Here is a 288,358-nt window from a genome sequence, read left to right on the forward strand (position 1 = left end):
TAATTGAAATGCAATTCATATCTCCGGTCTGTTAGATTGATGATGAGCGAAAATGCCTGTTAACATCAGCAGAACACGTAAATGTCAAAGAAACAAAGAGAAGAAATTGTTAAAAAAAAAAGTATATATATATATATATATATATATATATATATATATCTGTGTGTGTGTGTGTGTGTATGTATGTATGTATGTATGTATGCATCATGCAGCCAATACGTAATAAGGATGCAAAGAGTAATACATGCATTAGTCCTACCCGGAATTATTCGTGGACACTAAAGACATCACAACACATGCCATACGTGTTTTGCCCTCATTTTTAAATCTTGTCACATGGAATACAAGCCAGCAGTTCACAGAATAGCCGTTTGTATAGCTAAATGCTGTACACATTTAAAATTAATTTCATAAGCCATTTATCAAGAATTAAGGCCAATTAATGCTGCATCATTATAACTCCACCAATATATGTCGTATCAGAGAAAGGAGTCCGAATAAGACAACTACAAAGTAATAGTTGATGAATACTTTATTGAAAAGTATAGAGGTCCAGCACAACTACATTGTAATCTAAATGTTAAGAATCCAATATATATTTAAATATTTAACATAGGTGAGATGGCATTGATCAGTAACGGTGAGAGCTTTAGAGCACTGGCCGTTTGGGCCCCTTTCTAGAATATCAAGAGTAAAGACGGCAATGATTGCCCTCATTACAGTTCCTCTAGCAATTGGTTCAAAGATATTTATCAATACGAATAGACAGACTCATTGGAAAGTTATAATAAAACTAATGTACAACCAATCGAAAAAATGTAATAAAAGCGCACCAGATAATGAATAAATGTATTGGATTACCGTATGAATAAACACACTTTTCTAAGGTATTGAATAAACACTTTTCTAAGGTATTGAATAAGCACTTTTCTAAGGTATTGAATAAGCACTTTTCTAAGGTATTGAATAAACATACTTTTCTGAGGTATTGAATAAACACTTTTCTAAGGTATTGAATAAACATACTTTTCTAAGGTATTGAAAAATAATGCTACTGAATACCAAACTGACACATTAAGAAATAGAAAAAGAGAAGTGAAACTGTGCAAATATGAAAATACATATTTTAAACTTCAACAAGGTAACGAGCCAACATGGCGACAACGTGAAAGTATTTACCAACACGGATTATCTGCATACGTGCTATAATAGTATAAAATGAAATATTTATTTTTACCACAAAAGTGATTGAAAACATAATAAGATATATGGAAAACCAATATCCAAGAGCCAGTTTATGATATATAAATACAACAATTTTCCAACCTTTCATTTAAAACAGGCATATTGGTGGAAAAGTATGTAAGGGAACTGTTCCGTACTTGTGTCATATGCTCTCCAATTATGTCAAACTTTTTCATGCACATTCCCTCACATAGGGAACTTTTCAGAAGCAAAAATAAATCTGAAATTTTCGTTTGTTTGTGAGACATATATCTTCCATATGTTGTGATCATATCTATCTAGTTGAAGTTTTATAATTTATCATAGAATTTAACGAACTTGTGCTGTTGTCTCAAGCGCATTATAGAAGTTATTATTACGTATGACAGAACTTAAGAATTTGTAAGCTTCTCTCAAGCTCACTTCGGAAAATATGAGTGTTTATTAGATTGGCAAATTATACCCATAAGTGGTCTATTTATTATCAGATTCATAAAAGTCACTATTTATTAGAAGATTCAATTCATCCGTTGCCGAAGTTTTCCTCTGTGAGCTTTAGATTCGTCACGATTAAATATTTTTGATAAAAAATACTTCCTGTGAACGCTAAGGATGCGGGAGGTCGTGGGTTCAATCCCCAGCCGAGTCATACCAAAGACATAAACATGGTAGTAACAGTTGCCTCGCTAGACGCTCAACATTAAGAGGTTTGTGTTAGGACTGGTCGGCCTGGTGTTAGAATAATGTGACTGGGTGGGACATGATGCTAAATGTCTGCGGCATGATGCCTCAGTGCTAGACATCACTAAACTGCCACACTACAGGCATCGCATCGATATGATTGAAATGTTTTAAAAGTTACATTAAAAATCTAAATCACACACACGCACACACACACACACAATTTTCTTTATCACAGCCTTACGTAAAAATCTAACACAATAAAATCCCCAGGACGTGGCTCATACGTTCGAGTCCAGGACATGCTAAAGCTTGTAAATAAGGCTAGACCTTGAACTCAAATATAAGTAAACAAGTTATTTTTCACTTGCAAAACAGGTCAAAGAACACGAGATTATTCAGGTAGGCCAAACCTCTACCCTCAATTACGGACAAAGGACAAACAGACAATACAAATATGCATAAGATGTGAGGAGTTTTGCGTGCATAATTGAATTGTCATGAAAATAGATTGGAAAGTGTAGCTACAAGCAGCACTATTCTCTATATTCAGTTTAATTAATACTGTATTATGTATGCAAATATTATATGTTACTTTCATGATTATTGATTGAAAGGGTGATTTAGCAGACAATCTACTAAATCTTTGTGGTTTTGTGGTCATTCGACATTGGCGGGTTTAGAAGAAATCTTGTCGACGAATTTCATGGGTCTTGAATTTAACTCATTTGTTTCGCCTATGCAATTCCGGATCACATGATTTCTGATTGCTTAGCTGTTAAAAGACCTGACCTTATTTACAAGTTGGAATGTTCTTTAAACGAATAATTGACCCTCATCTTGGTTCTGAAACTGTGACTTAGTTTTTTATATGAGGTAGTGAATTCTTTGGGATTTACTGAGAATTAATTTAAAGACGTTTTGTATTATATCGCTACGATTTCTTTAGCATATATAAAACTATTCAGTGGCACATCAGCAATATAGATTCGACTTAATTCGGAACACCACTGGAACTCATTTATAATACTCTGAACTTTTGGACTTGTGATAGAAGTTTTGGGATTATCTGGGATTTAATTCACAATACTGGAAGCTCTTTTTTTAAAAATTTTCACTTTGTATTCTAGGGAAATAAATTGTTCGTGAAGGTTTACAAAATTTGCTGGATTTCGCTTTTTCTGTTAGTTTCTTTAAGACAAGAGAGTCGTAACAGCTGAGACAACCGATAGGTAATGGTCATGTGACACGATATTGGTGATGATATCTCCTGTTTGCCCAATGATCAATTAAGCCATAGAAGAACGTTGCTGAACAGCATGACACTACATTCAGTACTCGACTAGAATAGTCAGGGTATCATCCTATAACCATATTTTGCTACAAGCTATCATCTTTATTTCGCGGAAGATGTTTTTATAACAAGAGAAGTAATTTCAGGACACCGTTTAATATATGAATTATAACACTTCATGGGAGAGAATACTGAAGTATTATTTTACGAGGAGTTATTTTTATACGACAAGCATGATTATGTAATATCGACTGAAAAATTTAAAAAAAAGAAAAAGCAAACAAAAATTTGAACGGCAAATGATGTGTACTGGTAAAATTTAAAGGATATAAAGGAAATAAAAACATCTCCTAATGCTTATTAGCCGGAAGAAAATGTTTCACCGAAATAATCTTAGCGAGGTAGAGCTCCAGCGAAGCTGTTTTAAAGTACCCTTCAAAATATTGTTGTAGTTATATCCAAATATTTTCATTATATAAATGGAACCAATTATCCGTTATCGGCGTTGTCAAGTTAAGCCTATTAATGAAAGGTAATGTTGAAATATTAATGCACATGTAAAGACAGTATACTGAAGGAGACAAACAAATGAGAGAATGCAACCAAACAAAGATCACTAATGACTGCGAAACAATTATATAAATTATATGAATGTTCTATCAGGAAACGTAGATTATGAACAATTACATAAAATTGTAATCAGCATATGACACAAAAGTTGGTTCGTACATAACTACCAAAATCTGACTTGAAGAGAACAAAAATGGATTGTAAATGAGACGAAAATGTATTGTCGCAAGAATGTTTCTTGATTCGTTTAGGAAACAACAAATAAAGGCAGATTCGAAACTGGGAAAGAAATAAAATGCAAATTTCATTTATTTTTTTGAAGATGTTGAAACATAGTTATGGAAAATAATAGGCAGAAAAATAGGCTTTTAGGTTCAGACAATCCAATCTAGGTCAAATGATTCAACTCGTAAGAACGGAAACAGATAAAGATGGAGATGTAGATTGGTTGTTGTAGTAGTAGTAGGGTTTAACGCTATATTTCAGCACACGATAGGCTATACATGGCGGCCAGCATTAATGGTGGAGGAAGAACCCGGGAAAACCCCAGAAAGAACCACCGACCCACGAGAAGCTACTGGCAAGCTTTCTCACATACGCATGATGTAGATTGGTAACACAAAACACAAGCAAAGACATAATGTACAAATTCATAAGTCTGAATAAAGTTCGAAGAACTACTAGATAAATTAGATTTACTAGAAGGACAATATGACCAAGACACCTAGTATATATGGTGAAGAAATGCATAAATATAATAACGCTGAATACAATACATCAAGGTCAAGTTCATATATGATGTACTTACACGTTAACGGTTGGTACCATCCGATATCCTTTCGAAACGCTAAATAGGCTTGTAAACAACACATTCAATTCAATTAATGGGTACAGTAATCATTTCTTGGAGTACAACTAATTCATTTAGCGTACATTTATAATTTGAGTTCGAAGTACAAACTAATTTTGACCACTATTTTAAAAAAACTGTTCTTCGGTAGGAAAAATGAAACACCCGATTTCCTAGGACAATTAAGCTCGATTACAAGCAAAATTGATAGAAGATAAAAAGGATACGAAACATGCCTGACGTAAACTATTATTCACGTTAGAAATAAGAGAAGGAATTTTTTTTGTGAATCTAAATTTCAATTTATATACTCATGAATGAACAAATAAAGATACAAATATAATTTATACTTGACTAAGAGCCGTGGTTAAAATCATGCATATAATTGTATAAGTCCTTAAGACAAAATATAATTTAATACTTTGAAACAAAACTCTTTTCTAAATCAACGAATAATGCTGATTTTGAAAACCAAACAGAAACTTGAAGAAAGGAAAAAAAATATTAAAATATACCTTGACGAAGCGAAATATTTGAAAAGCCTAAATGTATTTTATTGTAAAGAAAGATAGTAAATAACGAAGATAGTTGGTTTAGAAACTAAAACAGACGAATCAAAATTATGATGGATTTACGGTGCCAGAATCAAACGAATTGCTAATGTTTGACCTTTAATAAAACAAAATAATAAGCCAATAAAGCGACAAAATGAAGTTATTTGCCAATATGGATTCTCTGAGTATCAATGTTGCAATTAAAAAAAATCCGAAATCTCATAAAATAAAATATTGCATTTTACATTACAATCGAGTATAAACATCGCAAAATGGATGGGAGAAAATAGATAAAATACAGTTTTTTTCTTCATTGATAAGATGATTGATATATTGTCAGCAAGCGGCCTGCTAAAAGGATTCGCACAACTCCAGCTGTAGGGCTGAGTTTTTGATGGTAGGAATATCCGGGGTGTCCGGTGTTGTATACCTCCCCCCTAAAAAAAAAAAGTGGTATCACTTTTAGAACAATCACGGAATGTGAACAATGAAACATTATTAAAACTTCCAATTTTCAGACCGAACGAAATGATTTGCTAATTACACCCTACTTAAAAAATCAGCTCCCACATTTTCTGACCCTCGAATTTCCTCTATTCGAAAACTGTATGGTTGCAAAGACAACGCCCAACGCATCAATCTTGCATTGGTGACCTTTGCTTTATTCAAATATAAAAGCGGCTGATGGTCCGTTTGCAAGGTAAACTCCCTCCCAAAAAGATATGTATGGAATTTTCCTATTCCCCATACTAAACCTAGGCACTCCTTTTCAATCACGGAGTACTTTTCCTCTCTAGGGAGCAATTTCCTACTTGCATAAGCAATGGGCAATTTCATCCCCCCTTGCTCCTGTAGCAAAACAGCCCCAAGACCCGTATCGGACGCATCAGTCCTCATTACAAAAGGTTTATCTATTTCCGGCAACTTTAAAATTGGTGAACTTACCAGTTTGTGTTTTAGAGTGTTAAACGCTTTTTCCTGGCATACACCCCATGAAACTTTATTCGGTTGCCCCTTCCTAGTCAAATCCGTTAATGGGCTGGCAATAGCCGAAAAGTTGGGGACGAATTTCCTGTAGAACCCGATTAGACCTAGGAAAGACCCTACTTGTTTTTTTGTCTCTGGTCTAGGGGCATCCCTGATTGCTCCTATTTTATCTGGATGAGGTTGCAACTGGCCTAGTCCACTTACCAGATGTCCCAAACATTCCAGACTGGAATACCCTATGCTACACTTAGTAGGCCTAACTGAAAGATTTGCAATGTGAAGTCTATCGAACAGATCCCGTAATACCTTAACATGTTCATCCCATGTATGCGTGTAAACAAAGATGTCGTCTACAAAGCTGTCGACGTTTTCCGTTCCGTTTAATAATTTGCGCATGAGACGAACGCACGACGCACCGGCGTTGACTAAACCGAAAGGCATAACTTTAAATTGAAACAGTCCTTTGGGAGTCGCGAATGCCGTCAACTCGCGGACATTATCGGCGATGGGTATCTGCCAATATCCCTTGCTTAGATCTAATTTGGAAATGTATTTATGACCTGCCAATTTTGAAAATACACTTTCCATATCTGGCATTGGTTCTGCATCAAATACGGTGATCTTGTTTAATTGCCGAAAGTCAATGCAAAACCGGTTGGTCCCGTCTTTCTTTCTGACTAACACCACGGGGGACGAGTATGGGGAGTTTGAAGGTTCGATCACTCCCTGGTCTAACATTTTCATCACTTCTTCACTGATGGTCTCCCGTGCATTAAAGGGTATCGGATATCCTTTAATCCTGATAGGCTCAGTGGTATTCAATTTGATCGTGTCGAATTAGACCCGTACAACCTGGTCTGTCCGTGAACACATCTGGATATTTGGACAAAACCTCCATAATCTGTACGTTGACCCTCCGATAACTCAGGGCATACATTTATCTGGTCAATACTTTCTTTACCAACGTCCATGGGGTATTCAAGGGGTATTTCTGTGCTGGAGACGAATTCCGCTTCGTCACCAGACCTATCCTCTATCACCGCAACGCATACTACATTCAAAATCCCTTTATCAATCGTTTGTCCAGGTCTCGCTACGTAGAGTTTAAGCATATTGGCATGAAATGTCTTGGACTTCCCCTCCATATCAATGATATAATCCATTTCGCCTTTCACCTGTCTGACTTCATATGGCCCTTTCCATTGGACTAGCAGCTTGTTGTTATTCGTTGGGAGAAGCACTAACACTTGATCGCCTACGTCAAACTTTTTACTCCGAGTTCCTCGGTTGTAGTACTTGGCGTACCTACGACTAGATTTCGCGAGTTCGTCTTGCGCCATTTGACAAGTACTTTCTAATCTTTCGCGCAAATCAACTACGTAATGGTATGTGGTCTTAACTTCTTCGTCCGCGACCTCGTCTGTCCACAGTTCGCGAAGTATGCGCATAGGACCACGAACTGTCCTACCGTACAATAGTTCAAACGGGGAGAAACCCAAGCTTTCCTGAGGAACCTCACGATATGCGAACAGAAGGGCGTTCATATATCTATCCCAATCCTTCGGTCTTTCCGCACACATTCTCCGCAACATTTGCTTCAATGTGCCGTTGAATTTCTCGACCAATCCATTGCACATAGGATGGTAAGGTGTTGTGCGTAACTGTTTAAGGGACAACAACCTACTAATTTCTGCCATAAGATCTGAGGTGAATTGCGCTCCACAATCCGTAAGAACCTCTTCGGGCACTCCGACCCTGCTGAACATGTCTACGAGCGCTTCGGCTACACGTTCGGTTTCAATTGATGGCAAAGCTATGGCTTCTGGATATCTGGTAGCGTAATCTACCAGTGTCAAGATGTATTGGTTTTTCCGATCTGTATGCGGAAATATTGGTCCTACAATGTCGATGGCTACTCGTTTGAACGGAGTATCTATCAAGGGCATCTGACCTAACGGTACTCTAGTTACCCTGCCCTTAGAGATCGTCTTCTGGCAAACGTCGCACGAGCGACAGAACCGCGCTATGTCGCTATTGACGCCAGGCCAATAAAATTCTCTTAATACCCTATCCGTTGTTTTCTTTACGCCTAAATGACCTGCCATACTCGACTCGTGCGCGACCTTTAATACATGTGCCCTAAAGTTCTGGGGAACCACTAATTGCAAGAACTTCCTATCCGATGTAGAGTATTCCCTGTACATTAAACCCTTTCGAACAAGGAATTTAGAGGAACCCCCGTTCTTACACTTTCTCACGGTACCCGTTAATGCCTTCTCAGAGGTTGCACGTAAAGACGCGTCACGTTTTTGCTCATTTTGGAATTCTTTGCGGGATATATCAGCAATGGCTTCCGGTACTTTTAACTTACGCAAAGGTTTATTTTCCTCCTTTACCTGAGCCCTAGTTTGCACTGCCTGGATGATAGGGAATCGGAAATCTGCTATGGTTGGGAGTCTAGAACCCGGTACGTTGCCAATCGTCAGTTCATAGATCGGGTTGGCTACGCATAAAGCTTCCACAGTCCCGGTCAAAAAAGGTGTATCTATCATTATCCTTGCAACTGGAACGTGGTCGATTGTCTGGTCAAGCAACATGCAAGGTGATTTAAACCCAAGCAATTGATCATCGCGGACTAAGCTCCGTTTCACGACTACAGTAGTGCATCCCGTGTCTCGTAGAACGGTGACTTCTTGTCCGTTAACAGTGCCGTTTGCGGTCGGCACCCGTGCCTCTGGAAAAATACACGTGCCGATTGATTGGATCACATCGCGACTGGTCTCTGAACGCACCACCGGTTCACGCACCGCTTTCCGCTTAACTTGCTGGGAAACATTAAGTTTTCCATTTACCGATCTTCTGCCTCTAATGGCTACCGCTACTTTCTGGACTGGTCCCTTCCGCTTAGGACAATAGTGGGAGATATGACCCACTTCCTTGCAAATGAAACATTGCATGTCACTCCGCTTCCCCTGGTTACTCCTACCAGATTTTTCAGGTTCCCTAGGTTTTCTGTCGTTGACCCGATTCCCACCTTTGACATCTCGCGTGATGACATTCTGCGAACCTCCCCGAGCTTCGGCGAACAAATCCGCCTGTGTGGCCATTTCATGTACATTTGTGAAGGATCTTTCCTTCAAGAATAAATATAACTCCTTGCCACAAGTTGTTAACAATTGGTCACGAAGCAAGAAATCGACAAGACCCTCAAATGTCTTGACGACTTTACCACATTCCACCCATCGCTGCAAATAATTGCAAGTCCTACTGACGAACTGTGTGAATGTTTCGCCTCTATCTGGTTTACTATACTTAAACTTCTTGCGAAACCCTTGCTCGGTTAGTTCATATTTCTTGAGAAGTGCCTCTTTCAACACGGGGTAATTGAGCGAATCGGCCGTGGATAAACGCGAATACACGTCTAACGCTTTACCTTTCAATAACGCGCTAAGATGGAGCGGCCAATCGTCTTTCTTCCATTTTTGTACCGTAGCATACCTCTCAAACCTATTTAGATAACTATCCATATTATCTTTATCGTCTTCAAATGGGGCAATTTTGGACCTCTCAGTTTAACATCATGTTCCCCCTCTTTTTTTAGCTTGCAATAGCTCAGAATTTCTTAGATGTTCCCTCTGCCGATTTCTATCTTCCCCTTCTAACTTCTCCCTCTCTGCTTCCCTTTCCCATTCTATCCTTTCCCTCTCAGCCTGTTTCTCTAGTTCAATCTTACCCTTCTCTAATTCTATCATTTCCTTCTGGGTTTCCCTTTTTTCCCTTTCTAATTCCCTCTCTAATTGTTGTTCCCTTTCAAATTTTTCCCTCTCTAATTCCCTCTCCTTTAATCTTTGGTCCCTCTCTCGGGCTTGTTGTTCACGAACGAAATTTCTAAGGGACTCCCCCTCATAACCAAACTGTTTCCCCAGTTCTTTCATAGAAGTCATTTCAAAAGTTTGGTGGTGACCAACCTTAAAGTGCAGTTTTATACAAACCACGTAATTACCACAAACCGTATTTTCTTTCACGAAATGCAACAAAAATATTAAATACAAAAAATAACGTAAAATTAGGTATCTACCTAACCTTGGTGCTTTGTCAAACGCATCTGAAACACACAAAAAGCATACAAATATAATAAAACAATTTCAGTGCTCTGTTATATCCGAAATGATCCCACTTCTGACACCATTTGTAACAAGATAACCGGGTGGGATATTTCGGATTAACAACAGAACACGTTTTGACGACACAGATATATGGTTTAATGTGGCGATTTATATGAGTAGTGGATGATGAAGATGTGTGCGTATTTATAATCCAAATATTGGATCTATTTAACAAAAAACGCACAGTTTCAAAGATGAAAAAAATATACAAATAAATTTAGGTCAGTAACCCTAAACACAGGATAAATGACTTCACAAATGATTCAATAATGGAAAGATGAATATAGTTCACTCAAATAGTAAACAATGTAAGTCTTTACACATAGTAAAAAATGTATTCGCTCAGGTAGCGAAATTATGTCACTAAACAAGAACGGATATACAATCTATCCTTCCAGTCCTGAATAATACCCTGGGTCTTACTAACCCAAAATTAGCATACAGCTAAAAATACATGTGTGGAGATGCACTCCGTCACCCGTGCACCTTATCCGCTCCACAGCTCCTCTGAATCAATTTCACAACCAATATAGACTCCGGACCCTCGGAATACTATGATCACTTGAAACATTAGACCCTCCGGATACTTGAAATATTAGACCCTCCGGACCCCCTGGTCCTTTGACGGCTCTACAACTGGGTCACCTTAGTCACTCTTGACATTCCGGACGCTAGACATTAGACGCTCCGGCACCTTAAACGCTCCGGACACACGGACGTTTCTACCCTCTGACAACACCGGACACCCCGGATATTCCTACCATCAAAAACTCAGCTGAAAATATACCCGATACAGTGTACTAAACTTGTTACAGACATAACGTAAGGACGTTATACGTGGTAAGTTAAAAAGAGTATATTATAATGGCAATTACAAAACAGAGGTTCAATAGTAAACCTAACCCTGCTTGATAAGACAATAGTAAACAATTCTTTTAAAAAATGTAGCTTTACATTACCAATATAAGTCCTGCACTACGTCGCAACAAGAATAAAAAATGCACGCATTATGGTGTGTAACGAAAACTATAACAAACATGCAAAGGCAAATATGGTAATACACTAGTTATCACTTAAAACCCAAAACATTACCTACCCCTACAGCTGGAGTTGTGCGAATCCTTTTAGCAGGCCGCTTGCTAACAAAACCATTAGTATTGTAAAGGTCCTTTACATGTAGTAACGTATTTATACCTTTAGAATTTTCGTTATTCTTTATCAAAGGCACCTTGCACGTGTGGCACAGGACGAATCGTACTCACGATTTCGAAATACAATAGACCCTGATATAATCACCCTCGGGCATCGTTGTACAGCGAAAAGGAACGAAACCCGAGTACATGTATTTAATTAACAACCTTTACACCATTCCGTGACATATATCAATGAAATAATTTTGCTATCTTAGAAGGAAACTATATACATTTAGAACAGAGATGATATAAGAAACTTACGCAAGGGTAGTCGACATCTGTTGTGAGAAATAAATCTTTTTTTTATAAATAACACTTAACAGTTATCAAATTATAGATTCAGAAATGGATTTAAATGCATAATGCAATATACAATATCGTGATAAATGTTGTCTTTCTTATGTTAGAGATATTTGTTAGATGGCATGCATACTTTACCGTTTGACTATAATAACTTGCAAGTTGATCTAGACCATTGGGAGTCTAGCTAGTCTTTTTCATGCCCTTTAATGCAATGGATATTCCAACCTCATTGAAGTTCATTTCCGTTGTTTTCTTTTAATTTGCTAGATACTTTATCCACAAGATTTGAAGGTACCACATCATTTTAATTTAAAAACATCAAAGAAAAGACTATTCTAGATCTGACACATTGATGAAGATTATGAACGACCGAGTTATACTTTTGTACTGTTACCCATACATATGTATCCTGATGCCTACCACTAAACGCAAGCTTTTATTGAGTTCGTTGCTTTCTAGTTTTTATCAAAATTCTCACATGATCTATGAGAATCTAAGTAAAACTTTTCTGGTATTCGCTAATGAGTAACTCTAACAATTCATTTAATTTATTATTAGAATGTATTAGAGTTACAGTGTTGTCTCTAAAAATACAATTTATTTTGTGTCTTATAGTACATAAGATATATAAGTAGTATATTGATAAAGGGTTCTGGCTCTCCAAGCTCTCTGCGTGAGCTAGGCGAGTGAATCCCTTATGAATCTATACTAATAGGGTGTTTGGTGTTTTCCACTTGTGTGATCGATGATGGCTCTAGCTCGCTGCGTTTTGTCTGGTACTGAGTTATAGATGCCCGTGTGCGAGTGTGTGAATTGCATTTCGTAAATATCTTTGAAGTTTTCACAACAGCTAGTCTGTATCGGTCATGAGCCACGTGGCTTTGCCTTTGTATTACATTTTGATACAGTCGTAGGGAAACTGTTACACGGGCATTTGAAGATATCAGTGACGGCCGCAGGTTTCTGGATTCGAGAGCGACGACCTCTTTGTAAAAATTCTCGTGTGTAGAAAGGCATCATTTGCAATAAATTTATCTTGTCATCGCACATCATTGACGATTTCTAATTTGTTCGGCGTCTGTTGTTTCACATGGTGTTTCCGAACACGCTACTGTTCATAAGTTTGGAGACATTTTACCAAAGTCTATATTGGCTATTGTCTTGTTGTGTCGTGTTGAAGTCGACGTAGGATTTCATCTACAGTGACTGACGAAACTTGAGTGCGCGATGAACTTTATCGACAACGAGTCCGTGTTGGAGAGCGTGTCAACTTGTACTTGGATTTGTTCGCGAGATTTGGTACAAGGTTTTTACTTTTTCGTCTCCGAGTTATAACTTATGTTTTTCTCAATTGTTGCTGAGAAAACAAGTCATTGGTGAACGAGGACGTGTCAAGCACAGAACGGATAATTGTTGTGATCGTCTTTGAGATGCTGTGGATCAGTGAGATCGACTTCGACATAATATCTCCATCCCTCATTGTATCCAACTTATTTTTCCTTGATGAATTGCTAACCGGTGATCCACTGAAAATCTCCAACGGGAAGTGGTTGTGACATAGCCCAGTCATAGAAGTTGTTTACGATAAATTAGATGATCTACGTGTATGGCTTTGTGGGATTGTATGATGACATGTGTTTTGTTTATTTTTTTGGCGATGGAATGTTTTTGTGTAACAAAGGACATTCTCCCAAGAAGCATTTGCTCGTTGAACATGAACATGTCCGGATCGGTAAAGAGTTAAAGTTGGACTTGATCCCCGATGGGAAATACCAGGGTTGGTCCGGTTGGTAATGATCCAAACACGTGTGTCTGAAATGGTCGAGTAAGTCCGCTAGCATGAGTACGTCCGTTTTGAGATACATTCCTAGCTCGCTGGTGTTCATCATTGGTGGTTTCAGAGAGATTATGTGTGAGTAAAAGGTGTCATTTTGCGGCAGTGATGTTTCATCAAATCTCGACCACGCATTGTTGTACTAGTAGGGATAAATTCATTTTTCTGGAGTAGTTTTCATTTTTAGGATCGTCTTCATCGAGATGAGTAAAGGTTCAGCATGTGTTAGCAAATTTTATGCTCTATGTAGTGTGATCGTCATAACCGGCTGAAGTCTCTGATGTACAAGAAATGGTTTAGGTAATAACGTAAATTGATACTGTGTTGTGAGGCCGTTTTGGATACCAGTACTGAATAGGCCACAAACTGTTTATCGCCATCTTTCTTTACATTGAGTGCACAAACGTTGACTGATAATTCATCGTTGAGCGCTTCAAGTTTAGTTACATCTTTTACCACCGCCGAAAAGATTAAACAGGTGTTTTTGATGGTATGAAAATACGGCATGTACTTGGAGACGCGATTGACATTGCCCTCTGCTCAGATCGGTGATGTAAGGAATGTTGTTGCGCCAGAACAAGAACAAAACACCTGCCGAATTTATCGAAGAAGGTCCCACTATACTTCGAGAACACCCTATAGCGTTTGCTGCAGAAGAATACCCATCTCGTCATGACCTATTAGAACCAGAGACCGCCGATGTTACCCCCTAAAAATGGACTTGTTTTGTAAATCAAGAGAAGCATGGTATAACTAAAATCAGTGGTGAATATGAGGTATAAAAAATAATTTGAAAAGCAAGTCGATGAAGCTAGAATAATGCCATTACCTGGAGATATCTTATCGTCCGAAAACATACCATTCAGACCACCGCATAGTGAGGAAGAATGAGCAGCCGGAAGTGGCCTTGCTATTCGCGATCAATGTCAGCGATTCAGGATAAAATTTGTCCAAATAATATCCTCCCTGATGTTGACCGACTAGAAAATTTTAATTGATGAAAGACGAGCCGGCAATGATTCCCACGAAATCATCAATGAAGCAGCTGATATTTGTCGACGTTTATATAATGGCGGCGCCATGGACATCAACGTATATCGGGCTCTGATGATCGATTAAATTACCGACTATTATTACTGTGACTAATCAGTTATGTCGGCGATAACAAAATAACATGGTTATGCACAATACCCAACGTGAATCTGAAAATCTCAGAGTCATAAATTCAGGATTACCGGTTTATATCGCTATCGACGGGGATGAACTCGGCGAAGTTATTCGCTGTTTATTTAGAAGGATGGTCCTCAAAGTTATTCCGATTGCAAAACAATTAGGCATGAAAACGGTCAAAGTTGTTTGTGATTAGGGCAATAGCACTGTTTGTGATGTTGCTGGTGAAGTACAGTCGGTGATCAAAGAGAGGCTCTTAAGATTAGTACGACGAAAAGCTCAGCAGATTCCAATAAATCTGCCCAGCATCGAAGTAATGTCAGCAAGTGTTAATAAAATAATAAATTAAGCTGAAAATGAGCGGTTGAAAGATATAGCTGGTGGGCAATCTCTGACAAAGCAAGCCGCAGACGAGACCCCAAAAATATAACTGTAAACCTAATAGCGGGTAGTGGTCTGGCCCGTCGTAGTCGGCGAATCTGATCGGTGGCCAAGATACGACCAGGTATTCTTTGCTTGCCGAGGCATTTATTGAAGTTTAGGTTAGACTTTGAGAGATATAACTCAATACGCTGAAGGTGACAAATGTGGATTCGTTAATAATGTTTTATGACATTATTCGAAAGTATCGTGTTTATGATTGAAAGTAGACAAATCCATGTATGAAAAAATGACGTCGACGTTGCTACGACGTTACTCGTTCGTGCAAGATATTCCGATGACAATTCAAAGTCTGCTGTTCCGCCAATGATGTTCTCAAATGAGATTATTGACCACTCTGACCATGTACATTATAACGTAGGACGACCAATAAATCATGCCAACACCGCTGATGCCAACGTTGCCCCAGTAGTCACCTCCGTTAACAGAAAATTTAACCTGGAATTTGCAGCACGTCGATCTGAAATGGATCCTTAAGGTAGATTCAGTTGTGTGATACCGCTGTCAGATATCGTCGGATTCTGCAGAAGTGTTAGAAAAGTTTTCTTTGTGGTCAAACATATGGTTAAGTTAGTTCTAAAGTACACTGACAACGATGCAATTTGGCGAGATAATACTGCAAATGGAGGTAAAGTAATACTAACAAAACTTGCTCTGTGCATGTCAGCAAAGGCTCCATCGCTCACATAAGAGGCGCGGTTGTTATCGTTCATGGTTTGTGGTGGAAAGTCAATTTTGTCGTGTCTGAGCATGACCACAGACTCATTTACAAACACAGCAAATTAATTTGCGTGACATAGCATCTCATCAGGGAATTTCATCACCACGAGATATATTCGTTGCGTCTGAAGGTAACACAAGATTAGAAAATCAAGAAAGACAACCAATGGTGTTTGACAGATTAGCGATGTCGACGGATTCACTGAGAATAAACAAACATCAGGAACCATCTGAAGACATAATTCAGACTGTCGAAAGAAAAAAAACACAAAAAAACACAGAAACACTGGCATGTCATATTCTGACGAGATTCATTTGCCGGGATCAGAATGTTGATTCTGCTTTGTATCTCAGCCTGATTACTCACTGCTGTATCCAATCTATTCCTTTTCGTTGGAACACCTGGATTTGTTCAGACAATCTGTCGTTCATAAGCACGTGAGAGTTAATGTTAATGATATACTGGCCGGTCCTGGTGGTTACAGAGCAATCGATGTCATACTGTCAGAATAAGCAATGCTGCTTGAAGGCTTTGGTAGATGAATGAGAGTCATAGATGCGCCTGTAGAAAACATGTAAATCTTTTCCAAACATGTAATTAGATCATTCATATTATTATAATGTGATATCATCAAATCAACGTTACTCTGACACCAGGTTAGATTAAAAAGTTGCTATCTCGATGTTTCCCGTTTTTGGATAATACGTCGCTAATATGCTCTAGTTGCCACGGTGAGATTTCCTGTGAGAGTTACTCCACTGGTAGATAATTTTCCGCCACTAAACGAGTTCAACCGTGAGCACGATATCGCCTGGTTGTAATCCGTGAGTAGTGAATGGGGTCACCCTACGTACAATGGGAATTAGCATTACAGGGACCCCTGGGTCAATCTACGTACAATGGAAATTTAACATGGCGAAAAATCGTGGGTCAATCTACGTACAAGGGAATTTAACATGGGAATAAATCGTGGGTCAATCTACGTACAAGGGGAATTTAACATGGGAATAAATCGTGGGTCACTCTACGTACAAGGGGAATTTAACATGGGATTTTTTTTTAAATTTTAAAAAAAATTTTTTTTAAAAAAAGGGGTAGGCAATGGAAAGGCTATCTCTTTTCGAGAAATATGGCTGGCCCTGAAAAGGGCCTTTGGGTTTTCTTCTTCTAATTTCTTCTTTTCCTCCACCAACTTCTTATTTTATCTCCAACACTCTTTCTCTTCTTTTTTTTCTCCTTCTCTTCCTCCTCCTCTTCTTTCTTCCTCTTCTCATTTTCCTCTTCTTTTTCAATTTTTTCGTTCCATGTTCTTATTCTTATCTTTTCCTCTTCATCCTCCTTCTCCTCCTTTATTTCTTTCAACAGATCACTGATGATTACCTTCATTTTTCGTAAATTGTTTATCTCCATCTTCACTCGATGGGGACTATATGAATAGTGATCCTCGTTTAGGTTAACCAACATTTGCTCTATCATTCCTAAATTGTCGAGGACGTTTTGCAATTTTTCCATTTTGTCCATTTGGTTAGAAGCCATCTTCTTTGTATTCTTTGCAGAATGGTTTGAACAACGAGCACTGTGGCTTCTTATACGAAAAGCGCGAACGTGAAGGAAAACATCCCCCTAAAACATAAAATGGATCTTACCTAGATGATGACCCAACATCGCGCGAACGTGAAGGAAAACATCCCCCTACTTTCTCATTTCATATAATAAAACCCTAACTATACTCTTCACATACGCTAAGAAACCCATAATCTACTATTCACACTAACATACCTGAGCTCTTACAAACACAAACTCCTACCCTCACACTATCTAAAATAAGAGTTAGTTTTTATATACACACTACTCTACCTACACACATTGGCAAATTAATAGTTATTTCTTTTCTAGAGTATTGGGTAGCCCTGAAAAGGGCTGTTTTTGTTTGGAACTTCATGGACACCTGGTTAATGGTGGCACCTTCCAGGCCTGGCGCCACATACACATCTTATCCCCCAGTTACTTTTTACCTTTTGGGGGGAGAGAGCAGAGGCAGGATATGTCGCTTCAGAATCCCAATTTTCGCTCTCTGGGATTTTGAAATTTCTTCTCTCCTTTTCCTCCTCTTCTTTGTTTCTTCTTTCCTCTTTATATCTTCTTTCTTCTTCTTATATCTTCTCTCCTCCTCTTCTTTGTTTCTTCTTTCCTCCTCTCTTATCCTTCCCTCCTCGACAATGGCTTCCGCGGCCAGTTCATTTAATATGCGCCTGGCATATTCCAGATGCACATGAAGCTCCAACAGTTTCTCAAGTCTCGTGTTCATTTTTTGGTGTTGATCAATCAACAAGGGTAGCTGGACTGCCGAACGAGTTTCAATTTATACTGAAAGCGCGAACGTGAAGGAAAACATCCCCCTAATAACATAAAATTCATCTTACCTAGATCATGACCAAGAAACAACAACATCAACGCGCGGACCTAAAAGAAACACTCACTCACTTTTTTATGCTACCCATCACTATTTTAAAATTTTTTTATAAATCACTTCAATAGACTATCCACATACGCAAAGCAATTCAATCTAACTCCAAATATACACCTCAAACACTAAGAAAAGATATCATTTTAATCTACTATCCACACCAACTTACTTGAGCTCTTACAAACACAAACACACCAACACATACCCTCACATTTTTAAAAAGAGTTAGTGTTTATTTTCACACTACTCTACCTACACACACACATTGGCAAATCGATCGTTACTTCTTTTCTAGAGTATTGGGTAGCCCTGAAAAGGGCTGTTTTTTTGTTTTTTTGTTATGGCATTCTTTTTTGTTTCTAAGAATGCGATGTCCTCTGAGGATAGACTTTCTGGCGATAGGTCTGCTTCTTCGGAAAGAGAAGAAGAATTCTTTGGTGTCGATACGACAATCGACAAAGCCTCTGTCAGGTTCAGGTTGCTGCTGCTGTTGTTGTTGTTGTTGTTGTTGTTGCTGTTTTTGAAGTCTGTACTTCTCTGTCCATTCTTCTTTCTCCCTGTTCATTTCTTCTCTGAAGAGCTCTTCTATCAGGTCTTCAGTGATTTTTAACATTCTCACATTCTCTATTTCTTCTGGCTTCGGTATCAGACTGTGTCTGACCCTATGCAAATTCACGTAGGCTTCGTTGAGCTTAGCTAGTTTGGAGCACATCTTCGTAGGAGGATGAGTCGACAATGGATGGCTAGACTGGAAACAACCCCGGTTATTATAGTGAAAGCGCGGACGTGAAGGAAAACATCCCCACACGATTTTCGATTCGCAACGTTCAGTGATTGTCATGAGAGGGATAGTAAGAAATGAAAGAGCATCAATCCAACATTCTTATAGCTAAACAAAAGACAAAGGCATTTTTTTCTAAACACAACATTTTTTATTCAAAAAATCACTTAACACTAAACAACAACATTTTTAACAATAATCCAACACTATAACATCAAATAATTTTTTCAAATCACAAACTTTTTTTCTCAATGGACTATCTACTTTAAACAGGGCTGACAACGTTGTGAATGAAATTGTGATTTCCACTGTTGGAAATCATTAGGCCATTGATGGACACTACGTTTCCTAGCTTGAGACAAAAGATAAGCATAATGGTCACAAAACCATCGATCTACTTTCACATCGTTTCTAGCAGAAGAACGAGGATCAAAATGAGTCACTAAATGTTCTAAGGAATAGCCCAGGCTGCGATGATGCAGAAAATACACACAATATTGTCCACACACCAAGGAATCTGTGCCTTGTAATTTCACGTTATTGAATCGGGTGGTTTGAGCATTTCTTCTCATAAAGTCGATGATATCGTCTTCCAAAGGGGGCAATCCGTACGAATCGAAATATTCCACACAGCCTTCTTGAGGAAAGTAGACGGCTACCCAGTGGGTTCCTGGGAGATGACTATCGTCCGTGTTGATCACGTAAGCTTGATGGTCTTTAGGTTTGCGATGAGGGAGTTCATCTTTAGCACAGACGACAGGATTCCAAGAAGACGTATACGAACTGTGGTTCAAAAGGTAATAAAGTTCCCAGGTATCCATTGTTTTTTGTGTTTGTTTTCTTCTTCACAGGTAATAATAAGTGGTCAATTCGATCCTGACTTTTTGCTTGAAAATGTCTGACGAATAAACGGTTATTCGTTCTGTTTCCTCACTCTGATTCAGGAGAGCTTCGATGCGATGGATTTCTTGAGTGGTTAATGCTGGACAAGAATGTTCACGCAAGTCTTTATACCACTGGTGCAACACGTCTTCGTTCGAGATGAGACTCCAAGCTTCGTCCAGATACTCGTCCAATTTTTCTTCTTGACTCAACATCAGGCATTTATCGTGTTGAATTTGACTGGGATGATCGTTTTGACATCCATAGCAATTTTTCTTAATCAATTCTGTTATTTTGTCGACCAAGTGTTTGGCAAAACAGGAGACTAAATGGGCTTCTTGTTCTGGCCATCTCGACTTCATCATGATATCTTCTTCTCCTTCCACGGTCTCCTTACATTCCATCTCCAAAGTTTCTTCACTAGGTAAAGAGGGACAACAGTCTTCCATGGCTTTCTAGTAATCTAGGATGACTTCTCTCAAACTGTTGATTTCTATGGTATTATCGAATTCTGCATACAGGATGACGTTCACCGTTACATCAGGGTCTCGGTTTGCAAACTGAATTTCCACACGAATCTGGCCTGATTTTATAGGGTGGAAATGTCCCTCGTCGCTGCCTTGGTCTGGAGTGAAATCGAAAGCCCACAAAGCATAGCCTCCTACATAATCCTCGTACGTAATACCGTGACTGGTGTTGGTTCCTAACTGACCGGTGGCTTCGTACAGGGACAAGTACGATCTCAAGTAATTCTTCTTCTCAAAGTCAGGCTCAAAGGGTCGGGTACACAAGGTCTTGCCATCGCGACTGACTTCGATCTTGGACACGCCAAAGTGTTGAAAGTAGACAGGATTTTTAGCCAAAGCTCCGTTGAAGGCTTCATTTTCGACGATACCAACGATCAAACGCTTGGGTAGCTGTCCTTGGAACAGATGATCTTCGATCATGGATCGTTGTCCCTTGGGAATGGTGAAGGTTTTCACTTCCACGCGTCGTATGGGATACTTGGCTGTCGTTCTGCTCAACGTTTGACTGATGTCGTTTCCCACTTTAGGTAACACTTCCACACGACGTACGTAGAGTCTGGCTTCCTCGATGACAGTTTTGCAAACAGTAGTACCTATCAAATGGAAAGCGGCACTGCTCCGATTCAGTCTCAGGCGGACATTCACCCCGTTCAGCAAATATTTCTCTTGCAACCACATGTCCAAATGCAAACGATCCATTAGTTCTAAACTTTGTCCGTTTTTGATTTTGTCTCTTCGTTCTACAAATCCGTCATTGTTTTCTTTTTTTTCATCAGTTTCGAAATTTTCAAACTTATCAGCTTCGTCAGCTTCCCATACCACACAGGCATTGAGATGAGTGTTCTTGGCGTCTATTCCGTACGTCAAGAGATTTTCCAGGTACGCTCGATAAGGGTAAGTATCCATGCTGCTGCTGACCAGTTTGTTGTTCAAGTACAAGTCCACTCCGCTAAACAAGGAATGCATGAAATTGTTGACGGGAGCTATTACCTCATCGCCATCTAGGGTCGAATTGTCCTCATCGACAAGTTTGACTTTCAAGTACAAGTAACTGCTATTCAGATCGATGTAATCTTCGGGCTGTCCTTTGATTTCAAACTCGATGGGAGCTGAGGCTGTCAATGAGGAGACGGGGTGAAATTCCACCCATTGGGATTCTTGCATCGTCATCATGGTGGGGGGCATGGCAAACAGATCCAGTTCCGTCTTGGAACAAGCGCAAGACTCTCGGTACATCATTTTTTGTCTCTTTTCTCAATAATCGAAAACGTCTAAGTCTCGTACGGTTCTTCTTTTCTTGGCCTTTCTCGCTTGAAGTCTGGTGAAGGGGTGTTTTCTTCTTCGTCTCTTTCTGCCTTGTCCTTGCTGAATGCTTGACTCGGTATCGTGCAGGGCATTTATAGGTGTGTCTCGTCGACCCAAAATGTCTTTACCCGTTTGCAGCAAGACATTTTTGCCTGCCCTCATGAAGGCTTCTTTAGGGTTTTGTTTGTCGATGATGACATTTTGGAGAAATTCTTTGCCTTGCGTCAGTGCCGCATCTTTCAAGGCGTGCAATCCGCGTGTCACCATCGGTTTCAACACCGGGGCCACCGAACGAAAGGCCGATTTTAACATGTCTCCTAAACCGTGTCCTCGCTGTCGAGCCACCCCTCGGTACACTGGATACATGACTTACTTACGAATCGTGAGAGAACCGTTTTCGAAAATGGAGTTTCACCGTGACTTTTCCTTTGGTGAATGGAATATTTTGTCCCAAATCTCCTTTTATAGTAATGTTGACCGTGTCCAAATACGACTTGCTGACCGGCAAATAGTGAGGATGGACAAATTCGCGGTGGACATGGTAAGTGTTTCCACCTTCCTCGTCAGCGTTTGCGGCAGAATCCACTTTGAAAGGAATGACACGCAGTAACGGTACGGAGGTGTGTCCCACCACGTTGTATTCCACCACATCGGAGTACACGAACATCAAATTCAGTCCTTGGTTCAGTTCTACGGGGTACGAAAATACTTGGCAAAAGTATCGTTGTCAGAAATGACTAGTAATTCGCCTTTTTGTTGTTCTACTTTCTTCTTCATCTCCATGTCCCCGCCCAACATGTCAAACAATTCAGGACAAAATAAGAAAGACATGATTTTAGGCCCCTCAGGAAATTTTATCAGGAAGCGACGAGCTGTTTTGTGGTACTCCAGGGTGACACTTTTTTTGACACTTTCCAAAGCTTTCAGAAACACACCATTAAACCTGGTGGCTATGGTGCTGACCAAATGTTGACCACTAAAATAATAGCCTGGGGGAATGAACAAGTGATAGGTGGTCCACTTTGGATTTTGTGTGTTACGGGTTTTCTTGTCATATTTGCCATGGGTATCCAAGTATTGTTGCATTTGTTCGTCATGAACTTCCACATCAAATTTATTTTGATTGGGAAGGACATTGAGGACTTGGGTCGGGTGAATCATTTCTACTAAAGCCACTTCCCAATGGGCTTCGTGATCTAAGGGGATGGCTTGAGGTAATTTGGCCGTGTAACAGCACAACGTGTTGTTGGGAAACACCTCCATGGAACTGTCACTGGGTAAGGTTAAGTAAAATTGGTTTTGGTGACTCATAATTCCAGAGTTCTGTGGCTGTCCGAGGGAATATTAGTGGATGTCAGAGGTGTGTCTCCGCCCAAAATGGGGTTCTGATTGTGGTTGGACTGGTGACTGGCACTGGCACTGGACACAACGTTCCCGTTCGAGGAGAATTTCAGGGAGGGATTGGGAAGTAGGTAACCGATGCAACTGCTCAATAAAATGGTCCACAATTGTTTGTCTCCTTGTTGCAAACTCAAATTGGCAATGGCTGCCCCGATGACACAATACACCACGAAGATTTGGCAGAAAAAGACGATTTGCGTTTTAGGCACACGTTCTCCGCACCACACCCACAAGGGTTGTTTTTGTAAATCTTGCACAGAAGAACTAGGGGAAGAAGGACTGGTCGACGTAGCTGCGTCTGATGTGTGAAAGGGCATGATGGTCACTTCTTCTTTTTATAGTCGATGACTTGCGAAGCTTCGATCCAAGAATCGAAACTGGGTGGATATCCTTTCCAACGTACTTTGACTTCTTTGACACGTCGTTTGCCCACTTTACGGGTTCTGCGTTCGAGAATGCTTTCGATGTCGTACACGTCGTCTTCTTTTTTGGTGACACGTTGTAACTCGGGCAAATAAAACGTTCCTTTGAGTACTTCTCCGTTCATGTCGTCCAATTTATAGACGGCAGGATGACGGCCATGTACTCGTCCAGTGACGCGAAACAGTTCGGTCGTCCAGTTAGGTAAGTAACCTTTGTCGAAAGTGCGTTTGGTTTTACCAATGCGCACCCAATCTCCTACGGCCAACTCTCCACTTTTCTTGGGGACAGCCCTCGTCGGGGACGTACCGAACAGGCGCTCAAACACCAGCACTTCGTTGTCGGGAGTCACGTCTTGCGGGGCACGTCCGATGCTTCGATGGTAAGATTGGTTGTAAGCTTGCACCAGGTGCGGTAAGATGTCGATGTACTTCAGAGTGTGGTGATGCGTAAAATATTTCCACATGCGTTCTTTCAAAGTGCGTTGAAAACGTTCCACGATGCTGGCTTTGGTTTCGGGATTCTCGGTGGTAAAAAAATGAATGTCACGTTTCTTTAATTCTTTTTGGAAAGCTTGGTTCAGAAATTCGGTGCCTTTGTCCGTTTGCCATCGAAGAGGGTGACGACCGCTTTGTTTCAGCACCCGTTGCAGGGCTCGCACTAACTCGCTGCTCGATTTGGAAGTCAAGGGCACAACCCAGGCAAATTTGGAAAAGACGTCGATGACACAAAACAAATATTTGTAGCCGCGATTGTAGCTGGCCAAATGAGAGACATCGGCTAAATCGGCTTGCCATTGATGATCGATGCCTTCCACTTGGGTGCGACTTCTGGCAAACTTACGTCGAATGGGTTTGTGTAAAGTGTAGGTAGCTTGTTCTTGTAACCATCGTTGCACTTGAGGTAAACGGAGACTTTTCAGTCGAGTTTTGGCAGCACGATACAATTTTTGAACTCCTGCGTAACCTGCAGGATGGGAGGGATCGTAGTAAATGCTGGCTAAGACTTTTTCCATTTTTTGTGTTGGTTGATGTGTTAATAAGGCACCCACTCTTGGAAGAGGCTACTCTTTTTCTCTTGGGGTATTTTCTTGGATTGCAAGGCTTTGCGTGTGCGACCGGCAATAGGTGTCGAAGAGGAGAAGGATGTCTGAGCGGGGGATATCGGTTCTTGTTTCACTTCTGTCTTCACTTTCTTTTTCTCTTGTGAGGAAGAAGGGGTGGCCATCATCTTTTTAATCCATCCAATTCTGGAGGTAGGTGGTGTTGTTAACTTGCGTACTTTTTCTGGTGGAGTTTGAAACCCTTCCTCTTCTTCTCCTATTTCTGTCTTGGTCACGGGTACTGGTGGTACTGGTACTGGTACTGGTGATGGTGCTGGACTTTTCATCAAGGTCTTAAAATCTTTTAGAGTGGGTAAAGCTGTTTCGTCTAAAGCTTTCTGGTGAAAGAGTTGCAGTCTTTGCAAGAGTTGACCATACTTTTGCGATTTTTCTGTTTCGGACAAATCTTGGCGATCCATCAAGGATTGCAATTCGTGTTGTAACTGGGACATCTCGCTCAAATTGGGATTGGGAGGTAAATGCGGGGTGCGTTGTTCTTGCCACCGATGGTATTCCATCCATCGTTTGTAAGGCACTAAAGCTAGTTTTCGTCCTTCCATGGGGTTGTCAGGGATGAATTCTGAGATCTTGGGACTTCCGAAGGCCTTTTTATCTTGCTCCCATCAGTCCTCCCAACATGGTTCCCAAGACTCCTTTTAGTATGGGACCTAACAAGAGAGGTAAAATGCCTCCACGTTGGACCAACATCTTCTTTTTTTGACGAATGGGAATTTTCTTTTGAACCATTTTCCGAAGAACGTGACGATGTTTGCCTAAGCATTGTTTCTGGTGTTTGGACAAAGGGATCGTGCCTTTCAAAACGTTCAAACAACATTCGCACACGGTATCGATGACCTCTTTGGAGGCCGTTTGAATGAGTTTTTTTCGTAGGGGTGGAGAAGCTTTGGACAGGACAGATAACAGGTCCCCATGTTTGGCTAAACGTGGTGGCAGTCCTTTCCTTTTTTTTCCTTGGGGTTTTCTGGAGGGTGACATTTTTGCTTGTGGGTTCCGGGACATTCACCGAACAGACACTAACGTCGATGACTTAACGCACACCCTTTTATCTTTTTTTTCTGGGACTATCGCTTTGTCATAAAGGTGACAATGTTTTTCCGAAAATCGCCAAGGAATCCTCCCCTTTGTTGACGCCTCTTTTTCTTGGAACGACTGTGTCTTTTTTTAGGGTAACGTCGATGCTTGGCTAAGCGCTTTGTCGGATGACGCGTCTGCCTTTGTCTCTTTCTTTTGTGGCTTCTTGGAGGTGACATCTTTTACAAGTTCACTGATACCTCCGACTTGGTCACAGGTCTTTTTATACTGGAACTCGTCGCCACTGATTGTCTTTACGTTTTATCAGTTTGAGGACAGGCATGACACGTCGTGCAGGGGTACGTAACGGACTAAATCGAGCCAGTTCTTGCTTGGACAAATCCAGTAAACTTTGTAACATGCCCGATCTTTCATGGACTTTGATTTTGGGAGAAGGTACTTTGTGAGCAGCAGCCACTGCCGCTAAATTGGAAGGTCCTGCCACTGGGGAAGTTCTTTTGGGGGTCATCAACGGAGAAGTTCTTGGTGTGATCAACGTCTCCAAGTACTCTTCAGTTCCTGGTGACATCAACGGAGAAGTGGACAAACGTGAGGCTGCCGGAGACGCTGTGGCAGGTCGTGGCTTGCGAGTGTAAGGTTGCGTCCTGGCCGAGGTGCCTCTCTTGCGACTAGTTTTCTTCTTCTTCTGTGGACTTTTCTTTTTCTGGGGACTTTTTCTCTGTTTCTTTTTCTGGGGGCTTCTTTTCTTTTTCCGGGGTGATGGTGGTGGTGTCTGGTAAGAGGAGGGTCCTGCCACTGGAGAAGTTATTCTTCTTGGGGACCTGGTCTTTTTCTTTTTCTTCTTGGGGCTTCGTTGGACTTTTGTCTTGGGGATAACTTTGGGGGCATTAGGATCCCATCTTAAGAGTGAGCGAATGATGACCCCTCCTAGAGTACCGCTCCCTCCAGGTTTCAAAATGATTTGTTTTTTGGTTTGAGTGTCGATGCGGGGATCGGCCAGTTGGACCAAAGCGACTTTGTTTCGATCGAAAAAGCGTTGGGTTTGATGAGGAATCTGAATGATTCCTTGGAGTAATTGACGTGCCGTCACCGTGAACCATCGTAAGACTTCTTTGAGACTAGCTTCTAAGACACGGGCTCGTGTTTGTGGATCTTTTTCTCGACTGATGCCATACAAGGCACGAATCAATTTGACGGGAAGATGCGACTGAAGGGACGTCATGTTCACACTGTGTGAGACAGACGAAAAAGGGTCTGAGGTTTTTATAGATTTTTTTATGGGGAGTGAAATGAAGTCGAGGACGGAGACGTGTACAGGACAGGCCCTCCGTCTTGGCACCAGTGGTGAAACAAGTGGGTACGAAATCGCAAATCCTCGGGAGTCGTAGGTTTCAAATCGACGAGTAAATAGGCGTGTGGCGTTTGAGTGGCATCGTCGTACGCCTGAGTCAGCCAAGGCGTTCCTAACTGTTTGGCTAAGACTTGTACTTGCGATTTATCTCGAGGGCTTTTAAACAAGACCACGTAATGCGCATTGAGACTGATGGTGCGATGGGCTTTACTTTGTTGAAACAAATTTTGGGTGATGTAAACGACACTGGCATTACGGTGATGCCCTTTGCGCGTAAACCACAATTTAATTTCTTCTTCGTCTTCTCCTAACATGTCGTCGAAAATGACCAAATGGGTTAGACGGGAGTCAGAGACGATGCCATCGTCTTCTTTAGGAATGCCTTCCACAAACACGATGGAATCGCCTTGACTTTCTCGCAAGAGGCTGTACGCCGATTGCCACTCTTTGTAACACCACACGATCCGTTGAGGGGGCCGATCGATCAAATGATGTTTATGTTCGATCAAACGTTTGACGAATTCGGTTTTGCCTGAACCGCTAGGTCCAGCAATGAGCATGTTAAAGGGATGGCGAAGATACAAAGCCTCCCAACTGGCACGATCTAAGTGTTCGTCGATGACTTTGACAGTAGAGGAAGAGGGAGCAGAGACAGCAGAGGTAGCCATGGTATGAGAAATGTCACTTGTGACACGAAAAAACAAACAAGACAAGAGTTTATATACTTTTTCAGAACACGTTTATTGAATGTTTCAAATATGAACACGAAAGACAAAAATACATACAACCCAAATAGTGATGTACAGGAATATAAAACACAGCAAAGCGATCAAAGTGGAATATAAACAAGTGTCTGTACAACATGTTTTGGTTAACCAAGATGTCCTAGGGACAGTGTGTAATGTTCTTACAGTCTCTACATGAGGTATTGTCACACAAGTGTCCTCCCGGAATGACCTTTCAGGCATGTCCATGACAGTCCTGTCCTGAAGCGAGTGGTTGTTCTCGGTGACGGGTTCTTCTGGCACCGTCACTAACACAGGTTGAAAAGTAACTTTTTTCCTTGAACAACTCTTGTGCATACTGGGCCACTTCTTGGGTCCAAGCCTCAAAACCCCCCTTTTTCCAATCACGAACATCTGTCCAATGAGGGTGTAAGTCACAAGCTACACACACATCGTCATACACGTCTTGGGTCGCTAAAAGTTGACGAATCTTTTTTTCCTGTTGAGGTCGAGAAGTATCCAGATGAAAACGCAAGGCTTTGAGCAAAAGGAGTTTTTCGTGACCATTTAAGGCCATGGAGGTGGTAAGTACTGATCGTAAAGAGTCCACAAAGAATCGGCTGGTAAACGAAATCCCAGAAAACAAGTCACTAAGACACACACCACTTGTCGTCCAAAACTGAATGGATACAGTTCTTGTAATAATTGATGGTAATGATCCACGGTTTGAATATGGTCATTGAGTTCCTTCCACGGAATCTGTTGGATGACATGTGACATAAACCGCGGCATGGCAGCCTGTTTTTATATTCTCTTTTTTTCGGATGCAATAGACGTACTTTCTAGCCAGAGATCTTCGTTCTCCAGTAGGGAATCTAAATCTTGCATACTGTAACCGAAACGTCAGAGTTCGTTTAGGTGTTTCCTCTTCCTCTAAGTAGATTCCACGTAAAATATGTTGGTAATCCTTTAACTTGTCTTCCTCAATGTATTGCTGTAGGTGAATCTCGAAGTAACCATAATTATGAACATGTCGATCATTAGCGACCTCAAAGTTTTGAACAATGTCTGACCATTGAAAGAATTTCTGACGAATCAGTTCTCTTATACCATTCAAGTACCAGTGGTTAAAGATCTGGTGACGTATCGGATGCAATTGTTCTTTACGTTTCACTTGTATTTTCACCAGCTCTCGGTAAATGCGTTCTCTCAACTCCACAGGCAAAGCACGAATGTTCTCTTGTAAAGTATCCATGAATAGGTCATACTAAATCCTCTTTGGTCTGACACAAGAAATGTACTCTTTGCACAAACATGGTTTCACTTCAGTGTCGAATTTAAATCGTTGAGTCACTAATCTACACATTACAATTCGTTCAGAAGTTTCCTCTTTCACCAAGTTGACATTGTGTGAAAGATGTTGGTAATTCGTTAACTCTTCCTCTGGAATTCGATGCAATACGTTTACAATGTAGTAGATAGAATCGTCAATACCAAACCATTCCTTTTTATAACCAGGAGGTCGTTGATCAATGTCTGTCCAATGGAACACTTTCAATTGAATCAGTCCTTGTATAGCCTTCAGGTACCAGTGGTTCAAACACCGGTGACGTATCGGATGCAATTGTTCTTTACGTTTCACTTGTATTTTGACCAGCTCTCGGTAAATGCGTTCTCTCAACTCCACAGGCAAAGCACGAATGTTCTCTTGTAAAGTATCCATGAACAGATGATTATGGTAAGAAGTTACTTCAATGTCTCGGTCCCACTAAAGGTAAGTAATGACAATTCGGTGACCATCGAGCATGTTCTACGTAGGCCGAATCTTGCGGTTCCCAGTGGTGAAGTGACACACCGCAACTGAAGCACTTGACTTTATCTCCTTCGCCCAAGTAGAAAAATCCGGCTCTGGCTAATTCTTCGGGGGTCGGTCCTCCCAGATACTTTGGCCATTTTCCTTTGAACGATTGAAGACGATTTTCAAAGTCGCAGTATTCCGACAAACGCACAGGAAACGAATATTCGTCTTTCACAGGTTCGTTTCGATGAGGGTTGAGTGACATGGGTAGGAGTTTGCTCAGGGCTGGATGACATCCGTAGGGGGGTAGACGTGAAGGTGAACATTCCCTTTTAAAACGAAACCCAGTAAAATGTCCAAGAGGACGAGCAGCATCGCTTTCGCATCCCACAGGTTTGACACGCACAGCATCACTTTCCATGACAGGGGTAGGGGCACTAAAGTTCCCATGATGCTTTACGGCATCGCTCAGGTCACAAGGTACAGCATCGGTCCCATCGCAAGGCTCACAATCGCACTCGTCTGCAAACTCCGTTACGCAATTACAATGGTAACCACATGGACAATCGCAGTTTCCTTCCGGACATTTTCCGTCGCAATGCATGGGTCTTATCCATCCAATATTAGTCACACTAGAGGAAGATACAACTTTTTTACAATCCCCAAACTGAAACGATGTCTTTTTCAAAGTATTCATCTTGTTCGCTCGGTCTTGGTAGTCACAATGAACTATCGATCTTGCCTAGGGTTCCTTTTTTATATACAGACCAATACCGACGTGACCGTACGGTAAGGTGAAATGATTGGGAAGTCGAACTCGCTTCTGGTATACAATTTGATAGACTTTTTCCAAGGGCCGACTGACGATGTGGTGAGTGGGTAAACGTACAATTTTGTTCGGTTGGTAGGTGGTCACTTTAAAGTTTCCATCCTCTCCCGATTGCAAGGCTTCTTTCAATACCCCAAAGTTGACCACTCGACTGGTACGATAATTCAGAGTCAGTCCTTTCACTTTGCACGTCGTGTGCACTTCTCCTTGTTTGTCACGGTATTCGTAGCCGTAATTTTTGGGACCGCCACTGACGAAACTTAGAATCTTGTCGTCGGGATGTTCGTCTGTCCAGGCTCCTAAACGGTCTCCTTCGATGTTAGGGTGATGTTGAATCGGGTGATGGATGTAAATGCAACTGTCCGTGTCAAAGTACAGGACGCGTTCCCCTAACAGTTCTAAAGCTTCGTACAATTTTAAGCGAGCATGGGCTGTCATTTCCAAAAGGGTCGTCTTGTACAAAGTCCAGATCTTCTTCGTAATTGACCAAGATTAAATTCTCTCGAACGACGTCCACGTGTTTCATGTATTTGGTTTTATCGTGAATCATCTGGAAGTAGCGGGAAGGTTCTGTCAAATATTCCGTCTTGGGTAAACACGGTCGTTGTGCCATTTTACCCCACAAGCAATTTAACATCACTTTGGCAAACGATCGCCTGCCTTCGTTTTTCTCGATGTGGTCTAAAGAGATGCCTTCTTGTTCATAGTATTTCTCTTTGAATTGTATTTGGTCTTCGGGAGTGTGACACCAGGAAGGATAGCCGCTGGCTTCTTGCTTCAGTTTCAAAAAGGCATCCACGTAGTCGGCGAAAATGCCTTTCTGACTGGGATCACCCTTGTGGTATTGTTGTGTCTTGGGAAAGTGGCAAATTTCGTACACTTCTAACAGTTGGTATCCCATGTCCAGAGCTTTGAACAATTCTACGCTGACCCAGGTTCCCGTCAAGGCACGTTCTTCCTGGGTGTGCTGACAAGGTTGGTCTTGGTTGCACGTTTCGGCACAAGTACGGCACAAGGGAAACATCAGTTTGCCTTGACAATGGTGAGGTAAGACGGGATGGTAGAGGTTGGTGGGAGGCAAAACTTTGCACTTGATCAAGCCTTCGTATTGTCGAATGTTTTTCAGGTCGATGTGTTCCGTCAGCAATTGCGGGTGCCCTACGGGAAAACGACAATATTTGCACACGTAGGGATACAGCGAACACACGTCCAAGTATTTGATTTCTTCTCCTTTCTCTTCGTCGGCTTGGTACAGCAAACAGGTGGCATTGGTCCTTCCTCCGTACAAACTATCCCTCGGGTTCAGCGGGTCCATGAACTGGTAACTTTCCACGAGGCGTTTAAACTCGGGATCGGTTTTCATACGGTGATCGTACTCGTGTTCCCACATTTCCACCACTTGGTATCCTTCCTGTTCTAACTTTAGGCGTCGCTGACAAGTGTCCTGGTACAAGTCTTCCATGGTTCGTTGCAAAAACTGATTTTTAGTACCACGGTCAGGGTAACAGACGGGACATCCGTGAAATAAGCATCCGTTAAACTCGTACACGATCTTGGGGTTTTCTAAGTCCCAGCCATCTACCGAATACGTTCCGATGGTCTTTTCGCCCCCTCCGTTGCGGGCATGCTGAATCCACTTGTCTTCCTTGTCGCACAAGTAATGTAACCAACGTAGGGCTTTGACCGAGTATTGACGCTTGACATAGTGGGTCGTTTGAGGACTGATGACAGCCACGGTCTTTTCAGGCATGAATCGTTGGCGGTACACTAAGGAACACGCTTTGGCAATGGTGCAAGCTTCTTTCAAAGGATCGACCCCTCCGTGTTCCATGAACAGTTCTCGAAATTTTCCACAGCAACGTCGTAAAATGTCCACGTAGGAACGACAATACTTTAACATTTCTTCCTGAAAGTCGAAGGGGTCAGAGGCATGAGCCTGGTACCAAGCGTAGAAAGCTTCTCGTTGTTCGGTACGCATGTTGTCGGGGTCGTAATAGTGAGCCTCAGGTAAATGGGGTAGAACGGCATGTTGATTGGCTTCCGTATTGAAAAAGTGTGGAAAGTACCCTTTAGCCATTTCTGTCATTCCAAACGTTTTAGGCATTCGACTCAAAGGCATGGCCAAGTAACTCATCGAATCTTTAAACTGTACTTGTCCCACTTGCATGAAAATGATTTTGGCTCCGTTCAAAGTCACTTTAGGACGCTCGGTGCCTTGTTCCGTATAGTACCTCAAAAGAAACTGTCCATCGTATCCGGAGAAATTGTGAGCCATCACCGTGGCATGACGATGACAATCTCCGTAACGTTCGATGTCCTCTTGGCTCCACGTCTTGTCGATGGGGTCTAAGACCCATTGTGCAAAATCGGCTAACGTGTTTGGTCCCCGAAAGATTTTTTCACGTCCTCCAGGAATCTTGCTGCAGTGAGGGCAATGACTGAAGATAGGTTCTTGAATGCACTTCTCGCACGCTCGATGAGCCACGCAGAAATTAGGAATGTGAATGCCAGTCTCTTGCATGCATTCGAAATCGAAAAAGATGAAATTGCCTTTCTTCTTGTGACCGTCCTCTTTCTCTGGTGGGGGTTGGTATTTTTGCACGTAGCATTCGTGTTCCAAGTCCACGATGTGGTGACAAATGTGACATTTTTTCTTTCCTCGACATACGTGTGCCTTGGTACTATTGGTACGTATGCCTTGTCCACACGTAGGGCACAATCTCAGCAGTTGACAAGCGCATTTCTTCTGTGAACCTTGCGTCTTCAGATGTTGTTGGTAACAGGTAGGGCTGACAAACGTGCGCAGACAAGTTGAACAAGGCACTGGTTCTTCGCTCAGACAGGGTGGAGAGGCCAAACATCCTGAGCATTTCCATCCACAATGTTTGTGTTGCTCTCGATTATTATAACCATAGTCACATTTCTCACAATAATAAACATATCCCAGGAATCCAGTGATACTGGTAATGGTATCGAAATGGTCATCGTGATGATAAAGGTGAATGTATTTTCCGTCCTTAAAATCTTGGCCTCGAAACAATAGAGGCCCGCGCATTTCTTGAGGGTGCACTTTCAAGGTGTATCGTGGAGCTAGGACATCTTGCAATTTTTGCATCTCGGGAATGCCACAAGGTGTGTCTTTGGGCAGTCCGGCTTGTTGTAACAGGAGTTCTGCTTCGTTTCGTTGTTTGGCTCGGTCGGAACGTTGAATAGTGTTCCAGGTTCTTTTCCATTCTACCGTGTCGTTCTTGTTGGCATAGGTTCGTCCCACCACGATGGCACGGGCTAAACACATCTGGTCATGAGGGTTGTTAATTCGGACGAGACTCGTTTTGGTGTTGCGAAGGTCGTCCACCAATAACATCTTTTTGCGTCCAGTCCCTTGAGGAGGAGAGACGTGGGTCATGTCCAGTGTGGCTTTACCATCGGTGATGTCAAACTGATCATTAGATTGTTGTACGTGTTGAATCTTGTCCATGACTTTGGAAGCAGTTAATTCTGCAGGGGTGCTAAGCTCGATCCAAACAGGGGATTTCAAACCGTCGTGTTGTATGGAAAGTCTCAAGCGATCGTCTTCTTTGGGTTGACATTGTCGCTTGAGTGCAGTGAGCAAAGAATCCCACACCTCAGTGATGAACCCTTCTGCTTTCTCTAACGGCACTTCAGCCTTGAAATCTTTAAACTTCACCGTGTATTTGTAAGCCGTGGTTCTAAATTTTCTAGAGGAGCGCTTTTCCGTCTCTCGAATGGAATAGTAATTTTCAGGGTTAACTAAGGGTGATGAACTTGGTTTAGAGGGTTCGGATTCTGGTTCACTCATGTCCTCTTCAAAATCACTGGCATGAATTTGTGCCAAGATCTCAGCCCTGGTACGAGGCGATAGATCACGTTTCTGCCTCTTACTTTCTTCTTTCTTCTCGAATGAATGGGATCGTTTCATCTTGAAAGCAAAAAGTCAAATGACTCAAGTTCAAACACCATAAACTACTTTATAGTCATAGCAGACCAGCGTATATAAAAGGGTGTGTGTCTTGTCCTTTCACTATTCATTTCACTCTCGAGCCGAGCACAACGATGGAAGAGACTGACCAGATGGAACGTTTCGTCAGAGCTTTGCGAGGGGTCATTAGAAAATTCTCTTCAGACCAGCCTACGGACTACTCTCCTTCCTTTAGAGATAAAAGTCAAGATACTTGCTATATCTGTCAGAAGAAAGGGCATTGGTCTTCAGAGTGTCCAGACCGTCAAAAAAGAAAAAAAAACAGGGGATAAAAGAGACAAAAGTCAAGATACCTGTTATTATTGTAAAGAAAAAGGACATTGGTCTCCAGATTGCCCAAAAAAGAAACAAGAGGAGTCAGAAGAAGAGAGGAATTCTTCAGAAGAAGAGAGGGATTCTTCAGAGGAAGAGAGGGATTCTTCTGAGGAAGAAAGAAGACAGGTGAAGAAAAAGAAACAGGAGAAAAAAAGAAGAAGGGAAGAAAGCGAGGAGGAAGAAGAGGAAAAGAGTGTGACGGTGAAGAAATTCAAAAAACAGAGAGACTAAACAAGGAGAAAAGAAGAAATTAATGAACTTTTTATTAAAGTGTTGTGTTATAAATTGTGAATTGGATTGTAAAAAATGGAGAAAAGAATAAATGAATGATATAAGGTAAGTGTCTTTGAGTTGTGATTTTAAAATAAGAAGCTACACTCACGCACTCATACACAGACACGTATTAAAAGGGTAACATGGGTGAGTTTTTTTTGAGTTATTGGCAAATTGAAATTGTATTTCTTTTCGAGAAATGTGGGTGGCCCTGAAAAGGGCCTTTTTTCTTCATGGTGTAGGGGTGAGTTTAAGCAGTCAATTTTAACTGCCTTAAGCCTTTGCCACGGCCAAGGCCTACTTCTGGACTGCGTAATGTTGATGATGATAATGATTGGGTTGAAATCACTAAGGGTGGTACGGTAGGCTTAGTCACAGGGTTGACATGTTTGGCTCGGGAAGGTCGTATTCTCTTCGGTCGTGATAAAGAAGTCTGATACATTTGTTTCAGACTTCTTAACTCCGCTAAAATGTCCAACAGTACCGTGACCGTTTGATTTTCACCCTCTTGTTTCTTTGCTGCTACTTCTTCTTGCTGTTGTTTTTTTCTTACCTCTTCTTCTTGTTGCTGTTGCTGTAGGAGAAAAGTCTGTTCCGCTTCCTTTTGTCGTTGTATAAATTTCTCCAATTCTTCTTTCTGTCTCTGTCTAAAATTCTCCACTTGCGGTAATGAAGAAAGTAACGAAGGTTCCGGAACAAATTCTTGCGAGGAGAGAAAATCCACAAAATCCCAATTCACCTCTTCTGAAAGTAAGTCCGGGTTCCCTTGGGCAGTCTCCCCTGCTGGTGCACCCCACTGGATCGTTTTCTGAGTTTCCGTCATGTTGAATCACTGTCGCATAGATTGACTGCACACAAGCGCTAGCGAATCTATATTGACTACGTGACGTCACAGACTGCTCTCTTCGGATTGGATGCGAGCTGACTGAATTCTGTAACGCGTGTTCGGATTGGTAAATGAACTCAATCCGTTTCAATCCTTCCTCCGCCTATAAATAAGCGCCGTTCAATGCATTGATTCACCTGTTCTCGTCGCTTCAAGATGTGGACTACAGTTGAGTCATCCACCCTTGTGTCTTCCATGATGTTTCGGACAGACTTGCTCATGTATGTCCGATCGAAGTGGACCGTTGTCCACAGGACAAACACCAGCCTGTGGATACGTAGGATCTACGTCGAAAGACAAGGATGCCTGAAAAGAGTGCTGATGTACGGACCAACAGTAAGACGCAGCCTAAGGACAAGAAGAAGACCAATGCGGTGCCATTTATGTTAATGAATACATTAACATAAAACCCAAAGGCCCTTTTCAGGGCCAGCCATATTTCTCGAAAAGAGATAGCCTTTCCATTGCCTACCCCTTTTTTTAAAAAAATTTTTTTTTAAAATTTAAAAAAAAATCCCATGTTAAATTCCCCTTGTACGTAGAGTGACCCACGATTTATTCCCATGTTAAATTCCCCTTGTACGTAGATTGACCCACGATTTATTCCCATGTTAAATTCCCTTGTACGTAGATTGACCCACGATTTTTCGCCATGTTAAATTTCCATTGTACGTAGATTGACCCAGGGGTCCCTGTAATGCTAATTCCCATTGTACGTAGGGTGACCCCATTCACTACTTCCGTGATAGACCATGTGGTGGAAAGTCCGTATAATTTTTGGAATTCATCGATGTCTTTCTGTACAGGTTAATCTTTGTATTATTCTGGTCAAAAGTTGATCATCGTGATCATTGGTAACTCGGAAACCTTCAACAGTCTGAAATACTATTGGTGTATCATTTCTCCTGGTTTCATTGTCGATCTAGACAGAACGATTCATGGTACAAAGTAATAGATCATAGTCGTTCTCGTGTTCAGCCCGGTATACCCTTCAACTCGTCTAGAATTATGCAATGTTGTTACAGATGTAAGCGATGACACGGAATGATCTTTAGTCATTTGGCCAGTCACGGATACATTTCCAGACATAACACCACCAGTTTTATAATATTAGTTATCCAGTGCCACATCAATATCTGCTGACGACACGACCTGAGAAGATACAAAATCCTGTCATGATGAAGCCGGTAAACCATACAGAATGTTTCCTGCCAAATGTAAATATGTTTTGTCATTCCTCCTCCGGTCAACGATAATTTAGTCTATGCCAGCCTATTCACGTGCCACCATCGTGCGGCGTTGGCATCCGGGGTGTGAACCTTACGTGGTCAAGATTGGTGATGCTGTGACCACTCATGTTTAGATTACCCTGCATGGAATCCTCGGCGAGGTTGATTTTTTTTTGTCAAGCTCATCCTAAATGTTCAACAGATAAGCTAACAAAGGAAGTGTAAGACATGGTTATCTGCTAATACTCACGATAATTATATAGAACATGAAAATCACTAATTTTGACACGAAGGCAAAAACGAAACGTAGCACAGTCATTTTTTCATGCTTGATTGGCATCACATGATTGTGGGTCAGACCGCTCGAGCGAAACTGCTCATCAAATGCTCCTGAACAATATGCTGAACTACAACCGAGTGGTAATTTACACGTTAAATGCTCATTATTACCAATATAGGGCACTGTACGAGTTTGGATACATAGTTTTATTTTACCGCGATTCGCTTGCAGAAAGCTCTGTATTCAGATATTCTAATCGCGATGATGTCTTTACCATCGTGTATTCGGATCAGATACAACCGGTATAAAAATATGATTCTGACACGCAGTGTTCGACGATATTAAAATGGACAGAGAAAACATTAACATCATCTGGGAGTAATTTTCGTGGTCAAGCGCTGTAACTCCATTTATCTCACTCAGTTTAACTACTATGTGCTTAAGTACATCCAACGGAACACTGGGTGTTTAGTACTGTTTTCAGGTATCGACAACATAGACATTGACGCAATCACAAAGGACCATTGCAGCGGCATCACCGAAAAAAATTCAAAAGACTTACGCCGTGGATACGTCGGGATCCAAGCAAACCTTTATGAAATATATCGAAAGGAATTTATGAATTTTACTTGCCAACGTATTCAGTTGTTTTATATATCTCCGTTGGTATATCAACTGGTCATTTACAAAGATCACCAGTCGTCGCCAGCGCGAGGATGTGATTAAGCAATTTATCGAGCAGCGGTAAGCGTAACGTCAACGCGCCCTCGAGAACAACATAGGCATGGAGTCCTTTCAGTGATATGTCGCCCTAGAACTGTTCAAGCCATTTATTACTAAAAATGACGGAGCGAAAACGACGTACTATGCCGAGCAAGATCAGTTGTTGGACACACTCAAGTCGACTCATCATCAGCAACAACGATTGCTGGAAGAGTTTGTCACTGAGGTAGAGGCAGCGTCTCTTGATGGCGACGTTGACGTGATGATGAATCCAGCTACAGATAAGCCAGGAAGTCCGAACTGAAAAAATGAAACAGAAAGAAAAAGAAACATCAGCTTAGCTAAAAAAGATGGAAGAGGAGAAAAAAATCCGAAGACAGTCTTAAAAAGTTAGAAACAAATGGAAGAAAGGATTCAGTTTGGAAAAGGAAAGGTTTCAGAGTGAGTTTTCGGAAGAGAAAACAAAGAAAACAATGTGATTTTGCTAAGATCATTTTTGCTTTGAATTGTTTGGCGTTTAATATCGGTTATCAAAATCCTGCTGTTTCAAGCAAAGAATGTTTGGAGGATTTTGTAAGGGAAGCACTTCCAGAAATTAAGGAGTATGAAACGCTAGGGATCGTCTGTCGAGGACAATTACTTTAAAGTGGCAATTGCACTCCGGATATTAAGTTACATCAACCACAAGTACGGATCGTCGATTCAGCACATCAAGGTCGAGAATGATAAAAAGTACATAAACCAGCTATTCGGAAAGTTAAAAGATTACAACACCTAACTGAAGGCGGATCTGAAAGTCAGTGAAAAAATGCATCCGCTGGAGTACCATGCTCTTATTTCCCATGATAGATTCAACCGTTACAGTATAAGCATTGAAACAACCTGAAGTTTCAGCATGATTAAAGTTGTTCAGCTAAAAGAAAAATTGTCGGAGAAACGTGGAAGACGTGCAGATGTGCAAAAATAGACTTTGCTACCAAAACATATTAAAAAAACGTATAAAAAGCGGCTTGAAGAAGGGTCAAGGAGAATATGAGAAAATGAAGCTTAAAAAGGTAACTGAATTGACAATAACTGGAAAAGGTATACGCTACTACTAAAATTCAGCTACGATTGTCTAGCGTTTAAATTTTCTGGAATCCTCCAAACAAGCGGCAAATGTCGGCGTACAGATCGATAACGAGATGGACGATATCTTAAATCGTCTTCTAGATCAAAACTGATTATGTATGTACACCTGATTGAGTCACATATACTGAAATAGGAAACTGCTTTCCGAGACATGATTCTCAGCGACACCATCATTATCTTCGGTCGGTCCTGCCTCCAACGTGACTTTTTACACATAAATTAACGTGTTTCTGGGATCGCTCATGCCGATTCGCCCTGATCCATTTATTTACTATCCGATCACGAACACGTACTCCATCTCAGAAGTTACCACGTGGCTCAACGATCAACCCGGTAATGATGTCGATAATAACAACAACGTTACACACATCGTAGACTTAAAATGACGACATAAAATATTCACTGATAAAATGGTGGCAATGAGACGATCAAGCGTACAGCAACATAAGATCTTCGTTGGAAGTTTGTCTACTCTGTTTTCTTTCGCGCAAGCGGCTCTTCAAGAAAGCGGAGCGAAGCAGCTCATATTGCCGTCAAATCGGCAGAGGCTGGAGCCACTGGAGCGGCTTCTTCAGCTGCAACTGCAGTGTGACAAAAATAGGCAGCAAAATCATGCCTCAATCAACTATATCGACAACACCATTGCCGATAGCAGAGAAGGAAACTCAACTGTGAGATCTTTCCAGACATGCCAAACACACTCTTAAGAAAACTGTGGCAGTACTCAGCGTAAGACAAGAAAGAATGATACAGGATCTTGAGAGAAAGGTGGGCAGTGCACAAGTCGCACCATCACTTGGCGCCATCATGTGCAGTTATGGATTAAAACGATTATGATAAAAAATATACATTTTCGGACACAAAATATGATGTAATTTATTAACAGTTCGCTTGTTAATAATATCGTTAACAAATAGCGACGTCATGTATTCAAGATTTACGATGATACACCTAACGGCTAGAAAACTAGATAGGAAACAAGCACACGGTAAACCATTTTGGCTTATCTCGCATACAAGTACGCACCGATTGTAGACAATATCTAGAACGAGAACTCAAATGTAATATTGATGTGGCTACAAGAAACTAATCCTGTGTGTATATGATGCTCATGGAAGCCATGCAAAATGCCAGGATGTGGATAAGTGGATACGGGCACACATGTATCACTGGATGATTTCGCCAATTTGTATACCATTTCTCAGTTTGATATATCAAGAATTCCGAGCGTCTCAAAGTTTCTCGAAATCGAAATCATGTGGACCATTGGCAATCCAGGTGATCCATACTTGTGTTACGTCCTGGTGACATCAGACCGATTTATAAACCTACATGTGCTACATGGAAAAATGGACATCACTGTATAGACAATGCCGAAGAAAAATTCTTCCAAACATCGGAGAACGACGCGTACATGTGGCTACCTCGTGGGCAATGGAATTGTCAGCGCGATCATTTAATCAGTAAAGACCATGGCACCAAATTCGTTTGCATCTGTTCTTGTTCCATTCGGTCTTGCTGCGGCATGAGGGGCCATTACTGGATCCAAGCATGAAGAGGTAATGGGAAAATGGGTTGCCCGTAGCAGAAACTTACGTCTGAAGCATGCCATCGGGACATCGTGGACATGTTATGGAAATAATCCCGTCAAAAGGAAAGAAAAGAATAACAGAATTTAATATAACACAATGTCGTACGTGGCAATATAAGTAACGCTGTCACCGCAGCAATCGAGAAGTATCGCTGTAGCGTCCACACACAATAGCTCCATATCGATGAAATGGAAGTCGTCGACGTTAACAGCAGCTGACAGTCTCGAGCCAAATCAGTAACTAAACATTCCGCTGCACGAAAGGTCATTGTTATTAATTTGTCATATAACATATAATAGCCAACATGTACTCGATCGTTGTGCCTTAAATTTAAAACCAGAACGGAGAGTATCAACCCCGCCGAGGTGATCACGAAGAATCACTGTCTTATGATCAAATAGAGGCATATCGTACGTGGTTCCAAACAATAACACATCAATATAGGTAAGGTAACACAGTCAACATGCGCGATGGTGACTTAGTGTAATAGCTCTTTATAAAACATGCATCATTGTAGGCACTGTGATATCGACGCGAACTGCGAAGACTTTTGCGTGAAAAGAAATATGTGCGTGGGAGACTGTAAATGCTGCCACAAGAGAAAAATTATCGGTGCCGCAGTGAGCTAATCGGAAAACTTTCAAGACCCTGTGGCAGATGGACGTTGCCAGGACATAAATATACAGGACCATGGAATCCCTTGGAACAGCAAATGGATGAAAACGATCAGCCACTACCCGGTCAAGGGCCCTACAACGACGTAGATGCCATCACGATGCAACACGACATATGTTACAGAGAACGTCCCAATTACAAAGCTGGGGACGATCGATTCATGCTGAGGGACTTGCAAGAACTCGATTTTAAAACTTCCAGAGAGCGTGTAAATCGATCTCTTATGCGGGCCATCATACGAGCCAAACATAAGTTCGACATAAGCGTTTCAGGTAAAATTAAAAATCAGCAGAAGATCTTTCGGAAATGAAAGTTATCATACAAGTACTGCATAATCCAGTGTGCTAGCATTTTTCACGGCACAGAGTGACCAAGGTCGATGCAGACGATATATGGTCTGCAGAGTTAGTCAACATGATGCCTATGCTCTTCCCAGAAACCATCTTACATTTCGCCGCAAGCTCACAAAGAACATCATCTCAAATATATGCTTGAACATATATTCAAATTTTATAAATTTCATACGTCCCTCCAACTGGAATCGAGTCACGCTATTCAGCAACTGGTAAAATGATTTCTCTGCTGCGCTGTCAAATTAAAACGCTGCAGCTTATTGTTTACGTGGCATTGCTAATTATACCGATACACCGCTCGCTGATTTTCTATGACTGTGTCTCACCCGCTCCTGGTTCTCATAGTCATTTGCCCTCTCCTCACAACACATCATCTTATGAACATAACTAAAATCCTTATTTGCATGCTCTATAGCCACATCAACACGCTTTAAAAAAGTAAAACTCTCCTTTTCACTTAATTACAACACTTGAATACTGCTGAGAAAATCATCACTTCAACGCAATCTTTCAATCCTCCAAGGCCAACACGGAATATCCATCTTCACTATACTACAAGGACATATTTAATACGACACGCAGGTAAATCATGTTTAGTGGACTTCACCCCCACTTTTCTCTGAGTGAGCCAGAACCCCAATCAATCACAAAGTAAGCCAGAACCCCATCAATCACACCCTAGTATTATAGATCCATGTAGGATTCACTTCCATAGCTCAAGCATGTGATAATATTATTATTATCTGTCTGATATCGTTGTCATTGTATTACCTTTGCCACTGCTTCATATTAGCAGCTTATCTGCATTATAGACAACAGTGAATTCCAATTGTCATTAATAAATTGAAATTTCTTCATCTTTTGTTACTATTTGCAAACTAGAATAAAACAAAAATATTTAAATATATGCTCCATCTTTTTGCTAGTGGTTGATTTCGAGGCCCTATAACAGTCTTTATCTCACTGCAGATGATAATTTATCCAACAGTCACTCTTAAACGTTTGAGTGCTAAAAGGGAACATATTTACATTATGCTTATGTTTTTTCCAACGTTCTTCTTCACGTTTGAATGCGTTATGCCGCTGAAATGTATCATCCACGTTATTGTACCGTTGCATCCGACATACGTTTTAATTCAGCTTGGCATATATTATGTATTTTATACACATCCCCAATGACTCCTTGGTGTGTTGAACCTAATGCTAACACAAATCTTTGACAATGTTAGGTACAGCTGATGATTTTGCCTTTTCATTAGCATAATCAGTTATCAGAACCACTGTTTTTTTCAATGTTTTATTTTCCCAGGCCACCATGCAGACAAAGGATAGTTTCTCCATTGTTAAAAACTGCCATACTTCTCACAGCGATGAATGTTACAGTGGGTAATCAACAAGATAGAGGTAAACTATACAATCGTACTTGCATAGCCATTTAAGTTTGGTATAAGAGTTCCGAAATTATATATATCTATATCTATACATATATGGAGTATGCGCATTTGATTATAGAGCCACATTTTAAGGAATTCTTAGATTTGTGTGATTACTTGTGTGATTATTGGAATTCCGCGCAAAAGAAATATCCTTAACCCGAAATAATTAAGCAATTACTAGGAGCAAACGTTACATAGTTAAGTGTTAGTGAGTTTCCATGATGCCATGGTTCACTAGTAGTGAATTCAGACCAAAACCGAAAGAATGTTTCTGAAGTAGGATAGTCCATATTAAAATCTAGTGGTGCACATTGGTGGTGTGACTGCAGTGGCAGTATTTACGGTAGGAAACCGGTAAATTACACAAGGAATGCATAAGAAGGGACTCAGCAGATACCGTTTATGCCGCCATTGGGGCAAATATGGTGCAGTTATATTGGCGAAATGCGCCTGGAAAGCATACATAGACCGGCCTAGGGCGGCGGAGTTCAAATAGTTCCCAGTGTTAAGGGATACTTGTATATTTTCTAAGGCGTGAACGGTTGGCGGTACGGAAACCTGATGGAGATGAACCATGCAGATGTGCGGTTGATAGATATTTGGCAGGTTGTTTTATCTGTGGTCTAACATTAATTATAGTATAATTTAGATATAGAATGGACATGTCGGGCTTTCTAATTTACAACTGAAGTTGTATGGAAGTCTTTGGAAAGTTGGGGTAAACTTATGACTCTAGCGAAAATCCCGCCAGGGTTTTATAATGGTTCAGTCAAGTAATGACCCTTGGATTGTAACAAGATAATTTTTGGTGGCTAGCGATTGAAATGTGAATAGTTATATGATTGGGTTGAAAGCGATTTGCTTTTATTATGTATAGAAAAGACTATTCCTTCGCAATTTGGAAAGAAAGATGTGTCATATAAAATTAAAAATAAATAAATAAATATAAATGATACAGCGCATTTCAAAATTGTATTTTGATTTCGCGATATTTAGTCTGCGAAAGTAGTTAGATATATTTGCTCTTAAGAAATATGTTTAATTTGAGTGCATATGTCCAGTGAAGACGGAATATTTTATCTAGGACGTAATATCAACAGTGATGCAGACAAACAAGTGAAACTGGGAGGGCTCACTGTCTCAAAGAATGTCGGCCTGTCAGAAGCATCCTGTTACATTGTCGAAACCTAGAAAATAGAATTGGGCAAGACGACTGACTTATTCCCAGATAGCTAGATTCCCTGAATTAAAAACATATCAGAATTATTGGAAACGAAATCCGTTGCATGCCTGATTCATGAATTTGGCTGTATAATCTTTAATTATTAAGAGAAGAACCGTAATTAAGAACGCGTTTGATAATGATCCCCCCCCCTTTAATGTAACATAAATTATATAGACCCAGATTTGACCAAAATAATCGTTCATCTCGCTCTATTTTTGTTTTATTAAGATCTCATAATTTCAGTTTTGACAGACCTGCTCCTTCCTCAGCAAACTGAAAACTTCATAATTGGTCTGCGTACTTGTGACTAGCCACCATTAATACACAGACCTTATTGACAGCCCCCCTCCCGCAGTATTGTGTTAAGTCGATGAGTTTAATACTGAATGTATTGAAATTTCGTAACAGATTTGGCAGTAACAATAACAGCAATAACAACAACAACAAATACTTCTATATCTGTTTTAAATAACAATTGGTAGTTGGCAAGTTTCTTACAAACTACATCGCGCCTGGGTATGTATACACACACACACACACACACACACACACACACACATATATATATATATATATATATATATATATATATATATATATATATATATATATATATATAAGTATATATTTGTGTCTGTGTCTGTGTGGGTGTGTCTCTGTGTGGGATGTGTCTTTATTTTTCTGTGTATGTATTCTGATTTGTAGTCAATATGGGAGTATGTAGCTGAGGTTTGCACGCAACCTGAGGAGTATTTGCCTAATATGGCAGAAGTTTTTTGCACATTTACATACTAAATACAGTATTTGTAGGTTACGCACATGTAATTAATCATTGTATAAATAATTCAAGTTAAAACATTGGATTATAGGTGTAATATACACCAAGCTCTATAGCATATACTAGGTTCTAAACATATAACAGAAAGGCACTAAAACCAAACATTTAGTAAAGCCTGCAGATAATTCATATCACAATAAAATAAAGTGCAGTTCAAACGAAACGTTTAGTATTTTGAATTTAATCACAAATAATCCAAAATGTTCTATCACAAGTCCAAAATATAGAATGTTCCTAATATATTATTATACACGGGTATCATTTTATGAATGATATCTTCATCATCAAGGAATGAGTTACTGTTTGTTTATGCATGAGTTCCATGTAGTGTTATAATCATTGACATATATGTTGTTATTAATACGTGAGTTCCATCTATTGCTTATCATCATTGGCGTGTGCGTTGTTATTGGTATATGAGTTCCATCTAGTATTATCATTATTCGCGTATGTGCTCTTATTGATAAATGAGTTACAACTATTGATTAACCACGAGTTCCATCTTTCGTTATTATTATTTGCACCTGTGCCATTGTTTATAAATGAGTTTCATCTAGTGCCATCATTATTTATGTATGTCTTTGTTTGTATATGAATTAAACATACCATATTCTTTCATTTGCATATCATCACTAATATTAAGGTTTGAAATTTAGATTTTATAGTAGAATATAACTTTGTAATGTTTAGGTTTAATTCCGAAGACATTATTATCTATTCATCCAAAAACGTTTTTGTACAGTTAATCATAACGCTTTGTGTGTGTCTGTTTATCACAAAAGCCCACCAATATTCATGGTAAATCATAGCTACTGCCTATGACCCAATAACTACGCGAGGATTGTATTACTGTGTGGCATAAAATAATGCTGGAAGTAGGAGACTACTAAATAATTTGTCTTTTTTGATGTCACTTCTACAAGTATACTATTTCGTGAAAACTAGTATGATCTTTATATATCAAACCGGTTGCATTTGTTTTTAATTACAGGAACGATAAAGATGATTGTAAGTCCAACTGTACTTGAGAATAAACAAATGGCTACAATATCGTGTTCTTTTACTTCAACTGGACCATACAGTATTCAGCTTAATGGCAGTGGATTGACAAGTTGTAACAAAGGGAGGTGTGTACCGCCAGAGAACGGAGATCGTAGACATAGCTACAGTGTAACCAATCGTGAAGCAAAAGTAACCGTTGCATCCCTTGACAGAGAGAGAGATCAAGGACGATGGATATGTTCATCAGGGGGGGTGGGGGTGGCTAGCACTGAATTATTTATTTATAGTAAGTACACACTGTTTGTAACGACACTTTCATACTCCATGGTTATCAAAGCAAAAACATGGTTGATGTTCAGTTAGCATTGTTATAATAGTTTCTACAGAAGATCATTCATAATATGTCATGTCATCACATGGTAATGCAATAAGATGTCAAAAGATGTGATTTCCCATTCAAATACGGCACAATAGTATCGCAGTAAGTAAATGACTGATCCCAAAGCGTCCGTAACCTATGTGCTACCATTGTCATCTTATTGATAATTGTTGTCCGTGCTATGTTGGCTCATTTCCCGAGTTTTCATGAAAGTTAACAGTACTTTGCCACGTGCGCCATATGTCACTCGCCTACTTTTTGTCATATAACTATAGTATAAATCGGACAATAAATAAATAGGGTAACACTGGTTAAAATATATATGACAGCACATGATTAAACATCATGGTTTCAACCCGAGCTGAATATACTTCACTTTAATCCAAATGGTGCCATTTTATTTTTGAGACTTAAAAATAACAGGAAAAGAAGGATAGTTCATTTATGTGAAATACATATTTATCATTTATCAAGACATGGAATATTGTACAATCTCCATACAGATGCAATAAACATATAGCTATTGTGAAGTTAATTAATGACGTAATTCTCCAATGTGCTTGATGTCGGCTGGTATAGGTGAATTTGTCTGCATAATTACATTTCCATTTAGTTCTTAGTAGTGTTGATCAGATGTTTCCTTTTCATCACCAATCATCACCATACGTTACGCATATAATATCATGAAATCCAGGACATGTCCTTTTTAGGGTGAAGGTTATTTAAAAAAAAAATATATGCATAGTTTTGATACGGACCATAGTCGAGATACGTACATCGAATTTACTCCTAATTGGTGACAGTATACGCTCACAGGCACAACATACTTTCTAAACAATAGGTAATTTGGGGATGTGTTCTGCATACAATGTAACTAGTATTAGGAATGGAAACAGTGAAAATAAGTCATACAAATTAATGACAAAAATACGTTTTTATAATAAGCTACAATATCGGAAGAAAGACAGAAAATTGTAATGGAAACGTATATAGCTTTCCTGACTTAGGTATGTCGATAAAACTTTCAACACCGGTCATTACACACGCCCTGAAGCAAATTGGACAGGCGTTATAAAATTAACAGAGCCAAGGCCTACTTTGCAAACACCAGGTTTTTATCTACGATATGTGTTTTTCTGTTTGAGGCTTAATAGTGTCATAACATGTGTTGTAGCATAAAATAAAATGCAACCTCATGTTAATAAAATACAAATCTAATTGTAACTTTCTACTCTAGTGCAACAAGAAAATGTCTACAAGAGGTGTGATGCAAGGTTTAAAATATGTTTCTAAAATTTGTCCGAAAGGTCACTGCACAAGAACTACTGCAATTAAAATCTGTTGTTAATACAGATTAAAGAGAGCATTAAAATATTCACTAACATCAAATTCAGATTCTGGATCAACTCATATTTTACTAATTGTTTGATAATAACCGCAAGTGTTTTTATATTATTTGTTCATATGTTTACCAGTTTTTATTCGCATGTGCAGTACAAGAAGAATGGTAGATGTGATATATATCTATATTTTCTGTAACTTCGAGAATATCATTTTATTTAATTTTCGTAAATTTTATTCATGCTCGTAAACTGTATAGAATATATTTTCTTATAAATTGTGTGCGTGATTTGGCTCTTTTGAAAATACAAATCACGTAGGATCTATAAAACTTGCGTTTTGACAGTTAGTAATAATAATCGTAATAATAAGACTTAAAATGGCGCCAGTGGGGTAGTTTCTCAGTGACTGATGGGATATGGAAGTTTCTAGAATAATTATGCTGAATCCCTTTGGTTGCCGCGAGGTCATGTAAATAAAAATCGTGACTTCCTACGTCGTAAATGAATAGTGTATGCTTTCATATCGGGTTCATTGCGAAATACGGTCGCAATTTACGGTGTTTAGAAGGAGAAGGTTAAGCATTCAGTTTCATTCCGATTTCTGGAGTCATTCACATTTGTTGTGTTCCTGATGTAAGTCTGCATACGTACTTTATGTTGTACGTATATATTTTGCAAGAGAAAAAACATTTGTTTGGACTGTTCAGTGGTGATAGAAAGTGTTAAATATTTGGACAATTCTATTATTCTTGAATTGTTAGAAATTATTCTAATGGATTCTGGACAACGCCTTCTTTTCAACTTCACGGTTCTTGGAAGACCAGTACATTTCCGGTCTTGAAATTATATGAGGCTTTTATTCTTTTAGGACTTTCAAAGACTTGTATAAGGGCTGATTTGGATTCGCTTCATTATGCTTAAGATCCTCTCACATCATTGATTTATTAGTTTAATAATTATATGTGTTGATTGAGTTTTACAAAACGTTTTGGTTTTTGCTTCTTTTTTGTTACTTGTTTGTGACCATAGAGTCGTATTAAAAAATGACATGATATAGCAATATAAACAAACGTCTTTAGTATGTCAATCATAATGAATCTTGGTTGAATTTTATGAAAAAGATGATTTATTAGTTTTTATATTTTACAATAGTGTTTGAGCGCAAAGCTTTTGTTTCGATTAAGGGGTATTGGCTTTTGCACAATTCTAACTGTTTTCCATTAAAAGAATAGTTTCATTCAGTGTGTTTTGACCTTAACTGTCGTGAGGTTCAACGCTAAAGATACTATACTGTACTGGAGTGGGGCTACTTGGTTTCGTTATTGGATACATTTCACGCAGTGTAAGGTTTTGTTAGACTGATAGTACAGAAATTGGACTTCTGTGGTAGTATACTATAAGGCAAGTAGTGCCAAGCAAATTCTTAGCATATTCGCTTGTTATCAACGTTAATTGTGTTAGAAGTGTCGACTGAAAATATTTTCTCTTCTGTTCAAAGCTTTTCCAAGCAGCCTGTCTTTGACTTACGAAGGGAACGCACAATTAGATCTTGCCAGATCCAATGTTACTCTGCGATGTAAAACAGATACATGCGCATATCCTGCCCCGAGCATGAAATGGTATTACCTTGTAAGTACATTGCCTGCTATTATCTAGAAGGATATTTATGCCATTACTGATGGTTAGAACTGCTAACAAGGCTTTGGCATACAAAATAATATAAACTCCAAATGAAACAATTGTTTAACGTTTCCGTAATATTTCTCATACGAAGTGTTTTCGTGCAGACAAAATTATTTTGTTTGGTGACTATTGAAATTACAAATTCTGTGATATACAAATATGTTCAGAACCACAAAACACATGCTTGCAGAAACTTGTATAAAAAAGTTTCATTGCTTCAACGACATGCTTGTTATAATTGACACTTTTACAAAATCAGGCATGTTCCTGCTCATTTGATGCGTGTTGTATTTTAATCTGGACACAACATCGTAATCATGCGTATTCTCTGACAATGTAAAAAATATTCATTCATATATTTAAACAAAACAGAATCTCCATTTCGAATAGATTCGTGTATGAGTAAACGACTCTCTATACGAAACATCTTGAGCAATGTTCCGGATATCTGTATGACACATTATTTTAAAACATCACTTTTGTTTACTCATTGGGGTTAATAACAATATTCTTGATAGGTAGTCTAACACTACTGAATGCATTGTAAAGGTGAGATGACGTCACTTGTGCAGAATACATTTCTAATACTTTGTGAAGTTTTCATTCATTTATCAAGGCCGATTTGCCGTGTCAACAACTAATTCCCTCAAAGTAGGCCTATAAATAGTTTAACTGAGGCAATGAAAACATCATGTGATCCAAGTAGAACATCTGTACTCTAATGATCCTAATGTGTCTGGAGTCAAAACCAGATAACACAGGAATAGACAGACACCTCGTCATTTTCATTTACCAGATCTCTCCTATGTATTATTGTGTCAATAAATGATACTTTCACCTCAAAAGTTTGTATTTATTATAATTTCACAAAAATGGTCAACACAGCTTATTTGTTATTGCTTCCAGGTTTTTGTGCATTTTTCCACGCAAGATTTAGCGTTCATATTCAGAATATCAAGATATGATATTTAGAAATATGTAGAATGGGGAATACAACAGAGGTAGAATGCAGCATGTTCAAACAAAACCAATGAGATCACTATTAAATAGCATTCTTGAAAATCAGCATAAATGGTCAACTCATCATAATTCACACAATCTCTAATTCAAATAATCTCTATTCCCACATTGATCTTGCACATAAAATTAAGTTAATAGTTATCAAAATTTGTTCCTATGACGTGCCGAAGAGGTAGTGATTTTCAACGTCAGTTAAGGTTCGGTACCAGACCTAGGTTTGTGTTTTAGTGTTGAATGATAAATGTGATAGAGGCACAATCTAGAACCGGATGTCAATAGTGTGTCGAGTGCGTTGGATACAACACAGTTTGTCGTTTTGTAGCTACACAGTCTGGAAAAGGATGTCAATAGTGTCGAGTGGGATGGCTGCGACAATTGTAACGTGTTTAGATTCTAATAGACAGTAACAAACGAATAGTGAAAACTTGCTTTGAAAAAATTAACAAATAATGTAGTTCCCTGGCAAAAAACTGTAAAAGTAAAAAATTAAGATCTTACGGTTTTAAGAATAAAATTCAAAAATTATCCAAGAACAATACACGAATTAAATTTTAGAAGTCAAGGAATGAAATGTTCTCAGGAAATTTGAGTTTGAGTTCCAACAAAAAATCCTAAATGGAAGGTGATGACGTATAATGTAGTCGGTATTGTGCTGTTGTCTACAGTTCTTTGTTAATTCACAATCAATAATATTCCGGTGTTTGAATTTCAGAATAGAATTTAAATAATGTCTTTGTCCCAGAATTCTCTATGAGCACACACATATTTCCAGGAAAAAGAATTGATTTTTTAGAATTCAAATAATTTGAATAACAATTAAAATATAATTCCCAACTGGTCACAAACACACACTTTCCAGTGTAAAAGCCCAACTTATTAATTCCTTGATACATACATATATATATATATATATATATATATATATATATATATATATATATATATATATATACTATTATTTAAGGTGGGTCGTGGGCAGTTTTGTCGTCCTCAGACGGTTTCGTGGGCAGATAAAAGTTCGTGGGCAGATTTCCATCTGCCCACGAAGCACGTCGTCCTTTTCTGCACTCTTGCCACAAATATCAATAAAATAAATGCATATTTACGCTGCTGAATGTTAAATATTCGATAAATATTCATCTGCAAAATAAATAATTGCCTTTTTACCTATTTATTTCCATTTTTTCATTAATGAATTGAATTGAATAGCACAACTTGAGTTACCTCCCATTATGTACTAGTATATATTGCACCTTAAAAATAGATTGACCCGGAAGTAGTATGTTTCAAATTTACTGCCCATGATGACAGGGGTTCGTTACAAAGAAAATCAAGGAATGGGGTTCTAACCTGTAACAATATAATATGTTAATAGTGTTACAGGTTAGAACCCAAATCTGTTGATTTTCTTTGTAACGAGCCACTGTGCCCGTGATTATTATTGTGAGAGATCAAAACTGCCCGGGAACCAGGATGTGGAGTGAATAATCTGCCAATGTCACCAACAAGCACCATACATATATGCTATTTATTTTGATATCTAAGAAGTTTTCAATAATGCTAATTAGTAACATTATAATGAGTGAGCTGTTATATGTCTTTCGAAATACCTCTATTCACTATTGCTGGTCTTGAGCCCAAACTAAGAGGATTGTGGCTGTCATTAGAAATACAAGTGATACCATTTATTTAAATCCAGGCTTAGTAAGTTCATAACTTCACTTAAGTTCATATTATATGCTGCTGCATTTTCTTCTCTCAGTCTACCATTAACAACGACAGCAAAAGAAAAATGGTGTTTACTCAGAATTTGTTCCTATATTTATCAAAAAATTTGTTTTGGAACAGATATTTTGTTGGAAAAGCTGAAAGAATAAAATTGGGGGAAAATCATGATGGTATAATAATACAATTGTTTACTTATAATAAAAGAATACTGGATTTAGTTTACAACATCCTTGCAATAATTAAATGGCATTGTGAATATGCAGAACCCAAATTCTTTAATGTACATGTACTGTTTAAGGTACAAAACTGTTTTGCATACTTCATAACTTATTTCTCTAATAGTGCAAATAATAGGAGACAGAAGACATTTAGAAAGAATTAATTTGTCAAAATAAGTTAAATATCAAGATTAGTTTAATGGACGTTTGAAATTTACTATTAAAGTAAAATTGCCTATTTTTGAGAGAAAAATCCTAATAGTAATACACGTAATTTTATTTAAATTAGCAGTAATGTAGTGGATGCTGATTTATTTATGAAATATACCATAAACGTGTGTTTCATGATCATTACTCCAAAGTAAAATACCCAAGAACCACCTCAGAAAATCAGTAATGACATATTCACGTAAAACACAAAACACAATTCTAAAAAAGTGATGGAGATGCAGTTATCAGCTGTGAGTCACATAGCTAACACATGTTGAGTAGCAGACTGGATGATTGGTATGGAACAAATTGTATTTGCCTTGTCAGAATAGTTGGTAAAGATTTTAAGAGGACTTCCTGGTTGGAAAAAAGTGAATTGGAGAAATGTATTATTTTTTTCATCGTATGTGTCCTTGTTTCACTTCATTAATAATAATGATATGACTTTTGACAAATCTTTTTGTCCGAGTGACTCAATGCTGATAAGTGTAAAAAAATGTCGAGGCTGCGACAGATGTGTCCTCTGTAGAAATGGGTGTTTATTAAACTAGATCAAAATTAGGTAGTGTAAAAATAGGAAGTGGAACAATACACAATATGGAAAACGCTCGCTGTGGAAGACATTGGGCGGACATACAGACACATCAAGATGTATTTAATAAGATTCATACACATATTATATACTGTTGTATAGCTCTCCTTGTATGCTTCAGATTTATACTATAAACATTGAAGTTTGTGATACCGAGACAAACGGCAATGGAAGATGCACGTATCAAGGTTATGAAGATTGTTAAATTCACAAGCGATACAGAGTCAAATATACCAAAACTTTCATATTGCATTTTCTTACATTTCTACTATCACAGATCGATTTAGACTGATGCGAAACCTATCAATTTATATCAAATTTGTCAAAATCGGGGTTTATTTACTATTGTTATGAGTTATTCACCTGTATGGAAAACGATCGTATAGGAAGACATTAGGCGAAATGACAGACAAAGGAAGATATACTTAATAAGATACATACACATACTATTTACAGTTGTACGGCTTTAATTATATGCTTTAGATATATAGCAATAGCATCGAAATATGTAGTACGATCGCAAAACGGCAATGGTAGATTCACGTAGCAAGGATATGCAGATCGGTAAAGTCGCACCCGATATTCAGTAAAAAGAACAAAACCTTCTATTTTGCATTTTCACACATGTCTATTGGCACAGATCGATTTAGTATGATTAGAAACATATCAATTAAAATCAAATTTGTCATCTGATATCAAATGTGTCAAAACCGTTGTTTTTGCGATTGTTATGACTTATTCGCCCATATGAAAAACTTTCGCATAGGTCGGATCTAGGCGCACGGACAGACAAATAAAGACGTGCTTATTAAGATATATACACACATTTTATAATATTGTATAGTTTTAATTCTATACTTCAGATCTCTAATATTAGCATCGAAGTATGTGCTACAATCACAAAACGGGAAGGGTGTATTAAAGTAGCAAGCATATGAAGATCGGTAAAGTCGCACCCGATATTCCGTAAAAAGTGGAACTTTTTTATTTTGTATTTTCACACACGTCTATTGGCACAAATCGATTTAGGCAGATGAGAACCTATATATTAATATGAAATTTGTCAAAAGCTGTGTTTGTTTACTATTGGTATAAATTATTCACCTACATGGAAACCGTTCGGATAGGAAGGCATCGGGTGCACAAACAGACATATGAAACCGTACTTAATAAGATACATACACATATTATTTAATGTTGTACATCTTAAATTATATGCTTCAAATCTATAGTATTAGCATCCAAGTATGTGCTACTATCGCAAAACGGGAAGGGTAGATGCACATATCAAGGATACGAAGATCGGTAAAGTCGCAAGCAATAATGAGTCATAAATACCAACTTTTTTATTATTAATTTTCTCGACTTTTTTTGGCACAGATCGATTTAAACTGATGAGAAACCTATACATTGATATTATATATGTCGAAATATATGGTTGTTTAAGATTGGTACAACTAATTTACCTATATGGAAAATCTTTGTGTTGGAAGGTATTTGGCGCACGGAAAGACAAATGAAGACGTACTTAATAATATATGTAAACATGTTATATGCTGTTGTTTAGCTTTAATTGTATGCTTGAAATCAGTAGTATTAGCATCGAAGTATGTTGTAACCCCCCTCCCCTTAGTACGCTACTGCAAGCAGACTTTGTCAAATGCTAAGAGACACTAATTGCTCGAAAATTATAATTTAAAAAATATTTATGTATTTATGGACTCGTATATTATAACCTTATAATGCGCCTTCATTTTCCATCAGGTAGGTCTCCAGGTCGAGTTGTCATGAAAAACAGGAACCAGTATCGTACATTCTTTACTAAGCGACTTCTCCGATGGTGCAATGTGTCTATAGAGCGTCCGCCTCGGATGCGAGGGGTCGCGTATTCAAACCCCGGCCGAATCATACTAAAGACATAAAAATGGTACTAGCAGCTGCCTCTTTTGGTGCCGATCATTAAGAGGTTAGTGTTCGGATTAGTCGGCCTGGTGTCAGGATAGTGTGACTGGGTGGGACAAGTTTGTCTTATGTCCGCTAAAATGCAAAAGCCTACTGAACCAAGTCGAACAGGTTACGTATTATACAACTTATTTTCGAGGTTTCAGCGCCCCCCCCCCCCTTAAATGCGTACATATATTATCAGTATACCTCCATGCTCAAGCCTATGCATTTGGGTTACCCCCCACCCCCCCCACCCCTCTATGCGTACATACTAAATGGACGGCCCCTAACCATTCATGAGATGGTATTGATTCAAATTTACGAGTGCGATTGTGATGTACGCATTTCCCTACACAAACACGGGATGGTATTATTCAACCGTACATGTCCACAAAACTATATATATTTATAGATATATGTATACAACCATGGTACATCAATTAGGTATCTAATTACATAATGACAGTGTAGTGGTTAGCAAATTTGAGAAATATACTTTTTTATTCAGACACCATGCCAAAAGGAAAGAACTAACTTACAGTTTACGCTGAACTAAATTAAATTTACTATTTTTGTTTCCAGCATGGTCGGAATATGTTTACATGTTTCATATTAGGAAACAATTTGCATTATGGCTAAGTATATCTAAGAAGGAAATAAGATGTTCTTACAAACTCTTATTTTGTTGGTGTATTGGTTACCTCTCAACATATGAACCATTCTTTGCCATCTCACGATTATAATCCGTATGTACTTAAGCGTTGTCTCATTTGCAGTGTTAATTTTTAAATGTATACTTTGCTTGTAAAATGATCCCACTTTATATAAATGTACAAACACCGCAATCGTGATGTGCTTACAGGAATACATTCTTCTGAGTTCTACTGAAGTCAGTTATTCAGTATAATTTGTAAAACGATATGGACTGATTGATAAAAGTGACTGTTTTCTTTACTTTGGTTTGTCGCAATATTTTTCTAACACAGTACTAATATACACTGGTCACACATGACGCCCCAAAGAAGCAGTTGTAGTTAATTCTTTTTTACCTGTAGTAATGGGATTTTTACAATATATGGCTGTGGCAGATGTACGTCGATTATCAGACAATGGTCTGCTTTTGCACTATTCGCTTATTTCCCTACTTCGAGTGCGGACTGATTGACCGTTAAGCAAAATCTCAATTAATCTGTGCGATTTATGTGCAACGTACGATATTGTCCCCAGTGTTTATTTAATTCCATCATCGTTTAACAAAACTTCTTTTCTTATCCTCTCTAAATCAACTTTTGTTGACCAAAGACAATACATTTTATAAGCAAGGCAGAACGCAAAATCACATTACCCATCCACGAGTACAATGAAAATATGTAAACAAAAATAGTTAATAAAATTCCAAGGTATGTATAATATTGTAATATATTTTGGAGTATGCGCATTTGTTTACCGCTCTCCATTTTAAGGATTCCTTATATACTTGCTTGAATATGGGAAGTCGGTGCTGGGATTATAGTCTTTAGACCAAAATAATAAGCCAATTACTAGGGGCAAACGTTACGGAGTGAAGTGTAAGTGAGCTTCAAGATGACATGGTTTACTTTTGGTGAATTCAGGTAAGAGCCGCATGAGTATCCAACTCACTCAGTGGTCCCTATTCAAATCTAATTGCGTGAATTGATCGTGTGACTCCAGGTGCAGTATTTATGACTGGAGATTGGTAAATTATACAATGGAATCAACAGAAAAGGACTGTTCCGCCGTCGGCGGGCGCCATTTATTGTTGCTGTGGTGGTAAATATGTTGCAAAGTTACAGGCGAAATGAAGCTAAAAATCATGATTTAAAAGGCCTAAGGTGGCGTAGTAAAAACGGTTCCCTGTATTAGGTTGATGAGTTGTATAGTTTCACGGCGTGAAATACTGGCGGTAAGTTGTGGAAAGTTAACGAAGAGAAGCTTTGCAGTTGTGACATTGACATACAATTGGGAAGTTGGGATTTGTGGTCATGTATTAATTAGAGTAACATTACTGATAGATTGGACGCGTTGGACTTTCCAGTTTGCAGAAGTAGTTGTACAGGATTCCTTTGAATCGGGGAAACCTATGACTCGTAGCGGGATTCGCGCAAGGGCTTGACATCGCTCGGTCAAGAAACCCATTTGGTTGATACAATATTTCTTGCGTGAGCATAATGCAAATATGTATACTGGCTTGCACTGTTTTCAGCTATGATGTACGATGTTAAGATCTCAGTCGGTCAGGATATTCTTTAACAACGGTATCTTTTATCCTAACACGTCTTTCAATACGGTACCATTTACCCCTTGCAATAAAGTATATCAGTTGGAGGTTGAGGATGAACTAATCGATATTGAATTTCTCTAAGTACTGTTTGGTCAATGTTCGGATCTCATTATCTTGCTACTGCAAAAAATATATATTGGTTATAATCAATTACACCTTTAGTTTTATGATTATTTAGACATTCTATATAAATCCAGCATGGTATCAGTTAATATTTCGACGATATTGTTATATGTGACCAGTACATTTGAACATGTATGATTATAAACAGTAAAATTAGGCATTTAAACTGTAGGAAAAAAAATTCTACTGAAAAATGTTTCATCAGCATAAAAAACTAAGGATTGTCAAATCCGAGACTAGCAATATTTTATAGTACCTATATTTGCTCTTTTCAGGCCAAGTTCTCACGTAATGGCTTATTTTAGTAGATTGCTTGTTTTTGTGTGGGTTTTTTTTTTGTGCTCCCACACAAAATGCGCATGCGCGGAATTTATTTTCCGTTGCCATGACGTATAAAAGTTACCGGCCATGCACCAACATTTTTCTTTATACATCAGATTTGCATAACATGATTAAAAGTAGTTATACTTGAACAAAAAGAACCAAAAAAAACCTATAAAGTGTACAGAAAAAATAATTTAATTTCTCGAAATAAAAGTATACATCACTGTTACTTAGATACGATTTTCCACCTATAGAGGACGCCAGCAGGAAATGACGTACATTTATCCCCACAAGACGAAGTACGGGGGGGGGGGGGGGGCCGGCACCAGACAGACCCCCCACCCCACTTTTCCAAAAAATTATAGTGTTTTATGTGTATTTATCCCCCCCCCTCCATGTGTTGTATGTTTTATATTATGCAAAAGAATTTAGGTCAAAAAAATTTAATTCTCCTTTTTAACGGGGTATTTCTTTTAAAACCTAGTTTTATCTATAGGGTTGTTTTTCCGAATAGGTTTCCATCTTTCCATCACCTGACTTGAAATCCCTTCACTATACTCTTGGTTGACCTTGGCTAGAGGTCGCCTATATCCCGTGTGTGCTATATATATATATGCTATAGTTTGTGTATGCTATATTTTGCTTCCATGTTGGGATAGCCTTTATTTTTTCCCAAATCTCCCCAGTAATCTTAGGACCTTATAATCGGATCAAGAAAAGGTTTATTTTTATTTATTTAATATATTTTTGAATTTCGGCTAAGTAACGGTGTATTATAATTTAATTAAGAAAAAAAAACTTAATGTGTTCTGTGTGCAAATATATTGTGTCATTATTCACATATTGGATTTGTAAATTGAAATCCGCTGTACTCGAGTTGGAGTCCATACACTTTTTTATTTGCTTGTATTTCTCCCACCTAGAGTTAGGCCGTCTCAAATTATTTATTGGATTTCTGCCAAAATCTCTAAAAATGGTTGTTCTTCCCACACACACACACACACACACACACATACACACACACAGTGGGGATTTACCGTGCAGTGCGAGAGCTGCACATTTTGAGCAAATAGAATTAGAAGAGAGACTTATTAGATCCTTTGTTTTCGTGTATGTATGTATGTAAAGTTTCCTATATGAGGTGTTTTTCCCGACTCTTTCATAGCCCCATGACGTCATTATCTCGTACTTTTCCCATATAGTTTCTCTGTCCCGATAATTAGGATTTGTGATAGTTTACGTAATATAATTAAAGTCTATTTAATTATTTAATTTTAATTGTAATGGATAATAAAAAGAAACTGAAGCTGTTTAGGAAAATTTATAAGAAATTAAAAGGGTGGCGGCTACAGCAGATTCCAATCCGGGGTGGGGGTATGAGGGCAAGGGTTCACTTTGTGATGGTCCCCTTTAATGGGAGATTATCCATTGCCCCATCTCCCTCCCCTTCTTTTCACCCTTTGCAGCCCCGTCCCTCCCATTCACAAATCTTCCTAGAAGTTCTTTTTTCTAATTAATTTGAAAGGATTACAAAAAAATTTGCCTATTCATTTTTTTTATGTTTATGACTTGGTCACACGCCATCATGGTTTTAGTTATGTTATCTGTTATTTTTCCTATTAAAGTTTTGTTAAAGTTGCCGTCTTGATATAAAACTTGGTTTCTTCTGTATTTTTATTTCTTGGATATCTCCATAATTCATTGTATCCTGTCTTGTTTCCTAAACTCGCACTGTGCCATCGCATGATATTTTGTGAAGTTCGCACATTTGCACATGAGATATTTTACATGTATGCATATGTCGTGTAGATATTTGAATATCAAGCTTTGTATTTTTGGAGAGCCGATGTTGGTCCAGTACCTCCAAGGTCTGTCCCAATTAACCGAGACATTTCCTCCTCTACTTTATTTTTAATTTTAGAGGTTAAATTTTTCCTTATCCAATTATATGTTTCCTTAGTTTCAATTCCCCAAAGTTCCTCATTTTCCCTATATTTACATAAAAGTTCCTTTATACTTCTAAAGGTCCTTGTTGTTTCTAGTCTTTTTACCAGTTTATTATTTTTGTAGATGTCACTTATGTTTTTCATGCTAAAACCAAACCAGTAAATGTATAAAGCTTCCTAAGGGGTTTTGGGTTGGATATTTACTTCTTTTACATTATAAATTAAATACTAGAGAGGAGGCCTAACTCGAATCGGGAGAAACACAAATAAATAAAGAAAGAAAGTGCAGACCCTGACTCGAATACAGCCTACCTCATTTTGAAAATAGACTTTAATGTGAGAAACGCCACACCATAGTCAATCACATAAAACAAAAGGTTTTATTTTAATTTCAAATGGTAGTATACCGTTCATCTCGCCGGAATTCTAAATTGCAAATTAATTCAAAAGCAACTAAATTTATACCAGGACAAACAAATAAATTTGAAAAGTCCATATAAAAATATATATTAAGACAACAGAGTCAAATTTGACATAGTATTGCTGTCCCTACACACAGACTATATAGCATACACACACCATAGCATTGATACACATAGCATACACGGAACATAGAAAATTCTTGACAAAGATCACTAAAAATCAAGGATATGAAATCTGAAAATGGGAATAAGACCCATGTTTCAGACTACTACCCTTTAGAAAACACTAGGACTAATTATAAACTAAAAGTTTGATCAAAATTCCTTTTTTAAGCTTTAAACAAGCACACACATCTTGGGGTATACAAGAGTACATGAAAACACTTTATTTTTTTTTGGGGGGGGTCATCTGTCTGGTGCCCCCCCCCCATGATACTTTCGTAACTCATACTAGCGAAAGATTATCATTTGCACTCACATTGTATGTTCTTTAAAATAATGATTTTTTTTCTTTTGCGAGATATCGTCGTATAGTTAACCTGGATACAATATAATCTTGGTCCGTTTGCACCTTGAAACTTATCATGCGTGAATGGCAGGCGCCTTCAAGCAATCTGGTGATATTTTCGTCTCTTTTGCGATATTTTTTTTATCTGACATTAGCGATACACACACATTAAGGATGCATACGCATGCCGGCATCCGCTACATTTACGGAGTTCGTTGATATATTTTGTTCTGTAAATTTCGCATGATGAAAAAAGAAGAAATACATTATAACAATGCAAGGTTAGTTTCTTTTATTTTATTTTCAATCAAGTGTTTGTTTATTGTACCGTGCCGGGGCGGGGTGGGATGGGGGGGGGGGCACAAATTCAACACAAAATTAGTTCCTTTCTTATCTGCATGGACTAATGGAGCAAATATGATTGACGATATTGACTAGCAATAACAAGCTTTCAATTTACGCGCGCACACACGAAGACAACTTGAAAAATAGAAACAAACAATAAAATTAACTGGTAACTTCGCACTTGCTCAAGGCTTTGTAGTTACAATGGGGGGGGGGTCTGTGCTATTATCTGGTTAGGCATGACTATTTCGCAGAAATACAAACAAATCTTTTGAGATGAGCATAAAATACAATTATTTCTTTTCCTCCATACATTTACGATGCTCTCAAAGGACCCACATATTTAGGTAAAAGTATGACCGTTACCAGGCGTTACCGAGTTGAAAATATGCCGAGTAAACTTACGAATTACGCCACGTACAATGTATAAACAACACTTGGCAACTTTTAATGATAAAAGATGGTGTTTTTATTTATTTACTTATTTATTTAGTTATCAGAACTCTTTCAGAATAACAATGTAACTGCCGATTATACAGCTCGCCTCTAAGAAGATTTTCGTAGTTTCCAACTGCCATGCATAAAATAAGTTTATGCCAAAGTGATCGTGACCTACAAAATGTTGGTCATTGTCACAGGGCATAAAATTCATAAAACAATAAAGAACATTCCTTTTTGTTCTACCAAAGCAGCGGAACCATAATGAGTTGATAAAACACAAGGATATTTGTTGTTATTTTGCAAACCATTGCTAATAAAATCAGCTTCAGAAACTATTATTATTGTCCGCCCTAGAGGAAAGATTTTACAAGGTGGAAATCACTGACTGTCAGTATCCCTGGAATGACAACCAGTATGACAACTATAACTAGTTTGTGCATCAGTAAATAATCTTGAGTAGCCACTGCACAAGCATAATACAAATTGCTTCCATTGTAATTGTTACAATTCCATTCTGACCACTCCGGTGTCCTAGTGGTTAGAGCGTCCGCCTCAGAAGCGGGAGGTCATGGGTTCAAACCCCAGCCAAGTCATACCAAAGACTTATAAAAATGGTATTAACAGCTACCTCGCTAGACGCTCAGCATTAAGAGGTTAGTGTTAGGACTGATCGGCCTGGTGTCAGGATAATGTGACTGGGTGCAACATCATACTACATGTTTGCAGCATGATGCCCCAGTGCTATACATCACTATAAACTGCCACACTGCAGACATCGTAGCAATATGACTGAAAAATTATTCAAGCTACGTTAAAAATCCAATCACACACACACAATTCCATTCTACGATCCAGAACCAACACTAATTCCGTACTACAGTTCTTGCATTTCAATCCAATTTTGCTTTTGAAATGTAGTGCCACTCAATTCATAATGAACCCATTCATTTCAAACACTCGCAAATACTTATTATTCCTGTCTACAACTGAAACATATCTATATAAAAATACGTGTAACTGTGTTTTATGCAAGGGCATGGAGATGCACAAAAACTTGCACCTGAAGCTTGAATAAAACCCCGACTGTGGATAAGACTATAAGATAAATTCCGACCGTGGCGATTTATTATATATCCTATGACTGCTCCAGCTTGAGGGCAAAATCCAAGCACATCCCTAAAAAGATAACAAGTATAGCGGCTCTTTACCTTCTGTAAATGCCACTTGAGCTTCCTGATGCTGTTGTATCTGCCATTTGACAGAATCACGAATGTGGATATATTTCTTAATTGCCTCTAGTTGTTGAGCTAGTTTAGCTGTATGAAATTCCTTTGTGCAGACTCACTCATTATTAATATTACAACAGTGATTTAATTACACATCACCTGTCAGCACACCGATGATAAGTCAGTTATTTTATAACACACCAACAAGCTTGCCCCTTGCACCCCCCCCCTTTTTTTTTTATTTGGGCACCTGTGGACATGAATCTGCAAGGCTCAAATTGTCATTTTTAATATAAGATCTCAACATTTTTAAGGCCTTAATTTTAAAGACATCCTTAAAACCCCCAAAAGGTTATCAACTGGATCACCAGCCTTCGTTTAGAGTAACAGCAAGTACATATATATTTAGGTCAAAGGAAACACAATAAAAATGTTTGATTTAACAATGACATATTTGCCTCAGGTCTGTGATCCTGAAGTGAATATTAACTGTCCATTTATTTTCTTGGCTTTTCTTTACTAGGAAATTGATTATAGAGATTTCTGCAATGGTGAAGGCAATGTAAAAATTGGTTACTATAACATACTTTTTACGCCATGTTTGAAAAAATAAATCCAATGGAAAGGTTATAGTCTGAAAATCTTCATTAAATTAAGTTAATATAGGGGAAAAAACTTTAAGAGTTCATAAATATTTTTCAGTGCTGAATAAAGATATAACATAACACCTTCTGCTGTGATTTTAATAGTTTCTGAGAGCATGAAAAATTTCTAGAACTATAATGTATAAATGTTTTCAAAAGATTATATTAATATGAGGGAAAAATCTGTTATGAAATAAACCGACAAGATCTTGTATGAATTCATGTTATCTTTAAATATGATATTTGTGTGAAAATATCTGGAAGAAAAAACAAGATGGTGCCACTCACACATACAATGTGGTTGCCACAGTAGCCATATTAAGAAACTTTTTATCGCTACTTCTGAATGGATAATTGTGTCAGCGTGTCAACATGTGTACAAAATACTTATGTTGATGTCTAGCAGGTCCTGAATGAGAATTATGGTGCTGTACAGACATCCTATAAGGCCACCAATGTGGCCATCCTGAAAATCTTGGTATAACTACTTCTCCTGAATGAATCGTCATATCAGTGAAAGACTTCTTATGTCTAGTTGGACGTAAATGAAAATAGTGCCAATCTAACCTCCAATATGGCTGTTTTAATGGGCATCTGGAAAACCCCTTCCTTGCTACTTCTCCTAGATGGCTGGTCATTTTGACATTGTGCTTTCACTAGATGACCTATTTGATGTCTGGTTGGCCGTAAATGGAACTATGCATATGGTTTTGATGTCTAGTTGGTCCTAAATGTGGTTTTTGCTGCTCATAAACTTCTAATGGTATTATAGTTGGTTCCTTAATGAAACTGCTGTACAAAATTAAAAGGCCTTCTCACTTTCTATCAAGTTGGATACAATTATCTTTACCAGCTAGGATTTCTTGATCCTCTTTTTTATACATCAACCCTTCGCATATGTAGTTAGCTAAAACAGTATTTTGAACAATTAATTGCCCTCTTGCAAATACAATCCCAATTGCATGCTTTTACCAGTGTGAGAGCTCCTTATATAAGTAGCTAAGTATTCAGTAACTGAATTTCCACATCCACATGCATCAACTCAGAATTAAAAGTTGCAAAACATGTACAAATTTGAAAATCTTGAGACATGTGTCACTTTGCATGGTGGGTGTTATGATTTAAATGCAACAAGGAAATTGAATTAGGGTTAATTTCTTTAAGCTGTATTCAATCATGGGGCCCTGGATTATAGAATGGTCTAGGCATACACATCACTAATCAACTCTCTCTAGTCCAACCAATGTGTGGATATGAGAAAGCTTGCCAGTAGCGTTATGTGTGTTGATTTCTTCCAATAAATATGTTGGCTGCCATGTAAAGTCTATGGTATCCTGAAAAATGGTGTTAAGCTCCATACAAGCAAGCTAAACAATCAATGATATAATGGAACAGTAGACACCATTTTAGCTAAATATGCCAAGAATTGATTTAGAGACTTGGTTAGTGATGATGACTTAAAATTGGCAAGGGATTAAAAAGATAAAAGAAATGACCTTTCATGGCACTGTAATATAACAAATGAGGAAAAACAAAAGTTTATTGCATTTGAACCTTTTGTTTTTTCACAGTTTCAATTTAAGTCATAAGGCCCCTTATTTTGCCTTACCAAACATATAGCAAGTTATTACCTCAAGCCCTAGCATTAATAATGCCTCACAAGTAAGCAGTCTTTTATGAAGTCTCAGGTCTGAGTATATGTCTAGCAATACTTATGTCCAGTTTGTTTATAAAATTCTTTCTCACATGGTACAGTTTTCAGAGAGACACGATAAATTCAACAAGTGTGGTAATGAAGGGACAGGCATTCTTTATTTATGCACACATCCCAAAGGGACATTGCTATGTTTGAATCAACACTGAACTGAAGAATGGAGCATCAGCTGCATCAATTAAAATATTGTGGCCCACACAAAATACTGCAAGGACTATAATCAATTTATGAGTGCAATGGGCATGAATTACTGTAGCAGACTGGAGGAAGTAATCCGAATTTATTAATATCTTGAAGCTAAATATAGTAAAGTTTTCATCTATAATCTGTGGAATCGTTTTTGCACACAGTTTGCAGGATTTGTCTTTGGGTCATCGTTTTTCTTTATGTTCATCTTTCTAGCTTATGGTATCTTGATAAGTCTTATGGTGCCGTGCAATTGCACTTGATGATTACCACAGCCAGTGACATTGTATCAAATCTTCTGGGATCAGATGATTCAATGCAAATTCCACATAACCTATCACCATCCTCATGTTTGCCATCTGACTTACTAAGTTATTTTGCCTAAATAATAATATAAACAATCTGGTCTGATGTATTGATAGCGTTCTGAATGACCATAATATATTCTCTGTATCTACCCTAGAAAATCCTGAGTGGATCGCTGTTTGGTTTTAATAAACCAAAGTAATCCAATGAAAGGCATTTTACAGACACAAGTGTCTGTTTCCTGTATGCAGTGATTAAATGATAGTATTATGTCTTTATTTTTTTAAAACTGATGATACATATGATCACCTTCAATGTGCAATATTAGTTATGTTAATTAACGAATGGGCAATATTTGAATTTCAAAAATAAAAGTGTATGCCATGATCACTTTAGTAGGATGATTTGTCAAGTGAGGTTATCTTTTCTGTTTGAATAAATATTGTTAACTAAACTATTTTCGCAAGTTATGACATAAGAATGATTCAAAGAAAGAAAATTCATTAAATTGAACATATAAAATGTAATACTGCAACAGAGTCTAGATGAACTATTTCTTCAGAGACACAATCCAGACTCTGTGGCAGCAAAATTATCAAATAGGACACAACTAAGAGACAATCACATTTGGTTCATTATATCTTTGTGCTTTATGGAATAAATGCATACATCTGATTGAATTTTAGGCAAGAGACTGAACTTTTGGGTTAAGTTAAAATGTATGTGGAACAAATGCATTTTCTAAAACTACTTGTATCAGTGTGCATTGTGACTTTTCTTTAAGATAACTCTAAATGGTACTGGGTATATATCATTTTCTTCAACTGCACACTGTTGTCTTCCATTTGATTTGATGACTTACAGCTATACTGTCTACACAGTAGGCCTCAACATCAGGAAAAATTCTGTATACTTCAGTTACAGCTGAAATAAGTTTTGCATTAGTACCTGAATCAGACAAAAAAGGTTGTGTTCTGGTGTGTGAATAGAAATGGCTAAAAGTAATATAGACACAAGTTACATATGAAAACCACCAATTCACTTGCATGTGTGGCATACAAGTTCAAAGATTTGCTTCATGTTTATTTGTGTACACACATTGTTCAACTCATAAGATATTTTAAGAGCTATTTCTCTACTGTATGCATAATTCATTTACAAATGTGATTAGTGGGCCACACCGAAGGCCATACTATTTGTTCACTTGGCAATATGGTAACGTCAGCTGAAAAGCATAATCATCCATTAAAAGAGCATTATGATATGAACATTAGGTATTTAGGACATATAGATTTTTCTTTTCCAAATGGAGTCCAAGTAATTATTGCCCAATCCAGGTATAATTTTGTACACAAGTAAAGAACAAAATAAGATAAATCTTCATTTATTTGCAATTGACAATACACTTCTTAATGAATATACACTTTTGCATTTATTTTGTATCACTTGAATAAACAATATTTCTTTCAGTTCATTTTAAACTTTTATTTTATATCACTTGAGTAAACAATATCTCTTTCGTTTCATTTAACACTTAGAAACAGGTTCTTCCAGTTACAATAATCAACTCTGGAAACAATAAACAAACTGGAACTTTTGACCTAATTATATTACATTTACTAGGGTTAAAACAATAAATTCCTTAACATAATAAATTAACAGTTCCAGTTAGTCAAACACAAAATCATCTTTTATACAGGGTGTGAACTGTTAATATTTACAGGATAAAGCTTATAGTTTCCAAATTGATTGAAGCTTACATGTTGCAGTTGCTGGCACATATCTATTTCCAGCATGGTTTGCATACATTCCACCTTTAATAATTTTGTTACTTCCCTACCCCACGCCATTCAGTAACAAGTATCAAAAATCAGGCTCATTCTAAGGCAAAGTCTGTAACTTGTGTACCACAGTCATCAGAGAGACAAAGATGCAAAACTTTATGATGCCTGTCAAAGGAAGAAAACAGTTTGTTGTTTACCCAAGTTTTGAACCAGTTAACTTGAATTCTCAGACCATCAATTGCTACAGCCCCACTAATTACAATTGTTAGGGAATAATGAGAACTCACCTTCAGTTATCTGTGTATATATATAATTTTAATAACCAAGAATACCGGATGTCTGGGAACATTATAGCATTCAATGGTAACGTCAGAACTGAGATGAGAGAGTTAAACAAGCATAGTACATGACATAATATATCCATAAACTATTGACTGGGAAAAATACTACAGAACACCATTTCTGCTGGCAGTAAGATGTTGAACCTATATGTCATAAATATCAGGTTGGACATCTAGGACCAGTAATATTCATAATGGGCAGTACCCACCCCCCACCCCCCAAGTGAGAAGGGCCTGATTTGTAATCTAAGCCACCCAACCTATCACAGCCTTTATAGTACTTGAAACAAATATTGAGTAATAGTAAAACAAACTCTGAAAGTTATTAAAACCAATTTGTTATATTTCCATAACTCTGCATAGTTAACTGTGCAAGCAGACTTAAACATATCAGTGTATGACAGTTAAATTGAGCTATAGCATCGATTAACAGAAGCTACGAATTCATCAACAAGCAGTGAACAATCATCTTCACAATAAATGTCAAACATTAGCATCCATAAGCTGTCAAGACAAGTTGTTACACTGGATATATAATCATCCATTTATTTCAAACAAGCTGTGAAAAACGAACCTCACGTCCGCTATATGTACGCTGGCCATTGCAAAGGATGCTTTAATATATTAATGTTGATCGTCGTGTCTTGACAACCATTTTGCGCGCGCACACCGGAAAGTCATGCTATATATTTGTTACTTGTGAACGTATTGGTGGGCAGTACGCTATATATTGTTCCCGTGGCCGTATTCACGGGCAGAATGCTATATGTTTGTTCTTTGTGAACGTATTTTTTGGGCAGTTACTTTTTCATCTTCAACCTAAAGGTCAAAACTGCCCATGAAATTTATATATCTGCCCACGAACCGAAAACATGAATAGGACTATAACATAAGTGTATATACTTATTTTCAACATATACATAATTACTATGTAAGAAATACAACCTATGTATATGTATTTTGATTTGAAATGTAAACTATATCATGTCCTTCCCGTAAACCCACTTTCGGGATGACTGCCCACAACGCACCTAAAACGTATATATATATATATATATATATATATATATATATATATATATATATATATATATATATATATATCAGTATAAAACCTGAATACTGCGCAATTTCAGGAAAAACTAGAATTGCGAAATAGAGGCTGTTAATATATAAAATCACGTATGACTTTGATAAAAACCAATCGTTTTACAACGAGAATAAAATACAAAATAAAAATTTGTTTACTATTCTCAGTGATAATGTCGGGCACTAAGTCAAAACTAGAAACAGTGTTTCCATTATTTGGTGTTTATGAAGGATTCAGGTCAAACTGAGTTTTCTGGAAAATATGAAATTCCTGTTAAACAAAATTACATTAGAATTGCATGTAATGAAATTGAAAATTAAAAAAATTAAAACATACAAAGAGACAATTAAATTAAATCAAATATAAATTAAATCAAATATACATAATACAATGTGTGTAGTTTGTAGCGACAAAGATTGTCGATGTGTCGTGTAGATTATTCCGACATCCAAATGACACAACAATAACACATGAATGGTGTTCAATGTGCGACATGTAACTGAGTAGGAAATTCAAAAATTCCAGTAATGATTTTCCATAGGATAGCAGACGACTGTGTTGATGAAAACACACTGAAAGTGTCCTCCATCAGATACATATGTGGAACCCTATCTGATACGACGAGAGAAATACAAATTGTAATCACTTAAGAAAAGTATTATAATCATTATTAGTACTAAAGTAGAGCGTCTAAGAGCAAACGTTATACTGGAAAATGAGCAATGATACACCGTTCTTTATCAGTTGTCGGTAGTGTGTGTAAAACACTCGAATGGTAGGAATTAACAATCACTATATGATTATAGGCTACTATAATTTTAATAAATAAATGTGTAGATCTTAATTTGTCTACCTTGCTATTAATAATGGTCACAGCAACTATCAGTCGAAAATAAAAGAGAGTGAGAGAGAGACTTTTGCTTGTATTGTCCTTAGACCTTCACTGGAATCCAGTTGAACTATAACTGCCAGGACGTCGGATCTTAGGCCCAATTATAAGTTTTCGGAGCTCATTCGAAAAATTCAAAGACACAGTTTTCGCGAGTATTACCAAATATGGAAGAATTCGGAAATTAATTAACATGAGTTCCACCTAGTAGAATGCCGAACGGCCAACACACACAGTAGTAAAAATGGCGCCCGATTTCAAACAGCAAAAAATGGCATATATTTCACTATAAATTATAATCAGGTTCAGATTGAACAGAAATTATTTTATCACACTGGTAAAGAAATATTATGAAAGTATAAGGGTTTTACCTTAACCCTGGAGAAAATGGATAAAGTTGCCTATTTCTCTGCTCAGAGTAGAATATAATTGAAGACGATAATGCTATGATGTAGAAACTGGGCATCAAACATATTTCCCCAAGGGACGAATATATCAACAAATCATTCATATATGAATTACAAATTCTATAAAACTACACTTCCTTTATCAAGATTAATGTTTCAAAAAATCTTACTATATTTACTATTATTTGCTTTTAAAACACAGGTACAAGCATTCCAACATGAGGGGAATGGCAAATGACGAAAGGAGATTTTGTATTATATCCATACATAATGATATATGCAAATGCACTTTATAAGAACATAAGTTGATATGTCTTCATGTTTGTTTAAATATTTCATGACTGCCTAAGATGCTAATTTGCTCTATTATGCAAAAAAGTCAAATGCTGACTGTTACGAGATTTCGCAATATGAAATAATGTAAAGGTTTAGGAATAACTTACAATTATTGATTCGAAATATATATAGCAAATATAGAGAGGAATTAAATACACAGTGTTTCATTCTACAGTTAACATTCAGTTTCGTAAGAGTTACGAGAGGATTCAGGTTCATTTATTTAATGTCATTGAAATTGCAGAAGTTCCTTTTTGGATAATTTTATGCAAAGACTTGGATATTTATTCAATTTCGTTGGATTACCGTGAAATATTCAAAGATATTTGTAACATTTTACTTTCACTGAATTTACTTTGAGGTAAAACATTTGGAGAGAAGAACATTGTTTCTATGTGGTGCTAACACATAAACACAATATCACCTTCATTCAGAATACTTTTGGAGCATTTCCTGATTGCTGTAAAATTTATATTATATTTAGGAATTAATAGTTATTTTAACATTCTTTAACTTTGTTTTACAATTTTAGCGAAATATAAATGTATATTTTGAATCGTACAATGCTCGTTGGTTTACACATTTTCTTATTATGTAGTGTAAGCCCATATGAAGTAATATCAAGCATTCGAGGAGGACCGTTAACACTTTCATTATAACTTTGGTTTTCCCTCTTGTGGTAGCTAACCTTTTCAAGTGCCACCACAATTGATGTGGTTGACTGTGGTGTGTTTTCTTTACCAAACACCCTTTTTCTGACAGATGGTGTATTATCTATATAATTAGTAAATTATCTTGCCAAAAATAACTGTAGTAAATGTTATTAGTAAAACCCACTTGCTATCTTTTTCCTGTAAACATGAATGCAGCAAATCGCACATAACGCCTGTGGTTGTTTTGTCAACAACATTGGAAAAACAATTTTCTTAATGTAGCAGTCAGACGACAGGTCACCATCGTTTTCACTTGTTTGATATATTAGCTGAAATATTCCAATAATTGTATGAAGTTATAAGCTCTTAGAGATATATTTAACCAACGGGGTTTGTATGTTGGGAAACCTAACTAGTTTTCGGAAATCATGAAACAAAATGTATGCAAATGCACCTGCGCCTTTCTACCATTAATTCCAACTTATCAGTTACGAAAAGATATAACTTAAACGCTATTGAAATCGTTTTCATAAAAAGAATGAGATATAGAAATTTAATTATAGCCAAGGTTTTATGATTTTATCTACTGCATGTAATTATTACAGACATCTTTTCTGATCTTGGAATAACTGAGTTGAATAGAGGAAAACTTACAGAGTAACACTGATATATATATTATAATTCACTGCAATATAGACTTCCGTATGAATATTGGTACAATATATTTGCACGTCTGAACCATAGACATGGAAATATATGGTCTATCCGCAGTATCCGGTCTGTTTTGGAAATAAAATCTCATTTATATGATGCAGATTTTAGAAAGACATAATGTCAATTAAGATACGTTTAATGAACGTTATCTTGTCAAGCTACTCTTTAAACGTTATTTATAATGTTTTTCTTATCACCTTCACATGCTTCCAATTCATGGTGATAAAACTTGCAATTTAACACCTACATGGAGCAGTGTGCTTCTTTTTGCTTATATGTATAATTAGTTTGTGACTTTGCCTTCGTTTCGTACTGCAGATTAGGTTATGGGAATTTCAGCTGTCGATATAATCAACGATCTGCACTATGAACTGCAATTGCTTCTTTGTAGCCAAATTTCATGATTTAGTTTATTCCAACCAGATGAAACATACATTGTTCCGAGACTTATTCACATGATTGCCTTTAAACAGAAATTGCAAGTCAAAATTATCACAATAACAGTTCCTGCAAAAATATTCACATTTAATTTCCCCAAAAATACCAATTTCAGTCAAAAGATAATTGGATAGAAATATGGTAAGACGATCGGATTTTCCTTTTTATTTCTAACCGTCGTAGGTATTGCAAGCCGATAAAAGCAAGCTAAGCCGCTGATATACAACGATTCAACAAGTGTCGCAAAACGCGTTCAGTTGTATCTATGCATATGGCCAATTTAGGCATATGGACATTCATCATTATGAAGCCAACGTGGACAGATTTAATTGCACATTTGCTAAACGATTATTCGGCCATCAGTAAGCGCATAAATGTTTGACTTACGCGTCGTCTGGAACGTGGATGTTGCGGCTCTCGTCGATCATGGCAGCATTAAATAATGCAATTACTCGTACAATCGGGTTAAGACCCACTGAAGTGGGTCGTCCAAAGACTGCAGAGGCAAGAACTGTGAAGCGGCTTGGCATCCACCCGCGTTAGCTTTGATAGGGAAAAATCAGTTCGGTATGTGTATGCCCCATGGAAGCTGGACGACGAGCGACGTTGTCCTATTGATCCTGTGTGGTCAGTTGATGAATTTACGATTTTTGACCGGATTGTTATTATGCACTACAATTTAGCTCCATTTACCATGAGTGTACCTCATCCATAGAAGGCAAAGCGTCCTAGTAGAGCATTCATGTGGGAGGAACTACAAGTCATACGTTTGGATTTTGAAATACCACCAAAGTCAATTTTGTGATCAGTGCGTGCCTATAGCGGTTACTGGTTATTTAATGAAAGAAAATACACCACGTGGTTCTCGTGTGGACATCGTTAGCTTGGTATAATATTACACACCCATGCACACCCAAATGATGAATACGCGACCAAATGAGGAATTCTCTTCGTAGCTGGAGACCCTTTACTCAAGTGTCTTGCGGGAGATCTATTTGCGTGGGACTTATTTTTACATCACTAAAAATATTTTGGATACTACGAAGATCTAAGCCAAACCGAATCGAGTACATTTTAGGTCACAGTCCTACGAATTCCTCAGTGGGCTTGGCTGTGCACCCGTCTTTAAATTTCCCCACAACCTCCCTGTTGACGTTGCTTGGCAGTGGATGGTCCTTTAGGTAATAGATTGTAACAAGCTTGCTGACAAGTGATGCCTCACCGTAAACGTTATTGGAGGTAATTATCGTCAGGAACGAGTCCGTACCCTGGTACAGCATCACAATGTTATCGCTGTAACGGGGTGTTATCTTGTCGTAGTAAGCTCTCTCTTGTCGTAGTAAACCACGTACATGAGCAGCAAAGACAGATCCAACACGGACACGTAACTGTATGGCGGTTTCGTCAGCTTTATATGAGATTTCGTACTGTGTACGACAATGAGTGCACCATCCAGTGTATCGCATGACCTGAATGAGTATATGAATTATCTGATCTTCGAAGTCCAGGATCAGGCCGACACGGATTTCCTTCGCAAATTTCCATGGTTTTCCCCCAAAATAGCATTTTTCGAAAGTAGTCTTTTCAAATTTGTTCTCAGATCAGTATTCATCTTGTTGGAGCGCGAAGTCCACGTGCGCTCACGAACTGTGTGGAACTTACTTACTCTCTCTCTCTCTCTCTCTCTCTCTCTCACACACACACACACACACACACACACACACACGCACATCCCCTACCGCAGATGCAACTGCAGGTTTCGTACGTAGAGAACGCAGTTTTGTTTCCGTCTTATATTATGTACCAGCTTGGTGCATACAGTAACCTTACGCCCGGAATCAACAACAAGCGCACACTGGTACAGGGATAAACCATACTCAGGGAACCAATATTGCTTCATGGGTCAGCTGATAATCGTTGTTGGCTTGGCGAAGATCGCCCGAGCACTCCAGGGCAAACTCTAAGATGAACCCAACGTCAGTGTTGCTGTCGTGTTTATTAATTTGTTGGCCAATGTTCTAGTGAGCGGGATCCACCCATGCGAACTCGCCTAGAGGCATCGGTTGTGTCATTGCCCATCATATACGTTCTTTGATTGGGTGGGATGATATCCGTCCTAGCGCTGTTTGTTCGCAGAAGCTAAGCCATAACTATTTAAATTCAACCCTGTATATCACGTTTGACTAACAAATGTTCATCGATGTACATTTGCAGTTACAAATCGATGCCTGCGTTTGACAACAGTGATTTTCCCGGAGTGAGAAGTAATTGACGGTGTCAAGCTTGTACAGGCGTATTGCAGTATCACGGAAAGCTTTAGATATATTCGCTAGCAGACCAACATATATACAGTGATACAAGCTAAGGTTGTCACCAGATTTAGATAATTGAATGCAAACTTAACTTAATGCTCTTTGGCTTTGTTATCCCAGAGATGCTCTCCCGGGAAAACAATGAATAGAAGGCATTGATCGGTGGCAACTGAGTGAGCAAGCTGTAAATGAAAATGTCAGTTTTATCTCCTGCGGAAGCGCCACCGATACGACAAATGATTGTTAAGTGATCATTGCATCTAGATGCAGGATTGTTTATGAGTTGATCCAAGTTTAGAGTTGGAAAATGCAGGGAGTTAATGGACTGCAGCTGGCCCAGTCGGACTGTTATGTATATTTTGTTCTTTTTGGTGGGAATGGCACTTATTGTTGAACCTGATGCCGTTGAAATTTATTGCATGACCAAGTGTCCATCATACCAGTGCAGATTATGAAGCACAATTGAAATTCTTGTTTTATTGGGGTAAAGCGCAGTTTCAAAAACACACCACTGCACAGGCAATTTCATACTCATGTCACCCAGACTCAAATTATCTCATAATGCTATATGCGTCAAACGGTAGTGATTTCGACATTGTGTATATGCTAACTATTGCTATTTAATACAATCTTATCACATAGCAGGAACCAGACTCTTATCTGATCAATGGTTTTGGACGTTTATGGACACACTGCTCTAGTGTTGGACACACACAATACAATTTTGTTCAGATGCAGTTAAAAAATTAAACGTTACGCACAGACATTATCAATAGTAATAAAGCTCTCGAAGGGAGGGCACTTACTAGTAATCCCCCACCCCCATGGTACGCACTTGTGCTAAAACAGTAAAGTCATGGGGCGGGGTAAAAGGCGTTGACACAGATCGGTAACAGAAATCTCAAACTCTTATTTAACATTACTTTCCTTTATCATGTGTATTTAATTTAATTGTTTGTTAGTTTTTTAAATATTATTTATTCCATTACATGCGATTGTTATGTACCATTGTTTACTGGAATTGACCTTGTCCAGAACTGAGTTCAGTTTTATCTGACCTGACTGATATTTATATCTCCTTCGATGTTAACAACTTGTTTCCCTTCTTTTGTCTTTCTCAGAGTAAGAGTCATTAGGCTGAGTCACGGTCATACCTTGATTACGTGACAAGTATCAAGTGCCAATTGGTAACAAACTTTATTTTTTTCCAGAAGAATGAACTTTGGACCCTCAATCAGGAATATGTTTTGCGTCTTAATTAGTCTTATAGCTGATGATTTTGATAAAGGTTAGTCATTTTAATCCAACAGCTAGCACTAGAAGTTGTGTTATGTTGTGACCAGTTTGGGCTGAATTTTTATATTCTTCCAATTATTGAATTCAAGTGATTATTTTCCCTGGAAGTACAAATCGTCTCTGATATAAATCATGGACAAAGGCATTTACTGTAATTGATACGGAATTCAAAACTGGAATAATATTTTCTGTTATTCAACAAGAGACTGTTGACACATCTAAACTTCGTAGGTTTTTACAGACGTCATCGCCTTCCATTTTGAATTTCATCGGGATTGGAACCGAAATTCACTTGGAACTTTTCATTGATAGGACTTGTGTTTTTAATTCTCCGGTAATTTTTGGATTTAATTTGCAATACCGTAAGTTTTTCTTTTCTCATATTTTTCACTTTGTGTTCTAGGGAAATAAATTATTTGTTAAATTTTACAATGCTTGTTGTCTTCACTTTTTTCTGTTACTTATTTTAAGAACATAGAGTCATAAAACCTATTATTAAACGCAGGTGGGATACGTTCCATAACTTATATGCTGTACAGAAAATTAATGTGCATCATGTTATACAGTCTCGTTTTTGTACGTTACATATATGACCAACGTGGATACATTGTTCATATGTATGGTACCGACGTAGGTGTGCAACGGTTATGATTGTATGCTTGAATTCACATAGATGCATATTGAAAAGAACTCATGCTGCGACATATGGTCTGACTAAAATAAATATGGTCGATGCATATGTCAGTGTGTAATTTAAATGAAAGTTTAGAATCAGAACTATTTTCGTTTACATTTCTTGCACAAATATATGTTCATATAATAGCACATGGTAATAATCACATGAATTTATAAAGTTTTTCAAACTAAACTATGTAGGAATTTAACAGTCATTGGCTATGATTAATACAAATTGTCTTTTAATAAGTTCTGGAGGCGACTTCTGTTGTGAATGAGCTGTTCTTTATGTTCCAGGTATATTAAGTATCTTCCATTTCCTTAACCTATTCGCTTGGTAGCTTCAGAGTTTGCTTCCGTTTAAATGTAAGACTTCTAAATATTGACTATCGTTGCTTTAGCTCTTAGTTTCCTTTTCGGAAGTGTATATTATCGCATCTAATTTTTCGACGCAAATTGTTCCTCGTTAGTAAGAGGCAGCATTTTATCAAAATGCTAACGTTGAGTTATATTTCAGCAATATATTTTTACATGCAGCTTAGCATTATTCCTAGTTAATGGCATTAAAAATGAACATGTTGAATTGTATATTCTATTGCAGGATACATCTTTTGCAAATTATAGCTTGTACAATGCAACACTTATAGAGATGACTGTAGCAGAAGGAAGCTGTGCATTTCCAGAAAAGATCTTTACAAGCAGTCTTACGCTGTCTCGTTACACCACGTGGTCTGACAACAGCGACAAGACAGTCACGTTCTACTGTGGTATAGAATATTCGAATTCTTCGAGAAACATCTATTCTTCAGCAGCAAAAGGAATACGATTTGCAGGTTAAGTGTAATCCTTCTTGCAGCATGCCATGCTATTCAAAATTCAATGATCCTATGCTTTGACTGTATTTGCAGAACTTGGAAATACCGTGTCTATTTGGATTATACTTTAAGAGAGCAATAGGAAGGCTGTATTGCTGACCGTGTTCCAACAAAGATACAACAGCAATGCCACACTTTGTAAAACTTAATGACAAAATCATAAAATGTGAAGTTGCTTTATTAATAGTTGTCGTTGTTACTTACAGGGAGCGTGTGAATTAAAACATCGATCACTAAACGCCTTGTTGTAAATCTCGACAACGTTTTACACATATGAATATATACAGTTATGGTCCAAAATGTTGTAAAGTTAGTGGCCATAAAGGCTTTGATGGTCGTGTAGTCATAGATTTCGACGTGCCCATGTAACGGATGCCTAGAATGATAACTGTTGAATAATTCAGAATACTTCAAGTGGCAGTTATGATTATTTCGACTCAGGGCCAGTTGGGGTACTTTTATTAATGAAACAACAACCATTTTACAATTAGATAAACCTTCTTTATTTCAGACTGAATGATCCATACCGCTAAAATATAATATGAATGTATTTTGAATATAAGCGATAAATGGTGTAGTATATACACATATACAGACAAATACGGTTCCTGAACGTGACTTTCTATGGTTATTATTGTCATCAATAAAAATACATATTTCATGGTTATATAGTTTGCATTCACGTTAGAGGCATTATTCCATTTACAGATCCACAATAATAAACGTAGAATACTGTTATAAACAAGAGATAATTTTCCTTTTACACAGTCCATCAAGTTTGTCAACAGTGCGCAATCCCAATGTGCAGAAACGTTTTTTAATAAACGTTCCCAATAGCAACCTCTGTTTGCATCTACTTAAGCATTGAACTTACAATCCCTTATATATATATATATATATATATATATATATATATATATATATATATATATATATATATATATATATATATATATATATACACAGAAATAATAATAACGGCGCTAATACAAAACAGTTTTCCAAAATTTGGGACAAAACAAGTTGCTAGTTAGAGTAAGAACAAATTTAAATCCACAAATAAAAGATCACACACATAAAAAGAAACTCTTGACTCTTGCATATCCGAATGTCGTAGACAAAGGATGCATAAAGAATAGAAGAAAGCTAAAAAAGATAACTTTATCAACGGTCTTAAAACGGATAACCTACCTAACTACCTGCGCACATACCTACATATATTCAAATGAATTTGTTAAACTTTTAATAATGCTCTGTATGTCTTTCATTTCTTTGTCAGTTGGAGTTTCAAAGGTTGAATTTGGAAATAACGGTCAGTCATTGCGAAATGCATCTCATCTGAGTGTTACATCAGGGGAAAGAGTGACCTTGACTTGTGTTCCAGGTATCAGTCGACCTTACCCGACCATAGCATTACATATTGGCGGAGAGAAGAAGAGCTCAGAAACCAATAACACCTTTACCTTCATCCCTAGTAATAAGGATCATGACAAGGAGATCTTTTGCAGGGCATACAACGTTGATGCCAGAAAAGCAGTAGAATCTGAAAAATATAGACTTGACGTTAAAGGTAATATATTAATGTTTTGTATCAAAAGATGAAAGACATAGTTTCTTATCGAATAAATTGTCTTGAGTGAATATAGTATGTTTTGTACACTAACATTTGCAGAAACTTTGAGGATTTTCTGGTGCATGTCTAAGAGTGAGTCATTAATTTCTGCAAGCTGAACACTTTTCTAAAATGTTCAAATATGTAATATAATATAAAATGAAATACACAAAATATAAAAGACTAAAACATCTGGGTATGAGTTCTTGCAACTTGGCATCCACATAAAGATGTATGTATTTATTTTATTTTGAAAATGTAGAGCCTTTACTTTTTAAAACATATTCACCTGAATGGGGTTTTTATGTTTCTTTCTGCTATGAAAAAGATTGATTGGCATAATAGTTCATAATTTGGTTACTGAATTTGTCCCGTAAAAAATTGCACTAGAAATATTTATTCAAAAACAAGCTGACATCCACAAATTACACTTGCTTAATTTCATTTTTTTATAACTTGAAGTATATGTATGAAAGCATGTAAGAAGTGAAAGAGGCCACATTAGCGTCAATGGGACTTAGAATTACAATACCCCTCCCCAGGGACACTTTGGCGTCAAAATTTATAGCGTCAATGGGAATTAACATTACAAGACACCCCTGGGCCACCATAGCGTCAAAGTTGATTTTGGGCCACTATAGCGTCAAAATAAAAGATTGAGTTTTGTATAGAGACAATAGGAATGGAACAGGTAGGATCACGTCACAGTACTGGCAACAATGTTGCAAATGGCTGATCTGAATACGCGCTACCTAGGTAGAGACAAATAGAGCAGAAACATATACATATATAACACATACATATATTGTTGAACATCATTCTATCACATATAATATAAAATTGACTGACAATTTTTAAGCAAGAGAAAATACATATTGTTTCGTGGCATACGAGTGGTCTTGAATATGGCCTTTAGGTTTTATCTATTTTCACCACTTCTTCCACCATCTCCTCACTTTCTCTATAATTCCTTTCTTCTTGTTCTTTTCATTGTCTGGCATCCAGTCAGGATGTCCCATCGATCAAAACCTTTCCTGCACCTTGATCCAGTTTTCATTTAGTCTGTCAATGTCCTCTTTTCTCTTTCTGTTTTCTTTGTTCTTTCTCTCCTTAGCCCAGGTATATTTTATCTTCTTCACCTCCTCTTGCAGCCCTTTCTCATAATTTCTTCTGCTTTCTTTAATAGGTCTAATCCCCACTTCACAAAAGACAACTCTGAAATTGACTATTTCTTGTACAAAGTGTCTCACTTTGATCACATCATCAAGGGCTTCCTTCAATGTTCCCACTCTAACATACTTAGGTTTAATAAAGTCTCTTAATTTCTCCACTTCCCCATGTCTTTCAGCAGATCTCTCGGTACTTTCAGACTTCTCACTTGACTTGTCAAAAAGTCTAGGCTGCCTTGATACCTCCATTCATGTGAAAGCCTTTCTATCACATAGACTGCCTCTATCATCCAATACTAACTGTCCTTTAATTCGATGAATTAACTGTGGGTGACGTCACAGTACTGGGAAAAATGTTACAAGTGGCTGACCTGAATACGCGCTACCTAGGTAGAGACAAATAGAGTAGAAACATAGACATATATAACACATAAATATATACATATATGTATTCAATGTGTTGACTAGTAAACGCTTGGGTAGTCAGACTGATTGATTGATAATTTAATTAAAGACTTTGTCGCCCAACAAGGCATGCACGTATGGTTTATATCCAAAACGGACTATTTAATTGATCGTGGGGGAAGGAATTGTACCACATTTCCCAAGCATTTATGTGCTCAAAGAGCACTATTTAATTTAGCCATCAGGTCGTGGGACAAATTAAAGTCCCTAACGACCTGAATGTAAGGTTTTCATGAGTGGGAACGGACCCAACACACACTCATGTAAAAAGATAAAAAACGTGTCTGTTCTATTGAGCCAGGTGTCTACCAAAGCAGAATGTGACGCCCGTCGCGATTAGTCACGACTATGACGTAGCAGCAGAGAGGGTGAACAGACCATAAAATTCCGACAAAACAAATAAAACAAACAAATAAATCATCTCGTAGAAAGGTCAAGATTTTACAAATGAACTTTCCTTGAGATGTTTATTTTTGCAATGACCGATTGTGCCAATAAAACCTCAGTTCGAAATAGTAGCTGAAAAAATAAAGTACTCTACGTGTTTATTTATTTCTTGTTTATTTTTTTGACGACCAACGTTGGTAGGTACCCTCTCTGCTGCTATTAATTTACCACCATACCAAGTTTGATGAATATTTTTCAACTCGTTCTCGCTGTACTTTCTCCTCATCTGTTTCATCTTTATTTGTTTCATCTTTATTTGTTCTATGTTTCAAGTAATATTCAAGTTCTGATGGTGGTTTTTCTATTTTTGGATTTATGTTCTTTCTGTGTTTATAATATATCATCAAACTTCTGTATCGATCTCCGCCGCAATTTTTACAAATCTGATATAATCCTCTAACGCCGTTGTTACATCCAACACATCTTCGTGGACCAGCATGAGGATTTTTCTTTATAAGATAATTATGTTTCTTGCAATATTCTCCACGGCATTTTTTATTACAATTGTTAGTGGTTCCTTGACGTAACCACGCACAGTTGTTCATTATATTAATGATATCTATTTAATTCAATTTAATTTTATCATCACCCCTGTTACCCAAATATTTTATCAATACCCACACGATATCTTGTTCTTGGATCATGTAAATTTATTGTTATAAATCCATGCGGGGTAGCTTGCGCTCGTGAGAAGAAATTTTTGAATTTAATTATATCCATGTCACCACCACACCAAGTTTGATGAATATTTCGCAACGTGTGTGTGTCTACGCCATTAAACACAACTAAAATGTTGCAGTTGTCTCTGATCACCTTCGGAATTTGTGTATATCGTTGAGTAACATAGATCACATCTGTATTTTTATGTCTACCTCGGGAAAATATTCTGGCTGGATTTGATTGTTTATCTAGCATCACATCGTCGTATACAACTAAATTATTAATAAATCCGTCCAAAACATCTACGGATGGTGCTTCATCAATATCGGTTATAAACTCTATAACATCATTATCTTCATCCAGTAATCGCGCGTTTTCATTGAAATCTTTAAGTACATCATAACATCGCTGATCATCAACGGATGGTGCTACTAAATATAATTTATCCCATTTCAACCATCTCATTATCAGATTAAGTAATAATTGCGTCTTACCCGATCCAGATGGTCCTATGATAATCATTCTGATGGAGTTCGGTAGCGCAGGATGATGCTTAACTGGCTCTCGTTGCCGAGTTGCTGAGAAATCAATTATATCCATATATATTATAACATTAATTTATATTGTTTACGCTGTAAAGTTAAAACTCCAACTATTGATTTAGCTACAGTTACAACAAAAAATAAAAAAATAGCGTACGGTGGAAAATGTTCTGTATGCTGTAGAAAGAAATTTTCATTTTTACCTAATAAGCGCGGTGGTGATATTGCTAATTTGATGTCAAAGTTTCCAGGTGCTCCATGGGCTAAATACAGCGGAGAAAAACATCTACCAGGATATAATTATTGCGGTCCTGGTACTCGACTTGATATCAGGCTCGATAATCAAGATCAACCAAAACCAGGCGAGGAACCAATAAATGCTATTGATCGAGCTTGTCATGCTCATGATGTAGCTTATAAAAGTCAAAATCTACAAGATAGGCATATTGCAGATGTAAAATTAATTCATTCATTAAATTCTATAAAAAATAAAAATATTAGAGAATCATTAGCTAATTGGTTAGTAAGATCCTCGATGAAAGGTAAATTAGCGATTGGGGCTGGTAATTAATAATGGAATCAATTTATTATTCGCCGAGAGGATACTGGAGAGGCAAAGCAGCAATTGGTAAACTCGCTGATGCAGCATCGGTTAAACATTCTACTGCTAAAACGTGGTTATCTAAACAAGCAATATGGCAAATTTATCTACCACGTCCTAAACACATTCAGTACGCGTATTTCGATGTCAGTGTTCCTAATGAAGTTCATCAAGCTGATATTCTGTTTTTACCGCATGATACTGTACGTGGAAAAACGTACAAATACGCGCTAACCGTAGTTGATGTTGCAAGTAGATATAAAGAAGCAGAACCGCTATCGGCGAAAACATCATCTGAAGTAGCCGATGCGTTTGAACGAATTTATCAACGAGGACTCGGACCACAAGGTGGTCTACGATGGCCACAGCTACTACAGGTTGATCCTGGTAAGGAATTTCTTGGTCCAGTATCATCGCTGATGAAACAACATAATACCAAAATACGACGAGGTCATACTGCAATTCACCGTGATCAAGCAATTGTTGAGCGATTTAATCGAACACTTGCTGAACGGTTATTTGGATATCAATACGCGAGGGAATTTATTCAGGATAAGAGATCTCGTGAATGGGTTGCAAGATTACCAATCGTGATAGCTGCATTAAATAATGAGATCACACGAACAACCAACATGAAACCCATTAGCGCGGTCACAAAAAAAAATATACCAACACAACGGAAAGATGCTGGAAAACAAAAAATATTAGGTGATGTCACAGTCAGATATTTATATGAGCCTGGTGAACTTGAAGGTGGTAGCGCGAGAGCAACTGATCCTATTTGGAGTGTTACCACACACAAAATATCTACCGTGACAAGATCCACTGGAAGAAATGTAGGCGTTTCCAGACCTGCAATCTACAGATTAGATTCTGCTGCTCCTCAACGTGGATTTACACGTGAACAACTACAAATAATTCCCGCGGATACACAACTACCGCCGCGATCACTCCGGTGATTTCGATCACTTAACTAGCGCCTCTACGTCGATTACATTCGAGACAGGTTAACATGGTATTTTCTCGTGTATGACCGCGACTATTATCTTTTCTATCTACGGTAAATTGTCTTGAATCATTACTCGAATACCGCCATAACATTATACAATTACAACTGGTGCAATGATTGTTCTGCTGCTGTTTTAACTCAATAATAAATTCAACATCAAGATCAAAGTCACGTTTATTTTTTTTATCAGATTGTTTGTATCCGATTAATTTTTTTCTTATTATATCATCATCGATGATGTTAAATTTATCAACGATTTCAGGAATTATAATTCTACGTAATTGAGATATATTTCTGACCCTCGATACCGCTAAATAAACTAAATTTGACCACTCGATGCGATCGTCTACAATCCAGACTCGTGTATCAGAAATAGTTAATCCCTGAGACGAGTGGATCGTCATAGCGTATCCTAACACCCATGGAGATTTGTCAGCGTGTAATGCATCTTCGACCACACTGATATCAACGGCGACAATATCATTTAATACGAGATTCTGTTTCCTTGACTCTGTCTGTCCTGGAATATCAACATTAATATTCTGTTTTCGTGTATCTGATGGTCTATAACACAACGGTACGGGTAGTTCTGAATATTGTTCTTTATGTAGTTGAAATAACTGTTGTTGTAAAGCGTCTCTGATTATTTTTCTACTTGCTACGATCAAATCGTTGGGTCTCCATGAGTTCAAAAAATCACTCATTGATGTCTCTGAGATCACTCCACGTAATATTTCACACTGAATTTTGTTTGATTGTAATCTGATTAATTTTTTAAACTCCTTCAAATTTGCATCAAGAGCTCTATGATCATCATCTATTTCTTCGTAATAATCAACGAAATTTTTTAACCAGTCATGTGGAGATGGTCCAACAAAAGGCGGCGGTTGACCATGATCGCCACACATTATTATGGCGGTATTTTTCGTCAACAACCAATCAAGAAACATTTTTAATGTATCCAATGAGACCGTACATATCTCATCCCAAATAATTATTTTAGGTATATATTTTTCCCCCATCCGTTCAGAAGTCCATGTATCCCCGCGCCATCGGAAGAAACTATGATACGTGCACGATTGTACTTGCCGCTGTTTCATCTCACGTGCAAGTCTATGTGTGGGTGTCAGCACGATTATATCTGAATTTCTAAAAACATTAATCGTTCGAGTTGTTTTGCCGCATCCACCAGGTCCATTGAGATATACTGTCTTATATCTGGTTATTGGATCACTCAACGATGGTGCCTTCGACATTTCTGATATTTTATTACCCTCACGATAAACATCTCTCACTGGAACATCTGCTGATTCTACATAATTGTGTAATAGTTCCTTTTTTATTCTCCACGAACCCCATCGTTCATCATTACTTGTAAATTTCATAACAGGTTCTAAATATTTACTTGAAATATAAAATGAGTCCGTTGCGACTCTGACTGCGGTCTCAGGAAATCTATTAATCATCGATAATAAATTTATAGAAACATAAGCCAACATGGAAGATCTTAGATGAGTATATTGCGGGGATACGTCATTTATGTAACTAACGATCGTACCTAATTTTGTTCCGTCGGATAAATAAACACTCTCTCGATTTACAAATGTATTTTTCGCCGTTGTATCAGCGATTATAAAATCGTACTCGGCATCATCTAAAATTAATCGTGCGTGATGTCTTTTATAATCATATGCACCACCTTGAGTAAATTTACCTATAATTTTTCTACCGAGATCTTTTGCGGTTTTGAGTTTATTAGGAATATCATCTTCGGAAACATCAGGATATTTTTCCTTAAACTCGCTGATAACTTCAGAATCTGACATGGGCAACCAAACTTTGGTCTGTGCATGATATGATATAATTGCCTCACTGACCACCAACGATGTCAGTATCGCACAATCTAGCATATATCGCAACAAAACTATAGGTGCCCAACGTTTTTCACAAAAATGTCTGCCAAACCAAACATAACAAATCTTGTGAAGATTTTCGTTAAACTCGAACGACTCAATACAGGCGAATCCAGTCAGATCAAAATCAGGTAATGGTCCATTAATTGCCACTCGCGTCATCTCGTTTGTAGGGTGACCAAATCTTTCAAAGTACGTAGAACAATCTCCGTATCCCAGAAAACTTCCTGGATAACATGCAACCATATCAACCGAAATAACATCATTGTAATTGTATTTGGTATTCCATAATCCGCCATGTCCATATTCGACGCAACTTGCGCGTACGTCCTCGAGTAAATCAAATCGTGTTGGTTTCCATGAATTTCGTTCTCTGGCGAAATGAGCCGCAACAGATGGAACGGTAAAACAATTAGTTAGTAATTTGTCAGTATTTTCCGCGTGCTTGCACTGTAAAAACGTCGCAAGATTTTTCATCTCGTCATGGAGGGATTCTGTGCGATATATTTCACCGTTCGGTTTGACAAACTGATCAAATTCACCCTCCTCATTACTTTTGAATAACCATACCGATACAGGATCGGTTTTACTTATTTCGTTGATAAAATCAAACATATCTGTGGGATAAAATCTAACAGTTCGATCACGTGGAAATATTGTTACTGCGTTAGTCCATGCGTGCGCGTTATGATCGATAATATTTATTGGAGCTCCTTTCGATTTATATTTCGACTGGTACAGTACTTCTCCCGTTATTGTTGCTACGGTTATTGGAAATTTTAATATTTTTCCTAACTCAGCAACATCTTTTATTGTAGCACCGGTATCCCTAACTGAATCAGCCCACGAGTTTATTTTTTCACGCCTTAAATCGGTTAATCCATTTCCACGCATCGCGTTTGTAAAGTGTTCTATTACTCGTTCAGCCACACAATTTAGCCTTGACAAGGTCAAGGATGATAATTTCATCGGCGCTAGTTTATCAACGTTAGGTTTTTTATTTATCTCATAAATTCCATAAATAACCGCTGTTACAGGATACGCTCGCTCATAATACGGTTTATCAATACCAGTCAATAGACCCGGTCTGGAATTTTTACTTAATATGATAGTTTTATTATTATTAAGGACAGGATCATATTTGTCACGGATAATCCAACAACCTGTTTCTGTTAATACAATAAATTTTACTCTGAAGAAATATTTTTGATTGCCCTCGTATTCAGCGATGTAGTTAATGATAGTTGCCGCTCGCTTGTCATTCATTGTAGCGTCCGTGACAAAGTCCTTGACTCCGTCAAGGCGTATGATCTTGAACGTTGACCATGTATGAGATGCACCATCCGTGTAAAATTCTTTCTTAGCGTCGTGAATTTTCGAGATCAAACTTTTATTTTTCGGATCAACCAGATCTCGTACTGGCAAGTCAGAAGATAATCTGTCAAGGTTGAATTTATACTTAACAGGCCTAGTTTGGGATAATCTCTCAAACTCGTTCATATAATTAAAACAAATATTTAAATAAAGAAAATTATATATATATACAATGTCCCAATGCAGATGGTTGATGATCGGCTCAGTAAATCGATGCAACAAATCCTGTAGAAAGGAATTTTGTTGGATGCACTCACAAAACATACGACGAGGAAGTCTAGGACCAATACCATGTCTACGGTGTGGTATTGGAGTACGTGGAAAGACAAAATTATGTGGGAAGTGCGGCGGGAAACGGTTCAGAGAACTTAAAAGATATTATGACAAAAAAAATAATAGCGGTGAAAACGCTATAAAATCCGTGAAGGATTATATATCAAGATTTCAGACAAACAATGATTTAAACATATAATATTATTATAATGGAGCAAAATATATTTGTCCCACATCCTGTCATAACAAACTATGAATCAAATATTAATGGTGTCATCAGACACTGTAGGTTAAAAAAACCAGTTGGTAATGTTACTAATACTGGCTATCTAAGGTTCACAGTTGGAAAGAAAAGATATCATTGTCATCGTTTCATATACGAGTGTCACAAGGGTTTGATCAAAGACGGTCTTGTTATTGATCATATTGATGGAAATCCTCAAAACAATAATTTATCCAATTTACAAGCTATCTCTCACAGTGAGAATAATACACGTGGAAATACAGGAAGATATAAGACAATCGGAAAGAGGGTGGTAATTTCTACAAACATAGAAACCGGTAAAGAAATTATGTTTCAGTCTATGAACGCTGCTGCGACATATTTTGATATTAACTCGCGTGTGGTAAAATACGTCGCAGATAATATGACCAGATCTACTTTCTCGAAAAAATATAAGCAGAAAATTACATTTCAGTATCAATAACTATCATCACCACATTATTAACTATCATCACCACATTATTAACTATCATCACCACATTGAATTAATTTTTTAATTTATGTCAGTAGGTCCTCCATACACTACTGAATTTTTGATTTAAGGGGAGATTACTTTGTAATATATAGTTTTCTTCGTAGATGGTTGGTTTTTTATGATCGTAATTAGTCAGTTTAACTAATTACATCGTAACTAATTACTCGTAGAAGTATTATTTATGTTTTTTAAATATTTTCCCATCATACAACACATGATCCGTAGGAAGCTGTGTGTGAAACAGAAACCGTTACTCATTGTAATTGACCTGCAGTTGTGTGTTCACTGAACTTACATTCTGGAAAGTTCTTTGACTGGTGCATTAATGCTACTGTTATTATTGATTTTCGGTCTGCTACAAATACAGAAACTATTATTCAGAAACTGTTATAAATACAGAAACTATTATTCAGAAACTGTTATTATTCAGAAACCGTTATTATTCAGAAACTGTTATAAATACAGAAACTGTTATAAATACAGAAACTGTTATTATCCAGAAACTGTTATAAATACAGAAACTGTTAAATACAGAAACCGTTATTATTCAGAAACCGCTGTTTAGTGTAAATATTGGTTCCTTAGCTATATATTAACTTCCGAAACATATGTTCGTAACAATGTTTGATAGCTCGATCAGTATGGTATTGGACTGTGGCGCTCGCGGTCCAGGATCGAATCCCCATGGCTGACAATTTGTCGGTGGTGCGCATAATTGCGATTTTTATAATAGTGGGGGGAACCGCAAGAACCCCTCCGCTCAGCAAATTCACAACCACAATATTGACTTGTGGTTGATACATATTTTCGTATCACCCACTGGATTAATTATTGTGGGTGTGATTTTGCTGAGCGTACATGTTTGTACTGTCCTTAGTTAAGTTATATGTTTGTACTTCATTCATAATCTGAGCTCGCTAATACACTCGATAGGGGCTCTTCATTCATTGTATATAACCATTTCATTGTATATATGTATGTCCTCTAAACTTGGTAGATTGCGGTGGCAAGCTACGAGTTTAATGAGGACTGTGCTGTCCTTAGTTAGTTATATGTTATATGTATATCCTCTAAACTTGGTAGATTGCGGTGGCAAGCTACGAGTTTAATGAGGACTGTGCTGTCCTTAGTTAGTTATATGTTATATGTATATCCTCTAAACTTGGTAGATTGCGGTGGCAAGCTACGAGTTTATGAGGGTTGTGCCGTCCTCCCTCTTGGGCCTCTAGACCGTTGTTTGGCGGGTTAGGGGCTCTCGTAGAGGGAATAATTTGCCTAACGAACTTGGTAGATTGCGGTGGCAAGCTACAAGTTCTTGGCTGTGCTGTCCCTGAAACATCCCGACGAACTCGCTAATACACTCGATAGGTGTTCTAGGGATATTTTTTTTATTTTAAAGATTTATATATTATATAATGAACCATGAAAATATCAATGATGTAATTGTCGCTATTAAAAAATTTAAAAAAGATGGAATTAATATATCTGATGAACTTAATCCTGAAAAAATAGTTTCTGACTTTGAGATTTTACAAGAACGTAAAACCATGGGGACACACACACTATCATCTGAATACAGGCTCATGAAACGGATTCAATCGGCAATGTTTCAGTCGCTAGCTACCGTAGAAGATGATCATGTGAAGGAGTTCGTTCCTCTCTCTGCCGCCGTAGAAAGAATTAAGTCGTTATTATCCCACGAGTATGAGGCAAAGAAAACGATTAGTACCCGTATAAGACTATTAAGAAAAATAATGTTAGATCGTGAAACGATCAAAAAGTAACTTCGTTACTGATGAAACGATCCAGAGTAACTTCGTTACTGATGAAACGATCCAAGGTAACCCCGTTACTGATGAAACGATCCAAGGTAACCTCGTTACTGATGATAATGAAAATGAAAGTTTTGGTAACTGGGGTCCATGTCAACGCTGACCACGTGTATTGGTAGTCAAAATCAAGAAAGTTCTAACCTTGTCAAATTTGTTCCTAATAAATTTTATTTATTATAAATTTTATTTTTACTGAGGATTTATTTTTTTTTTACTAAAATCAAGAAAAATGCACAAATTACTTGATTCTGACGGGGTAGTTGGTAGTCAAAATCAAAGAAAAATGCACGAATTACTTGATTTCTGACGGGGTAGTTGGTAGTCAAAATCAGGAAAATTGAGCAATTTCGTTGTATTTTAGTAAAAAAAAAAATAAAAATCTCAGTAAATAAATAAATAAAATTTATTAGGAACAAATTTGACAAGGTTAGAACTTTCTTGATTTTGATGGGGTAGTTGGTAGTCAAAATCAAGTAGTTCGTGCATTTTTATGTTTCTGAGGGGGTAGTTGGTAGTCAAAATCAAGTAGTTCGTGCATTTTTATGTTTCTGAGGGGGTAGTTGGTAGTCAAAATCAAGTAATTTGTACAATTTCAGTAAAATTAATAAATATTATTTTTTTTTAAGTTGATCGAATTTGATTCTGATCTCTGTTACAAATGTTCTTCTAACTGTTAAGAAATCCTCGTGTGTAAAAACCTCCTCCACATGAAGATCTACGATAAAGTCTTTACGACTTTACATACAGATTTATTACAAGCTCTTCTTCACGTATGTCAATCAAGCGATTAAGGTGGTCTGTGAGTTTAAAATTGATTCGTGTTATCATATTATTGTGACACCGCAAATACACGGGATTAGTTGGTTCTTGCACGATTAAATTTCCAGGGGGAACTTGTGGTGTGAACGTGTACAGGATGTATCCTTGTTGAGCCTGATTTGATCTTCCGAGATCTATTTGATAGCTGCCATCGATTACGTCACAAACCAGATTGACCGCGACCGTCGATGTTATATTAACGATCCGCGGAGATACGTGTCTTCCGCCGCCATGTGGATCATTATCATGTCTGAGAACGGTTGGAGGTGATACTAGTTTTTTCCACGCATCGAGTATTTTAGGGAAGTTTTCGTCGATAAGATCGTTTAATAATTTTACTAGTTCTCTAGCATCAATCCCCGGTATTACAAATGTTGGTAATTGTTGTTCAGTTATTTTGTAATGATTGAGAAACCATGGTTTAGCTTTATAATTATCAATAATTTCATCACCGTATTTAACCATGTTCACACTGATAGTTTTATTAACGTATCTAATATCTGATATGACCTGATTTAGATGTTTTATCGTCTCAATGATTTTTTGTTTTACGTCATCGCTGTAGCTATCAGTAAAGAAATTTCGTAGTTTGTTGATTGATTGTTTAAATTCAAAAATAACAGGATCAGAATATGATTTAATAAATTCTTCATCTACGAGTGGATATACTCTAGCACCTGTACGAGCATTACGTAAATCATATATTATTATACGAATTTTTTCACCATCAGGAGTACCTGTAGAAACGTAAATGTCGTCCTCACTCCATGGAAATTTACCTCTATATTCAGGAACTGTCATAAATTTTGCTTCATCTGTGATAAAATCACCCCTCGTTGGTTCTGGTGGTCCTTCATACACCGGGGGAATTTCAGGCCATCCTAGCACGGATCTGATTGAAGATTGATAAATATCAACGGCATAATCAGGCGAGTTTATTTCAACCGTCGAGGACAACGTCGGCTCATGAACGTTTATTGATATTTTTGATTCCTTTCCCGTTATTGATTTTATTCTACGTGCAAATTCCTCACCGATCTCTTCAATCTGGTAACTGCCAGTTGGTATTCCAACAACAACCCAGTCAGGTGTTCCATCGGATTTGTTCTTGTTAGCAAATACAAGCGAATTATTTGCTGGTGTACCATGAAACGATTTTGATCTGATATTTGGCCAGCTGTAATATACCCGTAATTGAGCTAGTGCTATTTCTTTTACTGGAATTGCAGTAGGAAAATTAACACTAAATTCAGGATTAGTTGAACTTACCGAGATCATCGTTATCTTTGGCGGAGTTGTGTTGGTCACGATCTGCTGGAGTAATTCTGTCATTATTAATACTTGTATCTTTAATACCTTCATCGTATATTTTGGTCATCATTGAAAATTCGAAATCAGATATAATTCCATCACTGAGACTCGCTGATAACAACGAGGATAATTTCGAGTATGCTACCGTCACTGTATGTAATTTTATTTTGTAATCGGATAACTTTTCGTTCGTACAAGTACATATTTTTTTTGTGATGATACCAAGCACACCTGCAATAGTTGTTGCTGCTGAAATACAAACAGTTACAGCTACTGGTGCCATCGTTGTCAACGCTGATAATATTACACCGGTTCCAGCAACAACAGCGGATACTGAATAAACAATCACATCAACGATAACCAATCGTCGTCGATATTTTTTTACTTTTACTGTATATTGATCGACTTGATCTTTTAGCGCAGCCTGCCATTCACGTGCTTGATTGTATCTGTATTGTGCACCGTCCATATATATTTTTATGCAGTAAACAATTGAGGTGTTTCAGCTACAAATTCCAAACACCACCAGTAAGATGTTGCGGTTAATGTCTTATCATCTACTTCCAGGATAAATACTTCTTCGATTCCGCTATTTAATATAACAGATACAACCCCGGAAAACCTGTCTGTGGAATGACGCCATGGAAACGTTGTAAATATTTCAAATTTTGCAGCACTAAACACAGATAGCCTGTACACGCCAGTGACTGTTGCGGTATATTTGATATTTTTATTTTGCTGCGACCATGTTGCAAATCCCGATGATACCGTGCATACGATGTTTGTGATATGCCCGGGAGTTATTTCAGCTGGAATTTTAATCAGATTGGTTTTATTGATAATCTCAGGAATTCCCGCTACGATGTCTAGTTGTGTTCGTTTGATCGTGTCTAGGTTACTTTTGATATCAGAAAGTTTCATGTCAATGACGGAAGGATTTCCAAAGAATTTATTTATGGCATCATCGGTTTTTTGAAAATTTCTTCGAAGCCTTGTAAACGCGCCCGTGTGAACGTCATACTCGGCCCGTAGCGTGGATAATTTACCGTCTACGGTGCCATAGTTGACATCAACGTATTTTTTTGTTGCTGCGTCTTCGTCAGATGTTGGATCTTTTAAAACTACTATTTTGTTTCCGTTCATGCTGAGTTCACCCATCATTGTGTCACCGGTGTTTCTCACGCGATTAGCAACACTTTTTACAATTTCATCTCTGATGGTTTTAAGTGACATACTTGAATCTCTGATTTTTCCGCTATCAGTAAACACGGGAATATTATCCGTAACTGCACCGAGTACTCGCCGGACTATATCATTCCATCTGATATTGCTGGTTTTTAGTTTACCATATCGATCTTGAAAAATAACAACTTCATCTGGGTCAACTCCAGCAAGGTTCATAATATCAGCGAGGTCATCTTTAGTCGCATACTTTGACAGATCAACGTCGGATTTTATTTTCTTACCAGTAGAAGATCTTCCGTAAATGTCAACCATTATAATAAGATCCGTTGTTTAAAATGCTTTACGCGCAACATATCGGTTGCTTGTATAATCGTGCACGACTTTATGTGGCGGCTTGGATGATTTTGATATTGCGTCGAGTACATTAATTACTTCACGGCCGCATATTGGCGGATCTGTCATTGTTTGTGTGGGTAGCGTTGAATACCAAACTTTATAACCGCTAGTTGTTGCGTGGAGTGGTGCGACATACTTGATAAATTCAACAGGTGGAGCTAACCCGTACGAGTCAAAATAAACAATTCCACGCGGATCAATCGCGTATGATACCCAATGAGTACCAGGTCCGGAACGTTTGTCGAGATTAATAATACCTGTTTCTAGTTTGTTTGGTTGTTTCGGTAATTGATCTCGCATAAAAACACCTCTAAAGGCGGATATTTTTAATTTTTTAGCAGCATCAAGTAAATCAAAATTTGATGATGGAACATTTAACGAAATGACCCTGGAAGCCTTAGGCCTCTCCCCCAACGAGATCCCGGTAATCTTAGACCGCGCCCCTTTTTTTTGTATCCCCGCCCTGTTGCTTTCTTTAGTGCCATTCCAGCGGCTGTTCCAACAGCACCTAACGCGGCCGCTTTTGCTACAGCTGGAGCAGCTGCAGCTATTAATGCCGGAATGGCCGCAAGAAGTGGAAATATACCACCCGTTTTAACCATGTCTTTGATGGCGCTCGAGGAGAGATGGAATTGAACTCCAGTTTTTGATTCTAGGGCTTTATTGAAATGTTTAATCTGATTATTTGTCAGCGATAATTTGTTTGGACCACCACCAATTTGATCTCGTTTTAGTGATATTTTAGTTCCGCATTTGTTGGCGGTTTTTGATTGAAGCTTTTTTACCTGACCCGGGGTCAGAGTAACATTAACATGACCATACGACATTTTTATATAAAATATATTTTTCTAAATAACACGATTAAAGATTTTCCACCGGTGCATCAACGACCCTCATTCGACCACTACCACCTTCAAGTAGCATGGCCTTGTCGCTAAGTATGACCGCGATCGCTCTGTAGGCACCACCAGCTGGTGGGTTAGTAACATGAGCTCGAAAGTGTATATCAACAACAGATTGTTTGGATAAATCAAGATGTTCTAATGAAAAATAATAAATCGGATATAGACCTGTAAAATCTAATTGTGATATTTGCAACCCGGTATCTATATTTTGATCACGTCCCATGAATGACATTAAACGATGATATGCGCGCTACATGATTCTGTGCATAATTTAGTTGTATATCCTCGGATGGTTCTTGATGTCCATTTATCCGTAAAGAAACTTCACTAACTCCAAGGTTATCAAATATCATATGTGATTGTTCTTGATCATTTATCCGGTTAATATTTTGCAATGCAATAAAAATATGTCGTGGTGCAGAAACACCCTGTTGTGATGCTATATGCCATGTAAATAAACCATTAATATTGCTTTGAGCAGCATCTGTGGTTACTGTTAACCATGGTAGCAATGATTTACCCCCTTGATCCATAAAAGATAGTAATTTTTGTTCCTCAGTAATAGATGGAGTCATTACTGGCATCCATAGTGACAGTTTTGATATATTTACTTTACCAGCATCAGCAACACCAACACCTCGCCAGATTGCATCATTATCATCACCTTTTCTTACGAGCACAATTGTGTGTTTAGCTCCAAAGATGACCTTTCTAACATTTCTGCAAAATCCAAAGATGTGAGATAATGGAATTGCACACGAAAAATTTCTATCACCTCCCGACAGCGCTGCTTGGCGTGTTGCAAATCCCAAGTTGAAAGTCGCGCTATCACCTTTTACAATATCAAAAGCAGCAGCTGGTCTGGCTGCGTATTCAGGACCATCAGCAACCGGTTGTGGATCAGATGCAGTACCTACTGGTGTTCGTATTTTAGCATACCTGATATGATCAGCGTTGTCAGTAATATCCTTAGCAAACATCATTGTTGGACCAGCTGATCTTGTGAAGTCGTCAGAATATCTCGCCAGACCAATTATTGTCGTAGCAACATCAACATCCTTCTGAATTGATTCAATATTTTTTCCATCAATCATGTATGTGGCGCTATCAAACAGTGCCATAATTCCGTTGTTGACAAAACCAACACGCAAATTAGCAGCATATGGCGTATTAGCTACAACATTCGTTACAAGTCTACCTTCTACTTCAATAAACGCCTCAGCGGGCAAGAAATATCTACTTGTATCATGAACCTGTAATTCGATTCTCCCCCGCTGATTTGGTAGTCTTGCGTCATAGGAATAAAATTGATAATCACGTACTGACTCGTACTTAAGGACAGGTGCCTCCATATCAAATGCTGGGTCTGATTCGCGCCTGAACATTTTTATTATAGTTACCATTTTTCCAAATGATGATCATCGTCGACGAAGACCACTTCCTGCTATTAAATTTGATGTTATATTTTTTTCTGCTTCTTCAGATATCGCCGCTAGTTTTTGATTTGCAGCCTGATTTATTATTTTACTGACATCTGCAGGCATCACCTCAGTACTTGCCAGTTTCACCGGTGGTTGTTGTTTTCGTCGCAATAATCGTGCTAGTCTTTCTTTGATCGCCGAGAACGCCTTACCAGCAACATTGACAATTGCACCAGGAGCTTTATCACGAACAATATCAATAGCCTTCATCGATAATTGTTTTGCAACAGGTGCTACTTTGGGAGCTATCCTCGTGAATAATCCTCGAATGACATCACCAAGTCCATTTCCGTAAATTGCTTCATAGATTGGTAATCGTGAGTTTACCGCTCTAACCTGTGTGGGTTTACGATGATTATCATGCACGATCATCTTATTTTATTTACCATTTATCTAACAACTAGTCATCAACGAGTTCATCAATAAGTTCTCGGTAAACGCCAATATCCATGATGCCACCTTGAAATAGTCTCCGACAAATATCAGCTGCTTCATTGGTTATTTCTGGTGAATTATTTCCAGCACGTTTTCCTCCTATGAGAACTTCTAACCGTGACACGTCATTGATGATATTATCAGGACATAAACCAGATCCTGTTTTAGGTTCATCTTGGGGTGGTGGTTGCATTACCGGAGTAAGTACTTCAGTGGTGTCCGGGGGTGAACCTTCTCGAAATCCATGCGGTGAACCTGTCGGTGTAAATGTCATTTTCGGTGCAGGAATTTTCTTCGAGGAGGGTGATTTAAGTGACTTTTTAACCTTTTTAATTTCCGACATCAACCTTTGTTGTGGCGAAGAAGATTGTTGTTGTTCTATTTGTTGCAGAGGTGGAGGAAGCTGATACTGGGAGGACTCTCCTTGTTCTAGTTGTTTCCGTCTCCCTCTAAGTCTTTTTACTTCTTCTTTAAGTCTTTTAAATTCTTGACCTCTAGCTTGTTTTTTATTGTAATATACGCGATATATCCATTTAATGAAATTATCATCATTTGTTTTTTCATGACCGGGTTTTAAAATACTAGATTTATTAGATATATTTTTTGATATCATCTCAGGTAATCTCTCTCTTTCAGTGTTTCTAATTTCCTCAACAACTCCTTCGTTAAATCTTGCAATTAATCTTAAGCTCTCTTCTGCTGTTTTGGGTTCAGATGCAAGTTTTTTTCTCACATCGGCGACTTCAGCACGAAGTTCTTCAATACCTTCAAGTATTTCCTCATCAACAGGTGGAGGCTGAGCTGCGGCTATGTCAGTTGGAAGGTCTCGTAAAATCTTTTTTGTTTGTTTGGTTCTTCTTGCTGTTTTTTCAGCCTGCACTGCAGTTTGTTCTAATACCGGAAAAATACCCTTTTTCCTCTTCTCATCTTCCTCCGCAATATCTCCCCATATAGTTTTTTCAACAGCCGATGCAGCTTTCTTAGTAGCTACAGTGACGGGTTTAAATAGTTTTTTAGTGTCTTCTTCGTACTCAACTTTTGATTCTTGCTGCGCTTGCAGATTTTTTCTAAATGAGTCTCTGACAGGAAGAAATTTTTTAATTGCTTCTAATCGTTCTCGAGCTGTTCTTGCAGTATGAGATTCTGGATGTACCATTTTTATTATAACATAATAATTTAATTAATATCAGCAGAAGAGGAGCAGCAGAGAGGGGCGATGATAAAATTAAATTTAATTAAATAGATATCATTAATATAATGAACAACTGTGCGTGGCTGCGTCAAGGAACCACTAACAATTGTAATAAAAAATGCCGTGGAGAATATTGCAAGAAACATAATTATCTTATAAAGAAAAATCCTCATGCTGGTCCACGAAGATGTGTTGGATGTAACAACGGCGTTAGAGGATTATATCAGATTTGTAAAAATTGCGGCGGAGATCGATACAGAAGTTTGATGATATATTATAAACACAGAAAGAACATAAATCCAAAAATAGAAAAACCACCATCAGAACTTGAATATTACTTGAAACATAGAACAAATAAAGATGAAACAAATAAAGATGAAACAGATGAGGAGAAAGTACAGCGAGAACGAGTTGAAAAATATTCATCAAACTTGGTATGGTGGTAAATTAATAGCAGCAGAGAGGGTACCTACCAACGTTGGTCGTCAAAAAAATAAACAAGAAATAAATAAACACGTAGAGTACTTTATTTTTTCAGCTACTATTTCGAACTGAGGTTTTATTAGCACAATCGGTCATTGCAAAAATAAACATCTCAAGGAAAGTTCATTTGTAAAATCTTGACCTTTCTACGAGATGATTTATTTGTTTGTTTTATTTGTTTTGTCGGAATTTTATGGTCTGTTCACCCTCTCTGCTGCTGACGTCGCATCGGGTCACCTGAATTTTGACGGGTTGAAATTGTTCCACATCTCCGTCATAATACGAATGTCAGAGAGAGGCAAGGAAGCCAGGGACCCTGCAGAAGGCGCAAGCGTACAGAGCCCTGAAACTCCAGCCCGTACTTAATCGAATCTAGTCCAGTTATTTTTAATGGACAATAATAAACTACCGATAATGTTTAAGCCACCTGTGCAATTAATCAAATCGAATAAGTCAATAAATTTATTTATGATTCATTAATTAATTTTGAATTTTGTGTAGAGAGTGCACTTCAATTCTCTAAAATTTACCAATGAGTTATGTCAGAATGACACAATAATGTTTAATAGCACGCATATAAAATAACTAAAGTAAAGCATGTTTGATGGTGGTATCGAAAATATCAAATTAGTATCATAGATAAAGATGTAATCAAAACAAGTTTCATAGCCATTCAGGCACTCTCAGTAGTATACGGGGCCTTTTCATACCCGAATATCTGGCTAAGATCTTATTTGGTCTTGGGCTGTACATCTGGGCTGCATTTCTGGGTCGGCTCTATTCCACCGTCTCCCAGGTGGCTTATCCCAGTTTCTGTAGAGTGACGTCTTCCAGTCTGACCATGGGAATTCTCGCAGGCCCTTCCTTACAGCTATCTCTCGACCCAATTCTTTATTCGGTCGAATCTTCCTACAGCTCACGTGGTATGGCCTCCAGTTAAATTGATCAAAGTGGCTCCCCTAAGTTTAAGTTAGTGGTGTTCCAACCGATAATTGGACGTAAAATGCTTGCTTTATTCTGTTGAGGTGGGTTGGTTAGGTTTCTGCTGCGTGCTATGCTATCCACAGCATTCTAAAGTCCTTGCAGGGCTGGTGTCATTCTTTCCATAACCTTTAGTAGGTCACTGACTGCAAGTAGGAGCACGTTTGTCCTGCTTCTTGCTTCCACCCTTTGTTCTGTTTTACCTCTTCGAGGATAGCACAATGTGCTCCAGCCGACGTATCTATCCTAAATGAATCGTTCATCAGGCTTACTTAACAGTGAATTAAAGTTGCATGCCCCCTAGAGCATGCGCGACCATTTAGTAACATCATACAAGGGTTAAATAATTATTCGTGGGGGTGGTATGGTGCCTTTACAATAACTGGACATATTATATACTATCACAGAGAGAGAAGAAAATAACCCAATATATACTGTCCATATAGAAGCTAAGAAAAAACACATTCACATAGGTACGAGAAGACAGCAACACACATACAAACACACAAACGTACGCGCACGCATACAAACACACACACACACACATAAACGTACGATGGCAGACAAATACACATACACATACACACAAACGTGCGCGAATGCATACAAACACAAATACAGACACAAGTACACAGAGAAGAAAAGAAAAAACCCATTATATACTATCCACATACGTACGCGAACGCATAAAAACAATATCTGCTATCCACACAAAGGAGAGAAAAAAAACATTATCTACTATCTTCACGGAAGGGAAGAGATAACCCCAGTATCTACTATCCACGCAGAAGGGAAGACCCTCCTTCCAGTATTTATTATCCTCAAAGAAGGGAAGAAAATAACCCATTATATAATCTTCACATAGTGTAGAAACAATTTTTTTTCTGTGATGATAAAAAACAAACATACAAACAAACGTATGTGAACGCATACAAACACATAAATACACACCAAGAAACGTACAAGATTGCATACATATGCAAACAGTACACAACAACAAACGAGCGAATACGTAGCTCGCATACAAACGCACAAATATACACAAAAACAAACGTACTAGCACGCATAAAAACGCACAAATACACCCCCCGCACACAAATATGCACACAAACAAACGTACGAGCACGCATACACACAAATATAAACACCAACAAACGTACGAACTCGCATGCATACACACAAATACACACACAAACCAAGAAACGTATGCGCACGTATAAAAACACAAATATACACAAAAAGAAACTTACGAACACGCATACAAACACACAAATATAAACACATCAACAAATATACGAGCTCGCATATATATGCACACAAATGCACACACAAACGAACATATGCGTACGCATAAAAACATGCAAATATACACACAAACAAACGTACGAGCACGCATACAAACACACAAATATAAAACCACCAACAAACGTACGAGCTCGCATACATATACACAAGCACAAAAATACACATACCACAAACGTACGCGCACGCACACAAACACACAAATACACATACACAAAGTAAAGTACTTTGATGGACTATCAAGTATCGCACCAGTCAAGCCAAGCGGTGAACATTAGGATATTGAAAGAAGATTTGCAGTCTGGAGAGGAACAAGCTTTAAAAGTGACCACCTACCAACCTCACAAGATTGTACGTTTAGCCACTTACCAAATCGTCAGTCGGCCTTTGAAAAAAACTGTATAAAATCGGGTACCAGAAGCTAGTGTGATTTCCCAATCTCTTCACTTTACCGTACGGACAAACTGGTATACAAAAATGGTTCCAAGATGGTAACCACAAACAAGTAGGATGATTTCGACACAGCAAGAATCGAGTGTGAGACCACTGAGAACTCCAAGTTCAAACCGTATCATTTTCTTCTTGCCTGACTATTGTAATTGTGCCAAGCTATTGGAAACGTTTCAAAAATAGTCCACAGATAGGGAAGGATTACCTACTTCGAATGCTTTAGCTAGAACAGGGTTTTTCTATTGGGATATGAGACTGGATTGGGATACGAAGTACAGTGTTTCTGTTGTGGCCTGAGGTTGCGTATGGATCGATGTATCTATAAGGATTCCGCTATTCTGGAACATACTCGATGGTCTCCGCACTATCCTTACCTTTATATGGTCTTACACGCATTACACTACGATACTGGTGTGATGGTACTGTAGGGAAGGTAGTACCGTTGTTCAGGAAGAAGAAAAGGAAGACTTACAAAGTTAGGCATAAAAAGAAGCTCGAGATTTCATTTGAAAGTGTTGAAATTGTGGGGCCTTCAACAACTATCTACTGTATATCATGATTAAAATAAGTTCGGAAATTCCAGACGCAAAAAGCGCTGAAACAGAATTACAAAGGCTGTTTAAATTTACCATGGTATGTGTGGGATCAACCAGCGGACATCACACCTTTACGAGAATCCTTTCGTGAACGTGTGTTAGATGTATCAATAAATACTGTTTGCATAAGGATAGACTATAGGGTGAAAGTACCTCAGAAGAAACTATAACTTTTTGTTTATCAAAATTCATCCATCGAAGAAAAAGAAACTCGAATAAAATTAAGGGGCATTCAGAGGTTATAGGCACTGGCTGACATTGTCATGGGTAATTTACAAGAGTACATTCATGCTTACCCTGTGGATTTGAGAGAATACATTTACCGAGAATTGGTCAAAATGCAAGTTCAACGCAAAGAACAATTGCATCCTTTACGTCACCGATGTTTAAACCACTGGAACCTTAATTCTATAGGAGGACTGATTCTGATGAAAGTGTTCCAGTGGTCAGACCTTGATCAATTAGCCGTGGTCTTGAAAGACTGGTTTGTTACTTATTTTACTTACTACAAGGTAGACTTACTGCAATGAATTCCAGAAGAAGAGTTAGATAGTTACCAAAATCTTTTACACAATCCAATTTTAGTTCAAGATGAAACTTCTGAACGGTGTGTGATGTGCAAGTTAATGACTAAATAATTTAGATTTGCCACTGGAGTACTATAGTCTTTGTGCAGAAAGTACACTTATTTCCTCCGACAAAAAGGTGATATAACATCTGGCAACCATGCAACGACATTTATCAGTTGTGATAGAACAGATTCCGAGGAAGGAAATCAATTACAGTATTCAAACTGCGGAGGATTACCAACACTTATGACGAGAACTGTGTCCATTGAATTGAGGTCGACGTGTGGTGTGTGTCTTTGTGACTTCCTTTTTGGGATTTCGTTTATCAGGCGATTCCTTGTGGACTCTTTACGAACTGTAATGTGAGGTACCGCGAAAGAAAACATGAAAGTGGTACCTTTAAATGTACACGGGAGACTCATTCTACCTAAAGCTTTGCGCTTCATCTGGGTATTTTTCTACCTCTACGGAAAAACAAGATTCGTCACCTTATAGGCACCTAAGATGTTTGCTACGATGAGAGTGTAGCTTGTGACTTACACTCTCACTGGAATGTTGAACTGGAAATGTTTGGGCCTCGAGACTTGGATAAAAGAAGTGTCTTGCTATGCCCAAGATTTGTGATAGCGTTCAGTGAAAAAGGTAACTTTTAAACCTGTGTTAACTGTCGTGCCCGAAGAAGATCCCGTCACCGAGGAAAACCACTCCCTTCAGGACAGGACTGTTATCGACATTCTCTAAAGGCCATTCAGAGAGAACACGTGTCTGACTGTACCAAGTGTAGAGACTGTAAGGACATTACACACTGTCCTTAGGGCACCACACCTTCGTCAAAACAGATGTTCTACAGACCCTTGTTTATATTCCACATTTATCGTTGTGATGTGTATTTTATCCATCTACTTAACCATCTGGCTTTTATGTATTTTAGTTGTTAATTTTTAACTTGCAATAAACGTGTCCTGAACAAAAACATCCTGTCTTGTCTGTCTTCGTGTCACAAGTGACATTCCCTGCACTACTATGGCTACTTGTTCTGTTTCTGCTCCCTCTTTCTCTACTTTTAAAGTCATGGACGAAAACTTAGTTCGTGCTAGTTGGGAGGACTTAGATCTTTGCACTCTCTTTAACATGTTAATTGCCGGATCAAGAGGTTCAGGCAAAACTGAATTTGTTAAACGTTTCATTGAACATAAATATCTTTTGATCGATCGTCCATCTCAACGGATCGTGTGGTGTTACAAAGAGTGACAATCGCGATACAGCCTCCTACGAGAAAGTCTAGGCGATTCCATCGTGTTTGCGGAAGGCACTCCTATCAAAGACGATGGGATCGTGTCAGACCCCAGTCAAACCCATCTGGTCATCTTCGACAACATGTTAGGAAAAGACCAAAAAGAAATTGAAATATAGTTTACGCGCTAAGGGCATCAACGTAATGACAGTGTCATTTACATCACTCAAAATTGGTTTCAACAAAGTAATGCCCATCGAATCCTCAGTCTCAATGCTCAATACGTGGTCTTGTTTAAAAGCCCTAAAGAAAAACACAAGTGTAAGTCTTAGCCAACCAGTTAGGAACGCCTTGGATGACTCATACGTACGACGATGCCACTCAAACCCAGCACGCCTATTTACTCGTGGATTTAAAACCAACTCACCCCTACCCCGATTATTTGCGATTTCCTACCCATCTGTTTCACCACTGGTGACAAGACGGAGGGCCTGTCATTTACACGTCCCTGTCAACTTAACAAAAAAGTCTATAAAACCACGGATACTTTGAGTCTGTCTCACACATCGTCAGCATGACGTATCTTCAGTAGCATCTACCCGACAATTTGATTCGTGCCTTGTGCTGCATCAGTCGCAAAAAAAAAAAATGCACAAATACTTGCTCGTGTCTTAGAAGTCGGTCTCGGAGAAGTCTTACGATGGTTTACGGCGACAGCACGCCAATTACTTCAAGGCATCATTCACATTCGCCATCAAACCAAACGTTTTACTGAGAGAAACAATGTAGCCTTGACGCAACTGGCCGATCCTCGCATCGACTCTCAAACCAAAAAGTAAATCATTTTGAATTTTGAAGGTAGCGGTTCCCTAGGAGGTGTTATAATTTGCTCCCTCTTAAAATGGGATCCTAACTCTCCTCCCAATGTCCTCCCCAAGAAGAAAGCCACTCCCTGGCCCAAAGGTATGAAGAAGAAGAAGAAAAAGAGCAGTGGTATCAAGACCAGGTTACAGCCACATAAAAAGAAAAGTCGCTTGAAAACGGGTTCCACTCGCAAGACATGTACTGCGTCCAAGACGCAACCTTACCACGACCTGCAGTTACGATAAAGGCATATTCAGTAGCCTCAGCCTCGTACACATCTCCGTTGCTGATGGTGCCAGACAACCCTGACTTGACACGCATCTTTTCTAAAACTTCTCCAGCGGTGGCACCCTCCTCCTCTTTAGCTGCAGTGGCAGCTGCAGAAAAAGCACGTGCCCCCAAAATCAAAGTCCAAGAGAGATCGGGCATGCTAAAGAGTTTACTGGATTTATCCAAGCGAAATCTGTCCCGATTGAGTCCGGTGCGAACCCCTTTACGACGTGTGATGCCTGCCATGACAATGATACGATGTAAGGACAATCAGTGGCGAAGCATTCCAGTATAAAATTACCTGGGCAAACGATTGGGCCAGTGTTTTATGCTCCTGAACGCCACAAAGATGTCCTATCTAAGAAGTGCACACCATCTCCGTTCTCCTGTCCAAAAAAGAAAAATAAAAATAAAAGGACCGTCTCGTCATCAGAACAAACGCTTATCAAAGCATCAATGTCACCCCCTGAAAAGATACACTTGTCTAAAGAAAAAGAGGAGAAACCAAAGGGGAAGATTGTTTCGACAATATGATTTCGTCTAAACGACGTGTTTCGAACCCTTTGACCTACTCCAAAAGTACACAAAATTGGGATAAAAGGGCGAATATTGAGCCATGGAATTCTTTGTATTTTATGCTTCTGAATACACAAAGATGTCCCCTCAAAGAAGTGCACACTGTCACCATCGCCGTTCTCTTGTTCAAAAAGCAAAAGGAGAAAGAAAAAGCCAGTCTCGTCATCCGAAAATGCTCTTAGCCAAAGATCAACGTCTACTCCAGAAAAGACACACACGTCTAAAGAAAAAGAAAGATGAGCAACCAAAGTGGTGGATTGTTTGACAATATAGGAAAAAATAGTCGTTTTTTGATAAAACGATAGTCCAAACAAAGATAACAGGGTGTGTGCCAAGTCATCTACGTCAGTGTATTTTTGTGTAAGCCACGGAACCAACACAGATGTCAATCTCCAGAAGCCATTCCTCTTCTACCTATAAAGGAAAGAAGAGGTAAGGACTACCTCCTCGTTTACCCAAACATTTTGACGTGTTGTCCGTCCTTCCAAAGCCCCTCCACTCATGCGAAAATAAATGATTCAAACTGCCTCCAAAGACATCATCGATACCGCGTGCGAATATTGTATGAATGTCTTGAAAGGCTCAATACCTTTTTCTCCACATCACAAAGAATGCTTAGGCAAACATCGACACGTTCTTCGCCAAATGGTCCAAAAGGAAAATAACCATCCTTCAAAAGAACAAGATGGTGGTGCACCGCGGATGATTTGTGCACTTGTTGTTAAACCCTTGGTGGCTAGAGTATTGGGACCCCTAATTACAGGACTCATGACTTCAGCTGCTTCTCAAGGAACACGTCAATAATAAAAAGGATCCATTAGATAAAAGGAGGATTCTGGAGTAAAAAGATCTCAGACGTGACCAGTGAAATCAGATGGAAGGACGAAAACTGGTTTTAGTACCTTACAAACGAGAAATGGAATACCACCGTTGGCAAGAACAACGGACCCCGCATTTACATCAAAATCCTCATTTGACCGAGATGTACAAGTTACAACACAAATTTTAATCGTTGATGGATCGCAGCGATTTGTCAGAAACGGAAAACACGCAACGCTACGGTCAAATGTTACAACGACTGCAACTCTTTCACCAGAAAGCAAAAGACGAAACAGCTCTACCAACTCTGACAGGTTTTAAGACCATGAAGAAAAATCCATCACCACCGCTACCACCAGCGGTCAAGACATACGCAGCCCCACGGATGCCCTCTTGAAGAAGAGACACCAGAAGACTTTCAAACACCGTCAGCGGCTCCCATCCCTAGTAAGATTTCAGCGTCTTTGTTAACTCATTCCCTCACACCCCAACTAGACAAAATTAAAACTTGGGATAAAAAGACGATGTCATCAACTCCTTCGACAGAAGTCAAAAAGAAAGAAGGGAAACCAGAAGTGAAAAAAGAAAAGAAGACAGAAGCCACCCATTACCACTATGAGCACCACCACCACCACTACCCTCAACTTCCACTCCCCTGGCACATCGGACACGCAATTCCGTTTCCAAACTACCCATCGTCCCATCCAGAGTAGCATCAGTGATGAGTGGGTGTCTTATTAAAAAAATAGATAAGGTGTTAGTCAGCATTTACTACGATCTGTCCCATCCTGCGTGATACGGAGGAGTTCAGAAATGGTATTGTGCTGCCAAAACCCGACTGAAAAGTCTCCGTTTACCTCAAGTGCAACGATGGTTAGCAGATCAAGCCACTTACACCTTTTAAAAAAAAAAATTGGACGAAAAGTTTCCAGAAGTCGCACACGATTGGAGTGCAACAATCATCAATGGCAAGCCGATTTAGCCGATGTCTCTCATTTTGCCGCCTACAGTCGTGGTTACAAATATTTGTTTTGTGCCATCAGCGTCTTTTCCGAATTTGCCTTTGTCGTGCCATTAACTTACAAATCGAGCAGTGAGTTAGTGCGAGCTCAAAAAACTGGTGTTGAAACAAAGCGGTTGTCACCCTCTGTGATGACAAATCAACATAGGCACATACTTTCTGAACCAAGATTTCCAAGAAGAATTACAGAATCCCAAAACCAAAGCCAGCATCGTGTAAGGTTTGCAACGCACCTTGAAAGAACGTATGTGGATATATATTCTCAAGTACATCGACTTCTTACGGCACTTGGTCCAAACGTACAGCCAATCTTATCATCGGAGCATCGGATGTGCCGCCCCACCCCCCAAGAAGTGACTCCCGACGACGAAGTGACCGTGTTTGAGAGCCTGTTTGGTACATCCCCGACGGTGACAGTCCCAATAAAGGTGGAGTGTTGACGACGGGAGAATGGGTGCGCATTGGCAAAACCAAACTAACTTTCGAAAAAGGTTACCACCGAATTGTTTCTTGTCACTGGACTAGTGCGTGGCTGTCATCCTGCCGTCTATAAATGTGAAAACATGAACGGGGAAGTGTTAAAAGGAATGTTTTACTTGCCCGAATTACAATGCATGACCAAAACGAAGACGAAGTGTACTACATCGAAAGCATTATCGCACGAAGAACCCGTAAAGTGGGATAACGTAGTGTCATAGAAGTCAAAGTACGTTAGAAAGGATATCATCCCAGTTTGATTATTTGATCTACGCTTCATAAGTCATCGACTATAAAAAAGTGACCATCTTGCCATTCAAGACAGCCTCAGCTACCACACTGACTAGTCTTTTCCAGTTCTTCTGTGCAAGATCTACAAAAGCAACCCTTGTGGTTGTGGTATGGAGAACGTTATCTAAAACGCAAATCGTCTTTTTCTGTCAAAACTTTGTGGTGTATTGTATCATAGGTGCGGCCATTGCCAATCTGAGTTTGCACCAAGGAGACAAACAGTTGTGGACCATTTTTATTGAGCAGTTGCATCAGCTACTTTCTTCCCAATCCTTCTCTGAAATACTCTAACGGTGGGAACAACGGGAGTCTTGTGCCCAACGTCAAACCACTCTAGCAACAGTCACCACCCCAGCAACAACAACTACAACAATCTTTTTAGACAGTCCTCTCACCTTCAACGACCCCTCGGAGGGCAGAACTCTGACAATTTGAACTAACGTTACCAGTGACAGTTCCATGGAGGTGTTTAACACCTTGATCTGTTTCACGGCCAGATTAACTCAGGCCATCCATTTGGATGACTAAGTCCATTGGAAAGTGGCTTTGGTGGAAATGATTTACCCTACACAAATCTAAAACGATGAAATCAAACACTTTTACGATCGAAGTTCATGACTAGCAAGTGCAACAAAACTTGGATGAATGCTTCACTAAAGGTGACTTTATGAAAACACAAGTCCCCAAGACTAAACGGTTCACATATTATTTAACCATCCCTGCAGGTTATTATATTAGCGGGCAACATCTGGTGAACGGGATTGCTACCAGGTTCAATGCCGTGGTTGGCAAAGCCTTGGACAAAACCAAAGTGCCACGATCGAGTACCATAAAATATCTCGTCGCCTACTGATGAAATTTTCAGAGGACAAAGAGTTGGCCATTACATTTTGTCATGAATTGTATGACATATTGGGTGGAGACCCCATTATGATCAGGATTATAAACAAAATATCAGTCATTTGCGGCAACTTGGATTTTACGAAGTATTTACGATATTCTGCAGAAATGAACCAAGTACTCAACTGTATTTTTGTGTACTCCGATGTGATGGAATACAACGTGTTGGGACACACCACTGTACTGTTACGGAGAGTTGTTCCTTTCAAAGTGAATTATGTCACAAACGCTGACGAGGATGGTGGAAACACTTCTCACGTTCACCGCGAAAAGTATATCCTCATTATTTGCCCGTCAGTAAGTTGTATTTTGACACTGTCAACATTAGTATAAAAAGATATCTGTGACAAAATATTTCATTCGCCAAAGCAAAAATTAAGGTGAAACTTCATTTTCGAAAACGATTCTCTATCGACTCGTAAGTCATGTATCCAGCGTTTCGTTCGTTGGACCCCGTTTTGAAATCGATGGTGACGCGAGGATTGCACGCCTTGACAGTTGCCGCTTCCGACGCAAGGCAAAGAATTTCTCCAAAATGTCATCATCGACAAACAAAACCTCAAAGAAGATTTCTTGCTTCAAACGGGCAAAACATTTTGGGCCGACGAGAAACTTCTATAAATGCCCCGGATACTGCTAAGTCTGTTGTTCCTGATTTCCTGACATCACAAGAATAACAAGGCAGAAAGAGACGAAAACGAAGACACCACTCCAGAGGTCTTCATACCCCCAGAGCTAGAAAGAATAAGGAAAATAGAACCGTCCTTGACTTTGACGTTTTAATTATAAATTCACAATTAGAGAGAAAATATGATGCACCAAGAATCTTGCGCCTGTTCCAAGTCGGAACTGGATTAATTTGCCATGCCACCCACCATGATGACGATGCGAGGATCCCGATGGGTAAGAGTTCATCCCGTCTCCTCTTTGTGTGATTCAGCTCTTATCGAGTTTGAAATCAAAGGACAGCCCGAAGATTAGATCGATCTTAATAGCAGTTACCTGTATTTGAAACTCAAAGTGATCAAAATGGACAACACCAATATGGGAGCCGATGCAATGGTAGTTCCCGTCAACAATTTCATGCATTTTTGTTCAGTGAAGTGGATTTGTACTTGAATACCAAACTGATCAGCAGTAGCATGGATACTTACCCTTATCGAGCGTACTTGGAAAATCTCTTGACGTTTTGAAAAGAGGCAAAGAACTCTGATCTAGATGCTTGCGTGGTATGGAAATCTGACACAACAGGCGAGGACAAGTTTAACGACACAGTACTGACAGCAGATGACCATCCTCAAAATGTGGGGTTTAACGACCGTCAACATAATATCCTGCAAGGATGTAGTTTAGAACTGATGGATCGTTTGCATTTGGACATGAGGTTTCAAGAAAAATATTTGCTTAACGAAGTGGATATCCGCCTGATACTAAATCTATGCAGTACCGCTTTCTAGTTGATGGCTCATGCCAACGAGTACAAAACGATGATCCAAGAAGCCAGACTTTACGTGCGAGGCGTGGAAGTGTTACCTAAAGCGGGAAACGACATCAGTCACACGTTGAGAAGAACGACTGCCTAGTATCTGGTACGACGAGTGGAAGTTAAAACTTTCACCATCGCTGCTGGACTCCCATCCATGATCCAAGATCATCTATTCCAAGGACAGTTACCCACGCGTTTAATCGTTGGCATTGTCAGCATTGCAGCCTTCAACGGAGCCGTCGCTGCTAATCGTTTCGAGTTTAATCACTACAGAGTGTCCAAAACTGAAGACAGTCGCGATGGCAAAACCTTGTGTATCAGACTCTTCGAACCGGACTTGGACAAAAATAATTAGTTGAAGATCTTACTTGTCCCTGTACGAAGCCAATGAACAGCTAGGGACCAGCACCAGTCACGACATTACGTACGAATATTATGCAGGAGGTTAAACTTTGTGAGCTTTTGATTTCACTCCAGACCAAGGCAACGACGAGGGACATTTCCACCCTATAATGGAATTCAGCAAGATTCCTGTGGAACTTCAGTTTGAAGAAGCTCTCAACGAGACGGTAAACATCATCCTGTATGCCGAATGCGATAATATCATAGAAGTCAACAGTGTGAGAGAAGTCAGGGTAGATATTAGAAACTATGGAACACACTTATCCCTCTTTGAATAGTAGAAAAACTTTGGAAATGGAGGATAACGTGGAAACAGAACCCCAAGACAAAGACGAAGAGAACGTGGCGGTCATGTCCAGGTAGCCAGAACAAGAACAACTTTTAGTCTCCTGTTTTGCCAAAAATCTACAGAAAAATTACGGAATTGACCAAGAAAAATTGCCTTGGATGTCGAAACGATCATCCCAGTCAAATTCAACACGATACATGTCTGATGATGAGTCAAGAAGAAATATTTAACGAGTATCTGGATGACGCTTGGAGTCTCATCTCGCCAAAGTCGCCAATGGGGGTATTGTAATGCTAAGTCCCATTGACGCTATAGTGGCCCCTTTCACTACTCATGCATGGGTGCATCTATTTATAAGTTCATTTAGAAGATTATATGTTCGTGATGTGATGTGATTTGGATTTTTAACGTAGCTTTAACAAATTTCCAGTCATATCGCTACGATGTCTGCAATGTGGCAGTTTATAGTGATGTCTAGCGCATTGGGGCATCATGCCGCAAACATGTAGCATGATGTCCCACCCAGTCACATTATCTTGACACCGGGCCGACCAGTCCTAACACTAACATCTTAATGCTGAGCGCCAAGCGAAGCAGCTGTTAGTACCATTTTTATAAGTCTTTGGTATGACTCGGCCGGGGATCGAACCCACGACCTCCCGCATCCGAGGCGGACGCTCTAACCACTAGGCCACCGGAGCGGTTGATTATATGTTCGTTTGGCACATAAGTCTGCTGTGTGAGTATAATGATCGCTGCCACGCTCTTGCCTGATGTATTAAACTTTGCAGGATTTCGTTTCTACAATCAATGGAAAAAGGTATGGATGACTAGCTTTTGCCTTTTTTGAAACCCTTTGGGGGAAATTCTATCCTGATGATACTCTGCCCCCATGGCTGGATCGTTCAAGTCGAGTGAGTGTGTGTGCGTGTGTGTGTTTGTGTCTGTGTGTGTGCGGGAAAAATTAATATGCAACAGTCTATTAAGGGCTAAACATGTCATGGAAGTGGAGGCTAGGACAGGTGAAATTACCCAAAGGGACAAAACAAAGAGGAAAACAAACAGTTTCATACAACTTTAATGCATCGGATGCGGGATGTCGTGGGTTCGATCCCCGGCCGAGTCATACCAAAGACCATCAAATAAATGGTACTAACAGCTGACTCGCTAGGCGATCAGCATTAAGAGGTTAGTGTTAGGACTGGTCGGCCCGGTGTCAGGATAATGTGACTGGGTGGGACATCATGCTAATTGTCTGCGACATGATGCCCCAGTGCTATACATCACTATAAACTGCCACATTGCAGACATCGTAGTGATATGACTGAACAATTTTTAAAGCAACGTTACAAATCCAAATCACAACACAAATCTTAGCCTAATTCCCTTTGGCAGGTACTGTTAAAAGATCGTTATACAATTTAATGTCTTACATTAGTTTTCTGCAAAGATATATATTACACTACCTGTACATAAAGGTGAAATCTTGAATCTACCTGCGAATATCATGTTAAATACTGCCTAAAAAATACATTTCAATATAATCGTACATAAATAAATACTGGCGTGCATGATAACCCAAGTACACACAAGCACAAATGCATACATACGTACGTACATACATACATGCGTGCGTACACGCCCGCCCGCCCGTCGGCACGCACATACATACATACATACATAAATACATACCAATGTGTTGCACTGACTAGGTTAGATTGGCAGTGTATTTGAACGCCATGATGTCTTTGCTTAAGAACCCTTTGCTGAGATTGTTGTAAAATGTTTGTGAAATGTAATGTCGTGTTGTACTCTACTAAGATCGATATTACACAAACTGTTCATTTAGCTCAACATGAAAAAATAAACTATTTGAAAATATCATAATATGATGCTTAACACAATATATCCAACAATGCAGTATTTCCTTCTGTGTATTGTACAGAAGAATTGATTAAGATTTTTCATAATAATCACTAGTTTAATTAGAATCTGCATGGAAATAAAGACAGCGACACATTTTCAAAGAGTACGGACGCTGTATCGTCTACAACATTCAAGTCAGCTAGTATATATATATATATATATATATATATATATATATATATATATATATATATATATATATATATATATATATATATATATATATATATATGAAGCACAATAACATGACTGTTATTAAAGCAAACTAGCTGGACAGGAGATTGACATTGATATTATTTCAGAAGCAGCTTTCTTGTACCAATTTACAAAACTTTGGATGTAACCATACAAATAGAATCTAGAAAAAAGAATTTCATTTGTGCAGATATTAGAAGAGACCACTCCTTTAGACTCAATAGAATCTAACAAATTCAACCCGTCGCCATCACATTTTCATTAAATAATAAGTAGTATTCATCATAATTATCAAATTCAAAATGAACTCTCCAATCAAACTTACATTGTATCCATTCTTTTCGGCCGACCCATTTGTTTTGTTGGCTTATTAATAACTTCTTTTTGAGATACTTTAGAATGCTTTGGAGATTACATTTAGTTATCGTTCCCTTTTAGCTATATTGAATACCATTTTGGTGTTTTGTGGATTGCTCATATAATGGAATGATTTTTTTAAAGTAAGGTGGTTTTGTATATTTAATGGGTACTTGTTAACTCTTTGACCAGTTAGAATTTATTTGGAGCCTTCTTTCGTTTCTCTGTAAAAGAGGCAATTAATTTTGTAATATTTAATGATCTAATTTGCATATAAAATGCAGTGCAAATCAGAAAGAGATCTTCCGATGCCAACATTCACTTTTTACTCCTAACAGTTCAAGTAACCGAGGTAACACTACAACTTAACAGCCAGCCTGTCTCAGACCAGTCTATCCTGAACGTGACATTGAACAAAACAGTGACCCTGGTCTGTGTTCCTGGACCCAGTCGACCAGATCCAATTATAGAATGGTACATTGGAACAGATCTGAAGATCTCTAGCACCAGTCAGGTTTTTTCCTTCATACCTAGTGACGTGGACCATGATAAACTTATCTACTGCAGAGCATATAACCTTGATTCAAGTAGAGCAGCGGAATCGAACAAAACAAAGATCTATGTTCAAGGTTAGATTTGATGATAAAATGCTAATGTTTCTATTAAAGAACAGATTTATTAAATATGACTTATGGATGATGCAAAGCTATTATAGTCATCGGAGCAGCACAATATAACAATTCACAGAGTCTTCATGAATTTATATAATGTGCTTTTTAATAGATGGTGATAGAAAAATCTCAGAGAAACGAACTTGTAGTATCTAGACGATGGTGAAGAAAACAAAATTTATAATTATAAGAAAAATTGGTAAATTAGTAATTAAAACCAGGAATATCTTTTTCATTATAGTCCTTTAGTATAGTCATATTTAAAAGTGGTCTAATATCTGAAACAAATAAGAACTTGCATGAGAAGTTATTTTAATGAAATTGCACATTATTATCAAAAGGTTAACGGAAGTATTGTCAAACATTCGTATTTATAATTATGAGATAGTATATTTCTAACAATTTAGAAACCCTCTCGAATGATTTGTTGAAATGATTAATATGTATATTCGTTGACGTAATATATTATACAGTCATAAGAGTCAAGAAAGCACTGTACATTTACCAGTATTATGAACATGCGATTAGACGGCAAAGTTCTTCTTACATCATTACAAAGACGTTGATGAAACTTTCTTGGTTTAATTTTAGAAGTGTTACATTTTCAATTGAACTAGTTTGATGACATTATGTAATTATTTCCATGAACGGTGGTCATATTAGTGTATATTTCATAACGTTCTTAGAAATCATATTTCAAAACCAAAATATTGTTATAAGCACGGTCTTTATTATGTTTTTTTTTCAAGCATGATATTTCAAATATGCTATCATGTAATCAGTATAAACAAGCTACGCATAAGACTTATGTTTTCAATGATCATTGTATTTTATAATCATTTCAAAATAAGTCTCCACTGCACCAGTGCTATGTTTTCTATTTACTTTATATTGAACTTAATCAGATTCATTCAGCCCTCATCTTAATCTCTTACACTAAATTTAGTGGTGTCTGACAAGGCTTTTAATTCGAGTACTTGGTTAGATGCATACAATTTCAATTCCAGATAAACCCAATTAAAATATTTTAATTTGTTGAATGTCATTAATATTAAAAAAATATCACTGAGTGTATTATCATTGTATTATGATGGTCTTAATATGAAACATCTGTGACCGTACATTTGACTGACCGAAACATATATGTAAATGAATGACAGGAATGACTGATTTCTATATGGCTATTTCTAAAACGTCTGCAATGAAATATTTCCAATCAGTTATATCATCTCTTATATTTAAAGCGCTCGGTTACATTGAATGGGAATAATTATGTAACTTTCTGATCAAAACACACACACACACACACACATTATTTGGCCTGTTTGTATCCAAAATGTTTGTACATGTGGCTGTGAGTGGAGATATCAAACGTTTGTCAAAGCTTTGACACAGGAATTTGGGCTTCAGAAGGTTAGGAGTCAGGAACAATATTTCTTCAAAGAATTGAAGTAGACGTTATATGTAGGCAATATTCTAACAAAAAAGCATCTGTCGCAAAGATGTAATGTGTATTTATGCTGTGTCCTTAACATTTGCCCACAAATGTATATTGTAAACTTAATTTGTACATAGCTAACATTTGTCCATGATTGCAAGTTTGCTGGTAAACAAAGTGTGTGCATGGCATTTGTGTTGTGTTGTTTACAGTGAGACTTGATTATTCTATATGAGAATCCCTTACATTCATTTAGCCGTAAGTAAATTGAACATGTGTATAAATAGGGATTTCGTAAACAAATAATCATTCCTGTTTTAGATCAGTCTCTTGGAATCAATTTTGTGATCAGTGTTTGCATCTGTATTGTTGAAATCAGGAATATTTCGATGATTTGTTTACATTATTCATTATCTGTCGGATTAACACGTTACTTTTCAATGTTTAGTGAATTCATTAAAAGGCATTTTGGATTGCATCAGTGTGGTATATCAGGAAGTTAAAGAGCATTGGAGTTCGCTAGCAATATTCTATATTTGTTGAATTGTATTATGGCATTTAGTATTAGTCGGAATTTGATTCATACTATTGTGTCTTAAGAATTTTCACTTTGAATTCGAGGAAATAAATTGCTTGTTGATTTTTAATTAAACTGTTTATGTGACTTTGTTTTCTTTACAAATTGTAAGACCTAGAGTCGTACTTTGGGTTGGATGAGTAAGCCTGTATGTGGTTTTCATAGGAAATCAAAAGAACTAGAGCTAAAAACAGATGAAATTAGAAGTTCGAGTACTTGAGAAGGAAATAATGGAATCATAATTACAGAGGGAGGAAAAGGAGAGATAGAAACAGTTTCAGAGAAGGAGGGAGGGAAAATATAAAAGACAAATACAGAGAGGGGAAAAAGAGAGACGTTTAATTTCAGAGAGTAGAAATACATTGGCAAATGAAACGAGAGTGAGAGAGAGAGAGAGAGAGAGAGAGAGAGAGAGAGAAGCACACATGCTAATGAATTGAGAGGACCGAGGGAGGAAGAGTCAGAGGGAAAGAAACATGGGAAAGGGAAATGCAGTATAAATTTAAAGAATTAGTACTATTGTGTTGAGCAAACCCCTTTATTTACATGCACGTTCATGTTTGAAGTTACAAGAAATTTAGTTTAATATCCTGTTTTCACCACAAGAAGCTACTAAACACATTCAGGACTATTTGAATTCATTCAGAATATGTTTGGAATTGTGATAGAACTGCTTTGGTAATTTGGAATTTGATTCACAATATTGTAAGCGTCTTTTGATTTTCACTTTGTAATTTAGGGAAATGAATTGTTGTTTGATTTGTTCTTAAATTGTTGATTTCACTTTCTTGCTGTTCCATAGTTTAAAACACATAGTCGTAATATGGGTACCTTGATGTCTGTAAACATATGCAGCAATGACGAAATACATTTGACCTCCATTTCATCCTCTAAATTCTTGTACATTGTGGTTAGAATTTAATTTGACATGAATGATCGACCACATTTCCCCAAATGACCTAAACGCGAACCTTAAGAAATAGAAAAGGACGCACATGCCAATTCTATATGCCATACCATTCAAATGAAATGGGATGCTCAAGAATATTTTCTAATCCCCTCATCATTAGTTTTGCTTCATCTAATAAAGTCGCAACAAATATATTTAGAGTTGAAGACGTACAGAGCAACCGTCGACTATGAGATGACGTCGACGCCAAACAACATCAACATGGCTGTATTTTTGCATTTGTCTTTTACGAGATGATACCACCTACCATGACGAGCAAATATTAAATATCTGTAAGCAAAATATATACTTAGTTGTATTGCAGAGGTGGATAAAAAAAGAAAATAAAATCAATTAACCACTGTGAAACACTGGTTCTTGATAATAAGTATTCTTTTCATATTCCTTTTTGTCATGTTAGAGAAGGATTTACAAGGCTTTATTTGAAAATGTAAAACGTTAGACAAAAAATTTGGTTCCCCCTTGATAAAAATGTATGGATTGGTTCATTGATTTAATTTTTTTTTTTAAATACCTATTTGTAATAAAAGGGTGTTTCAGACCTTTAAATTTATTGGTTTTGAAACAGCACATTTAATGATATCTTGTAAATACTATGATATATTTTGCTATATATTTTACGTTCAATTAAGCGTTTTTCAAATCGATGAGCAGGATGAAAGAAGGGAGGAAACATTTTGGCAATGACAGTGAATTCTTATTTTATATAAAGCGTGCAAAATGTTAGTATTGGGTTTGATTTAATCTTGGTCGTCTATAATCTTTTCATATGTATTAATAATGGAAGCTATCGACTGGTCTATGCCATGAAAAGACATTAAAGATCAGTATGTTGGATTTATATTAAATGAAAAGTCATATTGTTACAACGGAAATTGTTTTGACATTGTTCAAACCTATTAATTTCGTTTACTTTTAGCCTCAAGTGCATACAGAGATTCTCTGAAAAATCTAACGATATTGATAACACACAAGAAATTTATATTAAGGTCATTCAAAGCGCATGTGTGTATAGCGTTTACTGAATTCGTTAAATGTTCAACCTTTTCTGAATCTAGTTGAAGTGACGTCAGTCTATCTATCGGGGTCCACAACTAAGTTCGAGTTTTATGAAGGGTATCCCGAACTGCTGACCTGTACCAGCAATCCATCAAGACCTATTGCTACGATCACTTGGACGCTGGGTGAAAGAAATCTGACTAACAACATCATCACTGCTAATACCACTGATATTACCGGGCTGCATACAACGATCAGCCAGATTAACCTAACCGTGATGAGGAGCGACCTGAACCAGAGCATATCTTGTGATGGGTTTATAGATAATCAGCTGCCTGTGTCTTCTAGGAAGCATCCTGTGACTGTTTGGTGTAAGGGGCTTTTTCCACAACATATGCATATATCACAAACTATAAAAGATTATAAATGTTTTAAACCATAGTTACTTCTTAACACAAAAACAAAATTAAAACTTGACGTGGTAAATTTTGATGATGTCAAATTCAATCATTTTATATCCCTGTGTAACATGAACTTCATACTTCGAGTTCAATTCTGTTTAGTTCATAACTTGAAAGAGAAGGCAGAATTTATATCATAAAAGCTGTACGAAATGTATGCGACAGCATAAATTGTGTCCTTCCAAAGTGTTTTTCTTTTAAGTGTCTGTAACAAATACAATTCAATGTATTTCCATATTGTTTTATATAAACATCTATTATAATAGCACATATATTGTATCTATACAGCGTCCCACATATCTAAGGCATTAATGATTTTTTGTCCTGTAAAAATACTTGAACTTCCAATTTATACTATCATTACTATATCTCATTTAGATAAACCTAGCATACCATGTGTCAGAGTATACGAGAAACTACATGTTAGTTTCCCGTGGATTGAGAATACCACAGGGACACTCGAGTGTTACAGCAGTGACTACGGCAACCCTACCTCCCATGTGACATGGATCAGTGACAAAGGCTCTCCAGACAGTGATATGAACCTGGTTATTACGGAGCTTATTTCCGCTGACAATGGAAAGCATGTCTCCTGCAAGCTTATGAACAAATTCACTATTGACAAAGACCAGCAAGTTGTATCAAAAGCTTTGAAGCTGGACGTTGAGCGTAAATATATCAATGTTCTCATCCATTTAGAAATGAAACAAAAATAAATGCCCTGACTTTAATTGTCTCCAAGATTATTACAATTCTACCTGTACTGTTTATTGTACATAGAATTTTAAAACTATATAAACTGTGCTTTAGAGGAAAATGTCTCTTGATTTACACAAATACAAAGAAACATGTCAAGAATTAAAGATGATGATGTCAGGTGTTTTAACATTTGTCTTGAAATATTATATGTGTTACTTATGGGCTTGCCTTCGTGAATTTGTAAAACTCGTCATGATTTTAGATATCCTATATGAATTGAATTGCACGAAAACAATTCTGACTTCATGTACATGAATTTTGTCTACATTTCCTGATAATCTACTGTTGGGAACATCATTTGGGGTTTGCCAGGAAAAATTACAAACACCTCTTTTAAATCCTTCGTATTCTTCATAGCATTACGAACTAAAACGATATTCCAGAAATTTTTTTTCCGTGGTTAACATTATTTTGCCTTTCTAAAGTATTCACGCCAAGTATTCAGTAAATGTTAAAGTGTTTTAAAGGTATTCAGTAACGTTAATTTTATCGATTTGAATTTTAGACACAATGTGAACCATTTTTGTAGCTCAACTAACTAATATCTTTCTCAGCAGGATGTGACAAGGAGACTTCTGGCTCACTGTTTTTCTAAAGTATTTTTATGCAAAAAAAATCACCTTTGTACAGATCCACGTATCGATGCAGACCTGGATGGATGATGAGTGGATGGATGACGAGAGTTCTGGTTTTCATTTTTGAGACTTCTTGTTCACTTTCATTTGGCATGGATCCTTTTTTTTGTTTTTGAGAATTCTAGCCTATATGTTTGGTTCGACGATAAAGTTTGAATCGATGATAAAGTTTTCATCGGTAACAGTTCTGGCTCATATTTTTGAGAGTTTGGTGTCACTTTTTGAATGTCGATTGATGGAAGGTTTGTGTCACTTTTTAAACTTGGATGAACGAGAGTTTTGAGAGTTCTGTCTCACTCATGATAATGTTTGGGTCTATGAAAGCTCCGGCTCACTTATTTAACAATTTTGTTGCGCATTGTTTTGGGACGTGGATCTATGATCAGGTTTGGATCGGTGATGAGATTTGGTCGATGAGAGCTCTGACTCAATTCTTGAATGTGGATCGATGACAGTTCTGATCAACATTTTTGGAGAGGTTTGGCTCTCTTTTTGTGAATTTCGTTTCACTTCGTTTGAACGTGGATCGATGTTAAAGTTTGGAATGATGAGAATTTTGAGAGTTCTGGCAAATGTTTTCTTAACAGAGATCGATGAAAGTTTTGTCTTATGTTTTAAGAGTTCTTATTCAGTTATTTTACGTGGATCGAAGATGAGATTTGTCTCACGTTTTCAGAGTTCTGGTTCACTTCTTTTGAACGTGGATCGATGAGGTTTGGATCTTTGAGAAGTGGGAGAGTTCTGGATCATGTTTTCAGAGGCCTATCTAACCTCTTTTTGAACGTGGATCAATGACAAGGTTTGATTCACTTTTGAGAGATCACGCACTGATTTTATCGTGTCCATGTGCCACTGTATTATTTCCATCGGAGCAGTATCTGTTATAGTCGAACTCACATAATCCATACTCCTTTCTTGTTCATGAGAACCATCGAGAGTGAGATTGGAATGGTTTCATCAAGTACTACCTGAGGCAGCCATGAAGTGCTTCCTGAAGATGGTTGAAAGTGGCCAGTTTATCAATGATGGCTTCTTTTTACTCCTTTGGCATTTTTTATAAAGTGTCCGCCATCAAGGATGAAGCTATACGTTTTCCTTCTGACCTCAGTGAACTCCATAATAGGTTTTCCATTTGTTTCGTCTTTGAACATTCCAATTACCTTTAGGTTGTCTGCGCTGTAAAATAGACGATGTGGTCAGTAATCACTGAAGTTAAATAGTTCTTTTTGATCGAACATATCTTGTTAAAAATCTTCCGTTTCAATTTCGTACACGAGCGAGTACGTGTCCGTCACGAGAACTTTGCCTTGCTGGTGTATATGTTTTGATAAAATCGTACTGATACTCGTACTTGAGGACCTTAGACAGATTTAATACAGCCGCTCCAATATAAATTAGTTTATCAAGTTTAAGCGTTGCTTTTCTGGATTCAATTGCGACCAGATTTTCATCAGACATATTCATTTTAACAAAGCCATCGTCGGGTACTAGTTTATTTTGTCTCTCGACGTTGTTGAATAGCCCTATGAGTTTTCTTTTTCCATTTGTTTTGGATGTTTTTTTTCCGAACACGCTTTTGTTCATAAATGAATTAATTCTAACGTGCCAAGGACGGTTCTATTTATGAGTGAGCAGGATGGGTCGATGAAAACAAGCCGGTGTTTGTTAAATGATCTGGACATCAGTTATTCCGGTAAAATCCGCTGAACAAAAGCAGGTGAAATTCATTATAAAGGGTTAGACAGGGCCGGGAACAAAGACACAAACTATATGGTTGAAATCCGATCCAAAACATCTTTTACGATGACTATGACAAAATAGGAACGGAAAAGTCAGAACAGGCCAAGGCGGTGGTCTTTAAAAGGATAGACAATTTAAACAGAGGAACCTGGAGTGTTATACGTTGAAGATCTCAAGCTTAATTTTTACATGGTCACTCTTGGAAAACAATGTCCGGCCGGTTTCGTAAAGTGCTGACTGTGCAAAATTAGGTTACAAATATACACTTTTTGCTGTGTTCGTTTTTGGCTTTCTTTTCTTTTTTGTCTCATCACTGCCGTGATCGTAACATATTTAACTGTTTTACCATCTTCATGTACTCCTGATGACTTACAGGACTCAACGAGGTCTTATATTTGTGTTCTCTGTCTCGGTAATATTATTTGATTGATATGTGCTTGGGTCCGTCGATTTTCGCAGATGGTGATTTTTTCCCTGATGCACTCTCCGAAACCAGCACATGGTTTATAGCCTCATCCAGCTTTAACCAACGAGTTACTTTTACTACAATACTCATAAGCAAACGCTGATTGCATACTTTAGTGGACTAATCAAATAACCACTTACACCAGGTAGGTGTTGCCGGTGTAATGTATATATTAATACGTCAGATACAATTATACGTTTAATTAACACATCAGACATATAATTGTAATCGATCAATCAATTAAACATATAATTCTGTGTGACATTGGATCGTCAAAAGCAAAACAAGAAATAGAGCAACGCACAACTTCATAAAATAACACTGCAATTAATTATCCCTGATAAAATCAAACGCTAAGGACAGAAAATTCGCTACAAGGCAATCAGGATACCCCCACGCGATGACCTGACAGCAACCAAAACAAAATCGGTGTTCGGCAGCTAAGATAAAACGTTTACGTTCAGCAAGCAAGCTGTGCTATCACTTGGTGTCATCAATGACACAATCCAAAGGCTGATTAGGCCAGTCGTACAACGAAAACCGAAAACATTTTCTGGTATCAAACTCCAAACTTTATCATTGATCAAAGATCAAAAAAGTGAGCCAGAACTCTCAAAAAATGTGACAAACCTTATCATTGACCCACGTTAAAAAGGTGCGCCAGAACTCTCAAACAATGTAGCCAGAACTGTCTTTGATCCACTGTCAAAACGTTAGCCAGAACTCTCACAATTGAGCCAGAACTCACATCAATCCAAACTTCATCATCCATCTACGTTCAAAACGTGAGCTAGAACTCTCAATGATCTACTCTGAAAATTCTAATAAATCCATTTTAAGAACGAGATACAAAACTCATAGATCATTGTTAAAAAGGTGAAACAAAACTCTCAAAATGTGAGCCAGAGCTGCCATTTATCCAAACATCAGCACAGATCAAAATCTTATCATCGATTCAAAATGTGAAGAAGAACTCTCAAAAAGCGAGAAGGAACTCTCGTCAATCCACGTGCAAAAAAAAGTGAACAAGAACTCTGATCAACCCTCGTTCAAAATGGTGAGGCAGAACTCTCATCTGCATATGTGATGTTTTGTTACTTAATAATACATTTGAATAATAATCCAGAACTCTCCCTTTCACATACTTCTCTCGTCTTATTTTTGGCGTTGGGGTAGGGGAATATTTAATGCATTACTTGGATTGAAACTCCTCTTTGAAATGATGGAGGAATAGCATTTCAAACTAACAGAACTATATTAAAACAAAAGATATTGTTGCATAATTGTGTGTTGTCATCAATGTACATTTATACTTTGATATGAATGGTATAAAGGAAAAATACTAAATGTAATAATTACTCATTCCCATCAAAATAAAAGTCTAGTTAATATGAAAATTATTTTGACATAAATGTAAGAAGCTTTGCTGAACTTAAACTCCATCTTAAATGTCATAATTACTTGCAGACTATCCGATCATCAGGTATAATGTCAGTAATCCAATAACTGTAAATGAAACCCAGTCTCTATCAGTCATTTGCAAAGCCTATGGAAACCCAATACCTACAGTTGTTCGATGGAAGAATAAACCAACTGGCAGTTTGCTGATGTTCGATTACCTCAGTAGGCAGGATACAGGTAACTACACGTGTGAGGCCACTGCGAAGTCATGGAAGTACGATACACTGACCAGTCAGAAACAACTTGAAATTATAGTGCAATGTGAGTTTGTTTTATGTATTTATATGTTCCGTCTTATTTGACTGAAGTAAGGTTGAGTTTAAGGACATCTGCAATAAATAATTCAAATAAAGCTCTGCACGTCTATTTTTCTCATGGAACTAATGTGCTTCTATAAGTAATAAAATTGTCTAAAATCAAGCAATATGTCCAATTATGTATTACTTGTTTTAATTATGTTGCTTTGCTATAATATGCATTCTGAGACAGGTGAACCCATATTGCACAGTATATGCTCGCTGGTATATTGCTAATCACCATAATATTTATAGATTACTGCATTTGTATGGGAAAATAGGAACGAGTTTTCGGAATGAATACTCCACGAACTTGTGAGTGCAGTATATCCTTCCGACAAAACGAGTTCATATTTTCCCATACAAATGCAGAAACCTTTTTATTATATGCTCATTTTTTTATTCTACCTAAGGTTTAATGATACAAACAAAATACACTACAAGAAACAATGTAAATGAATGAATACCGTATTCCAAACTAAATACACAAGCGCAGATTTGACATTACAAAAAGACATCATTATTAATGCGCACATAACTCCGCGCGCTCGACATAACTTTCGAAAGAAAATGGCGTGTCTAGTTAAAATTGAAATTTGCAGTCATACTGTGGATGAATGCGCATTGCAACGACTTTTCCATTTGAACTGGAGTGAATATATGTTGGTATTTTGTTTCGATTCGACGAAGGTTTGTGATTTTGGACTGGATTCATCTGTGCAAATTATACATGAAATACATCGGATTGAAGTGGCGGGGGAGAAGCGTGTTTACGTCATCAAATGTGTTTCTGTTTCTGTCATTGAATGTTTGAAATGATAACGTGGGAAAATATGAAGTTTTTCAATTGTAATTTTCAAAAAGACGCTATGGAATTTAATGTGTATTTCATTTTGAGTGCAGTAAGGAGGATACAATTGCACTTATCATCGAAATTACAGCACACTTTCGAAATGTGTAATCCAGATTGAAAACCTATGACATGGCTCATGTAACTCGGATTTGCAGAATTAATAAAAAGAACATCTTGAGGAAATTCAGGATGTAAAACTAAGTATATTTTATTTTGCCATTCTTATCACCAGATAAAGAATACAGTATATTCCTTGTCACTTGTATGTTATTTGTAAGGACATAATCGTCCGTCTTTATATAATGTAGCTAGCCTAAATCCGTAACATTGTATCAACGCGGAATGTGCCAAAACAGCTGTTTGTTGTTTGTTTGTTTTTTTTTTTTTTTTTTGCAGCCCACGAAACATGTTTTAGTTCATTCAGAAGCAGCAGAGGGGGCGAATCCGACATTTTGTCCAATCGTCATTTTGCTTAATTATTACTTTCTGCACTCAACGATCTTGTGTCGTCAGCGCCTGGTAAAAAAAAAACGACGTCGTCGTCGAGGGGATCGTCCGGACGTCATTTGGTTTAATTAATACCTTCTGCGCGTCGATCCCCAGCGTCGTCAGCGTCAGGTAAGCACATCGACGACCGCGTCGATGTCATCGCCCCCTCTGCTGCTAAGTGGTTATTTACAATGAAAATTATTTACAACTAACCGAATATTTGGTCAAGTCCGATACGATATCGTGTCCGAGGATCATGTAAATTTATCGTTACGAATCCATGTGGGGTCGACTGAGCATGACTAAAAAAGTTTCGAAAAACATTAAAGTCCATGTCACCGCCGCACCATGTCTGCCAAATATTTCGTAGAGTGTGTATCAACGCCGTTGAACACAGCAAGAATATTACAGTTGTCTCTAATTACTTTTGGAATCTGAGTGTATCGTTGAGTGACATATATCACGTCAGTGTTTTTATGCCTGCCTCTGGAAAATATCCTAGCTGGGTTTTTTTGATTGTCTAACATAACATCATCGTACACGACTAGATTGTTAACGTCGCCATCAATATCATCAATACCCGGTGCATCATTGATATCTGTAATAAACTCGATGACATTTTTTTTAGCGATCGCTGATGCATTCTCGTTGAAATCTTTCAACACCTCGTAGCATCGTTGATCATCTACGCTAGGAGCAACCAAATACAACTTATCCCACTTCATCCATCTCATTATTAAATTGAGTAACAATTGCGTCTTGCCGGATCCAGATGGTCCGATGATAATCATCCGGATCGAGTTTGGTAACGCTGCAACATGCTTAACTGGTTCTCTTGTTTTAGTCGCCGAAAAATCAATTATATTCATATTTCTATACATAAATTATGGATCTATATTGTGTGAAGTGTAGAGTGCGTACTGGCACAAATGATATGACAACCGCTACAACAAGAAATAACAGATCGGCGCTTACTGGTAAGTGTGTACAATGCGGTACAAAGAAATTTAGATTTATTTCTATTAAACCCGGGGATGTTTTAAAAAAAAGCGAGGAGGTGATATTGCAGCCAAATTGGCAAAACTCCCCGGAACACCGTGGGCAAAGTATCCAGGAGAAAAACACCTCCCAGGATATAGCTACTGTGGCCCCGGAACACGATTAGATATTAGACTCGATGATCAAAATCAGCCGCGACCCGGTGAGTATCCAATAAACGCTATCGATAAGGCGTGTCATGCTCATGATGTTGCTTACAAAAGTAGCGATCTGCAACAGCGTCATATCGCGGATGTAAAATTAATTCACGCGCTAAATGCTATTCCTGATAAATCCGTGAAAGAAAAATTGGCCTCATGGTTGGTAAAATCGGCTATGAAAGGTAAATTAATGATTGGCGCTGGTAATTAATAACAATCATCCAAGAAAAACGATGGATTCCATCTATTATTCTCCGAGAGGATACTGGAAGGGGAAGGCCGCAATTGGTAAGCTTGCAAGCGCTGCAAAGGTAACAAAGACCACTGCGGCTAATTGGTTATCCAAACAGGCTATATGGCAAATTTATCTACCACCGCCTAAACAAATCAACTTCTCGCGCTTTGATGTCAGCGTACCTAATGAAGTTCATCAGGCTGATATACTATTTCTGCCGCATGACAACGGTTACAAATACGCGCTAACCGTAGTTGATGTTGCGAGTCGATACAAACAAGCGGAGCCGTTAAAAACAAAGTCGGCAACTGAAGTAGCCGCTGCGTTTGAAAGAATTTATCGAAGAGGCCCTCTGCGCTGGCCAAATCTATTACAAGTTGATCCCGGTAGTGAATTTCGCGGCGCTGTTTTATCAACGCTGAAACATCATAGCGTCGCGATACGACGAGGTCATACTGCGCTACATCGTGATCAGGCAATTGTTGAACGATTCAATCGGACTCTTGCTGAACGGTTATTTGGATATCAATACGCGAAGGAATTCATCCAAGAAAAACGATCTCGTGAATGGGTTAAAAGGTTGCCAGGTGTAATTGCAGCGTTAAATAACGAGATTACCCGAGCAATCAACATGAAGCCCAGCGACGCGATTAAATACGAGTATATACCCGGAAAATCAAAAATAAATAGCGTTTCCAAGCCGATTCTCGGCGATGTCACTGTTAGATATCTGTATGAACCAGGAGAGCTTGAAGGCGGTAAAAAAAGGGCTACTGATCCTATTTGGAGTGTTACCACACATAACATATCAACGATAACACGATCAACTGGTAGATCACCGATCTATAGACTGGATTCAACTGCTCCTCAGCGCGGATTTACACGCGAGCAACTACAAGTGATACCTAACGATACTCAATTGCCACCACGTGGTCTTAACTAGCGCCGTTGCGTCTATTGCACTCAAGACAGGTCAACCTCACATTGTTTTTGACATGACCGAGACTGTTATCGATCCTATCCACGGTAAATTGGCGAGTGTCTTTATCCGAATAACGAAAACTCATTATACAATTGCAACTCGCGCAGTGATTATTCTGTTGTTGTCGTAGCGAGATTATTAATTCGGCATCAATATCAAAACGCCGCTGTTTTTTTTTTATCCTGTTGGCGGTAACCCGAGAGTTTTCTATCAATGACGCTTGCATCGATGGTGACTTTGTCGCCGGCTTCGTCAGTGACTCCGTCACCGGCTCCGTCAATAACAATTCTTCGAAGCTGATTTATCCTTCGTACTCTGGACACTGCAAGATAGACTAGATTCGACCATTCGATGCGATTATCAACTATCCAAACAATTGTGTCCGTGATGGTTAGTCCCTGCGAGGAATGTATTGTTGTTGCGTATCCTAGCGTCCACGGGGATTTATCAGCACGTAGCGCGTCCTCGACGACACCGATATCAACGAGCACGATATCATTCAGCACGAGAATTTGTTTTTCTGTCCGGCCTGGAATTTCAACTTCAATGTTCTGCCGCCGTGTGTCCGCGGGTCTATAACATAATGGCACTGGACGCGTTGGAAACTTTTCCTTATGCAACGTAAACAACTTCCGCTGAAGTGTGTCTCTGACTATCTTTCTACTCGCTACAATCAAATCGTTTGGTCTCCATGTTTCCCAGAATTCATTCAACGGCGTTTCCGGAATTACCTCGCGGATTATTTCACACTGAACTCTATCCGGCTGTAATCTGATTAGTTTTTTAACCTCGCGCAGTTGTTCATCAAGTGCTCGGTAATCAGTATCGGTTTCTTCATAATAGTCCACAAAACCCCTTAACCAATCATGTGGACCCTCGCCGACAAATGGTGGTGGTTGGCCATGATCTCCACACATGATTACCGCTGTATTCGCGCGCAGCAACCACTCAAGAAACATTTGTAAAGTATCTAACGAAACAGTACATATCTCATCCCAGATGATAATGTCGGGAATAAATTTTTCACCCATTCGATCAGGAGTCCACTCACCGCCGCTGTATCGAAAAAAGCTGTGATAAGTAACGGCGTCAACATTTCGTTGTTTTATCTCTCGCGCTAGTCTATGGGTCGGTGTAAGCACGATTATACTTGCCCGCGTTCGAAATAATTCAATTGCCCGAGTCGTCTTTCCTGACCCGCCACAGCCGCTTAAATAAACCGTCTTGTGTCTACAAATTGGATCAGAACACGATGGTGCATTAGACCATTCTGACAATTTATCACCGCGTAAGTAGTTGTTCTCAACGGTGACATCTGCTGACGGGGAATAATCGCGTCGTATTTCATTTTTAATTCTCCATGTACCCCAACTCTCGTCCGGACTAGTAAACTCGGCTACGTTTCCCTTATACGCTACGTCAACATAAAATGAATCAACGGCTACTCTAACCGCGGTATCGGGGAATCTATTTATCATCGAGAATAAATTGATAGCGGCATAACCCAGCATAGACGCCCTCAAATGTGGATACGCCGGGCTGTCTCCATCGCTGTAGGTAACAACTGTACCCAACCTCGTTCCATTGGACAAGAAAGCTGTTTTGCAGTTCACGTATCTATTTTTTGCCACTGCGTCCTTGATTACGAAATCATATTCTGCGTCATCTATAATCAGCCGTGAGCAATATCGTTTGTAGTCGTGGTTTTTTCCACCTTGTGTGAACTTACCAATTATTCTTCTACCGAGATCTTTTGCCTCGCGGTTTCGTTGGTTAAATATCCTCCTGGACCATTCGATGATATATTCCTCGTCGGCATCAATGTTTTTTCTGGACTCGTCAATTATGCTATCTAGACGCTCCGGTTCTGGTAACCAGACTTCAGTCTGTGCCCGGTATGATATAATCGCGTCACTGACAATCAACGAAACTAGCATGCTACAATCAATCATATACCGTAGCAGCGCTATTGGCAGCCACTTCTTTTCAGCCATGTGTCTACCGATCCAAATATAGCAACAGCGATGGAGTCCTGCCGCGAATTCAAATGATACTATGCGAGCGAATCCGGTTAAATCAAAATCAGGCAGTGGTCCATTAATAGCAACACGAGTCATTTCATGACTGGGGTGTCCAAATCGTCTAAAGTACTCAGCGGCGGATCCATACCCGAGAAAACTCGCTGGATAACAGGCAACCATATCAACGGAAATCATAGCGTCGCGGTTGTATTCAGTGTTCCATAGTCCACCGTGATAGTATTCCAAACAACTGGATTGTACATCCGGTAGAAATTCCCTGCGCGTTGGTCTCCACGCATTTTTCCTTGCTGCAACACGAGCTACAACCGATGGAATTGTAAAACAATTTGTTAGCAGTTGTTCATCATGCTCTTCAAATTCCATGGCGGTTTTTTTCATCCTGTTGTGAAATGCTTCAGTGCGATATAATTCGCCGTTTGGTCTTACAAACTGATCAAAGGTATCCGCATCGTTTTCAGCGCTGCGAAGTAACCACACTGATACAGGGTCGTTTTTACACAAGTAGGCAATAGCATCAAATAGTTTCCTCTCCGCGAGAAAACCGTCCTTGGAGAATTGTTCTCCCAGGAATTCTTCGGGTATATACCTTACTGTTCTATCCCGTGGAAACACTGTGATCGCGGGCGTCCATGCGTGTTCGTTATGATCAATAATTTTGATTGGGGCCCCATTTGATTTGTACTTTGATTCGTATAATACTTCACCGGTTATTGTTGTAACGGTTATTGGAAATCTCAACGACGTTTCTAATCTCGCTATGTCGCTGATGGTTGCTCCACGCTCTTTTACGGTTAGTTCCCACTGGTTGATTTTGCTACGTCGTAAATCAGTCAATTTGTTTCCTCGACATGCATTTGTAAAATGCTCTATTATTCGTTCTGCTACACAATTTATCCCAGTTGACTGTTTCATCGGTTTCAGTTTTCCGATATCAGGTTTCTTATTTAACGGGTATATTCCATAAACAACTGCTGTTTCAGGATACGCTCGTTCATAGTATGGTCTGTCAATTCCGGTTAACAACCCCGGCTTGGAGTCGCGGCTGACAGTGACTGTTTTCTTGTCGCTGAGAACTGGTTCAAATTTATCACGCATGATCCAATCGCCTGATTCCACCCGGACAATGAATTTTACTCTGAAGAAATACCTTTTACCGTCAAGTTGTGATATTATCGTTGCTGCGCGGTTGTCGTTCATGGTAGCATCAACAACACCATCAATTCGAAATGTTGACCAACTATGAGATGCACCATCACGCTTGAATTCATTGATACAATCGCGTATTTTACTCAACAGGGTTTTATCGTTTATTAACGCTTTTGGTGTGTCCTTGAGGACTCTATCGAGATTGAACTTAATATTTTTCCAGGGCTTAATTACTGCTAATCTCTCAAACTCATCCATATAATTAAAACAAGTATTTAAATAAAAGAATATAGTATAATGAATAAATGCAAATGGTTGATGATTGGGTCGACAACCCCGTGCAATAAATCATGCAGAGGTGAATTCTGCGGGTATCATTTACAAAGCGTTCGTAATGGTTCTCTTGGCCCCCTCCCGTGCTTGGTTTGTCACGTCGGTGTAAGAGGAAAATCGCAGTTGTGTATCAATTGTGGCGGAAAGCGATACAGGGAACTAAAACGCTATTACGATAAACGAATAAAAAACGCCGTCATCGACCCCACCGCCGACAAAATCATCAAAACTCCTCAAGACTACATTGAAAGGTTTATAATTAAACCAAATAATGAATTAGACAAGTAGTATTATTATACAAATGGACCAAGAGTTCAGACCTCACCCTGTGTTTGTTAATTACGAGGCATCTCGCGACGGCGTTGTTAGAAATTGTAGACTGAAGAAGCCGGTTGGATGGAAAAATAATCAGGGATATTTGATGTTTGGTGCCGGAAAAAAGAAGTATTTTGTTCATAGGGCGGTATTTGAAGCATTTAACGGATTAATCGAGAATGGGTTTGTTATTGATCATATTAATAATAATAAGACTGATAATTCTCTTACAAACTTGCAAGCTATCTCGCAAAGTCAAAATACCAAAAAAGGGGAAACTGGTAAATACTCAAAGAAAGCAAAACCCGTAAAGTCATTTGATACAACAACTCACGAGGAAAAAATATTTCAGTCGATAAATGAGGCAGGAAAATATTTTGACATTTGTATCGCCTCAATACGAAGAGTAGCAGAACGAGTATATCAAACAGCGATCTCAAAAAAGACGAGTCACAGAATTCGATTTTCATATATAACATCAAAGGGAGATAACTCGTTTTGTGATAGCGTCGCATGACAAGAGTTACGTCCCTTGAAGTCCAATTAATGTTGCGATTAATTAATCATTTTACGATGAAAACTAATGAAATACACGCTGTTATCTAACAGCTGTATTCTTTTTTTTATTGTTTTATTTGAGTATTTGGTTTCATTTAAATGCCGTGAAACACCATTAATAAGTATTTAAGGATTCAACGATTCAAGGGAATTCAAATTAACACACACCTTGTGACTGACGCCGCTGTATTAGTCACTTTATATATAAGTTGACTCGTTATAAGCCTGGGGCTTTCGAAAGCCAATTCAACTAATCAAAACTAACCCACGCTCTTGACCCGGGCGTGTGGTTGTCTTTTGTTCACAATCATGCAACCGGGTTAATTTAATTGGGTTGCTTTTGATTGGTTGAATTGGCCGTAGAGTTCCGCCCCGCCGTTTTATGTTTGTGCTGTCTTGTGTCGTCCCATCATCCATCAATCATTTCATTGTAAATATATTCATCCTCAATTAAGTATATGTATATGCCTGCAATCTGCCACAACACTCGAGTGGAGATCTACGGCATTGTACTGTCCATGTATGCCTGCAATCTGCCACAACACTCGAGTGGAGATCTACGGCATTGTACTGTCCATACAAAAAACGGGGTCAAAAATGACCCCAATAATTTTATTAAACTTTAAACTTAAATTTTATTAAAATTTTTGATATTAGAAATAAGATGTTTATAAGAATATGGATTCCCAAGACATCAATAATATATTAACTGAGATTTCAAAATTAAAAAATCAAGGAATTGAATTATCTGATGGTCTCGACAGTGAAAAAATATTATCCGATTATGAGATTATTAACGATGCCTGCAAATGTCAGTAAAGTAATAAATAACGCCGTGGAAGAAAAATTAGAGTCGTTGGCGACGACTTCGCCATCCGCCGATGCGGCAACCAACGCGCTCATGAACGCGATAGCGGGGAGTGGTTTAAATTCAAAGAATGTACGACGAAAAAATCGCAATTGAAAACATCAACATGATAAATAATAGAACGTTTGCGCGTACCGCTGACCCCGCGTTTGATATGGACGCCCCAGTACGCAGGGATGATTCTGTCCGTGATTATCAATATTATTCTTATTATGCAGCGCAACCTGACCTACGATCGCGAATTGAACTTCAAGTCCAAGATACCAGTAAATATTTTTTGCCGTGTGAAGCGTTTATCGAAATCGAGGGAGAACTCGTGACAAATGCCGCCGATAATGCACCATACGCAGATGACCATCGTGTTCGAGTTGGCTTCGTCAACAACGGTATCATGGCGTTATTTGAGAGCGCCAGATATCTTATTGACGGGCGAGAAATTGAATCAATAGAACGCGAGGTTGATGTTGCAACGACGATAATTGGGTTGGCGAGATACTCGGATGATTATACAAGATCGGCGGGCCCATCTATGATGTTCGCAAAGGACTCCACCGATAACGCTGATCACATTCAGTACATCAACGTGCTGACACCACAAAATACCGCAGCTGACCAGGATGAAGCAGCTAACCCAGACCGCAGAGCAAAACCAGGTGACAATTTCACTGTTATAAAAAGCACCAACAATGATTTCAATCTAGGATTCGCAACACGAGTAGGAATGTTGCAAGGACCACGCCGAAAGTTTTCATGCGCGATTCCACTCCATCACATATTTGGATTCTGCAGAAATGTCAGGAAGGTTATCTATGGGGCTAAGCATACAATCGCGCTGACGCGAAGGGGTGATGATAACAATGCAATATGGCGTGCTGCTGGCGTCGCTGCCGGTAAAGTCATTTTAACTAAAATGGCATTGTGGATGCCGGTGCTGACTCCATCAGTTACCACGGAAGCACGACTGTTAGCATTTATGGAACAGGGAGGGAAATCGTTGTTGAGTTGGCTAGCGGTAACAACTGATGCTAAAGAGGATAACGTCGCCGATACGTTTACATGGCACCTAGCATCAAAACAGGGTGTTTCAGCCCCGCGTCATATATTCATAGCGCTACAGAATAGGGAACGATTGGGTAATCAAGAACGCAGCCATATGATATTTGATCGATTAGGAGTCATGGAGGTTTCGCTGAGAATAAACGGACAACAGGAACCATCCGAGGATATACAGCTTAATTACGGTGACAACCATGTCGCACGTGTGTATCATCGATTGCTGTCATATATGGGTCGTGATCAAAACGTCGACACCGGTTTGCAAATATCACAACTTGATTTTAAAAACCTGTATCCGATTTATTATTTTTCGCTGGAACATCTTGATTTAACGAGACAATCCGTCGTTGATATACACTTCCGAGCTCCTATAGCCCCGGCTGGTGTTAATTATAGAGCGGTTGCTGTCATTCTCAGCGATAAATCAATGCTGTTGGAAGGCGTTGGTGGACGAATGAGAATCGTTGATGCGCCAGTGGAAAACATGTAATTGAAAGCATAAACGCGTTTACAATAAAATGTCGTATAGTGTCGTCAGTGTAGAGTTGACTGATGGTCAAGTCAAGAAATTACGATCAAAGTCGGCTAAACAATGCGGAACCACAATAACGCTGAAGCCGTCACAGATGGCAGGTGGTAATCATAAGATATCGTTGACGGCGCGTCAAATAAAACATTTCAATGATGCGATGAAGAATAAAAAGGGTGTTCAAATAGATTTTTCAGCCGCAGCAATTAAAAACATGGAAAAGACCGGTGGGATATTTCCGCTGTTAGCCGCGATTCCAGCGTTGATTGCCGCGGCCGCACCAGCAGTGGCTAAGGCGGCGGCGTTAGGAGCCGTTGGTACCGCGGCGGGAATGGCATTGAAGAAGGCAACCGGGAAAGGCTACAAAAAAAAACGACCCGTGGCCGGAAAGGGTCTAAGACTACCGGGAACCCCGTATTCATGGTACTCGGGAAAGGGTCTAAGACTACCGGGAACCGTTTATTGACTCGGGAGTCTATGACTCCCATGTCTAATTTTGATTTAATAGACGCCGCAAACGCGCTAGCGATAAAAAACTTCAGAGGTGTTTTTATGAGGGATCAATTACCGGCGGCACCAAGAAATATTGAAACCGGCATAATTAACCTCGATGGGTCCTCCGGAGCGGGAACTCATTGGGTTGCGTACGCGATTGATCCGCGCGCGATCGTCTATTTTGATTCATACGGGTTAGCCCCGCCGAACGAGTTTATGCGGTATATCCGGACGTGTTCAGCCCGGGTTTTTTATTCCACGCTGCCAACACAGCAGTTAAGTGACCCACCGATATGCGGCCGTGAGGTATTGAACGTACTCGCGGCGATTTCATCATCGCGGAAACCACCTCATGTGGTTGTAAACGAATACACTAGTGGGGTCGTAGAGGCCCGGCGGGTTAATTAGAAACGCTGTTTTTTTTTACAATAATAATGATTGATATCTGGGGGCGACCGGTTTCGGCGCTGAAAGGATCCACGGAAACGCCCGCCACCGATGACATAAAAAAACTAATCGAGGATGAAATCGCTGATACGTTGAATTTAACCAGTGTTGACCCAGGCGAAATAGTTGTATTTCAAGACCGCCAGGGTAAATTGAAATCCGGTAATGTGTCGCTGAATGACGTTTTAACACGACAGCGTGACGCCGCCGAGGGCACTATCGCGCTGTATACCGGCGACGGACGACTCAAACCGGGTGAACATATATCGGCGGTAACATTAGTCAAAGACGGTTTTATAAGGTTGGATAGATCGGTGACCGAACTTGACGCGCAGGTGAAAAAATCTGTCACCGAGGTGAAAAAATCTGTCGCCGATATACAACTCACTACCGCTAGTTTTTTCGGGACCCCGGCGGTAACCGAACCGAATCTTGCAACAATAAAAAATACTATTTCGGAGTTTACAACGCTGTCGGGCCAATTTTACACGTTACGAAAAAATGTTAACAGGATCGATGACAACTTTGATAAATTTTTTCGTAAAAAAAATACCAAGCTGGATGAGATTACAACAACTATAAATGATATCACTGCGTATGGACAGGAAATAAAAACAATCAAAACTGATGTTGCAGCGAACAAAGGGAGTGTAGACGTGCATGAACGGGAAATAGAAATAATCGGCGCTAATGTTGCAACGATCATAAATAATGTAGACTCGCATGGACGGAAAATAGAAACAATCAAAACTGATGTTACAACGATCATAAATAATGTAGACGCGCATACACAGGAAATAAGAACAATCAAAACTGATACTGAAGCGAACAAAAAGGGTGTAGACGCGCATACACAGGAAATAGGAACAATCAAAACCGATATTGAAGCGAACAAAAAAAATGTAGACGCGTATTGGCGGGGAATAGGAATAATCAAAACTGATGTTGCAGCGAACAAGAAAGGTATAGACGTGCATACATATGAAATAGGAACAATAAAACTTGATGTCGCAGCGAACAAAAAAAGTATGACCGAGAATACACGGGAAATAAAAACAATCAAAACTGATGTTGCAGCGAACAAAGGGAGTGTAGACGCGCATGAACGGGAAATAAGAACGATCAAAACTGATATTACAGTGAACAAGATTAATATAGACGGGTATGCACAGAACATAAGAACGATCAGAACTGATGTTGAAGCGATTAAAGACGAACTACCGAGAGTAGTAGAGCAATTCGAAAAAATAAAAATCCCTCATAAGAACACCATCAACACAGTATACACAATTCGGCATGGATCATTCAATTGGACTCCTACACAGAATACAGTAAATATCACCGCAACTGTTAAGGGCATTTATCGATTAACACTGGTTTCAATGATGCAGTTTAATATATTATCGTCGAGTTCATCCGGGTTTAACAATACAATATCAACAATTATAGACAGGAACGCAACTGAACAGTTTACAATTTATGCCGTTGATGGAAATTTAGCCGGGGCAAACATCACATGGTATGCGGAATTTGTAGTGGATCTAAGTAATTAAAAACACTAGCTCTTTTAAAATAAAAATGACCACCAGGGTAATTGAATCAGAGGTATCACCGACGTCACATCAATATCGATTCGATACCGCAAAAGAATTCTCCACGAACTTAAAAACGCTTTCCGAACAATACCGTGCAAAAATAAAAAAATACCGTCGTAAAATAACCGCCATCGACGCGGTCGTGTACTCGGTGTCGGGTATAGTAGCTGGCACCGGTGTTATTTTATCCACGGTAACCACGATAGCCCCGATCGCTGTTCCAATCGCTATCTCCGCGATGACAACAATTGCTGGAGTCGCCAACGCAATCACTAAAAAGATATCATCGTGTTTTCAGAAAAAACTCAACGAGTATACAGTAAAACATCAAATAGTATCCGACGCGTACTCGAAATTATCCGGGTTGATCTCATTATCGATTGATAATTTGTTCGTATCCGATGTTGAATTCTCCGCGATGGTCCAGTTATATAGCTCCGCGATGTCAAAAATCGAGGATTTTTAACTGGAAGCCGGAACCACCTGGTTGTTGAAATTAGACACTAAAAACAACGAATAATAATAATGTCGCTGAACCCCGAAGGGTTTCAGTTGCTTCAGCGGATCGCGGAGAACACCACTCCGGTACAAACAAGTATGATATCAGTGACATCAACGAAACCCGAATTCAGTGTGAACTTTCCATCACCGGTTCCAGTGAAGGAAATAGCGCTGGCAAAATTGCGAATATATCACAGTTGGCCTAATATCCGAGCGGACGCATTTAACGGAGAACAACCTAATAACTCGCTGGTTTTTGCATGGACAAATAAACCCGATAGAACCCCAGACTGGAAGGAGGTTACAATACCAACTGGGTCATACCAAATAGAACAAATCAATAAGGAATTTCAACGCAGAATAAAATCGATCACAGGAAAAGAATCAAAAATCGCTATTACGGTTCATGAACCGACGTTATCGTCGACGATTGAAATAAGCACACCGGGGTATATGGTTGATATTTATAACAGTTCAATAAGAACCACACTAGGATGGCCTAAGAATCCACCCGCGGACGCCCCCCCATCAACTATCCTCAGATACGATAACGGAGATGGTGGTAGGCATATTGCTCCATACAACGTAAATATTGCATCGGTGATAGCAATCAATCTGGTGTGTGATGTTATCGAAGGGAGTTACCAGGTGGATACCAAGCAATCAAATCAAGCTCAACAGGGGTATATCCTTTATTCGTTTTCACCAACAGCCCCTCCGGGATTTTTGATCATTGAGAGTCCGATTAATCCGGTCTATATGCGATGCCATAATCGGCTTTTAACGAGAATTAATTTCAGACTTACCGATCAGTCAAATAACCTAATTGATCTGCAAGAGGAGGAGTTAGTGATCACTCTGTTTGTAAGATCATAGCAGCAGAGGGGGCGATGACATCGACGCGGTCGTCGATGTGCTTACCGGACGCTGGCGACGCTGGGGATCGACGCGCAGAAGGTATTAATTAAACCAAATGACGTCCGGACGATCCCCTCGACGACGACGTCGTTTTTTTTTTACCAGGCGCTGACGACACTAGATCGTTGAGTGCAGAAAGTAATAATTAAGCAAAATGACGATTGGACAAAATGTCGGATTCGCCCCCTCTGCTGCTTCAGAAACAAATTTAAATAACAACAACGTAACGAGCCTCTTACGCGAATGTATATGATTTGTTTACAAATCAAAACTGCTGGTATCTGCGTCATTGTTTGTTTACAATAGAAAGTAGTTCCTTTATTCACGTGAATGCTATATGTGTATTGTCGCGCGCGTTCAGCATCGGGGAATACCGAACGATTTCGACAATGTAAAGTTACGGGGAAAAAAATGAGCATGTAATAAGTTCACTTACAAACTTTTGTCACTTAGTTTATTATTCGTATGAATCCAAAGCAGATTATAGATTTCAGCAGTCCAGAAATTACTGCTACCTTCTTGCTCTATCCTTAATTCATCTAAAGTCGTTGTGTTCCGTTTGTGTCTATACATGCTCTGAATATATGGACGGACGTGCCTGTCACGTATAAATGTCGTCAGCCACCAGCGCGCGTGCAATAGACATAGACATACCCGTTCAGATCATATGTGTTTAATGTATAAAATAATTCTAATTTTTTGAAGTAGGAAGCAATGTCATTTTTAAATTCAAATACTTTTAAAATATAATTTTCACGGTATAACCTAATGTTGTATCAACCGGAAAATGATACAAAACGTTATTTATAAATACTATTTACATTTTACTACGAGTATATGCTCTTACAATTGTTAACATAAAAGAGTGTAAAGCAAGAAATTTTGTAAAATTAAACAAATAATTTATTTCCCAAGAATATAAAGTAAAAATGAAATAAAAGAATGTGCGGTATTGCGAATTATATTTCGAAATAATCCTAGAATTACAGACACAAGTTCTAATAATACTCAGTACAATGCTGAAAGTGTTGAAACGCCTGTGGCGGCCTGTATCGTGTTGTTGTAACAACAGTCTTTTGTTGAAACAGTACTATAATTCTAAATCCTAGTGAATGTCTCTGTCCAAGAGTATTATTTCTTTTAGCTCTCGGTATGACCAGAGATAAGAGCACTAAATTAAATAATATGAAGGAAAAATTTCTAGCACAAATGAACTTATCGGCACTAAAACGATAATACATTAATTCTGCTAGATCTTAAAACAGAAATAAATGATTATTTTACTAACAAAATTATATAGTCCTCTACACGACCTCGGGTAACTATTAGTATTTTCTATAATGGATGAAACATTCTAGAAACTTCTTAATGTTTACAAAATAAAGTGTTAGTTAATTAGGACGTCCCTTAATAAAATTATAATACATACACAGGAATATGTCATGTACACCAGGGAAATCCCAATAACCTAAACCCAGACCAAAATAATCATGTTTACTTCTATTAATAATGATAATAATATTAAACAATTACACATAGATGATAGTCTATATATTTATTAGTTGTTTGGAAAATAAACTTGATTTTGGACATTGCTAAGTCCATCAAACAATGTTACACAACAATAGGATATAATGAAGAAAAAAGCAAGAAAAATGACTAACTAGCAAGCAATTTAAATTAAATACAAATAATAATTTTAGCCCTATTATTCTTAACTTTTGACAAATTATATCTACATTCCAATTATGATTTATTCTTTGATAAGATTTTAATGCATGTATGCTTTAGGGGACGATGGGTAAAAGGACAATAAGGTTTGATACAATTAAAGAGTATTACAAAAATTCAATTTAAAATTATACAGTGTAAATATTAAGTGAGAAATAAGGCCTTCTATAACCAAAGTTAAACTTGTGCTATCACATGTCTACAAAAGTTTCAAAAACGTGTATTCATACCTGGCATCACATGTGTATATATTATGTTTGACAAATGAGATTTAGGTTCGTAAATTTATTTATACAGTAGTTACATTTAAATTTGCTTTGTACATAGCAAATTTTTAATAGAGTAGATCCATAAAATAAATCTCTGATGAAGTAAAATGGCCACTTGGTTGAACAATCAAAAAAAAAAAAAAAAAAAGAAACAAATAAAGGAAAGAATCTGTCTTATATTACAAAGCATGCTTCAAAACGCTAATTGATTGAATTGATTGGGATTGCTAACAAAGATAAGTTCTGAAGAACCAAAACAATGCAAATGCAGTTTTTTTACAATCAAATGTAAAAAGTTTATTTTTCATTTTTTTAGTTTAGTTATTTGCAACAGTTAAATTTAGTTTAAGAAAAACCAAATACACCAAAAAAGATAAAATAATAAAATCCAAAGATACCAGCCTAAATAATAGTTTTCCATACAATTTACTTAATACAGTGTTTGTTTCGACGTTGAGATATTACTAAGAAAGCATATAATTTATATCAGTAAACTACCATATTAAAAAAAATATAATTCTGATTTAACACAATAACGTTATTACAGGTTAACAAATATGTGAATTATGATCAATTACAAACTTGTTGCTTGATTTCAGTAAAATACAAGTTAGGCATAGGTAGTAGCTATCTTGGAAGAGCTCCTTTTAACCCCTTAAACAGACACAGGAACACAGCTAAGCAGATATCTCAGTTTCATATTTTAAGTGTTACGAGTTTGTACTCTTAAAATAAATAACAGAAAAGGGTGAAGACAACAAGCTTTGTAAAATTTAACAAATAATTTATTTCCCTGGAATACAAAGTGAAAAATGAGAAAATTAGAACTTACGGTATTGCAAATTAAATCCAAAATTAATCCAAGAATTAAAGACACAAGTCCTAGTAATAAAAAGTCCTGAAAAAAACTCAGTTCAAGTCCCGAAAAGACCCAAAATTGAAGGCGATGACGTGTATGTTATGGTCAACGAAGTAGTGATGTGTCAACAGTCTCTTGCTGAATCGCAGAAAAATTATCCCAGATTTGAATTCATTATAAATTCCAGTGAATGTCTTTATCCAAGAATTTTGTCAGAGCACTTTTGTATTTCCAGAAAACATAATCACTTGAATTCAATCATTTGAAGGAAATCAAATTCAGCCCAAACTGGTCACAAACTAATACAACTGAACGTGCTAGAAGTTAAAACATGACCTGAAAAATTATCACAGTCACAATATAATTCTTTGCTTGACATCTGGTGATAATTAGCTTTTTCTAAAAACAACCATCATCTAATGTAAAATAACCTTTTAGAATGTTCTAACGAGCCTTGTTTATTTTACAACACAATAGCCTATAGATTTCACTTAGCGGTGTCCGTGTACATGGGAAATGAATATGACGAAAACTACAATACGAAACACCCATTGTAGAAGATAAATCCTGTAGTCATGTTAATAGGCAGTTTAAATTTATAATATACAACATAGCATATGTGCCCTTGCCGAAATGACGACGAAATCCGCACAGTCAGAAACGATTGACGATTTGTGGTAATCTAAGGAGCATTGGAGTTAAACTACGTATATATCTAGTTTAATGTCAGTATACATTACACTACTAATGGACACATAATAGGGTAATATGCAAGATGATCGGCTTTTAAACGGATCATAAGAGCGTAAATAATTTTCGAGGACAACATGCTCATTCCATAATTAAAATCCAAACAAAAAACAACTAGAAGCAAAATAATAATGACGTCATTTTAATGCCACATTTGTCTTCCAAGAATTAGAGGGTTTGCAAAATTTATATTTTCTCATTGACCTGGAATAAAAATTAACATCGTTTTATGTTTATAATTCACAGATGCCCCTGACATCAAAGTTATTGTATCCGGTAATACAACGCAGAACCAGACGGCTGAAATCGTTTGTGAAGCTCGTGGCGTCCCTGCCAATAACACTTTCTACCCTTGGGTACACGTGTGGATAAATTATGTGATCAGGGATGAGCTACAGGGTAGAAGTAATTTGACTCACACTACATTAAAGATTGACAAGCTGTCTTTGGAAAATATGGGAACATATATCTGCTCCGCCACAAATGGTATCGCAGGGAATAACGGGAAACTCGAGCAAAGAGGGTCAGAATTTCTTAATGTCACAGGTAAAGTTTACATTTTATACGAGAAAAATAAATTGCATTTATCTGTGTTTACTGTTAACAAACCAATCTATGTTTACGCTTGGAACCCTATGATGATCCACTTGGAAACTTAGAAGTAATACGATCTATGTCATAATTATACAGATGATTTTTTAAGCCGTATACATAATATGGGTTGTATCATTAAACCTAATTGTCACACGTCGTTAAACAAATTCGGCCGTGTTAAATCATCGCTTTCAGTAGCAAATTTTATTTGTTTTTCTTTGTCTTGCAATTCAAGAATTTGTGTTAGATACTTTGATAAAATGATTTTGATTTGGGGTCCATAGGACCATGTATGATTTAATCTGGTTATAAGCAGATAACAAATAAACATTCTTCGTCATTTTGTAAAAAATGTTCAGCTTGCCTCTACAGCAGTTAGAACAGTATATATCACGGTCATACCAACATATAATAATCTTTTAGTAGACATGTATTAACGGCTGTCATCACGTCAGCTTAATGGAAATTTAATTGCTTGAAGCTCCATTAAACTCTGGTCTGTAATGCAAATATCTTAGAGGAATCTAATCACTCTTCATCACAAACACACTCTACAATTTCTTGGTAGAAATGTCACATACTCTTTTACTAGGCATACAAACAGGACGGAAAAATTATTGAGTTGTGCGCGTGGGTCATTGTAACTCGTTTAACTTCAACTTAACTATTTCTAATTGTACAATTTTAACATGCATAAACATTTTTACTGCAAAGCATCCTTTCCTATAGTATTCTTGTATTCGCAGTTGATTTAACTTCCACCTTATATTGCTAATGTTTATTTTATGACTCGCAAAACATTAATTCAAGAATAGAAAAAATGAGATATAATGAGCAATTTAGCTCTATCAATACAAAGCACCACTGACTGTCACTTAATAAAATAACATTAAATAAGTATTGGCAGTTCCACATCTAATCATTGCAGTAACAGTAAACAATGATTACCAATCAGCTGATCCATATCAGAGTATTATGAATGATGATACAATATGTCCCCATCCCAGCACTAGGCCCCCCTCTCTCTCTCTCTCTCTCTCTCTCTCTCCCTCTCTCTCTCTCATTGTCTGTCACTTTAACCTTCATAGATCCACATACAGGTAAATAAAAAAAAAACTAGTACAATGCATATTTTTACAAAATTTTTATTCCAGGTTTCCCCACTATTGTGCATGGAAAATCTATATTTGCTGGAGAAATAGGTCATTCTATTAATATATCCATACCGTTCTACAGTGATCCCACTACAGAAAACTTTTACATCCAAAGACATGGTAAAACACTTGAAAACACAGATGGTATCAGCATAAATATCTATCCTGGAGCTATTGACTACCAGATGTATGGAAAAACAATTATGTTGGAGGCTCAGATGGCACACATCATCCTTCACAATATTTCACAGAGTGATTTTGACAACTATACACTTGTGTTGAAGAATCCTATTGGCCAGACAGAGTTTCTATTTCGACTAGATTCGTATGGTAAGATGTGTACTATATTTCTTCCTAATACACTGTATTTTTGTACCATAAAATTTTTATTCATGATGGTTCAATGACATAAGTTATAGTTCAGCCATCGCGAATTCTACATTACCTCCAGTGTGTATATGTTTGTGTGTGTGATTTAGATTTTTGACGTAGTTTTAACAATTTTCCAGTCATATCGCTACGATGTCTGCAGTGTTGCAATTTAAAGTGATGCCTAGAACTGAGGCATCATGCCGCAGACATGTAGCATGATGTCCCACCCAGTCACATTTTCCTGACACCAGGCCGACCTGTCCTAACACTAACCTCTTAATGTTGAGCGCCTAGCTAGGTAGCTGCTAGTACCATTTTTAGAAGTCTTTGGTATGACTCAGCCGGGGTTTGAACCCACGACCTCCCTCAGTAGTGAATGGGGGCACTTTAGCCTCAATGGGAATTAGCATTAAAAAACCCCTGGGTCACTTTAGCCTCAATGGGAAATTTAACGTTACGAAAACACCTGGGTCACTTTAGCCTCAAGGGAATTTAACATGGGAAAATTTTTTGGGTCTCTTGAGCCTCAAGGGGAATTTAACATGGGAAAAAGTTTTGGGTCTGTTGAGCCTCAAGGGGAATTGAACATGGAAAATAATCTTGGGTCTGTTGAGCCTCAAGGGGAATTGAACATAGGGAATAAATCGCAGGACTATCTAGGAACAAGGGGAATTGAACAGGGGATTTTTTTAAAAATAAAAAAATGGGGTAGGTAATTGAAAGTCTATCTCTTTTCGAGAGATGCGGGTGGCCCTGAAAAGGGCCTTTGGGTTTATATAAGCCCTTAACATAAAGGGCATCTGTGACTTTTTCTTGTCCTTAGGCTTCGTCTCACTGTAGGACCGTAAATCAGGACTCATTTGAGGCATCCTTGCCTCTCCAAGTAAATCCTACGTATCCATAGGTTGCTGGCGGTCCTATGGACAACTGTCCATTCGGATCGGACATACATCGGTATGTCCGTCCTGAACATCATTGTTGACATGAGGGTGGAAGATTCAACGTCAGTCCACATGCTGAGGCGACGAGAACAGGTAAATCAATGCAGTGAACTGCGCTTATTTATAGGCAGAGGAAGGATTGAAACGGATTGAGTTCATTCACCAATCCAAACACGCAAAATTCAGTCAGCTCGCATCCAATCCGAAGAGAGCAGTCTGTGACGTCACGTGGTCTATATAGATTCGCTAGCGCCTGTGTGCAGTCAGTCTATGCGACAGTTATTCAACATGACGGAAACTCAGAAAACGATCAATTGGGGTGCACCAGCAGTGGAGACCACCCAAGGGAACCCGGACTTACTTTCTGAAGATGTAAATTGGGATTTTGTGGATTTTCTTACCTCGCAAGAATTTGTTCCGGAAACTTCGTCACCTTCTTCATTACCGCACGTGGAAAATTTTAGAGACAGAAGGAAGAATTGGAGAAATGATACAACGACAAAAGGAAGTAGAATAAGCTTTTCTTTTACAGCAACAACAGCAAGAAGAGGTAAGAAAAAAACAAGAAGAAGAAGCAACAATGAAACAAGAGGGTGAAAATCAAACGGTCACGGTACTGTTGGACATTTTAGCGGAGTTAAGAAGTCTGAAACAAATGTATCAGACTTCTTTATCACGACTGAAGAGAATACGACCTTCCCGAGCTAAACACGCCAACCCTGTGACTAAGCCTACCGTACCACCCTTAGTGATTTCAACCAAATCATCGTCATCAGAAGTAGGCCTCGGCTGTGGGAAAGGCTTAAGGCAGTTAAAGTTTATTGCTTAAACTCACCCCTACACCAAAAACCAAAGGCCCTTTTCAGAGCCACCCACTTCTCTCGAAAAAACACTTTCAATTGCCAATAACTAAAAAAAAAAAAAACATTTTACCCTATAGTACGTGTATTTGAGTGCGTGAGTGTAGCTTCTTATTTAAAATCAAAACTCAAAGACACTAACATTTTTATACCTATTTTATTCTTTTATGAATAGTTACAATCCAATTCACAATTCACAACAGAGCACTTTAAAAAGTACATTCACTTCTTCTGTCTCACTGTTTAGTCTCTCTGTTTTTTAAATTTCTTCACCGTCACAGTCTTTTCCACCTCTTCCTCCTCACCTTGTTCCCTTCTTCTTTTCTTCTCCTGTTTCTTTTTCTTCACCTGTCTGCTATCTTCCTCCTCTTCTTCTTCCTCTGAAGAATCCCTCTCTTCTTCTGACTCCTCTTGTTTCTTTTTTGGGCAATCTGGAGACCAATGTCCTTTTTCTTTACAATACTAACAGATATCTTGACTTTTGTCTCTTTTAACCCCTGTTTTTCTTTTTTGACGGCCTGGACACTCTGAAGACCAATGCCCTTTCTAATGACAGATATAGCAAGTATCTTCACTTTTATCTCGAAAAGAAGGAGAGTAGTCCGAAGGCTGGTCTGAAGAAAATTTTCTGATGACCCCTCGCAAAGCTCTGATGAAACGTTCGATTTGGCTAGTCTCTTCCATCGTTGTGCTCGGTTAGAGAGTGAAATGAATAGTGAAAGGATAAGACACACACCCTTTTATATACGCTGGTCTGCCATGACTATAAGTTAGTCCATGTTGTTTAAATTTTAGTCATTTGACGTTTTGCACTCAAGATGAAACGATCCAATTCATTTGAGAAGAAAGAAGAAAGTAAGAGGCAGAAACGTGATCTATCGCCTCGTACCAGAGCTGAAGTCTTGGCACGAATTCATGCCAGTGATTTTGAAGAGGACATGAGTGAACCAGAATCCGAACCCTCTAAGCAAAGTTCACCACCCTTAGTTAACCCTGAAAAGTACTATTCCATTCGAGAGACAGAAAAGCGCTCCTCTAGAAAATTTAGAACCGCGGCTTACAAATACACGGTGAAGTTTAAAGATTTCAAGGCTGATGTACCGTTAGAGAAAGCAGAAGGGTTCATCACCGGGGTGTGGGATTCTTTACTCACCACACTCAAGCGACAACGTCAACCCAAAGAAGACGATCGCTTGAGACTTTCCATACAACACGACGGTTTGAAATCCCCTGTTTGGATCGAGTTTAGCAGCCCTGCAGAATCGACCGCTTCCAAAGTCATGGACAAGATTCAACACGTGCAACAATCCAATCACCAGTTTGACATCACCGATGGAAAAGACACATTGTAAATGACCCACGTCTCTCCTCCTCAAGGGACTGGCCGCAGAAAGATCTTGTTGATGAACGACCTTCGCAGCACCAAAAAGAGTCTCGTCCGAATTAACAACCCTCAAGACCACATGTGTTTAGCCAGGACTATCGTGGTGGGACGAACCTATGCTAGCAAGAATGACACGGCAGAATGGAAAAGAGCCTGGAAAACTAGTCGACAATCGGACCGAGCCAAACAACGAAGTAAAGCAGAACTCCTGTTGCAACAAGCCGGCCTATCCAAAGACACACCCTGTGGCATTCCTGAAATGCAAACATTGCAAGATGTCCTAGCTCCACGCTACACCTTGAAAGTGCACCGTCAAGAAATGCGTGGGACTCTGTTGTTTCGAGGGAAAGACTTTAAGGATGGAAAATACATTCATGTCTATTATCACGATGACCATTTCGATACCATTACCAGTATCACCGGATTCGTGGGATATGCTTATTACTGTGAGAAATGTGACCATAGCTATAACAATCGAGAACAACACAAACATTGTGGATCAAAATGCTCAGGATGTTTATCCTCTCCACCCTGTCTGAACGAAGGGCAAGAACCAGTGCATTGTTCTGCTTGTCTGCGCACGTTTGTCAGCCCTGCCTGTTACCAACAACATCTGAAGACGCAAGGTTCACAGCAGAAATGTACTTGTCAACTCCTGAGATTGTGCGCTACGTGTGGACAAGGCATACGTACCAGCAGTGCCAAGGCACACGTATGTTCAGGAAAGAAAAAATGTCACATTTGTCACCACATCGTGGACTTGGAACACCAATGCTACGTGCAAAAATACCAACCCCAACCAGAGAAAGAGGATGGTCATAAGAAGAAAGGCAATTTCATCTTTTTCGATTTCGAATGCATGCAAGAGACTGGCACTCACAGTACTAATTTCTGCGTGGCTCATCGAGCGTGCGAGAAGTGCATTCAAGAACCTATCTCCAGTCATTGCCCTCACTGCAGCAAGATTCCTGGAAGACGTGAAAAAATCTTTCGGGGACCGTACACGCTAGCCGATTTTGCACAATGGATCTTAGACCCCATAGAAAGACATGGAGCCAAGAGGACATCGAACGTTACGGAGATTGTCATCGTCATGCCACGGTGATGGCTCACAATTTCTCCGGATACGATGGACAGTTTCTTTTGAGATACTATACGGAACAAGGCACCGAGCGTCCTAAAGTCACTTTGAACGGAGCCAAAATCATTTTCATGCAAGTGGGACATGTACAGTTTAAAGATTCGATGAGTTACTTGGCCATGCCTTTGAGCCGAATGCCTAAAACATTTGGAATGACAGAAAGGGCTAAAGGGTACTTTCCACACTTTTTCAATACGGAAGCCAATCAACACGCCGTTCTACCCCATTTACCTGACAACATGCGTACCGAACAACGAGAAGCTTTCTACGCTTGGTACCAGGATCACGCCTCTGACCCTTTCGACTTTCAGGAAGAAATGTTAAAGTATTGTCGTTCTGACGTTGACATTTTATGACGTTGCTGTGGAAAATTTCGAGAACTGTTCATGGAAAACAGAGGGGTCGATCCTTTGAAAGAAGCTTGCACCATTGCCAAAGCGTGTTCCTTAGTGTATCGACAACGATTCATGCCTGAAAACACCATGGCTGTCATCAGTCCTCAAACGACCCACTATGTCAAACGTCAATACTCGATCAAAGCCCTACGCTGGTTACATTACTTGTGCGACAAGGAAGACAAATGGATTCAGCATGCCCGCAACGGAGGGGGCGAAAAGAAATTAGGAACGCATTCGGTCGATGGCTGGGACTTAGAAAATCCCAAGATCGTGTACGAGTTTAACGGTTGCTTATTTCATGGATGCCCCGTCTGTTACCCTGACCGTGGCACTAAAAATCAGTTTTTACAACGAACCATGGAAGACTTGTACCAGGCCACTTGTCAGCGACGCCTAAAGTTAGAGCAGGAAGGATACCAAGTGGTGGAAATGTGGGAACACGAATACGATCACCGTTTGAAAACTGATCCCGAATTTAAACGCCTCGTGCAAAGTTACCAGTTCATGGACCCCCTGAACCCAAGGGAAAGTTTGTACGGAGGAAGGACCAATGCCACCTGTTTGCTGTACCAAGCCGACGAAGAGAAAGGAGAACAAATCAAATACTTGGACGTGTGTTCGCTGTATCCCTACGTATGCAAATATTGTCGCTTTCCTGCAGGGCACCCACAATTGTTCACGGAACACATCGACCTGAAAAACATTCGACAATACGAAGGCTTGATCAAATGCAAAAGTTTTGCCTCCCAAGGACTTGTACCATCTCGTCTTACCTCACCATTGCCAAGGCAAACTGATGTTTCCTTTGTGCCGTACTTGTGCCGAAACGTGCAACCGAGATCAGCCTTGTCAGCACACCCAGGAAGAACGGGCTTTGACGGGAACCTGGGTCAGCGTAGAATTGTTCAAAGCTCTGGACATGGGCTATCAACTGTTAGAAGTGTACGAAATTTGTCACTTTCCCAAGATACAAAAATACCACAAGGGTGACCCCAGTCAGAAAGGCATTTTCGCCGACTACGTGGATGCCTTTTTGAAACTGAAACAAGAAGCTAGTGGCTATCCTTCCTCGTGTCACACCCCCGAAGACCAAATGACATTCAAAGAGAAATACTGGGCACAAGAAGGCATTACTTTAGATCACATCGAGAAAAACGAAGGCAGGCGATCGTTTGCCAAAGTGATGTTAAATTGCTTATGGGGTAAAATGGCACAACGACCGTGTTTACCCAAGACGGAGTATTTGACAGAACCTTCCCGCTACTTTCAGATGATTCACGACAAAACCAAATTCATGAAACACGTGGACGTCGTTCGCGAGGATTTGATCTTGGTCAATTACGAAGAAGATCTGGACTTTGTACAAGACGACCCTTTTGGAAATGTCATCATTGCGCCTTAGGTGACAGCTCATGCTCGCTTAAAATTGTACGAATCTTTAGAACTGTTAGGGGAACGCGTCCTATACTTTGACACGGACAGTTGCATTTACATCCATCACCCGAGTCAACAGCACCCTGACATCGAAGCAGACCATCTAGAAGCCTGGACGGACGAGCATCCAGACGACAAGATTCTAAGTTTCGTCAGTGGCGGTCCAAAAAATTACGGCTACGAATACCGGGACCCACAAGGAGAAGTGCACACGAAGTGTAAAGCTAAAGGATTGACTCTGAATTATCGTACCAGTCGTGTAGTCAACTTTGGGGTATTGAAAGAAGCCTTGCAATCCGGAGAGGATGAACACTTTAAAGTGACCACCTATCAACCGAACAAGATTGTACGTTTACCCACTCACCACATCGTCAGTCGACCCTTGGAAAACGTCTATGAAATCGTGTACCACAATCGAGTGCGACTTCCCAATCATTTCACCTTGCCGTATGGACACGCCGGTATTGGTCTGTATATAAAAAAGAACCCTAGGCAAGATCGATAGTTCATTGTGACTACGAAGACCAAGTGAAGAAGATGAATACTTTCAGAGAAACACAAAACAAGTTTAGAAAGGCACAATTCAAGTTTGGTGCTTCTGAAGTGGAATGCGAGTGTGAGCCTTGCATGGGAACGATGCTGTACGCTGTGACCTTAGTGATGCCGTTAATCATCATGGGAACTTTGTTCTCACTACCCCTATCATGGAAAGTGATGCTGTGCGTGTCAAACCTGAGGGATGCGAAAGCGATGCCGCTCGTCCTCTTGGACACTTTACTGGGTTTCGTTTTAAAGGTGGATATTCACCTTCACGTTTACCCCCCTACGGATGTCATCCAGCCCTGAGCAAACTCCTGTCCATGTCACCCAACCCTCATCGAAACAAACCTGTGAAAGACGAATATTCGTTCCCTGTACGTTTGTCGGAATACTGTGACTTTGAAAATCGTCTTCACTCGTTCAAAGGAAAATGGCCTAAGTATCTGGGAGGACCGACCCCCGAAGAATTAGCCAGAACCGGATTGTTCTACTTGGGCGAAGGAGATAAAGTCAAGTGCTTCAGTTGCGGTGTGTCACTTCACCACTCTGAACCACAAGATTCGGCCTACGTAGAACATGCTCGATGGTCACCAAATTGTCATTACTTACCCTTAGTGGACCGAGACATTGAAGTAACTTACCATAATCTGTTTATGGATACTTTACAAGAGAACATTCGCACTTTGCCTGTGGAGTTGAGAGAAAGGATTTACCGAGAGCTGGTCAAAATACAAGTGAAACGTAAAGAACAATTGCATCAGTTACGTTACCAGATGTTTAATCACTGGTACCTGAATGCTATAAAAGGACTGATTCATTTGAAAGTGTTCCATTGGACAGACATTGATCAACAACCCCCTGGTTTTAAAAAGGATTGATTTGCTATTGATGATTCTATCTACTACAATGTAAACTTACTGCATCGAATTCCAGAGGAAGAGTTAACGAATTACCGACATCTTTTACACACTGTCAACTTAGTGAAAGAGGAAACTTCTGAACGAATTGTAATGTGTAAATTAGTGACTAAACGATTTAAATTTGGCACTGAAGTAAAACCATGTTTGTGCAAACGATACATTTCTTGTGTTAGAAAGAGAATTTAGTATGACCTATTCATGGATACTTTGCTAGAGAACATTCGTGCTTTGTCTGTGGAGTTGAGAGAATGCATTGACCAAGAGCTGGTCAAAATACAAGTCAAACGTAAAGAACAGTTGCATCCGTCACCAGATCTTTAGCCACTGGTACCTGAATGGTAAGAGAGAACTGATTCGTCAGAAATTGTTTCAGTGGTCAGACCTTGTTCGATACTTCTAGGGCCCCGATTATCCATGTGTTCATCATTTTGGTTGCTTCGAGATTCACCTAGTGCAACGCATTAAGGAAGACAAGTTAAAGGATTACAAAAATATTTTACGTGGAATCTACTTAGCGGAAGAGGAATCTTCTAAACAAACTCTGACGTTTCGGTTACATTATGCAAGATTTAGATTCCCCATTGGAGAACGAAGATCTCTGGCTAGAAAGTACGTGTACTGTTTCCGAAACAAAGAGACTATAAAAACAGGCTGCCATACCACGACTTATGTCACATGTAATTGAACAGATTCCGTGGAAGGAACTCAATGACCATATTCAAACCGTGGATCATTACCATCAATTATTACAAGAACTGTATCCATTCAATTTGGGTCGACAATTGGTGTGTGTCTTAGTGACTTGTTTTCAGGGATTTCGTTTACCAGCCGATTCCTTGTGGACTCTTTACGAACAGTACTTACCACCCCAATGGCCTTAAATGGTCACGAAAGACTCCTCTTGCTCAAAGCCTTACGTTTTCATCTGGATACTTCTCGACCTCAACAGGAAAAAAAGATTTGTCAACTTTTAGCTACCGAAGACGTGTATGACGATGTGTGTGCAGCTTGTGACTTACACCCCCATTGGACAGATGTCCGTGACTGGAAAAAAAGGGGGTTTGGAGGCTTGGACCCAAGAAGTGGCCCAGTATGCACGAGAGTTGTTCAAGGAAAAAAGTCACTTTTCAACCTGTGTTAGTGACAGTACCAGCAGAACCCGTCACCCAGGACAGGACTGTCGTGGACATACCTGAAAGACCCTTTCGAGAGGACACTTGTGTGACCTTACCTCCTATAGAACTGGTCAGAACATTACCCAAAACATGTTGTACAGACACTTGTTTTTATTCCACGTTGATGGTTATCATGTGCCTTTTATCGTTGTACTTAAGGCTTTGGCTTTTATGTATTCTTGTCTTTCGTATTCATGTTTAAAACATTCAATAAACGTGTCCTGAAAAAAGTATATAAACTCTTGTCTTGTTTGTTTTCGTGTCACAAGTGCCATTCCTGACACTATGGCTACCTCTGCTGTCTCTGCTCCCTCTTCCTCCACTGTCAGAGTCATCGACGAACACTTAGATAGTGCCAGTTGGCAGGCTTTTTATCTTCGTCATCCCTTTAACATGCTCATTGCTGGACCTAGCGGTTCAGGCAAAACCGAACTGGTCAAACGCTTGATCGATCATAAACATCATTTGATCGATCGTCCACCTCAACGCATCGTGTGGTGTTACAAAGAGTGGCAATCGGCGTACAGCCTCTTGCGAGAAAGTCAAGGCGATTCCATCGTCTTTGTGGAAGGCATTCCTAAAGAAGACGACGGCATCGTCTCTGACTCCCGTCAAACCCATTTAGTCATTTTTGGCGACATGCTAGGAGAAGAAGAAGAAATTAAACTGTGGTTCACGCGCAAAGGGCATCATCGTAATGCCAGTGTCGTTTACATTACTCAAAATTTGTTTCAACAAAGTAAAGCCCATCGCACCATCAGTCTCAATGCGCATTACGTAGGCTTGTTTAAAAGCCCTCGAGATAAAGTGCAAGTCTTAGCCAAACAGTTAGGGACACCTTGGCTGACTCAGGCGTATGACGATGCCACTCAAACTCCACACGCCTATTTACTTGTCGATTTGAAACCTACGACCCCCGATAATTTGCGATTTCGTACCCACTTGTTTCACCACTGGTGCCAAGACGGAGGGCCTATCCTGTACATGTCTCCGTCCTCGACTTAACTTCATTCCACAAAAAAAAATCTCTAAAAACCTCAGACACTTTTCGTCTGTCTCACACACATTTTGAACATGACGTCCCTTCAGTCGCATCTTCCCGTCAAATTAATTCGTGCCTTGCATGGCATCAGTCGAGAAAAAAATCCACAAACACGAGCTCGTGTCTTAGAAGCTAGTCTCAAAGAGGTCTAACGATGGTTCACCGTGACGGCATGTCAATTACTACAAGGGATCATTCAGATTCCTCATCAAACCAAACGCTGTTTTGATCGAAACAAAGTCGCTTTGACCGAACTGGCCGATCCTCGCATCGACACTCAAACCAAAAAACAAATCATTTTGAAACCTGGAGGGAGCCGTACTCTAGGAGGGGTCATCATTCGCTCTCTCTCTGAAGATGGGATCCTAATGCCCCCAAAGTTCTCCCCAAGAAAAAAGTCAAACGAAGCTCCAAGAAGAAGAAAAAGACCAGGTCCCCAAGGAGACCCGTGTCTCCAAGAACTTCTCCAGTGGCGGGACCCTTCTCTTACCAGACACCACCCCGGAAAAAGAAAAGAAGCCCCCAGAAAAAGAAACAGGAAAAAAACTCCCAGAAAAAGAAAAGTCCACAGAAGAAAACTAGTCGCAAGAGAGGCACTTCGGCCAGGACGCAACCTTACACTCGCAAAGCACGACCTGCCACGGCGGTGACTGCGTCTCCGGTAGCCTCAGGTTCATTCACTTCTCCGTTGATATCTCCAAGAACCGAAGAGTACTTGGAGACGTTGATCCCACCAAGAACTTCTCCGTTGATGACCCCAAGAACTTCTCCAGTGGCAGAACCCTCCAATTTAGTGGCAGTGGCCGCTGCTCACAAAGTACCTTCTCCCAAAATCAAAATCCAAGAAAGATCGGGCATGTTACAAAGTTTACTGGATTTGTCCAAGCAAGAACTGGCTCGATTTAGTCCGTTATGTACCCTTGCACGACGTGTCATGCCTGTCCTGAAGCTAATACGACGTAAAGACAATCAGTGGCGACGCGTTCCAGTATAAAAAAGGTGTGTGACCGAGTAAGGGTATCAGTGTTTTGGTGCTCCTGAAGATGTCACCCTCCAGAAAACATCCCTCTTCTAAACAACCCCAAGGAAAGAAAAGGAAAGGACTGCCTCCTCGTTTAGTCAAACATGAGGACATGTTATCTGTCCTGTCCAAAGCTTCACCACCTCTACGAAAAAAACTCATTCAATCAGCTTCCAAAGAGGTCATCGATATCGTGTGAATGTTGTTTGAACGTGTTGAAAGGCACGTTCCCTTTGCCCAAACACCAGAAACAATGCTTAGGCAAACATCGTCACGTTCTTCGCCAAATGGTTAAAAAAAAATTCCCCTTGGCCAAAAGAAGAAGATGTTGGTCCAACGTGGAGGCATTTTTTACCCTCTTGCTAGGTCCCTTACTGAAAGGAGTCTTGGGAACCATGTTGGGAGGACTGGTGGGAGCAAGATAAAAAGGCCCTCTAAAGTCCCAAGATCTCAGAATCGACCCTTGACAACCCCATTGAAGGACGAAAACTAGCTTTAGTGCCTTACAAACGATGGATGGAATACCATCGTTGGCAAGAACAACGCACCCCGCATTTACCTCCTAATCCCCATTTGAGCGAGATGTCCCAGTTACAACACGAATTGCAGTCCTTGATGGATCGCCAAGATTTGTCCGAAACAGAAAAATCGCAAAAGTACGGTCAACTGTTGCAACGACTGCAACTCTTTCACCAGAAAGCTTTAGACGAAACAGCTCTACCCACTCTGAAAGATTTTAAGACCTTGATGAAAAGTCCAGCACCATCACCAGTACCACCACCACTACCAGTGACCAAGACAGAAAAAGGAGAAGAAGAGGAAGGGTTTCAAACTCCACCAGAAAAAGTACGCAAGTTAACAACACCACCTACCTCCAGAATTGGATGGATTATAAAGATGATGACCACCCTTTCTTCATCACAAGAGAAAAAGAAAGTGAAGACAGAAGTGAAGACAGAAGTGAAAGAAGAACCGATATCCCCTGTTCCGACATCCTCCTCTTCGACACCTATTTCCGGTCGCACACGCAAAGCATTGCAATCCAAGGAAGTACCCCAAGAGAAAAAGAGTAGCATCTTCCAAAAGTTGGTGCCTTATTAACACACAAACCAACAAATGGAAAAAGTCTTAGCCAGCATTTACGATCCCTCGCATCCTGCAGGTTACGCAGGAGTACAAAAATTGTATCGTGCTGCCAAAACGCGACTGAAATGTTTCCGTTTACCGCAAGTGCAAAGATGGTTACAAGAACAAGCTACCTACACTTTACACAAACCCATTCGACGCAAGTTTTCCAGAAGTCGCACCCAAGTGGAAGGCATCGATCATCAATGGCAAGCCGATTTAACCGATGTCTCTCATTTGGCCATCTACAATCGCGGCTACAAATATTTGTTTTGTGTCATCGACGCCTTTTCCAAATTTGCCTGGGTCGTGCCCTTGACTTCCAAATCGAGCAGCGAGTTAGTGCGAGCCCTGCAACGGGTGTTGAAACAAAGCGGTCGTCACCTTCTTCGATGGCAAACGGACAAAGGTACCGAATTTCTGAACCAAGCTTTCCAAAAAGAATTAAAGAAACGTGACATTCATTTTTTTACCACCGAGAATCCCGAAACCAAAGCCAGCATCGTGGAACGTTTTCAACGCACTTTGAAAGAACGCATGTGGAAATATTTTACGCATCACCACACTCTGAAGTACATCGATATCTTACCGCACCTGGTGCAAGCGTACAACCAATCTTACCATCGAAGCATCGGACGTGCCCCGCAAGAAGTGACTCCCGAGAACGAAGTGTTGGTGTTTAAGAGCCTGTTTGGTACGTCCCCGACGAGGGCTGTCCCCAAGAAAAGTGGAGTGTTGGACGTAGGAGATTGGGTGCGCACTGGCAAAACCAAACGCACTTTCGACAAAGGTTACTTACCTGACTGGACGACCAAATTGTTTCGTGTCACTGGACGAGTGCATGGCCGTCATCCTGCCGTCTATAAATTGGAAGACATGAAAGACGTACTCAAAGGAACGTTTTATTTCCCCGAGTTACAACGTGTCACCAAAAAAGAAGACGACGTGTACGACATCGAAAGCATTCTCGAACGCAGAACCCGTGAAGTGGGCAAACGACGTGTCAAAGAAGTCAAAGTACGTTGGAAAGGATATCCACCCAGTTTTGATTCTTGGATCGACGCTTCGCAAGTCATCGACTATAAAAATAAGTGACCATCATGCCCTTTCACACAGACGCAGCTACGTCGACCACTCCTTCACCTAGTTCTTCTCTGCAAGATTTACAAAAACAACCATTGTGGGTGTGGTGTGGAGAAAACGTGTGCCTAAAACGCAAATCGTCTTTTTCTGCCAAATCTTCGTGGTGTATTGTGTCATCGGGGCAGCCATTGCCAATTTGAGTTTGCAACAAGGAGACAAACAATTGTGGACCATTTTATTGAGCAGCTGCATCGGTTACCTGCTTCCCAATCCCTCCCTGAAATTCTCCTCGAACGGGAACCACGGGAACCTTGTGTCCAGCGCCAGTGTCAGTCACCACTCCAATAAGAACAACAACAACCCTATTTTGAGCGGAGGCACGCCTCTGACGTCCAGTAACCCCTCGGACAGCCACAGAACTCTGGAATTATGAGTCACCAAAACCAATTTTACTTAACCTTACCCAGTGACAGTTCCATGGAGGTGTTTCCCAAGAACAAGTTGTGCTGTTACACGGCCAAATTACCTCAGACGATCCCATTAGATCACGAAGCCCATTGGGAAGTGGCTTTAGTAGAAATCATTCACCCGACCCAAGTCCTCAATGTCCTTCCCAATCAAAATTCTTTTGATGTGGAAGTTTATGACGAGCAAATGCAATTGTACTTGGATACCCATGGCAAATATAATATCAAAACCCCTGGCACACAAAATCAGAAGTACACCACCTATGACTCGTTCGTTCTCCCATGCTATTATTTTAATGCTCAACATTTGGTGAGCACCATAGCCTCCAGATTTAATGTTGTGTTTCTGAAAGCTTTGGAAAGTGTCAAAAAAGTGTCACCATGGAATACCACAAAGCAGCTCGACACTTCTTGATGAAATTTGACGGGAGTAAAATCCTGTCCATTTTATTTTGTCCTGGATTGTTTGACATGTTGGGCGGAGACATGGACATGAGAATGGTCATGCTCAAGAAAAACGAATCACCAATGATTTACGACAACGAGTCTTTTAGCAAGTTATTTCGTGCCCCGGTAGAACTGAACCAAGGACTGAATTTGATGTTTGTATACTCCGATGTGGTGGAGTACAACGTGGTGGGACACACCTCTGTGCCGTTACTGTGTCATTCCTTTCAAAGTGGATTCTGCCACGGTCACTGACGAGGAAGGTGGAAACACTTACCACGTTCACCGCGAATTCGTACATCCTCACTATTTGCCTGTCAGCAAGTCGTATTTGGACACGGTCAACGTTACTATAAAAGGAGATCTGGGACAAAATATTTCATTCACCAAAGGAAAAGTCACGGTGAAACTCCATTTTCGAAAACGGTTCTCTCACGACTCGTAAGTCATATATCCAGTGTACCGAGGGGTTGCTCGACAGCGAGGACACGGTTTAGGAGATATGTTAAAATCGGCCTTTCGTTCGGTGGCCCCGGTGTTGAAACCGATGGTGACATGCGGATGGCACGCCTTGAAAGATGCGGCACTGACATAAGGCAAAGAATTTCTCCAAAATGTCATCATCGACAAACAAAATCCTAAAGAAGCCTTCATGAGGGCAGGCAAAAATGTCTTGCTGCAAACGGGCAAAGACCTTTTGGGCCGACGAGAAACACCTATAAATGCCCTGCACGCTACCGAGTCAGGCATTCAGCAAGGACAAGGCAGAAAGAGACGACGAAGAAAACACCCTTTCACCAGACTTCACACGTCTAAAGCTAGAAAGGCAAAGAAAAGAAGAACCGTCCGAGACTTAGACGTTTTCGATTATTGAGACACAGAGAAAAATGATGCACCGAGAGTCTTGCGCTTGTTCCAAGACGGAACTGGATCTGCTTGCTATGCCCCCCACCATGATGACCATGCAAGAATCCCAGTGGGTGGAATTTCACCCCGTCTCCTCTTTGACGGATTCCGCTCCCATCGAGTTTGAAATCAAAGGTCAGCCCGAAGATTACATCGATCTGAATAGCAGTTACCTGTATTTAAAAGTCAAAGTGATCAAAACGGACAACACCAATCCAGGAGGCGATGCTAGAGTAGCTCCTGTCAGCAATTTCATGCATTTGTAATTCAGCGAAGTGGAGTTGTACTTGAATAACAAACTGGTCAGCAGGAGCATGGATACTTACCCATATCGTGCCTACCTGGAAAATCTCTTGACCTACGGAAAAGAAGCTAAGAAAACTCATCTGGATGCTTGCGTGGTATGGAAACCTGACACGGCAGGTGTGGCCACGTTTAGCGACACAGTCATGACAGAAGATGACAATCCTCACAATGTGGGGTTTAACGACCGTCGTAAGAAAATTCTGCAAGGGCGAAGTTTAGAACTGATCGATCGTTTGCATTTGGACATGTGGTGACAAGAAAAGTATTTGCTCAACGTGGTGGATATCCGTCTGAGACTGAATCGTAGCAGTGCCGCTTTCCATTTGAAGGCCCATGCCAATGAATACAAAACTATCATTCAAGAAGCCCGACTTTCCGTGCGTCGTGTGGAAATGTTACCTAAAGTGGGAAACGACGTCAGTCAGACGTTGAGCAGAACGACCGCCAAGTATCCGATACGACGCGTAGAAGTGAAAACGTTCACCATTCCCGCTGGACAGCGTTCTATGATCGAAGATCATCTGTTCCAAGGACAATTACCCAAACGTTTGATCGTTGGTATCGTCAGGAATTCGGCCTTCAACGGAACCCATGATCAAAATCCTTTTGAGTTTCAACATTACAATGTGTCCAAGATCGAAGTCAGTCGCGACGGCAAGACCTTGTGTACCCGACCCTTTGAGCCCAACTTTGGTGTCGCGAAGAATTATTTTAGATCGTATTTGTCCCTGTACGAAGCCACGGGACAGTTAGGAACCAACACCAGTCACGGTATTTCGTACGACGATTATGCAGGAGACTATCCTTTGTGGGGTTTTGATTTCACTCCAGACCAAGGCAGCGACGAGGGACATTTCCACCCTATAAAATCGGGTCAGATTCGTGTGGAACTTCAGTTTACAAATCCACCTCCAGATCACACAGTGAACGTCCTCCTGTATGCAGAATTTGACAATATCATAGAAATCAACAGTTTGAGAGAAGTCATTCTAGACTATTAGAAGCCATGGAAGACTATTATCCCTCTTTACTTAGTGGAGAAACTTTGGACATGGAATGTGAGGAGACCGGGGAAGAAGAAGAATCCCAAGACGAAGAAGTTATCATGATGAAGTCAAGATGGCCAGAACAAGAAGCCCATTTAGTTTCCTGTTTTGCTACATTCCTGGCAGATATAATGAAAGAATTGATCAAGGAAGAGTGCTATGGATGTCACAACGATCATCCCAGTCAAATTCAGCACGACAAATGTTTGATGTTGAGTCAAGAAGAAAAATTGGAGGAATATCTGAACAAAGCTTGGGATCACATCGAGATAGAATTCGTGTTGAACGAGTGGTATAAAGGCTTAGATAAACATTCTTCTCCTCCATTAACGTCTCTGGAGCGCCGTCGCATCGAATCTCTCTTGGACCAGAGTAAGAAGTCGGATCTAAACGCATTTTACTTGTCAGACATTTTCAAGCAAAATGTCAGGATCGAATTGATCACTTATCATTACCTGTGAAGAAAAAAACCCACACAAACATGGATACCTGGGAACTTTATTACCTTTTGAACCACGGTTCTTACACGGCTTCTTGGAATCGTGTCGTCTGTGCTAAAGATGAACTCCCTCATCGCAAACCTCAAGACCATCTAGCTTATGTGATCAACACGGACGAAAGTCATCTCCCAGGAACCCACTGGGTAGCCGTCTACTTTCCTCAAGAAGGATGTGTGGAATATTTCGATTCGTACGGATTGCCCCTTTTGGAAGACGATATCATTGACTTTATGAGAAGAAATGCTCAGACCACCCGATTCAAGAATGTGAAATTACAAGGCACAGATTCCTTGGTGTGTGGACAGTACTGTGTGTATTTTCTGCATCATCGCAGCCTGGGCTATTCCTTAGAACATTTAGTGACTCATTTTGATCCTCGTTCTTCTTCTAGAAACGATGTGAAAGTAGATCAATGGTTTTGTGACCATTATGCTTATCTTTTATCTCAAGTTAGGAAACGTAGTGTCCATCAATGGCCTAATGACTTCCAACAGTGGAAATCACAATTTCATTCACAACGTTGTCAGCCCTGTTTAAAGTAGAGTGTTAATTGAAAAAAAATGGTTATGATTAGAAAAAAATGTTTGATGTTATATTGTTGGATTATTGTTAAAAATGTTATAGTTGTTTGTTAGTGTTAAGTGATTTTTGAATAAAAAATGTTGTGTTTTAAAAAAATGCCTTTGTCTTTTCTTTGGCTATATTAATCTTGATTCATGCTCTTTGACTTCTTACTATCAATCTCATGACACTCATTGAACGTTGCTGCTCGAAAACCGTGGAGGGATGTTTTCCTTCTCGTCCGCGCTTTGACTTTAAATCCCAGGTAGCCTACAGTCTAACCATCCATTGTCGACTCATCCTCCTACGAAGATATGCTCCAAACTAGCTAAGCTAAACGAAGCCTACGTGAATCTGCATAGAGTCAGACACAGTCTGATACCGAAGCCAGAAGAGATAGAGAATGTGAGAATGTTAAAAGTCACTGAAGACCTGATAGAAGAGCTCTTCAGAGAAGAAGTGAACAGGGAGAAAGAAGAATGGACAGAGAAGTACAGACTTCAGAAACAGCAGAGAGAGCAGCAACAGCAGCAGCAACAGCAGCAACAACAGCAGCAACAGAAACCTGAACCTGACAGAGGCTTTGTCGATTGTCGTATCGACACCAAAGAGTTCTTCTTCTCTTTCCGAAGAAGCAGACCTACCGTCAGAAAGTCTATCATCAGAGGACGTCGCATTCTTAGAAACTAAAAGATCGCCCTAACTTCAACTTCACACAAGGAAAAAAAACAGCCCTTTTCAGGGCTACCCAATACTCTAGAAAAGAAATAGTGATCCATTTGCCAATATGTGTATGTAGAGTAGTGTGAATATAAACACTGACTCTTTTGTGGTGTGAGTGTATGTGTTTTTGTATATGATTGTGTGTTTGTAAGTGCTCACGTACGTTTGTGTGGATAGTAGATTATGATCATGTTTTTCTGTTTGTTTTGACGTGTGGGGAGAGTAGATTTGGGGTTTGATTGGATTGCTTTGCGTATGTGGATAGTATATTATTGGTTTAATAAAATGTTTAAGAATAGTGATGGGTAGTAAACAAAAGTGAGTGAGTGTTTCTTTTAGGTCCGCGTGTTGTTTGGTTGTGATCTAGGCAAGATCAAGTTTTTTTTAGGGGAATGTTTTCCATCACGTCCGCGCTTTTAGTATAAATTAAAAATCGCTCGGCAGTCTAGGTACCCTTGTTGATTGATCAACACTTGAGAATGAGCAGAAGGCTAACAAAACTGTTGGAACTTCATGTGCACCTGGAATATGCCAGGCACATACTAAATGAACTGGCTGCGGAAGCCATTGTAGAAGAGGGAAGGATGAAAGAGGAGGAGAGAAGAAACAAAGAAGAGGAGGAGAGAAAAAAAAAAGAAGAGGAGGAAAAGGAGAGAGGAATGTCTGTATCACTACCACAAGAAGAAAATTTCAGAATCCCAGAGACAGAAAATTGGGATTCTGAAGCCACTTATCCCGCCTCTGCTCTCCCCCAAAAAAGAGTGAAAAGAGACTGGGGAAGAAGATGAGTGTGTGGTGCCAGGCCTGGAAGGTGCCATCATTAACCAGGTGCCATGGAGTTAAAAAAAACAGCCCTTTTCAGGGCTAACCAAACTTTAGAAAAGAAATAGTAATCGATTTGCCAATGTGTGTAGGTAGAGTAGTGTGAATATAAACACTGACTCTTTTTTCCTTGTGTGTGTGTGTGTGTGTGTGTGTGTGTGTGTATGTTTGTAAGCGCTCACGTACGTTTGTGTGGATAGTAGATTTGGGGTTTCATTTTAATGCTTTGCGTGTGTGGATAGTAGATTTGGGGTTTGTTTATTGCTGCTTCACGTATGTGAATAATAGATCATATGAAATGAGAAAAGTAGGGGGATGTTTTCCTTCACGTACGCGCGTTGTTTGGTTATGATCTAGGTAATATAAGTTTTGTCTTAGGGGGATGTTTTCCATCACGTCCGCTCTTTTCGTATAAGAATCCACAGTATTCGTTGTTCAAACCATTCTACAGAGAATAAAAAGAAGATGGCTTCAAACCAACTTGATAAAATGAAAACATTGCAAGACGTCATGGACAATTTGGATATGATGGAGCAAATGTTTGTGACGCTAAACGAGGATCACTATTCTTATAGTCCCCATCGAGTGAAGATGGAGATCAACAATTTAAGAAAAGTAAAGGACACGATCAGTGTTCTGATGAAAGAAATAAAGGAGGAGAAGGAGGATGAAGAGGAAAGGATAAGGATGAGAGAATGGAAAGAAAAAATTGAAAAAGAAGAAGAAAATGAGAAGAGGGAGAAAGAAGAGAAGGAGAAGCAGAAAGAAGAGAAAAAGGAGGAAGAACAGAAAGAAAAGAAGAGAAAAAGTGTAGGACAGAAAATAGGAATCTGGTGGAGAAATAGAAGAAATTAGAAGAAGAAACCCAAAGGCCCTTTTCAGGGCCACCCACATCTCTCGAAAAGAGATAGACTTTCAATTGCCTACCCCATTTTTTATTTTTAAAAAAATCCCCTGTTCAATTCCCCTTGTCCCTAGATAGTCCCGCGATTTATTCCCTATGTTCAATTCCCCTTGAGGCTCAACAGACCCAAGATTATCTTCCATGTTCAATTCCCCTTGAGGCTCAACAGACCCAAAATATTTTCCCATGTTAAATTCCCCTTGAGACTCAACAGACCCAAAAAATTTTCCCATGTTAAATTCCCTTGAGGCTAAAGTGACCCAGGTGTTTTCGTAATGTTAAATTTCCCATTGAGGCTAAAGTGACCCAGGGGTGTTTTTAATGCTAATTCCCATTGAGGCTAATGTGCCCCCATTCACTACTTCCCTCTTCCGGGGCAGACGCTCTAACCACTAGACCTCTGGAGCGGTTCTCCAGTGTGAATTAACTGGTTTGGAAAGTGACAGTCGTTTATTTAAAGTACATATGAGGAGTTAGACACTAAGCTATCTGCGCATTTTCTTTCATTGCAGAAATTATGAGACTTACGTTCAAGAAACTGTTTTATCTATTTTTTTCATCTGCCTGATTATTGTTGATCCATGTGAAATGGAATCAAGCAGGTTCACAATTTCTATTCATACCTCGAAAACACAATGTATCTGATAATCTCATAAAATGTCTTTAACCATAATTTTGCTCAAATATTCGTACGAGCGTTACGAATACCACAAATTGTTAGTGACCACATGCTTTGAAATCATACGACACTGTTGTCGGCAATAACTGAAGTTTAATGATTCATTACAAATTTAATTTAGGAAAAAGCTATTGTGCACTGGTCTGCACCACTACCAAATGTAACATACAGATTATCCTATATATTTGATTTCCTCAATGCAGTCATGCATCTGCTCACGTGCTAGTATATATCATAATTAGTGGGTAAACTTCAACCTAACGTAATACTTCATACAGCGAAGAAAGTAAAAGACAAATATGTACATTTTCAATCCTTGCTATTTTAGATATCCGTTCTTTGCATGATTCATAGTTGCATTGTTTTTCATCTGGATAAAAACTGCATATTTTAAGTTCAAATAAGTTTTGGTTTGGTATTGTCTTATAAAATATAAAATTCAGCAGAACATGCTGCAATTAATCACATTCAAACGCAAATAAAATATATTTTCGTGGTAGTTTTCGCTACATACTTTTCATTTTTAAAGTTATAGAAACAAATCGTAATAAAAATACTGTCCATAATCAAAAGACCAAAGTTTAGCGAACATAAGTGTCACACTTATGATTTAATAAAGTTTTTGTAGACTTTTGTTGTTGTTAGGTCGACAGGGAAGTGTACACCACAGCCCCTCCGTCTTGGCACCAGTGGTGAAACAGATGGATATGAAATCGCAAATCATCGAGGGCGGTGGGTTTTAAACCCATGAGTAAATAGGCATGTGAGGTTTGAGTGGCATTATTGTACGCACGAGTCAATCAGGGTGTTCCTAACTGTTTGGATAAGACTTGCACTTGCGATTTATCTCTATGGCTTTTAAACAAGATCACGTAATGAGCATTTAGTCTGATGGTCCGATGGGCTTTACTTTGTCGAAACAAATTTTGGGTAATGTACATGACTCTGGCGTTACGATAATGCCCTTTGCGCGTAAACCACAGTTTAATTTCTTCTTCGTCTTCTCCTGATATGTCGAAGATTACCAGATGGGTCTGATTGGGGTCAGACACGATCCCGTCGTCTTCGCCAGGAATGCCTTTCACAAACACGATGGAATCGCCTTGACCTTCTCGCAGGAGGATGTACGTTGATTGCCACTCTTTGTAACACAACATGATCCAATGAGGTGGACGATCGATCAAACGTTTGACGCATTCAGTTTTGCCTGAACCACTTGGTCCAACATTTAACATGTTAAAGGGATGGCGAAGATAAAGGACCTACCAACTCGCACGATCTAAGTTTTTGTCGATGACTGTGAAAGTGGAGGAAGAGGTAGCAGTGACAGCAGAGGTAGCCATAGTGCAGGAATGTCTATTTTGACACGAAGACAGACAAGACAAAAGTTTTCATAGTTTATTCCGGACAAGTTTGTTTCAAAAGAATTTTAAAATGGAACACGAAAGACAAAATTACATAAAAGCCAGAGGGTTAAGTAAAACGATAAAATGCACATCAAAACGATCAAAGTGAAATATAAACAAGTCACTTTACATCATGTTTGGTTACGAGGGTATGGTGTCCCAGGTACAGTTTGTAATATTTTTTGTGTCTCTACACTTGGCACAGTCACACAGAACTTCTCCTGGCTTCAGAATCATTGATATTGAAAGGTGACTAGTCCAGTTCTTCTTCATAACTGACCAGGATCAAGTCCTCACGAAAGGGTTTGAGGCGTCAGAGTGGTACCAAGCATATAAGCTTCTCGTTATTCGGTGTGAATGTTGTCAGGGTCGTAGTAGCGATCATAAGACAAATGGGGCAGAACGGCGTGCTGATTAGCTTTGGTATATAGAAAATGCGGAAAATGGCCTTTGGCGATTTCTGTCATTCCAGACGCTTTAGGTATTCGGCTCAAAAGGCATGGCCAAGTAACTCGTCTAATCTTTAAACTGCACTCGGCCCACTTGCATGGAAATGATTTTACCTCCATTCCTAGTCACTTTAGAACGTTTGGTACTTTGTTCCGTATTGTATCTGAGAAAAAATTGTCCATCGTATCCAGATAAATTGTGACACGTCACCGTGGCAAGGCGATGCTAATCTCTGTAACATTCGAGGTCCCCTTCGCTCCATGTCTTTTCGATAGGGTCTAAGATCCACTGGGTGAAATCAGGCAATGTGCTCGGTTTCTGAAATATTTTTTTCACGTCCTCCAGGAATCTTGCAGCAGTTAGGACAGTACTTGGATGCACTTCTCACCCGCTCAATGAACTACGCAGAAATTAGGCATGTGAATGCTGGTCTTTTGCATACATTCGAAATAAAAAAAAAATATTCCCTTTCTTCTGGTCTTCTTCTTCCTCTTCATGCTTTGAATGGTATTTTGTATTGAATAATTCGTGTTCTAGCTCCATGATTTGGTGACAAATGTACCATCATTTCTTTCCTGCACATACGTGAGCCTTGGCACAATTGGTACGTATCACTTGTCCACAGGTATGGCACAATCTCATGAGTTGACAAGCACTTTTCTGCTGTGAACCTTGCATCTTCAGATATTGTTGGTAACAGGTTGGGCTGACAAATGTGCTCTGACAAGTTGGACATAGCACTGGATCTTATCCTTCATTAAGACAGAGTTTAGAGGCCAAGCATCCCTCACATTTGAATCCGCAATACCTGTGTTGATCTCGATTATTATACCCATAGTCACATTTATCACAATAATAACTGTATGCAAGGAACACAGTGATGCTGGTAATGGCATCAAAATGATCATCGTGATGATATATGTGAATGTATTTTCCGTCTTTGAAATGTTGGCCTCGAAACAAGAAAGCCCCACGCACTTCTTGAGGGTGCACTTTCAAAGTGTAGCATGATGGAGCTAGGTCGTCTGGCAATATTGGCATTTCAGGAATGATACAGGGTGTGTCTTTAGATAGCCCCGCATGCTTTACCAGGAGTTCTGCTTCACTTCGTTCTTTGGCTCGGTTCGATTTTTGAATGTTCTCCCAGGCTCTTTTCCATTTTACCGTGTCGTTTTTGTCGGCATACGTTCGTCCCACCACGATAACACAGACTAAACACATTTTGTCTTGAGGGGTGTTAATTAGGACGAGGCTCTTTTTGGTGCTGCGAAGGTCGTCCACTATTAACACCTTTTTGCATCCTGTCTCTTGGGAAAGAGACATGTGGGCCATGCACAGTATAGCTTTTCCATCGGTGATATGAAATTTGTCGCTGGACTGCTGCACGTGTTGAATCTTGTCGATGACTTTGGAAGGTGTCATTTCTGATGGCCTGCTAAACTCGATCGAAACGGGAGACTTCATACTGACGTGATAAATGAAATTGTCATGCTATCGTCGTCTTTGGCATGACATCGTCGTTTCAGTGTGATTAACAAAGAATCCCACAAATCGGTGATGAACTCTTCTTTTTATGTAGAGGAGTGTTTGTCCGTTTCTCGAAAGTGGTAGTACTGTTCAGGGGTTACTGGCTGTGAACTTTGCTTTGACGAAGTCTCTCTAGGTCTGGATTCTGGCTCATTCATGTCATCTTCAAAATTGATGGCATGAATTTGAGCCAAAACTTCAGCTACTGTGCTAGGCAATAAGTCAAGATTTTGCCTCCTACTTTCTTCTCCTTTCTCCACAAAATGATGCAATCGTTTAATCGTGACTGCATAAAGTCAAATTACCACACTTTTAAAGCTAAGGTCCCCTTGATATCCATGTCAGAGCAGTGTCTTGCCTATATAAAGGGTCAGTGTCTTCCCTCAAAGTATTCATTTCACTCTCAATCCGACCAGAAAGATGGAGGAGCCAACACAGAACGAACTTCTGATTAGAACTTTGCGAGGTGTCATACGAAGGTTTTCTTCAGAGAATCTGACGGACTATTCCCCCTCCTTTAGATATAAAAGTCAAGATACTTGTTATATGTCAGGAGAAAGGACATTGGTCTTCGGAATGTCCACAACGTCAAAAAAGCATGACAGGTGACACAAGACACAAAAGTCAAGATACATGTTATCATTGTCAAGAGAAAGGACATTGGTCTTCAGAAAGCCCTAAGAAACACGAGCAGGAGGGAGAGAGGGATCCTGAACAGGAAGAAGAAGAGGAACATTCCAAAAAGTAAGAACCCAGGCACGTCAAGAAAGAGAAGAAAAAAAAGACGAGAAGAAATTGAGGAAGAGGAGGAAAAACATGTGACATTGAAGAAATTCAAAACGGAGAGAGTGACAAGACAAAAAGAGAAGAAGAAATGAACTTTTTGAAATGATATGTTTTGACATTGCATTGTAAATTTTAAGAGAATATGCAATAAAGAGAAACGTAAATGTCTCTTAGTTTTTATTTTTAGAATAAGAACCTACACCCAGGCATTCAGACGAGTCCATCATGAAGCAAGAAGAGTTAGGAAAAGAAAGAAGTGGAGAAGAAAGATGAGAAGAAAAGACGAATGCAGTGAAGAAAATAAGAGGTTGGTGGAGGAAAAGGCGATAAGACAGAAATCCGAAGACAAAGAAGAAACCCAAAGGCCATTTTCAGGGCCACTCCATTGCCTCGAAAAGATTTACTCTCTTGCCTAATCGATGTTTTGTTGTAATATATTCATGTTCATCAATCTTTGTTTGTGTATTTGTTTATTTTGTCCATGTCTATCAAGTTATTTGTCCCGCATCGCCAAGCGATGATTGTGTTTTTTGTATGAACGGTACCCAGCCCGAAAGGCGATTTTGTTTTCTTTGTGTGAATGGTACGCACGTACGTTTGTGTGTGTTGGATTGTCCCTTAACGATGCCCCCGGCTTTTCCCTGCTCAGTGTGTTTATTTTTTCTCTCAACAAAGAAACCCTTGTCCCTGCTCAATGTGTTTGTTTTGTGTGAATGTGGAGTAATGTGACTATAACCAAGAACTCTTTTGCTGAGATAACTGTAGGTAATGGTGCGTTTTGTAGATTAAAAAAAGTCCTTGTCCACAATGTATTGATAGTAAATTACATGGAGTTTTTAGTATGAGGGTGTTGTTTTGTAAAGATAAGCACTCTAGATGCTATGGATTGTTTGGTAGGTGTTTTTATGTCTATAAAGTTATATGTCCTGCCCCGCCAGCCATTAAAGATCTTTTCCGATGTACCTGTTTTGCCCGAATGAGGTTAGCCCCTTCCTACATTGTTGCCGATGTCCAGTACCATTACGTCATTCCACCTGTTCCATTCCTATTCTCGCTAAACAGACCCAATGTTTGTTGTCACTATACAGGCTTAAATATTGTCCGTGAGTTGTCTGGGGGTGTTTCGTAATGGTAATTCCCATTTTCCGTGCATCGCCGTGAAAAGCTATAACAGTTGGCGGGGCGGGACATATAACTTTATACAATGCCTGGCGGGTGGGGACATATAACTTTCTATAACACCTGGCGGCGCGTGACATATAACTTTATATAACGCCTGGCAGAGCGTGACATATAACTCTTTATAACGACTGGCGGACATTGCTGCCAATGTCCAATACCGTGACGTAATCATTCCTATTGTCCCTATAAAACCCAATATGTTTGCCCCTATACAGACTCAGCATTCCCATATTAAAGTTTCATTGTCACCAAAGTGCCGGTCCTGTATTTCCATGTTAAATTACCATTATCAGTAGTGAAAGGAGACGATTCAGCGACATTGGGAATTAGCATTACAGACCCCCCCCCCCCGGGACAGTTCAGCGACTATGTAAATTTAACATGGACAAAAATCGTGGGATTGTTTAGCGACAAGGGGAATTGAACATTGGAATATGGGACTGTATAGCGTCAAGGGAATTTAAACAGGGTGGGACTGTATAGCGACAATGGGAAATTTAACATGGGATTTATTTTTTTTTTAAAAAAAAAAACAAAATTAAAAAGGGTAGGCAATGGAAAGTTATTCTCTTTTCGAGACCTATGAGTGGCCCTGAAAAGGGCCTTTGGGTTTATGTTAATGTATCCATTAACATAAAGGGCACCGCATTGGTCTTCTTCTTGTCCTTAGGCTGCGTCTCACTGTTGAACCGTAAATCAGCACTCTTTTGAGGCATCCTTGTCTTTCTACGTAGATCCTACGTATCCACAGACTGGTGTCTGTCCTGTGAACAACGGTCCACTTGGATCGGACATACATGAACATGTCCGTCCTAAACATCATTGAAGACACAAGGGTGGATGATTCAACTGTGGTCCACATCTTGAGGCGACGAGAACAGGTGAATCAATGCAGTGAACTGCGCTTATTTATAGGTAGAGGAAGGATTGAAACGGATTGAGTTCATTCACCAATCCAAACACGCGTTACAAAATTCAGTCAGCCCGCATCCAATCCGAAGAGAGCAGTCTGTGACGTCACGTGGTCTATATAGATTCGCTAGCGCCTCTGTGTAGTCAATCTATGCGACAGTGATTCAACATGACGGAAACTCAGAAAACGATCCATTGGGGTGCACCAGCAGAGGAGACCGCCCAAGGGAACCCGGACTTACTTTCACAAGAGGTACATTGGGATTTTGTGGATTTTCTTACCTCGCAAGAATTTGTTCCGGAACCATCGTTACCTTCTTCATTACCACAAGTGGAGAATTTTAGACAGAGACAGAAAGAAGAATTGGAGAAATTTATACAACGACAAAAGGAAGCGGAACAAGCTTTTCTCCTACAGCAACAGCAGCAAGAAGAAGAGGTAAGAAAAAAACAACAACAACAAGAAGAAGTAGAAGCAAAGAAACAAGAGGGCGAAAATCAAACGGTCACGGTACTGTTGGACATTTTAGCGGAGTTAAGAAGTCTGAAACAAATGTATCAGACTTCTTTATTACGACCGAAGAGAATACGATCTTCCCGAGCTAAACACGTTAACCCTGTGACTACGCCTACCGTACCACCCTTAGTGATTTCAACCCAATCAACATCATCAACAGTACGCAGTCCAGAAGTAGGCCTTGGCCGTGGCAAAGGCTTAAGGCAGTTAAAGTTGATTGCTTAAACTCACCCCTACACCAAAAATGCCCTTTTCAGGGCCACCCACGTCTCTCGAAAAGAGATAGCCTTTCAATTTGCCAATAACTCAAAAAAAAAAAAACATTTTACCCCTATAGTACGTGTATATGAGTGCGTGAGTGTAGCTTCTCATTTTAAAATCAAAACTCAAAGACACTTACCTTATATAATTAATGTATTCTTTTATCCATAGTTACAATTCAATTCACAATTCACAACAGAGCACTTTAAAAAGTTCATACACTTCTTCTGTCTCATTGTTTAGTCTCTCTGTTTTTTAAATTTCTTCACCTCACAGGCTTTTCCTCTTCTTCCTCCTCACTTTCTTCCCTTCTTCTTTTCTTCTCCTGTTTCTTTTTCTTTACCTGGTTGCTTTCTTCCTCTGAAGAATCCCTCTCTTCCTCTGAAGAATCCCTCCTTTCTTCTGACTCCTCTTGTTTCTTTTTTGGGCAATCTGGAGACCAATGTCCTTTTTCTTTACAATAATAACAGGTATCTTGACTTTTGTCTTTTTTAGCCCCTTTTTTTTCTTTTTTGATGGTCTGGACACTCTGAAGACCAATGCCCTTTCTAATGACAGATATAGCAAGTATCTTGACTTTTATCTCGAAAGGAAGGAGAGTAGTCCGTCGGCTGGTCTGAAGAGAATTTTCTAATGACCCCTCGCAAAGCTCTGATGAAACGTTCGATTTGGCTAGTCTCTTCCATCGTTGTCCTCGGTTAGAGAGTAAAATGAATAGTGAAAGGACAAAGACACACACCCTTTTATATACGCTGGTCTGCCATGACTCTAAGTTAGTTTGTGTTGTTTAAACTTGAGTCATTTGACGTTTTGCACTCTAGATGAAACGATCCAATTCATTTGAGAAGAAAGAAGAAGAAAGTAAGAGGAAGAAACGTGATCTATCGCCTCGTACCAGGGATGAAGTCTTGGCACAAATTCATGCCAGTGATTTTGAAGAGGACATGAGTGAACCCGAATCCGAACCCTCTAAACAAAGTTCGTCACCTTAGTTAACCCTGAAAAGTACTATTCCATTCGAGAGACGGAAAAGCGCTCCTCTAGAAAATTTAGAACTACGGCTTACAAATACATGGTGAAGTTTAATGATTTCAAGTCCGAAGTACCGTTAGAGAAAGCAGAAGGGTTCATCACCGGAGTGTGGGATTCTTTGCTCACCACACTCAAGCGGCAATGTCAACCCAAAGAAGACGATCGCTTGAGACTTTCCATACAACACGACGGTTTGAAATCCCCTGTTTGGATCGAGTTTAGCACCCTTGCAGAATTGACCACTTCCAAAGTCATGGACAAGATTAAACACGTGCAACAATCTAATGACCAGTTTGACATTACCGATGGAAAAGCCACACTGGACATGACCCACGTCTCTCCTCCTCAAGGGACCGGACAACACAATAAGGTGTTACTGGTGAACGACTTTCTCAGCACCAAAAAGAGTCTCGTCCAAATTCACAATTCTCAAGACCAGATGTGTTTAGCCCGTGCCATCGTGGTGGGACGAACCTATGCCAACAAGAACGACACGGTAGAATGGAAAAGAACCTGGAAAACTATTAAACGATCCGATCGAGCCAAACAACGAAACGAAGCAGAACTCCTGTTCCAACAAGCTGTCCTATCCAAAGACACGCCCTGTGGGATTCCTGAGATGCAAAAATTGCAAAATGCCCTAGCTCCACGCTACACCTTGAAAGTGCACCCTCAAGAAGTGCGAGGACCTCTGTTGTTTCGAGGCCAAGACTTTAAGGACGGAAAATACATTCATGTTTATTATCACGATGACCATTTCGATACCATTACCAGTATCACTGCATTTATGGGATACGGTTATTACTGTGAGAAATGTGACCATGGTTATAGTAATCGAGAGCAACACAAACATTGCGGATTGAAATGCTCAGGATGTTTGGCCTCTCCACCCTGTCTGAGCGAAGGACCAGTGCCTTGTTCAACTTGTCTGCGCACGTTTGTCAGCCCTACCTGTTACCAACAACATTTGAAGACGCAAGGTTCACAGCAGAAATGTGCTTGTCAACTGCTTAGATTGTGCCCTACGTGTGGACAAGGCCTACGTACCAATAATGCCAAGACACACGTATGTTCAGGAAAGAAAAAATGTCACATTTGTCACCACATCGTGGACTTGGAACACCAATGCTACATGCAAAAATACCAACCTCCACCAGAGAAAGAGGACGGTCACAAGAAGAAAGGCAATTTCATCTTTTTTGATTTCGAATGCATGTAAGAGACCGGTATTCACATTTCTAATTTCTGCGTGGCTCATCGAGCCTGCGAGAAGTGCATTCAGGAACCTATCTTCAGTCATTGCCCTCACTGCAGCAAGATTCCCGGAGGGCGTGAAAAAATATTTCGAGGACCGAACACGTTAGCCGATTTTGCCAAATGGGTTTTAGACCCCATCGACAAGACGTGGAGCCAAGAGGACATCGAACGTTACGGAGATTGTCATCGTCATGCCACGGTGATGGCTCACAATTTCTCCGGATACGATGGACAGTTTCTTTTGAGATACTATACGGAACAAGGCACCGAGCGTCCTAAAGTCACTTTGAACGGAGCCAAAATCATTTTCATGCAAGTGGGACAAGTACAGTCTAAAGATTCGATGAGTTACTTGGCCATGCCTTTGAGCCGAATGCCTAAAACGTTTGGAATGACAGAAATGGCTAAAGGGTACTTTCCACACTTTTTCAATACGGAAGCCAATCAACACGCCGTTCTACCCCATTTACCTGAGGCTCACTATTACGACCCCGACAACATGCGTACCGAACAACGAGAAGCTTTCTACGCTTGGCACCAGGCTCACGCCTCGGACCCTTTCGACTTTCAGGAAGAAATGTTAAAGTATTGTCGTTCCGACGTGGACATTTTATGACGTTGCTGTGGAAAATTTCGAGAACTGTTCATGGAACACGGAAGGGTCGATCCTTTGAAAGAAGCTTGCACCATTGCCAAAGCGTGTTCCTTAGTGTATCGACAACGATTCATGCCTGAAAACACCATGGCTGTCATCAGTCCTCAAACGACCAACTATGTCAAACGTCAATACTCGGTCAAAGCCCTAAGCTGGTTACGTTACTTGTGCGACAAGGAAGACAAGTGGATTCAGCATGCCCGCAACGGAGGGGGCGAAAAGACCATCGGAACGCATTCGGGCGATGGCTGGGACTTAGAAATCCCCATGATCGTGTACGAGTTTAACGGTTGCTTATTTCACGGATGTCCCGTCTGTTACCCTGACCGTGGCACTAAAAATCAGTTTTTACAAAGAACCAGGGAAGACTTGTACGAGGACACTTGTCAGCGACGCCTAAAGTTGGAACAGGAAGGATACCAAGTGGTGGAAATGTGGGAACACGAGTACGATCACCGTATGAAAACCGATCCCGAGTTTAAACGCCTCGTGGAAAGTTACCAATTCATGGACCCGCTGAACCCGAGGGATAGTTTGTACGGAGGAAGGACCAATGCCACCTGTTTACGGTACCAAGCCGACGAGGAAAAAGGAGAAGAAATCAAATACTTGGACGTGTGTTCGCTGTATCCATACGTGTGCAAATATTTTCGCTTTCCTGTAGGGCACCCGCAATTGTTCACAGAACACTTCGACCTGAAAAACATTCGACAATACTAAGGTCTGATCAAGTGTAAAATTTTGCCTCCCACGAACCTATACCATCCCGTCTTACCTCACCATTGTCAAGGCAAACTGATGTTTCCATTGTGCCGTACTTGTGCCGAAACGTGCAACCAAGACCAACCTTGCCAGCACACCCAGGAAGAACGTGCCTTGACGGGAACCTGGGTCAGCGTGGAATTGTTCAAAGCTCTGGACATGGGATACCAACTGTTAGAAGTGTACGAAATTTGCCACTTTCCCAAGACACAACAATACCACAAGGGTGACCCCAGTCAGAAAGGCATTTTCGCCGACTACGTGGATGCCTTTTTGAAACTGAAGCAAGAAGCCAGTGGCTATCCGTCCTGGTGTCACACTCCCGAAGACCAAATACAATTCAAAGAGAAATACTATGAACAAGAAGGCATCACTTTAGTCCACATCGAGAAAAACGAAGGCAGGCGATCGTTTGCCAAAGTGATGTTAAATTGCTTGTGGGGTAAAATGGCACAACGACCGTGTTTACCCAAGACGGAATATTTGACAGAACCTTCCCGTTACTTCCAGATGATTCACGACAAAACCAAATACATGAAACACGTGGACGTCGTTCGAGAGGATTTGATCTTGGTCAATTACGAAGAAGATCTGGACTTTGTACAAGACGACCCTTTTGGAAATGTCATCATTGCGGCTTACGTGACAGCTCATGCTCGCTTAAAATTGTACGAAGCTTTAGAACTGTTAGCGGAACGCGTCCTGTACTTTGACACGGACAGTTGCATTTACATCCGTCACCCGAGTCAACAGCACCCTGACATCGAAGGAGACCGTTTAGGAGCCTGGACAGACGAGCATCCCGACGACAAGATTCTAAGTTTCGTCAGTGGCGGTCCAAAAAATTACGGCTACGAACACCGGGACCCACAAGGAGAAGTGCACACGAAGTGTAAAGCTAAAGGATTGACTCTGAATTATCGTACCAGTCGTGTAGTCAACTTTGGGGTATTGAAAGAAGCCTTGCAATCCGGAGAGGATGAACATTTTAAAGTGACCACCTATCAACCGAACAAGATTGTACGTTTACCCACTCACCACATCGTCAGTCGACCCTTGGAAAAAAATCTATCAAATCGTGTACCAGAAGCGAGTGCGACTACCCAACCACTTTACTTTGCCATATGGACACCTTGGTATAAAACATTGGTTGTAATTGGATAGTCACCCACTAGAAGGATGACTTCTCCACAGCAAGAATCGAGTGAGAAACCCGATGAGAACTCCAAGTTCAAACCCTACCATTTTCCAGTCTTCTTACCTGACTATTGTGATTGTGCCCGTCGATTGGACACGTTTTAGAAATGGCCTACGGATAGGGAAGGATTACCTTCTTCGTATGTTTTAGCGAGAACAGGATTTGTCTACTTGGGACCTGAGTCAGGATTGGGATATGAAGTACAGTGTTTCGCTTGTGACCTGAAGTTACGAATGGATCTATGTATCTATAAAGATTCAGCTATTCTGGAACATACTCGATGGTCTCCGCACTCCCCTTACCTTTCTATGGCCTTTATTTATTGCTTCCGAAACAAAGAGACTATAAAATCAGGCTGCCATGCCACGGATTATGTCACCTATCATTGAACAGATTCCGTGGAAGGAACTCAATGACCATATTCAAACCGTGGATCATTACCATCGATTATTACAAGAACTGTATCCATTCAATTTGGGTCGACAAGTGGTGTGTCTTAGTGACTTGTTTTCTGGGATTTCGTTTACCAGCCGATTCTTTCTGGACTCTTTACGATCAGTACTTACCACACCCCCCATGGCCTTAAATGGTCACGAAAAACTCCTTTTTCTCAAAGCCTTGCGGTTTCATCTGGATACTTCTCGACCTCTACGGAAAAAAAAGATTCGTCAACTTTTAGCTACCCAAGACGTGTATGACGATGTGTGTGTAGCTTGTGACTTACACCCCCATTGGACAGATGTCCGTGCCTGGAAAGAATGGGATTTTGAGGCTTGGACCCAAGAAGTGGCCCAGTATGCACGAGAGTTGTTCAAGGAAAAAAAGTTACTTTTCAACCAGTGTTAGTGACGGTGCCAGAAGAACCCGTCACCCAGGACAGGACTGTCATGGACAGGCCTGAAAGACCCTTTCGGGAGGACACTTGTGTGACCTTACCCCCTATAGAACTGGTCAGAACTTTACCCAAAACATGTTGTACAGACACTTGTGTTTATTCCACGTTAATGGTTATCATGTGCCTTTTATCGTTGTACTTAAGCCTTTGGCTTTTATGTATTTTTGTCTTTCGTATTCATGTTTGAAACATTCAATAAACGTGTTCTGAAAAAAAGTATATAAACTCTTTGTTTGTTTTCGTGTCACAAGTGACATTCCTAACACTATGGCTACCTCTGCTGTCTCTGCTTCCTCTTCCTCTACTGTCAAAGTCATCGACGAACACTTAGATCGTGCCAGTTGAGAGGCTTTATATCTTCGCCATCCCTTTAACTTACTCATTGCTGGACCTAGCGGTTCAGGCAAAACCGAATTCGTCAAACGTTTGATCGAACATAAACATCATTTGATCGATCGACCACCTCAGCCGATCGTGTGGTGTTACAAAGAGTGGCAATCGGCGTACAGCCTCTTGCGAGAAAGTCAAGGCGATTCCATCGTGTTTGTGGAAGGCATTCCTAAAGAAGACGACGGCATCGTCTCTGACTCCTGTCAAACCCATTTAGTCATTTTCGACGACATGTTAGGAGAAGACGAAGAAGAAATTAAACTGTGGTTCACGCAAAGGGCATCACCGTAATGCCAGTGTCGTTTACATCACCCAAAATTTGTTTCAACAAAGTAAAGCCCATCGCACCATCAGTCTCAATGCACATTACTTGGTCTTGTTTAAAAGCCCTAGAGATAAATCACAAGTGCAAGTCTTAGCCAAACAGTTAGGGACGCCTTGGCTGACTCAGGCGTACGACGATGCCACTCAAACGCCACACGCCTATTTACTCGTCGATTTGAAACCTACGACCCCCGAGGATTTGCGATTTCGTACCCACTTGTTTCACCACTGGTGCCAAGACGGAGGGCGTGTCCTGTACACGTCTCCGTCCTCGACTTAATTTCACTCCACAAAAAAAATCTATAAAAACCTCAGGCCCTTTTTGTCTGTCTCACACACATTTTGAACATGACGTACCTTCAGTCGCATCTTCCCGTCAAATTGATTCGTGCCTTGTATGGCATCAGTCGAGAAAAAAATCAACAAATACGAGCTCGTGTCCTAGAAGCTAGTCTCAAAGAAGTCTTACGATGGTTCACGGTGACGGCACGTCAATTAATCCAAGGAATCATTCAGATTCCTCATCAAACCAAACGCTTTTTTGATCGAAACAAAGTCGCTTTGGCCGATCCCCGCATCGACACTCAAACCAAAAAACAAATCATTTTGAAACCTGGAGGGAGCGGTACTCTAGGAGGGGTCATCATTCGCTCTCTCTTAAGATGGGATCCTAATGCCCCCAAATTTCTCCCCAACAAAAAAGTCAAACGAAGCTCCAAGAAGAAGAAAAAGACCAGGTCCCCAAGGAGAACTTCTCCAGTGGCGGGACCCTCCTCTTACCAGACACCACCACCACCCCGGAAAAAGAAAAGAAGCCCAAAGAAAAAGAAACAGAGAAAAAGTCCACAGAAAAAGAAAAGTCCACAGAAGAAAACTAGTCGGAAGAGAGGAACTTCTTCGCCCAGGACGCAACCTTACACTCGCAAACCACGACCGGCCACGGCGGTGACTGCGTCTCCGGCAGCCTCACGTTCATCCACTTCCCCGCTGATGACACCAAGAACTGAAGAGTACTTGGAGACGTTGATCACACCAAGAACTTCTCCGTTGATGACCCCAAAAAGAACTTCCCCAGTGGCAGGACTATCCAATTTAGTGGCAGTGGCTGCTGCTCACAAAGTACCTTCTCCCAAAATCAAAGTCCAAGAAAGACAATCAGTGGCGACGCGTTCCACTATAAAAAAGGCCTGTGACCAAGTCGGGGTATCAGTGTTTTTGGTGCTGAAGACTCAAAGATGCCACCCTCCAGAAAACATCCCTCTTCTAAACAGCCCCAAAGAAAGAAAAGAAAAGGACTACCTCCACGTTTAGTCAAACATGGGGACATGTTATCTGTCCTGTCCAAAGCTTCTCCACCTCTGCGAAAAAAACTCATTCAATCAGCCTCCAAAGAGGTCATCGATACCGTGTGCGAATGCTGTTTGAACGTCTTGAAAGGCACGATCCCTTTGTCCAAACACCAGAAACAATGCTTAAGCAAACATCGTCACGTTCTTCGCCAAATGGTTCAAAAGAAAATTCCCATTCGTCAAAAGAAGATGTTGGTCCAACGTGGAGGCATTTTACCCCTCTTGTTAGGTCCCTTCCTGAAAGGAGTCTTGGGAACCATGTTGGGAGGACTGGTGGGAGCAAGATAAAAAGGACCTCGGAAGTCCAAGATCTCAGAATCGACCCCTGACAACCCCATGGAAGGACGAAAACTAGCTTTAGTGCCTTACAAACGATGGATGGAATACCATCGTTGGCAACAACAATGCACCCCGCATTTACCTCCCAATCCCAATTTGAGCGAGATGTCCCAATTACAACACGAATTGCAGTCCTTGATCGATCGCCAAGATTTGTCCGAAACAGAAAAATTGCAAAAGTACGGTCAACTCTTGCAACGACTGCAACTCTTTCACCAGAAAGCTTTAGACGAAACAGCTCTACCCACTCTGAAAGATTTTAAGACCTTGATGAAAAGTCCAGCACCATCACCAGTACCCGTACCACCACTACCAGTGACCAAGACAGAAAAAGAAGAAGAAGAAGAAGGGTTTCAAACTCCACCAGAAAAAGTACTCAAGTTAACAACACCACCTACCTCCAGAATTGGATGGATTAAAAAGATGATGGCCACCCCTTCTTCGTCACAAGAGAAAAAGAAAGTGAAGACAAAAGTGAAGACAGAAGTGAAACAAGAACCGATATCCCCCGCTCAGACATCCTCCTCTGCGACACCTATTGCTGGTCGCACACGCAAAGCATTGCAATCCAAGGAAGTACCCCAAGAGAAAAAGAGTAGCATCCTCCAAGAGTGGGTGCCTTATTAACACACAAACACAAAAAAATGGAAAAAGTCTTAGCCAGCATTTACTACGATCCCTCCCATCCTGCAGGTTACGCAGGAGTTCAAAAATTGTATCGTGCTGCCAAAACTCGACTGAAAAGTCTCCGTTTACCTCATGTGCAACGATGGTTACAAGAACAAGCTACCTACACTTTACACAAACCCATTCGACGCAAGTTTGCCAGAAGTCGCACCCGAGTGGAAGGCATCAATCATCAATGGCAAGCCGATTTAGCCGATGTCTCTCATTTGGCCAGCTACAATCGTGGCTACAGATATTTGTTTTGTGTCATCGACGTCTTTTCCAAATTTCCCTGGGTCGTGCCCTTGACTTCCAAATCGAGCAGCCAGTTAGTGCGAGCCCTGCAACGGGTGTTGAAACAAAGTGGTCGTCACCCTCTTCGATGGCAAACGGACAAAGGCACCGAATTTCTGAACCAAGCTTTCCAAAAATAATTAAAGAAACGTGACATTCACTTTTTTACCACCGAGAATCCCGAAACCAAAGCCAGCATCGTGGAACGTTTTCAACGCACGTTCAAAGAACGCATGTGGAAATATTTTACGCATCACCACACTCTGAAGTACATCGACATCTTACCGCAGCTGGTGCAAGCTTACAACCAATCTTACCATCGAAGCATCGGCCGTGCCCCGCAAGAAGTGACTCCCGACAACGAAGTGTTGGTGTTTGAGCGCCTGTTTGGTACGTCCCCGACGAGGGCTGTCCCCAAGAAAAGTGGAGCGTTGACCGTAGGAGATTGGGTGCGCATTGGCAAAACCAAACGCACTTTCGACAAAGGTTACTTACCTAACTGGACGACCGAATTGTTTCGTGTCACTGGACGAGTGCATGGTCGTCATCCTGCCGTCTATAAATTGGAAGACATGAACGGAGAAGTGCTAAATTAACGTTTTATTTGCCCGAGTTACAACGTGTCACCAAAAAAGAAGACGACGTGTACGACATCGAAAGCATTCTCGAACGCAGAATCCGTAAAGTAGGCAAACGACGTGTCAAAGAAGTCAAAGTTCGTTGGAAAGGATATCCACCCAGTTTTGATTCTTGGATCGACGCTTCGCAAGTCATCGACTATAAAAAGAAGTGACCATCATGCCTTTTCACACGGACGCAGCTACGTCGACCACTCCTTCACCCAGTTCTTCTGTGCAAGATTTGCAAAAACAACCCTTGTGGGTGTGGTGTGGAGAACGTGTACCTAAAACGCAAATCGTCTTTTTCTGCCAAATCTTCGTGGTGTATTGTGTCATCGGGGCAGCCATCGCCAATTTGAGTTTGCAACAAGGAGACAAACAATTGTGGACCATTTTATTGAGCAGTTGCATCGGTTACCTGCTTCCTAATCCCTCCCTGAAATTCTCCTCGAACGGGAACCTTGTGTCCAGTGCCAGTGCAAGTCACCACTCCAATAACAACCACAACCAGAACCCCATTTTAGGCGGAGACACGCCTCTGACGTCGATTAACCCCTCGGACAGCCACAGAACTCTGGAATTATGAGTCACCAAAACCAATTTTACTTAACCTTACCCAGTGATAGTTCCATGGAGGTGTTTCCCAACAACACGTTGTGCTGTTACACGGCCAAATTACCTCAGGCCATCCCATTAGATCACGAAGCCCATTGGGAAGTGGCTTTAGTAGAAATCATTCACCCGACCCAAGTCCTCAATGTCCTTCCCAATCAAAATTTCTTTGATGCGGAAGTTCATGACGAACCATTGCAACAGTACTTGGATACCTATGGCAAATATGACAAGAAAACCCCTGGCACAAAAAATCAAAAGTACACCACCTATCACTTGTTCATTCCTCCAGGCTTTTATTTTAGTGGTCAATATTTGGTCAGCACCATAGCCTCCAGGTCTAATGTCGTGTTTCTTAAAGCTTTGGAAAGTGTCAAAAAAAGTGTCACCATGGAATACCACAAAGCAGCTCGTCGCTTCTTGATGAAATTTGACGGGAGTAAAATCCTGTCCATTTTATTTTGTCCTGAATTGTTTGACATGTTGGGCGGAGACATGGACATGAGAATGGCCATGATCAAGAAAAAGGAATTACCAATCATTTACGACAACGAGTCTTTTAGCAAGTTATTTCGTGCCCCGGTAGAACTGAACCAAGGACTGAATTTGATATTCCGATGTGGTGGAGTACAACGTGGTGGGACACACCTCTGTGCCGTTACTGCGTGTCATTCCTTTCAAAGTGGATTCTGCCACGAACGCTGACGAGGAAGGTGGAAACACTTATCACGTCCACCGCGAATTTGCACATCCTCACTATTTGCCTGTCAGCAAGTCGTATTTGGACACGGTCAACATTGCTATTAAAGGAGATCTGGGACAAAATATTTCATTCACCAAAGGAAAAGTCACGGTGAAACTCCATTTTCGAAAACGGTTCTCTCACGACTCGTAAGTCATGTATCCAGTGTACCGAGGGGTTGCTCGACAGCGAGGACACGGTTTAGGAGATATGTTAAAATCGGCCTTTCGTTCGGTGGCCCCTGTGTTGAAACCGATGGTGACACGCGGATTGCACGCCTTGAAAGATGCGGCACTGACGCAAGGCAAAGAATTTCTCCGAAATGTCATCATCGACAAAAAAACCCTAAAGAAGCCTTCATGAGGGCTGGCAAAAATGTCTTGCTGCAAACGGGCAAAGACCTTTTGGGCCGCCGAGAAACACCTATAAATGCCCTGCACGCTACAGAATCAGGCATTCAGCAAGGACAAGGCAGAAAGAGACGACGAAGAAAACACCCTTTCACCAGACTTCACACTTCTAAAGCGAGAAAGGCAAAGAAAAGAAGAACCGTTCGAGACTTAGACGTTTTCGATTATTGAGACACAGAACAAAATGATGCACCGAGAATCTTGCGCTTGTTCCAAGTCGGAACTGGATCTGTTTGCCATGCCCCCCACCATGATGACGATGCAAGAACCCCAGTGGGTGGAATTTCATCCCGTCTCCTCATTGATCGATTCCGCTCCCATCGAGTTTGAAATCAAAGGACAGTTACCTATACTTGAAAGTGAAAGTGATCGAACCACCCAACGCTAACCTAGACAATGATGATGCAGTAGCTCCCGTCAACAATTTCATGCATTCCTTGTTTAGCGAAGTGGACTTGTACTTGAATAACAAACTGGTCAGCAGCAGCATGGATACTTACCCTTATCGAACGTACCTGGAAAATCTCTTGACGTACGGAAAAGAAGCCAAGAACACTCATCTGGATGCTTGTGTGGTATGGAAACCTGACAAAGCGACTAAGTTCAACGGCCTTACACTTGCTGGGGATGCTTCAAATACAACGGGATTTGTAGAACGACGAACGAAAATTCATCTAAGTCGTAGTTTAGAACTGATGGATCGCTTGCATCTATACATGTGGTTACAAGAAAAGTATTTGCTGAACGGGGTGGATGTTCGCCTGAGACTGAATCTCAGCAGTGCCGCTTTCCATTTGATGGCTGCTGATGGTTCCACTTACAAAACCATCATCCAAGAAGCCAGACTCTAAGTGGAAGTGTTACCTAAAGTGGGAAACGACGTCAGTCAGACGTTGAGCAGAACGACCGCCAAGTATCCGACACGTCGCGTGGAAGTGAAAACCTTCACCATTCCTGCTGGACAGCGATCCATGATCGAAGATCATCTGTTCCAAGGACAGTTACCCAAGCGTTTGATTGTTGGCATCGTCAAGAATTCAGCCTTCAACGGAGCCTACCATGAAAATCCTTTCAACTTTCATCACTACAATGTGTCCAAGATTGAAGTCAGTCGCGATGGAAAGACCTTGTGTACCCGACCTTTTGAGCCTAACTTTGGTGACAGGAATTATTTGAGATCATACTTGTCGCTGTACGAAGCCAACGGACAGTTAGGAACCAACACCAGTCACGGCATTAGGTACGAGGATTATGCAGGTGGCTATGCTTTATGGGCTTTCGATTTCACTCCAGACCAAGGCAGCGACGAGGGACATTTCCACTCTATAATATCCGGCCAAATTCGTGTGGAAATTCAGTTTGCGAGTCCACTGGATGCAGGGAACACAGTGAACGTCATCCTGTATGCAGAATTTGATAATACGATAGAAAACAACAGTTTGAGAGAAGTCATTCTAGATTATTAGAAGCTATGGAAGACTGTTATCCCTCTTTACCTAGTGAAGAAACTTTGGACATGAAATGTGAGGAGACCATGGAAGAAGAAGAAGAAGATTCCCAAGACGAAGAAGTGATCATGATGAAGTCAAGATGGCCAGAACAAGAAGCCCATTTAGTCTCCTGTTTTGCTACATTCCTGACAGATGCAATCAAAGAATTGTTCAAGGAAGAATGCTATGGATGTTAAAACGATCATCCCAGTCAAATTCAACACGACAAATGTCTGATGTTGAGCCAAGAAGAAAAATTGGACGAATATCTGGACAAAGCTTGGGATCACATCGAGATAGAATTCGTGTTGAACGAGTGGTATAAAGGCTTGGATAAACATTCTTCTCCACCATTCACGTCTCTGGAGCGCCGTCGCATCGAATCTCTCTTTGACCCGAATAAGAAGTCGGAGCCAAAAGCCTTTTACTTGTCAGACATTTTCAAGCAAAAGATCAGGATCGAATTGATGACTTATCATTACCTGTGAAGAAGAAAAAAACATGGATACCTGGGAACTTTATTACCTTTTGAACCACAGTTCGTATACGGCTTCTTGGAACCCTGTCGTCTGTGCTAAAGATGAACTCCCTCATCGCAAACCTCAAGACCATCTAGCTTACGTGATCAACACGGACGACAGTCATCTCCCAGGAATCCACTGGGTAGCCGTCTACTTTCCTCAAGAAGGATGTGTGGAATATTTCGATTCGTACGGATTGCCCCCTTTGGAAGACGATATCATTGACTTTATGCGAAGAAATGCTCAGACCACCCGATTCAAGAATGTGAAATTACAAGGCACAGATTCCTTGGTGTGTGGACAGTAGTGTGTGTATTTTCTGCATCATCACAGCCTGGGCTATTCCTTAGAACATTTAGTGACTCATTTTGATCCTCGTTCTTCTTCAAGAAACGATGTGAAAGTAGATCGATGGTTTTGTGACCATTATGCTTATCTTTTGTCTCAAGGTAGAAAACGTAGTGTCCATCAATGGCCTAATGACTTCCAACAGTGGAAATCACAATTTCATTCACAACGTTGTCAACCCTGTTTAAAGTAGAGTGTGAATTGAAAAAAATGTTTGTCATTTGAAAAAAAAGTGTTTGATGTTATATTGTTGGATTATTGTTAAAAATGTTAGAGTTGTTGGTTAGTGTTAAGTGATTTTTGAATAAAAAATGATGTGTTTTGAAAAAAAAACGCCTTTGTCTTTCGTTTGGCTATAAGAATGTTGATTCATGCTCTTTGACTTCTCTCTATCCCTCACATGTCACTCATTGAACGTTGCGGCTCGAAAACGGTGGAGGGATGTTTTCCTTCACGTCCGCGCTTTAAATTTAAGAACCGGGGTAGTTTCCATTGTCGACTCATCCTCCTACGAAGATGTGCTCCAAACTAGCTAAGCTAAACGAAGCCTACGTGAATTTGCATAGGGTCAGACACAGTCTGATACCGAAGCCAGAAGAGATAGAGAATGTGAGAATGTTAAAAGTCACTGAAGACCTGATAGAAGAGCTCTTCAGAGAAGAAGTGAACAAGGAGAAAGAAGAACGGACAGAGAAGTACAGACTTCAGAGACAGCAGCAACAGCAACAACAACAGCAGCAGCAGCAGCAGCAGGAACCTGACAGAGGCTTTGTCGATTGTCGTATCGACACCAAAGAGTTCTTCTTCTCTTTCCGAAGAAGCAGACCTATCGTCAGTAAGTCTATCCTCAAAGGACATCGCATTCTTAGAAACTAAAAGATTGCCATAGCAAACAAAAAAAAACCCCAGCCATTTTCAGGGCTACCCAATACTCTAGAAAAGAAATAACAATCGATTTGCCAATGTGTGTAGGTAGAGCAGTGTGAATATAAACACTGGCTCTTTTTTTCTAGTGTGAGTGCATGTGTTTGTAAGTGCTCACATACGTTGGTGTGGATAGTAGATTAAGATAATTTTATTTTTTTTGGTGTTTGAGGTGTTGGGAGAGTAGATTTGGGGTTTGATTGATCTGAGTATGTGAATAGTATATTGAAGTGATTAATGACAATTTTTATTTTAGAATAGGAATGGGTAGTATAAAAAAAAGTGAGTGAGTGTTTCTTTTAGGTCCGCGCGTTGTTTGGTTATGATCTAGGTAAGATAAATTTTATATTTTTTAGGGGGATGTTTTCCTTCACGTCCGCGCTTTTAGTATAAATTGAAACTCGCTGGGCAGTCTAGCTACCCTGTTCATTCGTTGACAAAACAATGAATACCAGAATTGTGAAACTGCTAGAACTCCAGATGCACCTGGAATATGCCAGGCGCATACTAAATGAACTGGCCGCGGAGGCCATTGTCGAAGAGGCAAGGATGAAAGAGGAGGAGGAAAGAAGAAAAAAAGAAGGGGAGGAAAAGGAGAGAGAAAATTTCAGAATCCCAGAGACAGAAAATTGGGATTCTGAAGCCACTTATCCCGCCTCTGCACTCCCAAGAAGAAAGGTAAAAAGAGACTGGGGAGAAGATGTGTGTGCGGTGCCAGGCCTGGAAGGTGCCATCATTAGATAGGTGCATCTGGAGTTAAAAAAAACAAACAGCTCTTTTCAGGGCTACCCAATACTCTAGAAAAGAAATAACAATCGATTTGCCAATGTGTGTGTATGTAGAGTAGTGAGAATATAAACACTGACTCTTTTTTTCCTAGTGTGAGGGTATGTGTTTGAGTTTGTGTGTTTGTGTTTGTGTGTTTGTGTTTGTAAGCGCTCACGTACGTTTGTGTGAATAGTAGATTATGGGTTTGTTTATTGTTTGTTAGCGTATGTGGAGAGTATAGTTAGGGTTTTGTAACCGCTCACGTACGATTGTGTGGATAGTAGATTATGGATTTAGTTTTAATGATTTGCGTGTGTAAATAGTAGATTTGGGGTTTGTTTATTGCTGATTCACATATGTGGATAGTAGATCATATGAAATGAGAAAAGCAGGGGATGTTTTCCTTCACGTCCGCGCGTTGTTTGGTTATGATCTAGGTATTATCAATTTTATGTCTTAGGAGGATGTTTTCCATCACGTCCGCGCTTTCACTATAAGAACCCACAGTATTCGTCGTTCAAACTATTCTACAGAGAAGATGGCTTCAAACCACCTCGATAAAATGCAAACATTGCAAGACGTCCTGGACAATTTGGGCATGATGGAACAAATGCTAGTGAGACTAAATGAAGATCACTATTCTTATAGCCCCCATCGAGTAAAGATGGAGATTAACAACTTAAGAAAAGTAAAGGAAATGATAAGTGCTGTGATGAAAGAAATAAAGGAGGAGAAGGAGGATGAAGGGGAAAGGATAAGAATAAGTACATGGAAGGAAAAAATTGAAAAAGAAGAAGAAAATGAGAAGGGGAAGAAAGAAGAGGAGGAGAAGAAGAAAGAAGAGAAAAAAAGGAAGAAAAGAAGAGAAAGAGTGTAGGAGAGAAAATAAGAAGTTGGTGGAGAAATAGAAAAAAATAGAAGCAGAAGAAATCCAAAGGCCCTTTTCAGGGCCACTCATAGGTCTCGAAAAGAGAATAACTTTCCATTGCCTACCCTTTTTATTTTTTATTTTTTTATTTTTTTTTTTTTTTAAATCTCATGTTAAATTTCCCATTGTCGCTATATAGTCCCACCCTGTTTAAATTCCCTTGACGCTATACAGTCCCATATTCCCATGTTCAATTCCCCTTGTCGCTCAACAGTCCCACGATTTTTTCTCCATGTTAATTTCCCTTGTCGCTAAACAATCCCACGATTTTTCTCCATGTTAAATTTACATAGTCGCTAAACTGTCCCGGGGGGGGGGGTCTGTAATGCTATTTCCCATTGTCGCTGAATCGTCCCCTTTCACTACTATTGTCGCTAGGCAGTCCCAATCCATTGTCACTCTACATCCCTGTGTTTAATTCCCCATGTCCCTATATAGACCCAATCCATACAATTTCCCTTGTCTGTATACAGACCCAACCTATGTTAAATTCCCATTGTCCCTAGAGTGGATATAACATTCCCCATGCTAAATTCCCATTGTCGCTATTTTTATAGACCCCTTTTTAACAGTACGTCCCCCATTGTCCCTCATGTGGCCCACATTACTATTAATAGTCTTTGTGATCAACCGTCGTTGCACAACCTTTGACCTATTGTCAGCAATCCTATTATCAAATACCCGAATACCATTATTTTAACTCTGAAATGTACCCAAATGTATGAAGACATTAGCGGTTCATCGCCACAGCTGCTAATTGCAAAATTCTTAAAATTAAAATTAAATATACATCAGAACGTTCTAGTACAGATATTATTTGTTGAGGAGGCATTTAATGCCCTGCAATAACTAGTATTTTTTTTAAAAAAAAAAAACAGCAATAAATTAAATAGAGTTTAGATTTTTTAGCAATCTGTGCTTAATTCAATCAAAATTATATTTTCTGCGAATACATATTCTTCCTGAAAACTGTTAATGCATGTTAATTAAATGCTGATATTTGATATAAACATACATCATTTCATTATATTGTACATTTTTCGTATCATTTATTTGTATCACCTTTGCCAATTTAATTATATATATATATATATATATATATATATATATATATATATATGCATTTTGTAATCTCGTTAAGGTCTTCCCTTTAGGTATACTTTTACCAGCTTCAACTATTATGACGTGCAATCCAAATGCTGTGATACTATTTATGCAAACAAATATGATGTTACTATGAATAGAACCAGTTAACTACATACAATGCTAAAGTTAGATCAGTACGGAGGAAACAACGTCCATGAAATAATTGGATTCAGCTGAGAGGCATCTGAAACGACAACAATTACAATGAAAATGCTAAATAATTTTGTTTCAGAAGTGACCTTGATAAGCATAATATTCTAACAATGATCATGCTTCAGTGATGACATCTCTCGTATAACGTGTGTTGTTCATGCTCTAAAATCCAAGCTTCCAAAAAAAACCTAATTACCTCAATCACATATGATTCAATACGATTCAATACTTTTTTTCGCAGGCCCTCCACTTAAGGTTGATAGATTTTACCTTAACCGACTTGTGGGTGATCATATTGAGTTGCACTTTATTCCCGGATTCAGTGGCGGTCCAAGGCAGACGTTTGTTATCGAGTACACGCCATCGACACGTCGTGACAACGTCTGGCGAAATACCAGTGTTACCAACCTGATGGAAATAGGCAGTCCTAACAAACTTCAAAATGGCACTTTCTCTGTCAATGTCACTAAATTAAATCAGGGGATTTATTTGTATAGGATGTATTCCTGGAATGTTAGAGGCAATAGCCCATTCTCAGATATCATTACAGTGATCATTCCAGATACAGAGAGTAATAACGGTATACAGTCTACCATATATTACATTGCGCTTTTGGTTTACATCCCTATTAGATTTAACCATTATGTCTTATGATTACACTGACACCTTTACAGACTGGAAATACTGGCTACCTTTAACTTGTGTTTACGTGCCAATTATTGCCGATGATACCATCGCCAGTTGTACATTAATCAGTGGAAAATATCTTTATTACCAAATGACATGTCACTCCTTGCACAAGATGCACGAATTTCTCTTTCCTAAGCATGTATAAAAATTAAGGATTTCAAATCATGACACAATCAATCAATTATATAATTGATCTTTTCTTATCATAGGAGTTAACATTCAAAATTAAATGAAAAGTACCTAGTCTTACTTTTTGCAACCGTATCGCGTAAAGAGCTCAGTTCTGAAAAGCAGAGTAAACATGAACCGCAAGCTTTCTTTTGTTTTCATTGAAACATTCAGATTGATATTTTTCACACAATGTTCTTTTGTTGTTATTACCAGGGCTGCAAGATGCACACGAACAGGCGACAGTTGCTGTGGGATCGGTAGCAGCTTTGTTCGTTAGTATTGTTATAGCTGGAGTGGTCATTTTTCAGAAAAGAAAATCTTGCCAAAGTAGATCATTTCATGGTATGCTAAATTTCACATTTATCTTTTATTGACATTGTTACATTGCTGTTGATAGAAAACAACCACATTAGGAATAAAATGTCAGCTACCACTTGAATAACTACCTTGTTGGGATAATAAAAACCCTTATAATATGTTCATGGCAAACATGACTATGGTTGTTGCATTATGGTGTGAATATTTGTCATGAGTATTTCCCAACAAATCGATGATGTTTTTCTGTTAAATAATTTAAGTTTCTAAGTTGTGTTAATAATTTTTTATGATTTTAGTTGTATCAACTCAAATGTTGATAAAAAGTACTGATCATTTCATCTTTCGCATGTAAAAGCAAATTTACTGATGAAGGCTAAATGTATATAATTTAGAGTGCAGTTTGATTTCGCCATTGAATTAATTTCCTTCACATGCACACCAGCCTGATTGTCAAGTTTAAGGTTACATTTCCTAAACAAATGATATGTAATAAGTATATAAAATAAGCTATTTAATAACCATGAAAGCGATTTCAAAACAAATATCTTATTAGAATTACCTTTGCCCGATTTATCTGCAGTTTCCTATTTCTGTAAAGACTTCTCAAAGGTTCCCTTATTGGCATGTATCTATGTATAACGTATGCTATATAGACGATGCTACAACTCTTTCAATCTTGCTTTTTCACTTTGCAGAGTAGAAACATATATTTGAATTTATTAGCAATGATCCCTATTTAAAAATGAATGCTAGGGGTGCAGCTTGTCGTTAACATATCTATATCTTATTTTATGCTCATATTTTCTCCATTAACATTACTTTGTCATAATAGTGCTGTATATCTCCATATTGCACTGCTTCATTCTGCAAGACACGTGCGTCTTAACTAGTATCGCATGCTAGAAACTGCTTTTTACATATACAAACAATGTGCTCTCATGTAGCAGATGCCTGATTTATTTAATTGATTATATTTGTCTTTACATAAACAAAACAACCTCATAGGTCTGTTTGAAAGTAGAGATGATAATGTTGATGACGTGCATAGGTTCATTGAGTCACAGAATAAAACATCAGCCAGGCAAACGACTGAACGTGATATCCATAATGTCCAGCGATATCTTGATGACAATAAACGTTGATCTTTTAAAAACCTATTTAGCAGAAATGTTCATACCGAATCGAATGGTTTAGACATGGATCCATGCTCTTTAGGATCTATCAATAGCATACAAACGCATATTAAGTTCAAGGGCTATCCCGTCTCCTTCAGATTTTTCCCATTTTACAAGTTTGTCAAGTGCTAAATTTGAATATGAATGTAACTGAAGGCAGCCGGTTTTAGTTGATAAGCAAGAACGTCAGAGTCGATAAGCTAAGGCGACGATGAAGCACTATTTTCCGCTGACTAAATGGGTTGTCATACGTCAGCTGCTTTGCAATTATTCTCGTCTTACCCATTTGAAAAAATGTATGAATTTATATTAATAGTCACAGAGGTCATGTTAATAGTTGGGGTACCTCCAACATAAAGCATGCAGGTGATGTGGCATAACATGTGTCATTTATAGCCGGTCATAACAAATTACATACATACATACATACATACATACATACATACATACATACATACATGCAGACAGACAGACAGACAGACATACCTCTTTTTGTATCGCACTTCGCATTTCGTAGTTATTTATGCTTGTCAGAATTGTATTGGTTCCAAATATTAGACAGATTGTTTAGTTCACCCACAGACAAATCTAATAAATCAAGAGCATCGGCATATGCTGAATGAGCGAACATTGTCTGCTTACAATACAAATAGTCCCTACCATGCGATACTGTTTGAGACACACGTGTCGAGCAGTATGAAGCAGTGCAGTATTGAAAAATAGTGCACGATTCTGACAATGTAAAGTTAACGGAGGAGAAAATGAGCATATAATAAAAAAAGCTTACTACGTTTATATAGGAAAATATGAATGCATTTATTCTAGGCTACACTGCACTCCTAACGCCGTGCAGATAAAATCGTTCAAATTGTTCAATACAAATGATGTAACCTATCAAAATTGTTCGAATGTCAAATCCTGGAAAGAGGATAAGATTCGGCATTGATGATATATGTTCACTATCATAAATACTATGTTTCCTTCTTTGCATTGTTTCCCAAATGTCCTCGTTGACACAACGTATTTTATCTGGAGTGACTAAAGAATGCAGCTGAAAATTGATGGAATATACATATATATTACTTGGTGACATTATCAGGACTATTATATGCGTCCATGTCTTTTGTTTTTGGAAATTTCCCATGCAAAAATTGGAAATGCATTAGAAATAAAGAACAGTTGTTTATTAAAAGTCAGTCATTCATTTGCCGTTTATTTAAACTTTTAATTGTCCATCGAATGTTATACCATCTATAGACCTTGTGACATTACAATTATGATGATACTTGAATAAGTAAATGTAGCTTTCTTAGTAATTACGATTCAAATAAATATAACATGGGGATTTCAATATTTAAGGGACAAGACGTAAACAACTTTTATCTCATGTTTGCTTTCTTTCAGATGAAATGCAGGACACACATCTTATGAATATAAGGAATACATCTCCTAGGTTAGCTCATATACATTTAATGTGTCATAGAAACATGTCTCTGAATTATTAATTATATATGTCCTAAAATGAATTCATGCAAGTCGGATATAATAAAACATCATTAGATATGATAAGATAATAATGTCTCTTCTTTCGCCTAACTCTCTTCTTCAGTTTTATTAGCATGCAGCTAAAACTAAACTCAACAGAGTATCAGCCTATGACCTTGTTTTATATAACATCTTGAAGTTTGTCACATTTGTATTATTAAATTTAAAGCAAAATATAACTGCAGGATTCATTCTAGTAAGGTTTGTAAAAGGTTACAAAATTTCTTAAAAATAAAATGCATAATGGAAGTTGTCCGGTTACGGGAGGTAGCATGTTTAACATACCACTGACAAAATGTTAGTCAAAGTCTCTATTAGATTAATGTACTGGTATGTATATATATATATATATATATATATATATATATATATATATATATATATATATATATATAGTGATATTCTTTAATGGGACTAATATTCTGAGTATCTCATACTACCACGATTTTGCATCCACCAATAGAAAAGTACAAGTAAGTTATTCAGGTTTAAAACGATATTCAGAACTATTACTTGAGACAAGAAATAATAATACTGCATGTGCAGGAAAAGTCAGGTTATTTAATAAAAGATTTACCTGATCGACTTGAACACCAAATAGCAAAAATTAAGAAATAAAGACCCCGGTAGCATTGAATCTTGTAGGATAATGCGTAATAATATGTAATAAAATGTATGTCAAGAAGAAATGTTTTGTCACTGATTAGAGAATTTTGTATTCGTTCCCTATTTAGATTCATACATGGGTCCGGCTGGTTAGGGCACCAATTGCCCCCACCTGCACAAACAAACCAGAGTACCGGGTTTGGATCTCAGTAGGTGATGAATTAAAATATTATCTAACGTACATGAACACATTCTGCAATATTCGGTTAATCACTGTTTGTTTTATAACATACATTAATATACATTATTTATATATATGCAGTGCTAAGTCATACAATGTTTATTTTTCATTTCAGGAGAAGAGAAGAAATTGGTATGATCAGCATCATAATTTTATATGTTCTTAGGGAAATTTTATGCTTCATTTAAGTCTGCTAAAAACCTATGAGGAGGATTCTAATATATTTTCAAGACTAACCAATCATATGACCTGTTGTTATGAATGTCAAGAACGGATATAATCAAGCCTACTCATCGGCATATCATTCTCAGTAAACCGATGACTTGCATTCAACCATTGCACCTGTCTGATATATTTTCTTTTGATTTGGGATTAAAAAGTATGAAGTTATTACACAATAAATGTATACATTTAAGCCTGTGCAAACCATATCAGTGTCTAACCATGGTAACAGTACATGTCATTTTAGTCAGCAAAGCTAATCATAACTATAACATAGTACACGTTTCAAGGAAATGTTGACTTGGGAGTAATTGGAATTTAGAACAAATAAAGTTATCTAACGTTGTGAAGTTTGGAGATGCCTTAACATGTATACTCTTTGGACAATGTTCACTTGCAAGTGTTAAACATTTATATGAATTTAAAATTTAAAAAAACTCATCAGTCAACTTGTCAATAGCCCAGATATTACAGGAACATGATGTGTTCAATCAGTCTAGGAATAGTATTCTCTGGACAGTTGGCTGCCTACTCATACTGGTATAAAATATGACATGGCAGATAAAGCGCCAAAAGCTACCCTGTAGACACCCATCCCCGAGCGAAAGATTACATATACTTACTACAAGTATTGTATAAATTTGTATAAATCAGCATCTTCGTCCTACTTGCAAATTATGGGGAATGAAAACTCTACAAACAAACCTAAGAACATCAGACAATTATAAAGAAAGCAGCATACCTCATATAGAACAAACCAAAGAGATGATGTGCTATTGTATCGGTCGCGTATAGGACACATCAACCTGACTTATGCACACATCCTCAAAGGTGAACGTCGAAGGAATGAATAATGTAGCTGTTCCCACTGAAGCAGAGCACATTCGTGTCGACGGTGTTAATTTCCACCCTATGAAAGAAATATTTTGACTTAGACTGCTTAACGAAACTGTGCAAGGACATACCACCTGAGAAAATCCTGGATTTTGCAGGGAATGAACTTTATACGAAAAATGTGCTAATAAGTTAAATATTTTAATTTGTTACCTTAGTTTTTATTTTATTTACATTTTAGAAAATTTTAACATGATGACGTTGTATAAGTTATGTCATTGTGGTTAATTTTGGATCTATTTGGAGAAGTTTATCTACCTAAATGTTGTGCAGTTCATTTGTATATTTTCGAACTTTACTTTCAGTTGCTTGTATGTGCCGAATTTTGTGCTGAGATGCCGTAAAATACTATTATAGCTCACACATGCATACCACCAATTCCATCGAAACATGATGCATTGTTCTAAAACACACAAATCTTGCTGTGAGAACCAGTAATATAGTTGTATAAACAAGAAAGTCAACAGATGATGAATTATATAGTCCCAATATGAACGTTAATAATTATTATATTATTTTTCGTCTTGCAGCTGACGTTTATGAAAACTTTCCAATGAGGAATGCAATTGCAGACCTAACTGATGTAAACGAACATGCATTCGGAAATGTACGAGTTGGCGCGGATGTCCATTTTGATGACGAAAATGTGTATGAAAACCAGCCTTTTATGGATAGGCATGTCTTGGTATGTTTGTACAGAAATACTTATATATGAAAGCTTTCCAGTTAACTATATTGATCTAAAATTTATTTCGTGACGTGGGCTATTTTTGATCTGTAAATAGCATGTCGGCTATTTTGTGTAATTTGTTCAGATACAATGGGAGACTTTGAAGAGTACAGTCAATATGATGGTAATGAAAAGGTATGTTTTTGATTAAACTTTTGATCCCTGTTTTCAGCTAAGCGATGAGATAAAAGAAATAATTATGCATTTCAAATATTAATAATCAAGTGAATCCATGGTTTTGGAAATATATCGTTTGTTTTATAATATGAAATTTTGCGAAATAAATGGATGTATCAAAGTTTAATCTTTGCCTCTGTGAAACTGTTTTTTTTTAAACAGATTAACAATGGTTGCCTTCACTATGCGGACCTGGAATTGGTGAGTCCAAAGACAAATCAAGGGAAAACAATCATCCATGGCTCTGAGAACCGTACTGAATACGCGGAAATTGCTTTCGGCTTGCAGGGACAGCCATTACCTGATAGCGAAGAGGAATAAGTCTAGATTTCCACGGGAAGAAGAAACTAATTCACAGGATGTGTATAATGGACATTTCAATGTTATGCTAGTCGATAATTAACTTCATGTGATTTTTGTAAGTTTTAAATTAAAAAAACAAATTGGAAACTGGCAAGCAAAATGAACTCCACTCATGAAAGTTCAGGTTTTGATGTTACCCCATAAAACATTAGATTGGTAACCCTTTTAAAGAGAAAGATGTAAATCAATATTTTTCTCATCTTGAAAAATAGCACATAATTTAAATTGGCCAAGAGAGCACTATAATTTGTTATTACATAGTGTACTTATTGGGAAAGCTCGTGCAGTTTATATAATAGTGTTAGTAGAAGCAAGTGCTTTTGTTTCTTGCGGGTCAAGGTCATCGTCATTTATTGGAAACAATACATTAGTGGGTTGAAACAAGCCCCAGTCTGATTATATTATGGAGAATCATTCAACATTCATGTAGAAGGGTTCTTTATCACTATTCGGTGATTCGACCAATCCTATCCGTATTAAAATATTAAGGGACGCTTGAGATACTCAGAATCTTTTATTATCAGGTACTTATTTGTAACGTATTCTTCTTCCTAACTATTTCCAAGCGGCACTTTTATATAGGCTTATTTCTTCGCCTTGGCGTGGTTGTTATTCATTATAACAAGCCCTAATGTATTGACGTTGAGAAGGATAGAAAAAGTGTTTCCTCAGTTAAATTTGTATATGTATTCAGGTCCTCTTGCCGAAAGTTAACGGATGATGATAATGCTTGTAATTTGGCACTACATTATCCATGCACCATAAACTGGTATCGTACTAATTAATTATGTATCAAATATGTTTTGTAAATAAGTAACTAATTGACTAAATAAATAAATAAATAAACAAATAAAAGGTACTTTTTAATTTAGTATCCTAAGCACATTCATTTATCCAGGTATGGTACATATACTTTATAATTGGACTCTACCTGCTGTACGGTGTTCTTGTACTATGTATTTCTTTGTATATTATGATCTGATATGTAGCCTTTTCTATGAAAAAGAACTTGCAGTTGTATCAGTATTGATTAAGACTTATGTTTACGAATGATGAACTGATGATCATGTATATATTACAAAGTATGTGTCAATGATTTTTTGCATCGCATCGTTTCTTCTCCCTCATCATGTGCATCACCTGAATGTAATTTTGCTAAAAACAAGATAATCTTTGAGAAAGATTAGCAAAACATTCTATACTTTTACGAAATCTAGAAATCCCTAACACATTAAAAGTTTTAAAACAAGCTGCTATACTGAAATGTTGCAAGAACTAATTAACGTTGAATATTATATCAATAAGCATTTAAGCCATAATTGTTGCACATACGACAATTACAAAGGTTGCGTTTTGTCGATTCTCTTGGTTTTATATTTCAGAAGAAGCGTGTTCATTATGCGCACTGGTCGTGAGTAGATACTGTTGACAATATGTGGTTTAATATATAGGTCAGATTCTACATTTCCCTCCAGGAGGGTAGACTGAGTATCCAGATGTTCAGCCTGTTTAGTTACTCTGACGTACATTTATTAATGGGAAGAAAACAATTGCCGAATTAAAAAGAATGTTTTTAATTTTCTCACGATTTCATTGATTATATTTTTATGTTATCTTACATATACATCATTACATATATAGGATCATGAAAAATTTCCGTCAAATTAACACCTTGGCATACTATTCAAATGAGCCTGCAGTGTAGTTGACAACTTGTTTGATGTGGTATTCTGTGAGAGTGACTTTATCATAGAGATCCATGCTTTTTTATTTCTGATCGGAATGTTTGGTTTAATTTCTGTATAAAAGTAATTCCTTAAGGATTTTGCTTAATCTTATCCTTTCGAACGTTGAAATTTATGCTTGTTGTCAAACACTTCGGAAACAAAAATTCTACTAGACCTTTTCATTGTTTCAATAGATGTCGTTGTTCTCATGACATTACAAATAGTTATCTTTATATTAAATAAACACTATTGTTTATATCGACCAAAAAATAGACTCACATATGTGTATACGTATTTATATATCTGTCTGTCTGTCTCTCTGTACCAGTCTATGTCTCTCTGACTGTCTCTACCTGTTTCACTGTCTGGCTGTCAGCTGGTATGCGATTTTGTCTAATTTCTGTAAATTGTAGTGATTATCTAAAACTGGATTTTGTACGTGAGCATGGTTTATTTTAAGATATTAGAGAACATGAAATTGCATAGGATATATAAATAGATGTTTACGATTGTGTTGACAGTAACCAGTAATAAAACTATTAGGAAATATGTTTAAGAGATCCTGCCTTTTTCCCATTGGACACACACACACACACATGTATGTGCTGTATGTACACGGTATCAATGCTATACACACATACACACACAGCAGCAGGGAGGGCGGGCAGACTTTTTAGCTATTTTCAGACAAAAACCATCATTTTTCGGGGGGGGGGGGGTATCTCAATATTGTAACCTCCGAGATAGAAAAATAATCCTCGGCAGGGAAGTTGTACAGACCAGACGTTCCAGACCAAATAAAGCTTCCTACGAGAACTTTCTCCGTAGAAGCCTCAGATTTCAAAAATAAGCCTTCCTACGAGAATTAATTTGCGTAAATTCGTCACCGATTGCAATTTTTTGTGTGCAAAAATCATTGATTTTGGACAGCAATTTTAGGGGGGGGGGGTAGGAGAAATTTATTCCATCGATGAAGTTTGCAAAGATTTGGCTGCCTTTTCATGAATAAATTTGATCGAGACCGATTCGATATCTACTACGCGGATCATGAAGATTAATCGTGATGAAACCATGCGGTATTGCCTGAGCGCGGCTGAAGAAATTTTTAAATTTGTTTATGTCCATATCGCCGTTGCACCAAGTCTGATGAATATTTCTCAACGTGTGAGTATCGACGCCATTGAACACCGACAAAATATTACAATTGTCCCTAATTACTTTTGGAATTTGCGTATATCGCTGCGTCACGTAAATCACATCGGTGTTCTTGTGTCGGCCACGCGAGAATATCCTAGCCGGATTAGTTTGCTTATCCAGCATAACATCATCGAATACAACAAGATTATTAACATCGCCATCTAAATTTTCCACGGATGGGGTATCATTGATGTCTGTGATGAATTCTATCGTGCCTTCGTCGGTATTGTCGCTAAATTCTTTTAGTACCTGATAGCAACGCTGATCATCAACGGACGGTGCAACCAAATACAATTTGTCCCATTTTAGCCATCGCATTATCAAATTTAGTAACAATTGCGTCTTTCCAGAACCGGACGGGCCAATAATTATCATCCTTATCGAATTCGGTAACACCGCGTTGTGTTTCGCTTGCTCGCGTCGCTTCGTGGCCGAAAAATCAATTACATTCATGTTACTAGAATATTATGGATCTATATTGTGTTAAGTGTCGCACGCGCACAGCTACGATAAATCCAACCGAAATCGTCACACGCAATAACAGGAACGCAATTGCAGGAGAATGCGAAGTTTGTAAGACACGCAAATTCAGATTTGTAAAAAAAAAAATAGAAGAACCGGAGGAGACATTACCGCCTCCATGAAAAATCTACCTGGGCTGCCCTGGGCGAAATATCCCGGAGAAAAACATCTGCCAGGATACAATTACTGCGGACCTGGTACGAGGCTCGATATCAGACTCAACGATAATAATCAACCAAATCCCGGCGAAGATCCAGTAAACGCCATCGATAACGCGTGTTACTATCACGATCTTGCGTATCGCAGCGGGGATTTACAACAAAGACATCTCGCTGATATTAGGCTAATTCATGCAATAGACGCGATTCCTGATAAAAGTTTCAAAGAAAAATTGGCAACTTGGTTGATAAAAGGCGCAATGAAAGGTAAATTAGTATTCGGTGCTGGTAAATAATAATGGAGCAGATATATTATTCTCCGCGAGGATTCTGGCGAGGAAAATCAGCAATTGCCAAACTCGCCAAGGCAGCAAAAGTAAAACAATCCACCGCTGAATCGTGGCTATCGAAACAGGCAGTCTGGCAAATTTATCTTCCTCCACCTAAGAAAATATCATATGCGAGTTTCTCTGTCAGCGTCCCTAATGAAGTCCATCAGGCTGATTTAATGTTTCTTCCTTACGATACCGTCGACGGAGTCACATACAAGTATGTGTTGACGGTTGTTGATATCGCTAGCAGATACAAGGAAGCAGAACCGTTATCGAATAAAACAGCAACGGAGATCGCTAAGGCGTTTAGCGAAATTTATTCACGATCTCCATTAACATGGCCGAAGCTTCTCCAGGTTGATCCAGGTCGAGAATTTCTTGGCGCGGTTACTTCATTGATGAAAAAGAATAATGTTAAAATCCGTCGCGGTATTGTAGGTGTTCATCACAATCAAGCTATCGTTGAGAGATTCAATAAAACGCTTGCAGAACGATTATTCGGATACCAGTACGCGCGTGAATTTATTCAGGATAATCGATCTCATGATTGGGTATCGAGGTTGCCTCATGTGATTAACGCACTAAATAACGAGACAACGAGAACAATAGCAATGAAACCCGCAATTGCGATTACAAAACCGAATATACCCCTAAAGCGAGGTTCCACAATTCCGCCTGTGCTAGGTAGCGTCACGGTCCGGTATTTATATAAAGAAGGCGAGGCCGAAGGAGGAAGAAAAAGAGCAACTGATCCAAATTGGAGCGTTACAACACACAAAATATCAGCCGTAACAAGATCATCGGGAAGACCGGCAATTTATTTCCTAGATTCACTAGCGCCACAACGCGGATTTACCAAGGAGGAATTACAAATAATACCGAAAGATACTCAACTACCGCCAGCGTCATTAATGTGAAACCGAATTCTACCTAACTGAGATAATTTTCTTACTCTCGACACGGCTAAATAAACTAAATTTGACCAGGAAATTCTATCATCGACGATACAAACTTGGCCATCCACGGTTAATCCCTGCGATGAATGTATCGTTGTTGCGTAGCCTAGTTTCCATGGTGATCTTTCTGCGTTTATCGCGTCATTGACAAGATTAATATCAACAAGAATAATATCATTCAGTACCAAGATCTTTTCCTCTCCGCAGGGTAAAGTAACACTAATATTTTGTTTCCTGGTATCAGCGGGCCTGTAACACAACGGCACCTGCAATGTTGGAAATTTCTCGCAATGAAGCTTGAATAACATTTCCTGAATAACATCACGAACAATTTTCCTACTAGCAACAATCAGATGATCGGGACGCCACAAATTTAGAAAAATATCCATTGGAGTCTCGTCGATTATTTTTCTCATCACATCGCATTGAAATTTATTCGGTTGTAATCGAATTATTTTCTTAAATTCAGTCAGTAAAATATCATCGGATCTATAATCAGCGTCGATTTCCTCATAATAGTCAACGAAATTCCTGAGCCATTCGTGAGGAGATTCACCATCAATCGGATCAGGCTGGCCATGATCTCCGCACATTACCACGGCGGTATTTTTTTCCTCCAGCCAGATCAGGAATGATTTTAATACAACTAAATTTACTGTGCAAATTTCATCAAATATTATAATTTTATTGATATATTTATTTCCCATACGAGCCGAATCCCACAATCCACCGCTGTATTTGAAATAACTATGATAAGTACCAGAATCAACGCCGCGTTGTCTTATTTCTCGCGCTAATCTGTGAGTTGGAGTCAGCACTATCATATCAGATTTCGCAAATAAATTTATCGCTCGCGTTGTTTTACCGCTACCACCAGGTCCATTCATGTAAACGAATTTGTTACGTGAAATCGGGTCAAATGCGGATGCAGCCGTCGATATTTCCTCGCATTTATCTCGATGAAATTTATCGCAATCTTCGACATCGGCGTCCTCACAATAATCTAGAATATCCTCGTTTTTTATCCTCCAAGTGCCCCAAGAGCCGTCGGAGATTAAATTTTCTAGCCTATGCTGATATTTCTTATCGATATAAAACGAGTCCGTTGCGACCCTTACCGCGATATCAGAAAATTTATTTATCATCGACAGTAAATTTATGCTCACATAAGCTAGCATCGAAGACCTCAAATGCGTATACTGCGCTGATTCTCCGTCGAGATAGCTAATTACGGTACCCAACTTTACTCCGTCAATGATAATATTCTCTCTGTTGCAGAATATTCCTCGCGATACCGTATCGGCAATAATAAAATCCATTTCGGCATCGTTGATAAACAACCTAGCGTGTCGGTGTTTATGATCAACGGATCCCCCTTGAGTAAATTTTCCAATTATTTTTCTTCCAATATCCTTCGCGTTTTCACAGTCCGTCGGTAGCCACACCTTAGTTTGTTTTCTATACGATATAATTGCCTCGCTCACTGTCAACGATACTAACATTGACGAATCTAGCATATACCTCAACAACACTATAGGGACCCATCTGCGTTGAGAGAAATGCCGACCAAACCAAATATAACAAATTTTATGTAAATTTTCAGCAAACTCAAATGAAGTTACATAAGCGAATCCGGTCATAACAAAATCTGGCAACGGTCCGTTAATTGCCACTCTCGTCATCTCGCTGGTGGGATGGCCAAATTTAGCAAAATAATCCGCACAATCGCCGTATCCTAGGAAACTTCCAGGATAGCACGCGCTCATATCAACGGATATCATATCTTCGAAATAATATTTGGTATTCCACAATCCGCCATGGCCGTACTCGATACAACTAAGTTGAATATCAGCGAGGTATTCGTTCCTTGTAGGTTTCCACGAATTTCTTTCTCTGGCAGCGTGAGCAGCAACAGACGGAACCGTAAAACAATTTGTCAGTAACTGATCAGGATTTGACGAATATTTCACCGCGATATTTTTCATCGATTCATGCAATTTTTCATCACGGTAAATATCTCCTCGAGGCAAGATAAACTGATCATATTTTTCTTCACTCGAGAATAACCAAACTGATATCGGATCAGATGCGGCTAATATTTTGATATATCGGAACATAGCATCAGAATTATCCTTTGCGCCTTCCACAGGATAAAATTTAACAACCCGATCTCGCGGGAATATCATTACCGACTGCGACCACGCATGTGAATTATGATCAACAATCTCGATTGGTACTCCTCGAGATCTATATGGCGACGAATATAATATTTCTCCCGATAGTGTTTTCACCGTGATAGGAAATTTAAGTTTCTTGCTCAACACAGCAACATCGTCAATCGATGCGCCATCAACAACTGTCTTCGCCCACGCGTTAATTTTATCCAACCTCAACTGAGTCAATCCAGATCCACGACGAGCGTTTTTCATGTGCTCGATAACACGCTCGGCAACGCAATTTATCATCGGTGATTCTTTCATCGCAGGTAGCTTTTTCACATCCGGGTTGTTATTTAGCCGATAAATTCCATAGACAACAGCGCTAGAAGGATACGCCCTGGCATAATAAGGACCATCGATTCCCAATAATAATCCTGGCTTCGAATTTTTATCAAGAACGACGTTTTTCTTACCGCCACGCACGGGATCTCGTTTATCGCGAATAATCCAAGTGTCGTCAGGCATTTGTGCAATAAATTTTATTCCAAAGATAAATCGTTCTTCCTTATGTTCGGATTTTATATGCTCGATTATCTTCTTGGCCCGTTCCAGATTCATCGTAGCATCAATAGTGTTAGTTTTCCATGTCGACCAAACATGAATCGCTCCATCATCGAAGAATTCCTTCTTGGCACGATCAACCTCAGGTATAATATATTCTGCCTCATCAAGATCAAATGTATCCATTATTATATTTTAGACAAATGTTTAAATTATATAATGCAATGCAAATGGATACCAATCGGATCAACAAAATCATGCGACAAATCCTGCAGAGGCGAATATTGTGGCGCTCATATATATGCAATTCGACGAGGCAGTAAAGGACCACAACGGTGTTTAGTTTGCCAAGTTGGCACGCGAGGAAAGACTCGATTGTGTTTATCCTGTGGAGGGAAAAATTATCGGGAATTGCTCAGATATTACAAAAAGAAATCTTCCTTGGTGATAACATGCGAAGAGGATTACATTAATCGATTCAAGGCAAATTATGATTTAGACAGATAATTATTATATAATGGAAATGAAATCAACGATTCCTGCAATGAAAATCACGCACGAGTATAAATCTCATCCTACGATCATGGGATACGAGGCATCATCGGATGGTACCGTCAGACATATCAGAACGAAGAATCTTGTTGGTAGAGTTGATAACAGTGGATATCTTAAATTTTCAGTCGGCGAGAATAAAAAAATGAGAAAAATGAGTTATTACAATCACAGGTTTGTATACGAGTGCTATCACGGACCAATAGAGATTGGCCTTGTTATCGATCACATCGACGGAAACAAACTCAATAATAAACTATCCAATCTACGCGCAGTGTCTCAGAGTGAAAATTTAAGATCCGGCAATACCGGCGGCGCACGATCAGCTAAGGCCGTCAAATCGATAAATCAGGCAACAGGCGAGGAGATGATATTCGAATCGATGAGCGCCGCTGCGAAATATTATAAAATTAATTCAGCATCGGTACGACATGCAGCAGAAAAAAAATACAGGGCGACGTTTTCATATGACCTCGGTGAATGGATCGAATTTTACTATATCCCAATAATATTCGACGAAGAATAATTGAATATTACAAAATTAATATAACATGAATGAACAAACCATAAGCAATATTATCGAAGCCATCGATGACCTGAGAAAAAAAAATATAAATCTTCCATCGGAGTTGGACACGAATAAAATCCGATCCGAATTCGAGGCGATTGTTCAGGGGAAACTTGAATACAAATACACGCTACCATCCGAATACAAATTAATAAAGAAAATTCAGATTGCGATGTATCAATCACTTGCGACAGTCAGCGATGATCGCATCGAGGATTTTGTTAAATTATCGACGCTAGTGGAGAAAGCTAGATTGATTTTATCAGAAGCATACGAATCAAAAAAAATTACAAGCTCGCGCATCAGACAACTGAAAAAACTTGTCGAAGAGAGCAAGGCCAAGGAAATTTCTGATCCTTGAATCTTCCTGAAGAAATTCCACAAAAAAACAAAAATTAAAAAAATATATTAATTTTGAAAATTTCCCTGGATTTTATTTATTTTTTTGGCCCATTTTTCCCTGGCAGACAGATTCGAAGATTCTCACGATCTTACCAGCAGATTGATACTTAATGTTTCTCCGCGGATATCAAGCAAATTTCCGTCTTGATTCGTTAGTTTGAAATTTATTCTTGATAATAATCGATTGTGGCATCGCAGATAAAACGGATTTACTGGCTCTTTTATTATCAAATAACCCGGAGAGACGTTAGGTGAAAACGAATACAAGATAAATCCCTGCTGCGCCTGATTTGACTCTGACGAATCAACATTGTAGCTGCCTTCGACAACATCCGCGTGAAGATAAATCGCGATAACTTCTGTTATATTAACGATACCAGGTGAAATATGCCGTCCTTGCCCCACTCCGTCGTTGTTATGCTGCAAAATCGATTCTGCTTGTAATTTTTTCTTAGTCCACGCATCGTGTAATTTAGTAAATAACTTATCAGTGGTATCAGTGACAAATTTTCTCATTTCATTAACGTTATAACCAGGAAATTTGTAACTTAGCAGTGTCCTCTCGGTTAAGTTATGTCTTTGCATGAATGCCGTAATAATATAACCAATACCAAAAACAGCGCTGTTTTGTATATTTTCCGTCGCTAGGTTGTTAATGAGTTCCATATCAGCGGCTAATTTATTTATTCGCTCTACTGTTATGGTAATTTCGTTACATGAAGTTTGCACGTTAAATATGCACTCCTGGAAAAAATGATCTAATAATTTTTTTTGTTTCTCGTATTCGTTAATAATTTCACCAAACAATAATTTGATACCATCCTCGAACAAATCCAGCATATACACAGAACCTGAAGAAAAATCGAGGCTTTCTTTCATTTTTTCATATTTATCGATGTAGTCCAAGTTGATTCCGTGATAGTTTTTTTCATTGCTGATAAAATCTTCTTTTTTTGGTTCTGGCGTTATTATCTCCCCGGGTGGAATTTCAGGCCAACCCAATACGGTCCTAATCGACGAATGATAAATATCTACCATGTAAGGTGATGATACCTCGATGATCGACGATAGTGTTGGTTCATGTGAGGATATCTTTATTCCTGGAGTAGCATCGCCGGTTATATTTGATATCCTGCTGGTAAATTCCTTATCCAGCTGCTCAATTTCGTAACTGCCTGTTGGTATACTAACAGTGAACCAATCGGGAGATCCATCGGCGCGTTTTTTATTAGCGATAACAAGTGAATTGTTTGACAATAATTTACCAAATGATTTTGATCTGATATTAGGCCAGCTGTTGTAGACACGCAGCTGCGTTAACGCAATTTCTTTGACGCTGATTGGTGTTGGAAAATTAATGCTAAATTCAGGTTTGGTGGAGCTTAACGATATTAGTGTTGTTGTCGGCGGTGTCGTGTTTGTCACGATCTGAGCTAGTTCGGACATTATTAATATTCATTTGTTCAATCTCCGAGTAAATACTGATCATTGCCGAAAATTCTGGATCGGAGATAACGCCATCGTTGAGACTCTCGGAAAGCAGCGATGTTAATTTCGAATACGCGTCGTTGACCTTGGATAGTTTATTCTTGTACAACGATAATTTCTCACTCGTGCACGAGGATATCTTTTTCGCTACGATATTGAGAACACCAGCGATTGTTGTTGTTGACGAGATTATTATCGTTGCTACGATCGGCGCGATTGTTGTTACCGCGGATAAAATTATTACAGCACCAGCGACTATCGCGGATACCGTGTACACGGCGACGTCAATGATAACTAATCTACGCTGGTATTTTTTTATTTTTATCTGATACTCGTCTAGTAGTTTTTTTAGCGAATCCTGCCATGATCGCGCCTGATTGTAACGGTAGTCAGATGCGGTCATTTATTAGTATCTTACGATAACAATTACGGATTCTGCTTATATTCGGATAAAAATTCGAAAAATATAATATAATACACTGGTCCCATGTTGGTTCTATCTGGTGGTTCTAGCACAAATATGAACTCGTAACCTGCGGTCATAATGTAATTAAAATTTTCATCGAAAGAAGCGCCACCTGCGGCTTTTATTTTAAATTTTATCGGAGCTTGAAGAAATATTCGATATACTCCAGTAATTGGCGGGGTAAATTTAAATATGTTATTCTCGGGTGTCCATGCGCCCCTTTGTGTATCTACCATAAATGGCACACGGCATTGTAGATTTTTTGTTTCTACCTCCGCTGGTATCGAAATACGCGATAATCTTCCAAGATTCAGTGGTGATATTTTTGTGTTGATATCGTTAATTTTTGTAGATGCGTCGAGAAGATCCTCGTTGATTTTTTTTATTTTCTCCTCTGTCGATTCACGCATCGCGTTAAACCCCTTAGTAAATTCGGGAACAACAAGTTCGCTGAGTTTATTAATTTCCTTGTTGATATCGTCGATTGTTGCTCTCTGACCCTTCGCGGTATTTATTTTGGTAATTTCCTCGTTGATGGATTTTACTCTCTCGATGAGATCGCTGTGTGATGTTCTGTCGGCTTTTTGAAAAATTAATGCGCGTGCCGATTCAATCTCTCTGTTGATTTGGGCGATATCTTCGTTTGTTTTCTCGGTAAGATCGTTATGTGATGTTCTATCGGCTTTTTGAAATATTAATGCACGTACCGATTCAATCTCTCTGTTGATTTGGGCGATATCTTCGTTTATTTTCTTTGTTTTCTCGATGAGATCGCTGTGTGTAGTTGAGGAGGTTTCGATGAATTTTTTTATATCCTCGTCGAGTTTTTTATTGAGATTTTTTGATGTATCGTCTAGTTTTTTAAGATCGTTAGTTAGCTTGGTAAATCTTTTTATCATTCTGTCCTGAAGATCGTCGTGTAATGCTTTATCGGCCTTTAGAAGTATCGCCGCTGATAGCTCTTTGTCGGATTTTTCTACATCCGCGATATTAGCCTTTAGTGGCAATACCGCTAATAGATCAGTAATATCAGCTATAGATTTCAACACTAATTCTGATTGACGAGTAAATTGACTGATATGATCATTATATTCTTCTCGCTTGATTATATCAGCTATTTTGACATTGCTGGTTTGTAATCGCCCTTCGGTATTTTGAAAAACAGCAACTTCACCAGGATCCACCTCTGACAGCGATAGAAGATTGTTAATATCGCTCTTGGTTGCGAACTTTGATAGATCGACGTCAGTCACTTCTGCTTTTTCCTTCCTGTAGATAAATCTACCGTAAATGTCAACCATGATATTTATATACGGTATATTCAAATAAAATTTTGTTATAAGGACCGGATGATTTTGAAATTGCTTCGAGGACGTTAATTGACTCTGGGCCGCATATTGGCGGATCCGCTAATGTCTGCGTTGGAAGTGTCGAATACCAAACCGGAAGTTTCAGCGAAGACACGTAGTTGATAAATTCATTTGGCGGTGCTAATCCGTACGAATCAAAATAAACGACTTCGCGAGGATTAATCGCGTAGGCAACCCAGTGTGTGCCAGGGCCGGTATTTTTATCGAGATTAATTATTCCTGTCTCGGTAGAGTTTGGTTTGTCTGGTAGTTGATCTCGCATAAATACACCTCTGAAAAATTTAATTTTTTTTTTCTTTGCTTCGTTGATTAGATCTAAATTTGATAGGGACGTGTTAATCTTAGGCCGGATCCGTACAAAGGGGGTCGTCCTAGTCTTAGGCCGGATCCGCGATGATATTTTTTTTTACCGTATCGTCCTCCTGTAACTTTTTCTATTATTTTTTTAGCCCCGAATCCACCTAAGGCCGATACTGCGCCTGTTATTAACGGAGCTAGTAAAGGAAGAAGAAAAGGAAGAAATCCGCCTATTTTGACCATGTCTTTGATTGCGCCTATTGAGAGATTCACATGAACGCCGGAATTCGCTGATTTGGCCTTGGTAAATCGTTCACGTTGACCTCTAGTTAGTGATAGTTTGTTAGGCCCACCGTGAATCTGATTGTTTTTCAAGGTTAATTTCAAACCGCGTCGCGCTGCTGTTGCTGCTTGGAGCTTTTTTATCTGACCCGGGGTCAGAGTTACACTGACGTGCTCGTATGGCATATTAATAACCGCTTAATCTAAATTTAGAATTTGTCACATGTTCTCGACAGGAGCATCGATGACTCTCATTCTACCACTGATGCCTTCCAGGATCATTGTTCTATCGCTGAGGATCACCGCGATGGCTCTATATAAATTATTTCCTGTGCGAATTCTAGCTTTGAAATGGATATCAACAACGGATTGCTTTACCAAATCGAGATGCTCCAGGGAAAAGTAATAGATAGGATAGCGAGTATTAAAATCTAGCTGTGATATTTGCAATCCGGTATCGATATTTTGATCGCGACCCATAAAACTTAGCAATCGATAATACGCGCGAGCTGTCGAATAATTTTCAAAATTAATTGATATTTCCTCTGATGGTTCTTGTTGGCCACTTACTCTCAGTGACACGTTTGTTGCGTTGATACTATCGAATATCATATGGCTGTATAATTGATGATATCTTCGCGTGTGCAAAAAAGCGATAAAGATATGCCTAGGTGCAGAGGTACCTTGCTGCGATGCAATACGCCAAGTAAAATCACCATCAATATCGGTAGTTATAGAATCTGTTGTTGTTGTTAGCCATGACATGATAGATTTACCGCCTTGGTTCATAAATGACAATAATTTTTCTTCTTCGATTATTGATGGATTTATCGCTGGCATCCACAAGGTAAATTTGAGTAATTTTACCTGGCCGGCATTTCCCGCATCGAGAGCATTTATCACGTTAGTAGCGTAATCGATATTACCTTCTCGCCAGATAGCATCATCGCTATTTCCTTTTCTAATAAGTGTTATGGTATGTTTCGCTCCGTAAATAATTTTTCTGAAATGCCTGCAAAATCCGAATATATGGGATAACGGAATAGCACAAGAGAATCTTCTGTGAAGTCCTTGCAGCATAGATTTTCGCGTGGCAAATCCGAGATTATAATCAGGATAAGGTTTAATGATCATATCTTCGACATCATTATTGGGAACAGCAGGATTGGCGCGATTGTTGGGTTGTCTGATGTCAAACGGCCTACTTTCGGGACGGTCAGAATTATCTTTGGCAAACATCATACTAGGACCAGCTGATCTAGTAAAATCATCCGAGTATCTAGCTAGGCCTATTATCGTCGTTGCTAAGTCAACATCATTAGTAATTGACTCAATTTCTCTTCCATCAATCATGTAAGTGGCGCTCTTGAATAACGCCATAATACCGTTGTTAACAAATCCGACTCTAAAATCTGCTCCATAGAGGGTATTATCTGTTTTAATAATTTCCCCGATAACTTCGATATATGCCTCAGATGGAAGAAAATATCTTGTTGTATCGTGAACTTGAATTTCCAAGCGATTAGGTGTATTTGGTTCAACTGCATCGTACGAGAAATACTGGAAATCTCGCACGGATGTGTCTCTTCCTACGGGCTCGTCCATGTCGAACACTTCATTTGACACTTGTGCGAACATTTATTATTAAGAATATCATCTAAAACGAAGACCACTGCCTGAAATAAAACTTGTATTAGCAACTTCATTTGCGAGATTTGTCTTAGCAACTTCCTGCGCTAAATTTGTCTTAGCAACTTCCTGTGCAAGATCGTTTATTTTTTTATTTGCCGCGTCGTTTATGACTTTGCTGATTTCGGGTGGCATTTCTCTGGTGATGGGTAATTTGACGAATTGTTTTTTGCGCACTAAATTTAATATTTTACTTTTGACAGCATTGAAACCCTTGCTGGCCAAATTACCGATACCAGAAATGGCAGTCTGGCCGATTTTTCCTATTGCTTTTGACGCGAATTGTTTGATCGTGGGTCCGATTTTAGGTATTACTCGCGTAACGAGACTTCCAATGATATCACCGAATCCATTGCCGTGGATATATTTGTACACGGGCAATCTAGAGTTTACTATGCGGACCTGTTTGGGTCTGCGCTGATGTTTGTGAACAATCATGTTATTTCAATTGTGTTGTTTTAATCGATGAGCTCATCGACAAGTTCCTTGTAAATGTGAGAATTAATGATGCCACCGCGGAATAACCGCTGACAAATATCTGAGGCTTCGTTAATTACTTCGCGAGAGTTATTTCCGGCTCGTTTTCCTCCGATTAATACCTCGAGGCGAGATACATCGTTGACAACGCTGTCAGGGCAAACGGTATATCCGCTTCCTGTTTTTGGTTCTGAAAATGACGATGGCGATAACGCTTCCTCGAATACTTCTCCTGACGATGTCCCTGACGACGTTAATGGTGATTCTAAGGGGAGTTGAAAGGAGGGGGGGGGGAAACCCGGGATTAATATATCACTCTTCCTTGTAGATGATAGACTTTCCCTTAGCTTCGTAAATTTATAATCACCAACATCCGATATAAATTTTTCAAAATTTTTATCAGAATAGTCTATTGGTTTTCCTAAAGTGCCAAAATAAATTATCGCCAGCCAATCAACTTCTTCGACTTTATCAGAAATAGGTCTTATCAAAAAAAATCTTCTATTTTCAATAGAATCATCTGCAGCCATCTGAACTTTTGAATCATAGTTACTAAGTAAATACAATTTGTTCGTGTTCAAATAATTATCAGCGGTTACACTAGTATCAAGTTTTATTGGATGAAGTTCATATTCTTCCTTCATCCTTATATCTTCGGAAAGTTGTGCCTTAGGTTGTGCTGGTTTAACTATCGGTGCCTGTGGTTGAATATCTTCTTTTTTCCTTCTTGATTTTATCTCTTTTTTCTGAGGTGGAATTTTTTCTTTTGGTCTAGCTCCTAATTCCTGTGGTTGAACTATCAGTTCCTGTGGTTGAACTATCGGTTCCTGTGGTTGAATATCCTCTTCCTGTGGTATTACTTTTCTCCTTACTTTTTAGCTTTTTCTTCCTTCTTCTGTTGTTTTATATCTTCCGCTAGTTGCTTATTATGTTTATATCTACAATCTAAAAATCTTCTAAAAAATGGATCCCTTTCACTCGCATGTGTTTTTTCCGCATAAACTTTATATAACATGCTATACCAACTATTACGTTTTTTATATTTTTCCTTTCCTATTTCAGTCAAATATTCATTTCGAATATTAAACATATCTTCCGCAAATTGACCAATTCGATCTATGGAATACAGTGTCGAGAGCGGTCGTGATATTATTTCCCATCCCCCATCGGTGAAATTTTCTCTTAAATTCTCGATATTAAACTTCCCTTTTTTTACTCCCGGTTTTCCTACTTTAGGTTTTCCATTACTTGCTCCAGAATCAATTGCAGGTTGTTGCTCTTGTGCTGCTGCTGCTATTGCTAATCGATCGGGTAATGTTCGTGATTGTTCCTCAATACCTTTCAACATGGGAAAAATTCCCCTTTTCCTAGTATCCGGATCTTTTTCGTCACCAAATACAACTTGCTCGATTGTTCCGGTAACTGGCTTCAACCATTTCAATGATTCCTCGGCAATTCCATGTTGTACATCTTCGTAACCACGAACATTTCTCTTGAATAATTGTTTTGTCGGGATAAGCTTCTTTAATGCCGCTAATTGTTCTCGCGCTAATTTGGCAGAATGAGGCTCTCCAACTCTACTAGCTTTCCGACTCATATTATTTTCAACTATATTGTTTTAATGCGAGGTAAAATTAGGATCGGCAGCCAAACTTTGCAAACTTCATCGACGGAATAAATTTCCCCCCCCCCCCCCCAAAATCATTGTTTTTTACTTGTCCAGAATCATTGATTTTGCACACAAAAAATTGCAATCGGTGACGAATTTACGCAAATTAATTCTCGTAGGAAGGCTTATTTTTGAAATCTGAGGCTTCTACGGAGAAAGTTCTCGTAGGAAGCTTTATTTGGTCTGGAACGTCTGGTCTGTACAACTTCCCTGCCGAGGATTATTTTTCTATCTCGGAGGTTACAATATTGAGATACCCCCCCCCCTGAAAAATGATGGTTTTTGTCTGAAAATAGCTAAAAAGTCTGCCCGCCCTCCCTGCTGCTCACACACACATGTATGTGCTGTATGTACACGGTATCAATGATATACTACGAGATTTACAAAGGTTTCACTGAAAGGAAAAGAGCCTTGCCGAGTTTCCTTTTAATGAAAAATGTATATTAAAGAGTGGTATGTTATTGGTGCAGGGTACATACTCTACGTATATTTTATTTATATCACATACAAAGACACATTTTGCCTTTTGAATGGAGTTGAAACGGACTACAGGCAACTGTATATTGACCAAGTCAATGAACTCCTCACATCCCCGAGTGTGTCCACTACTGTGCCTTTCGGGGCTACACATCAATGTATTACAATCAACTTGAACGATATGACAAAACAATGTCAAGCATTCACATCAATAATCTGGACTACAAGTGTCAGTGTGATAGTATGATATATATATTCATGATAAAACAAAGTCGCACCCAGATCTACCGATTAAAAGTAGGCGTTAAGTTAAGTTGAAAAAGATAAAAAAGGGAACTACTCAGAACAACAACCCTAAACCCTCAATGCCGTCGTTTTCATAAGTTTCACAATTCTTCCAGTCTACAGTATAGAAGGAATGAAATGACTTATGTAGAAAAGCAATCAAGAACGTAAACGACAGTTAATATTCAGTTTAGCATTAAGAGGTGTCACCACTTATTTCAATCGCAGAGGTCGCTCGTAATTCCCTCCTTTTTCGGGAGTGCTCCAGAATTAGTAAAGCCATGTATTCTAAAATTTCCGCTAGCGAATAATCTGATAACAACCACATTCACTCATGACTGACAAATTGATTCCATAGGGAATAAAGAGATATAGACATTCTTTGCTCTATTGCTAACTCTGCTGTCTCTACTCCCTCTTCCTTCACTTTCAAAGTTATCGAAGAACACATAGATCCTGCTAGTTGGGAGGCCTTGTATCTTCACCATCCATTTAACATGTTAATTGCAGGGCCTAGCGGATCAGAAAAACCGAATTTGTCAAACGTTCGACAGAACATAAACATCGTTTGATCGATCGTCCACCTCAACGAATCGTGTGGTGTTACAAAGTCAGTCACAATGCTCATTACGTGATCTTGCTTAAAAGCCCTAGAGATAAATCGTAAGTGCAAGTCTTAGCCAAAGAGTTATGAAACCTTGGCTGACTCATGCGTACGATGATGCCACTCAAACCCCACACACCTATTTACTCGTGGATTTAACCACTACCCCAGCCCTTCCCGATTATTTGCGATTTCCTACCCATCTGTTTCACCTCTGGTGCCGAGGCTGAGGGCCTGTCCTGTACATGTCCACATCGTCGACTTAAGAAAACAAAATCTACAAAATCCTTGACCACATTTCGTCTGTCTCACACAGAGTCAACATGGTGTCCCTTCATTCTTATCTTCCCGTCAAATTGATTCGTGCCTTGTACGGCATCACTCGCGAACAAATTTCCCAAATACGTGTTCGTGTCTTATAAGCCAGTCTCAAAAAAAGTCTTACGATGGTTTACGGTGACAGTACGTCAATTATTGCAAGGCATCATTCACATTCCACATCAAACCAAACGATCTTTTGAGAGAAGCAGAGAAGCCTTGACACAACTAGCCGATCCTCGCATCGACACTCAAACCAGAAAGCAAATCATTTCGAAACCCAAAGGTAGCTGTTCTCGAGGACGGTCATAATGTCCTCCCTCTTAAAATGGAAACCCAATGCCCCCAAACGTTTCCCCAAGAAATCAGCCCCTCCCGAAAAAGACAAACGGACCCAAAATAAAAAGAACAACGGTGTCAAGACCAGGTCACAGACCCAGAAAAAGAAAATCACAAAGAAAAATAAAGTCCCCAGGAAAATAAAAGACCCCATCAAACAGCTTCTACCCGCAAGAGAGACACTTCCCTAGGACGCAAACTTACATTCGCAAATAACGACCTTCAGCAACGGTGACCTCGTATCTATTAGTGTCAGGTTATTTTGCTTCTCCGTTGCTAGCCTAATCCAATTTCACACCCGTTCTTCCTCATTTGATGAAACAATGGAAACCCGCGTCTCCAAAACTTCTTCTCCAGCCGCGACATCCTCCGACTCTTAAATTGCAGTGGCAGATGCTCACAAAGTACCTGCCATACAAATCAAAATTCAAGAGAGATCGGGCATGTTATCGAGTTTACTGGATTTTCCAATCAAGAACTGTCCAGATTTAGTCCGTTGCGAACCACTCCACGACGTGTGATGCCTGTCATCAATTAAATGCTATGTAAAGACAATCGGTGGCGACGCATTCCAGTATAAAAAAAAACTTGTGACAAATGAATGAGATCAGTGATTGTGTGCTCTTAATCCCGCAAAGGTGTCCCATCAAAGAAGTCACGGTCACCATCGTCGTTCTCCTGTCCAAAATGGAAAAGTAAAATGAAAAGGACAGTCTCGTCATCCGAAACAAACGTTTAGCCAAGCATCGACGTCACTCCCAGAAAAAAACACAATCGTTCAAAGAAGAAAAGGAGCAACCAAAGGGGAGGATTCTTTGGCGACTTTCGTACCTTTTTAACAAAGCGATATTCCAAAAGTCTGATAAACGGTCGTATACCAAGTCATCGACGTCAGTGTCTTATTTGTTTGTGACCTGGAACCGACAGACAAAGATGTCACCCCCAAAAGTCATTCCAATTCTACCACTAAAGGAATGAAAATGAAAGGACTGCCTCCTCGTTTAGCCACACATTGAAACGCGTTGTACGTCCTGGCCAAAGCCTCTCCACTTAGGCGAAAACAAATCATTCAAACCGCCTCCAAAGATGTCATCGATACGAATGTTGAAAGGTACTATAGATCTGTCTAAACACCAGAAAGAATGCTTAGCCGAACATCGACATGTTCTTCGCCAAAATATAAATTAGTCAAAAGAAAAAGATGTTGGTTCAAAGGGGAGGATTTATACCTCTGGTACAACGTTTTACCAAAGCAAAAGTAGGACCCACGTTGGGGCTCCTGGGAAATGATTTACCCATACTTCCAGGAAGATAAAAGGGACCTCTGGATTAAACAAATGTCAGACGTGACCAGTGAAATTAAATGGAAGGAAGAAAACTTGCTTACAAACGATGGATGGAATACCATCGTTGGCAAGAACAACAAATCACTCATTTGCCTCCCAATCCTCATTTGACCTAGATGTTCCATTTACAACACGAATTGCATTCGTTCATGGATCTCAACGATTTGTCCGAAAAAGGAAAATCTCAAAAGTACGGTCGACTATTTCAACGACTACAACTCCTTCACCACAAAGCTTTAGACGAAACAGCTCTGCCAACTCTGAAAGATTTTAAAGCCTTAATGAAAGGCCAGGACCCTCACCACCACCACCACCACCGCCAGTGACAAGACAGCGTCTGCCCCAAGAATGCCAGAGGAATAATAGGTACGAGAAGTCTTTCAAACCCCGTCAGCAGTTTCCATTCCTAGTAAGGTTTCATCGTCCTTGTTGACCCCTTCCCCACTTGCAAAGGAGAAGAACTTAAATCTTTTTTTAAAAAGATGATGTCTACTCATCCTTCGACAGAAGTGAAAAAGAAAGCAGGGAAACCAGAAAAGAGAAAAGAAAAGAAGACCAAAGACGTTCCATTAACACCTTCATCACCACCACTACGTTCGACTTCTACTCCTGTGGCATATCCGACACGTAAAGCCGTCACCATCTCACCTCGTCCAGGGTAGCAACAGCGAAAAGTTGGTGATTTATTAAAAAAGAAATTGAGAAGGTGTTAGCCAGTGTTTACTAGGATCGATCCCATCCTGCAAGCTACGGATAAGTTTAGATATTGTATTGTGCTGCCTAAACCCGTCTAAAAAGTCTCCGTTTACCTAAAGTTCAGCGATGGTTACAAGAACAAGCCACGTACACTTTGCACAAACCAATTCGACAAAAGTCTTTTAGAGATCAAACCCGAGTGGCGGGCATCAATCATCAATGGCATGCCGGTTTAGACGATGTCTCTCAAGTGGCCACCTACACTCGTGGCTACAAGTATTTGTTTTGTTTCATCGACGTGTTTTCTAAATTTGCGTGGGTCGTGCCATGGACATCAAAATCGAGCAACGAATTAGTGCGAGCCATCAAACCGGTGTTTAAACAAAGCGGATGCCACCCTTTTCGATGATTCTTGGCAATCGTTCTCTGAAATCATCTCGAATGCGTACAACGGGAGTCTTGTGCCCAACGCCAGTCAGCAGCCCAACAATAACAATCACCACAATGATCCTCTTCGTGACACTCCTCTGACTTCAAATAGCCCATCGGACAGCAGCTAACTCTGGAATTATGATTTAAAAAAACAACCAATTATCTTAACGTTTCCCAGTGACAGTTTCATGGAGGTGTTTCTCAACAATATTATGTGTTGTTACACGGCCAAATTACCTCAGGCCATCCAGTTAGATCACGAAGCACACTGGGAAGTGGCTTTGGTGGAAATCATTCACCCTATACGAGTCGAAAATGTCCTTGAAACTCAAAACACATTTGAGGTCGAAATTCTTAACCAAGCAGTGGAAACCATAATTACCACTAAACATCAAGAATTCACCGCGCAACGACCCAACACTGCTCCTATATTGTACATCAATGAGTTTAGAATTAACTCAGGCTATTAATTTAGCGGTCAATATCTGCTGGACGCGATTGCTGCCAGATTCAATCAAGTATGTGACAAAGCCTTGGACAAACAAAATGTCATCCTCGGGTACCATAATGTGGATCGTCTCCAACTCATGAAATTTGAAAGTGGGGAAAAAGTGATAGGTATTAGATTTTGTCCTGAATTGTTTGACATTTTGGGTGGAGACCTCAATATGGTCACGGATAAGACTACCAAAACGATTACCATACCAACCATTGCCAACAACCTCGATTTTGCAAAATATTTTCGTTCCCCGGTAGAACTGAACCAAGGACTGAATTTGATATTTGTGTACTCCGATGTGGTGGAATACAACGTGGTGGGACACACCTCCGTGCCGTTACTGCATGTCCTTCTTTTCTAAGTGGATTCTTCCACGAACGCTGACGAGGAATGTGGAAACACCTATCGCGTTCACCACGAATTTATACATCCTCACTATTTGCCCGTCAGTAAGTCATATTTTTACACTGTCAACATTGCTAGTCTGGGACAAAATAATCCATTTACCAAAGGTAAAGTCACAGTGAATCACCATATTTCGGAAAAAGATTGTCTCACGACTCGTAATTCATGTAGCTAGTGTACCAAGGCGTCGCTTGACAGCGAGGACACGTTATAGGAGATATGTTAAAATCAACATTTCGTTCGGTCGCCCTGGAGTTTAAACCGATGGTGACTCGAGGATTCGAATCCCTGAAAGATGCCGCATTGACGCAAGGCAAGGAATTTCTTCAACATGTCATCATCGACAAACAAAACCCTAAAGAAACTTTCTTGAGAGCAGACAAAACTGTCCTGCTGTAAATGGGCAAAGGCATTTTGTGTCGAGCAGAAACGCCTATAAATGCCCAGGATACTGCCGAGTCAGGCATTCCTTCTTATCTGATGCCACAGCAAGGACAAGGCAGAAAGACATGACGAAGAAAACACCCCTTTAGAAGCCTTCATACTCATTAAGGTAAAAAGACTAAGAAAATAAGAGTTGTCTGGGATTTAGACCTTTTTCATTATTACAAAACAAATGATGCATCAAGAGTTTGCGACTGTTCCAAGTGGGAACTTGATCTAGTTGCCATGCCACCCATCATGATGACGATAGAAGAATTCCTATGGGTCGAATTTCACATCGTCTCTTGTTTGACGGATTCAGCTCCCATCGAGTTTGACATCAAAGTACAGCTCGCATCCGGAAGAGAATGACAGAGTAACTCCCGTCAACAATTTCGTGCATTCCTTGTTTAACGTAATGGATTTGTACTTGAATAACAAACTAGTCAACAGCAGCATGGATACTTACCCTTGCCGATCGTACCTGGAAAATCTCTTGACATACGGAACGGAGGTCAAGAATACGCGTCTGGATGCCTGCTTGGTATGGAAACGTTTAACGTCACAGCACCTGACAGAAGATGACAATCTTTACAATGTGGTTTTAACAGCCGTCGATAGAAGAAGGTGAAGAAGATAAAAGATACGTGGGCAAAGGAGAGAAAGGACATTGACATTTGAAGGATGGAAACTATCGAACAAAATTTGTATAAATTTGAGTCTCATAACTCCCTGACACTTGATTTTTGTCAGTTAATCTGGCAGTATTCGGACAGGTACAAATTTATTGTGTGACAATTTGTATCATAATGTGGCTGAGGGAGAATAACTCATTTTATTAGTTTGTATTAGATATTATATACTGAGGTAAAATGTCATGGAAGGATATTGTTAGAAACATTCCTGTAAGCAAAAGTTACCAATTGTACTCATGAAAAACAGTTTTATATTTTATCAAAATTATTCTTGTTAGCTTTAGAAAGAACAAATCAAGAGACGTCTTCTGACCTCATCGACAATTAAAAATCGTTCACTAATTGTTGGTGTGGGCTTGGATTCAGTATTGAATAATTGTTTACATCTTTATTTCATATTATCGCTAAATTTTGCGTTGTACGCTATAAGCAGGTATTGCTTAAAAATAAATATAGAACTAAATAGCTCCATATTAATTGCACCTAAAGCGCTAATATCCCGTATGTATGGAAAAAGCATTAAAGGAATATCATTTAGGACAGACCTACTAAAGAAAGCAGCACTCGTCACACAAGTAATAACGCTTTCAAACGTCCTTCTGATATATGGACAAAGTAAATAACTTAATTCCAATAGCAAAAATCGGTTAGACATACTGTAGAAAATGCTAATACTACTACTACTAGTACTACCACTAATAATAATAATATTACTAGTACTACTACTACTACTAATAATAATAAGAATGATACTAATAATAATGATCATAATAATACTTGCCATTAATATGTTATAATCCGAAATATTTTTCTGTACTTGTTACCATCCAGGTCAGTAACTACAAACATGAACAAAATACATTGTTATCCTCTGATTACAGCTTCCTTTTATATTTGACAGACAATCAGGTGAGATCCAGAACCAAATTCTCGTTGGAAAGGGCACAGTCTGACGAACTAATCGCAGTCTCTTGACTTGTGAAACCCACCAGGAAAGAACACAAAAACAGTTAAAAAAAAAACAAAAAAACAACAGCATTGATATTAATATTATCACCTCGCCAAATACAAAGTCAGATTTTGTTTTGAATTTCACAGTTGTTTACGAAGCATATAAGCATAATTTAGATTACCTAATTATCCAGTTTGGCAAATAAACCTTCAATTAATTTAATATTTGTTTCATTCATTTGCAGTCCTTGTGTTGTATTAACTATCTTAAGCCAGGAAAATAGGCAAATTGAGCCGAAGCGGTACATCCTGACATATAAATTGACCAATTGTTTAGATACTTGAACTTTATTATACACGTTTCTATAAGGAAGGAAATAAATGATGGAAAAGCTGATTGTTACATGCCCGTCATATGTTACTGATATTTGATCAATATAATAAAGTCGTACATATGACAATGCCGTTTATTTAGTCATTAATGTAGACATGCAGCCGGTTCGCTTGTAAACTGTCAACCTTGTTTTGCTGAACATCATCATTTGTCATGAGATATACAATTTAAATTTCCAGTTGCATTCAAATTGTACACTAAAGCCCCATCTCCATCTGGTCCATCTCATGCAACATATTAGGCTAATTGGATTGCTCGATGCTACATAGCTTTCATAAGTTTATAATCCGAATGCAGCCCGAGAAGCAATGAAGTAGGTTACCGTGCATAAATTCATGTAGGTACATTTTTGTTAAGACTGCAGAATGACTCTGTGTCTTATGGATAAGTAGAATGTCCTACAGAGTAGATTTCTCAAATACTCTTTCTTAGTCATAATATCTTGAAAATGAGATATCAAACCGAACATGCACCAAGGATTCAAGTTATCAAATTTTGTTTTAAAAGGTACCTTCCGTAACGTTTGGCTACAACTGGGACACACACCAATGTAAATCCCAACACGTCCAACAGTTTAATGTTGCTACGGTGCCTATTTGTATTTGCCTCTTTGTTTCCGGAAAGTTCATATACGATTGTAGCGTAGTAGTCTTAAAAAGTGCACATGCCCACATAATACTGTCATTATATTAAATATCGGGTCGATCTTTTTGTACATTTTTACAAGCGATGTTTCTCCAAGGAGATGTATCATGTTGTAGTACTGGTCAGAAAGGGTAAATTGAATATATGTCAACCGGTTATCATGAAATGAAAGATTCACAAACTATGCAAGAGTAATCGATAATACATTTCGTATTCATAACTGCATCGTTGAAGCAAATCTGATAATGCCAGTCAGGATATGGTATCACATGCGTAAAAATCGTTTGTCAACTGGAAAGTCTTCATGATAACATAAAACTGAACTTACGGACGACCAGTTGATATCTGAGCATGGTGCAGATTCGATTGAAATGACAGAACTGAGTGTTGCTTCTTCGCCAACGTCGACATTTATGCAGCATGTTCAGAATTATACCAGATGGAGTCATTATTTGCTGAGAAGACAATTAATTATTTCCATGAAAACTACTATATGGTTGTGATGAACTATTTAACTACTATATGGTTGTGATGAACTTTTTGGGCAACTGTAATAATCTCGCAATGACACTAATGCATTTTCAACAATACTTGATTCCTTGGTGGTAATTGATGTAGACAAGGTCATTTTAAACTCTGGTTTCATTGATGACACCCCATGGTAACGCTCTGGTTTGTGTTCACAACAGCACGTTGCATAGCAACACAAATTTCATGCAAAACAGTCACCTCGAATCCATTCTCGGTGTCGTTATATACTTCCTCGAGGTCTTTAATACGTTCATGCATCAATGAGCACCATTACATGACTTTATGTTGCATTATTACTAGCTTGGACTGATCCCAAAGTGTTTCCTTTCAATCAACAATGTCGTTAGACAATGTCCACCTAGACTTTTTCCTTTCGTTGGTTTGTTTACTATAACCATGGCAAATTCTTCGAGCTCAGGCCAGGATTAACACAAGAGTTCGGGTTGTCATTCTTGTTAGTTAAGGTGCTTATTTCATTTCCACTACCCGCTTGCTAAGGACTTCATATGCTTTATTCATTGTGGGTGCATGCATTTTTGCCCGTGGATGTATATGTATACATTATAATGCTCTCTATTCATTTGTTCAAACTCATGCTCACGTTGCTTTGGATCTTATTAACGTTGTTCTTGTCTTTGTATGCATATGCTTTTCAAGGAACCACTGGCAACCGATTTCATTAAAATGTTGCGCTGCTGTTTTGCATCATTGATTACTATGTGGGCGGTGGTACTGGTGGAAGCTTTCTAAGTAATTCTTTGATTGTTTGATCTTCTGATATCCTTCCTATTTCTCTTATGTCTTTCACAACTTCCACAATCGCTTGTGGCAAGCGTCTGATAGTTGTTGTAATGACTGTTACTGCTTCCTTAATATCTTTGGTTCGTTTGGCTACTTTACGAATCCGGTACTTCTTCTGTTTCACTTAGCGTTGCCACTTGTTCCATTGGTGCTGTTGTTGTCTTGTTATATCCTAGTTCCATAATTCATATGCTGGCTTAAATGTTGCTCAAAGCAGACTTTGAGACATTCTAGTTCCGTTTGTCTCACTGCAATATAGTTGACACTTTTGCAGCTTTCGATAACCTTACGAACCAGTTCAAGCTGTTCATGAATGTCTTCACTTAGTCGCTTTGCTTTTCATACCCTTCTATGACAGTACTGACATAAGGAGACATTATAATTATCATGATTGTTAAATTCCTGTGTCTACACAAGCACGATATGTTTATTTTGGTCCAACTGTTAAATCAATAGTGCACATAGTATAAGGGTCGTTAGTGACCCCAGCAAAATTTACGAAATTAATCCCATGAGATATCTGCGGCACACAAAGCCCAATGAATATTTATAAGGCTATAAGGGTCAATACAAAGAAATATAACCATCATGTTTACAGTCATATCAATACTTTAGACTCAACCTCGTAAAAATATTCTTGCGGGTTGAATTTCGTGTTCAAGTATCATGTCGTTGTACACGATCAAATCATTCTCACTAGGAAAAAAGTCGTAAATAGTAGGTGCTTCATCAATTGTGGAAAACGAATGAATTGTTGTAGCTTTGCCATTCAGCGCATCCTTAAAATCCTTGAGTACATCATAAAGCGGTTGATCATCAAGTGACGGCTTAATCTAGTAAAACTAATTCCTTGTTAATCGTTTGAAAATCATATTCAGCAACAATTGAATTCTAACTGATCCCGCTGGACCAATGATGAATGTACGAGTTGATTTGGAAATACAGAACTGAATCCGTCGGAACAATGACTGGCTGGTTTTCGATGCTGCTTGTGCAGAAAAAGCGAAGACGTTGAATTTCCTATCATCTGATGCCACTGAATCATATAATCGTGTATAACACACACACACACACACACACACACACACACACACACAATAATGTTAATATTATGTGCGGTGTCGCATGAAAATTCGTACCGCAAATCAAACTATGTCAATGTGCATCGTGGCGAAGTAATTGTGAAACGATTCAATTGCACCTTTGACGAACGGTTATTCTGACATCTGTACGCAAAAGAATTAGTCACGAAATCTAGGAGAACTATCTACAACGATCTCATGAATGGGTCACACGATTTCGATTCGTTATATAACCACCAAATATTGAAATTAATCATGAAGTTCGTTTAAAACCAGCCAATTCGATTCGATAAAAGATTGTCACCGTTCAATACAAAATGATTTCAGCACTAAGCTTTCAACGCTTATCTTGTTAACTATAACGAATAAGGTCAACACGAAATTGTTTTCTCAAATTCTCCATCGTGTTATCAAACACATTGATGACCTTTGTTCTCAGATTCATTTTAATGTAGGGGGTCATCCAAACTTGCTGACGAAATCCAGGCACTCGATGGACTTTACGTATACGCAGATGTCGTACTTGCATAACATAAATGTTTTTGACCTGGCATTTGGGTAACCTTGGTACATTCAGAACATTAAGTCCTTGCTCATCAACTGTTGTTCACTGATAAGGGGACAACCACTCCGTGGGGCGCTGACAACATTGATGGTGCTAATGAATAATATTTATGGACGTGGTGAAGTTTTTCAGGTTAAATTAATATTAACTTCAAAGAAATAACCAAAGTGATATTGCTGTCGTAATCGTGTTTGTCAATGTGTGCAGGATGAATCCACGCAAACCCAATCAAATGTTTAAGGTTTTCAACAATCCACTTTGAAAACGTAGAGTTTATCACTTAAATATTCCAGATTGTGGCATTCCTATCAAGGATAGTGACAGTAGAGATGATTATTCTTTTGTGCATCTTTTGAATGATTTGTATTGATGTCACGTCGTTTAACGATGAAATAGTTACGAATTGGGCTAAAATCATACAGCGATCGAAACGAGGTCCCAGGCACAAACTGGGAAACACCACAACAGTGACCGTTATCTGGCAATATGAATTTATTAGCGAACACTTCCTTGCCAACCCTAAAGCACAACCGCAAAGAAAATTGTTGTGTGAATCATTGCAAAGGCGGGTCAAGTTCAACAATCACGAAATGGTTAATGTTATGGAAATTTGTTCCCATTTGGTTGTCACCTAGAAAATGCAAATCCCGTGTACTGAAAGTGGTGCACGGGTTAAGCATACCAGGTCACTTATACATGAACGAAACAACTTACGAATTGGACCAGTGCTAATAGAGAAAGTACTATTCTATCAATCGTAACACGTTTGTCAAGAGATCGTGTAGAAGTGAAGAATATATATACCGTTAGGCCAATTGCCTTTAAAGATGGTAGCTGTAGATATTGTGTGGCCCCTATCTTCTGTTACAGACCAAAAGTAAAACAAGATATGGTTTATCATCATAGCACAAAAGATCAGAGCATGGTGCCTGAGTTGTTGTTGTTGTTGTTGGGTTTAACGCCATTTTTCAGCACCTGATAGGCTATACATGGCGGCCAGTATTAATGGTGGAGGAAGAACCAGAGAAAACCCCGGAAAGAACCACCTACCCACGAGAAGCTACTGGCAAGCTTTCTCACATACCCACATTGGCTGAATCTTAGACTCGAACCGGCGCAGACAGAGGTGAGATGGCAGTGATCCGTAACGAAGAGCGCTTTAGACCACTCGGCCACTCGGGGCCCCTCATGGTGCGTGAGGAGGCTCAGTTTGCTTCGAAACGTGCTGCAGAAATTAAAAGGTTGATATCAATCAACCAATTAAGCACAACACTGTATCATCATATGTGTAATATCTTGGTCGATACCTTTAATGTGGCGGTACAACGAATGTTACATTAGATGGGCACGCAATGACTGCGAGATTGTGACCGATATATGAAAGTGAATATTTGCTGACCTATCTTGAGGTATCGCACAATGACTCGAGATCTTTGACATTTACTTCGTATACGGTACGTCTATTCGTTTTCTTTTGTGGATTCTGCATGAACTTTGGGCAGGTTATATCGCAGGCGAGTAAGTAACAAGGACCTACCAAGATGTTTTCGATCTGCGTACATTATTTGAGAATATGTGTTAGATGACAGGTGACGAAATCGGGTAAGTATGCAAAAAATTACCCTTGGAATTCAAACAATGAAAGTTTCAAGTAGGTGAGTGAGTGCTAGTGCTTCTCTCTACTAATAAATTATTGATCTAGTGGAAAAAAATATGAAGCAAAGCTTTTCAAGTGCGAAATGGACATGATAGGTAGGCTAAGAAAATGATATGCAAACATGTTAAACGATATATAAAAATCCCGAGATCTCTGAGAAAACGTTTAAAAACCGGGTATTCTACAATATGTGCTTTGGTCATCGATGAGAGTCGGGTGGTGAACTAAACGTAGATCCTAGTGCATAATTCCAAAGAGTGCCTCGTGGGGTGGGATGAGAAGGAGTAGATAGGGTCAATGTTTGCTCATGAAGGCAAGGACAAATCTCAGAAATACTCATGCATATTTCAAGAGACGGAAAAGCGCTCCTGCAAGACAATTTAGAACCACTGCTTACACTTACTCGTTGAGGTTTAAAGATTACATGTCCGAAGTACCCCTCGTAATTTACGAGGATTCATCGCCGATTTGTGGGATTCCTGGTTACCCACAATGAATAGATGTCACGGAATTAAACTTTTTTTTATTGAATACATGGACTCGGGTTTCGCTTTTTGTGTACAACTATACCCGAGGGTGATTTATGTATATTGTGTCGTATGTCGAAATAGTGAGTTTAGTTCACCCCATGCCGCACGTGCGAAGTGGTCTCGATGGGACGAGCCAAATGCCTATAATGCACAGACTATGTTTATGTATAAATACCTCACCGTACGTACATTTCTTTAAATACTGAGTAGTCTTGTCAGCCGGCAGTCTGCTTCAAAGACTTGCAAATTTTCAGGTGTAGATGTATGTACGTTCATTAAGTTCTAGTCTATAAGTTATAACTACTTTATTACCACGTTTATTTTTGAATGTTTGCTATGTAGCTATGGTTTACGCAGTATAATGCACGTATTTCTAGCATTGTTTGCGACTTGTCAAGGGATTTATATTAGTAATGTAAAGCTACATTTCTTTAAGGACTGTTTAATATAGTAGGATTCGTATCGAGCAGGATTAGGCTTATTTTTGAACCTGTCATTTTATAATTATTGCGCTGATAATGTAATCTATATAACTTACCGTGTACGTCATTACGTTAGTATGCCAGTGTCATGTATAGTACAGTGTATTGGATATATTTTCAGCTGCATGTGTCTGTGTCTGTGTCTGTGTCTACTTTCTGTGACCGGAGTGTCTGTTTGGAATGACCAGAGTGTCTGTGTCTGGATTGACCAGAGTGTCTAATATCCTGGGTGTCCGGGATGTCCATGGTTTCCGGAGTGTCCTGGGTGTCCGGAGTGTCTAATGTCCGGAGTGTCTAATGTCCGGAGTGTCTGGAGGGTAGAATGTTCGGAGTGTTCCGAGTGTTTCGAATTGTTCCGAGTGTCCGGAGTTTGTAGCAGCTGTGAAGCTGAACTGTAGCAGCCGTGGAGCTGAAACAGTGTACTGATGACAGAGTGTATCTCCATACATGTAATTTGTTAGCCGTGGGCTAATTTTGGGGTTCGTAAAACCCAGTGTATCTTTCGGGACTGTAAAGATAAGTTGTATATCTGTACTTCTTTTTTATCACCATAATTTCTCTACCTGAGTGAATGCATTTTACTACATGATTAAAATTTTACATCGTTTAATACCTGAATAAACTATATTCATTGTTTCATTGTCAAATCATTGTGAACCGTTCACTCCTTATCTTTATATTTTCTAAATTAGTTTATTTGTATGTTTCATCATTAAGTCTGTGCGTTCTTATGCTAATTAAATCCAATATTTGGATTATATATCCACGCACATATGCATAATTAATTGCTCATGCTAGTCATCAATTATTAAACATTGTATTTATATCATCGTCAATAGTGTTCTGTTGTGAATCCAAAAATCCCACCCGGTTATCTTGTTACAATAGACAATGTCAGGTTGTTTTGCCACTAAGGACAAGAAGGAATTCATTGCTTAGGTTCTCAGCAAACGTTTGTCAGGCCTACGTGTTACCACAAATCATTTCATGTCACAAGGATCACATCAGAAAAATGCTTGCCAGATCATAACATTGTGCTCTACTTGCGAACAACTCATACGCACCAACATCCACAAAGCACGCCTCTGACCAGGAACGAAACGATGGCATGTTTATCGTCTAATCGTGGACCTGAAACATAAATGATATATTCAAACATATCAAGAGACGGGCATTCACATTCTTAATTTCTTCCCAGCTCATTTAGCGTGCGTGAAGTGTATCCAATAACCTCTCTATTTTCATTGCCCCCATTGTAGTAAGATTCCAGGCGGACATGAGAAAATCTTTCGAGGATGTAGCACGCTTCACGATTTCGCCCGATGCATAATAGACCCTATCGACGACACGTGGAGTCGAGAGGACATCGAACGTTACTGAGACTATCATCGTTTGCTATGGTGATGGCTCACAGTCTCTCTGGATACGATGAACACTTACTTCTGAAACGTTATAGAGAACAAGGCACCGAGTGCCTTAAAGTCACCATGAATTGAGCCAAAATTTTATATAAGTAGAACAAGTACAGTTTACAGATTCCATGAGAGATCTGACCATGCCTTTGATTCAAATGCCTAAAACGTTTAGAATGACAGAAGTGGCCAAATGATATTATCCACACGTTTTCAGAACCAAAGCCAATCAACATTAAGCCTGACGCTTACTACGACCCCTAAAATATGCATATTGACCTACCAGGAGGTTTCTACGCTTGGTATCGTTCTTACGCTTCGGACCCATCCGACGTTCATAAAGAAATGTTAAAATATGTCGATCCTACTTGGACATTTTACGACGCTGCGTTGAAAATTTGAAAACTGTTCACAGAGCACGGAGTGATCGAACCCTTGACGGAATCCTGCCCCATTGCCAAAGCATGCTCCTTAGTGTCCCACAAGTGTTTTATGCCCGAGAACACAACAGCGATCATACGCCGTCCATCAACGGAGTTCATCAAACGTCGATACTCGGTCAAAGCTCTGCGCTGGCTACATTACTTATGCAAAGAGGAAGACAAATGGATCCATCAGCCGCTAAAGGAGGATGTGCAAATACCATTGGAACGCATTCGATGCATGGCTGGGACTTAGAAGACCCAAAATTGTGTACGAATTTAATGGACGCTTTTTTCACGGATCCCCTACCACTTGTTACCCTCAATGTGACATGAAAAATCCATTCACAGATAGTACACTGGAAGACTTTTCAACCATGCTTGAAGTTATAATAACAAGTATACTGAGCCATTGAAATGTGTGAACATGAGCACGACTGCCGTTTGAATACCGATCCTGAGTTTAAACGCGTTGTGGAATGTGACCACCTAGTAGACTCTCTCAACCAACGGGACAGTTTATTTGGAAGACGTATGAATGCCACATGTTTGTTGTACCACGCCAGTGAGAAGAAAGGAGAAGAAAGCAAATACGAGTTCGCTGCATCCTCATGTGTGTAAATATCGTAACTTTACAGCATGGAAAACATAACTGCTGACGGAACGTAACGCTGTGAATACACATAATACGAAGGACTCATCAAATGCAAAGTCCACAAACTTGTACCATCCCGTCTCACGTTACCATTGCTAAGGATAACTAGTGTTTACTTTGTGCTGTACTTGTGCTGAAGCTTGTAACCACTATCAACCTTGTCATCACACTCCTGTAAAACGCGCATTGATAGGAGTTGTTTCGAACCTGGAACTGGGAATCAAGTTGTTATAAGTGTACGCAATTTACCACTTTCCCAAGACAGAACAGGACCAAAAGGGCGACGACACTCCGAATGGGATTTTCTCAGACTATGTCAATGCCATTTTGAAATTCAAAGAAGAAGCTTGCGGATTTCCTTCCTGGTATCAGACGTCCGAAGACCAAGAACAATTCAACGAAGTGTACCGTTCCAAGGTTAGCATCACTTTAGATCACGTCGAAGAAAATCAGAACAAGACGATCGTTTGCCAAAGTCATGTTGAATTGCTGGTGGGAGAAAATAGTACAACCACCGTGTTTACCTAAGATGGAATACTTGACGGAGCCATCACGCTACTTCGATATGATTCAAGAAAAAAAAGATATATGAAACACGTGGACGCCGTTCCCCAGGATCTGCTCCTGGCGAACTACAAAGAAGAAGTAGAATTTTTAAAGCCCGACTAATTTGGAAATATCATCAATAATGCTTACCTGGCGGCCCTCGCTCACTTAAAATTGTACGAAGCATTACGCCAGTTAGGATATCCTGTCCTAGACTTTCACACGGAGAGTTGCACCTAAATCCATCGCGCTGATCATCCTCACCCTGAGATTGATGGAGCCTGGAGAGACGAGCATCCCGAAAAGAAGATTCTGAGCGTTTCTAGCGTCGCTTCTAAAGATTACGGTTACAAATACCGTTACAAGCGAGGAGAATTACACACCGACTGCAAAGTAAAAGGATTGACTCTAAATCATGGAATGAGTCAACATGTGAACTTTGATGTGCTGATAGAAGCTTTGCAGTCTGGAGAGGATGAAGACATTAGAAAGACAACATATGAACCGCATACAATTCTACCATACGTTTACCTGTCAAACAAGTTGTCAGTCGACCCTTGGCAAAATATATCAAATCGTCTGCCAGAAGCGATTGTGACTTCCCAGCCATTTCTTCACTATATGGAGACGCCGATCATGCATTGTCAAGTACATAAATAGGAAACATTCCAAGACCGACACTTCATTGACGAAGAGAAAAGTAGATCTAGAAAGATGGATGTGTATGTGTGATACAAAAGCGAAAGAGAGCTTCACGTTCGATGATTATAAACTGGAGTGCGATGAAGTGCCTTGTAATTACAGCGAGATAATCGATTCAACACGACATGAACACATCGCTACTACTACCACTACGACTGTCATAAAAGGTGATGCTGTCCGTGTAAAATATTATGGATGCAATAGTGATGCTGTTTATTTCCGTTCACATAATAATTGTTACGATGCTACGCGGCCACTTAGTTTTAGTCGCAAAGTTGATACCGTGCGTCTACCACCTTACTGATCTAATATATGCTTCAGGACATTGCTTCAGGTATCATCAACACCTCATCGAAATGAACCTGTCAAAGATGAATATTCGTTCTCTGCGTCTTGACCTGGATACTGCAACTTTTAAAATCGATTCCGAACGTTCAAAGGAAAGTGCCCTACGTGGGAAAGTCGGGGGCTTTAGTTGCGGTGTCTCGCTTCACGAGTGGAGCAGAAAGTCTCATCTTTTGTAGAGCGTAATCGATTATCTCTGCACTGTCACTACGTCCTATATTGGACCCAAATAAAATCTTGAGATTATGGCTTGTCTCTTGAATTGAGAGAAAGCATTTACAAATAGTTTGTCAAAATACAAGTGAAACGCGAACACAAACTGAATCATCCATTTTTGTTCAAAAGTACTGTCCAAAAGTAGACGAAGACTGATTCTTGAAGAGTATTACTTCGATCACAAATTTAAAAGAGTCCACGACCTTGTGAAGACTGATTCTTGGAGGACATTGTTTATATTATCAATACATTAGTAGTCATAAATGATTTCGACCTTTATCGGTATTGATACAACCGATTCAGTGGAATGAAATCAACGACACCATTAAGACATTGGAGGGTTACAAAAACGTTTTACTATAACAGTTTCCATTGAATTTGGGACGCCATGTGGTGTGCGTGTTAGTGACTTTTATTGTTGGCATTTCTTTTTCCAAACGATTCCTTTTGGACTATTTACGATCACATCCCACAAATACATTATGGTTGCTGCTTTAAATGTGCACGTGAGAATCAATCTTTTAAAGCGTTGCGCTTTCATCTCGATGCCTCTCAACCTCTACGTGAAGAAAAGATTCGTAAAACTTTATCGACTAGGGATGCTTACGAATATGTGTGAATAACCTGTGACCTATACCTACAATGACAAGATATACGTGACTGGAAAGGTCTTAGCTTCGATGCAGGGACGCAAGAAGTTGCTGACTGCCAAAGAGATGTGTTAATGACTTACAACGTCAAGTCAACAATGTGACATTTAAACCCGTGTCAGTCACATTGACTGAAGAACCCGACAACGAGGAAAACCAAATTCAGAACAACAGGACCGTCGTCTACATAGACATGAATGCAAAGTTATTCCTGAAAAACAGATTAGAGACTACCCATAATGAAGAGATTCAAAGAACATTACAGAAAGTCCCTAGAAATTATAAGATACTACACACTCATCGACAATGTTGTACAGTGACTTGTCTGCTTTGAATTTTGATCGTTTTTCGCTTGTCATGTTAGACATGTGCTTAACAATTTGGCTCTTATGTATTTTCGTATTTCGTGTCCAAACGTTAATTTTAACACTCAATAAACTTGTCCTGAATGGTATAAAATCTCTTGTCTTGTCTGTGTCATTTTCAAATTTCTAAACCCCTGCATTATGGTTACATCTTCCTCTTCTACCTCTTCCGCAGCTATCAAAGTCATTGTCGAACAATTACATTGTTCCAGCTGGGAGACACTGTATTTTTGCCATCCCTTTAACGTGTTGATTGCTGGACCGAGTGGGTCAGGAAAAACAAATTTGTGAAACGTTTGATTGAGCACAAAACCCATGTGATAGATCATCCACCTGAGCGCATCGTGTGGTGTTACAAAGAGTGGCAATGGGTTTGCAGTCTTCTTCAAGAATTCAAAAAGATTCCGTTGTCTTTGTGGAAGGTATTCCTCTAGAAGACGACGAGATCGTGTCAGACACGAGTCAAACACATATTTGGTCATCTTCAACAATATGTTAGGAGAAAACGAAAGACGATATTGATATTTGTTTTACACGCAAAGGGTATATTCGTAATGCCAACTTAATTTACATTAAACAAAATGTGTTTTAACAAAGTAAAGCACATATTACTATCGGCATCAATGCTCATTACATGGCTCCGTTTAAACGTCCCAGAGATAAATCTCAAGTGAAAGCATTTGCCAAACAGTTAAAAACTGCTTATCAGACTTATGAGTACGATTTCATACCAATCTGTTACACAACTGGAGTCAAGATGGAGAGCCCTTTGTTTACACGTCTCCGTCGGCATTACAAAATATATAAAACGCTCTGACATTTCTTGTCTGTTTAACAAATCGTCAACATGACTTCATTTCAATCTTATCTTCTAGTCAAATTCATTCATGACTTGTATGGTATCCGTTCCGAAAAAAAATATACAAAGACATGCTCATGTCTTAGAAGCCAGTCTAAAGGAAGTCGCATGATGATTAAGTTGACAGTTTGTCAATTACTTCAAGACATCATTTACTTCTGAGAATAAAATTTAGTCTGCTGTTTTGCTAATCCCCTGGCTGAAAATTTACAGATCTGACCCATGAACATTGTTTTGCGCGTCAAAACAATCATCCTAGGCAGATTCAACACAATAAATGCATGATATTGAGCTAAGAAGAAAAGTTGGAAGAGTATCTAATGACACTTGAAGTCTCATCTCGGAAGCAGCATTCTTGTAGCAGTGGTATAAAGACTTGTGTGACTATTCCTCTCCTCCATTGACTTCTCTGGAGCTCTCTTTCCCCAGAGTTCGGAGTCGAAACGTAGTGACATTTACTCGACAGAGGCTTTCAAGGAAAAATACAGGATTGAATTAATGACTTATCACATGTTGTGCCGATTCCCACTCGGATATAATCAGGTGCCCCGATAAGCGTGTAAACACGGAACCGGGGTGACGTCATAAGATCAGTGCGCAATCCTGTGAGACGTCTTATCATGGCATACTTTCTAATACAGACATATAATTACATAACTTGAGTGCTTGTTGGATCCAATCCTACTCTTATTGTCCCACGACCTGTCGGCTAATCGGCTAATCAATCAGCACTCGAAGAGTGCATTAATGCGTTGGAGGAGGTGGCACTATTCCCTCCCCCTCAGAACAATCTAATGTTCCCAAATGGGGAATTAACAAGTCGTGAATACCCGAAAAAGGTGATTTACGACTTTAATCCAAAAGATAAGGTAATAATCTGACCATCCATTGTTGACTTGTCAACCTATGAAGATGTCTTCTAATTCAGCTAACCTAAACGAAGCCTACGTGCATTTGCATCGTGTCAGGCAAACACTGATACCGAAGCCTGATGAGATAGAGAATTGATGCTTAAAGTGGCCGAAGATCGGATAGGAGAAGTATTCAGAGAAGACAGCAAGAAGGAGACAGAAGAATGGACGGAGAAGTACAGACTTCAGAATCAGAGAGAGCAGCAGCAGCAACAACAGCTGGAGCCAGACAGAAGCTTTGTGGACTGACTGTAGACACGAAAGAGCTCTTCTCTTTCCGAAGAAGCAGACACTATCCTGTGGAAAAACCTGCCGCAATAAAAGATTGCCTAACACTCAGTCCACAAAACAGCACTTTTCAGGGCTACCCAATTCTTTAGAAAAGACATAGTCTAATAGCAAAATTTTGTATTTGTAGTTTAAAAAATGGACGTGTGTCTATAAACACGTCGTTTCTTTGTTTAATGTATAAAAAGTGTGCCTATCAACACGTTGTTTTTCTGTGTTGTCAGATAGTGTGTATGTGTTTGTAAGTAAAAAAAAAGTCAACGTGAGTGTTTCGTTTAGTTCTGCGCGTTCCATGTGATGGATAGTAATGTGGATCTTGTAGGTTTTGGTGTCAAGGGATGGTTTCCTTCAAATCCGCGCTTCACAATATAAAACGAAAGCATTCGTCACTCTGGCTACCCAGCGTTGACTAGTCAACTGCAAAAAAATCAATTATAGTATTGCCAAATTCTTGGAACTCCAAATGCACCAGGAGTATGCCAGGCACATTTTAGATTAGTTGACCATGGAGGCGATCGCAGAAAGTGCGAGAATTGAAGAGGGGGATGAGGGGAGGAAAAAGAAGAGAGAGAATGGAGAAAGAATCCTGCCTCAACTCATGCTAAGGCCTCTGTGTGAGGTCAAGCCTTAGACGATGACAGCTCCACGACCAGTAACAGTATCACAACCAGTAACCAGCAACACAGCCACTACAAATACTTCGTTCTGTTGTTTTATATCAAAGAAAAAGAAGTGTGCCTATCAACACTTCGTTATTTCTGTCTAGTCAGATATTGTATGCATGTGTTTGTACGTAAAAAAGTCAATGTGAGTGTTTATTTTAGGTCCACGCTTTCCATGTTTTTTTTTTTTTTTTTTGGTGATGATATGGGTATTGTACGTTTTGGTTAATGTGAGGTTTTCCTTCACGTCCGCGCTTCAGAGATATAAACAGAGAGCTCATTCATCTGGCTACCCATCGTTGACTTGTCAACTGCAAAAAAATGAGGAAAAGAAATGTTTAGTTGTTGAAACTCCATATGCCAGGAGCCTACTTGACGAGCTGACCATGGAGGCGATACAGGAGGAAGCCAGGACAAAAGAGGAGGAGGAGAAGAAGAAATAGAAGAAAGAGAAGGAAGAAAGAATTCTTCCTCACCTCATGCTAAGGCTTCATTGTGAGGTCAAGCCTGAGGTGAGAACACCGACACGGTCAGTACCAGTACCACAACCAGTACCAGCACCACATCCTCTACCAGCACCGCAGCCTCTACCAGCAACACAGTCAGTACCAGTACAGTTACGCGCGCAGGAGATAAGGAGGCCACATCATCAACGAGTTTGGAATAGAAGAAGACACAGGGAAGTCTTCACTATCCCTGAAAATGAAGATTGGAAGAGTAAAGCCAGTCAGCCCCTTTTTTCTGCGCTACCAGCAACAACCTTAACTTGGAAGCAGGACTGGAGCCGACGATGTGTCTGTGGTGCCACGCCTGTGAAATGTTACCATTAGACAGGTGTATTTGGAGTTAGAAAAAAACAGCCCTTCTCAGGGTTAACCAGATTTCTAGAAAAGAGACTATTCTGGTTGCTAACTTGTGTGAATGTGGAGTAGTGTGACTATAAACACCGACCAAATTACTATGTGTGTGTGTGTGTGTGTGTGTGTGTGTCTGTGTCTGTGTGTGTGTGATTTGGATTTTTAACGTAGATTTAACAATTTTTCAGTCATATCGCTGCGATGTCTGCAATGTGGCAGTTTATAGTGATGTCTAGCACTGGGGCATCATGGCATAGACAATTTGCATGATGTTCCACCCAGTCACATTATCCTGACACCGGGCTGACCAGTCCTAACACCAACCTCTTAATACTGAGCACCAAGCGAGGCAGCTGTTAGTACCATTTTTATAAGTCTTTAGTATGACTCGGCTGGGATCGAACCCACGCCCTTCCGCATCTGAGGCGGATGCTCTAACCACTAAGCCACCGGAGCGGTTCACTCCATTACTGGCATGTGTGTGTGTGTGTGTGTGTGAGTGTGTGTGTTTGAGAGTATTTGTATGCGTTCACGTACGTTTGTGTGTTGATAGTAGATATCGGGTTTGTATGTGTTCGCTTACGTATGTGGATATTATATAATGTTTTTCCCCTTCCCTTCTGTTTGGATAGTAAATATTGGTGTGGATAGTATATAATGTTTTTTTTCCTTCCCTTTTGTGTGGATACTCGGTATTGGTGTGGATAGGATATAATGGTTTTCTCTCCCCCTTCTGTGTGGATACTAAATATTGGGGGTGTTTATTTTCCCCTTCCTTTATGTGTGGATAATAGTAGTGAATAGGGTCACTTTAGCCTCAATGGGAATTAGCATTACAGAGACCCTGGGTCGTTTTAGCCTCAATGGAAATTTATCATGGAGAAAAATCGTGGGTCGTTTTAGCCTCAAGGGAAATTTAACATGGGAAACAGTCTTGGGTCGTTTTAGCCTCAAGGGGAATTGAACATGGAGAAAAATCGTGGGTCACTTTAGCCTCAAGGGGAATTGAACATGGTCGAATAAAGTGTGGGTCTATTTAGGGACAAGGGGGAATTGAACATGTGATTTTTTTTTTAAAAAAAAAGGGGTAGGCAATTGAAAAGTCATTCTCTTTTCGAGAAATATGGGTGGCCCTGAAAAGGGCCTTTGGGTTTCTTCTTCTTCTTCTAACACTTCCACTTCTTCAACCATCTTCTCACTTTTGTCACTATTCCTGTCTTCTTTTTCTCCTTTTCTGGCATCCAGTCAGGATGGCCTAGAGCTCTAAACTTTTCCTGAACTTTTATCCAATTCTGATTCAGCCTCTCAAACTCTGCCTGTTTCTTTTTGTTTTCCACATCTTTTCTTTCTTCCCTCCATTTCTCTTTAATCTTCTCTACTTCTTCCTCCATTACTTTTCTCATCAGATCTTCCCCTTTCTTCACCTTTTCCAACCCCCATTTTACATTCCTCCACTCTGTCCAGTACAATATTTTTTTCTAGGAAGCACCGGACTTTGATGACATTATCCAGTGCTTCCTTCAAACTTCCCACTCTGAAGTAAGGTGGGTTAATGAAGCCTCTTGACTTATTGACTTCTTCTTCAATCATCCCTGCTATGATATCTCTTGCTGTCTTTAGGCCTTGAACTTGACTCGTTACAAAGTCTTTCATATCTCCATGCCTCCATTCCTCTTCTATTCTTCCCACAACATATTCTACATCCATTATCCAGAAATAGATGTCTCTCAATAGATTAAATAGAACTGATATTGAGTCATTTTGTCTCATTTATTCTTTAGAATGGTTCCAACATCAAACTTTGTGGGTTCTTATAGTGAAAGCGCGGACGTGATGGAAAACATCCCCCAAAAACATAAAATTGATCTTGCCTAGATCATGACCAAACATCGCGCGGACGTGAAAGAAAACATCCCCTACTTTTCTCATTTCATGTAATATACTATCCACATAAGTGAAGCAACATTTAACAAACCCCAAATCTACTATTTACACACGCTAATCATTAAAACTAAATCCATAATCTACTATCCACACAATCGTACGTGAGCCGTTACATAACCCTAACTATACTCTCCACATACGCTAAGAAACAATAAAGAAACCCATAATCTACTATTCACACAAACTTACGTGAACCGTTACAAACACAATCACTAACACACAAACACATACACTCGCACTATTAAAAAAGAGTTAGTGTTTAAATTCACACTACTCTACCTACACACATTGGCAAATTGATCGTTATTTCTTTTCTAGAGTATTGGGTAGCCCTGAAAAGGGCTGTTTTTTTTGTTTGGAACTTCATGGACACCTGGTTAATGGTGGCAACTTCCAGGCCTGGCGCCACATACACACCTTGTTCCCCAGTTGCTTTTTACTTTTTTGGGGGAGAGAGCAGAGGCAGGATATGTGGCTTCAGAATCCCAATTTTCGCTCTCTGGGATTCTGAAATTTCTTCTTCTTCTCTCCTTTTCCTCCTCTTCTTTGTATCTTCTCTCCTCCTCTTCTTTGTATCTTCTCTCCTCTTCTTCTTTGTTTCTTCTTTCCTCCTCCTCTCTCATCCTTCCCTCTTCCACAATGGCCTCCGCGGCCAGTTCGTTCAACAGGCGCCTGGCATATTCCAGATGTACATGAAGATCCAACAGTTTCGTCAGTCTCGTGTTCATTCTGGTGTTGATCAATCAACAAGGGTAGCTGGACTGCCGAACGAGTTTCAATTTATACTAAAAGTGCGGACGTGAAGGAAAACATCCCCCTTAAAATACATAAAATTGATCTTACCTAGATCATGACCAAAAAAACAACGCGCGGACCTAAAAGAAACACTCACTCACTTTTTATACTGCTCATCACTATTCTAAAAAAATTTTCATCAATCACTTCAATAGACTATCCACATACGCAAAGCAATCCAATCCAGCCCCCAAATCTACTCTCCCCACACCTCAAACAGCCAAAAAAACAAAAAACAAACATCATATTAATCTACTATCCACACCAACTTACGTGAGCACTTACAAACACACAATCTTATACACAAACACATACCCTCACATTTTTTTAAAAAAGAGTTAGTGTTTATATTCACACTACTCTGCCTACACACATTGGCAAATTGATGGTTATTTCTTTTCTAGAGTATTGGGGTAGCCCTGAAAAGGGCTGTTTTTGTTTGTTTTTTTGTTTGTTATGGCAGTCTTTTTTAGTTTCTAAGAATGCGATGTCCTCTGAGGATAGACTTTCTGGCGATAGGTCTGCTTCTTCGGAAAGAGAAGAAGAACTCTTTGGTGTCGATACGACAATCGACAAAGCCTCTGTCAGGTTCAGGTTGCTGCTGCTGCTGCTGCTGTTGCTGTTGTTGTTGCTGTTGCTGCTTCTGTCTCTGAAGTCTGTATTTCTCTGTCCATTCTTCTTTCTCCCTGTTCACTTCTTCTCTGAAGAGCTCTTCTATCAGGTCTTCAGTGACTTTTAGCATTCTCACATTCTCTATCTCTTCTGGCTTCGGTATCAGACTGTGTCTGACCCTATGCAAATTCACGTAGGCTTCGTTGAGCTTAGCTAGTTTGGAGCACATCTTCGTAGGAGGATGAGTCGACAATGGATGGTTAGACTGGAAACTTCCCCGGTTCTTAAAGTCAAAGCGCGGACGTGAAGGAAATCATCCCCACACAGTTTTCGAGTCGCAACGTTCAATGAGTGTCATGAGAGGGATAGTAAGAAATTAAAGAGCATCAATCAAACATTCTTATTGCTAAACAAAAGACAAAGGCATTTTTTATTTTTTTGAAAACACAACATTTTTTTATTCAAAAATCACTTAACACTAACCAACAACAACTCTAACATATTTTTTAACAATAATCCAACATTATAACATCAAACATTTTTCTTCAAATACAGTCTACTTTAAACAGGGCTGACAACGTTGTGAATGAAATTGTGATTTCCACTGTTGGAAGTCATTAGGCCATTGATGGACACTACGTTTCCTAGCTTGAGACAAAAGATAAGCATAATGGTCACAAAACCATCGATCTACTTTCACATCATTTCTAGAAGAATGACGAGGATCAAAATGAGTCACTAAATGTTCTAAGGAATAGCCCAGGCTGCGATGATGCAGAAAATACACACAATATTGTCCACACACCAAGGAATCTGTGCCTTGTAAATTCACATTATTGAATCGGGTGGTTTGAACATTTCTTCTCATAAAGTCAATGATATCGTCTTCCAAAGGGGGCAGTCCGTACGAATCGAAATATTCCACACATCCTTCTTGAGGAAAGTAAACGGCTACCCAGTGGGTTCCTGGGAGATGACTGTCGTCCGTGTTGATTACATAAGCTTGATGGTTTTGAGGTTTGCGATGAGGGGGTTCATCTTTAGCACAGACGACAGGATTCCAAGAAGCCGTATACGAACTGTGGTTCAAAAGGTAATAAAGTTCCCAGGTATCCATTGTTTTGTGTGTTGTTTTTTTCTTCTTCTTCTTCACAGGTAATAATAAGTCATCAATTCGATCCTGACTTTTTGCTTGAAAATGTCTGACAAATAACCGTTTCTTCGTTTCGTCTCCTCACTCTGATTCAGGAGAGCTTCGATACGATGGATCTCTTGAGTGGTTAATGGTGGACAAGAATGTTCACGCAAGTCTTTATACCACTGATGCCACACGTCTTCGTCCGAGATGAGACTCCAAGCTTCGTCCAGATACTCGTCCAATTTTTCTTCTTGACTCAACATCAGGCATTTATCGTGTTGAATTTGACTGGGATGATCGTTTTGACATCCATAACACTCTTTCTTGATCAATTCCGTCATTTTTTCCACCAAGTGTTTGGCAAAACAGGAGACTAAATGGGCTTCTTGTTCTGGCCATCTTGACTTCGTCATGATATCTTCTTCGTCTTTGTCTTGGGATTCTTCTTTTACCACGGTCTCCTCACATTCCATCTTTAAAGTTTCTCCACTAGGTAAAGAGGGATAACAGTCTTCCATGGCTTCTAGTAATCTAGAATGACTTCTCTCAAACTGTTGATTTCTATGGCATTGTCAAATTCTGCATACAGGATGACGTTCACTTTTGCTGGCAGCTCTTTTGCAAACTGAAGTTCCACACGAATCTGGCCAGATTTTATAGGGTGGAAATGTCCCTCGTCGCTGCCTTGGTCTGGAGTGAAATCAAAAGCCCACAAAGCATAGCCTCCTGCATAATCCTTGTACGTAATACCGTGACTGGTGTTGGTCCCTAACTGACCGGTGGCATCGTACAGGGACAAGTACGATCTCAAGTAATTCATCTTTGTGGGATAAAAGTCAGGTTCGAAAGGTCTGGTACACAAGGTCTTGCCATCGCGACTGACTTCGATTTTCTTCACGTCGAAGTGATGAAAGTTGAAAGGATTTTTAGCGAAGGCTCCGTTGAAGGCTGAATTCAGGACCATACCAAGGATTAAACGTTTGGGTAACTGTCCCTGGAACAGATGATCTTCGATCATGGAATGCTGTCCAGCAGGAATGGTGAACGTTTTCACTTCCACACGTCGTATGGGATACTTGGCGGTCGTTCTGCTCAACGTTTGACTGATGTCGTTTCCCACTTTGGGTAACACTTCCACGCGTCGTACGTAGAGTTTGGCCTCCTCGATTTTGCTTTTAGGAATGCCAGTCTTAGTAGTATCAGCCAACAAATGGAAAGCGGCACTGCTACGATTCAGTCTCAAGCGGACATTGACCCCGTTCAGCAAATATTTCTCTTGCAATCACATGTCCAAATGCAAACGATCCATCAGTTCTAAACTCTTTCCACCTGTGATTTTGCTTTCTCTTTCCTCAAAGCCGTCATTGCTTCCATCTGTTGTGTCGAACTTCTCCCCATCGTCAGGTTCCCATAGCACGCAGGCATTGAGATGAGTATCCTTGGCATCTATTCCGTACGTCAAGAGATTTTCCAGGTAGGCACGGTAAGGGTAAGTATCCATGCTGATGCTGACCAGTTTGTTATTCAAGTACAAGTCCACTGAGCTGAACAAGGAATGCATGAAATTGTTAACGGGAGCTATATTCTCACCGTCTTCTACTACACCATCATCCTTATCTAGAACTTTGACTTTCAAGTACAAGTAACTGCTATTCAGATCGATGTAATCTTCTGGCTGTCCCTTGATTTCAAACTCGATGGGAGCAGAATCGGTCAATGAGGAGACGGGGTGAAATTCCACCCATTGGGATTCTTACATCGTCATCATGGTGGGGGGCATGGCAAACAGATCCAGTTCCGTCTTGGAACAAGCACAAGACTCTCGGTGCATCATTTTTTTGTTGCTGTGTTTCAATAATCGAAAACGTCTAAGTCTCGAACGGTTCTTCTTTTCTTGGCCTTTCTCGCTTGAAGTCTGGTGAAAGGATGTTTTCTTCGTCGTCTCTTTCTGCCTTGTCCTTGCTGAATGCCTGATTCGGTAGCGTGCAGGGCATTTATAGGTGTTTCTCGTCGGCCCAAAAGGTCTTTACCCGTTTGCAGCAAGACATTTTTGTCTGCCCTCATGAAAGCTTCTTTGGGGTTTTGTTTGTCGAGGATGACATTTTGGAGAAATTCTTTGCCTTGTGTCAGTGCTGCATCTTTCAAGGCGTGCAATCCGCTTGTCACCATCGGTTTCAACACCGGAGCCATCGAACGAAAGGCGGATTTTAACATGTCTCCTAAACCGTGTCCTCGCTGTCGTGCAACCACTCGGTACACTGGATACATGTCTTACGAGTCGTGAGAGAACCGTTTTCGAAAATGGAGTTTCACCGTGACTTTTCCTTTGGTGAATGGAATATTTTGTCCCAGATCTCCTTTTATAGCAATGTTGACCGTGTCCAAATACGACTTGCTGACAGGCAAAAAATGAGGATGTACAAATTCGCGGTGGATGTGATAAGTGTTTCCACCTTCCTCGTCAGTGGCCATGGCAGAATTTACTTTGAAAGGAATGACACGCAGTAAAGGCACGGAGGTGTGTCCCACCACGTTGTACTCCACCACATCGGAGTACACAAAGATCAAATTCAGTCCTTGGTTCAGTTCTACTGGAAAACGAAAATACCTTGCAAAATGCTCGTTGTTGTCAATCTCTGCGATGTGAATATGTTTGGTCTGCTTATCCGTGACCATTTTGAGGTCTCCACCCAAAATGTCATACAATCCAGGGCAAAATTTAATACGTATACTTTTTACCTCACTATCAAATTTGATGAGTAGACGGTGAGAGTTTGTGGTACTCGATGGTGACACGTTTTTTTAGAACTTTCTCAAAGGTTGCATAGAATTTGTCAGCGATGGCCTCCACCAGATGTTGACCACTAAAATAATGGCCTGAATTAATTTTAAAGTGATAAACATAAAGAGGAGGAGAAGGGTCACTGCTGTTACGGGGTATTGGGTCCTTCGCTAGATGTGATCTATGTTGAGGACTGTTCGTCATGGTTTGCTGCAGTGCTGGGTCCAGAATTTCGACGTCAAAAGTGTTTTGAGTTTCAGTGATGTTTTTGATTTGTGTTGGGTGAATCATTTCTACCAAAGCCACTTCCCAATGGGCTTCGTGATCTAAGGGGATGGCCTGAGGTAATTTGGCCGTGTAACAGCACAACGTGTTGTTGGGAAACACCTCCATGGAACTGTCACTGGGTAAGGTTAAGTAAAATTGGTTTTCGTGACTCATAATTCCAGAGTTCTGTGGCTGTCCGAGGGGTTATTACTGGACGTCAGAGGCGTGTCTCCGCTCAAAATGGGGTTCTGGTTGTGGTTGGACTGGTGACTGGCACTGACACTGGCAATGGACACAAGGTTCCCGTGGTTCCCGTTCGAGGAGAATTACAGGGAGGGATTGGGAAGCAGGTAACCGATGCAACTGCTCAATAAAATGGTCCACAATTGTTTGTCTCCTTGTTGCAAACTCAAATTGGCAATGGCTGCCCCGATGACACAATACACCACGAAGATTTGGCAGAAAAAGACGATTTGCGTTTTAGGCACACGTTCTCCACACCACACCCACAAGGGTTGTTTTTGTAAATCTTGCACAGAAGAACTAGGTAAAGGAGGAGTGGTCGACGTAGCTGCGTCTGTGTGAAAGGGCATGATGGTCACTTCTTTTAAAAGTCGATGACTTGCGAAGCGTAGATCCAAGAATCAAAACTGGGTGGATATCCTTTCCAACGTACTTTGACTTCTTTGACACGTCGTTTGCCCACTTTACGGGTTCTGCGTTCGAGAATGCTTTCGATGTCGTACACGTCGTCTTCTTTTTTGGTGACACGTTGTAACTCGGGCAAATAAAACGTTCCTTTGAGCACTTCTCCGTTCATGTCTTCCAATTTATAGACGGCAGGATGACGACCATGCACTCGTCCAGTGACGCGAAACAATTCGGTCGTCCAGTTAGGTAAGTAACCTTTGTCGAAAGTGTGTTTGGTTTTGCCAATGCGCACCCAATCTCCTACGGCCAACTCTCCACTTTTCTTGGGGACAGCCCTCGTCGGGGACGTACCGAACAGGCGCTCAAACACCAACATTTCGTTGTCGGGAGTCACGTCTTGCGGGGCACGTCCGATGCTTCGATGGTAAGATTGGTTGTACGCTTGCATCACGTGCGGTAAGATGTCGATGTACTTCAGAGTGTGGTGATGCGTAAAATATTTCCACATGCGTTCTTTCAAAGTGCATTGAAAACGTTCCACGATGCTGGCTTTGGTTTCGGGATTCTCGGTGGTAAAAAAATGAATGTCACGTTTCCTTAATTCTTTTTGGAAAGCTTGGTTCAGAAATTCGGTGCCTTTGTCCGTTTGCCATCGAAGAGGGTGACGACCGCTTTGTTTCAACACCCGTTGCAGGGCTCGCACTAACTCGCTGCTCGATTTGGAAGTAAGGGCACGACCCAGGCAAATTTGGAAAAGACGTGGATGACACAAAACAAATATTTGTAGCCACGATTGTAGCTGGCCAAATGAGAGACATCGGCTAAATCGGCTTGCCATTGATGATCGATGCCTTCCACTCGGGTGCGACTTCTGGCAAACTTGCGTCGAATGGGTTTGTGTAAAGTGTAGGTAGCTTGTTCTTGTAACCATCGTTGCACTTGAGGTAAACGGAGACTTTTCAATCGGATTTTGGGGGCACGATACAAATTTTGAACTCCTGCGTAAACTGCAGGATGAGAGGGATCGTAGTAAATGCTGGCTAAGACTTTTTCCATTTTTTTGTGTTTGTGTGTTAATCAGACAGCCACTCTTGGAGGATGCTACTCTTTTTCTCTTGGGGTACTTTCTTGAATTGCAATGCTTTGCGTGTGCGACCGGCAATAGGTGTAGAAGAGGAGGATGTCTGAGCGGGGTATATCGGTTCTTGTTTCAACTCTGTCTTCACTTCTGTCTTCACTTTCTTTTTCTCTTGTGATGAAGAAGGGGTGGCCATCATCTTTTTAGTCCATCCAATTCTGGAGGTAGCTGGTGTTGTTAACTTGCGTACTTTTTCTGGTGGAGTTTGAAACCTTTCTTCTTCTTGTTCTTTTCCTTTTTCTGTCTTGGTCACTTTTAGTGGTGGTACTAGTACTAGTACTGGTGATAATGCTGGACTTTTCATCAATGTCTTAAAATCTTTCAGAGTGGGTAGAGCTGTTTCGTCTAAAGCTTTCTGGTGAAAGAGTTGCAGTCGTTGCAAGAGTTGACCGTACTTTTGCGATTTTTCTGTTTCGGACAAATCTTGGCGATCCATTAAGGACTGCAATTCGTGTTGTAACTGGGACATCTCGCTCAAATGGGGATTGGGAGGTAAATGCGGGGTGCGTTGTTCTTGCCACCGATGGTATTCCATCCATCGTTTGTAAGGCACTAAAGCTAGTTTTCGTCCTTCCATGGGGTTGTCAGGGGTCGATTCTGAGATCTTGGGACTTCCGAGGGCCTTTTTATCTTGCTCCCACCAGTCCTCCCAACATGGTTCCCAAGACTCCTTTCAGTATGGGACCTAACAAGAGGGGTAAAATGCCTCCACGTTGGACCAACATCTTCTTCTTTTGACGAATGGGAATTTTCTTTTGAACCATTTGGCGAAGAACGTGACGATGTTTGCTTAAGCATTGTTTCTGGTGTTTGGACAAAGGGATCGTGCCTTTCAAAACGTTCAAACAACATTCGCACACAGTATCGATGACCTCTTTGGAGGCCGATTGAATGAGTTTTTTTCGTAGAGGTGGAGAAGCTTTGGACAGGACAGATAACATGTCCCCATGTTTGACTAAACGTGGTGGTAGTCCTTTTCTTTTCTTTCCTTGGGGTTTTCTGGAGGGTGACATCTTTGAGTCTTCAGGAGCAGCAAAAAAACACTGATACCCCCGACTTGGTCACAGGTGTTTTTTATACTGGAACGCGTCGCCACTGATTATCTTTACGTCGTATCAGTTTGAGGACAGGCATGACACGTCGTGGAGGGGTACGCAACGGACTAAATCGAGCCAGTTCTTGCTTGGACAAATCCAGTAAACTTTTTAACATGCCCGATCTTTCATGGACTTTGATTTTGGGAGAAGGTACTTTGTGAGCAGAAGCCACTGCCACTAAATTGGAGGGTCCTGCCACTGGGGAAGTTCTTTTTTGGGGTCATCAACGGAGAAGTTCTTGGTGTGATCAAAGTCTCCAAGTACTCTTCAGTTCTTGGTGTCATTAATGGAGAAGTAAATGAACGTGAGGCTGCCGGAGACGCAGTCACTGGTTTCCGAGTGTAAAGTTGCGTCCTGGCCGAAGTGCCTCTCTTGCGACTAGTTTTCTTCTGTGGACTTTTCTTTTTCTGGGGACTTTTTCTCTGTTTCTTTTTCTGGGGGCTTCTTTTCTTTTTCCGGGGTGGTGTCTGGTAAGAGGAGGGTCCCGCCACTGGAGAAGTTCTTCTTCTCTTTGGGGACCTGGTCTTTTTCTTTTCCTTCTTGGGGCTTCGTTGGACTTTTCTCTTGGGGATAACTTTGGGGGCATTAGGATCCCATCTTAAGAGAGAGCGAATGATGACCCCTCCTAGAGTACCGCTCCCTCCAGGTTTCAAAATGATTTGTTTTTTGGTTTGAGTGTCCATTCGGGGATCGGCCAGTTGGACCAAAGCGACTTTGTTTCGATCGAAAAAGCGTTTGGTTTGATGAGGAATCTGAATGATTCCTTTGAGTATTTGACGTGCCGTCACCGTGAACCATCGTAAGACTTCTTTGAGACTAGCTTCTAAGACACGAGCTCGTATTTGTGGATTTTTTTCTCGACTGATGCCATACAAGGCACGAATCAATTTGACGGGAAGATGCGAATGAAGGGACGTCATGTTCAAAATGTGTGTGAGACAGACGAAAAGAGTCTGAGGTTTTTATAGATTTTTTTATGTGGAGTGAAATTAAGTCGAGGACGGAGACGTGTACAGGACAGGCCCTCCGTCTTGGTACCAGTGGTGAAACAAATGGGTACGAAATCGCAAATCCTCGGGGGTGGTAGGTTTCAAATCGACGAGTAAATAGGCGTGTGTTGTTTGAGTGGCATCGTCGTAATCCTGAGTCAGCCAAGGTGTGCCTAACTGTTTGGCTAAGAGTTGCACTTGCGATTTATCTCGAGGGCTTTTAAACAAGACCACGTAATGCGCATTGAGACTGATGGTGCGATGGGCTTTACTTTCTTGAAACAAATTTTGGGTGATGTAAACGACACTGGCATTACGATGATGCCTTTGCGCGTGAACCACAGTTTAATTTCTTCTTCGTCTTCTCCTAACATGTCGTCGAAAATGACCAAATGGGTTTGACGGGAGTCAGAGACGATGCCGTCGTCTTCTTTAGGAATGCCTTCCACAAACACGATGGAATCGCCTTGACTTACTCGCAAGAGGCTGTACGCCGATTGCCACTCTTTGTAACACCACACGATCCGTTGAGGTGGTCGATTGATCAAATGATGTTTATGTTCGATCAAACGTTTGACGAATTCGGTTTTGCCTGAACCGCTAGGTCCAGAAATGAGCATGTTAAAGGGATGGCGAAGATACAAAGCCTCCCAGCTGGCACGATCTAAGTGTTCGTCGATGACTTTGACAGTAGAGGAAGAGGGAGCAGAGACAGCAGAGGTAGCCATAGTGTTAGGAATGTCACTTGTGACACGAAAACAAACAAAGAGTTTATATACTTTTTTTCAGAACACGTTTATTGAATGTTTCAAACATGAATACGAAAGACAAAAATACATAAAAGCCAAAGGCTTAAGTACAACGATAAAAGGCACATGATAACCATTAACGTGGAATAAACACAAGTGTCTGTACAACATGTTTTGGGTAAAGTTCTGACCAGTTCTATAGGGGGTAAGGTCACACAAGTGTCCTCCCGAAAGGGTCTTTCAGGCCTGTCCATGACAGTCCTGTCCTGGGTGACGGGTTCTTCTGGCACCGTCACTAACACTGGTTGAAAAGTAACTTTTTTTCCTTGAACAACTCTCGTGCATACTGGGCCACTTCTTGGGTCCAAGCCTCAAAATCCCATTCTTTCCAGGCACGGACATCTGTCCAATGGGGGTGTAAGTCACAAGCTACACACACATCGTCATACACGTCTTGGGTAGCTAAAAGTTGACGAATATTTTTTTCCCGTAGAGGTGGAGAAATATCCAGATGAAAACGCAAGGCTTTGAGCAAAAGGAGTTTTTCGTGACCATTTAAGGTCATTGAGGTGGTAAGTACTGATCGTAAAGAGTCCACAAGGAATCGGCTGGTAAACGAAATCCCAGAAAACAAGTCACTAAGACACACACCACTTGTCGACCCAAATTGAATGGATACAGTTCTTGTAATAATCGATGGTAATGATCCACGGTTTGAATATGGTCATTGAGTACCTTCCACGGAATCTGTTCAATCACTTGTGACATAAGCCGTGGCATGGATTCCTATTTTTGTACTCTCTTTTTTTCGGAAGCAATACACGTACATTTTACCCAGACATCTTCGTTCTCCAGAAGGAAATCTAGAATACTGTAACCTACAGTTCAAACTTCGATTAGAAGTTTTCTCTTCCACTAAGTAGATTCCATGGAACATATGTTGGTAATCCTTTAACTCGTCTTCCTCAATGCGTTGCTCTAGGTGAATCTCGAAGTAACCAAAATGATGAACATTTCGTTCATTCACTAACTCACTAACAAGGTCTGACCACTGAAACAATTTCTGATGAATCAGTTCTTTTATACCATTCAGGTACCAGTGGTTAAAGATCTGGTGACGTAACGGATGCAATTGTTCTTTACGTTTGACTTGTATTTTCACCAGCTCTCGGTAAATCCTTTCTCTCAACTCCTCAGGCAAGCCCAAAATGTTCTCTTGTAAAGTATCCATAAGTATATACACTGTTTTTGGAATCCTTGGGTGGTGGCCAATAGCCTCGTTTACCTTTGTGCCTGATGTAATATCCACTGATAATCAGTCTTCTTATACTTTGGAACAGAGCATAATTTAAAAACGGTTGAATAACTTTGCATTTGTGTTTCACTTGTATTTTGATCAGTTCTCGGTAAATGCGTTCTGTCAACTCCACAGGCAAAGCACGAATGTTCTCTTGTAAAGTATCCATGAACAGATTATGGTAAGTTACTTCAATGTCTCTGTCCACTAAGGGTAAGTAATGACAATTCGGTGACCATCGAGCATGTTCTACGTAGGCCGAATCTTGCGGTTCCCAGTGGTGAAGTGACACACCGCAACTGAAGCACTTGACTTTATCTCCTTCGCCCAAGTAGAAAAATCCGGCTCTGGCTAATTCTTCGGGGGTCGGTCCTCCCAGATACTTAGGCCATTTTCCTTTGAACGATTGAAGACGATTTTCAAAGTCGCAGTATTCCGACAAACGCACAGGAAACGAATATTCGTCTTTCACAGGTTCGTTTCGATGAGGGTTGGGTGACATGAACAGGAGTTTGCTCAGGGCTGGATGACATCCGTGGGGGGGGGGGGGGTAGACGTGAAGGTGAACATTCCCCTTTAAAACGAAACCCAGTAAAATGTCCAAGAGGACGAGCTGCATCACTTTCGCATCCCTCAGGTTTGATACGAACAGCATCCCTTTCCATAATAGGGGTAGTGACACTAAAGTTCCTATGATGCTTTACGGCATCGCTAAGGTCACAACGTACAGCATCGTACCCATCGCAAGGCTCACAATCGCATTCCACTTCAGAAGCCTCACACTTGAATTGTGCCTTTCTAAACAACTTGTTTTGTGTTTCTCTGAAAGTATTCATCTTGTTCGCTCGGTCTTGGTAGTCACAATGAACTATCGATCTTGACAATAGCCCCTTTTTATACTAGTCGCAATGCAGTCTCCAGCTTGTACATCTTTCTTTTTTTACGTTTTTTATGTCTTGTTTTGGAAGGTACCGTTTCTAAGGTACCGTCATAATTGTACCGTAGTGTGATGGGTGGAAAGGCCATAGAAAGGTAAGGACAGTGCGGGCACCATCGAGTATGTTCCAGAATAGCTGAATCTTTATAGATACATAGATCCATTCGTAACTTCAGCCCGCAAGCGAAACACTGTGCCTCGTATCCCAATCCTGACTCAGGTCCCAAGTAGACAAATCCTGTTCTAGCTAAAACATGCGAAGAAGGTAATCCTTCCCTATCCGTAGGCCATTTCTGAAACGTGTCCAATCGACGGGCACAATCACAATAGTCAGGTAAGAAGACTGGAAAATGGTAGGGTTTGAACTCGGAGTTCTCATCGGGTTTATCACTCGATTCTTGCTGTGGCGAAGTCATCTTTCTGGTGACTATCCTCTTACAACCAGTGTTTTATACCAACGTGTCCATACGGCAAAGAAAAGTGATTGGGTAGTCGCACTCGCTTCTGGTACACGATTTGATAGACTTTTTCCAGGGGTCGACTGACGATGTGGTGAGTGGGTAAACGTACAATCTGGTTCGGTTGGTAAGTGGTCACTTTAAAGTGTTCATCCTCTCCCGATTGCAAGGCTTCTTTCAATACCCCAAAGTTGACCACACGACTGGTACGATAATTCAGAGTCAGTCCTTTCACTTTGCACGTGGTGTGCACTTCTCCTTGTTTGTCACGGTATTCGTAGCCGTCATTTTTGGGACCGCCACTGACGAAACTTAGAATCTTGTCGTCGGGATGCTCGTCTGTCCAGGCTCCTAAACGGTCTCCTTCGATGTCAGGGTGCTGTTGACTCGGGTGATGGATGTAAATGCAACTGTCCGTGTCAAAGTACAGGACGCGTTCCCCTAACAGTTCTAAAGCTTCGTACAATTTTAAGCGAGCATGAGCTGTCACGTAAGCCGCAATGATGACATTTCCAAAAGGGTCGTCTTGTACAAAGTCCAGATCTTCTTCGTAATTGACCAAGATCAAATTCTCTCGAACGACGTCCACGTGTTTCATGTATTTGGTTTTATCGTGAATCATCTGGAAGTAGCGGGAAGGTTCTGTCAAATATTCCGTCTTGGGTAAACACGGTCGTTGTGCCATTTTACCACACAGGCAATTTAACATCACTTTGGCAAACGATCGCCTGCCTTCGTTTTTCTCGATGTGGTCTAAAGAGATGCCTTCTTGTTCATAGTATTTCTCTTTGAATTGTATTTGGTCTTCGGGAGTGTGACACCAGGAAGGATAGCCACTGGCTTCTTGTTTCAGTTTCAAAAAGGCATCCACGTAGTCGGCTAAAATGCCTTTCTGACTGGGGTCACCCTTGTGGTATTGTTGTGTCTTGGGAAAGTGGCAAATTTCGTACACTTCTAACAGTTGGTATCCCATGTCCACAGCTTTGAACAATTCTACGCTGACCCAGGTTCCCGTCAAGGCACGTTCTTCCTGGGTGTGCTGACAAGGTTGGTCTTGGTTGCACGTTTCGGCACAAGTACGGCACAATGGAAACATCAGTTTGCCTTGACAATGGTGAGGTAAGACGGGATGGTACAAGTCCGTGGGCGGCAAAACTTTACACTTGATCAAGCCTTCGTATTGTCGAATGTTTTTCAGGTCGATGTGTTCCGTTAACAATTGCGGGTGCCCTACAGGAAAACGACAATATTTGCACACGTAGGGATACAGCGAACACACGTCCAAGTATTTGATTTCTTCTCCTTTCTCTTCGTCGGCTTGGTACAGCAAACATGTGGCATTGGTCCTTCCTCCGTACAAACTATCCCTCGGGTTCAGCGGGTCAATGAACTGGTAACTTTCCGCGAGGTGTTTAAACTCGGGATCGGTTTTCATACGGTGATCGTACTCGTGTTCCCACATTTCCACCACTTGGTATCCTTCCTGTTCCAACTTCAGACGCCGCTGACATGTGTCCTGGTACAAGTCTTCCATGTTTCGTTGTAAAAACTGATTTTTAGTGCTACGGTCAGGGTAACAGACGGGACATCCGTGAAATAAGCAACCGTTAAACTCGTACACGATCTTGGGGTTTTCTAAGTCCCAGCCATCGACCGAATACGTTCCGATGGTCTTTTCACCCCCTCCGTTGCGGGCATGCTGAATCCATTTATCTTCCTTGTCGCACAAGTAATGTAACCAACGTAGGGCTTTGACAGAGTATTGACGTTTGACATAGTGGGTCGTCTGACGGCTGATGACAGCCACGGTGTTTTCAGGCATGAATCGTTGTCGATACACTAAGGAACACGCTTTGGCAATGGTGCAAGCTTCTTTCAAAGGATCGACCCCTCCGTGTTCCATGAACAGTTCTCGAAATTTTCCACAGCAACGCCGTAAAATGTCCACGTCGGAACGACAATACTTTAGCATTTCTTCCTGAAAGTCGAAAGGGTCCGAGGCGTGAGCCTGTTACCAAGCGTAGAAAGCTTCTCCTTGTTCGGTACGCATGTTGTAGGGGCCGTAATTGTGAGCCTCATGTAAATGGGGTAGAAAGGCGTTTTGATTGGCTTCCGTATTGAAAAAGTGTGGAAAGTACCCTTTAGCCATTTCTGTCATTCCAAACGTTTTAGGCATTCGATTCAAAGGCATGGCCAAATAGCTCATCGAATCTTTAAACTGTACTTGTCCCACTTGCATGAAAATGATTTTGGCTCCGTTCAAAGTCACTTTAGGACGCTCGGTGCCTTGTTCCGTATAGTATCTGAGAAGAAACTGTCCATCGTATCCGGAGAAATTGTGAGCCATCACCGTGGCATGACGATGACAATCTTCTTAACGTTCGATGTCCTCTTGGCTCCACGTCTTGTCGATGGGGTCTAAGACCCATCGAGCGAAATCGGCTACCGTGTTCGGTCCCCGAAAGATTTTTTCACGCCCTCCAGGAATCTTGCTGCAGTGAGAGCAATGACTGAAGATAGGTTCTTGAATGCACTTCTCGCACGCTCGATGAGCCACGCAGAAATTAGGAATGTGAATGCCAGTCTCTTGCATGCATTCGAAATCGAAAAAGATGAAATTCCCTTTCTTCTTTTGACCGTCCTCATTCTCTGGTGGGGGTTGGTATTTTTGCACGTAGCATTGGTGTTCCAAGTCCACGATGTGGTGACAAATGTGACATTTTTTCTTTCCTCGACATACGTGTGCCTTGGCAGCATTGGTACATATGCCTTGTCCACACGTAGGGCACAATCTCAGCAGTTGACAAGCACATTTCTGCTGTGAACCTTGCGTCTTCAGATGTTGTTGGTAACAGGTAGGGCTGACAAACGTGCGCAGACAAGTTGAACAAGGCACTGCTCCTTCGCTCAGACAGGGTGAAGAGGCCAAACATCCTGAGCATTTCAATCCACAATGTTTGTGTTGCTCTCATTTATTATAACCATAATCACATTTCTCACAATAATAAATATATCCCAGGAATCCGGTGATAGTGGTAATGGTATCGAAATGGTCATCGTGATAATAAACATGAATGTATTTTCCGTCCTTAAAATCTTGGCCTCGAAACAACAGAGGCCGGCGCACTTCTTGAGGGTGCACTTTCAAGGTGTAGCGTGGAGCTGGGACATCTTGCAATTTTTGCATTTCAGGAATGCCACAGGGTGTGTCTTTGGACAGGCCAGCTTGTTGCAACAGGAGTTCTGCTTCGTTTCGTTGTTTGGCTCGGTCCGATTGTCGAATAGTTTTCCAGGCTCTTTTCCATTCTGCCGTGTCGTTCTTGTTGGCATAGATTCGTCCCACCACGATGGCTCGAGCTAAACACATCTGGTCCTGAGGGTTGTTAATTTGGACGAGACTCTTTTTAGTGCTGCGAAGGTCGTCCACCAATAACATCTTTCTGCGTCCAGTCCCTTGAGGAGGAGAGACGTGGGTCATGTCCAGTGTGGCTTTTCCATCGGTGATGTCAAACTGATCATTGTTGTTGTTAGATTGTTGTACGTGTTGAATCTTGTCCATGACTTTGGAAGCGGTCAATTCTGCAGGGGTGCTAAACTCGATCCAAACAGGGGATTTCAAACCGTCGTGTTGTATGGAAAGTCTCAAGCGATCGTCTTCTTTGGGTTGACATTGTCGCTTGAGTGCAGTGAGCAAGGAATCCCACACCCCAGTGATAAACACTTCTGCTTTCTCTAACGGCACTTCAGCCTTGAAATCTTTAAACTTCACCGTGTAGGTGTAAGCCGTGGTTCTAAATTTTCTAGAGGAGCGCTTTTCCGTCTCTCGAATGGAATAGTATTTTTCAGGGTTGACTAGGAGTGGTGAACTTGGTTTAGAGGGTTCTGATTCTGGTTCACTCATGTCCTCTTCAAAATCACTGGCATGAGTTTGTGCCAAGATTTCAGCCCTGGTACGAGGCGATAGATCACGTTTCTGCCTCTTACTTTCTTCTTCTTCTTTCTTCTCAAATGAATAGGATCGTTTCATCTTGAGTGCAAAACGTCAAATGACTCAAGTTTAAACACCATAGACTAATTTATAGTCATGGCAGACCAGCGTATATAAAAGGGTGTGTGTCTTGTCCTTTCACTATTCATTTCACTCTCAAGCCGAGCACAACGATGGTAGAGACTAGCCAAATGGAACGTTTCGTCAGAGCTTTGCGAGGGGTCATTAGAAAATTCTCTTCAGACCAGCCCGCGGACTACTCTCCTTCCTTTCGAATTAAAAGTCAAGATACTTGCTATATCTGTCAGAAGAAAGGGCATTGGTCTTCAGAGTGTCCAGACCGTCAAAAAAGAACAAAAACAGGGGCTAAAAAAGACAAAAGTCAAGATACCTGTTATTATTGTAAAGAAAAAGGACATTGGTCTCCAGATTGCCCAAAAAAGAAACAAGAGGAGTGAGAAGAAAAGAGGAATTCTTCAGAAGAAGAGAGGGATTCTTCGGAAGAAGAGAGGGATTTTTCAGAGGAAGAAAGCAGACAGGTGAAGAAAAAGAAACAGGAGAAGAAAAGAAGAAGGGAAGAAAGTGAGGAGGAAGAAGAGAAAAAGAGTGTGACGGTGAAGAAATTTAAAAAACAGAGAGTCTACACAAGGAGACAGAGGAAGTCAATGAACTTTTTTAAAGTGTTCTGTTGTGAATTGTGAATTGGATTGTAACAATGGATAAAAGAATAAATTAATGATATAAGGTAAGTGTCTTTGAGTTTTGATTTTAAAATAAGAACGTACACTCACGCACTCATACACAGACACGTACTATAGGGGTAAAATGGGCTGTTTATTATTTTTTTGAGTTATTGGCAAATTGAAATTGTATTTCTTTTCGAGAAATGTGGGTGGCCCTGAAAAGGGCCTTTCTATTTTGGTGTAGGGGTGAGTTCAAGCAATCAACTTTAACTGCCTTAAGCCTTTGCCACGGCCAAGGCCTACTTCTGGACTGCGTAATGTTGATGATGATGATTGAGTTGAAATCACTAAGGGTGGTACGGTAGGCTTAGTCACAGGGTTGACGTGTTTAGCTCGGGAAGGTCGTATTCTCTTCGGTCGTAATAAAGAAGTCTGATACATTTGTTTCAGACTCCTTAACTCCGCTAAAATGTCCAACAGTACCGTGACCGTTTGATTTTCACCCTCTTGTTTCTTTGCTGCTACTTCTTCTTGCTGTTGTTGCTGTTGTTTTTTTCTTACCTCTTCTTCTTGCTGCTGTTGCTGTAGGAGAAAAGCTTGTTCCGCTTCCTTTTGTCGTTGTATAAATTTCTCCAATTCTTCTTTCCGTCTCTGTCTAAAATTCTCCACTTGCGGTAATGAAGAAGGTAACGAAGGTTCCGGAACAAATTCTTGCGAGGTAAGAAAATCCACAAAATCCCAATTTACCTCTTCTGAAAGTAAGTCCGGGTTCCCTTGGGCGGTCTCCCCTGCTGGTACACCCCAATGGATCGTTTTCTGAGTTTCCGTCATGTTGAATCACTGTCGCATAGATTGACTGCACACAAACGCTAACGAATATATATAGACCACGTGACGTCACAGACTGCTCTCTTCGGATTGGATGCGGGTTGACTGAATTTTGTAACGCGTGTTCGGATTGGTGAATGAACTCAATCCGTTTCAATCCTTCCTCTACCTATAAATAAGCGCAGTTCACTGCATTGATTCACCTGTTCTCGTCGCTTTAAGATGTGGACCACAGTCGAATCATCTACCCTTGTGTCTTCCATGATGTTTAGGACGGACATGCTCATGTATGTCCGGTCCAAGTGGACCGTTGTCGACAAGTCAGACACCAGTCTGTGGATACGAAGAGTGTACATAGAAAGACAAGGTTGCCTCAAGAGGACACTGATTTATGGCCCTCGAGTAAGACGCAGCTTGAGGACAAGAAGATGCCGCAGATGCCCTTTATGTTAATGGATACATTAACATAAACCCAAAGGCCCTTTTCAGGGCCACCCATATTTCTCGAAAAGAGAATGACTTTTCAATGCCTACCCCCTTTTTTTTAAAAAAATTTAAAAAAAAAAAAATTAAAAAATCCCATGTTCAATTCCCCCTTGTCCCTAAATAGACCCACACTTTATTCCCCCATGTTCAATTCCCCTTGAGGCTAAAGTGACCCACGATTTTTCTCCATGTTCAATTCCCCTTGAGGCTCAAATGACCCAAGACTATTTCCCATGTTAAATTCCCTTTGAGGCTAAAACGACCCACGATTTTTCTCCATGTTAAATTTCCATTGAGGCTAAAACGACCCAGGGGTCTCTGTAATGCTAATTCCCATTGAGGCTAAAGTGACCCTATTCACTACTGATAATAGATAATATGTGAACTGAGTGTAAGGTATGTTTTCCTTCACGTACGCGCTTGATACATATAAATTCGAACGTACGTCATTCGCGCCATTCAACATTTAATAATCAAAAAAGATGGCTTCAAACGAGATTGACGTGATGAAGACATTGCAAGAGGCATTTAACAACCTTGGAATGGTGGAGGGATTCATCATGAAATTGGAGTATGGTGTCTATACTATTCACTGAGCCAAGATGGAGACAGGCAATGAAAAGGCGAAGTAAATATTGAGAGAGCTGCTGAAAAAGAAAAGGAGGAGAAGGAGGACGAAGAAGACAGGATAAGAATGAGGGTAGAATCAATAGTTATTCTCTTTTGCCTAAAAAATTTGTTGTCGGTTTTATTTTATGTTTGCCTCGAAAACATTTACTTTCTTGCCTAAATTTTTTAACTTGATTTTATACTTTAGGTGTGATGTACTGATGTTCATCAATCTATGTATGTGTTATATATGTGTATGTCTCTACTGTATTTGTCTACACCTAGAATAGAGCGTATTCAGGTCCGCCAATTGCAACATTGTTGCCAATGTCTAGTACCGTGACGTCACCCCTACCTGTTCCATTCCTATTTTTCCTATCCAAAATCCAACCTTTTGTATTGTCGCAATAGTGGCCCACACGGTCTTGTAAAGCTAATTCCCATTGTCGCTATAAATTTTGTCGCTATAGGGGCTCAGTGGGGTTTTATATGGACATCCCATTGTCACTATATTGGCCCCATTCATTACAACCGGCTGGTACCACCTCTACTTGGGTGATCAACCGAAGCCTCATTCCACCTCCCCTCCATGGAATATTACGGTTTGCTATCTTGATAACCTGTCCACAATCCATCATCGTTTTTGTTATGTAGTCTGTATTTTTCAAAAGTACATTTTTATAAAATTCTCCATCTAAAAATAAAATGTTCCTTCGATACCTCTCTTTTTTTATACATATTTCTATGATTAGTTTTAATTTATCGGTTTTTCTAACCTCACACTGTGCGATTGTGTGGTACTTTGGTGAAATTTGCTATTTTAGACATGGAACACTTTGGAATAATTATTATCATGTGCCTCCTGACCGCTACTTCTCCTGTCAACCATGTGTTGTGTAGATATATGAAAATTATGCTCTGTATTTTTAAAGATCTTATATTTGACAAGTATCCCCATACACGTTTCCAGCTGACTCCCCAGTTCTCTTGCTCCATTTCGCATCTTATATTTTTGGGAATCTCTTTTCGTATCCACTCGTAAATTTGAAGTTTATCGGTATCCCAAAGTTCGTTTTTGTCCCTAAAGTTTAATAGTAGCTCTTTAATGTCTAAAAATTATAGGTACTTCTAATTTATTTGATAGTAAATTATTCTATGAAATATTTGCCCTTTTCCTTATTGTAAACCCGAACCAATATATGTATAACGCTTCCCGTGCTGTCATTGGTTCCGAGTTAAGCGATTTTATCCTGTTAATTATGTACACTTGAGTAGCATCGGGCTCGTTAGAACTAATAACCTTCTCTTTTTCGCTCTGTACAGAGTTTCTTTTAACACGTACTGTGTTTATATTCCCATATGAAATTTATCCCATATGAAATTTATTATTTCATTATATGGTTTGTTAAGCATTTTGTTATCTATGTATATTGATTTATAGTTGATATTTGAATATAGATGTTTTGACCAATTGGGCCTGCTCCATTATGCATAGTGGCTCTAGTGCCCAGATGTTTTCTTTTATCTTTTTAATCATGTTCCTATAGTCTTCTAATTCATCGTCCTTACCGAAGAATATCCCCAATGCTTTCACCCGATCTTGTATTAGGTGTGTGCTCAGGAGGGAATCCAGGGTGATTCACTCGCTAATTTCCTATTGTTAGTATATGTTTTGTCATGGTTTATTTTTGACCCAGAGGCTTTCCCAAATGTTTCGAATTCTTTCTCTGTGTGCTTGAAGGATCTATTATCCTTTATAAAGTTAGTGCAATCATTTACAGGCTGGAGCATTTTGATGTTTGGGATTTGTATCCCTTCTATTTCTATTGTTTTTTATCTTGTGGCTTAAGACTTCGATTGCTATTACATATAATAGCATGGATAGCGGCACCATTGCCTCACTGATTCCTGTATTTCAAATTATTTCCTGATCGCACCATTTACCTGTTCTCTTGAGGTTATTGTATTATACAGGATTTCAGTCCACCTTCGGAAATTATTTTCAAATCCAAATTTGTCTCAGACTTTCTGCATATAGCTGTGTTCCAATTTGTCGAAACCTTTTTCTTGGTCGAAAAGTACCATTGCACCTTTCTGGCCTGATTCATTGATAAAATATATTACTGTTTTTATACTGAGTGTGTTATTTTGTATGTCCTGTCCTTTTTCTCCACATGTCTGATTTGTATTATTTTCCCCATCCCATTTTTTACCCTGCTTGCTAAAATTTTACTTAAAATTTTATAGTCTATGTTAAGGAGGGAGATGGGCCTCCAGCTTTTTAATTCTTCCCTTTTGCCCTTTCCTCTGTTTATTATCGTAATGAGACCCTTCCTCGTTGATTTTGGTATTGCTTCGTTTCTGAGTAAAATATTTTTAGATAGTGCTTCTAGGAATTACGAAATATCCCCTTGGAATTTGTTATATAGAATTCCGCAGTGTTGTCTCTGCCTGGCGATATTACTTTCGCTAGTTATGTGATGTATTTTTATTATTTCTTCACTGGAGACGAATTCATCACATTGGTCTGTGTTCTGACGATATCATCGCACACTCCCTCTTGCAGATACCTATTTATGATTTTTAGATCAATTTCTGCGATGTGTATAATTCCTTATATTTTAAAATACAGTTCATGATGTCATTTTCCCTATTATTTCCTTGTTGTTATCTCTTATCATTTGTAGCTTTGTCTGCCCTCTTCCCTTAATTTCTCTCTTCTATAGAGTCCTTTCGCTTTTTTTGTGTGTATAGTTGTGTAAATTTTTCTGCTCTAATCTGTCAATAGTGTAGTGGGGTAACTGGGCGACAATGGGAATTAACATATCAGACCCCTCTGAGCCTGTATAGGGACAAAACTTATAGGGACCCCCTTGCCCCTATATTGGGACATGATACTCTGAGACATGTATAGGGACAATGGGAAAATGAATTACAGACCCCTTGGACCTGTATAGGGACAAGAGAAAGATAGCGTCTGAAGTCACAAAGTGTGGGTGTATAGAAATAACACAGACAAGAGACAAATACTTACACACCATTTTTTGTTAATTTGGGGGAAGGCAAGAGAGTCATTTCTTTTCGAGGCCTATGACTGGCAATGAAAATGGCCTTTGGGTTTATATTAACATTATTCCGTTAAGATAGAGGGCATCTCATAGGTCTTCTTTTCCTCAAACTCAAACCAGAACCCTCTTCAAACAGCATTGTCTCTTCACATAAATTCTTCTTTTCCAAATGATTGTATGATTGATCCTCACAATGGTCCACGATGATCTGACATACATTGGTAAGTCCGTACGGAACAGCTTTGAAGATACGAGAATAGAGGATTCTACGTTGGTCGACATCTTGTGACGAGAACAAAGTTTAGGAATACAGCGAACTGTGGTTATTTATAGGGGAAGGGAGGATCGAAACGGATTGAGTTGATTCAACAATCCAAACACGGGTTACAAAATTCAGTCACAACACGGAGTCAATCGTAAAATCCGAAGAGAGCAGTCTGTGACGTCACATTCCCTATATAGAGGCGCTAGCGTCTGTGCGCAGTCAATCCATGCAACACAGTTTTCAAACATGACGGAAACTAAGAAGACAATGGATTGGGGTGCACCGGCTGTGGAGACGAAAAGCGATGGAATAGCATCGACTACCCCAGTCAACACAGACCTACTTCCAGAAAAGGTTAATTTTAATTGGGATTTTGTCGATTTTCATTCGCAAGACTTTGTTCCGGAACCAGTACCTTCGCCACCTTTTCCTTCTTTACCACACGTGGAGAATTTTAAACAGAGATAGGAAGAAGAATTGGAGAAATTTGTACAGCAGCAAAAGGAAGCAGAACAAGCTTTTCTCCTTCAGCACCAAAAGCAAGAAGAAGACGCAAGAAGGGAAACGACAGGAAGAAGAAGCAGCTAAGAAACAAGGTAGTGAATGTCAAACGGTCACGGTACTTTTAAACATTTTAGCAGAGTTAATCAGTCTGAAACAAATATATCAGACTTCGTTATTACGACCGAAGAGAAAAAGACCGTCCCGAGCTAAACAATTCAACCCTGTGACTACGCCTGCCGTACACCCTTAGTGATTTCTACCAAATGATCATCGACAGGAGGCAGTTCAGAAGTAGGCCTTGGCCATGGCAAAGGTTTAAGGCAGTTAAAGTTGATTGGTTTCCATCCCTACGTTTGTTGTTTAAACAAACAAATACCCAAAGGCCCTATTGAGGGCTACCCATTTCTCTCGAAAAGAAATAATATTTCAATTGTCAACATCAAGTAGACCTCAAAAAACCTTTTAAAACCAATCATGTACGTATGTGAGCGCGTGAGTGTAGGTTCTTATTCTAACAATCTAAACCAAGAGACACTTACGTTTTATGCCTGGTCTATTCTCGTACAAACTTTACAATCTTATTCAGAACACAACACTTAAAAAAGTTCATAAGCTTCCTCTTTGTCTGTCTTATCTCTCTCTGTTTTATGAATTTCTTCACTTTCACAGTTTTTTTCTCCACTTCTTCCTCACTTTGTCCACTTCTTCGTTTCTTCTCATTTTTCTCTTTCTGCATGTGTCTGGGTTCCTTGGGTGAGGCTACCTCCTCTTCCTCTGCAGAATCCCTCTCTTCATCTTCTTGCTCCTGTTATTTCTTAGGGCAATCTGAAGACCAATGTCCTTTTTCTTGACAATGATAACAGGAATCTTGACTTTTGTCTCTTCTAGCACCTGTTTTGCTTTTTTGATGGTCTGACACTCTGAAGACCAATGCACTTTCTTCTTACAAATATATCAATTATCTTGAATTTTATCACGAAAGCAGGGAGAATAATCCGTCGGCATGTCTGAAGAAAATGTTCTGATGACCCCTCGCAAAGCTCTAATCAAAGGTTCTATCTCTGTAGGCTCTTCCATGGTTCTGCTATGTTTGAGAGTGAAATGAATATTGAGAGGTCAAATACATACCCTTTATATATATGCTGGTCTGCCGTGGATATAAAGTGGTCCATGGTGTTTAAAATGTTGTCATTTGACTGTTTGCAAGCAAGATGAAACGATCGCATCAGTTGGTGAAGAAAGAAGAAGAAAGTAAGAGGCAGAAACGTGATTTATCGCTAAGTACAGTAGCTAAAGTTTTGTCACAAATGTATACCAGTGATTTTGAAGATGACATAAATGAACTAGAACCCAGACCGAGAGTCTTCACCTAAGCAAAGTTCACCAGTAAACCCTGAGAAATACTATCACATTCGAGAGTCAGAAAAGCGCTCCTCTAGAAAATTTAGAACCACGGCTTACACCAACACGGTGAAGTTTAAAGATTTGAAGTCCGACGTACCACTGGAGAAAGCAGAGGGCTTCATTACCGAGGTATGGGATTCTTTGTTAGCCACACTGAAACACAAATGTAAACCCAAAGAAGACGATCGGTTGAGACTTTCCATTCATCACGACAGCTTGAAATCCCCTGTTTGATTCGAGTTTATCTACCCAACAGAATTGACACCTTCCAAAGTCATGGACAAGATACAACACGTGCGACAATCCACCAATCAATTTCACATTACCGATGGAAAGGCGACACTGTTTTTGACTCACGTCTCTCTCCCAAAGGTGACCGGACAACGCAGAAAGGTATTATTGGGGGACGACCTTCGTGGCATCATGCTTAGCCTCGTCCAAATTACAATCCTCAAGACCAGATGTGACTAGCGCGTGCCATCGCGGTGGGACGAACTTATGCCAACAAGAACGACAAGGTAGAATGGAAAAGGGTCTGGAAGAACATTCGAAAAACGGACGAACCAAACAACGAAGTCAAGCAGAACTCCTGTTACAGCAAGCTGGTCTGTCCAAAGACACACCCTGTGGCATTCCTGAAATGCAAAAATTGCAAGATTTCCTAGCTCCACGCTACACATTGAAAGTGCACTCTCAAGAAGTGTATGGGGTTCTGTTGCTTCGATGCAAAGATTTTAAGGATGGAAAATATATTTACGTCTATCATCACGATGGACATTTCGATGTCATTCCCAGTCTCATCGCATTCTTGGGATACAGTAATTACTCTAAGAAATGTGACTATAGCTATAACAATCGAGAGCAACACAAGCATTGTGGTTCGAAATGCTCAGGATGGACAAAGGACAAGAACGAGTACATTGCCCTGCTTGTCTGCGCACTTTTTGTCAGCCCTGAATGTTACCAATAACATCTAAAAACGCACGATTCACAGCAGAAATATGCTTGTCAACTGCTGAAATTGTGTTCTACGTGGGGACAAGACATACTTACCACGAATGGCAAGGAACACGTATGTCAAGTAAAGAAATGATGCAATATTTGTCACCGAATCGTGGACTTGTAACACCAATGTTACATTCAAAAATACCAACCCCAACAGGAAAATGATGACTTCAAGAACAAAGGCAATTCCATCTTTTTAAATTTCGAATGTATGCAAGAGACTGGCATTCACATTCCTAATTTCTGAAAAGTGCATTCAAGAACCTAACTTTAGTCATTGCCCTCATTGCAGCAAGATTCCTAGAGGACGTGAAAAAATATTTCGGGGATCGAACACGCAGGATAATTTGTCCCCATGCAGTTTAGACCCAATCGACAAGACGTGGAGCGAAGAGGACGTCGAACGTTATGGAGATTGTCATCGCCATGCCACAGTCACGACTCATAATTTCTAAGAATTCGATGGACAGTTTCTTCTCAGATAATATACGGAACATGGCACCGAACGTCCAAAAGTGACTTTGAACGGAGAAAAAACATTTCCATGAAAATGGGACAAGTACAGTTTAAGGATTAGATGAGCTATTTGGCCATGTCTTTGAGTCGAATGCCTAAAACGTTTGGAATGACAGAAAGTGCTAAAGGTTATTTTCCTCACTTTTTCAATACCGAAGCCAATCAATATGCCGTTGTACCCCATTTTCCTGAGGCTCACGATTACGACCCCTACAACATGCGAACCGAACAGCGATAAGTTTTTTACGCTTGGTATCAGGCTCACCCCTCAGACCCTTTCGACTTTCAGGAAGAAATGTAAAAGTATTGTATTTCCGACATGGACGTTGCTGTTGAACATTTCGAGAACTATTCATGGAACACGGAGGGGTCAATCATTTGAAAGAAGCTTGCACCATTGCCAAAGCATGTTCTTTAGTGTACCGTCAACGATTCATGCCCAAAACACCCTGGCTGTCATCATCCCTCAAACGACCAACTTTGTCAAACGTCAATACTCGGTCAAAGCCCTACGCTGGTTACATTACTTATGCGACAAGGAAGACAAATGGATTCAGCACGCCCGCAACGGAGGAGGAGAAAAGGCCATTGGAACGTATTCGGCATATGGCTGGGACTTAGAAAACCCCAAGATCGTGTACGAGTTTAACGGTTGCTTATTTCATGGATGTCCCGTCTGTTACCCTGAACGAGCACTAAAAATCAGTTTTTACAACGAACCATGGAAGACTTGTACCAGGCCACTTGTCAGCGACGCTTGAAGTTTGAACAGCATGGATATAAAGTGGTGAAATGTGGGAACACGAGTACGATCACCGTTTGATAAACAAATTGATGAACCCCCTGAATCCGAGGGATAGTTTGTACGGAGGACGGACAAATGCCACCTGTTTGCTGTACCACGCTAATGAAGAGAAAGGAGAAGAAATCAAATACTTGGACGTGTGTTCACCGTATCACTACGTGTGCAAATATTGTAGCTTTGCTACTGGGCACCCGCAATTGCAGAGGAACACATTGACCTGGATCACATTCGACAATACGACGGCTTCATCAAGTGCAATGTTTTGCCTCTAACGGACTTGTACCATCCCGTGTTACCCCACCATTGCCAAGGCAAACTGATGTTTTCCTTGTGCCGTACTTGTGCCGAAACTTGTAACCAAGACCAACCTTGTCAGCACACGCACGAAGAACGTGCCTTGGCGGGAACGTGGGTCAGCGTGGAATTTTTTAAAGCAATGGACATGGGATGCCAACTGTTAGAAGTGTGCGAAATTTACCACTTTCCCATGGTACAGAAATACCCCAAGGAGGACCCAACTCAGAAAGGCATTTTCGTAGACTACGTTGATGCCTTTTTGAAACTGAAACAAGAAGCTAGCGGCTATCCTTCTTGGTGTCACACTCCCGAAGACCACAATATATTCAAATAGAAATACTGGGAACAACAAGGCATCACTTTAGACCACATCGAGAAAAACGAAGGCAGACGATCGTTTGCTAAAGTGATGTTAATTTGCTTGTGGGGTAAAATGGCACAACGACCGTGTTAACCTAAGAAGGAATATTTGACAGAACTTCCTCGGTACTTCCAGATGACTCACGACAAAACCAAATACATGAAACACGTGGACGTCTTTCGTGATGATTTGATCTTAGTCAATTACGAAGAAGATCTGGACTTTGTACAAGCCGACGAATTTGGAAATCTCATCATTGCGGCTTACGTGACAGCCTATGCTCGCTTAAAATTGTACGAAGCTTTAGAACTGCTAGGGGATCGCGTCCTGTACTTTAGCACGGACTGTTGCATTTACATCGATTGCCCGGGTCAGCAGCACCCTGACATCGAAGGAGACCGTTTAGGAGCCTGGACAGACGAGCACCCCGAGGAGATTTTAAGTTTCGCTAATGGCGGTCCTAAAAGTTACGGCTACGAATACCGGGAGTGTAAAGTGGAAGGATTGACTCTCAATTATCGCACCATTCGAGTGGTGAACTTTGGCCTATGGAAAGAAGCCTTGCAGTCTAGAGAGGAAGGAAACTTTAAAGTGACCATCTACCAACCGAGCAAAATTGTACGTTTACCCACCCATCAAATCGTCAGTATACCCTTGGAAAAAGTCTATCAAATCGTGTACCAGAAGCGAGTGCGTGTTCCCAATCACTTCACTTTGCCGTATGGACATGTCGGTATAAAATGACTGGTTGTAAGAGGATATCCACCAACAAGAAGGATGACTTCGACACAACAAGAATCGAGTGAGAAACCCGATGAGAACTCCAAGTTCAAACCCTACCATTTTCCGGTCTTCTTTCCTGACTATTCTGATTGTGCCCGTCGATTGGAAACGTTTCAAAATGGCCCACGGATAGGGAAGGATTACCTACTTCGAATGTTTTAGCTAGAACAGGATTTGTCTACTTGGTACATGAGACTGGATTAGGATACGAAGTACAGCGTTTCAGTTGCGGCCTGAAGTTACGAATGGATCTATGTATCTATAGAGATTCAACTATACTGGAACATACTCGATGGTCTCCGCACTGTCCTTACCTTTATATGGCCTTTCCACCCATTACACTATTGTACAATTATGACGGTACCTTAGAGAAGCTAGTACCCTGTCCAAGAAGAAGAAAAAAAGAAGACTTCCAAAACTAGACATAAAAAAGGAACTATGTACAAGCTTGAGACTTCATTGCGACTAGCATAAAAGGGGACAATGTGCAAGATCCATAGTTCATTGCGACTGCCAAGACCGAGCGAACAAGATGAATATCTTCAGAGAAACACAAAAGAAGTTCAAACAGGCACAATTCAAGTTCGGTGATTCTCAAGTGGAGTGCGATGCTGCGCATTGCATTGAGAGCGGTGCAGTAAAGCATCATGGGAACTTTGTTCTCACTACTGTTACCACTACACCTATCATGAAAAGTGATGTTGTGCGTGTCAAACCTGACGGATGTGAACGCGATGCCACTCATCATCGTGGACTCTTTAGTGGTGGTCATTGTGGATGTCAACCTTCACGTCTACCACCCTACGGATGTCACCCAGCCCTGAGCAAACTGCTGTCGATGACACCCTACCCTCATCGAAACGAACCTGTGAAAGACGAATATTCGTTCCCTGTGCGTTTGCCTGAATACTGCAACTTTGAAAATCGTTTTCAATCGTTCAAAGGAAAATGGCCTAAATATATTGGAGGACCAACCCCCGAATAATTAGCCAAAAGTCAAGTGCTTCAGTTGTGGTGTGTCACTTCACCAGTGGGAGCAACAAGATTAGGCCTACCTGGAACATGCTCGATGGTCTCCAAATTGTCACTGTTTACCTTTAGTAGGACGATATCAGTAATCCCTGAATGAATACTTTCCAAGAGAACATTCGTGGTTTGCCTGTGGAGGTGAGAGAACGCACTTACCGAGAACTGGTCAAAATGCAAGTGAGACGTAAAGAATAATCGCATCCATTACGTCACCGATGTTTTAACCACTGATACCTGAATGGTATAAAAGGACTGATTCATGAGAAAGTGTTCCATTGGTCAGACATTCATCAACTACCCCATGGTTCAAAGGATTGGTTTGTTATGGATGATTCTATTTGCTACGAGGTAGACTTACTGCTATGAATTTCAGAGGCAGATTTAGAGAGTTACCAAAATCATTTACATGATGTGAAGTTAGTGGAAGAGGAAACTTCTGAACGGTGTCTTTTGATGTGCAAATTAGTGACTAAACTATTTAGATTCGCTACTGGAGTGAAATCATCTCTGTGCAGACAGTACACGTATTGTCTCCGACCAAAGAGAGTTTAGTATGACATGATCTTGGATACTGTACAGGAGAATATTCGTTGTTTGCCTGTGGAATTGAGAGAACGCATTTACCGAGAACTGGTCAAAATAAAAGTGAAACGTAAAGAACAATTGCATCCGTTGCGTCACTGGTGTTTAAACAACTGGTACCTGAATGTTATAAGAGGACTGATTCATGAGAAAGTGTTCCAGTGGTCAAACCTTGTTAAACACTTCGAGGCCGAAAAGGATTGGTATGTTCATGATTTTCGTTACTTCGAGATACACCTACTGCAACGAATTCCAGAAGAAGAGTTGGAGGATTACCAAACTCTTTTACGCAACATCAGCTTAGTGGAAGAGGAAAATTCTGAACGAACTCAATACTGGAGAACGATTATCTCCGGGCAGAAAGTACATGTATTGCTTCCGAAAAAAAGAGGATATAAAAACCGGCTGCCATGTGATTCAACAGATTCCTTGGAAGGAAATCAATGACACTATTCAAACAGTAGAAGATTACCAACACTTATTGTGAAAACTGTGTCCATTCAATTGGGGTCGACGTGTGGTGTGTGTCTTAGTCACTTGTTTTCTCGGATTTCGTTTACCAGCCGATTCTTTTTGGACTCTTTATGAACAATACTTAACACCCGATAAAACATGGTGGATGCAAATGGTCATGAGAGACTCATTTTGTTCAAAGCATTGCGTTTTCATCTAGATACTCCTCGTACTCTACTGGAAAGAAAGATTCTTCAACTTTTGGGTACCGAAGAGGTGTATGACGATGTGTGTGTAGCTTGTGATTTACACCCGCTTTGAACATATGTACATGACTGGAAAATTGGGGTTTTGAAGCTTGGACGCATGAAGTAGCCCATTATGCTCGAGAGTTGGGATCCTCAATTTCAATGTCCTAGGAAAAAAGTCACTTTTCAACCTATGTTAGTGACAGTGCCAGACGAACCGGTCACCGATGACAATCACTTCCTTCAGGACAGAACTGTCGTGGACATTTCCGAAAAACACTTTCGGGAGGACACTTGTGTGACATTACCCAATGTAGAGTCGGAAAGAACATTAGGCATTGCTCCTAGGACATCTTGGTTATCCAAAACATGTACAGAAACTTGTTTCTATTCTACTTTTCTCGTTTTGATATGCATTTTATCGTTGTACTCAACCCTTTTGGCTTTTATGTATTTTAGTCTTTCGTGTTTTGTTTTTTTTTTAAAATCAATAAACGTGTCCTGAAAAAGTATAAAAAACTATTTTCCTGTCTCTCTTCGTGTCACAAGTGACATTCCTTGTACCATGGCTACCGTTTTTGTCTCTGCTTCCTCTTCATCCACTTTCAAAGTCATCGACGAACACGTGCCAGTTGGGGGGCTTTGTATCTTCGACATCCCTTTTGCATGCTCATTTCTGGACTTTGCGGCGGTTCAGGCACAACCGAATTTGTCAAACTTTTCACCGAACATTAACATCATTTGATCGATCGTCCACCTCAACGAATCGTGTGGTGTTACAAAGAGTGGCAATCGGAATACAGCCTCTTGCGAGAAAGTCAAAGCTATTCCATCGTGTTTGTGGAAGGCATTCCTAACGAAGACGACGGAATCGTGTCTGACCCCCGTCAAACCCATCTGGTCATTTTCGACCACAGGTTAGGAGAAGACGAAGAAGAAATTAAACTTTGGTTTACGCTCAAAGGGCATCATCGTAATGTCAGTGTCATTTACATTACTCAAAAGTTGTTTGAACAAAGTAAAGCCAATCGCACCATCAGTCTCACTTCTCATTAGGTGGTCTTGTTTCAAAGCCTTAGAGATAACTCGCAAGTGCATGTCTTAGCCAAACAGTTAGTAACCCCTTCGCTGACTCATCCGTACGACGATGCTACTCAAACTCTACACGCCTATTTACTTGTCGATTTCAAACCCACTACCCCCGATTATTTGCGGTTTCGTACCCATTTGTTTCACTACTGGTGTCATGATGGAGGGCCTGTCCTGTACATGTCTCCGCCCTCGACTTAACCAAACAAATCTATAAAAACATCGGACACTTTTCGTCTGTCTCACACAGCGTCAACATGACGTCCCTTCAGTCTCATCTTCCCGTCAAAGTGATTCGTGATATCTATGGTATCAGTCGCGAAAAAAATCCACAAATACGTGCTCGTATCTTAGAAGCCAGTCTCAGAGAAGTCTTACGATGGTTTACGGTGAGATCACGTCAATTACTGCAAGGAATCATTCAGATTCCTCATCAAACCAAACGCTTTTTTTGATAGAAACAAAGTAGCCTTGACACAACTGTCCGATTCCCGCATCGACACTCAAACCAAAAAAGCAAATCGTTTTGAAACCTGGAGGGAGCGGTACTCTAGGAGATGTCATCATTCGCTCCATCTTAAAATGGGATCCTAACGCTCCCAAATTTCTCCCCAAGAAAAAAATCCACTCCCAAAAAGGCCAAACGAAGCCCCAAGAAGGAAAAGAGCAACGGTGTCAAGACCCGGTCAAAACCCCAGGAAAAGAAAAGCCCACGGAAAAAGAAACAGAGAAGTCCCCAGAAAAAGAAAAGCCGACAGAAAACAGCTTCTACTCGCAACAGAGGCCCCTCAGCCAGGACGCAACCTAACATTCGCAAACCTCGACCAGCAACGACTGTGACCGCGTCGCCGGTAGCCGCAGGTTCATCCACTTCTCAGTTGGGGACATCATGGAAGCACGTGTCTGAAAGATCTTCTCCTCCAGTGGTGACACCCTCCTCCTCTTTAGCTGCAGTGGCAGATGCTCACAAAGTACTTGCTTCCAAGCTTAATGTCCAAGTAAGATCGGGCATGTTGCAGAGTTTACTGGATTAGTCCAAGCAAGAATTGACTCGATTTAGTCCGTTGCGAACCCCTCCGAGACTCGTGATGCCTGTGATCAAATTGATACCACGTAAAGACAATCAGTGGCGACGCGTTCCTATGCATAAAAAAACACGTCTGAGACAAACCATGGGTATCAGTGTTTTTATGCTCCTGAAGACCCAAAGATGTCACCCCCCAGAAAACATCCCTCTTCTAAACCCAAAGAAAAGAAAATTAAAGGACTGCCTCCTCATTTAGTCAAACATGTTGTCTGTCTTGTACAAAGCTTCTCCACCTATGCGAGAAAAAAATTCATTCAAACGGCCTCCAAAGATGTCATCGATACCGTGTGCGAATGTTGTTTGAACGTCTTGAAAGGCATGATAACTTTGTCGAAACACAAGAAACAATGCTCAGGCAAACATTTTTACTTTCATCGCCAAATGGTTTTAAGAAAATCCCCATTCGTCAAAAGAATAAGATGGTGGTCCAACGTGGAGGAATTTTGCCATTATTGTTAGGACCTTTGCTGAAGGAGTATTGGAAACCATGCTGGGATGACTCGTGAGAGCAAGATAAAAAGGACATCTGGAGTCCCAAGATCTAAGACGTGACACCTGACATCAAATGGAAGGACGAAAACTAGCTTTAGTGCCTTACAAATGATGGATGAAATACCATCGTTGGCAAGAACAACGAACCCTGCATTTGCCTCCCAATCCCAATTTGACCGAGATGTCCCAGTTACAACACGATGTTCAGTCGTTGATGGATCGCCAAAATTTGTCCGAAACAGAAAAATCGCAAAAGTACGCTCAACTCTTGCAACGACTGCAACTCTTTCACCAGAAAGCTTTAGACGCAACGTTTCACCCACTCTGAAAGATTTTAATACCTTGATGAAACATCCATCTCCCACACCACCACCACCACCACTACCATCCCCAGTGTTCATGGAGGACGTCACCCGAAGAAAGCCTGAGGAAGAAGAGATACGAGACGTCTTTCAAACACCGTCAGCAGCTCCCATTTCTAGTAAGATTGCAGCGTCCGTCTTGACCCCTTCCCCCACACCCCAACGAGAAGAAATGAAAGCTTGTATTAAAAAGATCATGTCCACTCCTCCTTCGACAGAAGTGAAAAAGAAAGAAGGGAAACCAGAAGTGAAAAAAGAAAAGAAGACCAAAGCCACTCCATTACCACCTCCACTACCTTCGACTTCTACTCCCGTGGTCCATCGGACACGTAAACCACCAAACCACCCTTTCTCCCCGCCCAAAGTAGCATCAGCGAAGAGTGGGTGACTTATTAACAGACAAAAAAAAAATGGAAAAGGTATTAGCCAGCATTTACTACGATCCATCCCATCTTGTAGAGTTCAGAAATTGTGTCGTGCTGCCAAAACTCGGCTGACAAGTCTCCGTTTACTTCAAGTGCAACAGTGGTTACAAGAACAAGCTACCTACACTTGACACAAACAAATTCGACGCAGGTTTTCCAGAAGTCGCACCCAAGTGGAAGGCATCGATCATCAATGGCAAACCGATTTAGCCGATGTCTCTCATTTGGCCATCTACAATCGCGGCTACAAATATTTGTTTGGTGTCACCGATGTCTTTTCCAAATTTGCCTGGGTCGTGCCCTTGACTTCCAAATCGAGGAGCAACATCTGTTAAAACAAAGCGATCGTCACAGTCCTCGATGGCAAACTGACAAAGATACCGAATTTCTGAACCAAGCTTTCTAAAAGACTTATAGAAACGTGACATTCATTTTTTTTACCGAGAATCCTGAAACCAAAGCCACCATCGTGGAACGTTTTCAACGCACTTTGAAAGAACGCATGTGGAAATATTTTACGCATCACCACATTCTCAAGTACATCGACATCTTACCGCACCTGGTTCAAGCGTACAATCAATCTTACCATCGAAGCATCGGACGTGCCCCCAAGATGTGACTCCCGACAACGAAGTGCTGATTTCTAATCGCCTGTTCGGTACGTCCCGACGGTTGCTGACCCAAGAAAAGTGGAGTGTTGGCCGTAGGAGATTGGGTGCGCATTGGCAAAACCTAACACACTTTTGACAAAGGTTACTTACCCAATTGGACCAGCGAATTGTTTCGTGTCACTGGACGCGTGCATGGTCGTCATCCTACCGTCTCTAAATTGGAAGACATGAACAGAGAAGTGTTAAAAGTAACGTTTTAATTACCCAAGTTACAACGTGTCACTAAAAAAGAAGACGACGTGTACGACATCAAAAGCATTCTCGAACGCAGAACCCAAAAAGTATAAAAACGACGTGTCAAAGAAATCAAAGTACGTTGCTAAGTATATCCACCCAGTTTTGATCCTTGGACCGACGCTTCGCAAGTTATCGATTATAAAAAGAAGTGACCATCATGCCCTTCCACACAGCCTCAGCTACCGCTACCACTTTAGCGACCACTCCTTCACCCAGTTCTTCTCTGCAAGATCTACAAAAGCAACCCCTGTGAGTGTGGTGTGGAGAACGTGTGCCTAAAACTAAAATCGTATTTTTCTGCCAAATCTTTGTGGTGTATTGTGTCAGCGGTGCAGTCATTGCCAATTTGAGTTTGCAACAAGGAGACAAACAATTGTGGACAATTTTATTTAGCAGTTGCATCGGTTAACTTCTTCCCAATCCGTCCCTGACATTCTCCTCCAACGGCAACAACGGGAACCTTGCGTCCAGTGTCAGTCATCACTCCAACAACAACAACAACCCCATTTTGGGCGGAGACACTCCTCTGACTTCCAGGATCCCCTCGGACAGCCACAGAACTCTGGAATTATGAACCACCATAACCATTTTTACTTAACGCTACACAGCGATAGTTCCATGGAGGTATTTCCCAATAACACTTTGTATTGTTACACGGCTAAATTACCTCAGGCTATCCAATTATATCACGATGCCCATTAGGAAGTGGTTTTGGTTGAAATCATTCCCCCGACACAAATTCTAAACATCACTTAAAAATCAAAGCCTTTTTGAAGACGAGCAAGTGCAAGAGTACTTGAATATTAACCCACCTGTAGATGTCTCTATGAGCAGCAAAAGCGTCCCCCACTACTTCACGGTACATCTATACGCTAGAATTCCTGCAGGTTATGATTTTAATGTTCAAACGCTTGTTAACGCGATTGCTGTCAGGTTCAATGCAATGTTTGGCTAAGCCTTAGATAAATTAAAAAAGTGTCAACATTCAGTACCATAAAATAGCTCGTCGCCTCCTGATGAAATTTTCAGAGAACAAAATATTGGGTATTACATTTTGTCCTGAATTGTATGACATTTTGGGTGGAGACCTCAAGATGACCAACGGTAGAGACATCGCAATCATTGCCAACAACTTGAATTTTGCGCAGTTTTTTCGTTTCCCTGTAGAACTGAACCAAGGAATTAATTTGATCTTCGTGTATTCCGATGTGGTGGAGTAGAACGTGGTGAGACACAATTCGGTACCGTTACTGCGCGTCATTCCTTTCAAAGTGGATTCTGCCACGACTGCTGACGAAGAAGGTGGAAACACCTAACAAGTTCACCGCGAATTTGTACATTCTCACTATTTGCCGGCAGCTAGTCTTAATTCGACACTGTCAACATTGATATGAAAGGAGATCTGGGACAAAATATTCCATTCACCAAAGGGAAAGTCATGGTGACTCTCCATTTTCGAAAACGGTTCTCTAACGACTCGTAAGTCATGTATCCAGTGTATCGAGGCGTCGCTCGACAGCGAGGACACGGTTTAGGAGATATGCTAAAATCAGCCTTTCGTTCGGTGGCTCCTGTTTTGAAACCGATGGTGACACGAGGATTGTACGCCTTGAAAGATGCCGCATTGACGCAGAGCAAAGAATTTCTCCAAAATGTCATCATCGACAAACAAAACCCTAATGAAGGTTTATTGAGAGCAGGCAAACATGCCTTGTTGCAAACTGGTAAATACATTTTGGGCCTACGAGAAACACCTATAAATGTCGTGCACGCTACAGAGTCAGGCATTCCTGTTTCCCTGACACCACAGCAAGGATAAGGCAGAAGGAGACGACGAAGAACACACCCCTTCAGAGGACTTCACACTTCTAAAGCTAGAAAGACTAAGATAAGAAGAACCTTCCGATACTTAGACGTTTTTGATTATTAAATTCATAGAGACAAAAGAAATGATGCACCGAGAGTCTTGCGACTGTTCCAAGTCGGGACTGGATATGTTTGCCATGCCTACCACCATGATGACAGTGCAAGAATCTCAATGGGTCGAATTTCATCCCGTATCCTCTTTGACGGATTCAGCTCCCATCGAGTTTGAAATCAAAGGGCAACCCGAAGATTATATCTATCTGATTAGCAGTTACTTGTATCTGAAAGTCAAAGTTCTAGATAAAGATGGACGTGGTATTGACGGAAATGAGAATGTAGTTCCTGTCAACAATTTCATGCATTCCTTGTTCAGTGGAGTGGACTTGTACTTGAATAGCAAACTAGTCAGTAGCAGCATGGATACTTACCCGTATTGTGCCTACCTGGAAAATCTCTTGACGTACGAAATAGACGTTAAGAACACTCATCTCAATACCTGTGTGATATGGGAACCTGACGATGCGGGCGAGTTTGACGAAACCCATGATGTGGGATTTTTAGAACGAAGAGTCAAAATCAAAGATGAGAAGAATTTAGAACTGATGGATCGTTTGCACTTGGACATGTGGTTGCAATAGAAGCATTTGCTGAACGGGGTCGATATCCGCCTGAGACTGAATCTCAGCAGTATCGCCCTCCATTTGATGGCTGATACTGATGGCGGCAATCTCAAAACCAAAGTCGAAGAAGCTCGACTCTACGTGCGCCGCGTCGAAGTGTTACCTAAAGTGGGAAACGACATCAGTCACATTTTAGCAGAACGACCGCCAAGTATCCGATACGACGCGTGCAAGTGAAAACGTTTACCATTTGTCAGAGGACAGAAATCCATGATCGAAGATCATCTGTTTCAAGGACAGTTACCCAAACGTTTAATCCTTGGTATCGTCGAGAATACAACCTTCAACGGAGCTTTGGATAGAAATCCTTTCAACTTTCATCACTTTGGCGTGCCCAAAATCGAAGTCAGTCGAGATGACAAGACCGTGTCTACCAGACCCTTCGAACCCAACTAAAAAGAAGAATTACTTGAGGTCGTACTTGTCCCTGTCCGAAGCCACCGGACAGTTAGGAACCAAGACCAGTCACGGTATTACGTACGAGGATTACGCAGGAGGCTACGCTTGTGGGCTTTTGATTTCACTTAAGACCCGGCCGATTTCCACCCTACAAAATCCGGCCTGATTCGTGTGGAAATTTAGTTTGCAGACCGAACTCCTGATGAAAGGTAATCGTCATTTTGTATGCCGAATTCGATAATACCATAGAAATCAACAGTTTGAGAGAAGTCATTCTAGACCACTAGAAACCACGGAAGACTGTTATCTCTCTTTACATACTGGAGAGTCTTTGGACATGGAATGTGAGGAGACCATGGAAGGAGAAACCCAAGACAAAGACGAAAGGGATATCGTGTTAAAATCAACATGGCTAGAACAAGAAGAACATTTAGTCTCCTGTTTTGCTACATACCTTCAGAAAAAATTAAGGAATTGATGAAGAAAGATTGCTATGGCTGTCAACACGATCATCTCAGTCAAAATCAACACGATAAATGTCTGATGTTGAGTCAAGAATAAAGATTTGACGAATATTTGGACGAAGCTTGGAGTCTCTTCTCGGAAGAAGACGTGTTGCATCAGTGGTATAAAGGCTTGCGTGAACATTCTTATCCTCCGTTTAACACCTCTAGAGATCCATCGCATCGAAGCGCTCTTTGCTCAGAGTGCAGAGACGAAACAAAGAAACGGTTACTTGTCAGACATTTCCAAGCAAAAGGTCAGGATTGAATTGATCACTTATCACTACCTGTGAAGAAAAAACAATACAAAAAGGGACACCAGGGAACTTTATTACCTTTTGAACCACAGTTAGTACACTGCTTCTTGGAAACCTGTTGTGTGCGCTAAAGATGAACTTCTTCATCGCAAAACCTCAAGACCATCAAGCTTATGGGATCAACACGGACGACAGCCATCTCCCAGGATCCCACTGGGTAGTCGTCTTCTTTCCTCAAGGAGGATGTGTGGAGTATTTTGATTCGTATGGAATGCCCCATTTGGAAGACGATAGCATTGACTTTATGATAAGAAATGTGCAGACAACACGATTCAATAATGTGAAAATACAAGGCACAGATTCATTGGTGTCTGGACAATATTGTGTGTATTTTCTGCATCAACGCAGTCTGGGATATTCTTTAGAACATTTAGTGACTTGTTTTGATCGTCATTCTTCCTGAAGCGATGAGAAAGTGTCCATTATGGTTATCTTTTGTATCTAGCTAGGAAACGTGTGTGATTTGGATTTTTAACGTAGCTTTAACAATTTTTCAGTCATATCGCTACTATGTCTGCAGTGTGACAGTTTATAGTGATGTCTAGCACTGGGGCATCGTGCTGCAGACATGTAGCATGATGTCCCACCCAGTCACATTATCCTGACACCAGGCCGACCAGTCCTAACAGTAGCCTCTTAATGCTGAGCGCCGAGCGAGGCAGCTGTTAGTACCATTTTTGTAAGTCTTATGTATGACTCGGTCGGGGATCGAACCCACGACCTCCCGCTTCTGAGGTCAGACTCGAATCGAATAGGCCACAATGATTTCCAACAGTGGAAATCTCAATTTAATTTGCAACGTTGTCAACCTTGTCCAAAATAAATAGTTAATTGAAAAAAATGTTTGTTAGTTTTTTGAATGGTTAATTGTAATTGTAATTTAGGTTTTGAATTTTGATGGCGGTGTCCAAACATGATCGTATTGAATTAGGGCCACAAAAAAGTGGTGTATCTAAAGGGTTCTTCAATAGCCAAAATGAGAGCTCCTATTGAGGCAATTGATTGATGCCTGTGTCTTCTTTCCCTCGTTGTTGTGGGTTGCTGGTCTTTCCTGTTGGAGTCATCTTCTACTGTTCTTTGTTGTTAACTGCCACACAACCAACAACTACCATCTTAATTAACATTGTGCCTCAAGCCCTATTTTATGACATGTGTATAATTTTGTTTCTTTTCTTCCAAGAATAAAGATGTCAGCACTTGGTCTGAAGGAAGTGCTGTGTTCCTGTGTAGTGCGTTGTTGATTTAAAATTTTGTTTTCACTTTATTTTTGTTCCGCCTTGTGCAGAGGGCCCAGATGACTGGACTTATGTCACCTTAGCTCAAATAACGCCTAGGGGCACAAATTAGCGGTCGTGCATTAATTATGTCAACAAAATGGGGGAGGGGGGTTGAAGAAGTATTACAATTGTTGACATGGGGAGGGGGAGTTGAAGATAAATAGACGTCAACAATGTTATTTTGTACAATAAATTTAATAAATCAAAAGATAGGAAATTAGTCGGTGTGTTGGTATGGCACACACTCGCTTGCCCGTCAACAGCCCACCAGTTTAATCCTAAACCAGTGGAGCTCTTGCCAAAGAAGTCATAGTCCTGCATCATTATATTTTGTTTTTATTCAATGTAGATTGTAGACTGTAGATAGATTAACCACATATGGTATTAATCTGAAGAAATTAATGAATCAGCCACTATGCCCAGTATAACAACCGAGAAACATTTGGCTTCCCCATGGGAAGATAATAGAAGCTAGAATACAAAGTCTCGACTTTTTCATGAATTGAAAGTGTTATAGTCAATTTGAATTCTGTTAAACAAGCAAAACAAAATGTATTAAAATTTATTTGTAGACCTTTTAATTTCCATAATTCTATTTTTAGCATAAAAGCCAGCTGTATAAAATATTGTTAGTTTGTAGCGTGGGGGGTTAAAAAATGTTGACATAATTTTATTAGGGGGGTCACTGAAAGTTTGATAGTTGTTGACAAGGGGGGGGGGTAAAAAATTGCCTAAAAATTGTTGACATAATTAATGGACGTCCCCTTATCAAGACCAAATAATACAGTACCCTATCTGCGCAACGGTTTATCACAATAGTCAAACCCCGGGGCCATCCAAACCATTAACAGAGGAAGATCTATTATATAGCCAAACCGATAGGGACAGCAATGATAAGCAAACAAATAACCCCACCCATATTCCTAAAATAAACAACAATAAATGGGACGGGAAAGGGAAAGAACCCTTAAACACTAAGGAAAAAAAAAACAACAAGAAATTAATAAAACAGTACATAAACCTGGACAGGAAAACTCAAACACAACCCCACCTATCAAACATTCCAAAAAAGTGACATCATAACAACTACCCTACCCCAAATTGAGATACATAAAAAACCAACCACCAATGGATAAAACTAAGCCTGTATATACACCAATCACTAAAAAACCAAGTAAATATCACCCTGAAGAGCTAACGTTATACATTAAAAGCCTCTCATCAAAGCTACTAAACATATCCACATATATTATCGTAGAGGCCCTCCACAGGGTTCGTTCAAGGCAATTCAAAATTATCAGGCCAAAAACAGGCTACATTATAGTACACTGTAGCACCCAAAGCCAAATGGCAAAATGCTTAGAAATAGAAACAATCAATAAACTACCAGTAAATATTGAAAAACACCACAAAACTAGGAAATATACACAGGTAGCAAACATCGACTCAAACAATCTGAAACGAAACAATAAGGAAACTCTAACCCAACCCATCAAAACTTAAACATCCACCCACATATCCTTCTTTAAAGCAATCCAAAAACTTAACGGTAAGATTAAAAAACTAAACAATGAACAAATAACTACACAACTTAAAGAAGGTGGGACACGCATAATAAGAAATTACAAAGGGCAGGAAACAAACTCGGTAGTACTTGAATCTCAACTACCACTTAAATCACCAGTGAAAATAGGCCCCTCAGAGATACGACTACACATCGAGCAGTTTATAAATAAACCAAGGCTGTATAATTACTGCCAACACTGGAGTCACTTTGCCTCTAAAAGTAAATTTCAGATAAGTTGCCAGCAATGCGGGGGGAACCATAGGGGCAATGCAACAGACAAACACCCAAATGCACTAATTGTAAGCGCGCCCACCCACCCCAATCAATTGAATGCCCACATGCAAAAAGAGAACTCTAAATGATACATTTAATGAACAGCACGAACTTGCAATACCAAGCAGCCAAATAAAGAAATGCTACAAAACAAACCACCGAACAATGCTTACGAAAACAATACAAAACAAACGCCACCAAAAATTCAAAACTCGCCTAAAACCCCAGTTAAAAAGAAATACCAAACTAGCAACCCCCCACCCCCCAGTAGAATGAAAGCCTTAAACAATAAACACCAGACAGGACATGCAACAGAAACAGGAAAATTAATTAGGGAAATCAAGGCTGTGCTAGCAGAAAAACAAATCCTAGCAGAACACAAAATTAAACAAATAGAGGAAAAATTACATTTAATTATAAATAATAACTGAAAACACATTGCCTAGCCCATTAACTAGCAAACATGACCGCTAATAATATGATTAGCACAAATAAAAATATCACAATATGGCAATGGAATGCTAGAGGACTGTCAGCCAACATAGATAAACAGAAAATTTAATTACAAAATCTAGTTAAAAAACCTGATATTATCTGTATTCAAGAAACCAAAATAATAAACAATATCAGATCCTTACCAAAAGTCCAGGGATACGCTCCAGGGTACTACCAAAATAGAAACAAAGGACAGGGGGAGGGCTAGCAACATTTATCATCAACAGCATCCCAAACATAACCAACTATATCTGATAACAATCAAATAGTCGAACTACAATCCCTGACACACAGGAAAGGAAAATATACAAACCTTCAACATATATGACCTAGGTTGCAGCGCTAACACTTATAGGCAAATCAATCAACACATGCTAGAAGATCGAATTGTCATATGCGGCCATTTCAATGCAAATAACGAGCTATGGGGAAGTGATCGAACAGATAAAAGAGGCAGGTTGGCCGAAGCATTGGCTGCTGAATCCAACCTGACAGTTCTTAACAATGGTACCCAAACTCGACTTAACCCCGAGAATGGAACACTAACTGCTATCGACCTAACCATATGCTCTCCATCAATAACACATGTGGCGGAATGGTGGGAGGATCAAACCGACTCAGTTGGAAGCGACCACTTTCCATTGATAACCACCCTGCAGATGACAATTCAGTACAACCCGCTTAAATTAAATCCTAGGTGGACATATAAAAAAGCTAATTGGGAAATATTTAAGGCACATTTAAATAAAGTAGATACTAATGAGATAGAGAATGAAGATGTAAACATATACCATGAAAACCTAATTAATGCCATAAATCAGGCAGCAACCATTAGCATACCAAAACACTAGTGGCCACCCAGACAAACAAGCTGTCCCATGGTGGAACGATCAATGTAAACTAGCACTTAGGGAAAAAAGCAAGCCCTCAACCGAGTTAGAAAAACAGGAAGCTCTATCGACTTTACCACCTACAAAAACAAAGAGAAGAAACTCAAAAACATAATCAAGCAAGTAAAGAAGCAGCTTGGCAAGAGTATTGCTCTAACATCGACATCACAACTAGCACCCAGCAGGTATGGAATAAGATCAGAGCAATTAGAGGAAAAACAACTAACTGCACCCCAAAATACCTGGTACCAACTCAAATAAGGAAAAAGCAGAACACTAAGCAAACTATTTCTCAAAAATGAGTAGTAACCCTAACCATACTGAACCATTCCAACAACACCAAACCAAAGTAGAACAAACACACAAAAAGTTATTCAGGGACCTTGGACCAAAAAATCAAATTTAAATAAAGACATAACAACATATGAATGTGACCAAGCAGTAAAATCTAAGAAAGATACATCACCTGGGGAGGACCAAATAGGATACACTATGTATAAAAATCTGCCAAATAACATCAAACAAACTACAATTAAATTATTAAATAAAATATGGACAATAGGGACACTACCCACCAAATGGAAAAATGCTGTAGTTATACCGATACTTAAACCAAAAAAAGATCCCAATAGTATCAGCTCATATAGGCATATCTCACTAACAAACAATATTTGCAAAATTATGGAAACCATAATCACAAACTGACTGAATCATCACCTGGAACAAAACAAACTAATATCCGAAAACCAATGCGGATTTAGAATAAAAAAGATCCACCACGGATCAGCTCTTACGACTAGGAACTGCGATCAAGCTGGCATTTAATTCCAAACGGAAATCAGATAGGAATCTTATTGCGGTATGTATAGACTTAGAAAAGGCATTCGACCTAGGATGAACCAAAGGCTTATTAGCCAAATTAAATGATCATGCCATCACAGGCCGATTGTACAACTTCATTGAAAACTTTTTAGCAGACTGCAAAATAAAAAAAAACGAGTAGGTGACACTTACTCAGAGTTACACCCCTTAGAAAACGGAACTCCACAAGGAAGTGTACTCAGTCCCACTCTGTTTAACTTCATGATCAATGATCTTGACAAAATCCTGGCGTCCAACCTAACAGTGGAATATGGAGAGCAGGAAACCCCTCCCACCACAAAATAGTAGATGAAATACAAAATAGTCGAAATAATATAGGGAAATGGGCTGATAAATGGGGATTCAAACTATCAAATGAAAAACGGTAGCAGTAATATTCACCCCCAAACGTAAATTAAACCAACATTACCCTAAATTAACGTTACAAAACCATGAAATTATGTACGTAAAAGTCACACGATTTCTGGTTATGTATTATGATGAACACTTAAATTGGGGACACAATATTAATGAAGTAGTCAAAAACTGCAATAAGGACCTTAATCTCCTTAAAAACCTTAAAGGAACCAACTGGGGATCCAATCAAGAAACTCTGTTAGCAGTATACAAGACACTGAACAGACCCAAACTAGATTACGGCTGCCAAATATATAATTCAGCACCCAAGCAACATCTAAACAAGCAAGACAGCTTACAAAAAAAGGCCCTCATCACAATCACTGGAGCGCTTCCATCAACATCGCTTGCAGAACTGCAGGTTCTAACCGGAGAACTTGCGCTTACTCAGAAGACAAGAACTGATTCTAAGATATGCGGCTAGATTAACATCTCACTCTAGTACCCACCCCACACGAGTAGCATTCAACAAATGCAATAAACCATTTAGCACCAAACTCAAACACCAAATTCCTACAGGAAAAAGCTCATAGCACAACTTCCCATTGAGAAACTCCAATCAGAAGCAAACGAACTCTTCGACACTGAACATTGGAACAAAGAAGAGCCTAAAATTAATATCTCCATCACCAAATATGGTAACAAGAAAGAACAAGAAAATCAGCTACACACTATAGCTATAGAAAAAATAAACACGAAACACCCAAAATTTCTTAAAATATACCTAGATGGGTAAAAAATAATAGAGCCTCCCAAAATAGCAGCTGCATTTGTCATTCCAGAATTAAACTTCAAAGTAGGACACATACTGCCAGACTACTGCTCAATCTTTACGGCAGAATTCTGGGCCATTAGTGAAGCACTCAAATGGATTGAGGAAAATAAAACTCCTAAGACAGTAATAATAAGCAACTCGCTTAGGATGTCATTTCCTCGATACTCAATAACAAAACCAAATATACATCCTGCGGATCCCATCCCACATAAGCATATCAGGAAACGATCTAGCGGATGCAACAGCCAAGCAAAAACTAAGCGAACCAAATTACGTAGTATTAGAATACAGCGTTAGCGGACTATACAATATAACATCAGTATTAATTCATAAAAAATGGCAGGACAACTGGAATGACAATAACAAAGGTAGGAAACTTTACACCATAATCCAAGAAGTAAACATAAATAGGAAATCACCAACAATCCCAGGCAAAAAACAAAAAATAATCAATCGAATTTACACAGGACAAACCAAACCGGCTATCAGCTTTGGAAAACACATAGGCCCCCAACCACACAATCCTAATTGCTACTACTGCCGGGTCCCGGAAGACCTATCATACATATTCAATGTATGCCACAGATATACAAAAGAAAGAGAGATATTCAAAACAGAACAAAATAAAATCGGATCCCCTGGACCATACCCAGAAATCATAAACAATACTAATCCTAATCTAAACAAAACTTACAAAAATATAATAATGTACTTACAAAAAAAGAAACCAGAGCTATATAAAAAAACACTTTAAACAACTCAAATCAAAAAGATAAGAAAACAGACCATTCAGTAGGGACCACCCATATTAGAAGGCCTTGAACGTCTCTCTGAGATTCGAGTAATCGACAAAGACAACTATCTGGATTTAAATTTTTAAAAAATATACATAATCAGGAAAACCAAACTACAAACTATTCAACTCAAAACAGGTTACGACGGACTATATATTAAGAACTTAAAATACCAAGTAAAACAAATAAATGCTAAAATTAAGAACCACCCAATCAATTTTTGACACAACACAAATAGGGGACCAGGCCGATAAAATAGGGACCGCCCAGCGTAGGAGCCCTTGCCGTCTTTCAGAGATTCGATTAATCAACAAGGATTACTATCTGGGCCTAAACAAAAATACACATGGCCTGGAAAAAATTACAGCACTATAAAAACTCAATACAATTGTATATCACAAATAAAACACAATATATAAGAGGAGGAATAAAAAAAGTTTTTAAAAAAAATTATATATATATATATATATATATATATATATATATATATATATATATATATATATATATATATATATATATATATATATATATATATATATATTCACAAAAAAATCCTTGTATTACCTTACTTCGATCTACTATTACCTTATCCTGCAATCCCCTCTATCATAACACTCTATAACATCATAATACGCTAACAACCTCCCGAAACTGTACTAAAGAACTAACACCACTACCTAGGTGACAGCCATATATAATATATAGATCTACTCTCAATACCTCCAATTAGAACGTATAAGGTGGTCTCCAATCCAGACCTTCAGGGCCGTCTAAAATACGGGATAGGACGCCAAATTAAAACATATAAGGCAGTCTAAAAGCCTAAAGACTATCAGGTCCGGCAGCACAAAGCTACAAGTAAACCTAGATATAGGAAATAAGACCCCAAATAAGACAATAAGATGGACTAATCCCAAAGACCATCAGGACCAGCGGCACAAGGCTGCAAACTAAAACCAATCTAGAATATATTATTAATGACCCCAAGCACTCTTAAACACTTAAAGTGGTCTCAAAAAGCCCAAGACCAGTAGGGCCCGCCACACAAGGTAGAAATATCCATATCCATAACCAACGCTGTCAACCTAGGTCCCAACTATATATCTAACCTACTCTCTAATAACAGCACAGAGTTGTATTCCAAAATTATAAGACAACAATTTAGACCACTCATACCCTGGAGTCAGAAAGCAGTACCAACCTCTATCAAAAGACCGCCTCCCGGGCCTCAACCCTGCGTCCATTACCACGAACAGACACCAATACCATACGTGCAGTACACGCATTAAAAAGCAGCACAAGCGAACTTAGGTTGGGTCCAATCCCACTAGTCGCAATCATAGCAAATGAAAAACTGAGTGTGTGTTGGGTCCAGTCCCACTCATCTAGGCCCTTCACTCAGATCGCTAGGAACTGAATATTACCTCGATCTGACGGCCCAAATAATAAGTGTTCTGTGAACACATTAAAGCCCGGAGAAAGTGACACTTCTTCCTTTCTCAGGAGTAATTAAAAATCACGTTATGCGTGAACTAACTAGTGATACGTGCTCCTGGTGAGCGAACATCACTTTAATTTAAATATAGATAGATAGATAGTCTGACCATCAGTCGCGTTGACCGAGCTAGAAGCACGACAGCGATGGAAAACAGAGCTGCAACACAAAGCGAGCCTTGCGTGACACAAAGATGGCTGCCGGCTATTGCAGTAATACCCGCACCAGCACTAAGAGCCATTAGAACCATAGGATTAAGCAGGCCTCTAATTGGAGCTTAAGAGCTGGAGCAAAGCGTACCACCTTATTACTTGTCTGGGATACTAGTATTGAGTGAGAAATCTAAACCGGAGAGAAGGATAGCAGCAGGGAGGGCGAGCAGACCTATCTCAGTTTCCGTATAAAAAGCTATACAGAGAACTTTGTTCTACCAAGGGCTGATTTTCCAAAATAAACGCTTCTACGATGATCAAAAATCGCCAAAGGATCTGGAAGCACCTATAAGTATATCCCCCCCCCCGCTGCTGTCGTAGTTAATATTTTTTTAATCCAAATATTTTATAATTTCATAATGATAAAAAAATATCATTATGAATTAAAATTATTGATATATTTATATTCATGGATGTTGGAGAAGCACTTACTGCTAGATTAACACGAGAACAACAAGAAGCACTTAGAAAACCTATTCCATTAAGACAGGCTGTTAAAAGAAAAGTTCGAGCAGTTGATGATGCCAAATATGGTTTTGCTGAGACAACCGATTGATTATTTAAACCAGTAACTGAAGCTACTAAAAAAGTTACAGAAACTACTGAGAAAATTTTATTGGGAGATATTACAGATCCCGACGAAAGAAAGTGAGGTATCCTTCCAGTGTTAAAAAGCTGCATTAAGAACTTAAAAAATAAAAGGAATTTTACGAGAACTTCCAGTTGATATAGCTTTGGCTCGAGGTGATGTTGAACATTATCAACCTCCATTTGAATTTCCATATCCATCTCCGTCTCCACATACACTTGGATATTTTCCATATCAGACTGACGTTGAAACTCAAACTATGCGTCAGCAGCAAACTGAAGAAGCTGAAACTCAAACTGCACGTAAAGAAGCTAAACCTAAACCTGTTTATGGCGATTATTTTAACACCACTGGTATAAGTAACATAGGTCTTAATCCACTTAATGATCATGGGGATTATCGTAAATTTGGCTCTTTTGCTTTTAATAATTTTCCAGAAAGACATAGATACTTAAAAACTGATATTGAAATTGCTGGTAGTGAACAATGGGCTGATTGGGTATACAAAGCCAGGTTAAATCTTGATCGAATAAAAAATAAAAGTGCTGCTGAATATCGAGCTTTCATGGATGGATTTAAAGAACAAAGAAGAAATGAACAAGGTGCTCGAGAAGAAACAAAAAGAATAATTGCTGAAGAAATAGCAAAAGAAAGAGATAGAAAGCAAGAAGAAAGAGATATAAAAATGATGAAAAAGTAAGAGGAAATTTTTTTTAAAAGAAATGGAAAAGAAAGAAAAAAATGGAAAACCAAAAAGGTAAACCAAAACCAGATCAAAGATTATTAGAAGAAATTGAACAAGCAGATGATGATCAACCAGAATATCGAAAAGAATATTTTCGA

At 39.6% G+C, this 288,358-nt stretch overlaps 1 protein-coding gene across 2 annotated transcripts; it reads left to right on the plus strand.

Annotated features, from left to right (window-relative positions):
* The first annotated feature begins 43,400 nt into the window (after nucleotides 1-43,400).
* Nucleotides 43,401-199,328, plus strand: LOC149795925 (synaptogenesis protein syg-2-like). 2 transcript variants are annotated; one of them, XM_089965845.1, is made up of 17 exons: nucleotides 43,401-43,490; nucleotides 46,577-46,873; nucleotides 49,808-49,938; nucleotides 77,728-77,959; nucleotides 79,281-79,571; nucleotides 114,207-114,497; nucleotides 118,583-118,894; nucleotides 119,363-119,653; nucleotides 124,052-124,306; nucleotides 142,758-143,057; nucleotides 144,260-144,589; nucleotides 190,162-190,500; nucleotides 190,995-191,123; nucleotides 193,679-193,727; nucleotides 194,782-194,798; nucleotides 196,313-196,467; nucleotides 196,852-199,328. In XM_089965845.1, exons 1-17 carry the CDS (start codon nucleotides 43,457-43,459, stop codon nucleotides 197,008-197,010), a joined length of 3,612 nt encoding a protein of 1,203 aa, XP_089821971.1. In that variant the 5' UTR covers nucleotides 43,401-43,456; the 3' UTR covers nucleotides 197,011-199,328. The 2 variants fall into 2 exon arrangements, with proteins under 2 accessions (XP_089821971.1, XP_089821972.1); XM_089965846.1 differs by lacking the exon at nucleotides 190,162-190,500.
* The last annotated feature ends 89,030 nt before the right edge of the window (nucleotides 199,329-288,358 follow it).

Source organism: Sinohyriopsis cumingii, chromosome 7, assembly GCF_028554795.1.
Source record: "Sinohyriopsis cumingii isolate HCF-2022 chromosome 7, ASM2855479v2, whole genome shotgun sequence".
In the NCBI taxonomy this organism is placed as follows: Eukaryota; Metazoa; Mollusca; class Bivalvia; order Unionida; family Unionidae; genus Sinohyriopsis; species Sinohyriopsis cumingii.

What these genes read in the sequence shown, in the direction of transcription:
- LOC149795925 (XM_089965845.1), top strand. Translation starts at nt 43,457, where the DNA reads ATGAATGTTACAGTGGGTAATCAACAAGATAGAG. An exon ending in GGGTAATCAACAAGATAGAG is followed by an intron (nt 43,491 to 46,576) that starts GTAAACTATACA and finishes TTTTAATTACAG; the next exon opens with GAACGATAAAGATGATTGTA. An exon ending in TTATGGATAGGCATGTCTTG is followed by an intron (nt 196,468 to 196,851) that starts GTATGTTTGTAC and finishes TTTTTTAAACAG; the next exon opens with ATTAACAATGGTTGCCTTCA.